We start from the raw sequence: 280,309 nt of genomic DNA on the forward strand, positions 1-280,309 counted from the left end.
TTGACATCTCCTCTCACACCTGTACCATAAATGCAAAGCTACAAAGCTACAAAGTGACTTAGCTTAGCTTTATGCTAAGCCACTTAGCTTAGCTTAGCATAAAGACTGATCCTAATGCTTTAACAATCACAGACGAAGTTAAAGGGTTGTTAAAGAGCGGGACTGTGTTGTTTCGCTTCCCTAGAAAATCCCCCAGCAGCTCTGTACCTGTACTGCGACATATTAATGAGGAACTAAGTAGGGGAACCCTGAGAGCATTTCGTATTACTGTCGATACCTCAGCGACACCTCAGGTGCCGGTGAACGTCTCTACGTCTTAATTAGTGTTTCTGCTATCGGGGGGGGGGGCTATGTCACAAACAGCCCAGGGTTGGTAGAAACAGACCCACTCCCCGCGCAGACATTGACGCGCGTCTAATGAGTCCATCAGCCTGACAGCGCGGCGTCCCGGGGGACCCTCCATTCACGATTACCAGTGCATCGCAGATGAATGTCCCTGAGTTGAGAATGCCATCTGTCATTACATCCGATGTTTACCACACGTGGGGTTCCTGGTAATTTATGTGCGAGTGCACCTGTTTGTTGTTCCAGTGAATGAAAAACAGGTTTCCGCATTCCTCCATATTCTCTATTTGAAGGTGTGCGCGCGTGATGGACGAGGCTCGGGCACCTTAACATGTAAGTCTGCAAACGTCAAAAGCCACCAAATTATGAATCATTTACCAGCTATATTAGGGTTTAAAGAATTTATGCTCCTGGCCATTGGTGCCCAACACAATTTTCACACTTCAGGTGAGTCAATCAGACTGAAAGTGATGTATATCAACTCGAGCTTTGCACTGCAGAACTGAAAGAGGGTTCCCATGGAGATGCGGTGAGGTGGAAGTACTCATAATATTTGGAATTACTCATAATACAAAAAAGCTGTTGCATGGTACACAACAGAAACCTCGTCTCCATCCACAGCTCATCGTGCTCAATGGTTTTAATCCGCACATTCAGTCAACACTTGGAAATATCAACTCCCTTTCACTCGGATACAGTAAATATGTTCATGTCTTTTTTTCGCTGAACGCTTTTCATCAGGCGCGACTGGCTGACGTGTAAACATCACATGACATGTCATCATTTGGTAATTTGCTTTTGTCTCTCACGATGTACAGGTGCAACTCTCTCTCTCTCTATAGTGGGGAGCAAAACCAGGTCAAATGGAAAGATGAGAACACGACGCGAGAGTGGGTGTGTTTGATTTGCCGCACGTAATTTAACTCACACTTTAGCACTCTGACTCCTCACATACATTCATTACAATCTCAAAATAGTTTCTGTGGTGAAGAAACTAATCCTACATCCTAGTCGTTGGCAAAAAAAATGTAAAACATTGCGTTTTTCTTTCAAATAAATTTAAAGCGCAACATGGTAATATTTTCAGCATCTAAGTTAAACGTTTGCTGTATCTTCTATGTTGAGTGTGCTGTATCCAGTCTTACATTATTATACCAAAAGGGATTTAATAATAACAACACCGACACCAAAAGCTTTGCCACATCCTGGATTTTGACTGCCATAGTTGCCGTGTTGCAAAAGGCGAACAAAAGTGTGCCATGTGCCACATTTCGGCCGTGTGAAGCGGCCATGTTCCCTTGTTATTGCTCACGGACAGTCGTTCTGTACCCGCTCGTGCCATGTGTTCTCTCTGCTTTCTGTTCGACTTCCTCTCGGTGTGAAGGGAAGCCTTCTGTAACTGTGTGACACACGAAAAAGCAATCATATGATAAGACTGATGCTTATGGTTTCGGAAAGCTCTTTTTGCCCAGATACAGCCTGAGTGTGTGTGTGTGTGTAGCGTGTGGGTGGGGGGGGGGGGGGGGGGGGGGAGGAACTTGTTTACAGCTCACACACGCTGCTCTGAGTCCTTTCGACAGGGGAAGAAAGACAGCGAGCCAGAACTTGGCAGAGTGAGAGTGCAGCGCACCAGCGGTGAGTTTTCGGGGATAAAAATACTGCCGGTGAGCAGCCTCCAGCTCGGCGGTGAGACTGGAGGTACAACAGCCTGTGGCCTTTGAAGCATCACTATCGGTGGCAATCAGCCCAGTGTGCTGAGGTAGGCTAAACCAATCTCCATAATATGCAAATGCCCGGTAAATCTTCAAATTAAACTCTGAAAGTGAAGTTGCCTACAAGGAGTCAAGTGGGTTTTTTTTCATTGGAGGGGGTATGTGGTTTTTTTCTTGCACGTGTCTTGTTTCCGAATCCTCTCTGAACGAAACTAAACCCCCGCAGCATGAACATTTCACAGCCTACAAGAGCCTGAGGAGCGGATAAAAACCCCTGAGCTTTAACCACTGACTACATAATGCAGAAGGTTTCTGGGAGGAAAAGGGGTTTGTGAGAAGTCGGGGTAAACCTCAAATGAGCAGATCCTCTGGGTGAGCGGCTCAGCGAGACAGCCTGGCTGCTCGCCGCTTGATTGGTCTCAGCGGGGCAAATGGGGTGGAGGGGAGAACCAAAAAAAACAAAAAAAAACAAAGCCCCCATCCACATGCACGTGCGTGCATGGCCACGCACCGGCTGGCACACATGAAAGCCACGCACGACAGGAAAGGGCGGCCGCAGCAAAACATTAAGGCTCGTACCACCCGCATCCAAACACATCACACCCACATCACACCGACACACACTAGGAGCCTCACACCACAGCCCGAACACAGGGTGGAGGAGGACGGAGGTGGTCCGGGGGGGTTGACATTGCCTGCATGCTCAGCCTATTCAAAAGCTAATTCCCCCGCGCCGTGTTTCAGAGAGCCTGGGCCGGCCACCTGCACCGATGATGAGGAGAGGAAGGAGGGTGGGACAGTAGGGGGGAAATAAAGGGAGGAGGGGAGGTAGCAGTGGAAGAATGACATCACCTCCCCTGAAATGTCACCATTATCTCAAGCCTCGGCTTAGCTGCCTACAGGGGTGACATCATCTTCTCTTCGCCCCTCCCCCCTCTGTTCTCGGCAAGGTTGAATGCGGCGAGGGAGCGCGTTTGTTTTTCTGCATGTGCAAGCAGGCGTGTGTGTGTGTGAATGTGTGCAGAAAATCGTTTTCGAGGGAAGCATGAGTGGATATTTGTCTTTCACGCCTTTAAACTGACAGAGAATAAAGCCGTCTTCAATGACACTGAAATGGTATTTGCTTCGTTTAGTAGTGGATACAATTATAATCAGATATTGTGATTCAGTTTTATGTTGTTTTGCTTGTTTTTGGCCCATTTTACTCTACATCTGAAGTATATGATCATTATTGATGATATTTTAAGTCACACCTCATGTTAAAAAGATGTTTTCTGCAAACATCTTCTCAACATCTTCTCTTTCTGCTTTGTTGTTATTTTCATTTCTTTACCGGACTGGACCCAACACACATTGAACTTGTAATAGCATCAATGTAAACATGCTGGGTTAAACCATGCTGCGATATTCCAAAGGTTTACTGTTGTCACAAAAAAAGACTGGGATTGAAATTGTGTCTGCGTTTGATAGTATTTAGCCAAACAGGTTTAACGATCTTGTTTCGAGATATTTGTCTTTGAGATTTTCGCCTGTGTGAAGTCTTCCAATGCATTTTTTCCTTGGGTGCCCTGAAGTTGTGATTCATCAGCCGTACAGTCGACCCCTGCTAGGATTGACCTCTGTCGTGCTATTACACTATCTGATGCCATCGGCAGCTGACGCTCATAAAACCAAAGCACGCCAGCCATGCCATCGCTGCCCTTTGTAAATGTCTCAACACTCCCTCGGATGTGCTCTCTCGCTGGACCACGTCCCGCAAATGCCTCGTTCGAACCCAGTCAGAGGAGAATGGGAGTGCCAGGTAAATAGAGTCAATGTCTAATTGGAGGTTATTTTTGCATCCAGGTCCCCGTTCGCAGCCGTCTGCGGAACCCGAGAGAAAGCGCCGACCCCGAGGTGTCCCTGGAAAGTAAAATAAAGATCTGAAATGGGCGTCGACTTTATGTAAGCAGAAAGCTTTGAGTTACCACACCAGAAATAACTTTATATTCAGACATTTATAACAGGTGTGAGCTGGAATTTAAACCTAATTTGAGTGCGAGGCATCCCTCAAAAATCCTTCGGTTGAAGAAAATCGACCACCCATTCGCATCATGTCTGTGAAACCAAAAAGGCTCAGTTTGAAGCTGAAGCCGCTATAATCAAAGCTCTTATATCAGCAATGGGCCAAATAGAAGCGGAATATTTTAGCTTATATTTGGCAGATTTTTCTGTTATTGTCACATAATTTTGCTTTGTGTGTTTACTGGATGTTCATATTTACCTTTTGCAGGTAAAGTAAAGTAAAACAAGATCTCATGTTTATTGCAACTTCCTTCACTGTCTTTACTCAACTTTTGTTTCAGTTTCCTTTTGCCCGTTTGTTATAATGTGATTTTTGTGTTTTGTAAATGCTCATTGTTTTTTAGTCACTGATGTAAAGCTTGTCTTTAGTACGCCTCAGTGTACATTGTGCTAAATGTCCTCCCTGGGATCAATACAGTTTATATTAATCTCCGTAACAGGATGTTTTCACTGAAAATTGGACTCAAGATCAGTATTCTTCAGTTTTTTTTGTGTCATTTATAAGTTAAATGTAAGTATTTCATCTATTTAACAAAAGAAACAGCCGCATGAAGTCAACGGATTACCATTTAACACCACATTTCCACAGCATTTGTGATGTTATCAACCCGTGTTTACCAGTCTAACCTGTCTTTAATGCCCCGCTGGCTTTTTTTAATGCTTTTACTACCATTTAACCACCCCTGTGCCCTTTATTCTTTCCTCCTGGCGGTTTAATTGTATATCATTTCAAACAAAGGCTCTCTATTCAAACCACCTCTTTAAGGACACGCATGGGATGGTCCTGTGCTTTTCAGTCTTGTTTGCCCAACTGTAATGTGGGGCCCCCTGCTGCTTCTCACCTCTATTGTAATGCAGGCCAGGTTTATAATCCAGGGCCACTTCACACCTCCATGAACACTGTGGACACCCGCCGAGTGTGGAAGGGACTCAATGACCACGTCTTTACAGGACAAACTCACATAAACGCCGAAGACCCACACACCTGCTACCTAAACCAAATACCCGCCCCCCGAGCTCTGCTGCCCCACCGCTTTGTCTCGCAGGTGTCCGCTTCACGAGTCAAAGGGCGAGCAAATAGAGAGACGGGGACAAGTCACAACTCCCCGTTACTCAGAGGAGTGAGGTCAACAAAGCGTTGACCTCAGAGGTCGCCGCTGGAAGAATGTGGACTTAATGACCATCAGGGGAAAGATAAATATTCTAGACATCATTAAACAGACAGAAGGTGGGGCAAAGATTTCTGTAATGAGTTAGTAGGAGGTGGTGGTGGGGGGGGGGGGGGGGCGGACACTTACGATCAAAGCATACCGCGTCAACCGCTGCCTCGGCCGGCGTCCAGGGTGGGGACTTTGGTAAGTAGGGTGGGATGCTTGGACAAGGGTGGGAGCCCTCGGAGCTTTTCAGGACACTTTATCCCTCATGAAAGGGCAGCCGCTAAAAATAAGCCAAAAATGTTAAACCCTCAAAATGTCTTCATGGTAGAAAGAAAGTCCGTCATTTGGGTTTATGCATTCGAAACAATGTTTTATGCAACATCATATCACTTGTGTTGCGACTCCTCTTGTGGACGGAGACAGAACTGCAAACAGCTGCAGCATTAAAATGCTGCTTAACTACTTGCTTAAATCAATAATAATGAATGAACTTTATCTTAACTTTTGCTTTCTTTTCAGGAGTTTTAATAATACTCCAACATCATCGCTACAGGATGCTACTACTTCTGTCATCGCTCCACTTACTGGTTGACGACTACCTCCATACGCATTTATAGTACAAGTTCAGGTTTCTGTCTACTTGTTATTATAATAAAATCAAAATTCCTCTCGGGATCTGCACTTAAGATCAACTGATAACTGCGCTGTCGGAAATGACTTGTACATGTTCCATTCTGTTGTCATGTTTTATACCCACAACAACAACAACAGGATGACTGGAGCAGCAGTGAATCATATTATAAGCTCCTTTGCTGTCGTAACACATCCGATGCTTCTCCCCCGGCTGCGTGCCACAAGTTGTGTGTCTCTAAATACCGCTCAATGCAGGGAGGTGGCACGCAGAGAAGGCCCAAGCGGAGGAGCAGGAGGAAGGGATGGCGAGGATTTAGGGGTTTCGGCGCTCTTAAAAGCGTCTGCGTTGGGCGGGGAACAGAGGAACCGTTGTATCTGCAGGAGCTTAGAAGAGCCGAGCCTGTGGCTGCTACTGTCTCAGAGGGTAAGAACTCCGGGCTTGAGGGGCACCTGTTGTGGGTTCTTGCCCTTGACACAGCTCTCCGGTCTGCGGGACGTTGGGGTGCAGCTTGGTCTCATTCTGACCCAGACTTGAACTCCCTTCACAGCTGTCGCTGCTGCACACAGCTCCTCCACACTCCTCTGGCACAGAAAATAGCACTGGGCGCTTCGAGGAGGGGGAAGGAATGACTGAGTGAAAACAAACATGACGCTCTGAAAATCAATGTGTTTTTCACTTTACATGAAGAGGACCCTTTTTCTGCTGTTTTCTAACATATTGCATTAGGTGCAGTTACTCTTACGATTAAGTAGGCATTCCTTTTTTCAGTGTTTTTATAGTTTTCTTAATTCTGAAGCACAGAGCACGTGTAGTATATCGTTATTTCCTACCCATCCATTACATTATTTATCAATCTATCAGCATAAGCAGAAAGGCAAGTGAGTCTCTTACAGTCGGTTTACAAGTTCCTTCTTTTGGTTTAGCGCGCAGCGCCATCTGCTGTTCAGCAGGTGTAATTACATCAATACGACAACAGTAAAGTTAAGACGCCTGAAAATAGGGACAACGTCTTTTTTAAACGAGCTGCAGATGATATACAAAGTGTGGTATTGTTGAAATCAGGTTGCCAAGTGTTTGCCATGTTGATTAAAGTTGGGTTTTTTTTTTACTTTTGTGCATTTTTCTACTAGCAATATTTTACTCGTGTGACCGAGCCAAACAAAGTGACACGAAACGTAATTCTATTTTTTCTTTTTTTGTTTAAATCTCGCGGGGAAGGAAGGGCGCAGTCGGGCGCCATATTCCTTGTTTATGAGATCTATGGAATAAGGAAGTGAGCCCACCTGAAGGCGCACTTGCACAGGTGAGGGAGTGGCCACCTGCTCGCTGTCGGGTCCGGACCGTCTGCGAGGAATAACACCTTCTGTCCAGCTACTGTCCCCCGAAGGGATCCAAACACAACCAGGTAAGACCAACTCCGATAGACGCGTGTGTTTATTACAGCGGAGGGATTTACAAATTACAACTTACAACACGAACGAGAAAAGAAATATAGACCCGGATTTATGCCAGTAAACGGTCCTCAACGTCGAGGTCGCTCGTGTAAGTGGCCACACTTTTTCTTAACCACAAAAATTACATTTCCACCTTTGGTGGGACCATTTAAAATGTCAAACTTGACTTTGGAAGCTTGCGTAATTAACGGTATTGCTCAAAACGGCTTAAAGTGAACACCCAGCTGCCATTTTAAGCGAGACCTTTATCAAAGCAAGTCCGTGCAGGTGGAGAAGCAGCCAGCCGCATTCCAGGGCCCGAGGTCATGACGGTGCAGTGTGCAGACCCCCACCTGTAGTAAGCAGGCCTGTCTGTGGAATACCTGCCTGTGTTGACAAGTATCTGTACCAGGAAACCAGGCTTCGCTGTAACTATTGCACGTGTCTGTTTATTCAGAACCCGTCCGGATGGAATGGATCATTAATTCAGTGGTGTATGCGAGTCAGGACGGATTTTACCTATAAAGACGCAGCACAGAGAGGCTGAATTTGTATGGGAACTACATACCGTTATTACATGTAGTTCCCATACAAATTCAGCCTCTATATATAAAAACAAATGTGGAGATTATAAAAAACAAGAGCAAATAGTTTACAGGTGAAGCCTGGGAACTGAGATCCAAAAACAAAATCAGTACAATCAGAATGAAATGGAGCTTGTAAATTAAGTTAATCAATTAATAAAATGTTGTTAAATACTAAAAAATGTACATCACGCTATCCCAAAAATCCAAAGTGACGTCTATGAAACATTTTTATTATGATAGGAGATGTTCACTTCAATAGTTTGTTCACTATCAAAATAGCTGCACAATATTTTTTTCTTTCGATCCACTATCGATCGAGTCATCTCTTCAGCTGCTGTGGAATTCCCTCCCTCCTTTTCCGACCTGTCACCCTGAATCGGTCGCTGTCACCCCCCTCCTTGGTACTGTGCGTGTTTACCCAAACAAACAACAGTTACGTTAAGAATGGTCGTACCGATGCTACAACCTTGACAAACGTCCCGGTGCTGAAAATTTATATATCCGTTGTGGGACGTGTGCGGCGTTGAAAGAGTTACTTCACTCCACCTTGGTTTCAGTTTGCGGTAGAAATCTCCCTCTTGTTGCCATAACAACTCAAGTGCCAGCATGACGGTGTGTGAGGGAAGACAACCACACGTCGTTCCTGGAAAGTGACGCTTTTTGTCCTCTTGGAAATATTTGAGGGTTGTTTAACAACTCATCGAGGAAAGGACCGTGTGGTCATCGGGGATTATAGATATATTTTCTTTTATTTATTCTATTTTCCAAAGAAAGGATGGACAATCTAAGCCCGGCTTCATATCTACCTGAGTGAGATCAGGAAAGCGGCGTTTCACAAGGATGGACGCATTAAAAAGAGAAGAGTCCTTTGTTTATTATCATTCGTGTGTGAACAGTACCTCAGTTTTGGCGCGATAAATAAAGCGTCCTTTTCTGATATCATTCTTAAATGAGGCAATGGTATTTAATGAAAAATGTCTAAAAGTCAAGGGAAAATACAGGAATTAGCAAACAAATACAAAATCAAATACTCAAAAGTATTATTTAAATCCATTCATATCTGATTAAATAACATTTGACTACAACTTTTAATGCCAGACCGTGATCCATGTTTATCAAAACTTGAGGAATTACACTTAAAAAAAATTATAATAACATGTATCCGTCTGAGCCATAACACATTATTTATTTGTGTCTCCACTAGAAAATTACCAATGTAATTGATATATATGTATATGTTTTTACATGAGGGTGAAATAATAGTAAATTGTCATTGGAAATGTATCTTCCAATCCAACTGAGCGGTCTGAGTTTGAGTGATAAAATTGAAACTGGAGAGAAATCGCGCACACTTATTACCTGAAGTTAACCGTAGGTCACAAGGTCACAGCGCCTTTCACAACTAGTCCAAAGCTTCACCATTCATCACTCACATGCAATTGTGACGGAGCAATTTGTGGCAATCTGCTCACCGGTAGTTTCTTCCAACGTGAACAGAGGAATGTATTTGATTTGTCAGGCCTCCCACACCCAGGTGATGGTGCACACTCTTCTTGTCTCTCTTTCCCTTTCTCATTTAACGCACACGAAAACACCCCCACCCACACACACACACACACACACACACACACACACACCCTCAGCTCTGCTGGGGAATTTGTGGCCTCAGGCTATCCAAACACAACCTCGTCCAACGCCGAGGAACCAACGCAGCTCCGGCTCCCTCGCAAGCGGACTTGACGGCGCCGAGCTCCGTTCGTGAGAAAACAGCATTTGTTATGACACTTTTTCCACCGGACACGACTGCGAGGTGGGTGACTCGACGGGGCGATCCGCTCTCCCGGCCGCGTGCGGGCGCCTGCGCGCCATCGGGGACGTTTGATTGACAGGGCAGAGTATCGCTGGATACGAGAGGCTTATGTCTGGGTGCTCAGCGGCTCTCGACGGGTTTTCCTGATCGCTTTGTGCGACGCGTCAGTTGGTTTGCCGCCTTCCTGTTTGCCGGATGTCACCTGGAGTTCAATCAAACCGTGTTCAGGGGTTCAGCTTTTTCCACCTGACAAGGTTATTCTTTGTCCAGGTGTGTAGTTTTCCCCCTCATCATGTTTGTTTAAAGCTAAGAATTCACAGATGTTATCGTTGGCTTGGTGGTATTTCTTCGAGGTGTGTGTTAAAGAAAAAAACACTCTTCTTATCCAAGCGTTAGATAAGCAGATTTGATGCCTGTGTGGTAAATGTCTGGTTGAAGCTAGCCGCTTGTTAGCATAGCCTAGCACAAAGACTGGAAACCAGGGGAAACAGCTAGCCTAAAGCTGTCCAACAAAACATGTCCACCCAAAGTGTAAAATAAATCACTGCGCTCGACCCAGAAATCCCCTGTACGTGTTTAACTAACAAGACACATCATAGTAAATAGTGAGCTTTAGATGTGACTGTAGGCAGATTATTAGTGCTGCAAGAATGAGTCTTGAAACCTGGAAATGAGTCAGCATTTCTTTGTGAAGTTCATGCTGAACAAAACACGTGTCATAATTTTTCCCCTTATATGAATCTCCTAAAATAATTTTCTCTGTTTGTGAAAAGCCAGTGCGATGCCGTCTTTCGGGTCGGCCTACAAAAATACATAATCTCTACAGCACTCAATCTTCACCCTCGGGGAGAGTTTGCTGTTTCCACTGTTTCCAGTCTATATGCTCTCAACATCTTAACATGGAACCGTTGATCTTCATCTTCAGTCTTAAGGCAAGTGCTCCTCAAAATGTGAAACGATTCCATCCCAGAAGGTCGGATACTCTGCTTCCCTCCAACATTGAGATGTTTTTCTACCTCACATTCTTGCATGAAGCACAAAATCCACGCAGGTTGCATCACAACACCCGGTTAAGGATTAGCACACCAGTTAGTCATCGTGCTGTTTGGTTTCCGACAGATTTAGGCGTTGTTCCGCTTTACCACATTGTCCCTGGTCTGTAGACATGCAGTGTAATTAAAAACACTGCATATTTAATGCAATCTACAGTTAAATCTGGTGAGAAGATGGAATCTTTTCCAGTTTTCTTTTCCGATCGTCAGATCAGTCTCCACACTGCCACCGCGTTTCGTTATCAATCGCTCAAGCCCTCACTTGCAAAGACGGGTCAGGCAGGAATGTAACCAGCAGATCTTGGAATCAGATGAGGTGAGTCATGGACACCAAATGGCGCAAGAACACAGGCTGGAAATTTCAGCCTGACTACTGCTATGATGAAGCACTTAACCGTGTCGGCCACACCGTCTTATAAGGAACAGCTCGTCCTTTTCCTTCACTTCAGGGTTGAAGATTGCAACCTCCCTAATGTCTCAATACTCTTATTTTAAAGTCAGGATTCCATTGTTCTTCCTTTGTCTAAAAGGTCATGATATGACGGTGCCGACCCACTTGTGAGAATGTACGAGGTGATGTCCGGTGACACCCTCTCCTGGAAGGTGCCCAGTCCAAGAAAAAGCAGCTCGGGGTCCAGCCACGAGTCGGCCTTCACTGGAGACGGGGGGCCAGTCAAGATCCTCAAAGTGTGCTTCTGCACCAACAACAACCTGGGCAAGAACTTCAAGCTGGTTAAATGTGACAGCTCCTGGCAAATTAGGGTGAGAGTAAAACACGTAAAGACACGGGGAAGGGTCAGCGCGTTTACAACGCCGTGGTGAAGATGGGGTATTTTAATTTGCCACATATTTTTTCACTTTTAGAGTTGACGAAGTGCAATTAAAAGAAAGGGATGACTAGAAGATTTTTCATATGAATAAACATTCAAAGATCCCGATCCGGTCTCCTTCAGGCCATCATCCGTTCCATCCTGATCTGCGGTCGACTGGGGCCGAACATCGGGCACGCCGGATGCTACGGCCTCCTGCTGAAGCACCTGAAGTCAGAGGAGCTTCACTGGCTGCATCCGGATCTGACCGTCGGGGAGGTGGAGCAGCGCTACGAGAGCCATCACGTGGAGGCTGAGTGGAGGTTCACATTCATCACCCGGACGTTTCGTGTCCCATTTGATCTTTTTGAAACCAGCGTGCAAAACTTTATCGGTTCTAAAGAGTTGTGAGTTTCCTTTTTTTATTTTTTTCGCAGGTACGACCTTCGTATAAGATACGTTCCTGTCAATTTCTTGAAGAAATTCCAGGATGACAGATCCACGTTAGTGTTTTTTTACCAACAGGTAACGATCTTCAGTGTATTTTATTTTTTTTTACTTTGGTTTAATGGAAGGGGATTTTTTCACACTGTGTATTAGAGCAACTGTCATTGTAATGACGCTTTCCTTCACGCGTAAACCGTCTGTCATCACCAACTTTCCGCCTAAAGGAGTAAATGGCCTCGGTGCCGTCGGCCGGTGTCGTCAATATAAAAAACGCCTGTGTTGGCATTTTTTATTAACTTTGTTTTTTATTGCAAGAGTCAGGTTCTGCCGTAGTATTTGTTGTTATACGTGAATTCTCTTTTTGAATCTGCGCCAGGTGCGTAGTGATTACATGCAGAGTTACGCCTCTAAGGTCAGTGACGGGATGGCGCTGCTGCTCGGCTGTTTGGAGATCCGGTGAGTCTCCGCACTGCTCTCACTCTTTTGCTTTTTCTCTTTTATAATTTGTGTGATTTAAATGCACAGATTGGAAGAAGTCGGTTAAACGTTTTGTTGAGAATGTGAGCTTTGATATTAGTGGCTAGTGTTAATAATAGAAGATGTCCATGTTATGCCGTAAAGTGATTAAGTACATTTGGTTGGTGTTGAAATTCATGAGTTGCTGAGAGGTCTTCTTGTTTCAGGAGGTTCTACAAAGACATGAATGCAAAAGGTCTTGAGAAGAAGTCCAACTTTGAGCTGCTAGAGTAAGTTTTTGCTTCCATTGTTCTTGTAAGTGTAGTTTTGGTGACATAGTTTCACTTATTACTCTGGATGGATTGCTTGTGAGCCTTTTGGATTAATGAAATCCTTTTTAAATCCCCACTGGATAGCGTTGCCACACCTCGTAGCAGTTTGACTACCTTTGTTTGATCATTTCAAAGAGGACATTCGGGACACAAGGTTTTAACCTGTTAAAGCAGTGCGATTTATTTTTTTATTCTCACTATTTTTCTGAATTTCCCTTCACAAATAAAGAAAAGAGGTCGGCTTGGACCTCTTCTTTCCTCAACAGCTGATTAACAGCATGAAGGTAAACAATCCAAACTTTAAAACCACCAATGCGACATCCTGCTCGTACAAATAAGGATACTTTTTTAAATTTCCCTGCTTGTGATCCAGTCAAAGCAGCTACGGAAGTTGATCCAGCAGACGTTCCAACAGTACGCAACCCTCAAGGAGGAAGACTGCATGATCAGGTTTTTTGAGACCCTCAAAGAGTTTATCAACTACGATGAAGAGGTTTTCCCGTGTGAACTTGTGGTGAGTCGCCCCCCCCCCCCCAATCCAACGGTTGTCGTGGCGACGCCTCCGGACCCTCAATCCCTCCTTTACCGCGTTGATGTTACCAACATTTAACCGGGCTCACTTGTCAACAGCAAGGTTGGAGTCTGGCAGTGGAGCTGGTCATCGGTGGGAGGGGGATTCGCCAACGCACACAGAAGAATTCAGCGGTAAGCACGAAGATTTAGGTATTACCTTCAGAGGGCCTCGACCTTTCATCGTATATTACCTTGGGTTGTGTTGTGTATTAAACCTGCTTTGCTTTGGCTCCGGTAAGTCGTAGCCGGAGGCATTATGTTTGCCGGCTCGAGTGAATTCCTTCAAATTTAGCACAAAAAAACAGTTTTTCAGGCCATGAAATCAAGAATTCACACGCTGATGGGGAAACAGCTAACCTTGCTCTGTCCAAAGGAAACAAAATCCTCTATGCCTCACTAATTAACAGTGAGTTCTTAATAAATGAATTAGCAGGCTGTTCATTCAGTCCGCCTGGATGTTTCGGCTCTTGACATATTTATGCACAGAAACGTGTCTCTTGCCATCACTATATTACATCTAATATGAACATGAAATCAGTCCCACCACAATTTCACTCATTGCATTCCTCTCTTTTGTGCCTCAGCCGGTTTTTCTAGCCGACTTCAAACAGATCAAGAAAATCCAATGCTTATCTCAGAGCGATGGGAAGGCTCTCCTGGACCTCAGCGTGGAGGGAGCCAGACAGGTGAGCACCACCACCCCTTTGTACAGTACCAGCAAAAGTAAACAAATCCACGGTGGAAACCACCTGCGCAGGACATTCGTCCGCCGCTCAAATTGTCCCCTTGTCTCGTCTCTGCTAGCGGCTGTCGATCAACGTGGCGACGGTCCCCATGGCGGAGAACATGATGGACCTCATCGACGGCTACTGCCGCTTGGAGAAAGACACGGACGAAAGCGTCATCCACCGGCCAAACGCAGGTGTTTATGACTCATTGGCCCCCCCTTGGAGGGGACGGGGGGGGACGTGCTGTGTTGTATTACACGTTAATTCTCACAACTCATTTCTATCCCAGATGCCAACGCGCGGTGTGCTCTGCCAGAGATTCCTACGGAGTGAGTGGCCCATTCGTTCTGGCTCTTGTAATGAGAGATTGGAGTTGCTGGAAGTCGGAGTCATTGATGAGAAATGCTGTTTTTATTGATTCATTCTGTCTTTCTGTGTTTTTCTCTGAAGCAAAAGAGACTCCGGCTCGGTCAGGAACAGTATGGGTGAGCTGACAGTTTTCATTCAACTCCATTTATAATGCAATACTTTTTTATCTTGCGAAGACAAATTGCAGCATATTGATCCTTTGTGGTTTCAGGGTCGGATATCTATTGTGAGATTCTCGATGAAAGGCCGACCTCAGGTCCGTTTTTTTTTAAGTTTGCACTCACGTCGTTTGCAGAATGATTAATGTGTGAACTGACTTTTCAACTTCAATACATTTAAAACTTTTCTTTAGTTGTTAAGTATGGAATCGACCGGAATGACATCGTCCTCGGCCGAATACTTGGTTCAGGTTTTTTCGGGGAAGTCTACGACGGAGTTTACAAAAAAGATGTAAGTATATTGATACTAACAGAAAAAAAAGGATTTAAAAACTGGTATTAAACTAAAACATGGTCCCAAAGTTGAAAATGTTCATTTCATGTGCATCAGAATTAAAAAATGATGATGATTTTTTTTAAAACAGAGTGGCGAGCGGATTAACGTGGCAGTGAAGACCTGCAAAGACTGCTCACCCGACGTGATGGAGAAGTTCATGAGCGAAGCGGGTAATTTGAAAACAAACCACATTTTAAGGGTATTACGTTTAACAACAATGACAAACACTTTTGCGTTTACTTGCCAGTAATCATGAAGAACCTCAACCATCAGCACATTGTCAAACTCATCGGAATCATCGAGGACGATCCCGTGTGGATCGTCATGGAGCTTTATCAGTACGGAGAGGTTTGTGTCAAGCTTAACGTCACCCTTTCCATGTGAGTGGGCAACTGAACCGGTGTCCAGTTCCCGAAAGAAGAAGAAGAAGAAGCGGGACAAACGTTGTGTATTTGAATGCACTGTTTGCATTTGCAGCTCGGGAACTACCTGACAGAGAACAAGAATAAGCTGACCAACATTACTCTGGTGCTGTTCAGCCTGCAGATCTGCAAAGCTCTCGTCTACCTCGCAGGGGCCAACGTGGTCCACAGGTGAGGGGCTCCTTTTACTGTCCTCCAGGAGACGTCTGTCCTTGTCCTTTGTTCGTCCCGTATTTATTGATCTAACAGGAGACATTGAGTAAGTAAATTGAAACCTGGGCCTTTTAAGACTCTATGCAGAAAAACATGGGCATCGTGTGAGAGTGTAACCGTCCTTTCTGTTAGGGGACAAGTCACGCTGACCAGCTAATCCAAGCTGAGCCTGCGTGGAGGGATAATGTCTCCGCCAAAACTCCCGTTAGTGTGTAATAAATGAGGTCTTTTGTTAGTTCTCTAGAGAGCGAGAGAGGAGGCACAGCCTGTAATGTTCACGAGTTGCAGCTTGTTCTTGAAATAACTGGATGTGTGTGATTGGCTGCACAGTGTCCATTAACGGGGACGGTGAAGAAAATGCAAGTTGACAGTCGATAGTTATTAAAAAACAACGACAACCTGTAACTGCATCTGAATGTAGATGTTACGACAACGGAAAAACAACTTTTTTTATTGAAACTTGACATATTTTTGCCAAGACATACCATTACCGAAGGGGGACGTTAGCTGACAGAAGAGCGTGTTTCTGCAGGATGTTATCAACAGCCTTCGGCAGCAGAGCAGCCACTCTGGATTCAATCTCCCGTGAAGAAAAATACAGACAAAGGAAATGACTTTCTGGGTGGAAGATTCCTTTTGTATTTTTTCCTGCAATTATGGCAGCGCGGCAGTTGTCAAATTCAGGTCAACCAGAGCACGGCCATTTAATGAACATTGCTTGTATTATCTGCATTTTTATAATCTCCATCTGTGCTCAAACCTTAATTTTCTGTTTTGTTGTGCTCATGTTTCAGAGACATCGCTGTGCGGAACATCTTAGTCGCCAGTGCAGACTGTGTGAAGCTCGGAGACTTCGGTCTGTCGAGATACATCGAGCATGAGGAATACTACAAAGGTAAGAGACGACTGTTGTACCTAATTGTCTAAATATACAGTACATCTTTGAAAGAATAGACGGACAAATGAAGAGGGAACTAATCAAATAATGTAGTTGCCAAATTTGAAAAAAACCCACGTTTTTTTTATGTTGACCACATAACAACAACGTGTCCCGTCGTTCTTTGCAGCGTCTATTACTCGGTTGCCGATCAAGTGGATGGCTCCGGAATCCATCAACTTCAGACGTTTCACCACCGCTAGTGATGTCTGGATGTTTGGTGAGCTTGTGATACTCTTGACTACACAAAGTACACCACCTTCACTCAAAATGCACCAGCCAGCCGCTAAAATGACTTGAACTGATTTGAGAGACTTGTGTGGGCAATAGTTATGAGTATAAATCAAACTGTCTGCCATTAACATCTTAGATCTGGCTCTTTGTGTGTATTACTGTTCTTAAATGTCAGCAACAGAAATAGGAAATTGGCATATTTTGACCTTTGATGATTTGTTTCAACTCGAAAAGGGCAAAAGCAAACGAAGAAGAACATTACTGCACTTATTCATTCGTATTGATGTTGCAATTATACTGGCTTACATTATCCCCTAAAGCAAAATGTTTTCTCAAATAGAGCAAAACTTTTTTGAAAAGGTCGGTTCAAAATTTCAAGCAGAAATAATTTTACCGTATATACATGATTAAGTGTAATGCACTTGAAAGTGATTGATTCTGTGGATTATCTTCAGCACAATGCTGTTTGAAAAAGGTTTAATTGTGCATGGTAAATAATAAGAAGAAACATAATAATAGGAAGATGCACAGAATAACAATTGAATGTATCTATTTTGTCCTCTTCCTTTGTTTATCCACAATTACAATGAGGCTGAAGTGCTTCTCATGGTATTCATGGTAAAAAAAGAAAGCGGTTGCTGGTTCCGCTGTCGGCTTTGTTTTGCTGCGCTCTTGATCCTTTTGGTTGAAAAGCACCTCAGAATAAGCGCATGTCTAATAACGTTCTGTTTCTGCGTGTTGGCGCCGCTCGGCAGCCGTGTGCATGTGGGAGATAATGAGTTGTGGGCAGCAGCCGTTCTTCTGGCTGGAGAACCGAGACGTGATCAACCAGCTGGAGCAGGGAATCAGGCTGCCGAAGCCAGACAACTGCCCCCCTGCCCTCTACTCACTGATGACGCGCTGCTGGTCCTACGATCCCAGTGAGAGGCCCAACTTCACCGAGCTCGTGGTGAAGATCAGGTACGATGTTTTTTTTAAAAAGCTCTCATTGGACCATTTATTACAGTAGGTTGAATCTACACGGGTGGCCTCTCTGTATTAATTTCTAATCACTTTTCTACTTCCAAACGTTGTGTGTGTTTGCAGCCTTTGCAAACACGCACAAATAGTTTTAATATAAGACGCTCAATATATTGATTTGATCCGTTTTCTAATTGTAAAACCTGAAATGGGAGAATGGGAGTGTGCAATAAAAGCCTCTCTCCTCTCTGAAGGCTGCATATATAGTAACTTGTCTAAAATCTGTCAGTGATGTCCACAATATGGAGAAGGAGCAGGAAGTGGAGAGAGAGAGGGATAGAGCGCGCTCCACCAAAATATTTGACCCCAAGTTCAACTTCAACGAGCCTCCTCCCAAGGTACGGATCCCTGTCAAATTCCCGCACTGAGATGTGAAAAAAAGATACATTCAAATGTTTTTTTATTCACATCTGGAATGTTTCCCGCAGCCTTCCAGAATGAAACCGGGCCGCTTCGGGAACACGCTCAGTATTGGACTACACATTCAGGTATTGCAGCGTGACCACCCTTCACCATGGCGGCCTTCACTTCTAAAACCCCGAAAGTGACGTAGCATGTGTCCGTGCAGCTGAAGGAGACTCTGTGTGCCAGCTCGCCTGACCTGGCCAGCCCGTGTGACTACCAGTCTCCCGTCGACTCCATGGGCGCGCTCGCGTTGCCGGCCATCAGGTCCCCTCGGCGCCGCAGCTTCGGGGTGAAAAGACTCTTTGTCTAAAAAGCGTTACATTGGAAGTCACGTGCGCTGAAGTCAACAACAAAGGCAATTCGTTAACCCCCCGTTGTCCTCGTGTCCCTCTCCCGTCTAATCCCGCCCACTTCAGGAGGGCGAGTTTTCCCGAGTGGAAGCGAACGTCACGGAGGACGCCACGCGCCTCTGGCAGGAGGAGCGGCAGCAGATGCAGAACACCCTGCGCCGGCAGAAGGAGCAGATGATGGAGGACAAGAAGTGGCTGGCGAAGGAGGAGAGACTCCTGGTGGGAAGCAGGGCGTCGTTAGCCTTTGTCAACCCCCTCCCTGTGCCCCCGTGCCCCCCCGCCCAGCTCACCGTGGCCCTGGAGGCCGCGTGGAGCGAGGCCCCGTTAAACAATAGCGAGCCGCTCGTGCGCTCTCGGCGCCTTGATTTGAGCGTTTCCCTGGCAACGGTTGCAAAGGGGGGGTCCATGTCCGTGTTGCATGAAATGAACCTGCCTGTTCTTTTGCAGGACCCCATGGGAGCAGAGGAGGCTGCCGGCACAGCGGTGGGTGCACGCCGACACGCGCTTGATGACTAAATGTTTTTTGGCATCGCATTGTGTATCACATTTGTGGGCCCAGTTTGAACTCAACGTATTATTGGTCCCATTAGCGAGCAAATAGTCAGCATGACGCCGTTTGTGTGGTCCGCATGGTATTTCAAGCCGAGCGGAATGGAGTGCAGTAATGATTGTAATGTATTTTTTAATGGTTCTAGATTATGATTGGTGCGTTTTTTTATCAATTGCAGCATTTGTACTTTAAACGCGAGTTTAAAGACTAGATGTCAACAAATAGCAACATTAACAAATCTTCTTGTTCTGTTTCTGACATCTTATGATTAGATATACAGATTTAATTAGTTAATTTACGGTCTTGTTATCTTTTTGGACCTTAAGTCATCAACAGAAACCAATATTTGGCAATATTTTCTTTTTATTTACAGATTTACTGTACATAAACATTATTTTAAAGATATTAGACATCCATTTAAATAATCTTGAAGGGCGGCAGATACAGAAATTGATTTTGTAATATGTGACATTTTCTCGTCCTCATGAGATTAATCTTCTTTTCTTTTTAGTCCCCTGAAGGTGATGCAGAACATTGTAAGTGCTTAAAAGGAATAATAATTCTGTCGTTCTGAGCACTTTCTTGTCTCTGAGCCCTCCTGTCTCTCATCTTTCTGACGTGTAGCAGCCCCAGATAAGCCCCCGAGGCTCACGGCACAGGTGATTTATACTCTTAATAATAACATATAAGTCAATTGTTTCATTAGATCGTATTAGTTTTTAAATAGAGACGAGGGCGAATGTTTTAATCATTAAAGCGCATTATTTCCTCCTGCTAAGCCGACGCCCACAGCTGAGCTGGACCGCTCCGAGGACAAGGTGTACCAGAACGTCATGGATCTGGTCAAAGTCGTCGTCCAGCTCAAGAATGACATCACTGAGGTGCCGCCGGAGAAATACATCACCGTCGTCCAGGTACGCCGGAGCGATTTTTAACAGCCCGCCGCTACATGAGAAGCGGATCGATGGTGTTTGTGCCTTGTGGCGGAAAAACAAACTCGAGTCATTGCGCTGATTCATTTCCTGCATCGATCTCTTCCCAGTCTGTGGGGATGGCTTTACGACATCTGATCCGCAGCGTGGATGACATACTGCCCACCTTACACGAGTCAGTCAGGACCGAGGTGCAGTATATTTTCTGCAGCGTGTTTGCTGTCTTTTTTTTATCATCTCTTTATTGATTTTTTTTCTTCTTCTTTTCCTCCTTAACCGTTCTTGCTGTTTGTCCCAGAAACAGAAAGTGACAGAACTCCTCTTCAAAAACAAAGCAGCAAAGAGGAAATGACTGTTTTTAGTTTTGTCATATTACAACAGTTTCCTTTTACAAACTGAAACTCCAGCAGCCAAATGATATTCAGCAATCAGTGGTTTTATTATTTTGCCCCTCTGCTTTTCCCACTGTGACGCGTTCAATCGGCCTCCATGACAAAAGAGCAGCGCTGCCATCTGTGATGTTTGTTTACCGTCCCCACGCAGATCGAAGGCACCCAGAAGCTGCTGAACAAAGACATGGCGGAGCTGATCAGCAAAATGCGGCTGGCCCAGCAGAATTCCATCACCTCTCTGAAGGAAGATTGTAAAAAGCAGATGTTGACCGCGGCACACAACCTGGCCATGGACAGTAAGAACATGTTGGACGCTGTGGACCAAGCCAGAGTCCGGGCCAACTTGGCGAAGCCGGTGGCCCCCTAGTGGAGACAGCAAGCGCTTCTTTTCAGCTTCAGGCCCGTGACGCACGTCTGTCAGTAAGAAATAACATTTGCACAAATTTGAGCATTTCTGACGTCATCAAACTGCTTAAGTTGAGACATGGTTGCAAACGTGTTGTCTCCTCCTTCGGAAATGAAAGTAACAAACGTTACAGACGTGGATGATACATTTCCCTGCAGGTGAGATCGCCGCATCTCGTTTTATCAGTAATAAGTGTAATAAGTGTTGAATGAACTACGCCACAGTCTTATAAGCTTGAGTTTACACAACAAGGCTGTGAAGGTAGACCAGTCGGCATGATGACATTTTGTAGTCTCATCTATCTTCCTTTTTTAGCTTCAGAATTCCCAAAGGCTATTCGCTGACAATCTCGTACCGCAGGACATTAAAATATCAAAAAGCATTTCTATCCACAAACCACAAAAGCCATTCAAAGAACCCACTGACCCTCAAGTACAAAAGTGCTGCTAACGCTTTCCTGCAGCTCTGCATGACTCAACATTTATCTGGATGGATAAGTCCTGAACTCCAGTTTTAAGTTGTACAACTGTGGATATGGACAACAAGAAAAAAAAGTGCATGTACTTAACAAGGTAGTATGTATACTGAAAATAATGGTCGATTAGCATCATATTTACGATGCATTCATTTCATGATGACTTCATGTAATGGTCACTGTTCTCATTTTTGATTTATTAACTTGATTATCTGTGCAGGAATTGAATTGTTCCCTTAAGTATAAGCAAATTGTTTTTCACAGCAGAGAAAAACGGAACAATAACGGGATCTAAACTTAAACATGAGTAAAGGGTCTAGTTTTTCACACCTAAGTGAAATGTTGACATTATTCAACCAAATGGTTTAAAGAACATTCAACTGTTCAGTGTTTTATATACGTAGTAGATATCTCAAGTGTGAGACTAGTGTCCATGTCCATTTCTAGCAAGTAAATCATGTGATCTAAAAATAAATATGACATATGCTTCTCGACATGCCTGTTCATTGAAACGTCTTGCTGTTGAATATTTAAACCTATATGTTCTGCGTTCAGCAAGGACAGCTCGCTGGTCATTGTCCCACTCAATAGACACCCAAGGTTTCAAGATGATATTTATTATATAGTATGATCATTCAAAAATCTTTTTATCATGGCAAAAGAAAGCGGGTAAAAAGGAAAAACTCTCTAAATCAGTGCAAATTACCCCAGTTAGTGCATCTGGTCCAGTATATTATCGACTCCCTGTACAACATGCCACTGCTATTGGAGCTGTTTGGCTTCTGTCCATTAACCGCAAGTCTCAGTGTCATAGCGGATCCCCGCATCACTATTTAATGTAATGTACCGGTAATACGATTTACATTTTTTTAAATTTATAATTTTTTTTCATGCTAAAAGAGTAAACATACTAAACACTGGTACGTTAACGTACTAGAATTAGCATGCTAACATGCCGAATCCTATGTTGTGCTACACGTTAGCATGTCTGCGAGCCGGTGTTAGCATTCAGGCCAAAGTAACATTACAGAGGAAGCCAACGAAGCGAGTACATCCGTTTTTCCCCATCGCGAGTCCTGAGGTTCGTCTCACACGAGCTAGATCATGCCGGCTAGCCAAGGGGGCAGGAAGAGGCCGATGGTTCCAAGAAGGCACACGATGATGAACATCCACAGGAAGATGCGGTCAATCACCATGGCGACGTACTTCCAATCCTCTTTCACCTGCGTGGAATTACGAGCAACAGAAGAGATTAAGCAAGAAACACAAAGTTGCACAGGGAATTCTTATTGTGATGTCTGCAGTTAGTATGTTACTAAACAGCTACACTCTGGCAGTTGTGGATATTTGGACAAAAAATTCTGGTGTCTGTAAGTCAAATATTTACTCTTTTAGCTTTGATAATTTACATTATGTAAATGTCATTGTAGAGCACCCGTTTATCTTGAAAACTAATAATTGACTTGTCATCCATCTCAGGATGGGAAAAGTGCCTTTTAAGTGCCGTTCTGCTGTTAGCAGTTGTGGTGTTTTGCTGATACTCACGCTGAAGTCGGCGTCCTCGGCCCTCAGATGGTCTGCGATGTAGTGCACCCCTTCCAGGGCGCGAATGACACTTGGTGAAAGCAGGAATGTGGAGTCTGACACCGCGTTATCAGCTTTAACGGCCCTCTGGGTGAGATTGACTCTGAAGCCTGTTGAAAGTCTGTTAGTCCCTGCAGGGCCTTCCTGCTGGTTCTGGCTGTTCTGTGGGTTTTTCGGTTGGGGCGGTGGGGTCGCACCCGGAGGTCTGGGCGAAGGAGGGCGAAAGGAGAAATACGACGTCAGCGTTCCCAGCTCCAAGTCCTCGTAGGAGCTCCTGTCGGGGTCCTCCGACGCGCTCCCACCTCCTGACCAGGTGGCCGAGGTGCTTAGGCAGTTGCTGGGCCGCTTGTACCCGCCCGCCCGTCCCTGCCGCCGCACCAGAGCCGCGTCCTGCTGCATCAGCGCCAGCCGCCGACGCCGGACGTCCGGCGCGGGCCGCCGCATGAACAGCCAGCGTGGGATCAGATTGAGGAACACGGAGTGGACCCAGTGGGGCATCTTGTGGGTGCTGGGCGAGCGATGGTGCACGTTGAGCACGAAGACCGTGATGACGATGGAGAGGGTGACGAAGATCATGGTGAAGAGGAGGTACTCGCCGATGAGCGGGATGACGAGGGACGTGGACGGTATGATCTCGGTGATCAGGAGGAGGAAGACGGTGAGGGACAGCAGCACGGAGATGCACAGCGTGATCTTCTCCCCGCAGTCCGAGGGCAGATAGAACACCAGAACGGTGAGGCAGGAGATCAGCAGACAGGGGATGATGAGGTTGATGGTGTAAAAGAGGGGAAGCCTTCGAATGATGAAGAAGTAGGTGATGTCCGGGTAGATCTCGTGGCAGCAGTCGTACTTCTTCGTGTTGTATGTCCCTACGGCGTTGATGATGGCCCACTCGCCGCTCTCCCAGTAGTTGTTCAGGTCCACCGTGTTTTCCGTGCGCTCCAGGTCGATCTTGGCCTTGTCGTACGTCCAGGAGCCAAATTTCATTTTGCAGTTCTGTTGATCGAAGGGGAAGAAGGTGACGTCGATGCTGCAGGAGCTCTTGTAAATGGCAGGAGGGACCCAGCGGACTTTTCCGTTGTGGAAGAGGTGAGCCTTCGTCATGTGGGTCACAGCGAACTCTCCATCGGCGCTGGGGAAGCAGAGACCGCAAGTTGAAATATCTGGAAAACTACGGGTAAAATAACAAGAGAAACACACCCGACCAACCCTTGTGCTGAAAAAACGATCTTACCTCACTTTAAAACTATGCAGTGTAAAAATATTGATTCATTCTAATAATGATCTTCTCCAGTAATCTCTTCTCCATTCATCGCTTTAAAAACGTTACGATGAGTCCTTATCGTTCCATCAGTTTCACAGCTTTTTAATTGCACTTACAGATTGTGATCACAGCGGCTCGACGGAGCAGAACTCCATCATCAGCCGCTCTCGGTTTAATCTCCTTCTCGAGGTGGATTTAGGCGAAGGGAGAGCTTTCTCAAAATCTATTTCACACTGAAGCAACTGCACCTATGAAGGTGGACAGCGTCAACACACATGAACCCGCGATGCGCATATAGAGGTGCAGGTAACAGAAATGTTCAGCAAAAGTGTAGAAATTTGACCGTAGGAGCAGAACGTTTGATGACCACTAGATGGGGCCATTTTCATTCCATCCACCACCCAGTAAGGAGGCACCAGTATGAGCGTAACGTTACTCGTGTTTTATGTTTGTCTGCAATTCTCCATCAGTATCCACTGCATGTCATGAAAAGTAGCTGGCTTGACCCGATGATACAACAGCCTCAATGACCTGTTCCGTCTGAGCGGAGCTGTGTAGATTTGTCAATTAATCGCAAAGCTGCTTAACAAAAACTGAATGAGCAACAATTGGAATTATCAATGTATCATCTGGGCAGCAGAAACAGATACAATTATGTGGTTAAAGCTGCTCTGATGTGAATGTCTTATGCATTAATGTGTCTCGTATGACAGTTTCCCACTCACTTGTTGTAGAGGACAATGTCCGGGACCCATATGAGCTCCGATGGGACTCTTATAGACGTCACATTGTCATAGTCAGATGGCTTCCAGCGAAGTTTGTAGTCATTCCACTCCTAAAAGATACACACAATAGCTTTTGAGGCCGGCCATGATCCTTGATGCTCTTTCAATTCATCATAAATGTTGTCAAATGAGAACTCTAAGGGCAGTTTTCGATATTCTCAACATTTTAAATCACAAGACCTCCTCTGAGAAAAAGAGAAATCTTAATAATAAATCAACGCTGACACATTTTTCTGACCTGTTTAAGCCACACGTTGGTTGTCATCATTTGGTTCTTCTCATCCTAGTAGACAGAGAGAGAGAGAGAGAGATACAGTAGAGAGCTCTGTCTGTCAACCAAGGCCAGAGGAATATATGACAGAGAGCGTCTTGGAGGTTTGTCAAAGAAAACCCAAATATAGCTTGCAGCAACTTTACTTCAATAACCTGCTGGATGCAAACAGTTTTTCTCCGGCAGGGCGGAGTGCATCACGTGGGTTTCCTAGGTTTGCTTTCCACACGTTTGAAAAACATTACGAAACCGAGTAAAGACGGGATAAAGTTCCCTAATGTAACAGATATTTAACACACTAATTAGTAGTCTGTAGTGTGTCTGTGTGTATGCAGGTTTTTTCCGGTACAGTCCAACCAATCGCTGCTGAAATTCTTCATCTTTAGTAAAACTTCATTTATTTAAAACCATATATAATCCCATTAATGAAGTCTCTGGTTCACCTCCACCTCCATTAATGTTTTCATGTACGAATTGGACGAACACACAGACGCGTCGACTCACCACATCGATGAGCTGTGCGATGGACAGTCCGAACTTGACGATGACCACGTCGGAGATGTTCGACACGGGCCTCGACCACTTGTTGTAGCCGGCGAACAACGTCTTGAAGAGGTCATCCTCGGCGTGCGAGTGGGACTTCTCGTGACAAAGAACTGCAGACACATTAAATAAGATCATCCGAAGCGGTTCATATTTGATTGTATAATAACAAATACATGTAAAGGGCCGACTGCTGAAAACCAGGAGTGAGCTGCACCGCATGTGAGGATCATGTGCATGTTCTCTCATCCGCGTCTCCTCTAATCCTCACTTAACAAACTGCACCGCGTCTCGCCGTGGCTTCTGGGCGTGAAGGTGAGTTGTGTTGAACATCTCGCGGGCCTCCTTCGAAACAGCCGAGACCTTCTTTGGTAAAGTCTTATTGACTTTTTCCACATCTCAGCGAATCTTCTGATCCCTTGATCCGAGCTCCCAACGCGGGTGTCGTCCGCTAAAAACCCTCTCGAGGTGAGCAGGTGCAGGATGTGAAGTTTTTCTCCCCCTCAGTCGGCAGCAAAACTATTTCAGCTGCAAACATCTCTCAAACGTTATTATTATGAATATGAGAGGCGGCTTAATCAAATCGATTTGGAATATGCCGGCTAGACAGATTTGCGTACGAGCTCAAACTTGAGTCGGTGTATTGTTTTTTCTGCAGTGAAAAGCGTGCATATGGACAGCAAATGGCTCCTATTGGGGATTACGGCTTCTTCCTTCATCAACGCAGTCAGTCAATTACACACATCACTGCTTGCTTGTGTTAAGTAGAGGTGCGCTAATTTCTCATCAGTCAAGAGTGTTTATTGCCGAGCGGTCTGCCACTCTGTGTTACAGCTCATGCATGAAACAATTACCTCACTTTTCACTTGAGCTAGAGGCTGCTGATAGCCTTATTACATGTGTGCAATATATTCCCGAATCACTACTTGATTTATGAAACCCTCATTTTTTTTAACGAGCTTTAAAACAATGATCTGTTTAAACATTAATGTTGAACTTTTATAAAAAGGGCTTGATAATGATCACCAGTACGATACGTACTGAGTGGGACCTTTTAAATCTTCAAAGCTACTTCAAGGGACTTTATTATCAGGTTGATTTTGGCACTCCCTGTGGACAAAACGCCCCAATGCACCAGACTCCCTTTAGAAAACCTCTCATTTTACTCCACCTGTGTCCGACAGTCTGATCTGCTCAGTCTTGGTCGTACCGAGCCTCCTCCCTTCCTGTTCTCCACCACCACAATATGGTGTAGCCAATCTACTCGCTGACGGTGTTGTCTAATAATAGAGGTCATATAGAGGGGCCCGTATTTAATTAAGACCATTTCATAACCAGTTAAAAGTCGCTGAAAGCATCTTCAAATAAATATATTAGCACCATTTACTTTATTGTTAAGGAAGTAAATGATTTACTTAAACAACGTTCACAGTTTGTGTGCGATCAAATTGCACTCATTAATTAAGAGAGATCTCTCCTGGGATTTATGTACGTATTTATTGAAGCGTCTTGCCTCAAGAATCAATACTTAAAACTAAAATCAATAGAGACACCATTGGGTTTAAATGCAATTAACACTCCCTCCGGATCTTTGTTTGACCGTGTGAGGAGGTGATGCAACCCTCATGAGGTGCGCTTCCATCAAAAAGTCCATCCGCCTCCACCTCCAATGGTTGCCAAGGCCACGTCATCACCTGGCCATGGGGGGGGGTTGTGCTTCTGATGACCACAGTCACCAGTAGCTGGTCAGTGGAGGATAACAGGTGAGGGGCTTAAAACGTTGCACAGTTAAAGATCCTTAGCACTGCAGATCTCACAGAGAAATCCTGCAGGAATATGCAGATGAAGTCTGTGCAACAGTGTGACAAATGTGGGCTGTGGACAGAATACAAAGCGACAATTTAGACCACTTCTCATGGTTTGTAAAAACTAAAGAAAGAACGAAAGAAAGAAGGAGAAAGGAGGACGTGTATGCATATGCAATAATTGCCGTAGGCTGCTTGGCCACATCCTCTGCCATCACGGACTAATTTAATTCTGGCAAACAAGCAAACACCAGAGACTTCTTATCCGCCGTCTTGGCGTTCAGGGCGGCACACGCTCATCTGTCCGTGCATCTGGGGAGGGACCAGATGTGGGACCTGACAAAGGAAAGGCTCCTCGGGGCGCCATGGATCAAAGGCCCCTCCTGCCAACAGAGACTTTGAAACGAGATGACACCTTTGACCTCCGGCACATCGCGGCGTGCGCGCGTTGTACCTCGGCCAAGCGCCCCTTGGCGAGGCGCGGGGAGGACACTGAGCCGTTTAGACGACAGAGTCAGCAGCTTTTCCAGCCAGGGGCCGCTCTCGTGAAATCGGGGCTGTCGGAATTTTTTTTCCTAAAGTAAAAAGTTCACTTGAAAGACGACGGCGCGAAAAGACGTCCGCCGGTTGACTGAAACCGCAGGAGTCGATTCATAAAGCGGAACTCTGCCAGTGACAAGAGGAGATTGGCACGACAATCGAGCACCTGCTCATCTGATTGCTGCAGCATGTCAAGAGAGCAAAAGCCCATTTAAACCCTCTCGCACGTGCAGACAGGAAGACGTATTACCTGAGACCTCTTGGTGAGCAATATCAGGTCTACTGGCAGACATTAGCTTTATTAGGTTTACTGTCTCAGAGGAGTAAAATAACTAGAAAATAGAAAACTAGAAAAATAAGTGATTATTAATCAGTTGCCAACTACTCAACCTTAAAAGACATTCTTATAAAAGTCTTCTTGTCTTGTAAAATATGCACAATGCGTCTAGTAAATTTACAGCTAAAGTACCTAACTACCTCTGGGGTTGAACCCTAAAACTGAAATTCTGACTGACATTAAAACAGCTTCTGTGGCTTTTCGAGTGGAATATTTTCTCACACTATTCTAAAGGATTGGTGCATATTTTCTTTTCATATTTATTTGACTTATAAATGAGCACAACGCCAGCTTTGTCTGATAATGTTTTATTAGGAATAATTGGCGTGGATGTGGAAGGTGGCGGGTTCCGGGATCCACATTCGGCGGGTTCGCGCGCGCGAGTCGAGTCGCCCTTTCCCGACTGTCGCGAGGGGGGTTTATTATTTAAAAGAAAGAGAAAAGCATTGTGGGTGTTTTTTTTTGGACGAAAGAAACGCACGAAGGTGTCGAGACTCGAAGGTGAGTTTACAATCAGCTGCTTCTGCGCCTCGTTACTTTTCAGTTATTCCAAGTAAATCACTTAGAATATACAATATAGCGCATATAAACATTTCAAGGCGCTCTGACTGGCAGTTTATGAACTATTTCTCCTTTACATTGAGGCTATCATAAAGAAAAGGCGGTTTAAAGGAGGCGCTTACCTGTCCGACACAAGAGCAGGTAGAGAAAAGGCGTCCTCGCGGAGAACAGGTGGTTGTGTCCCATCTTGAGCTCTTCCACTTCGGAGTCGCACTTCGCCGGGGAGCACGGAGGCGTTTTCTTTCCGCCGTCAAAACGTTACCTTGAAACCGTAATTTGTGAGAAAAGTCCGTCATCTTCGCGGCCGGGAGGCATATCAGGACAACTGCAGGCCGCTGCCGTGAGCAGCGTTTTGTGGGCGGACGGTGACAGGGACGAAACTCTTGACTGAATAAGTTATTTCCCCTAAAGCTCTGCGTCCACACGCGTCACTCCTCACACTTTAGCCGCTTTGCTCCAAACGGGAGGAGAGCGAGCGAGCGAGCGACGCGCCTCTTGTTTGCGCGCTCCGACGCGCCGCGATCCATCCGGTGCCGAATCACGGAGCCGCTCTGTGACGCCCCGTATCTCACCTCTGCTCTGCTTGGCGGATTTATTTACAAGAGCATCATCACACTGGCTGACTCAGATCTCGAAAAGTTAACTCAGGAAAAATAGTCCGGTTGAATCGCTGTGTGTATCGTTTCCCAACAATTCCACCTTTCTTTTTTTTTTTACGCACGGTGGGAACGTTTTACGCGTCCTTGGTGCCGCGCCTTAAGACTTCGATAGTTCTTTTCCATTATTAGAAATAGGGTCGATTGCGTCTGTCCGGTCCGACACATCTGAGTCTCTCATCTGGTACCTATAGTCCCCCCCCCTCCACTCCTCCTCCCCCCTTTCCAGCCTTTGCTCACGCGCGGGCGCACACTCACACAAAGGATTCACCGTAAAAGTAGTAAGTTGCATGTGGGGGACGTTTATCGGGTTCGGGACCAAGTTTAAACACTTGGTAAAAAATATATATATAAATAGTTTATTTGTTATGTAAAAATGTAATGATGTAAATACGTGTCCGCTTGCAAATGAAACATATATATTTCTGTGGCAGGCAGCTAGAGGGCAGACTAGGGGAATAAATGTGCCTGTGAAGATTTAGTCCCCTTTAAACATTGATATGAGCAGAGATGAGACAGCTCGACCAAACATGGAGGAAAATAAAACAATGAATAAAATATACTTCAATATACATTGTTGGAATTCATTACACATTTTATGATTTCAAAGGTGAAAGCGTTCTCTTTCTTTCGCAAGTCCTGGCTCGACTAAAGTGACAATAAAACAATGGAGGTTGATCCGCAACAAAAGCACGTTTCACATGACATTGTTTTTCTTCTCTTTTCCGATCTTACGGTTTAAAAGGTGTTCCTTGTTTCGTAGGTGCTTTTCACGATGTGTTTCCTTTATTACTTCCTATTCACACACATTTCATAATTGAGAAAATATGTTCCCTCAACCACAGGCTGTTCTCCAAACAACAGATTAACGACGGATGTCACAGCTTGACTTTTTATTGTTACAAAAACACATTTTCCCCCTGGAAGCCACCAGTCATCCTAAAGCGTATCCCGGCCCTCCATCCTCACCCTGGAACCAGATGGTCCTCCCGTCCCTTCTTCTGCAGAGGACAAACACGGCCGTTGTGTTTGGTCTCTGACGGCCAATCAACTTGGCTCAAACCAGCACCACATACTGTTGCCACATTTGAACCCAACCATTCCCACAAATGGCGCCTGGATGGAAAATAACATTTAATAGGAGTTTTTAATAGCATTTTCTTTTGCTCAACAATGATTTCTTTGCTTTGCAAATCCTTAATTATCTTAACCTTCCTGTCAATTACAGTTGAAGTAATGCCTGACCTTTACATATTGTTTGATCTTAATTCACTTAAAATATTAGATCGTAGAGCTTCTGGTCTCACGCGTGAAACATCCTCAGTTGGAAGATGACAACGGGCCGCTAACTTTTCCCGACACTTCCTTAGCGATGAATCTTGGCAGTGTCTTTCAGCTGCTTGCTGAACGAAGCGTGCAGGGCCTGCGAGGACGTCTCCAGCCGGTTGGCGATGTCTCCGGCAACACGGAGCAAGTCTTCAAAGGCCGAAGCCCCGTCCCGCATTCTGCTCCAGAGAGAGACGGACAATCCGCAGGGACGGCAGGGAAGGAGCCATCATATGCGGAGAGAGACGGAGTAAGTGAAAGAGAAGCCGAGGACGTTGAATACATTACATGGAGTGTGATGCACACGGCTGCTGATATTGCCGGTTATGTAGTGGATATAATTGTGTTAAGGGGGAGACACATAGAAGGTGTAGAGCGAAGCTCCACGGTGATAAATAACTTTTGCAAACGCATAGAAAAATAGTCAATTTAGAAGTGCACCATAACGTGATAATGATATCTGGTTGTGTGGATGTGAATGCTCTTTAGGGTTCATGTAGCAAACACTGATACCAATCTGGAGCGCCAGCAGGGACACAATGCAGGGGCCTCGCGACATGCTATTGCTCATTTCTTTTGATTGACGTGTATTATGGAAGAGCGGACGGAACAGCAGTCATCTGCACATTTATTCAATAAAATGAAAAACGGTTGCCTGTCTTTGCTCTCAATCGAACACAGATGTTGGCTCCCAGTTTCTCCAATTTCTGTTTCCAGTATTTCCTTTTATTTAATTCTTCAGCTTGCAAGCGAACCCAATTAGAACATATCCTTTTGTCAGCTTCTCCCTTCACATTCTTGCCTCAACCCTTTTCTGAAGCCGGAGCACAATCTCATTCTGCTGAATTTCTTGAAAAAAGCAGATTCCCCACACTCACCTCTGCATTCCAGCGCTCGACTCCTCCCCTTCCAGCTGCTTTTGCATATCCTCCTCAGCCTTCTCCACCACCTCGTGGCAACTGCTGTTGTCCTCTGCGATGCCAACGACATTTTCCCTAATCAGGTCTTCGTAGGTCTGATCTCCCAGCTCCGCCCCCACAAACTGCTCCAGGTTCTCTATCACCGCCTTGTTTGCGTGCTGGACGGCCTGCAGATAGGCCAGCTGCTCTCTCTGGGCCTTCAGCCGTCGAGCCGAAGTAGCCGTGGTGCTGAAGTGGACCGAGCACTTGTCCGGTTGAGGCCCGTACCGCAGCTCCGGGGAAGCTGGGGTTGGGAAAGCTGCTGATGTCATCCAGTCCTGATGGTTTCCTATCCTAACAGGCTCGTCGCCGGCTGCCCGAGATGTTTCATTGGTGGCCGTTATCGCCGGCTCCATTTCAAAGCCCGAACCCCAATCTCCGCTTTGGCAAAGCGTCGGGGTCGCCATGGATACCCAGGCCAGGACGAGGTGCGTCCAACAACACCACATGGTAGCCTGCAAAGAGGAGGAGGTGAGCGACTTGATCAACAGGCAAAGACGTTTTAGGAAATATGCTGCTTGTCGTGAATGAGAGGAAAAGATAAAGGACATTCTCGGGTTTTTAACGGCGAATGCAAGAAAAATGAACAAAATCCGCAGAAAGGCCGGTTTAGCCCACACAGTGCAAGCTACACTTTGAGTTAGTCTGTAAAATGTTTCATACATGTAATGAGTTCATTAACTCTTTTAAAAATCAATATCTCTCTCAGATGGAGCATCGAGGGAATATTAAGTTTGTCCATTATCCCCCTTTTCTGAATCAAAGCTTCTCCACTCAGCTCCCACAGTAATCAGCGATAAACACTTGGGAATCCAAAGAATCACACGCTGTTTTATTGAGTACATAAGCACGGCTAAAAGTCTAATCTAACATTTTCCCGCTGTACTTTCTGCATCTCAATGTTTGAAACCGTGGTATTTAAATCAAGCCGACACAGTGGAAAGTTTTCCTGTGGCCTTAACGTCTTAACCACGTGGAGACGACCTGCCTCCGACCTCTCATAAACTTTCGACATTTACTGTATGCATTTCCCGGTCGACGTTCCCTCTGTCACACCGTACCCTTCGGCATCGTAGAGATTGCGACTTGTTTAATTTTAATTTTGCAGTGACTCAAAAAAACGTGACATTCTGAATGTCACACTGCATATTTTAGCAGAGAACATTTCATACCAATGAACCCATACCTTTATGTTATGGTATGACATGCATTGTATAATATCAAGTCAACAAAGCAGAATAGAATATTGTATATATCCCGAGGACTTGCACAGAGCGCTGCACGAAAATACAAGATTTTCCTGGAGAAAATTGATTTGTTCTCTATTTTTCCACAGTTTTCTTAGACCACAAATTAGCAACAAGATCTGCTGCTTGTGTTTTGTTTCAATACTGTAGAAGGCCTCATACTCGGTGGTTTGCCCGTGGTTTGGCAGATGCATTTGAGCCGTGTTAAACTAGACGAGCTCCTCCTACAGCAGTGTTTGTGCAGCTTTTGGTAAGTCGCGGCTGTCTGGGGAGCACAGGGCGGGGGCTGCTTTTACACCTTTTCTGACATCACTTGTTTCTTTTGTCACAAATAGATTCCGCTTTCCAGTCGGCATGTGTCATAATCAAACAGCAAACGGAGTCGTTTTATTATTCTCTCATAGTGCCACTCCGCGTCTCTCTTGTGCATCTGGTAACGAATATTTAAAATACCCGATCGGAGTGTTCTGTGCCGTCGGAGGACTGGTTTCCGTTGTGGTTTGCCTTAACAGCAGCCTGGAGACCATTTCCACGTCTCTTTGCTGGACTTGAAACGCGAGTTGGTTGTTGACTCGCACGTTTTGTGCCGTAGAAGTGTCTTTAGGATGAGTCTGGGTGTGGCCAGAGTCCATAAAACAACCCACTGTTGGCGCTTCTCTCTGCCTCCGTCTGTTTCTGATTACTTTGACCCCCGCGCGTGTTACAGCAGCTGTAAGAACAGTAGTAAACAGAAATACCTAAAACAGACAGGGACTGCAAGCCGAGGCACGATCAGGGAGCGTTGCATCATCAAGTTTGGGTCATACATGTGCTCATTTGATTGACACGTGCATTGTAAGGGATGATGTTATCGACTGGAATAATTTTAAGAGGATTTTTTCAGATATTATTCACTCCAGGAGCATTTACTAACACCTTGTTTTATTATGATAGACATCCGCTGCTTTAGTGTGACAAGTCATTCTCTATCCCTGAACGGACCACAAGTGTTCAAATCTTTGGAAAAATATTTCAGTTACAACCGATTCAGAAAGCAGACGCGTGGGTGAGTTTACTGTGAAATGTGTCATAGGATTAATGACGTATTCTCATAGGAGAGCTGAAGTAAACCTTTTTCTCCGAACTTTTGCAGTAAAAGTTTTACTGCACACAGTGACAACCTATTCAGCCCAATGACGGAATGAAGCCATCGGAAATGTAACTGCTCTTAAAATGTCACCGTACGGCGTCTGTGTTCAGTTACCAGCGCAGCAGTTAAGTGCAAAGGACATTTAGTGACATTATTTGGTCTCGTGAAGGACGCTCACTGGGAGCACGAGATGTCCCCGATGGGCAGGAGCACTGGCCTTTGTCTTAGCAAAACGTCTGCCCAACTTCCACGCCGGCGTCTTCATGTTTAGTTATAGAGTTTGTGTTAAGATCTCTTTGGCCTGTCGTGACCTTTTTTGGCTTTGCTGTGAAGCAGCTGTCATTGTGAAGTGGCTTTCATAGGCTGACTTTTCTTTTGGCTTTGAATAGCAGAGAGAAAGAGCCCAGAACGTCGACCGAATGCTTCACTTGTGTATAAATTTCAAAGACAATGAAGTTGTTTAGTGGTGCGGCAGTGCAGGGATTATTGATTATTGGATTTTCGGTTATAATTCAAATTGTTTTTTTCCACTTTCGCTGGTCATTGAAGGCTCTGAACAACTACTTTGAATATATATACCCAGAATGCATGATTATGCTACTGTGGTTTAGGCTGCACAGTTACATTAAAATATACAATTTCCCCACCTTGTTTTGAATCTAAGACTAAGAAAGACTAAGAATAATTTCCCAAATTTGGTCCCACAAAATCTTGCACTACCAACTATCTAGAATTAAAATCCAATCTAATCTGTGATCAGAAGAGCGGCAGATTTACACAATCAGGAAACTGGAACAGGGGGATGTTTTCTTGCATATGCATGCAAGATGTACTGACGAGATTAATGAATTATCAAAGTAGTTCAAACATGTTTATCACTCAGTCAATTAATTTGGATAGGATGCGAATTGGTGAATTATGTTGGCATAATTGCATATTTTGACATATTTACCTGTGAAATATTGTTTTTCCAGCCTTCTAGGGGTCCCAGCGCGTGTAGAATTTGATACTCGTCCCAAGCAGCATCTTCTAGCTGCAGGTCAGAGCTAAACTGAGTGTGTGTGATGTAGCTGGGCCCCTCTGACAGGTGTGTTTTTTTACATATAGAGAGGCCTCACAGGTTCAGTGTTTGATTTCAATGATGGGTTTCATGTAAATTAGATACAGACTTGGCGGCATAATAATTCAAGAGGGAAATAACGATATGTTGACGCATACAGACACACGGAACAAACATACCATCTGAGATAGGAAATATGTCTCTTCAAAAGCCTCCACATCTCAAACGTTGTTCTGCAACCAAACACAAACCTATTTGTCTGTGTCACATAAAAAGGAGCTTGGGTTGTTCTTAGGTTTCTTTCTCTTTACCGTTGCTGTCAGGAATCCCAAGCGTCCCATTACACCTTAAAATAAAAGTTTTATAAATCCGAAAACCAAACTTACCAAAACTCCGGTTCGTCACAGCTAAATTCTGCCACCTCCACTTTTTTTTCAGTCCACCTAAACGATTCAAGAGGCTCAGAACGACCATTCACAGGCTCGCAGAACAAATGCTCACGACTTCTTCATGTCAGGGAAGAAGAAGAAGAAGAAGAAATGCACACACACACACACACACACACACACACACACACACTCAATTAGGGTTTGGCTGGAGAGCGTGGCCGTCTCCTGTCTGCTGCCGGGAGGGAAAGGTAGGGGAGGGGGACGCATGTAGAAAAGGCTGAGGCTGAATGATTTCTTTCTTTGCAGTGGAAATAGGGGCTGGCAAGAGGAGGGGCGACGAGGGGGAGTAATCTACTTCACATCTGCGGGCTTTGATGGGGGAAGAGGGTTCCTTGGTGTGGGGGGAAAATGTGCTTTATGACGAGGCTGCATATGCATTTCTTATTCATTCTAAGGATACGACGTGAGTGTTTTAAAACGCGAAAAAGAACACCAAGCTCTTTTCCCGAGCAAATAATAATAAAAGTCTAGTTGCCGTAATTGTGATCTGCACAGTTCAAGAGGTGTAAAACACTTTAATATCCAAATTGTCAGCTACCTTCCTCTGGTGATACGATTGCTGATCTTTTGTTTTAGGCATTGATGATGTGATGATTAGCTTCATATATTGTTGCATCCCTTTATCCGCGGTGAAGGAGTCGCATTTCACAGCAGCTGCGGAACCCAATTGGATAAAATGATCATGATTACCGAGGCGGTGTAGAAGACAAGGCCTAGCATTAAGGATACAATGGAGATGGAGCATCTTCAGATCTAATAACCAAGTTGTGGTTCTTTTGTGGGCCATCATATATTAGCAGAGTGCTATTTAACAGCAGGTATGAATGGGTCAATTTTCTCTCCCTGCGGAGATGTTTGTATTTTCTTTATAGCAGAATAACAGACAGCACAAAAGCTAGAAAAAATAATCCACACGTCGCTGGACAGGCAGGTGGGTTCACTGGGAAGAAAAGAAAGAAGAAGAAATTCAATTCTTAATGTTGGAGGTACAAATGAACATCAGCCGCCTGTACCTTTTATCCTCACTTCACATTGCATACTGGTCACTTTTGCAGGTTGGTATAAATTGCAGCACAGTTTGGTTTACTAAACTTATTTTCATAAGCTCTGTCCTAACTTGAACAGAATTACACTACCCTCAACATTTGTATTGCATTATGTGCGTATTTCGTCTTTCAAATCTTAAAGGCTGTTGGAAATAAACCTGGGAAGCATCTCCTTTGAGTCACACACGTTACCCTCACATTGCAGCCAGCTGCTGCTGTCAAACAGTTAAAAGCCCTCGGCCATGTTTACACATGCATGTAGCATGTCCAAGATGCTCCATTATTCTCAGGAAGCAAGGCACCATATGGGAGCTATTTTTCATTCTCAATGTAAACCATAACTGACCTCAACGTCCTTGACCTTTGCAGTGGATGTTAGATGGAATGCAGCAGCTTCCATCGAGTCCCCAGGTAAAATGTTTTAGAGATAACGAGCCCTGTCCTTCGGAGCGCAGTATTTCTTTCGAAGGGATTGGATTATTTAACCGGAATGTTTACAAAATGCACAGTAGATTAGACCGACCGAGAATATATATTGACCGAGAAACTGTTTCGGCGTTTTCTAATTGGCCGGCAGCTCGTGTGCCCCGAGGGCCGCTATTGAGCAAGGACTCTCCGCTCTCTGCAGCCACTTATCCACGGGCTGCGCACAGGCGACGAGTGCCACGCTGTGCCGCAGCTGATAAACTCTGCTAATCCACTCACAGTTCAGGCTTCTCCTCTTAGTGCTCAGCACCAGTGTGTCGCCTTTTAACCGCTCGGGTCGGAGCGCCTCGGGAGGAACGGTCGGGGATTTCGTTCACTTTTTCACATTCGTAACACGTTGGATTGATGTGAGATGCGTGGTGCTGTTTGGTAACAGTGACATATTGTAACGCATTGCTCAATTGTTTATCAGGCATTTGGTTTTAAATGTAGCTATTTGGATTTTTTCATGAACATTTTCTTTTCTTACCCCTTAAATACAATGAAACAGTCACACAAGCTTTTAGACAATGATTCGTTTTCAATATCAAATAAGTAAAAACAACAATATTGAGGAATAGCGGTTCTTAATGAATGAATTCCTTTAATTGAACCAAAAGACAGGTGACAGCGCCGTCCCAGGCGAGAAATGAGAACCGTCCGACTGAGTCGCTGTCACCATTGCTCATGTTTGGACGTAATCCATGACGGCTCGCAGCCGGGGCGATGAGGTGATGAGGAGGCGGCGCCTGATGCTTGGAGACAGCCGCCTTAAAACAATGCATAAATTCTAATAAAACTTGAATTTGAGGTGAGCCAACGCTGGCGCACACACAGAGGGATGAGGATGAGGAGACGAGACACGCAGCAGACACACAGGATTGTGTGCGCCGTCCACAACGCTAGTTGACTCATCATGATGCATTTTAGTACCGTCATTTCTAGTTATTTTGCTCTTATCATTCATCACTCAACCAGCGGGCATTTATATACAGACACAAAATATGATTTGGCAAAAAAAAAGAAAATGAGCCATGAAATCAGGTTTCCCTGTAGATTGTTTTGTCATTTTGATTGGCATCTGTCCGCAACAGCGGATTGACTCCCTGCAGACACAGAGCGCCGCTGCCTCGCCTTCAGTAAATCTTGTGTAACCAGCATCAGAAAGCAAACTAACACTTTCATATGAGTTAGCTCTATAGAGAAGTCGACCGGGTCTCTGCTGATGCTGCATTGCCAAATTGTAAATATGTTACTCTAAGAGCGGTGCTTTGGAAGGCGCAGGTTGAGTTGTGATTGGCTGTGATTGATGTAAGTCCCCAGCACACCCACTGCCGCTGTGTGATACTGGTCCCCTCTAATCCCACCCCATTACCCAAAGGGCCACGGGTCACAAAGATATCTGAAGTGCCATCTTGACCGCATTTAATGCGGCACATCTTGTTCCCTCAAAAATAGCACAATCCTACATGGCGTTTTAGGTGGAAACTGCGAGGCTGGGAGTTAAATCCGTGTTTCAGCCAAAGGGCGCTTCGGTCCGCACGAGCTGTCCGGGCTTTGCTAAGTGTTTCACAGCAGATGCCAAAAAACGCAGACCTCCATCCGGGCCTCGTTATATAAGCGGCAGGAAACGAGACGTCCCGAGGACACGGCGAACACTGATCAATCAGACTGACACTGATTTGGACCAACGGAAAGACAACGTGTCATAGGCAGTGTCCTTTTACATCCCAGTTTCCTTAGCTTAGGTTCAATGCCATTAAATGCTGCAGGATTAAAATGAGATAATGTCAAAATGCAATCAGGGAAACGTAATTAGCCACGTTTGTGTTCTTCCTGGAGACCACAAGCACAAAGCAGATGACTACAGATCTATAGAAGCCCTCGCACAACTCATCTTACAGGTATTTCTCCACAAAACGTATATGAATAATGTAATTTGAAGCAACATATCACAATGTCAATAAAGATAATAAGCTTGTTTCCATATATTATACCATCAACTTTTTATGGACAATTCAAACAGTGAAAATGTGCTCGTAATCCAAACAATTTTGCAACTTTTTTTAAGCGTCATGTTGAATATGTGATATATGATTGCAATATCATTATGAACTTGGACATCTTCCATCACAAATGAAATCATCGATGTGGTTCAGCGTTTATTGTCCAGTCCATCAAAGAACATTGAGTACTAGGTACCCGTTTGAGATTGAGAGAGCGCATCACAAGAGAAAGTGGAGAAGGCCATAGTATTTGAGCTTGAATTTTCAAAATATCCATAATGTACAGCCGGGGGGGAATGTAGGCCAGTTTGCTAACATTAATGTTTTGATATTCAGCACCATTCATACACCACTGCTGCCTGAAGCTAAATGGGAAATAGCAAACGTTATCAAAAGGAGTTGGACACCATTACAATTAATATGTAATGCAGTTTTTAAAACATGCCATAAAAAAATGATCACGTAGTTGGCTGAACAGCTCTTTGACTCAAATTCAGCAAAAATGGAATCATAACAGAAGCAGCGTTTGATTCTACATATTCTCATGCTGTGTCCATGTGCTCGTGGTTTTAGATGGACTTGTAAATAATTACCTCTGATGTTTTGCCAATTTCAAAGCTCAGAAAGCAACATAACTCCTAAGAATCCGTACTTTCATTGAGAGCATATTGCACACACAATCCGTGCGTCCGTAAGACAGAGATAACAAAATGTCTGTCGGCAGATTTTCAATTATTTGTGCTCTGCCACCGCTAGAAGTTTCTACGAGCTTTAAAGCTTCTACTGGTTGAACAGTGACAGGTGAGTTCGAGCCTCCGTGCCGCTCGCTGTCAGAGGTTCAGCGCACCGTGCCGCTGTCACACCTGTTCACACCGTTTGCTGGATGTCAGAGATACAGGCCTCTGGCTTCCCGCAGTCCCTGAAGTGGGCGGGAGGAATCACAGCAGGACAGGAAGCAGCTCACAAGCCACTAACATCTAAGATCTCTTGGGGTTCATTCGCTACGGTGAAGCCGAAACCAATCTTAAAACAGCAAAGTAAAACTCTTCAGCCGGCTGCACTTCTGCAGTCTTATACGCGCTAATCCTTAGTTCTGGTCTTATTTTTGATCTTGCTTTTATTCCCGTCCCTCCCTTTCCTTGCTAATATCCTTGAAGTTAAGGCTATTGTTAGAAAAGCGATAAAGGACCTTTAGGCGACAATTTATCCAATAAAGCAAGTTAAGACTAAGTCTGTTACACCATGTAAGTCACAGATGGAGATTGAAGATGGAGAAAGGAACACTTTCTTTTACGACTAAGAGCAGTTTTCCTGCTCAAATTGTTTTATTTGATGTAGTTTAGGATTTAGAATATCTAGAAGATGAAAGGAAAAACATAAATTTACTTTATTTTTTATTTTATTTAATGAGTTATTTGATTTACTACTTTGTTAAATATCTGAAAACAACTTCAATTATATTGGGTTAAAAAAGTTGTTTTTTGTATCCTCTTGAGGTGGATATTTCTAAAAACATAAAAAAATAAGTATAACAGGAAATTCTGTAAGCAAGTCAGCTGAATTCACAACCTCTATCTCGCGGTGCCCCTCTGGTTGGTAAATGGAAGCAGGTCAGCGGCAGAAAAGTGAGAATCTAGACCCCAGCTGCTTCCTCGTCCAAGCCGGGACTCCTAATCAATACCAGGCAGCCAAAAGAGACGTATCGAGAAATTGTCAGGGGGTCGGGGTCACAAATACCCGGCAGGTCTGGTGTGGCAAATTGAACACGGGGATTGCAAGAGTGCGCGGGGTGCTGATCCATCTGAAGGAAGACAAAGAATAGAAATATTCCATTGTATTCCTCCCCTGTAGCTTAATACTGAATACGTTTCATCAGAAAGAAGTTCTGGAAAAAGTTTTATTTTCGGTGTTTGGTTCGTTTCTTCAAAAAGTGGCATTTGGACTGAAAAGCGCGATCAATCCCCTCCTTCCTTTTATCCTCTCTGGATGCTGGTTTTCCGGCGGCTGCCCGCCATCGGCATTCAGGTCACAGCTGCGCCGAATGCACTCAAGATGGCAGTGAGGGAATCGGGCCGTCTCTTCAGGCTCCCTTCAGTTTGCTTTAATAATGGGATTTCCACACGTCACACACACAAACTCACTGGGCGCTAATGTGGGGGAATAATATTTCCTCGAAAAGGTTCACTTGGGTCCCAAATTGAATTTTTAACGTTACATTGATTTTAAAAGGCTGGCTGTAGCACTTGTAATGCCCAGAAAAATAGCAGTGTGCTCCAGCGAGCAGCAAGCAGAGGATTAAATGTTGGCGCCGCTGCGAATATGCCACTACTGGTACAGATCATACTTTTAACACTGACGATTTAAGCCTACTGTAAATGTGTGCTGTTATCCAGAAGCATGCTGGGTGTGGAATCTCGGGTTGTTTTTCGCTTGATGCTCCTCATTTCCTCTCGTTTCCTGCACTCCCACCTTGGCACAAATACACACACACACACACACACACACACACATACGAATATTCCCTCACGCAATCATTAGTGACACAGTATTTCACGAAATGTGCTCAGTGATCGCATTAAGACATGGACATTACCCATCTACAAAGCTCCGTCTGAAGCATCGCACAAAGGTTTCGCACAAAATCCATCTGCCGCATTTCAATGAGGAGCTTGATTTCTCAAGGTGGAGGCCGCTATTCCCAGTGTGGCTGAATGTGAAATGAATCTTTGCGGATATTGCTTGGTAGTTAAAGCATTGTCTAAACCAATATCAGTGAGTGATCTGTTGATGCAGCCCTTTCTGTGTGTTGTATTATTTCACGATTATGAACAGTGTCACTTATGAATCTTTCATGTCTGAACCCTAAAGATGTCTGTATGCATGAGCTGATGGTGCTTGTCCAGAATCCTCCACCTGCTCCTTGTTGGGGGGGGGGGGGGTATCCGTCTCAGCTGATTTAGTTTGTTTATGGTCATCTTACATATTTAAAAAGAAGCAGTAAAGAGCGGACATCTGGTTTGACAACTAAAATATGTTTCACGGGCTTCACAGAGAGAGTTTATATTGATGATGTAAGTACTTCTTTGTGTTATTGTGTGTGGGTATCAATGTGTGTGTGTGTGTGTGTGTGTCTCCTGAACTGCTGAGTCATCATTCTGCAGCCCGTTACTGGATCATGACACACCGTCACTGCCGGTAACAGTTTTGACTGGTTGCATTTCTGCATCAGTACATTTGATTTATTAATATAGTAAATAAGCACTTAAACATTAGCACAACAATAAACCGTACATTTCACCATGCATAAAGACTGCTGAAAGGCCTTTCTGCTCCCCAGGGAATATGAGCTACTCTATAACTTCTAGATGCACGATTCTAGATGTAGTGATTGGACAATTGAAACAGCATACTGTTTGAAATAAACGTAGCGTTGGCTAACAAGCGTCCCTTCGGCCTGCTGCAGAGTCGTCTTCAACAATCTGAAAATCTGCTCCCTGTGATTATTGAGCTGAAGCACATGTGCTACTGTGTCGTTGGAAAGCCACGTGGACCCTCTGGTTGCAGTTGGCCTTCCCACTTGGCCGGTGTGTGTAGAGGACTAAAGGAGGAGCCGCCTGGAGAGCGAGGTCTCAGCTCCACTTCAGTCACGGATGTATTTTAAGAGGAGCCCCAAGTTGGGGACTTTTCGGTACAATGAAAGTCGCTCAGTGCGAGTCGCCACTGGAAAAAATGCAACGCAAGACTAAGTAGTGGCGCCTGATCCGGTTCTTGTTGTGCATCCGAGGCGACAGACAGAAGGGATCTACAGAGATCTGTGGGACTTAGTTGTTTGGCAACAGCTGTCCATCCCGTTGTCTTCACACTTGGCAGGTGTTTTATTTCAGAAGGTCATTTGGATGACGGGGAACATAAAAAAAACTGCATGCAGCAAGACCAGTTCACGAGCAGACACATTCTGAACGCGCACGCTGGTCTGATCGAGATGCGCAAAGAGGTCTGACTAAGGTGGTGCAGCAGGATGCACAGACCGGCAGAGAGAGAGATGAGTGACACGAAGGAGAGCGCGCTGCAATGCTGAACGCTGCCTCTCTGGTGCAAAGAGAAAAATAAATGTACCTGCTCTGTGTTTTCCCTTTGCAGGTATGAGGCGCCCTTCTCCTTTATACCCTTGTCCATTGAAGGCCGCTTATACAGCTCATTCTCCTCGTATGGTCAACGTCCCTCCCGTGTGTGTGTGTGCTGTTCTGGGTCAAGGGCTCGGCTCAGGGCAACGCTGTATTGCTCCTCTCACATTACTGTGCTTGGTTACAAAACAAGCTGATGGCACGGCTTTAGTCAGGGTCACATCTCTGTAGATCCAATTCCATGTACATGCAGAGAACTAGGATTTAGCCTTCACGGCTCAATACTGGCGGACATTGCATGTGCAGTACAAGGCTGGTCAAAAAGTCTCATCATGTTATGTTTTTCTGGGGCTTCTAGCAGAAAGAAGTGAGACCGCTGGGCTCACATCTCACAGACAATGGAAACGGATACAGAAGACTGTATATCAGAAGCTCATTGTTACGATGATGGTTAATCCGTTTGGTTTTTCAATGGTCAGGACTTTATAGTTATTCCTCACACAGGAAGCTCCCATGATGCTCAGTAGAGGAAAGCGTGTGCCGCTGAATCCTTTAACATTCACTTCTCCACTACAGTTTTAAATTATCATCCTACACTTCTGGATCAACAGAAAAAGTTTGAAGACCAAGTTTTGAAAATTATTTCTAATTTAATTTTATAAGCAGAAATGGTGCCAGCTTCTCAAAGATGAGCTGGAGATGTTACTCCGCTACTCGTTCACTGGCTTGCAGTCTATGCAGTTCTTAGTGACACGTTTTATGGAGCACTCGGCAGCTCTATACAATTCCCTAATTAATTCTCATCCCAGTGAGTGAAAGTGAGAGGACGTTTAAGGCCCCTTAAAGGCAAAGTCAATTAAGGAGTCCAGGATGATTTATTGTTGATACAAATACATTTTCTAATTCCCATCGGACAGCAATTTTACAATGAATTTAAATTAACTGTAGGTTTCATCATAATTGTTGTCAGTCTCTCAAACCTCCCTTAAAAAAGCTTCCGACATAGATTAATGATACCTATTTAATATTAAAATTAAACACAAACCTTTGGCAAGGAAAACATCTTGATCAAAACGTCTTGGTCAATTTCATCTTCATCTTTGTCAAATGGACAACAAGTGAACAAGTCGAGGTGTTGTCTCATGTAGAAAAGTCATAGTTTCCTCGGTAAATTATAAATACAGGTTTGTGAAGTAAATGTGAAGTTCACAATGCAGATGCCTGGTTGAAGTCGGGTGGATCGGGTCCAGCTTACATCCAGGACATGGTCAAACCCTACATCCCAACCCGCACTCTCCGCTCTGCATCTGCAAAACTACTCGTCCCTCCCTCACTGAGAGCAAAATACTCGACTAGGTCTCGACTCTTCGCTGTCCTTGCGCCGAAATGGTGGAACGAGCTCTCTGAAGACACCAGGACCGCAGAGAGCCTTCACATCTTCCGCCGCAAACTAAAGACACACCTCTTCAGACTCTACCTCGACTAAAGACTAACAAATTGTAGCACTTAAATTGTACTTGTAACGTCACTCATCTATAGCAAATTGTAAATTGGCTTATTTGAGGAAATTGCACTTTCTTGTTTCTTGTTCTCCTGAGTTTGTACCCTATGGTTGAATGCACTGTTTGTACGTCGCTTTGGATAAAAGCGTCAGCTAAATGACATGTAATGTAATGTAATGTAAAAGTCTGGCAAACTGTTTATATGTATATATTAATAGAGAGAAATTATAAGCAGACACGGTGTCTTGACTTTTAGTTTCCCACAACAACATCGGACAGTTTGTTCTACGCTGAATGCATGACCGGCTCCGCTGGTTTGTTTTTGCAGGCGGCCGTGTTCATTCAACCCAAAAAGCCCAAATACCAACTACAGCGTGAAATGTGTCTCTGTCAGTGTTGTCAGGCCAGCCTCCGACGTTACCTCAAATCATACCAGGAACTACGGTTTATTGGTGTTTCCTCTTTTTATGTCTATATTAAGTTAGAGGAAATATAAAGCGACCCTTTAGAAGCTGCTTCTGAACCCTCCTAAACAGTCATTTAGGGACGCGGGCTGTAATTTCAGAGTTGGGGATTGAATAATTGATTGTTCTATCAGATCTCGGAATAAATGAAGAATCAACAAGCACTTTTTTAAATCACATTTATCACAGTCTATCAAAGGTCTCCGTGCTCCCATTGTGTAACAAATGAACCTATTAGGTGCTAATTAGAGCCTGGATTAATGTGATAGCCGAGCAGTGACAGGGTGAAGGATGTACTTCCACTGTGAGGAGGCACAGCGAGCACGACTAACTATGTTTTTAGCCCTCAAGTCTCACTCGGGTTCAACAGTTTTTATAGACACCCCACGGAGGTCATTCATAAAATATTCTTTAAAAATCATTCTTTGACCTAAGCTGCTTTCTGTCTCTCTACTTTTTATTTTTGGTATGCTACATTACCACGTAGCTGGCCGAAGGCTAAATGCTAAACAGACGGCGAGCATTCCCTCGTTCACACACACACACACACACACACACACACACACACACACACACACACACACACACACACACACTGGTGGCAGGTGCGACCATACCGGGTGCCACCTGCTCATTAGGAGCAATACGCATTCACCTGCACGGTTACAATCTGAGGTCCGGTACCTCCCCGGAGGGCACTTCAACAAATAACCTGCAGGGTTTGCCGATTCAAGCGCCGGCGTTCTGATCCTCCTCCTTAGTCAAATAGGTGAATTTTAAATACTTAACTATTTCTCCTAAAAAATGCGCTGGACTTGTTTACTCCTAATTGAGTTTGGCTCCGACGGGATGACTCAAAACTCCTGCAGTGTGGCGAGACGATCTTTCCTCTAGTACCTGTGCCAAATGAGCCTATTTAGAAGAATCTCAGTGCTGCTCCCTCTTTTTCGACGAGGCCCGCCTGCAGAAGTTCATTATCTTGAAAGCAAGCGAGGCAGCAAAGGCCGCTGGGGCAGCTGGTGTGGGTGATTTCACATTTCTCCTGTGTCCTGTGAGTGAAGACGCCACTTTGGATTACCTCTCTCTCCGCAGTGGAGGAGCACATTGGCGGCGCCTGCGCGTTGACAGCCGTCTGATTCAATGAGGAGCTCTAGATTCCACAGCAGCCGTCTATCTGTCTTCACTTCCGAGCTCCGACTGGAACTCTTCTCATTAGGTTTAATGTCGGATGCTTTAACAGCTGTTGCCTCAAGGTTGCAGTAATGGCCTGTTGGTCTGTTGAGGTTGTGACGTTACTCGACATCAAAGTTCTTTCAAGTTCAGCCGTGAGGGGCTTCGGTTGCACTGATGCAACAGAGGGAGAAGCTCAACGTGAGACGGATGTAATCGTGTTTAAAGGTCTGTTTTAAAAGGAAGCAGTTAAGACAAACAACTGCAGCCACGTGGCATCATTATGTGAAGCTGATTCAAAGGATAAGCCCCCTTTTCTGATACCGGTATCTTTCAAATTTGAAAAAAAAAAAAAAACTGCTCAAAAATGGGACCAACTATCTCCCCAGATCGACCGTAAACATGCCCTCGCGCTATATTTGGCTCACAGATGAACCTCAGGACACGGATGTTATCACAGATTTTCACAGTTATCTGGGAGGCTGTTTCGTGAGCGGCATGAAAGCACATCTGTGTGCAGCACAGGTGCACATAGGAGAGACATGTGTGCACACAGTTCATCCCAGGTGGGCATTTATATTTGCTCAAGCACACAGTGTGTCTTCTGTCCTGCTGATGCAGAGTTGGCACCATTGAACCAGCTTTCCCGTTCTGGGTGCTTTTCTCTTCTATTGTTTTCTGTGGAGCAGCAGGGTGGTAACACACTGCTGAGGAGATCGGAGGACCGTACGTCCCAGCTCCTATTGCCAGCTATACATGGGGGTCCAATTTCATTTTTTTTTTTAGATTAGGCTTAGCCCCAACTCGTGTTGTCTCAGTTAACTCTGCATACAAATGATTATTATTATTCTTTCATTTTATAAGGAGTCATCTATGAATGTAGCAGCTCATTTGTCTCGTTTGTGTCATTCAATGTCGTTATTGTGTTGAGGAGCCATTAGTGGTGCGTTTACTGTGTGCAGGAAAGTATGAAGACAGGCTCAGAGTGTCTGTATTTAATGTAGATCACACTAGTGTGATGAATAGTGAGGCTGAGAGCACGTAGCTCCACTACAGCATCATTTTGTTTTTTTAAATGTTATATTTCGGGGCCGACACCGGCTTGGAAGAGGGGAGGGAGACTTTCTCAGCAACCGCCAGCAAACCTGAGAAAATGAATGAGGTGGATTCTATATATACTTGAGCTCAGGTTTGAGATTTCTAATAGCAGGACCAATTGGAATTAGAGCGTCTCTGTGCGCACCAGCCACCGAATATTATCATCACTCGAACCGGTGGGGAAATTAGCCGCGTCTTCAACAGGTTGGGTTTTTTTTTTTTTGGTGTGTTTTTCAACGATTATCATAAAAGCGCTTTGTTGTGGCCGTCAGTGGTGTGAAGTTTGATGTCTTTGGTCTTCGAAGGCTCAATGTCTTTGAGGTCCAAGCTGTGGGGCCAAACCGAAGGTACAGAACCTCAGTCAGCTCACTCTGTGTACAAACCCCGTCCACTGTGTCATGTTTGGTGCGCCACCGATTTATTTAACATACTGACTACTGATGCATTAAACCATGTAAACATTCTGCGCACTGCCTTGCAGCTGATATGTTTTGTAGATGTGACTGCTTGAGAAACACTGAAACGAGCAGCCTACTGTGCACAATACCGCCTAATGCTAGTGGGTAGCTGTTGTGTAATATACCACATTGTAATAGAATGAAATTAACCAATTTTTTCATATAATAGCAATTTAAAAAATCCCATAAAAGCACGTGATGTTCATTTTTTTAAACGGATGTAGATAATTGGAGGACAGCCATTTAGGATTGAAAAGGGAAAGGCGTGTTATGTGTGTTTATGTCTAGGTAACACTTAGCCAATCTAAACTTGGCCCCCGAGCAGTGGAGACGGAGAGTGGAGAGCACAGTTTCTCATTAGCGAGGTGCCTTTTCCACCCTCAGTGAGTATGTAAATAGGGAACACTGCGCAGGAAAAATAAATAAAATAATAATAATCAGAAGCTGAAATTAGAATTTTGTTTTCTCAGTATCATATCTCCATTGCACCGTGGAGCGATGTGGCAGAATAAAAATCGAATTCATTCGTGGCTGGCCAGCGGGGGTCGCAACCTCATTAACTGTGTCCTGCTATAAGATTTCACTTTTCTGTATGAAAATGGAAATGAAGCAGAACACATTGCAGTTTGAATGAAGGATAAAGTTTTTGTATATTTTCTAAGCAAGCTCACCATGATGGGTTCGTACGGCACTGCAGGAGTCGGGTAAACAGACTTCACAAAATGGTTTTTGAGAGTCTGAAACACACCGTCAGCCTGAAATCCAATGAAGCCTAAATATATCTTCTGCGTTTATTATGCGGTCATATTTTCACTATGATCCAGGGACCTGGTATTTGCAGGCGACGTATCCTTTCATGACACAAGCTCATATTGGCTGATAGATGAGAACGTGCGTCAAAAAGCAACAGTAGCGGATATGATTACATGGCGCATTAAATGGACGGCATTTACACGGGGCCTTTTTACCTCAGCGGACCGAGCACTTTACAATACGACTCTCATTCGCCCGTTCACATACACGCTCTTATTGCTCAAGGTCGCTTTGACATATACTGACTGGGGAAAAAGGGGGATGGAACCAGCGGCGTTGTGGTTAAAGGACGACTCACCCCCCCGCTCCCAATCAGCCGGCCATAATCATACAGGGCAACCGGCGACGCGTCGAAAACTATTTGTAGTAATTGGATGTTGAGGTTCTACGAGCGGTGAATCAAAGAAGGTCTGACGTGAGGCCCAGAGATTATAGTGTCGGGGTCTGTACCATGTGAAGAAAAAAGGAGCTCTTACAGATTAATGTACTATCATAATTTACAGTATATTAAACATTGATCCCCTCCGTTTAGGGACTGATTTTTAATTAGACATCTAATTGCTCCCAGTGTTTTTTTTTGTAGTTATTTCCAGTTAAGGCGAAATATTACCATCTAACTTTTTGGAAGCGGAATTTAGATTCGATAGTGTATTATTTTTCTTAATATAGTGAATATTGTCTTCTACGTATTAGTGACCTATACAGCTAATTTGACTTTATCCTGATTGAGGTCTTAAAGCAAATCAGCTCTTAATTATCAAAGTGATTTATCTTTAATAGATCCGCTTCAAAATTGAGATATCTAATCCTTGTAATTTTGGCAGCTATTTAAAGGGTAATATTTTCCAGTAATATGGCCAAATGACATTTCCTTATTAAATTTAATGGCTCCAGTCAACATTAAAGAGGTAAGCCATTATTCTGAATACCACAATTGTTGAGCATGTAAATTACAGCCACTTTTATTGAATGGACGTGGCGCTTTTAACAGAGAACAACACATTAGCCTGCACACATTCATCTTATGCTGTTAATCAATAACTGGCTTATTTTCTATCTGAAACAAGGACAGAATGACATCAGATGTTTACTTGCCAAAAAACGACCCGTTAAATCAACATAACTGTACTGGTGTGATGGCAGAGGATGCTCTTCTAATTAAACACATCTGTGTGCATTGTTACTGAGAACAAGAGGTCCAAGGACGCGGGGGAGTGGGGGGGGTTTGTTGATGAAAATAAATCATCACTTCAAGTTTGTCAGACAGCCGATAGAAAGAAAGCTCCATCAGAAGCACTCGCGCCTTCTCTGGGTGCACAACAGCGCGCGTTTTCTCCGGTCTCCTTTCTTTTTTCTTGGTATTCCCTCTGGACTGCCGACCCCTGAAAGAGCGATCTGCTGTGGACAAAGTGCACGGTGGCAGGCTTGTAAAATGCTCGTGAGCCACCGCATCATAAATCTCTGCCCCTCAGCGGGGGGAGGAAGGCGAATGAGGCGCTATCTCATGAGTGACACGTCAATTATTCCTGTGGCTCCCACCTCCGCCCATGTTGTATGCGGCTACTTGCCGTAAACAAGCCCGACCAACAGCTGTCTTAAACTGCCGGCTGAGTGTAAACACCTCTGTTGATGTACGGCCCACCTTCATCGTCACCTGGGGCCCGGGATTAGTCTTGATCTGAATAATGCATCCGACCCCGTTTGTGATCTACATCACTTTAACTTTGAGGCTCGGGGTCGCTGTTAAGTTGGAAAACGCTCGTTTCTTCCCTCAGTGGCGCGAACGGCTGTAATTACTCTTGAAGGTGATCGCGGCCTTTTAGAACGGAGGCGGGCGTTTCATCGCGGCGACATCACAGCCGGCCGGCGAGGTGACTGGCGTCATGGCAACGGCCGGCATCAAAGATGCCCCCTGCGTAAAAGCCGTTTTGAAAAACATGCAGCTGTTGGCAGCCTGTTGTTGGCATGTGAGATGCTTGTTTGCCGACGTGGGGGATGAAACTCACCGGGGGGGAAATTTAGTCATCTATCACTTAAAGAAATCACAATGTTTATTCGCCTGCGATGCAATTACAGCACAAATTAAGAAAGTTCCTCTCAAAGCAATTCAGGAGTGGTTGATTTTTAACACGCCCTTCCGATGAAGTCAAAATGAATATCGGAGAAAGGAAATTGTCGGTAATTCCCGCAAACAAGGATTACACACAAATGTAACAAAATTCCCCTTGATGACAGACATTTGGCTCGATATTAATCAACGTGGAGCACGCGGTTGCTTGTTATTGATCCCCGGAGTGACATTGTATAATGTTCAGTGAGACGGGACTTGCTGCCTGAAGAGGAGGAAGGCCGGTTGGATTGAAGTATAATTATTAAGTTGACGGTTGCATATTTTATCCGGCGACCCACGTTTCTGCTGAGACAGTAATCAATGGCTTAACCAGAGGAGTCATATATTACAGGACAATCGATGAGTTTGTACCCTGATTCAGTATCACTATCATTGATATCGCAGAGAGATACAAACATGGAAACCACTGTGACTTTCATGAACAAAATACCCCGTGTCCCTTCGATCACAGGACTTTCATTCCGAATCTTCTTTTTCGGAAAAGGGGTTTTAGTATTTGTTTTAGATGAAACGGTGTCCAGCCCAATGTCCTCGATGGACAGACACAGCTGTAGTCGGTATTAATCAAAGGCCCGGGTTGTCGGATAGACAAGTCATCTGTATTCTGAACTGCCTTTTCAAAAAGCATCACCCAATGTGTAATTTAATACACCTATAACCTTGCCCGAGGTACGAGAATATGTCTTCCAACATTGACAGGACGTTTCCTGAAGTCTGTCAAAATACAATCTTAGGATGTTGCGATTCACATGCTGAGGATCAACATCCTATTAACCAGGATGGATGGTTTTCAGGTCATTTATTCATAAAATTACGTCTTTGAGAGATCTAAATGCTGCTGCGTTCTGTTTTTCTCTCTCTGTGTAAATTTGTAGCACACTAGAATAGAGTCTTAAAAAACACACTGGAACCGTTAAATGTTTTCTATCCATATACTCAACATCTTCAAATTGAAAGCATTCCGTGTTTAAAAAAAGGTGACCCAGACGCAACACATGAACAACCCATCAAGTGAGTAATGCCGCGGTGACTGAGGAGTGCTGCTGCGCCCCGAGGTCAGGCCTCAGCCTTGAGTCACCTCTGCAGACACTTTCACACACAAAACACAATTTTCTTGCCAGGGGGAGATGATTTAAGACCAATTGAGAAAAGTGACAGAAATACTCACAACCTCGGGAGACGCTGTTGTGTTGGAGGAAGCAAAATGGCGGTTTTGGAGCCCGTCTCTGTGCCGAGCTGAGGTGTGATAATGATGACGGAGATGGCGTGTGTGTGTGTGTGTGTGTGTGAGTGCGCACACGTGTTCTCACAGTCTGGCCCGTGACCTGCACGGCCGAGGACGTCCACAAAGATAAATTAGCCGCCACGTGACCCAGACGGCAGCCAGTCATCATCTGTTATCGCGAAGCTCATCGCGCCGTAAATCCGCTATTCACCCTCGGAGCGTCAAGCGGTAAAATAAAAGAAGTGCTCCCCATCAGTAAGTGTGCCGTGTTTCGCCTAAAGGTATGTGATAAAAAAAAAACATTTTTCATAAATTGCAGGTTTGTAGCAAAGGCTTTAGTGTTTACGGATAATGTGAGGTCACAGCGGAAATAACTGCAATTAACACCATCTGTTTGAAAGACTGAAGCACGGATGAGCACAGACATCCACGAGAGGACAATAAGCTGCCGTGTGTTTATTTCATGCCATCTGCATGTATGTGAACACAACTGAATTTAAGTACTTCAGCCCACGGTGCAAATGGACCGTCTCCTCAAGCCGCGACCGTCTCTCTTTGGTCATTTGGGAGCGACTGGAACAAGCTGTGGATACAACACAGGCACATTATCCAAGTTTAATGAGGAAAACGTATTAGCATATTCACACTGCTGCCAGCTACTAAATGTTCCAATGTTCCCCTGTAAACCTTCTCTGTTGTTTGTTAAGTTTATCAGAGAATTTGCTTTGGTGGAATTTAGGGGGACTGTGGAGTTGGTGATGAGATCAGTGTGTTTGGGACCCGTCACCTCTTTCATGCACAATTTGTTCCGATAAATGTAAAGCGATTTGTTGAAGGCCGCTAACCATGTCCTAGTTGGGACATACTGATATTCTACACAGGTGTTCAACACAATTTTGCATTAAAAACAACTGGGTAACATTATGTTCTTTATTTGAAAAAGAGTTGCAGTAGATCGGGATGCAAACAAGTATTCTTTTAAAACTTAGTTTACAAATCAACCTTGTTTCTCCCTTATTTTAATTGTCACATTTGAGGTCTCTTTATGGTGGTTTGAGTTTATATCTTGTCGTTTCGAATCACTGATTACTGAGTGTGTTTAATGATCAGCTGCAATAACTTCTTAACAGACTGAGTGCACCTGAACACAACTGGAAGGCTTTTGTCGAGGCCATATATCAGTAGTTATATCAATAGCTGCTACTGATTTATTGTTTTTCACTCTTTATGGGTGCATAAGGGTTAGCTAAGGGTCTATTGTTTTAATCTGAGCTCTTTATTTTAAGTAACTTGACTTCCTTTCAGCCAGGACACACTTTTTTCCACAGCTAAATAAGTTGATGGCGTATGAATTAACAGACTGTACCCAGAACAGAGTGGGTGAAAAATGGTTTGACGCAGCAAAAAGAAGGAAAACAGTTAATTTCATCCAGCCACAATAATGCATTCATCATCCACTGCTAAGGTTAATGTTTATATTTAAAGTGGCGTTCTCAGTAACTTTTTGAAATTAATTAATTGGCATTTTCAATCACACGTTATAAATGATACATTTAACAAATGTTATTTTATATTATAACCAGATTTTTTTTTGTCACGTGGTAAACATTTGAATATGAATAATTGAAAAACTTGGATTAAATTACTGATGTGTAAACGGCGCCAATGCCCGAAAGAACATTTCTGATATTATTAATTAAAGGATACAATATTTAATCCGCTCAAACCATAAGGTATGCATCATGATACTGTACATCAAATGAGAAGCTTCCTCCCATTTGTCTCTGCTGACAGCCGTTCAACATCTGCATCCACAGCAGCGACGAGTTTTTTGATTCTCATTAATAAAATGCTTCAAACTATATGTATTTTGGAAGATTGATGGCAACATACTTTGAAACATTTTATATGCATCAAAAATTGCCTATAGGCGTATTTTTGTAAAATAATGTGAGAGAAAAAAAGGACCAATGTCGTTCCCAAATTTACATTACTTTACATACCGGGGTGCATTTTGTGCAGCCACCACATTGACAGTTCATTCGCATTCCGTCTCCCAACTTATTTTTGCTGGAGAATCAATTTGAACCAGCTGCCTTCTTGTTGCAGCAGACCCGCTGGAATGACAATAAATAAACAAATTCAAAGTGACAACCCGCTTGGCTGTGTCTGAATGCCGCGGCCATGCTTGGATTGAACTGGCGACTGGCAAATGAGACCCGCGCTCAAATGGCAGAGGCCCCTGACGGATGACACACACACACACACACACACACGGAACTAAACCGTATTTTGTTATTTTCTCTCTTGCTGTGGAACTTTTTCCTGACTTTTCCTAAATCTTAACGCCACGGAATCTCACACTCTGACCAGAATAGATTAAAGCGACATAAATACATATACCTCTTGTTAAAGTCCCTGCTTCTACAACATTCTAGTAAAAACAGCTCAACCTTGGCATGTGTCACATGATTGATATTTTTAATTTTGCATCAGATCCATCGCCCATTGCTCAAGGACCCAGGTCAATTGCTCATGACCTAAGGTCCATCGCCCCAGACCCATAGCACATTTTCCCCTGGGGAGCAATTAGGGGTTAGGGGTCTTGCTCAGGGACACGAGGGAGCCGGGACTCGAACCACCAACCTTGCGGTTGCCCACCGTCTCTACCCCCTGCGCCACAACGGCCCCGATCTTATTGTCGCTCTCCTTGCAATGTATCATGAAAAGCGTACTGCCGGTTGAATCAACAGGTGAAATAGATGTAATAAGTAATAATGATAATTGTAAGTGTATGTCTCTGAATAACTTTTCTCTGTGAGCTAATTTTCCACAATAACATTTTTTGGAGCTTATATTACTTCCCATGAGAAATGATTTTCAGAAGAGTAAACATGCAGTGTGGAATAACACATTTTTGAAAATGACTCCCAGGTCAATTTCAATGTTTCAACAGAAGAAGCGAAATGAATTTCCTGTTTATCTACTGGGACAAAGGCACTGTTTCCCCATGTGTGGGCTCACGGTTTTGGCTTTATTATTTGCTGGCAGCCTCAAAAGAAAAAATATGACTGTTCACACTTGGAAGCCTCCGAGTTGTTAAGCAGATGCATATTTTCCAAACAAATTATGCAAAATTAGATAATAACACCATTGGATTTAAATTACCTGAATTGAATTTGATTGCTACCCAGAGGATGATACAGCTTTTACTGTTGATGAATGGAAATTGTTGTGAAAAGCAAAGCATGTTGAAACTGTAAATAACCATAGAAGAGTCTCATAAAACACTGAGACAGATAATGTAAAATAAACCATTTTCTTAAGTGTTTTATAAGGGGAATTTTACCATTTTAAATTGTCATAAGACAACTTGTAACTTTAAAACCCATAATTTTAATCCTGGAATGTGTCATAATTACGTTCATCGTCTTTCTTTCTTTTTTTTACCCATGTCAGGCAAACGATATTGCACCCTGTGGAACAGAGATATCATTAAGGACACAACATTTGTACGGGCCGCAAGGGTCACACGGCGACAGGAGGGACTCTGCATGTTTAAACGGGAGTTATCAACGCGTTTGAGGGAGACAATTGCTTCAGACGTCGCTTAATACGAGTACAATGAAACGACGAGTCGCAGAATTCTGCTCTTCTATTGCACAGCTGAGCCACCTTCCCTCTATGGTTATCAGAGCGTGCCAAAATGATTGGCTACAGTCAGAATTCATTTAATCCCATTTGCAGCTATTTTTAGGGGACGGGGTCAGTGGAGCTGTTGCTTAAAATCATTATTCCCGTGGTGATAGAAAGGCCGTCATCTATTCCAGCTTGGAAAGTTGTACTTAAAAGGTTTTATTGTAGAGTAAGAAAACTAGTCACACTGCAACATAATATTCAGTCAATTGTTAATAGAATTCAATGTAGCTCCATAGATATTGACGTCGTTTCTTTACTATCCACCTTACAACTGTATTTTCAATACCTGTAAGACAATGTTCTCATCTTCACATCTTCTCTCCTGGACGTTGGGGATTAGCAGGTGGACTGCAGGAGGCAAACGGTTGTTTTCCCCTGATGGTAATGGTGCTCATGCGTGACCAGTCACAGTGATTTGAACCCTCTCGTGCTCTCCACAACGATGGAGGTTGATTGAAGGACCCATTTCCTCCGGGATCCAATTATGAATTATCGTTTGTGTGGAAAAGCTGGGAGGGTTCAGGACTCACAGATTCCCGTGACCTCGCGGAGGTGATGATTGGCGGCTGCCCCACAGCGAGTGTCGCCGGAGCATTCGCTGCGGCCGGTGTGCTTCACGCCAATCGACGGAGCATTTAAACACGCCGTGAGCTTCGGTTCTACTGCAGGGTGCAGTTTGAAGTAAAGAAAATATCACATGCTGACGTATTTTGAGTGCAAGTCCATATTCGGTGCATTTGTGGTGATATCGACCCAATTAATTAGCACTTTATTTGAAAGGCATCTAATCTCTGTCTGGTTCCAAATGAAAGCCTTTTCTACAAAGAGTATAATTATACGTTGCTCTATCACAGATCAACTCCTTTAGAGGGGGAAGTTGGTGTAACATTTCATGGCAAAATAATTTAGCTTGCTTTTATTAATTTGGAGCTGCCAGTAAAAGTGGATAATTTCTCATTCATGCTATCATTTTGCATCCCTGCACCTCCCCGTCTCCTCGGGATCTTCATCGGATTCATCATCTGCATCAACTCATATTTCAGCCATCGGCACGTCTAACTCCACGAGGGGATTCATGTCACCGCTGCTCAAGGCAGACGTCCATCGACTGCAAATCTGCCCGTACAGGCCAAGACGAAGACTTGGAAGACTTCATCATCACATGTATTTCATTAACAAACCATTAGCTTTCTTTTTCTGACTCGTCTCCCCTGATTGAAATGAATCCCCTGAAAATATGAACTGAATCGAACTGAATTCTTCTTTTTATAATTAAAGCTCAACAGACTGCCATTAATTGGGTCACAGTACTGATGTGAAGTCTTTTGACCTGATTAACTGACCTGTACGGCTTCTGTTTTTGTGTTTCCTAGCAACGACTTTACCATCTGACGTGGTTGACATGATGACGGGGGCCTTTTTCTTCATACGGTTATACGGGTCTTTGCCTTTGTCGTCGTCAACAAAGAGCTTAGAAGTTGAACGTTACTTTATTCGCTGACTCGTTTTGCTCCGGTCCGTCACTCGTGTGTACGACATAATGACGGAGCCAGATGCCAATTTGAAAGTTCCATTCGGTTGCATCCCAGAGCAGCAGCTACAGCGATAATTACCATCTGTGGAGAATGATACCAGAATGTAATCTTTTTAGTTTTTTGGTAAAAAACTTTTGGCTTCTGGCTTTGCCGTAGCAAACCAGATCGGTCAATATCAACACTCCTTCCACTGTGACCAAAATGGTTCTGTGGAGAATGGAAATATGACGGATTCAGGCTTTTCTGCAGGTCGTCTGCCAAACCGGACATGAAATCTGTCATTACTTGAAGAAATCACGTGAGAAAAAAGGCGCTTTGTGCCCTGATTTGACACGCCACACTGTTTGAAAAATTGCATTATTATAATGCCATGAAGTTGTTTTGCTGAACCAATTTGCTAAAATCTCACCTGCACATTTACCGCTGAGGACGACTTTGTGGCATCAGACTGACATTGGTGGACTAGGGGCATATTACAGAGTCTAAACCACTCACGCGTGTATTTAGCTCTCTGGGGCCTTGCATCACATTGGGCACAATATTGCAGAAATTTTACAAAATTTGCTTCATCCGTCAAATAATGTGTCTGGATTAGATTGAGCGGGTGGTAACGCTTTTCTGCGGTGCTGCGACTTTTAATGCAGTGTGCGATCAAAGCCCCCCGGTTATATTGAAAATAGTGTTGTTCTAAAGTTGAAACGTATTGTCAGGAAAGCGAAATCCTGCTACCTGCCTCGCTGCTCCCAGATTGGTCGTGACACCTCAACAGAAGCCAGCGCCGTCCTTGCAATAATAATGGGTTGCTCTATGCAAAGCCCCATTAGGGGATGTGCTCGCACTCGTAATGGGATGCGGTTAATTTTTTATTCCAGCGCCTCCATGTAATGCGGTCCCGTCTTTGATCTCTGCTCAGTGTTTGCGCCGGACGCTTTGATTGGCCTGTGATGGGCTTCGGCTTTGATCATGTCCCGCAGGCACACCAGCTCCACGTTTTTTAAAGTAAGTAAAATAACAGACCTCATCAGCGCCTCATCTTTTGTCGTGTGCGTGTAACCCCTTTTTTGGGGGGTGAACACGACGGCTGTTCAAGTCAGCGTTTGGAGTTGACTGGGAGCTTTTAATATGTATGAAAAGGAGACTTGCTCAAACGTCATTGTTGGTTTCAGTGGAGACGGATCATCATGTGGAAGAGCGAGTCTCTACACGTCAAATTCATCAAGGAGACAAATTGGTATTTGGTTAGTCGACTGAAAGAATGCACAGAATCCAAGAGTAAGACCCGCTGTGACCGAAAGATAGATGAAACCAGGAAATAAGCCCCGGCGTGTTTATCATGGAGGCTCTTTAGATCAGTGACCTTTCAAAGCAGCTTTAGTTTGCCCCCACCGGGCAGTGGAGGGGAATTAGATGTCATTCTTTTTCTCAGACATAAAACCCTGCCTGTTTCTCAGAGTTAAAGCTTTGTGGGCAGATCGACAGCACCGGAAGGAGTTCTCCTCGCCACAATGGGGATTATGGCGCGATAAAGCTGCAATAACACACACGGTTGTTGGCATTATGGGGGCGGACGCAATGTCCAACGGATTTGGTAAAGTGTCAACGGATTTGACGCAGTGCGTCTAGACTTCTGCTGTAGCAACCTGGGTCACGGAGTTGAGCTGTGCAATGTTTTAATACATTGTAGTATCGCGAATAATGGACGCAGACTAGAAAATTACATTCAGTGACTTCAGGAAAAAAAACGAGAGAGGTGAATCCAAAAGCCAGTTGGAGCTGCTACACAGAGCTTCCTGCTCTGGCCCAACACACAAACGGGAATTTGCTGATTTGCATCTCAGAATTCTTAGTAAGCCGGAAGGCAGAATTTTAATTCCTAACCAGCAAATATTGATTTTGACGACTTAAAATGACAACCTTTGGTGTCAGACTTTTTTCAGCTGCAGCTGAATTGCACTCACCGACTGCTACTTGTCAGACACGGCTGAAAATGTGTCACAAGAGCCTTTTCTCGGAAGGTAGCCGGGCTTAGCAGATATAAAACGCCTTTGTCCTGTTGTCCCATTCCCAGATTAGCTTTCTGATTCCGTGCCACTTGATTCCTCCTTTGCAGGCACACATGGGCGGTTCAACACGGAGGGCAAAGTCCGAGAACAGACGCAGACTGCTAAGAGATTTCATCAGACGCAGCGAGCTAGCTAATTAGATAGCATTAACATAAGCTCCATCACTGCAACTTCTCACTGTGTCCAGTTTGCTCCTTTTGAAATGGGAATTTAGTAAAGGAGGATGCGTGCACATGTCAACAAACATGCTCTGTCTGTGGGTCCGTCACCGCATGTTGTGAGTGTCTTTGTGTTTCCATCTAATTAAAAGTTTAACTTCATGTGCTGTAAAACAGTGTACCCTAACCCTAAGTGAATTAACATTGTAGGATAAGAAAAGCACATTCAGATTCTGATATTGAAATACCCCAGCTGGTGTATTAACGTTAGATTTAAATGTTTGACTTGATTCAGGAAGGAGGATTTTCATGGACTCATAATCATCGCTACCTTAGTTCGCGGTATAAAGCCAGCGCTGGGAGGCCCCGTTCTAAATTATTCAGCTCTAAATTAGACTTTTGATTATCTTTTTCGATATGAATGCTATGAATTATTCATGGAACTGTTTGGATTTCTACTAAATGTATCGCTTTGTCTCGTAATGAAAAGCCGAAGCTGCGAGCCACACGGTGTGTCGTAAATGTGGATCGATGATGCGGTTTATCACAAACATTTACAACGCCGGCATCAACTCTCGTCAATCGAGAACAGAAGATACTGTGATAGCACTCGAAACAAGAGCCCTGACGTCCTGTCATGCGTTGCCCCCAATTGCGAGGTTTGAATATCAACCCGTGTGGGAATTCTTTATTATATTCACCCCACAAAGAGGCCTCATGATGAGCTACCTGGGGAAAGATGACACTGATCTTCACAAACAGACTCTCTGGATGTTTGAGTTTTAGGTCGAGACGTCAACTTAAATACACTTGACTTTCCCTCTGATTGTGTCACACTGATTGCTCAATAGTGCACAAACACTGTTATTAGTGTAGTAAGGCCAAAGAGACTTACTGCCATGCAGATTCTGTTTCTCCTCTGTTATTGGGTGCAAAATGTCGATGAAAAAAGCAGCTTTAAGTTTAAAAGTAAAGACTGAAAATGGTGTACAGGATAGTCTCATGGTTGTGTGACTATGTTCACTTATATTTTCATTCCAGGTGATTTTTTTTTGTCAAAATTATGTTTGCATTGGCATCAAATAGTTTTTCCGTAACCTTGCACCTGCACGGTGAGGATGTGAGCATATTTCCACAAGGTCAGTGATTCAACTAAAGCTCATTGAGAAGGCAACACATCGACTGAAAACACTGTGACAACAGAGGCGGCCAAATGGACCCGTGAGGCGAATACAGGAACAGAAATCTGTTTTCTGCACACGCTTGGATTGAACTTGAACTCGTAGACCTGAACCTGACCTGATATTTATTTTGCTTTATTTCATCCATTACTGGCTGTTAGCTCATTTGACTAATGGCTACACACTGGCTGCATCCTCTTTAATCTTCAAATCCTCAAATTACAGATTGAGGTTTTCTCCTTTCAGTGGTAGTAAAGAGCTCGTCTTTCGCTCACAAAGGCCAATTTTGAAATAGTAAATCTGTGCCGCATACATCAGGTACAAAATGCTCTTACAAGTCACGTCTGACCCTGACTTTAATCTGGGCGTAGGTGTCACAATCATGACGCTCCGGGTAACACCGAGGGGAACGCATGACAGATGTGGAGCACTTGATGCTCTGTATAATGTTAAGGGTTCGGAAAGCCCTCCAGGGAGGCCTCACTCCTTTATTCTCGTCCCGGATGGAAACGAAGAATCAAAAGAGTCAACTTGCTCCAATTTAAAAATCAAAAAAGTATTTCTCCCTCCATGAATCCAACCCGCTTCTACAACCCGCCAATGACGGCTTGTATAAGCGGTCATATTTACGCATTTCTTCCGACAACATAAACATCGTAAACATTTTTGCGTTTTAATAATTGCAGTATCGGGCCATGAAAGCGGAAATGTGAGACTCCGTAAAGGATGTAGTTTGCAGACCAATCGCAGCCTGGTGCGCTGCGGGAGGCTTGCGTCGAAAGCGACGCAAGCAACGCAAGCCTAGAAAAATGGAAGCTGCAGCTGTAACCTGAATCCTCTGAATCTGTCCTATCTGTCCCTCACATTCAATGTAGATACATATGGCTGTATGCATCAATGAGTGAATATAACAAAGCATGCATAGTTTAAGTCTTCATCTTATAACTAGTACACCTTAATTACAACACATCATTAATTAATGATCACAGTTCATCAAACTTCATCATAAGATCTAATACAGTTCATGTGGTCCAAGACATTGGCCTCAATCGGCTGTGTTGAGTGAAGTAACACTACTTGATGATCTTTTGAGAGAAAGCCTGTGTAACAAATAGTCTTTGAAATCCTTGCTGATCAGAAGCTATAAAACTGCATTATGCATAGTACAGTATCTAAACTGGAGATGTAACATCTGAATATTTATTTCAATATTTCAATGTTTTGTTCTCAAAAGACCCAAAGAAGGGGTGCAGGCCAGAATTATGACCATATTAACAATTATACAACATGGAAACAGATTATATATATATATATATAACAACAACAACAAACAACAAATACCAACTTAACATTGTAGCCTGATATATGAAATAAATGTGCAGCAAATTTTATGATATATATTACTATTGATTGTTATCAATTTAATCCATACTATCTTTTTCTATGACTATATATACATACAGAATAATCTTTTGTTGCCACAGCAACTGAACTTGTTTTTTTTTTGAGTGGTAGCGATTCGAACGCAAACCAAATCTAAACAAACGCACCGCTTTCTTGTAACAGTTGTAGTACTAATGCGGTATAACATAACAGCAGTGAACTAAGCAGCGACAACATGTTTAATAATACATTTCAAAGTGGATTCCTCTCCATTTTGTACAGCGTCGGGAGCAAACCGCTCCAGATCTGGGATAAAAAGGTGAGAATGCAGAATACTACCAACCGAGTTTAGCCGTGTTAGCTAGCCGCGCTAAAGCTAACCCACGGGACATGCTTTGGGATTAGTCTAGCTAAATTAGGCCAGCGAAGTTATCTCTTGGCAAGACGAAAACTTCCTTCTCTGCTGTCGTGTGTTTTGGAGGCATTGCTCAAATGTTAATGTGTCGCACAAACTTCCATCGACTATTTGATAAGTGCGGTTAATCGGCTTCACTAAAAAGTATAACTACGTGTTCATGTCAGTTATTACTGGTCTCAATAGCGCTGTCATTTTGAAACCAAACAGAGGTTGCATTATAATTCTAAGCAATTTTATTGATTGGGTGGGGGGGGGGGGGATTTTACGTAATTGACGGGGCTGATATCATTAGTCACCTTCTTATTCAGGAAGTTGTACTTAGTTAAGGTTCAATGTTAGCGTTAGCAATACACAAGGTGGGCCGAAAAGGAGATTACCAAGCAACAGGTGACACTAGTGATAGAGGAGGATTTGTTTTTTGTTGGATCCGCATTGCCGTTGAGATCATTTCTAAACATGATATTTCTGTGTCTTCGAAGGTGAGGAATGGTCACATCAAGCGAATTATGGACGACGACATCCACTCGTTGGCGTTGGAGGTTGAGGGGGCGAATGTCAGGTGAGTTTATGTTATACTGATTCTTCGGCTCAGGTCAACCAGTTCAAGCACTTGCCGCCCTCATCCGTGTCACTCGTCTTTGTGTTTCCTCTGCTCCCTGCAGTACCACGTATATAACATGTCCCGCAGGCCCCAAGATGACATTGGGCATCAAACTTCCTGTTCTAGTGATGATTGTCAAAAATCTGAAGAAGTATTTCACCTTTGAAGTCCAGGTATGGTCGGCATTCCTGCAGACACAGACAGCTTTGGCTCATGTGTCGGAAAACAAACAAATGTGCATTCCCCTGCAGTCACCAGATTCATGCTTTCCCCCCCCATTGTTGAAAAAAAAAACGCACAGGTGTTAGACGATAAAAACAATCGCCGGCGGTTTCGGGCGAGCACCTATCAAAGCACGACACGAGTAAAGACGTTTTTCTGCACCATGCCTATGAGGCTGGATGATGGCTGGAACCAGATTCAGTTCAACCTGCAAGACTTCACCAGGAGGGCCTACGGCACCAATTACATCCAGACGCTGCGCATGCAGGTTAGTGCACGGAGAGCGACAAGGAGCCGGCTCGCTTTACAGATGAACTTGTGTGATTGCGGATCCTGTTGTCTGATGCCAATGAATCTAATGTGCTTTCCTTCCAGATACACGCTAACTGTCGAATAAGGAGAGTGTACTTCTCGGACAGAATGTACTCCGACGACGAGCTCCCGGCTGAGTTCAAACTCTACCGGCCGGCCCAGAACCCAAAGGAGAAGGTGAGAAAGGAGTGTGCCATTTAAAAAAGTTACATCAACTGATTGCATTGGGAATACAGAAAGGTAAATGTAACATTTAGTCATGGTAAACTTACACTAACAAACGCTTTTTACTATAAAGTTTTTAGTACTCCTCAGTTCTCATCAACGTAAGCAGCTCAAATGCCTGTTGCTGCTACTGTGGAAATTTTACACTCTTGTAATATTTGACTCTCACAGCTCTACGCTAATTATAGAAGTTTGCCCAACTCTCGTTTGTTTGTGTGTTTATTTCTTGCAGAAGACCTTCCCATCCTGAACAAATCCTCCAGACCTGATGTGGAGAGTTACTCTTAAGACTTTTTTCCTGTATTAATAAACATTTTGTAATTCGGAATCTCTGCACAGTGATATTTTTTATGAACTTGCATTTCAGTTTTTAATGCTGACTGTAATCGTTTAAATTTTATAGTATACGTTTTCAAACAATAGTTTGTGGCACGCATTCTACATCATCCTCCCGCTGGGAAACATGACAAGTAAATTGCTGATACTGTTAACAGCTAAGAAAATGACCACTAAATAATAAGTCAATGTGTCATATATAAATAATCTGTATCAAATGACTCACAGTTTGCATTCAACAAATTAATTTAAAAGTAATTAAAAGTAAATTTACAGTAAAACATTTTGGATTATTTGAGTTCTACTCACCACAAGTGTTTAGTGTTTTTTGTTGATTTTACTTTTCACACCCAACTAAGAATAAAATGCACTGAAACAACATTTTGTATTTTTCTCTGTGTGGTACTCAAAACGTGTGTTTATTATTAATGTGCTTATTCGGTAATGTTTACTTCACAAATGTCATCCACTCACCGCTGCTCGGTTGGCCAAAGTTAACACCGATTTTAAACTGGGTCACATCTGTTGATAAAAGTGGGTCAAACAAGCTACACGTGGTAAGGGTTCGGAAAGCTCTCCAGGGAGGCCTCACTCCTTTGGTCTCGTCCCGGCCGGAAACAAAGAGTCAAAAGAGTCAACTTGCTCCAAAAATCTAAAAAGTATTTAATAACTAAACATCGTTATAAGGAATGCAATTACAAAGTGAAATACAAAACGAACTGTCCAATATTTCGCCAAATAATGAATTCTCTGAGCAAGTCTAAGGTGACTTATCTAAGCGGCTGCAGGAAAATTCTAACAGTCCTTTCCCCGCTTTGGTCCTTTGAAAACTCTTGAGGTGTGTCCCTCACATTCCAATGCATTCAATGTAGATACAGTTGGCTTTATGCCTCAATGAGTGAATACAACAAAGTGTTTATAGTTTAAGTCTTCATCTTCTAACTAGTACACCTTAATTACAACACATCATTAATGATCACTGTTCATCACACTTCACCATAAGGTCTAATACAGTTCATGTGGTCCAAGACATTTGCCTCAATCGGCTGTCTTGCATTCAGTTGCTCATCTACTACCTGACAGGAGAAAAAACTCCCAAAAAACACTCTTTGGGGATAAAATTGGGAGAAATCCATAATGGACGGCAACTAGCATCCGTCCCCAGGTTTTAACATCACATTGTGACAGAATGTTAATGTGTACAGTGTTTATATGACATTTTGCATTACTCTACATTGTGTTTGATTCAAATTGCATTCACTTACATGCTAACATGCTAATGTAATAATTAATATCTAATAACACACAAACTACAATTCTAACACTAAACATTATTACACGTATTATAATTTCCACCACTTGGGGTGATCTTCTTGCTTAAATCCCTAACAATTAGTAGGTCTGTTTTGTCACACGGCTGCATAGTCTCTCTCATCTTACCTGCGGGTCAAAAAGAAATGGAGAGCACTAAGCCAGAGTACTATTTAGGTTTCAAATGCATTCATAAAATGAATGAGAGCTACTTTGTTATCACAGTGCACTGCCTATTGCAAATTTAGGAATAGGAATCTACAGCATGTAGAGGCAGCTCAAGAAGACCAGGCTGAGCAAGTCCTGAGGATCTGTGTCTACCACACAAGTAAAGATGAAGGTGCATTCAATGCTGATGTGTCGATTGTTGTTGAAGGGACTGAGGTATTCAACAACTGTGCAAAGGCCTGTCTCCTGCTGATGGGCATCATTTATGCCATGAACTTGAGTTACCCTCCAAAAATGAAGTACACTTTTGAAGTGTTCTTCTAGAGCTTGATGGCTGATGAGGAAGATCCTGTCCCTGCGAAACAAACTTATAGCTTGAGTGCACATGTTTGACCCAAGAGTTGTTTTTTCAAAGGGGGGAACTAAAAGCACATTTCTTTATGTGGCCAGTTGTCTGTGTTCTGGTTTTAATTGTAATTTATATTGTTGCACTGTATTAATGCGTGCTGTCTCCGGGTCAAGGAAGGAAAGAGGTTCTCAACTGGTGGGTTGTGGGGCCATTGTCTAAGGGTCGCAGATGTGAGTGCTGTCTTGATGTTTGCAAACCTTTGGAAAATATTTTATTGAAAAATATATATTTTTTAAATAAAAGTGTTGAATTAAACAATTGCCTATTTTTTGTGTCATGTGTAATTGTTTCAAAACACAAAAACATTGAGAACACATTTAGGCAATCTAAACTGCAGAAAATTATGTAAAATGTTGTGTAAATGTTACTTACATATAGTCTATAAATAAAAGTTATTTTAGTATTTAAAATAACCTTGAAAAGCCATTGATTTTTGAGATTTTTAGTTTGAAGCATTTAGAGTCTTGAGTAAAACAAAGAAGGACAGAGTAAAATTCAATGTCCATATTAATAATAATCAGTCAATTACTTGAGGTTTGCTAGTAAAAGTAACTTACATCCTGCAAGTAAGGTTTACTTGATGATCGTCCTTGTAGAATTTACTTCACTTTCTAAGTGCAAAAACTTCCCTAAGTTTTATTAAGTAAATATACTAACGCTCAATAACTCAACATCATTGTTGTTTAAATTCATTGAAGTCAACAAATAATGAAGAACATGAGATTCTCTTTGGTCAGAAGAAAAGAAAACGGATTCATTTGATTTATTTTTTAGCAAAATGTATTTATTATTGTTTAGATAATAATCACATGACATTACTTACATGATACAATAACACACATACAAACAATTACAATAATAACAACACAATGATTGGGCAAAAATCTGAAGCAGTTCCTGAGAAGAAAGAAAAGAAGAAAAGTTAATGACATGTTAATGTTGTTAGTGTGTCTGCGTGTAGAACAACGTGTTAGTGTGTATTTGTGTAATTATATATGTTACTGTGTTTTTGTGTAGAACAAAATGTTAGTGTGTACATCTAAATATTAATGATCTACTGTATGTGTACATCTAAATATTAATGATCTACTGTATGTGTACATCTAAATATTAGTGTGTCTATGTGTGCATCGAAATATGAATGTGTCTATGTGTGTCTAAATATTTATGATCTAAGGCTGACTCCCAGCCGCCGTCCTCCTCTTCTTCATCAAATTCACCTTCCATTTAACAACAGTCAACCAGATCGTATGTATTTTACCTGAGCAGACAGCTATGTTCTGAAAGTTTATACTAACCTTCCAGAGAAAATGTTTGTGTCCACGAGCTTATGTTAGCCTCGCAGAATCTATGTATGCTGAAAGTTTATACTAACCTTTCAGAAATTATTTTTTTTTTGTCCACGAGCTTATGTTAGCCTCGCAGAATTAATTTATGCTGAAAGTTTATACTAACCTTTCAGAGAATTTCTTTTTTTGTCCACGAGCTTATGTTAGCCTCGCAGAATCTATGTATGCTGAAAGTTTATACTAACCTTTCAGAAAAATTTTTTTTTTGTCCACGAGCTTATGTTAGCCTCGCAGAATTAATTTATGCTGAAAGTTTATACTAACCTTTCAGAGAATTTCTTTTTTTGTCCACGAGCTTATGTTAGCCTCGCAGAATTAATTTATGCCGAAAGTTTATACTAACCTTCCGGAGTTAATGCGTCTGTGAGTTTATGTTAACCTCTCAGACTCAACTATTAGGTCTGTCTGCCCTCCTTACAACATACTTCCAAAACTGTTTTCTTAAAGTACATTTCTCAACACATTTCATTCATCTATTCAATCACTCCTCTCTCTCCCCCTCCACACTCCCATGTACCCCATGATGTATGGTAAACGTGTGACAGGAGTAAAATTGGCAAATAAGTGGACTTGTTTACAACAACACAAAGGCTACAAGACTCTCATTCATCCGTCATGGGACAACAGCGGCGCGTCAACGAGGGTTTCCGGACAAAATGCCTCAGTGGCTTAAAGCGTTGGCTTAGCCTCTACATTCAAAGTCAAAACTGTTTTTCTTTTACCGGCTGGAAACACCTGCCGAGCCCCCAAAGGTTCCTACCCTATATAGGCTGACCCGCCCATCAATCAGATGCTGCCGTACATCATAAATCGCCTCTTACAGGTAGTGTGTCTATGTGTACATCGAAATATGAATGATCTATGTGTACATCGAAATATTAGTGTGTCTATTTGTGTCTAAATATTTATGATCTAAGGCTGACTCACAGCCGCCGTCCTCCTCTTCTTCATCAAATTCACCTTCCATTTAACAACAGTCAACCAGATCGTATGTATTTTACCTGAGCAGACAGCTATGTTCTGAAAGTTTATACTAACCTTCCAGAAAACATTTTTTTTTGTCCACGAGCTTATGTTAGCCTCGCAGAATTAATTTATGCTGAAAGTTTATACTAACCTTTCAGAGAATTTCTTTTTTTCGTCCACGAGCTTATGTTAGCCTCGCAGAATCTATGTATGCTGAAAGTTTATACTAACCTTTCAGAATTTTTTTTTTTTTTGTCCACGAGCTTATGTTAGCCTCGCAGAATTAATTTATGCCGAAAGTTTATGTTAACCTTCCGGAGTTAATGCGTCTGTGAGTTTATGTTAACCTCTCAGACTCAACTATTAGGTCTGTCTGCCCTCCTTACAACATACTTCCAAAACTGTTTTCTCAAAGTACATTTCTCAACACATTTCATTCATCTATTCAATCACTCCTCTCTCTCCCCCTCCACACTCCCATGTACCCCATGATGTATGGTAAACATGTACTAACGTGACAAAATGCCTCAGTGGCTTAAAGCGTTGGCTTAGCCTCTACATTCAAAGTCAAAACTGTTTTTCTTTTACCGGCTGGAAACACCTGCCGAGCCCCCAAAGGTTCCTACCCTATATAGGCTGACCCGCCCATCAATCAGATGCTGCCGTACATCATAAATCGCCTCTTACAGGTAGTGTGTCTATGTGTACATCGAAATATGAATGATCTATGTGTACATCGAAATATTAGTGTGTCTATTTGTGTCTAAATATTTATGATCTAAGGCTGACTCACAGCCGCCGTCCTCCTCTTCTTCATCAAATTCACCTTCCATTTAACAACAGTCAACCAGATCGTATGTATTTTACCTGAGCAGACAGCTATGTTCTGAAAGTTTATACTAACCTTCCAGAGAAAATGTTTGTGTCCACGAGCTTATGTTAGCCTCGCAGAATCTATGTATGCTGAAAGTTTATACTAACCTTTCAGAAAAAAAAATTTTTTGTCCACGAGCTTATGTTAGCCTCGCAGAATTAATTTATGCCGAAAGTTTATACTAACCTTCCGGAGTTAATGCGTCTGTGAGTTTATGTTAACCTCTCAGACTCAACTATTAGGTCTGTCTGCCCTCCTTACAACATACTTCCAAAACTGTTTTCTCAAAGTACATTTCTCAACACATTTCATTCATCTATTCAATCACTCCTCTCTCTCCCCCTCCACACTCCCATGTACCCCATGATGTATGGTAAACATGTACTAACGTGACAAAATGCCTCAGTGGCTTAAAGCGTTGGCTTAGCATCTACATTCAAAGTCAAAACTGTTTTTCTTTTACCGGCTGGAAACACCTGCCGAGCCCCCAAAGGTTCCTACCCTATATAGGCTGACCCGCCCATCAATCAGATGCTGCCATACATCATAAATCGCCTCTTACAGGTAGTGTGTCTATGTGTACATCGAAATATGAATGATCTATGTGTACATCGAAATATTAGTGTGTCTATGTGTGTCTAAATATTTATGATCTAAGGCTGACTCCCAGCCGCCGTCCTCCTCTTCTTCATCAAATTCACCTTCCATTTAACAACAGTCAACCAGATCGTATGTATTTTACCTGAGCAGACAGCTATGTTCTGAAAGTTTATACTAACCTTCCAGAGAAAATGTTTGTGTCCACGAGCTTATGTTAGCCTCGCAGAATCTATGTATGCTGAAAGTTTATACTAACCTTTCAGAGAAATTTTTTTTTTGTCCACGAGCTTATGTTAGCCTCGCAGAATTAATTTATGCCGAAAGTTTATGTTAACCTTCCGGAGTTAATGCGTCTGTGAGTTTATGTTAACCTCTCAGACTCAACTATTAGGTCTGTCTGCCCTCCTTACAACATACTTCCAAAACTGTTTTCTTAAAGTACATTTCTCAACACATTTCATTCATCTATTCAATCACTCCTCTCTCTCCCCCTCCACACTCCCATGTACCCCATGATGTATGGTAAACGTGTGACAGGAGTAAAATTGGCAAATAAGTGGACTTGTTTACAACAACACAAAGACTACAAGACTCTCATTCATCCGTCATGGGACAACAGCGGCGCGTCAACGAGGGTTTCCGGACAAAATGCCTCAGTGGCTTAAAGCGTTGGCTTAGCCTCTACATTCAAAGTCAAAACTGTTTTTCTTTTACCGGCTGGAAACACCTGCCGAGCCCCCAAAGGTTCCTACCCTATATAGGCTGACCCGCCCATCAATCAGATGCTGCCATACATCATAAATCGCCTCTTACAGGTAGTGTGTCTATGTGTACATCGAAATATGAATGATCTATGTGTACATCGAAATATTAATGATCTATGTGTACATCGAAATATGAATGATCTATGTGTACATCAAAATATTAGTGTGTCTATGTGTGTCTAAATATTTATAATCTAAGGCTGACTCCCAGCCGCCGTCCTCCTCTTCTTCATCAAATTCACCTTCCATTTAACAACAGTCAACCTGATCGTATGTATTTTACCTGAGCAGACAGCTATGTTCTGAAAGTTTATACTAACCTTCCAGAAAAAAAATTTTTTTGTCCACGAGCTTATGTTAGCCTCGCAGAATCTATGTATGCTGAAAGTTTATACTAACCTTTCAGAGAATTTTTTTTTTTGTCCACGAGCTTATGTTAGCCTCGCAGAATTAATTTATGCCGAAAGTTTATGTTAACCTTCCGGAGTTAATGCGTCTGTGAGTTTATGTTAACCTCTCAGACTCAACTATTAGGTCTGTCTGCCCTCCTTACAACATACTTCCAAAACTGTTTTCTTAAAGTACATTTCTCAACACATTTCATTCATCTATTCAATCACTCCTCTCTCTCCCCCTCCACACTCCCATGTACCCCATGATGTATGGTAAACGTGTGACAGGAGTAAAATTGGCAAATAAGTGGACTTGTTTACAACAACACAAAGACTACAAGACTCTCATTCATCCGTCATGGGACAACAGCGGCGCGTCAACGAGGGTTTCCGGACAAAATGCCTCAGTGGCTTAAAGCGTTGGCTTAGCCTCTACATTCAAAGTCAAAACTGTTTTTCTCATTCCGGCTAGAAACACCTGCCGAGCCCCCAAAGGTTCCTACCCTATATAGGCTGACCCGCCCATCAATCAGATGCTGCCATACATCATAAATCGCCTCTTACAGGTAGTGTGCCTATGTGTACATCGAAATATGAATGATCTATGTGTACATCGAAATATTAGTGTGTCTATTTGTGTCTAAATATTTATGATCTAAGGCTGACTCCCAGCCGCCGTCCTCCTCTTCTTCATCAAATTCACCTTCCATTTAACAACAGTCAACCAGATCGTATGTATTTTACCTGAGCAGACAGCTATGTTCTGAAAGTTTATACTAACCTTCCAGAGAAAATGTTTGTGTCCACGAGCTTATGTTAGCCTCGCAGAATCTATGTATGCTGAAAGTTTATACTAACCTTTCAGAGAAATTTTTTTTTTGTCCACGAGCTTATGTTAGCCTCGCAGAATTAATTTATGCCGAAAGTTTATGTTAACCTTCCGGAGTTAATGCGTCTGTGAGTTTATGTTAACCTCTCAGACTCAACTATTAGGTCTGTCTGCCCTCCTTACAACATACTTCCAAAACTGTTTTCTTAAAGTACATTTCTCAACACATTTCATTCATCTATTCAATCACTCCTCTCTCTCCCCCTCCACACTCCCATGTACCCCATGATGTATGGTAAACGTGTGACAGGAGTAAAATTGGCAAATAAGTGGACTTGTTTACAACAACACAAAGGCTACAAGACTCTCATTCATCCGTCATGGGACAACAGCGGCGCGTCAACGAGGGTTTCCGGACAAAATGCCTCAGTGGCTTAAAGCGTTGGCTTAGCCTCTACATTCAAAGTCAAAACTGTTTTTCTTTTACCGGCTGGAAACACCTGCCGAGCCCCCAAAGGTTCCTACCCTATATAGGCTGACCCGCCCATCAATCAGATGCTGCCGTACATCATAAATCGCCTCTTACAGGTAGTGTGTCTATGTGTACATCGAAATATGAATGATCTATGTGTACATCGAAATATGAATGATCTATGTGTACATCGAAATATTAGCGTGTCTATTTGTGTCTAAATATTTATGATCTAAGGCTGACTCCCAGCCGCCGTCCTCCTCTTCTTCATCAAATTCACCTTCCATTTAACAACAGTCAACCAGATCGTATGTATTTTACCTGAGCAGACAGCTATGTTCTGAAAGTTTATACTAACCTTCCAGAAAAAAAAAAATTTTGTCCACGAGCTTATGTTAGCCTCGCAGAATTAATTTATGCTGAAAGTTTATACTAACCTTTCAGAATTATTTTTTTTTTTGTCCACAAGCTTATGTTAGCCTCGCAGAATTAATTTATGCCGAAAGTTTATACTAACCTTCCGGAGTTAATGCGTCTGTGAGTTTATGTTAACCTCTCAGACTCAACTATTAGGTCTGTCTGCCCTCCTTACAACATACTTCCAAAACTGTTTTCTTAAAGTACATTTCTCAACACATTTCATTCATCTATTCAATCACTCCTCTCTCTCCCCCTCCACACTCCCATGTACCCCATGATGTATGGTAAACGTGTGACAGGAGTAAAATTGGCAAATAAGTGGACTTGTTTACAACAACACAAAGACTACAAGACTCTCATTCATCCGTCATGGGACAACAGCGGCGCGTCAACGAGGGTTTTCGGACAAAATGCCTCAGTGGCTTAAAGCGTTGGCTTAGCCTCTACATTCAAAGTCAAAACTGTTTTTCTTTTACCGGCTGGAAACACCTGCCGAGCCCCCAAAGGTTCCTACCCTATATAGGCTGACCCGCCCATCAATCAGATGCTGCCGTACATCATAAATCGCCTCTTACAGGTAGTGTGTCTATGTGTACATCGAAATATGAATGATCTATGTGTACATCGAAATATTAGTGTGTCTATTTGTGTCTAAATATTTATGATCTAAGGCTGACTCACAGCCGCCGTCCTCCTCTTCTTCATCAAATTCACCTTCCATTTAACAACAGTCAACCAGATCGTATGTATTTTACCTGAGCAGACAGCTATGTTCTGAAAGTTTATACTAACCTTCCAGAGAAAATGTTTGTGTCCACGAGCTTATGTTAGCCTCGCAGAATCTATGTATGCTGAAAGTTTATACTAACCTTTCAGAAAAAAAAATTTTTTGTCCACGAGCTTATGTTAGCCTCGCAGAATTAATTTATGCCGAAAGTTTATACTAACCTTCCGGAGTTAATGCGTCTGTGAGTTTATGTTAACCTCTCAGACTCAACTATTAGGTCTGTCTGCCCTCCTTACAACATACTTCCAAAACTGTTTTCTCAAAGTACATTTCTCAACACATTTCATTCATCTATTCAATCACTCCTCTCTCTCCCCCTCCACACTCCCATGTACCCCATGATGTATGGTAAACATGTACTAACGTGACAAAATGCCTCAGTGGCTTAAAGCGTTGGCTTAGCCTCTACATTCAAAGTCAAAACTGTTTTTCTTTTACCGGCTGGAAACACCTGCCGAGCCCCCAAAGGTTCCTACCCTATATAGGCTGACCCGCCCATCAATCAGATGCTGCCGTACATCATAAATCGCCTCTTACAGGTAGTGTGTCTATGTGTACATCGAAATATGAATGATCTATGTGTACATCGAAATATTAGTGTGTCTATTTGTGTCTAAATATTTATGATCTAAGGCTGACTCACAGCCGCCGTCCTCCTCTTCTTCATCAAATTCACCTTCCATTTAACAACAGTCAACCAGATCGTATGTATTTTACCTGAGCAGACAGCTATGTTCTGAAAGTTTATACTAACCTTCCAGAGAAAATGTTTGTGTCCACGAGCTTATGTTAGCCTCGCAGAATCTATGTATGCTGAAAGTTTATACTAACCTTTCAGAAAAAAAATTTTTTGTCCACGAGCTTATGTTAGCCTCGCAGAATTAATTTATGCCGAAAGTTTATACTAACCTTCCGGAGTTAATGCGTCTGTGAGTTTATGTTAACCTCTCAGACTCAACTATTAGGTCTGTCTGCCCTCCTTACAACATACTTCCAAAACTGTTTTCTCAAAGTACATTTCTCAACACATTTCATTCATCTATTCAATCACTCCTCTCTCTCCCCCTCCACACTCCCATGTACCCCATGATGTATGGTAAACATGTACTAACGTGACAAAATGCCTCAGTGGCTTAAAGCGTTGGCTTAGCATCTACATTCAAAGTCAAAACTGTTTTTCTCATTCCGGCTAGAAACACCTGCCGAGCCCCCAAAGGTTCCTACCCTATATAGGCTGACCCGCCCATCAATCAGATGCTGCCATACATCATAAATCGCCTCTTACAGGTAGTGTGTCTATGTGTACATCGAAATATGAATGATCTATGTGTACATCGAAATATTAGTGTGTCTATGTCAACAATTAAATATTAGTGTGTCTTTGTGTACAGTCACTTCGTCTCTTGTCTGTTACTTGTTCGTTAGTGCACTTTATGCTTAATATTTTTCTTTTTAACTTTTTAATATTTACATTTTTTTAACTTTATTTCCTTGTTTTATACGAACCCATAGCCTTAGCCTTATTCTACTAACCCATTGCATTAGCATTTCATTCCACTTTATTTTATTACAAGTGCACTGTTGTCCTGTCTGTCTACTGTCGCGCACTAACCGCCAAGACAAATTCCTTGTATGTTTGAGATATTTTGGCTAATAAATGTTTCCTGATTCCTGATTCCTACATCTAAATATTAGTTTGTCTCTGAGTATGTGTGTGTGTGTGTGTGTTGTGCGCTTATCTGAGTCATGCGTAGATCTGGCGCTGCTCCTGAGGGGGCGACTCTCAGCACATCCTGATGGCGTGGCATCCTGATGGCGTCCTGATGGCGTGGCATCCTGATGGCGTCCTGATGGCGTGACGTCCTGATGGCGTCCTGATGGCGTGACGTCCTGATGGCTTCCTGATGACGTCCTGTTGGTCTGCAGAGACAAGGAGAAGAGACGTGAGGAGGATCATCAGGATGTGAGACAACATTCATACGTCCAATTATTTTAATTTGATACACTTTTGTTTAATTATTTCATGTTTCTATGTGTGTGTAAGTCTACATTATATATTTGTGGTTTTTAAGGTGTATTTCTGTGTATGCTTTTCATGTTTTGTGCATCTCTGGGCCTACCAACATTGTAAGTGTGTTATATGTTCTGTTCAGAGGGGTCAAAAGTATTCACATTTATTACTCAAGTAGAAGTACAGATACTAGGGTTTAAAAAAACTCCTGTAGAAGTTGAAGTATCGACTCAAGCTTTTTACTTAAGTAAAAGTAGCGCCATTTATCTAGATGTTTTTTTTTGTGTTTTTGAACATGGGACAAGCCGGAAGTAATGAGGCTGTTTTTAAGATTTAAGGAGTAGAAAGTACAGATATTTAAGTGGAAATGTAAGGAGTAGAAGTAAAAAGCCGTCTGAAAATAAATACTCCAGTAAAGTATAGATAACCCAAATTTCTACTTAAGTACAGTAACTTGACAACTCTGGTCTGTTATTTGTGTGTGTGTCTCTGTGTAAATACCTTTATGTGTGTGTGTGTGTGTCTCTGTCTAAGTACTTTTATATGTGTGTGTGTCTCTGTGTAAGTACTTTTATACGTTAGTGTCTCTGTGTAAGTACTTTTATATACGTGTGTCTCTGTCTAAGTACTTTTATACGTTAGTGTCTCTGTGTAAGTACCTTTATATATGTGTGTCTCTGTGTAAGTACTTTTATATACGTGTGTCTCTGTATAAGTACTTTTATATGTGTGTGTCTCTGTATAAGTACTTTTATATGTGTGTGTCTCTGTATAAGTACTTTTATATGTGTGTGTCTCTGTGTAAGTACTTTTATATGTGTGTGTCTCTGTGTAAGTACTTTTATATGTGAGTGTCTCTGTGTACATGTACATGATAACAGCAGGAATCAGAGGTTTATCACGAGGTACTAACTCTACATCACAGCTTCCGTTACCCGATAGTACAAACACATGATTCACAGCAGTACGGCTGCAGTCTGTCTGGATATCTCACTTACCTCGAGCTCTGTTGAGTGCAGCAAAACGCGTCTTCATCTCCTCTTCAGACTCCTGAGGCGTGACGATCGCTTTCTGCAGTTTTCTGTCCGGAAAACTTCAGTGTGTGCAGATGTGAGGTTTGAAACTAACTGACTAAATGTGCCTCAGACTGTGTTTCTTATACTGTGGGGAATGGAGCATAGAACACGGAACATGGAGCATAGAACACGGAACATGGAACATAGAACACGGAACATGGAACATAGAACACGGAACATGGAGCATGGAACATGGAGCATGGAATTTGGAACACGGACACGGAACATGGAGAAATCCTGATGTCACCTGTCTATGTTTACAGTGAAGGTATCTAGAATATAGAAATGGGCCTTTAAAGTAAACGTGTGTGTGGACGGTGTATTTGTATTGATGGAGCTCATCCACTTCACATGGTGCATAAAACACTTTGCTGTACCGTTTCTTTTTCTATGACCCTTTCATCTTGATCTTGAAAGCAAAGGCTTTAAAGAATCAATAAAGAACGATTTTTGAGTTTTGTCCCAATGGAAACCAAAAATTCGGCTCAGGCCGCCAAGGCCAGTCAAGTCGGAAATGTTTAAACTCTTGAATCCAAATTTTTAAACATCCCTTTCGAGCCCTCTTGTCTCGACGGTCCGAACGGTCCGGTCGACGAAGGGGTGCCCCAAAGTCGATACCCCCCCCTGTCGGTACCCCCCGTTATTATTTTTACAACTTTTTAACTACAAACTATGTACGATATATGAACTGTTCAAAGTTCACAGATTACAGCGTTTCCCCTCTGTAACAGCCGGAAGTGTAGTTAATTGGAATTTGGGGAATATTATTCATTCAATTTTAGATGCATGCTCATTGAAACTAAAGATGTAACATACATTGAAAAGCATTTACGTTAGATTGACGCTCCTTGTTCGTCTCAAAGTGTTGACGTGCAGCACAGAAGAGCTCCGGTACGGTAGTTACTCGAGATACCTTTACTGGCAAGTATGTCAACGTTAGCTTACATTTCTGTAATGTTGGTGTCCAGTTAGCATGTCTAACGTTAGCATACCGAAGATTTTGGCGGATGGGACTGCCGGTTAAATGTTCTAACTCAAAGTGATGTAACGTTAGCTGCTTATTAGCAATTTTGCGCATGCTTACATTAGCTACAAGGTTTCCCCGGTCTCACTTTCTGGATTACACCACAACCTCAAGGTAATGTGGTTTATGTTAACGTTATGTAAAATTGGGTTTTAGCTGCCTCAGAAAGCCCGCATTTACTGGCGCCACCTGCACGTTTTCCTTTGTAAATACCTGCCCTCTCGTACAGCGCGGAGGCACATTAGCGCAACTACACTGAGCCGGGTGAGGCTACATTAGCTTGTTACCAAGCTAATTATACGACTTGCACCCAGGTCTCTGTTAAGACTCACGTTACATCAGCCGGTGTTTGCGTGTTTGACGCGGTAGTTCATACATTTGTCAGCAGTGCGGGGTCCTACTCTTAGACTAAATTAGGTCGGGGGTGGAGGTAATTGCTAAAAAAACAGAGACTGTACCATGTGTGTTCCAAAACTGAATATAAAACCAACATCTATGAGAACTTCAAAAGCCATAAATGTAGAAAACACTCCGGTGCAGGGAATATCTTTAATCTTAAGGGGAATTTTTCTGTATTTTGTCATCTTTTAGTCATACATATTTATGATTATTTAGCTATTGTCTTAAATAATTGATGCCCTCGTAAACTTTTTTTTCATGAACAGAGGTAGTGGATTTTAATTTTGTGTTCAGAACAAAATGATGAATTAGCCTAATCAATAAGTACAGTGGAGGACTTGTGCCAGTGATATGATTGTCACATATCTGGTGCATAACAGTGCGAAGTGATGCCAATTATATTGTGTCTTTGTCGTGTAAACATGTGTAGGACTCAAGTGCAGATGATGCTCGGAGGGACGTGGAGCAAATCACCATGGCAATATTTGTTGTCTTTCGGAAAGAGGGGAAAGGACTGCAGGAGCCACCTGAAGACATTAGCATCGTCATTGAGGGTGTGGAGGTGTTGCATCAACTGTCAAAAGCTGTCCGTTTCAGCTTGTGCCCTGCTTCTGGGATTGATACTCAACCTCTCTTACCCAAAACCACTTCATTTCACTTTTGAAGTGCTCCAGAAGATAATCATGGAGCTTGATCAGCAGAAGATGTCCCCCAAGGTCCATAATCTGTATGGCAGACTTCAAACACAATAGTGTTTCGATATGGGGCATTTCACTATTCAGCCCCTTTGGATGTTGGGCCTTTGTTAGCTCCAAGATAAAAATGTTAAAATACAATGTTGTTTTATATATATTATCACTTGATATACAAATGCTTCTATCATACATATGATTTTTGGGGAAAAAGTTCAATTTCTGTCAGGTGTTCCCAAACATTGTTACATATCAGAAGGCCAAATGTGACTTGGCATGGTTATGCATTTTTTGCATATTTATGTTCCAAAAACACTGGAAACAAATACCAGCAATACATTTTGAAAACCATCAAATTTGACTCTGTCATTTTTCTTTTAGCCAACTTAAAATTGGCCAAAAGTACAATTTTACACCAAGGATACTACAAAAATTAGCTTTTATGAAACCATACTTTTAGGTTGTAAAGACGCAGTATTTTACTTTTGGGTAAAGTAAATATTTGAGTTGGAAAAACTAAACTTTAGGTTGACTTGTTTTAATTTTGAGTTAAAGTAATGCAAAATATTGATTTGAAACACATCGAATTATTACATCCATCTGACTAAAATCAATTGTGTTAATAGAACTTGTTAACTTCATTTGGAAAAACTTAATTCATTCATTCATTCAAACTTGTGTTACCAATTCAAATAGTTCAATTAAGTTGGTTCAACTATTTGCTTTTTTCAGTGTACCAAAAAACATGGGCATTATAGTCTTTGGCACTGCGTTTATTGGAGGCTGTTTAAGCCACAGATTATTGTACACAAGGTGGCTTCTGCAGGGGTCCAGTTTAGAGAGGACTGAAGATGGGGAACACTTCACACCAGGCACGTGAACAGATAGACCCCTCTAGTGGTGCTCAAGCACCTGCCCTTTTGCCCTGCAGTGCCCCTTCTGCTGGAGCACAATTGTTTCTTCATTCATCAATACTTTTTGTTTTGATATCCGACGGGGCATTTATTTGACTTCTGAGTTTCGCCCCGAACTGCTCCGCGGCGCTCACAACACAACATAAGCGCCGCTGAAAACATTACGTTGCAACTGGTCCGCCGTGTCCTAAAAAATAAACAAATGGAAAAAGTCACAAAATCCTTGATTTCAAAGCCTTTCGTCCAGCTGTCATGTTTAATGAAGAGAGACAGAGATGCAGACAGACAGGCAGAGAATTTATTGACAGTTTTACAAATTAGACAGAGGGGCGGTTAATTGACCTCTTTCTCCATGTGCCCTTTGCAAAGTTCCCCCGGCCCATTCTCCACCTCGCGTAGGTTAATTGAAACAGACGGAGCGAAAGGCTCTTTTCTGATCTGCATGTTTTCTTAGAGAGCTTTATAATTGTGGGATAGTTAACCGAGTCTCCTGCATTCATCAAGCGGTTGTGGAGAGCGTGGAGTCATCACACACCTGCCTTTTGAAGAGAAGAACAATTCCATAAACACTAAACATCCATCTCACCCTCTACATTTTTAAATTGATGTTTATGCACCAATAAAACATTTAATGTAAATGTTGGCAAAAGATTGATTACAGGGTGAGTATTGATCTTCTTGACACATCAAAGCTGAATAAAACGGAGCGTGTGGAAAATAATGCAACATTGGTATAACTGTTCCTAGGTGTTCTCTGTCTGCTCATTAAAGTCCATTCAGTATTCGGTTTGATGCTTCGGGAGGTTTCATTCATGGGTTTGCGATCCGACGTGTTCAGCCTTCCGGAGTAGATGAGTTTCTGTTTCACTCCTGAAGGTCGTTTGCATTTCCGTCTTTGACGGCAGGCTGGTAAGGAATAAAAATGTCCATTCATAGTTTTAGCGACTCAATTTTAATTGCCATCTCAATCAAATCCCAACACAAACCCGTGTCCAAATATAATATGTATATATATTATATTCAATTTTCGTCTCATCAGCAGATTTATTACTTTGCTGCCATAAGCAGAAAAATCCAGCCTTTTCTCTTTCAGAAGCCTCCATAAAATATTACCAGAGTAAAAGTAGTGCCATTAGAACGATATCAGATGTGCGGTCACATCTTGGCACAGCGGATGAGGGAGCTGCTCTCTGCCGCACCTTTGTTCATTACTGAAAACGGCGCCTCTTGGCTTCTGCAGCACGCCGAGCCGCCAGCTGAATTCGTTTATGCTCACTCAAGTGCTTTCACTCCAGCTTCTGAGAGCGAGCGTGGCCTTTTCTTGCTGCCCAGTGCTCCAGGTATCACTCCAGTGTCCTCCGCATGAAGACGGATTCAAGGATCAGCTCAGCAGTTCGTTAGCTCGGCTGCGTACGGGTTGGGAAGGGGGGGGGGGGCGACTGGAGACTGACGGAGCAACGGATGCGGAAATGTCCTCGGGCGAAGGAACTGAATTTGCGGCCTGGAGGCCTCTTGAGAAGGTAGAACCGGCGCGGTGTGAGTGCCGCGCCGGTTGGGGGTCCTGTACCCCAAGTAAAGCTGAAACTCAATGACTATAATAAATGTGCTACACTCTATTACTCTTTGTATTTTTGACAGATATCACAGCCTTTATATAAACATGTAATGCTTCTTGAAATCCCACTCCGTAAATCAAAGGAGAATATTCAGAACATAATTCATCATTAAAAAAAGATATTGGTATTGATAAAAAATAATGTCAATACTTTCATATGATTAATTATTTGTCTTACAACATATTACAAGCATCGTTTTAGGACTAGTTATTTACTCTCACTTCTGTCTCCCAAAGAGATGAATGTGTTCAGCCGAGCAAACGCACACTTGAGCTTGAACACAACAACCTCTGGTTTGTCGTGTTCACGACACGATAACCACAAAGAAAACAAGTGTTTCCGCTGCCACAGTGAGCAGGTTTCAGTTTTTCTCTTCCGTGCTTTTCTGTGGAAGTTACCGAATGGATTGTCCTCAGCGTTAAATACAAGCTGCAAAACAAACGTTTTTTTTATTAAATAATTTATACTGAAAGATAATCAAAGAGTAATGTCTCTAGCCGAGTGACCTTTCTACAATTTGTTTGCACCAGAGGGAAATTGGATGAAAGCGAAACCTGTAATCCTTACAAAAGGCAAGTCATACCTCCATAAGCTGTGTGTAGCCTATAGTCAACATCTACTTTCATCCTTCTTAAGGATTTGGCTCCATTTCTCTTACTGGTATTCAGATTAGTGGAGACGGAAAGAGGATTTTCAATGTGTCCAATTTGTACCCTTTTCGAATGAAGATAGATCCTCCTTCAGATCTATCCAACCTGTAAATCTAATTAAAAAAAGTATAACAGATGTTCATGTCCTTTCCTCACATTTAAACATATTTTCATTTGTAATTTAAGACGGCTTTTGTACCGTTTTAGATCAAAGACGGGAACGAAAACGCATCCAACCATCTGGCCGTCCTCCCGCACTGTGGTGTGTACCTACACCGTGACGCTGGGTGACACAACATGAAGTCTCCTCAGTGTTATTGTCACTGCTGTGAAGACCATTTCTTTCCAGGAACAAGAGAGCACAGGTGGGCAGATAATAATCCGCTAATTAGTTTATTAATAACTGCTCGGGCAGCGATGGCAGGAGACAAAAGCGTTGCAGGTTGCAGGTTCCAGGCCTCCGATGTTTTTTGTGAATCAGATTTACAGAAATGCTGTTATGAATTTCCAGCTGGGGTTTTTTAAACCGCAGATCTCGATGTGAAGTTTCCCTCGATCTGGATCCTCCACACGTGACGGATTTCATGAGGCAACATTTTCACGCCTTAATGTACAAACACATTGAAGATAATCCTTCTATTTGGCAGCTTGAGTAAGATAGGGAATCTTCACCTGACAGGGTCATGTGGTTTTGACGGCGTGTGTGAAGGCAGATGTATAAATGTTTATGATAAAACACTGACGCAGTGACACAAGCTGAACCCCTGATCTATGAGCATTACATTCTAAGTTAAGTTCATTTTAAGCAGCAAAAAACACTGAATTAAAACACCATTGTCTTTCCCGTGACCCTTGACACTGTTTTTTTTAGCACTCCCATTTTATACCCATTAACTTACACAAATAGTTTGCTGGGGCTGCAACATAATCACATTTATAGCAGCGCTCACATTTCACCAAACCAACTAGGCGCACAATGCTGCAGCTTTAAATCAACTTGTGTGCTAAAAGGACATTTTTCTTATAAACTAACATGACAGGAATGATTTTGGCCACAGCAGCTGTGCTGTCAGGAGGTGAAGACTGCTGGTCCACCTTCTCTCACTGTGAGCGTGAGGCGGAAAGGTTGTTGTTTGGCCCTGCAGACATTCGCAACAAGGTACTACAAGTCTGGGACGTAATTCCTGCCTATTAGAATCAATAGTTGTGAGGCGTTAGTGTGAATTATCTTCAAAGTCCTCTAAAGCAGCCTCATTAAACCATAACAGGCGCTTGTCTCTGACATCAGATGGAATCTGCTGATCTTAAAGGAGGATGTAAAACATTTATTACACTCTGGAGAAAATCTGCTTGCTTTAAACTTTCCTTAGTGTCCCAAATATGCCTGTGCTCTCGGTTAGCAATATTACTGCCCCGTTGTATGATTGTGTAATTACCTTTGAGTTATTCTCTGCAAATACGATGAGATGATGGTTGTTGATTAGCAGCTTCTGTCTCAAGTTGATGCAAATTGAGTAGGTTGCGTATGAAAAACACTCTGCAATTAACTGTATGACAAAAAGCTCATGGGTGCACTTCATATCAGCCGTGTCCGTCGAGCGTTTCTATTTTTGGTTGTAGTTCAAGAAAAGTAGTGAATGTAACGTTGTGTAACTTTGGGCCTCACACCCAAGCTGAGAACCACGTACTATTCTGAGTAACTGTACAAATGAGCAGTAAAATGCTGTTAACACTCGACTCATATTATCAATCTCATGTCAAATAATATATTATTTATAAGGGCCGTCTCTCATGCAGCATGATGGTCCCACTCATGTACATGTACTTGAGTGTGTACTTGCAGGATTTGGAATGCAGGCGTTGCACTTGTTTATTCACACCAATGTACACTTAAAGGGTCTGAATGTCGTCCTTCACTGCCAACAGCTTCCTCACCGTGACTCTTTGCACTGCCGTCCTAGCTTGAGTTTGTGTTCCACCTTTGCCTCCCTGAACTGAGGAAGAGGAACTCCAGCGGCAGGGATTGATTAAACAAGAGGCCTTCGCCCTCACAAGTTCTCTTCCAGCGAGTGCAATTTTAAAAAAGGTTCCTGGGAAAGTTCAGAACGCCGCCGCAGCGAAACAGCTGCTCCGTCTCAAGCACACGAGTGTGCATGTCACTGAATTTTGTATCGAAAGATGCCAAGAAACTTCATAGGTAGTTTATAGATATGAGGCCAAGTCAGCTGATTGCAATAGATCTGTGTTTTGTTTAATGATTTGTTGAATTACCTCATGTCAGCCTCTTCTTTATCACACTCACATCCTTTTGCTGAAATGTAAGCACAATTAAACATTAAGCATTTTAGTTATGGACTTGCTTGTTATTATGCTTTTGATTCAAGCAAATGGAAAGCTTTACTATAGATATCAGCACAAGTAAATGAAATGATATAATATTTTTACGCTAAAATAAGCTAAGCTAACTGGCTGCTCATTGGAGTTATATTGCTTCCCCACATACGGTTTACCCACAGCATCGTAAACCTTTATTGACCACGGTTGAACATTTTAGTTATTTTTTTAAGCTGGGGATGAGATTTTGCTGCATTCACGGAACTGAAGGCCCAAGTAGTGGTGCACCAAGGACCCCTTTAATCTTAGTGATGGATCTGTTTTTTATGCCTCTGTGCCGGCAACAGCTGTGGCCAGAGGGAATTTAGTACAAAAAATCCACCTGCACTCAAGGGTGAACTGATGTAATTTGGTGGTCGAAGCTCACTGTCACGTTTTTTGGACATGACTCAATAATTCATGTGCTAAATATGACATTTTCACACAAAGATTTCACAGGATAAAGTGACATTTCTGAAATAGGTGGATGTAAACAGAAGGTAACCCTATACGCAGAATGCAGTAGCTTCAACGTGATTAGCTTTACATCGGTGATGTATGTGTGAATGTGAAAAACAGCGCGTCTGATCTGACATCACATCTCATTGCGCCACCGAGGATTTTGACAAAGGACAATTTTTGCTTTGAATACTAAATATTATACAAACAACCGACAGCAACGCTGGATGTGATAGAAACCATCTGGTGACCGTGTTTTGTGATATAAGGGTAAATAAATGATATATAAAAACGTTTGAGTTGCCAAAATAAAATGACAGGGTTCCTCTTGAAAACTGAGCCAGAGGTTCCAGCAGCTGGATTATATGCATTCCCTCAAACAGGGAATAATTGAATTGTTTACATCCGCCGGCTGTTAATTACTCATCTATGAGAGTCTGTTGCTCTGAACCTCTATAATTAGATTAATATTCTCCTCAGTGTGAACTGCTGTGATTCATTAAGGGTTAAACAACACAACAGACAATTAGCTCATGCCCCCTTTGGGAAACTTCAGGGTGTTGTTTTGCAGTGTGGCGTCAATTCATCAGGCTTTTGCCCCAGTAAAAAAAAAAGAGTTACAATAACAGAATTACCCATTGCACAGGCCTCAGTGTGGAGAGAAGACAAACAGAACCAACACACTTGTTGATTCTTGTTATCGTGGAATCAGTGGCATCCACAGAGCATTGATTTTTGAAGGCTACTTTGTTCTGAACATACTTCGAAAAACCAACACAGGAAAACTGAAAATGGAAAAAGAATCACCACAAAAACAGAAACTTTTCTGCACATTTTACTGTGAGAACTTTCCTCGGGAAAGCAGAGCAGTAGCAGAGTAGCTCTCATATTTGTGTGTTGCCATTTTACATCTGTGCATGTGCTATTTTACATCTGTGCATTTGCCATTTTACATCCGTGCATGTGCCATTTTACATCCGTGCACGTGCCGTGCTGCAGGACGGGTCTTTCACAGGAGCTACTTCCTGGTGCTGCAGCTCTACATATACGCACGCCGTTAGTGACAAAGTGATGCAGGTTCTGTGGGAGGAATCACTTTGGGCCGATGTGTCTTGTCTCACTGCTTACTGTTATTCAATACTGTAATAAAGTTGCCTTTTACAACATGAGACACTGTTGCCACCAAGTGGTCTGAAAAAAATACTGCCCCGACATTTGTGCCCAGGATTTGCGAGAGCTGCCTGTGGAAAACAGAAATGTGTAGGAGATGGAGAAAAGCCTGCCAGCTGAAATGTCTCTTGTTGAATATAACTCACATGGTCGTGTAGAGGCACGTTTTTCGAGAGCACGATGATTGAATACAAGGACGGGCTGAAATTAGAAAAGGGTTCTAATCCCAGGCTGCAACGGTCACAAGGTCAGACGTTCCTCTGTGAGAAATAAGTGAAATCAGGCTTTGGAACAGTGGAAAACTAAACTAATACTTAAAAAACTTTAAAATGATCACCGTCAGAACATGCCAGTTAAAACCAAGAGACGTACTTCCCAGCCACCCAACGTCAAAGGGGAACATTTATACATTTGAGAAGCTAAAAGAAACCCAGCGTGATTATCTAAATAGAGGTTCTTCTCCTCCAGTCGAGCTCTAAAACGTCTGTCATTCATGCAAGGAGACTCCTCGCGGGAGACTTTTGGCACGGAGCCCTGAGCCACCCGACGCCCCCTCACTCAAGCGTTCCCATGGCTTCTGAAGTATGACAGACAGCTGAGGTCTGAAGGTCGCCGTCACCGTTGTCGACCCGCCGACCCTCCCTCCCTCCCTCCCTCGCCACCCCTCCCCCCCCCCGTCCGTGTTCTCCACGCTCGCACTAATCACACCCTCAGCCGTGACAGATCCGCCATCTTTCTCTCCCACGTTCTCTATTCGATCTCCCTCCTCGGAGAGAAGAGGTCGTGATCTCGCCAGACGGATGGAAACTCCCTCGTAGATCTTTAGTAATCAGCAGCTGTGGCTATTCTGAAGAACACGTCAGCTTTAGTTATTTTTCCTGCATTTGGAGACTCAACATGTTTTATCAGCCAGTCCATGAAACACAGCAACAGGTCTATGTTGTGCATTCACATTATTCTCTGGTATTGTGATTAAATTGCACACCGAAGGCTCATTCCTTTTGTGTGTTTTTGTGAATACGGGATCATCTTTTGAAACCTTGGAGACCAAGATTTTTCTTGTGCCGGCCGTTAACAATCCAAAGAGCAACTTGAAATATGTGAATGGAGTTTGTGTAGGTCGTGTACAATCGTAAGAGTACAACTTGTTTCACAAGTAGCTAGTTAACAAGCTAATTTCAAACCAATAAAAGGATCAATTATGAGAAGACGATGGAGGTGGTGGAGTTGTAAAGAGCGTTTACCACCTGAGCACTAGTTTGTATTCCGTTGATGTTCTCTCTAACAAAATAATAATGTCCTTACGCTCCACTTGGGGCACCACCGATCACGGCTGTCTAACTACCTGTCAGCATCAGAACAACTATCATCACCGCCTGCAGTCAGACGTTTTTTTGGTCTCCAGGCCGTCGCAGGTGATGTGGAACTCGATTTCGTCAGCAGGGGCGAACTGCTCTGCAGAGGCAAAGTCACTCAATAACAGTGTGATGGCAGCTGGAGGTTCATACTTACAGGATGCCACGCCAGACAAATGTTGAGTGTGAACAGCCGTGGAGAGTGTCGACTCAATCGGGTCACTGGCGTCATCTGGGATTTGGAATAACTGGTGTAATTCTTTTTCAGTCATTCAGACCAAAATGGTGCCGGCTATAGGCAAGAATATCCCTCGTTTCTCAGTGTTTCCATGCTCACATACAAGGACAAACAGCTAAATAAAAAAAGGGGGAACGCTTTTGAAATCAGACACAGTTACTTTTAAAAGTTCAATACTTGCCGTATGGTTTTTGACACGTGTGATTCTTCACACACACTTCCAACGTGTCTCCGGCATCCTCCTCCTTATACGCTCGTTTTACTGCGATCATTTTCTGCAGCAAAACAAGCAAGACAATAACAAATGCAGGCTCTTGTAGCATAGCGGAGGCCTGTGAGTGTAATGGATTGTATTATTAACTACCTGTACCTGTCCTGTCGCTTTAGGTTGTGAGGGGCATGCATCAGGCTTTAAACTGTGGATATTCCCTGTTCCCATTAGAGGGAATCTGCAGCGTACGAAACAATCCCATCGGCTGCACCGCCTGCACTTTTTGTTGTTACGCACACTTCTGCCTCTGTCACGTGGGTTCATTTTGGTTTGTATTAAATCTGTAGGAGGCACGGGGCTGTTTTTTTATTCCAGAGGAGAAAGCAGCAAAGTGTTTTAAGTTTCAACACATCCTTCGCTCAAACCTCACTCTATTGAAACGTATCTGAAAAATCAGCTAGTGTTTCCACCGCAGGGATTTAACTAACCAGTATCCTAAAATGACTCGGCACACTCGAGTGTCTCTTTGCTCCCCTGACACGACAACAAATCATCGCCGTAACCTAGCGACACCACTTGCAGTTTAATTAGAGCTGGATGGGAGAACTGGATGGCGATCCTCTTTGGCGAGCTGTGACGGTATCATTTCATGAATAAACATTTTATGTATCCTCTGTCGATGACGGTTTAATTCAGCTGCTATTTAAGGGCTTTTTGAGTTTTATTCCCCAAACAATTGCTCCGTGTTTCCTATTCTATGGTACCCGACATCACCGAACAGATTTTTAAAAGGACATTCAGCCTATTCACTTTGTGGATTTCTAAGACCATAATGAGGGACTTTTTAACATACAGAATTTTTTTAACCATACAGTATGTCTTCAAGTTGCATTCACTGCTTCTGTTTGAGGATCCACAGGTAATTTCATGCGTTTCTGATAGTTAGTATTAAGAATAAACCTAAATCAGCTGTGGTCCTGTGTATCACTGCTCTCTAGAGAACATTAGCATTCCTCAAAGAGAAGAGAGTGACTGATTACCCAAACGATCGCTTGGCTCAGTAGGTTCTGATGATGTTGACTCTGCTAAGGCGCCTTTCACCAAAATGTCGCTCATGCTGAGAGATGACCAAATCTAAATGAATTAAACTTGTGTTAATAAAAGTCCTTGTATAATGTGTCCACTAAAATAAGGGTTTTGCACTTTAGTATTCACATTTAATGTATATATATGAAATGGATTAATGGAAAAGCTATATGTTAATACTACAAACACTTTTAGTTAATGTTCATAAACACAGAGAAAGTTCCATACATCATACAGGGTAAATAATAATTCATACTAACATCAAGCATGACTCTTCATGGCCGCTCACACTTTAACGTTCATGTCAGCGTCTCCTCAGAGTTTCCCAAGATAATTTCTCTAAAACTAAGAGTCTTTCCCTGGAAACTCCATGAATACTAATGCCGCGCTCTCTAAGCCCCCACTAATGCCTTTTCTGGAATACTCCTTGCCCTTTGATAGGATTAGAGTTGTGTGTTTAGCACGATAAAAATGAATGGTGCCCAAAAGTGCAAAGGCTACATTCATGGGCCAGCCTTGACCAGAATTTAAAAGGAGGAGATATCAATTGGGGACGAAGATCAATTTGAGCACTTTCCCTAATAATGTAAATGACAGTAAGGGAAATTATATGAATCAGTCATGGAGGATGACTTCGTTTTGGTTGCAATATTAATCATTTTTAGGTCAAACATGACTTTAAGTGGAGTGGAGGGATAAAAGAATTTTGTCACGGTATGATGAAATATATTAATTTATAAATTCTGAAATTTAGAGTAATAATGGCAATGGGGATGTATACGTACTTATCAATGCTGTGCTATGCATTTCCTTGAACCAGCTTCTGTTTCCAAGATATTCCCACATTTTGAAACATAACATTTGCTAATTATTTCTGTCACCATCAAGACGTTTTCAAAATTGTGATTTAAATCAGCTGTTTGCAAGAAGAATATAATCTAAAAACAAAAAATATTCATGTTAACTGAATGGCAGCATGTTTCTGAGCCGCTCCTTTTGTTTCCTGATGAGCTTAACGACCTTTGGAGCAATAAAACCACCCACATGTCATTACCACTTTTCCTTTACAAATACTGTTATTGGCCCCGCTTGTGCATGCGGAGGAGTAGTGGCGCCTCTCCACCGCAGCACTTTGCACTAATGAAAAGGTGTTGTGCTCAGCCCAGGATGTGTTGAAAGAACACAACCTTTTGATAGATCTCTGGCACAGCTCGTGCATGAGGACGGGCCGCCTCCTCCGGTACGAGGAGGAGAGGCGCCGCTGCCAAAAACAAAGTCCCAGCGATGTGATTGATGTCGCTGCACCACAACCTCCAGGCAAAAGCTCAATCTGGGTAAGCTGCTCGTTGTCCTGCTGGAAGCACCGCTACCAACAATTTGCTGATGGAGTCTGGAGGAGTGAACATGATGATGTCTCGGTATCCTTTACAGGGTTCTGTTGTTTTCCGAGGGCCTTGAAAGTCGAGAGAATTCACCTTTAGAGTTTTATTGATTTTGTCTCTTTTGTTGATGCTTTTATTTAAGTAAAACATTTGGCTGAAATATTTCAGATCCAATCAAGAAGCTTCGGACCAATATGGCATAACTGCAACCATAATTCATCTATCAGTTAATGCACTGGTGTCAAAATCAGGGATCCTTCATGATTGAAGTCTCTGAACCTAAAGCATCCGGATTAGCTTTCCGACGGTGTCACTGAAATCCCAGGGACGGTTTGGATTTGGCTGCCTCACTGCTGCACATTGGCTCATTCACACGGCATCCCGACGCAACTTGCCAGAAAAGAGTTTTTCTCCCTCCCTTAAAACTTTTCAAATCAGTGGAGAGAGCAAATTATTCTCTATCAACCTTGACCAGCTGTAAAAAAAAAAATCCAGCAGTGGGACAAGAATGCTGTTGCCAACTGAAAAACTGAGCTTGGTTTAACACACACACACACACACACACACACACACACACACACGCCAAATATGTAGTTATAAACCTCTCTGCATTGCAAAAAACAACAAAATGGGGATGCAATGACAACGTGAGTGTGGTGGAAATTAGTGGATGATGCCCTTGTGAGAAATCATATCTTAAGCTTCGTGATTAAGTATATATTGCAGAATAGCATATAGAAACATAATAAAGGTACACGAATCATCAAACACAAGCCATAAGTACAGACAGATGACTGTCTCAATGACTCAATCCAGCTGAAAAGGGACAGAGTGTCCCGTCCCCATTAGAGGAGCAGGACGACCTGACAAGCTTTTAATAAACATCGGAGGTCCACATTGTCCAAACAGAAGGATGACGCCGTACTGGGAAGGTGTTACAGGAAAACACGCTGGAGACTTCACGTCAGTTTCTCTTACATTGGGACCCCATCTGATCAACTCTATGGTGAACCTTGACCCCCAAAAGACAAGAAAAAAATCTTAATACATTGGCATTGGCGGACATGAATCAAAATTTTGAACTACTATAGTGTGCATCCACGCCCCCCCCCCGATTTACTGATTCACAGTGTAGCGTTTGGCAGCGCGCCACATTCATCGCCAGGCTATAATGGGAAGACGGTCTTATTGACCACTAGTCCAATAGGACATAGGGGCCGGACATACAAATCAAAGCTGTCCAGCCTCATATTGACCAAACTGTCCCCGTGAAACGGGATTCATTTGCCACGTGAGGGGGAAGGACGCAGGGGGAGGGGGGAGGCTGTGTGGGGGAGGGGGGGTGGGGTAGGTATGGGGGTCGTAGCGCAGGAAGTAAGAAGGGATTTAATTCCGCTCAGACCCGCATGCAATGATGCTTGAACGTGTATTTAAAGGGCAAGACTCCCGTTGTTAGTTTAATCCTTGCGAGTAATCCGTCACAGTGGACCAGACTACAGTGTCCTGATGGAAGAGGCGTCTGGGTGGAGATTCAGGTGTAGAGCAGTGTATGCATGAGTGATGGAGGTGTCAACTAATGAAGAAAAATGTAATTTTGACGGGTTCTGGGGTGAGATGAATGTGCACTCTGCTGCCTAGGGAGTCTTTTGGAAAAGAATCATCTACGTGGTGAACTGAGCCTGCACTCTAGCAGGAGTCAACATGTTTGCTGAGAAAAGGCCTGTTTGTCGTCATGCTTAATTTGAGCTATTCGAAGCAAACAGTAATTCAAAGATGATCCGATCAGAGCCCGTTTCCACTTTTCTAAGTGCAGATACTAACTCCTTCTTGAAAAGCCTGGATTCAAGAGCACACCCCATCACATCTGAGCTATGTGTATACCAGCTCCGATCGCTGTTTATTTTACAAAGAACTTAAACTCTGTGTTTCCAATGGAGACAGCAGTGCTAATTTGCTTTACTTTTGCCTGAAGTCTGGGATTGGGTTGGATTTACAGAAATACGATCCAGACCATCACAAATACAAAGACTTACTGTATTTATTTTAGGAAGAGGAGTGGGCCGTGACTGCCCCCTACCGGGCAGAGTAGTGAAGAGCATGATGGCGTGCAGCATGAAAGGTGAAATATTACACATGGGGAAAATATAATCAGTACTTCTGAAGCACTTACACTGTGTTGCCTTTACATATAGATTTCTGTTAAAGTAGGCCGATACGTTATGGGGCTTCTTGTGGGTTATGGGCAAAGACACAAATGAATGTTTAGAAAGCAGAAAATCCATTGGAAAATAACAAGTAATTAAGGTTTGCAGGGAAACTTTAAAACGATAGACTACTCATCCTCCAATCGATCACGGATATAATAATTAGGATAATAATAATGCTATAGATATGGCGTCTTCAAAAACATAGTTCACAAAGTGCTTTGACAGACACAAGCAGTTTAACAACAGAAAACCGAACAACATAAAACGTAAAGGTCAACAATTCTAAAACTCAGTAATCAGTCAAATAAATAATTTAAATAGAAAGCCAAATAAAAGTAATACAAGTCAAGATAAAAAGAAAATCAAATGGCATGAAATTGAAGTCGATGAAGGATTTTAATAATTTACATTTTAATATTTTAACAAACAATTTAACATTCACCATCACAATGATAAACCCTCATGATGACAAACCCTCACAATGATAAACCCTCACGATGATAAACCCTCACGGGGATAAACCATCATGATGAAAGCCCCTCATGATGATAAACCCTCATAATGATAAATCGCCACGATGATAAGCCCTCATAATGATAAACCGCTACAATGAAAAATAGAATACTTTTTGATTTTTGAATTTAAGCAAATTAACTCATTCGATTCCTCGTTTCCGGCCGGGACGAGAACAAAGGAGTGAGGCCTCCCTCGAGGGCTTTCCGAACCCTTAACCATATAAACCATCATGATAAACCCTCATGATGATAAACCCTCACGAGGATAAACCATCACGATGATAAACCCTCACGAGGATAAACCTTCACGATGATAAACCCTCACAATGATAAACCCTCATGATGATAAACCCTCACGATGATAAACCATCATGATGATAAACCCTCATGATGATAAACCCTCACGATGATAAACCCTCATGATGATAAACCCCCACGAGGATAAACCATCGCGATGATAAACCCTCACGAGGATAAACCATCATGATGATAAACCCTCGCGATGATAAACCCTCACGAGGATAAACCATCATGATGATAAACCCTCGCGATGATAAACCCTCACGATGATAAACCCTCACAATGATAAACCCTCATGATGATAAACCCTCACGAGGATAAACCATCGTGATGATAAACCCTCACGATGATAAACCCTCATGATGATAAACCCTCGCGAGGATAAACCATCGTGATGATAAACCCTCGCGATGATAAACCCTCATGATGATAAACCCTCACGAGGATAAACCATCATGATGATAAACCCTCGCGATGATAAACCATCATGATGATAAACCCTCGCGATGATAAACCCTCACGAGGATAAACCATCATGATGATAAACCCTCGCGATGATAAACCCTCACGAGGATAAACCATCATGATGATAAACCCTCGCGATGATAAACCCTCACGATGATAAACCATCATGATGATAAACCCTCATGATAAACCCCCACGAGGATAAACCATCGTGATGATAAACCCTCATGCTGATAAACCCTCACGATGATAAACCCTCACGAGGATAAACCATCATGATGATAAACCCTCGCGATGATAAACCCTCCCGATGATAAACCCTCACGATGATAAACCCTCACGATGATAAACCCCCCTTTCACTGCGGAGCAGCGCGTCAGCAGAGCTCTCATTCATGGATAAACATGCTTCGCGTCTGGCAGCAGACGACCCGGAGGAGCGAGCGGGGCGAAGCCACAACGCAGAGCTCCCATCACCAGTAAGCCCGAGTCGCTCCCTGTCTTTATTTATTTTTGCTCAGCCGAAGGACGTCGTTCGCGTTCCCGTGTGCGTATTTCAGCCTTTGCGGTTGTTGTTGTTGTTGTTGTTGTTGTCGTCGTCGCTGTTTTCCATTTGGCCTGTAACGATGACAGAGCCGCGTGGCTCCGCGTGCCCGTGGTGTTCATTAACTGCGCCCCAGCTCTCATTCCGTGCGGATTCCCTCGTTTGAGCCCGTCGAGGTGGAAAGATGACTCAACGTAGCAGCCTTCAGCCGCTGATGCAGTGATTTATAGGAGGCCTCGGGTTTGCGCGCAGCGCGTTCGGTGCCAGCGCGTCAATAACAGTCAGACCTAATTAGCGTCTAACTCGCTTTAAGCGCGCTCCGTAAAGCCAAAATGCTATTGATCTGTCATGGATCTGTGGTTAAGGCTGTCGATCCGGTTGGTCTGTAATTGTTTTTCAAGCCGTATTGATTTGCAGTGCTATTCAAAAAGAGCAGACCAGAGGTCTCTAGATAGGTTAAAAAAAGATAGTTCTTTAGCTGCTGTAGTGCACGTGTGATACAATAAATTAGGACGCCATGTGTAGAACAATAGAGCAGAGAGCATACGCATCAAGGCCATTTACGCCACAAAAGGGTTGGTGATTCATCTCGATTAGACAGAACAAAGTTGTAATTATAGAGGGTCGGACTTCAATTGACTGGGAAAATTGCACCAGGATGCATTCCTCCTTGCCTCTGCGAGGCTCACAAGTGACTAGCTGACCCTTTTATAAGCAGGATGGTGCCTTCAAGTGCTGGTGGAGAAGTGTAGACGCGATTGAGGGACACCAGGGACCAGTTCGCCTTCTCCTTGAAGGATAGAAGTCACTGGAGCCAGATCTTAACAGGATGCTACGTTCTTCTCAAAGCTCTGTGCTGTAAGTATCATATGTTTGTGCTGCTTATAATCTAAATTGTCTGGACAAATGTACAGAATTGGAAGTTACTTTGTTTTATTTTGTTCCTAAGATGTCTAACTGACCCCAAACATCGAGAACACATGAATACTTCTGTCTAGTGGGGAAACATTTCACTTCACTCAGTAAATACCGCAGCTTCCGATCACTTTACCACCATAAGTGTAAAGCAGTTTTTTTATTTTATTTTGCCTCCAGCTGGAAGTGAAGGTGCCCTGAGGCGGAGTCATGGGCTGTGGGGGGAGCAGGACCGATGCTCTGGAGCCCCGATACCTGGAGAGCTGGACCAAAGAGACGGAGTCGACGTGGCTGACCAGCACGGACACCGATATCCCCCTGTCGTCCATCCAGAGCATCCCCTCGGAAAACTCTGAGGCCGGCTTCGCTTCGGAGAAAACAATCAGCCCCGGTACGAAGAGTGGACCTCGACTGACGGATGAGTGAACACTTAATTGGGTTCCTCTCAGGAACGGGCAGTAGTTTAATCATACGGTTGTATGATTGAGCACTCAATTAGGTTTTCCCCCACAGAGCACATCTTCTTATGTTCTCTAGTTAATATTCATCTTCATTTTATGATCTGAATCATTTGAAAGAATAATTTGACTGCGTTATCAATGAATGGCCTCTCTGTACACTGACAGCATCTTTCTGAGGCACGACTCATTTCAACAAGAAGCCACACTGAGACTCGAAATGAAGACGTGAAACAGCCGTGGTGACCCTCATGATGAGGATGTGTGCCAGACTAAGCATTTGTTCTTTTAGGGTCCAGTTAGAAAAAGATTGATCCGACTATGATTCCGCTGTCCTCCGGTGCTCTGAATTATAGGTGTGGTTTTTTCTTTGAAGCCTCAGGGGAAATTCATCAGTAAATGGACGTAATCAAAAGCCGCTGTGCTGAGTCGGGTCGCCATGGCGACCGATGCCGCAGATAGTGAATCCAAGCAGAAGTGTCTTGATCTAATTGGAAGGCATATTCGTCTTCCATTCTGCAGATAAAAGAGGTCCAGAATTGGCTAAATTAATTTAAAAAAAGAACATGAATATTCCCAGATTATGTGAACAATCACCAAAGTAGTCCACCTGATAATGCCAAAATTATTACTGCTATTACTGTTACTGTCAACCACGACTAGATGACTCTAAATCTTCCGTCTTTCTACTAAAGTCGCCTTTGTTATCTGATAGGGTTGATTAATAGCTCCCTCATGTGTACATACATATTTTAGCTCCATTCATCTGTGAGAGACGGAGACCCTGTTGATGAACACTGATGAAAGCCCACTCGCCCCCCCCCCAGACGCCCGACACACACCACGCTGACCTTTTCCTTTGGTCCCAGTTCCAGATTTCTTCGAGGACGGCCTCCCTCTCCCGGCTCAGGCGTACCTGAAGGTCTGTTCGGCCGTGCCTGAGGCCAGTCTGAACCACGTGACGCCCGCCGGCCCCCCTGCCGCACCGGGTACTTCTCCACCCAAAGAGGCGGCGTCGCCGTCCGCCGGCACCACGGTGCAGCGCAGGAGTGTTCTACACACTGAAGAGATTGTGAGACTCCTGTTGTTATACGTTAAGTAATTATTTTATATCATTTGCTGTCATGTTTCAGTAGTAAAAGTAGTTTTCAATTGCTCCTCTAATGTAAAGTGTTGATGCTTCTCTTTGCGCACAACATAGAGATCATTTATTCTGCAGATTTATTGAAGATAAAAATAGCATAACATCTGCTTCTGTGGTTAAATACATGAATACACTATATATATAGCAGATGTAGAATAATGAAAAAACAACTCAAAGCTCAATTGCTCCTTTCTGATGCCACAATCTTAGTCCCGTATTTGACGATGTCCCATCTTCCATCATCAGACAAAGTGGCAGGACAATCGGATGTCGACCAAGCAGGTGACAATCACAGTGACTCAGAGCATCCATCGGGTGGACAGGAACGGGAAGGTGAAGAAGTCCCTCACCACCTACGAGGTCATGAAACCCGTGGAGAGCCTCAAACAGGTGGCCACGCAGAACGCTCGAGCTCAGCGAAACTAACTGAACGTCACTGTGAAACGTGGGGAACCGCTGAAAGCACAAGGAGCTACAAGTTGGGTGATATTGGAAGTACAGCTCGTTCTAATAAGAACTAAAGGAACACGGAGGCCGTGGAGGGCTTTCATTCTGTGAAACGCACGTCATAAATAAATATAAAGAAAACACCTACGCTGACATTTTACAGTGTCAGTCCAAAAATAAATGAAGAAATTCATGGTTCATCACAGAAGACACTTCTGGGCACAGTTCAAATTTCACTCGAAGCTAAAATGCCTTTTTTGCTGCTAATTTATGAAGCTTTTGAGGACAAATATAAAAGTAAAACCAATGCTACAGCTACACATATAGTTTGGTTATTTGACATTGATACTTATACCATGTAGTTGCTGCTGCACTACAACCTCAATGGTTGTACTATTGACGGCGAGGCCGGGAAAGGAGCTTGTGACGACAATGTAAAACATTGTCTTTCTTTCTTTTGTCGCTTTGTACAATACAGTATTGCATTTTCTTATCTAGATGTTTTCTAATGACAATAAATCCAACCAAAACATTAATGAACCTTCTTTCAAATGATTTCACAAGCTGTATATTTGTTCAAGGAAAAATTGGTTTTACTTGACAACAACACGGGATGAACAAGCGATAAATAATAAACATTCACTTTTGTGGGATCATCAAACATATTTATACAGCACGCGAAATATTGGAAAATCTCTCTGGGAAGTGTCATTTGTGTAAAGCTGCGGATTAACAATTGCAGCGGCTCCGAGTGGTCCTTTCGGGGATCAGAGTCAGTTCTGGGGTCCGCTTTGCAATGAAAGTGTGTGAATCTTCTTCTGAGGGTTGTAACGTATTCGGCCCGATCGAAACGATGGCTCCTCCTTCTCCATCCACTCCCCCGCGCAGAAGTCCGGGAAGAAGAACCGGATTTCTCTTTGTGCCGACTCAACGGAATCTGGGGAGAATTGAGATGAAACCCGGTGAACGATTTGAAAAGGTCGCAACGTGTGCGCGACGCGACAGCCCACATCCACGTACGGCGTGCTGACAAAACACTCCCCCTACCGGCGCCGTGAGCCGTGTTCCGCGTGTCTGTGAGTCCAAACTGAGCCCTGATACTATCGGGCGAGGTGTATCTGGCTCGGAACACTTTGGTCGGCCCCATCAGCTCTCTCCACTGACGTATGGCGTCCACCCGGGCCAGAACGTAAGCTCGCATCGGGCCGCTGCGGGAACAGAACCAGCGCTGCTTTGAGTGGTCAAGATATGAACGAAACCCACGTGAGACGCTAGCGTGCAGCTGTTGCAAACGTTCACATTGTAGACAAAAATAATAATGTTAATTCTTTTTGCAATGCAGCGATCCACGTGGAGCTATCGTGAGAATTCTACGTGGATATTTTCGGACAAATCGCTCGAGGTCTGCTGTCAAATTATTAGTCAGTGATTTTCTGAGGATGAAATCATAGCTTGTTCTGCATCAGCCCTCCGGGCAGTAACGTGGGACGGGGGATTTCTCTGTCGTTCTGTTTCAAGACACATCAGACGCAACACATCGTTTATCCAAAGTGAATCACTCGACACTGTCGGGGGTTTTGGGAGATTGTTCAAGCACGGTAGCTCACTTACCTTGACATGAATTCAACAAGCCTCTGGTAGAAGAATCGCTCTGTGAAGCAAAAAAAAAGTATTTAAATGTGCGTTACTGTAATGTTCCACTTATTTTATTCCTTTCGTGTATCTTTATCTTGAACATTGTTTATTGTTGTTTTGCGGCTACTGGCTGACGTAGGGCTACCAAACGGAACAATAAAACTCCTGTAACCTTTAAGCCAGGGGTGCTCAATACGTCGATCGCGATCTACCAGTCGATCTCCAAGGTACTATTGGTAGATCGCATGACAAGGTGAGGTGACATAGTCATGAACTGACGCTATACAAATAAAGTTGAGTTGTTTTGAATAAAAAAAACTAGACGTCAGCCTATCAGCCATCCCGTCACTTGATTGATACACAGGACGACCAGTCAGATGACATCTGATTTTTTTTCCCCGTACAATTAGGTCACTGTGCGTGTTCAAACAACGCCCCTGAGCGCTGCAAAGCTAACAAGCTAGTCGTTAGTTACATCCTAATTTATCGCTCGTTTTTTTCCGTAAGATTTAACGTAAGATAGGGTATAAAAATGAGTGGGGGAGCTGGACCAAGTAAAAAGAAAAAAAACTATCACTTTCATACGGAATGGGAGGAGGACTTTTTTTTCACAATGACATTTTCAAAGTGCGTTTGTCTCGTCTGCCAGTCTACCGTCGCAATACCAAAGAAGGGAAATGTGGAGCGGCATTTTCGGACTCTTCATGGAAAATACGACACTGGACTATGTATCCCTGGCTGATTCAATTCAGTGCAAGTCATCAGAGTGAGCTCAGGTGATGGCAAAAAATGTACATAATTATGTTGTTCAGTCTGTTCAGTTCTGAATTATGTTGTGTTGTGCAACATATGTGGTTATACATCAACATAAGTTGTAAGAATCCTCAATATATTTCTCAATAAATATAATGGGTAGATCATTTTGACTTGGTCATTTCAAAAGTAGCTCCCATGCTGAAAAAGTGTGAGCACCCCTGCTTTAAGCAGTACTGAATGAATCCCTTGTTTAACCTAAAAAGCATATGTACATTTCATGTGTTCGTTGGCTCAAATCACCAGAGCAGCACTTTGTTCTAACGAGTTCCTCCACGCACCCGAGTGTTCAGCGTAAAACCTCTCGGAGTCCCGTCTCCTCCACGCGAGATCTCTGCATTTCACAATTAAAAATTTGTTGTCCAGTATTCTCTGGTGAAGAGCCTGAAAGAGAAAAACAAAAGTCATGTTACCTTGTTCTGCTGCACCGCAGCTGATGTGTTTGGATCGAAAATCCATCAATGAACCCACAATTTCTTTGGATTATTCTATTCGACTGGTAGCTAAAGAAAATTAATAAAAAAGTAAGTGGTAGAAAGTGGAAGGCAATTTCTAAGAGGTTCTAAAATAACCGAATAAGTTGTATATTGTCCATGTGAGCGAGCTCACCTGTGACATGACGGGATGAGCCACAGCATCCGGTTTGATCACCGCCAGGGTGAGCTGCAGCACCTTGGGGAGGCGAGCCGCTGTCACCGGCATCGTCTGCAGCGGAGACAGACGTTCACGTTAGACGTTATCGCTCGTAGAGGTTACACCGCGTCAGCCACAGTCGGCTGTGGACGTGTAGCGTTGAGCTAACGTGAGGTAGCGTTAAGCTAACGTGAGACACCGGGTGATCCTGCAGCATTAACGCGTAACAAAAAAAAAACGACGTAAGCAGGGTTGCAGTGGTTTTTTTTGTCTTTGACGATTTTCCTTGAGTACGGAACTGTTTAAGCATATATATTTTTCTGTAAAAAAGTTAGAAATAACGATAACGTCACTGACCTCGGTCCAAATACCGGTCAGTTTGAAGAGGACAGCACCGCTACAGTTGCTAGACACGTTAAATAACGGTATTATTGTAGAAAATATAAACGATATATTTTGATATGGTCTTCTTCACAAGTTTTGCTTACGTTCATGTAACTACCTAGTGTAAAATAAACGTGATTTTAACGAATGGCGAACATATCGCGGTGAGTCCGTTTGATAATATTGTCCCCTAGAAACTAAATCACGATACAAAGTTCCTACCACGAGGGTGACACTAAAAATGAAGAAAGTGACATTCAATTAAACGGTTATTCTTTTTGACCCGAGCTTGAATAAAAGTGCCTGTATGTCGTGGATGTGATGGCCAGTTTTATTAAGCTATTCTGGGGAAATAGATGACGCACATTACATTTTCTCACATCATAGACGAGGCCACTCTGGATCAACATATTCTCTTTACTCTTAAATACAGGTGATGAAGCAGAGTGGGAATAAGTGCCTTGCACAATGGCACTGCAAGTGCATCTAGTTTCCCTCCATACGCTTAAATCCATCCTCAACTGAAATGACCACCAAAATCCACCTTTGCCATGTTACTGTTCCTGAATACCAATTAAAATTATTTTTAAATAAATTGTTTTAAAAATTTAAAAATTTAAAATTGATTATTTATCTACTAAAAAGACTGATGATTATGGTTCTTCATTCGTATTATCCCTGTTAAATGCAACATTCAACTTAAAAATAGAAATATGAACTCACTTTTCCATTTGATATCATTTAAAAAAAAAGTATCTTGGTGGATGGACTATGAATTATTATTAAACTGTTATATTTTTTAATATCTCCGATCCTCAGAGATGCAAGCAGGTCAACCTGACAACAAAGTCACCTTGCACAACGTAAAACACAGTTTTAGAAAGTGTTAAAGCGTAGATTATGGTTGAACCATTGACGTCGTAACTGACCATCTCTGACAAGAGACAGCGACACAACGGCTTCAAGCGGGGAGATATCTGAATGCAGAATGTCATCAATGCGGGAGATCAGACGTACAGTATAAGTTACAAACAGGGAGCAAATTCCAGCAATGCAAAATGGCCACACCCTTGAAAAGAGGAGTGTGTGTGTGGGGGGGAGTTTGACATTCAGAGAGAATAGGAGGGAAGAAAGGGGGGATGGATTTTGCCACATAGGTTTCTTCCACCTGCCCATGTCATGTGACTGAGGGTGACACCACAGCTGTTGCCGCCCACGAGGGGGAAGGAGCAGAAGAGGGGAGGCGTTGTGTGGGTGAGAAGTTGAATGAATATGGCATAGAAAAATAATTACTTATATACAGACTATGTAATAAGTGTGTGCTTATTGGTACAATTCATTTGACTGCAGTGGAGCTACTCACATCTTTAAGTACCACTTTGGTCAAAATCCTTCTTAAAGTACATCAGCTAAATTTACGTAAAATATTAAAACTAAGAATGCTTGGTGGAGTCAGTAGTTTCTAAACAGAGGTTACAAAATAAACCTTAGGGGTTGTGCATTGATTAATGAGAGATGAAAGTTTCCCGTTTTAGAGCTGAAAGACTGCCACAAATATTCAACAGGGACACTTTAAAACACTTTTTAAAGGATGTTTTTGTTAGAAAATGTAAATCTTTTTGACGCCTCACAATCTCTGTACATGTCAAATACCTTTAATAATTTTCTGTTAAATCACCACAGATTACTGAAAAAGTTAACACGAAGGCAAATTAGCCCATGACGACCTAATGACAGTTTTGCCATATTTATGTATTGGCAGATTTAAACTGGAGTTCTATGGCAACCTTCAGGGGATCCACTGTATGTACGCAAGATATTCACAATTCTGACAACGTGAAGGTCTCCTATCAACACATTTTTTTTCCATCCAACAGAAATGCTGAATGAACCAGGACTGAAATCTTAAAGTTTACCACTAGAAGCTTGTGGGAATCAATCATTGGCGTCGGCGAGCTGAAAAAGACCAAAACCAAAGCATTTACTCTCTAAAACCAGGATGAACAGGTTCGAGGAGCGAACACAGACTGCCGTTGATCACCGATGACACTTGCTTCCAACATCCTCATCTGGGGGGCTGATTCAGCTGACCCCCCCCTACCACCACCACCACCGCCGCCGCTCTCTGCCCGCCATAAACCTCATCTCTTGTTTTATCTCTGTGTCACTGCTGCTGCTGCTGCTGTTGTTGCCTCTCACGCAGTTGTCGTCTCCTTTTGGTGGGAGTCGGGCAGCTGACCGACGACCCCCACAGGCGCTTGGGTGTCCGCAGGCGGCTGCACATTCATTCATTCAGCGGGAGACGCAGTAAAAGAAAATAAATGTAGTACAAGGGAGGATTTGTAGAAAAGTTTTTAGTTTTAAGATGAAATAATAGACACATGTTTCTCACAAAGTGGCCTAAAATTAAGTGGGAGTGATAGTGGTTCAAACGTGGGGTTTGAAGTTAATCTTTAAACGGCACGGACGTGCCCATCACTGTGTACACTGTAGGTTGAACCTGCATCCAATTTGTCTGCAGGCAGAATGAAAGATTCAATACAAATGAGGAAGAAAAGCGTTCAGTAATGATTGAATATTGACATGTTTTATAACAACAAAACTCGTCCATAGGTTTGTATTTCTGGTAACATGCCACTATTCTCCCTTTGTTTCCACTGAAACCATTATTATGTCCTGTTAATACGGTCGATTCTTTAAATGATTTGAATAACATTGTCATACTTCTTTGTACATTTCACTGTTGAAAAGAGAGTTCAGCTTTGAATACTTTAAATACAACGTTCAATCCAAATATAGTCGAGGGATGTTATGGATCTCGGCGGTTGTCCTGTTTGAGTCTTTTGGGAATGCCGTCGCTTTCTGAATAAACCTAATTCATTATGACATACGATAACATTCTCTATCTCTCTCTCATACCTTTTTGAAAAGAAGTTTTAGTGGGAAAACAACATATGCCTCTTTTGCATGTTTACTCCGGTGTGCCGCATGTCCCCCATCTAAAGGGTCTCCAAAGGGGGACACGGAATCCCTTCATCCTAATTGTTTGGCTGGTGAAAAAAGTTAGGGGTGTGTTTCCTGTCATAACAACAGATCAGAGCCTAATTAGGACGCCATATTGTAAGAAATCGACGAAAACCCCCTTAATGTTAATGTTTTAGATTGTAACCAAACAGCCTCATCCAGACTCTCATGGACGGGATAAGTTGTTTTTGCAGTCCCTCATTCTCAAATCTAATGAGCGCACGGCATGCGTCTAAACCCCCCTCCTCCCTTGTGAGTCACCAGAGTGAGTCGCCTTCACCTCCCCATCACCTGTTCTCTCTCTTAGCCTAAATGCTGGTGACCTCTGATCTCTCCGCTGCGTGTGCTTTACCACACGGGACCAGGCTCCCTGCAACAGCTGTGTCAACCTCAGCCCAGGCAACTGTTGTGCCCGGGGAAGGACAGCGAGCGGCATTAATGTCGGCCCGCGTAATGACTCAGCGACACGAGATCAGGCGCTCGGCTTTTACATTTGGTTCCTCGTTGGAGCGTCGGCGTCCTTACTTTCTTATATTGTGGCGAGGTATTAACACACAGCAGCACTTTGCTCCCATCATTTTCCTTTGTGTTCATTGCTAAAAGCCACTTTGCAAACGGCGCCGCTTTTTTTGCTACCTCACTTTCCACAACAATCTCAACAAAACAAAACATTTAGTCAGTTGTCGTCTAATAGCTGATTTAAGCCAAAATGTCAAAATGTCCACCTCCCGCGGGGGAGTTTCCTCCAGAAGAACAGGGGTTAATCGGCGAGGTCGGTCCATCTTGTGCACGTGCAAGACCTGATCTGGTGTCAGCTGCCAGTTTATTAATACCAATAGAAATGCATGCGATCCTCCGTTGAAGAAACTCTGAGGTTACTCAGTCTAAGTCTTACCTGCTGTCCCGGAGGGAAATTATTTCCCCCCCCCTGCCAAGGAACGTGTGTTGTGACCTCCCCCGAAGCAGCGGATGGGTATGACAGAGGGGAACAAAGTGATTAGCAAACAGGGGGCCCCGGTATGTGAACACGGGTTAAAAATAACCTTCTGACCCAATTAGTAGATAACAAGCAGCACAACCGCTGACTCCCCGTGCAGTCTTGATTTTCCTTAAAAAAAAACAACTGCATTGACAGTATTGAAATCCAAAACGGCGAATCTCACCCGGACATTTCATCAGCGTGTTTTACGAGGGTTTTCCGTGTGATCCAGAAGGCCTAAAAATGATCCCCCAGACTGACGATTGGAACTCAAATAAATTAAACAGAAGAGGAGTTGACAGATGAAAAAAAAAAAGAGTAAGATGAGATCATGTGCGTGATGCACGCCGCACGATGAAAGAGAGGCAGATGATTAGATGAGAGCCGGCTCGTGATATTCCTAGCGCCCAGATATATCTGGCAAGGCCTCGCTGCATAGCTGACATTAGTGGAAATGTTGCATTTGTGATACACCCTGGCTTTGCGCCATGGGAAATATTGAACAACTGTCGAATTTAGACAACATCCCGCGGCGGAGAGAAAAAAACGGGAGCCGCAATAGATGCCACGGGGGGCATCTATTTGTGGACGCCGGGTGCCTCGAAAATAGCGAGAGGTTTGAGTTTCAATGTAAGCCCCCCTCTCTTAGCTCGAGCTTTCTGTGAATGAGGCCCGGGTTCCTATCGCACCCAACCCCGGCGCTGATTTTAGAACACAGGTGTTGACCTTACCGGAGCGGCTTGTGCTTGCAGCAGAGGAAAAATGAACCCCCCCCTCCACCCCCCCGGCCCGGCCCGTCTGCCTCTGCGGTAATGGTAATGACTGCGCGGTCCCACAGAGGCTACTCAACTGTCTTATAAGGATCTACAGGCTCACTGACAGGAACAAATCTTGCTAGCCGGCTCATGATGGTTGATAAAAGTCAGTTTCTTCGACCCCCCCCCCGTCCCTGCTTGAATTCAGTGGTGTTTTGTGTCATGGCCGCAGGGTGGTCACCTTGTGGCCGCCGGAGGATTTATCGCTTGTTTTTATGGTGCCGCAAGAGCACCCATATAACCGGGTCGCGCTCGTCACACGCGATTGGCCGCGCTTCTTTGGCGAAGGTTCACGTTACAGTTTATCGATGGATTTACCACTTTTGCTTGACTTTGAGGCGGATCGCCACAAAGGTCCTGATATCTAAATTCTGAGAAGTTTCCAAACACTGCGACGACAGTCACTTTCTCCTGTACTGTAAATGGTACAATGAAACTAGAGGCAAGCGCGAAAACCATACGGGGGGGAAAGCGTGGCCCCGGCTTCAGCTGTGACTTGATGTAGCTGCTGTTCTGAGGGGACCCCGACCCCAATAAAACACGCCCATTGTACAGTTGCTTCCTTGTTTCCTCTGTGTCCCTTTCTCGCTCCCATATTTTTTTTTTTCCTCCAAAAAGGAACCATTGACATTGGGTGTCAAATAGAGGCGGGGTGGGAGGGGAGGGCAGGGGAGGGAGGGCAGCGGGTGGGGGTCTGAACAGAGGAACGGCAGGGGTGTAGGGTGTCTCGAAGCCCAGTGAGAACAGCTGAGAGGTGTGATTTCACAGGCTGGCTCCCCCCCCTGTCAGGGCCCTGATTGGGCCGGACAGGAGGCGCAGGAGAGGCCCGCGGCTTCTAAAGGACACCAACAGGTGGGAGGCCGCTTCGGAGGGGGGCGCTCCTTGGCGGGATAGAAAAGGCAGATCTGCAAGGCCTGTTGTGGGCACAATCCGCCGGGCCTGACGCGGAGCAGGGCGGTCGATGGCAGGATAGCCGGGGCGAAGACAGCAGAGGGGCAGGAGGAAGTGTGTGTGTGTTTGTGTGTGTGTGTGTGTGTGGGTGGGGGGGCGGTTCTCAGGGAGCACAGGGAGAGTCTGAGATGAGCTTTGAAGGTTGTAGAAGGCAGCAGAATAAAGTTGGTCTGAGAAGTTGGTCATCTCTGTGTGATTAACAAACTTTTACCTTTTGACCAAGGACTTTCTGTAGGTACGCTTTCTTCTGTATTTCAAAGGTAAAAGGTTAATGTTTGACAACAAATGGGCATTACGGGTTGCGTTTCGCTCAAAAGTCCTTCTCGATTCACACGCCGCGGACCTTCTTTCCTCTAGTTTCCTTGATTTGCAGCAACGTGTGAGTAAAATCAGGCGGCAAAACCAGTTGCCAGATGTTTGCTGTGAGTTTTACGGCCTGACGCCTCTGCCAGGTGAGGGGAAGCCGAGGCGTAAGAAGTAGGAAATTCTCATCGCAGTCTAATCAAAGAAGAGCCAGTCTTTCCAAAGGCCATTTGGTTTGGAGCTGGTTGGTGGTTAGTGCAGTGTAGGATAAGCTCGTTGAACCCCGATGTGGCCTCAAGATGCTCAGCACAGAAAACACAGCCGAAATCAGTTAAGGTGAGTACAAAACATCTTCCATGCCTTTCAAATATGATTCATTATTAACGTGGATTTGTTACTGTTTCTGTTTTTAAATGTGACATCACCCCACAGTTGTTGGGCTCAACATGACTTGGCACGGCCTGTTTGGGAAATAGTTCAGATTGTGACCTTTCAGAATCTGCCTCGCCATCCAGAGTTATTTATCGAGGGCGTTTAGCATCATTACATTGGCACCACCCATTACATAGCTGCACGGACTGGTCCTCAAGTATTAATACTTTTTGACAGGGACAAACAGACGATTACTTTCGGTATCAGACTTTTTGCCTCTTAAGTTTTTGCTTCTGTTAGACGATAACAGTTCAGACAAATAAATCTCAAATAAGTCACACCGGTAATCAAACCGAGCTCGCGCAGAGGACGGTGTCGCCATCGGCTCCGTCCTTCCCGCTCGCTCCCGTCACAGTTAACCATTCTTAAGCCGGTTGTTCCTGCTGCTCTGCACTTGTGAACTATGAAAGGGTGCTTTGTGTCCAGCGAGCCCTGAATCCAGTTGTTGCCCCTCGCGAGGACATGCTTCCTTATATCCCCATATCAATACACCACTTATGGAATGTAAGGAAGTGTGTGGTCTCAAGGGGTCTTCACCGCCGACCAAACTGCTGGAGAAGAGACACCCTGATGCTGTTTTTTTTTTTACACAAAGTCTATTTTCAAAATGGAATGACAGGTGAATAAAAGGTGCAGCTTTGTGATGGGTGGGTGGGGGTGGGGGGTGATGTCAGGGTTTACGAGCATGTGTGGTGACAGGGCGACAGGTGAAAGGCCTGTTCCCTCTCCTTCAGCTCGGACACATGCGCGGTTAGTGTTACCCTCGATGATCGGGTCTCGGGGAGAATTCCTGCCCTTCCCCAGCGGCTGACAGTCAGGGAGGATTGACGGACCACAGCTGTCACCCATTATAGCAACCGCAGGACCCTCGGAAAAAAAAGGGAAGAGGGGAGGGAGGGCGGAGACGTGGAGCTGTCACCGAGGGTGAAGAGGTTCGGGGCCCCCGCAAGGCTGGATCGGGAAGGAAACAGGGCAAGACACCGCGATGATTTCCCCCCCCTTGTCTCTGTGTTTCACCAGGTAAGCCCCGAAGAGGAGGACACGGCCCCACGGGCCCGATGGCTCTCACAGACGGCCTCCACTTTTTTTTTATTTTCGTCTCCTTCTCCTCCCCTCCTTTCCTTCTTTTTTTTTTTTTCCTACGTCCTTTACTCTCCACAACACGCCTTGCCGTGGCTGGTCAAACGGAACCAAGTCAGGTGTTTCTGTGAGGTTTGGTCCCCTTCAACCAGCTACTGCGCCGTGAATTCAGTCAGCGTGGAATCAAAGACACAGTGGCGCTGCGGTGCATGCTGCATACTTTAGAGGTGGTGGTCTACTGACAATGGTAGATGGTGTTCTTCGGTTATTTGATGTTTTGTTTCCTGTATGGCAAATGAATGAATAAAGTTTGATTTAATGATTGTCAAATACAGATTGAGTCGGTTTCCTTTGTATCATTTTAAACTGGATGTGTGTTGAGTGTTTTTCTGGGTTGTGGGCACCGGTATAAAATGTGTAAACTTCCTCCAAATATCTACAAAGTCTGATGAAATAATTTCTCTTTGCACTACCTGAAAGTCAGTTATGCAGAATACACGACACGTTTCAGCCCCAAATACCTCCACCAGAATTTAAACGTGACCCATTTAAAAAGAAATTAGACTCGTAAGGGCGAATGTAATAATTCTATTCTGACTTTATATGCTACATTCAGAACAGTTTATTCTCTTAATCTTTGTCACAGACAAGCAATCAAACCAAAGAAAATAATAGCTTGTCTAAAGACGTCATATAGCTTACGCAGTATATGAAGCTTTTTTCAGAAAAAGGTCTATACATAAAAAAATTGTGTCTTGATTCTCCTATAACAAAAGTGTTATCCTGTTTCATTTCTTTCTTTAAAGTCAAATGACATATTAGTTCAGAGTGTGACAAATGCACCGAGAGTCTGTAACTGATGATTCAGAAGAACAGGGAAATATAAATTCATTATGATTCAAAGGCCGTACTTGACCTTATAAAAGAAACTCACGCTATACAGACTGATGAATGAATAAAGGTATGTGTTGTTCAAAAAGTCTATCAAGATATTGATGAATAAACAAAAAGCAACTGTAAAAAGGCGGTGAGCTGAAGCTTTTTACCAAAGATGCTGTTGTTTGAGGTGTAACACACAACTAACAGCCAATTTGCAACAAAATAATAAGATAATTATAACCGTTCTCGAATGAAACCATTTAATTTGACGGATAAAACGCTTCGGGTCGTTTGAGCCGCTGCAGCGCTCCGTTTGGCCGCTAGGGGGCGATGCAGGTCTCGCGTCGCTCTACTTTCCGCAGCAGAGGAAGTCGAGCAGCGCCGTAAACATGGCTGAAAGTGGAGTGACAGGTGAGTTCGGCGGTGTGTCACGGCTGCACTTCGTTGCGGTTCACGGGTATTTTTGGGATAACTTAGCGGCGGGCGCAGCGGCGAAAAGCGCCCCGCACTCGTAGACCCGCGGTTTGTGGTCTTTATGGTTTGGCTTGTAGCAAAGTTGAATGCCCCCCCCCCCCACCACCATGCTAACGCTGCTAACGTTAGCATTGCATTGTCGGTGTTATTGCATCATTTTCCAGACTGTTTATTTTAAAACGAACTAAAAGACTTAAGTTGTCGCCATCGCACGAACAGGCCCGTGTTTGTTTTATTGAGGATGATGCAAACCTCGCAGGTTTAAAGGCTGAGCTGTTGTACCCAGATAACAGCATCACCAGACCTTAAAAAACACATTGATGCATCAATTCAACCGTCCATTGTTTTTTTTACAGATGGGCTTTGCAATACAGATGACATCGAACGCTCAAAGGTCAGTACGTTTCTCCCAGTAAGGTAGCCTTTTTTGTTGTTGTTGTCGTCTTAATTGTAATGTCTTCTCTGGACGTGTTTGCCTCCACAGACTGAAGGCAAAGAGCTGACTAAAGAGGAGAAGCAGCGGCTGAGGAAAGAGAAGAAGCAGCAGAAGAAAAACAAAGAGAAAAACGACGAAAAGACTTCCCATGAAGGCGAGAAGAAGAAGAAGAAGAAGAAGAAAGAAGAGCAGCCCGCCGGTTCAGCTTCCCAGCCTCCAGCGCAGCCCTCGCCGAAAGGTGCATATTGTTCCCTCGGGCGCCGATGGTTGTTGTGGTTGCATGCGTGGAAACGTGTCACGCTTGTGTTGTGCGTGTCGTTCGGCCCTTGGACGCCTGACCTGACCCCGCTGTGACCTCCTTCAGCAGTGCCCGCTCCCGCTCCTCCTCCTGCGGCGGCAGCGGTTCCTGTGCCGGCCTCGGAAGCTCCTGCCCCGGCAGACAAGCCGGCTAAGAGCAAAGCGGACCTGAAAGCTGAGAGGAGAGCTCGGCAGGAGGCTGAGAGGGCCTCCAAGGGCAAGAAGGGAGACGTGGGGCAGCCGGCCCCCACGGGGAAGCTTAAAGCCCCGCCTAGCGAGCTGCAGCCAGGTACTGTGGTAGCCGGTGGTGACAATCACAACAATGGGGCGTATGCTGCAGAGAAAGTCACACTTTGTTGTTGTTTTTATCTGTTCCCAGTGGTGAAGAGGCTCCCAGAACATGTCCAAGTGGACAACCCGGAGGTTGTAAAGAAACTGGCAAAGAAATTGGAAAGACAACAGGTTAGCTGCTTCATGTGTCGTCTCTAAAAAAAAAAAACCTTTGAATCTCGACAGCATCCTTTGGATGATTCAGCACAGCTCGCCTGGACTTAATCGGCGTACGCTGCCAGAACACCCTTTTGTGTTCAACCTCAAGCACAGAACTTACTTCTAAATTCACCATAAATGTGTTGAAAAGAAAAATAAGGAGAGAGACACTAAAGGAATTAAGACATGCTGGTAACTCTTGTCAATGTCATTGAAAAAAACAACAACATTCGTTTGGAGTCGACAGCAGTACAATGTGTTTCAATAACTATACAATGTGCTCGAGCAGCATATTTCTCTGAGACATACGAGCTTCACCTTGTAAGTTATTATTCCTACCACTAACTAACTGCTGAATCCTGTTCATTCTGGATTACTTGCCACCTCCTGTGGTTTGAGGGACACACACTTTTTGAATTTCAATCTTGTCTTTTGTTTTTAAAAAGTGGTTGAACCACTGTTTGGTCATTTGCCATGAAACTAGCTTTTCATTACCAGTTCTCTATTGTTAGGATACGTACAGCAAGGAGCTGAGAACGACACCAAAGTCCTTAAACGTGTTGAATTGCCGTGTGTGCGCGCAGCCTCACAAGGCCATGAGTTATAACTGCATGTGATCATGCCGAACATTTCTTTCAGACACCAGGGTGCAATGCTGCTGAAAATGTCAAGGTCTGACCTTCTTGCATATAGATGTGTGCCATTTGACATTCGTCTAGTTTTGTTCGCTGACCTGTACTTGTTATTGTTCTCCACCCCCACAAAGTCACCGTTTGGGTTGAGTGTGTCTGTCCCAGGTCTGTGGTTCACTCCATAGCGCTCGTGTTTGTATTTGGATCAAATATATTCACAATATAAATCCTACAATATACAAAGTAGGTTTCCTATGTGGCCAAAGTTAATGGTGAAAAAAGTCTCTCAAAAATGTTATGTGAGAGTAGCCTTTGATTAGGAACTTTGTATCTGCCTAACTGTTGATTTACGTCTACACTTACTTTGACTTGTGTTAACGTCATGGTTCCGCTTTTGACCACTGAACTGCTGGGGAGGCTGATGGCGTCGTCTTTATTTCAGATCCCTCTCCGGTCGGACTACGGCTACAAAGTCAGCCTGTTTTCTCATCTGCACCAGTACAGTCGCAAAGCCCCTCTAACGCAGCAGCTCGGGTAAGCTGGCGACGCGCCATGCAGTAAACAAGGGTGTGTGGTGCTGCCGGGGAAGGGTTCCTTATGTAGTGCCAACAGCTGGTGTCCTTATTTCTTATTACCCAAGAATATCTGAAATCGACTGTTTTGTTCTGTCTTGATTGCAGCATCCCCTCCACAGTGATTCATCCTGCTATCGTTCGCCTGGGCCTCCAGTATTCACAGGGCATCGTGGCCGGATCCAACGCTCGCTCGGTCGCCCTGCTGCACGCCTTCCAACAGGTACAAACTTGGCCTGACTGCAGCACCGGGGGGGGGGGAGAACACAGTTCCATTTGTTTGGACGCCATTTGTAACCAAGTGTTACGAAAAATGCACCCGCAGGCGCCGCCTCGTCGCATTCATGTTGGGTTGAAACGTGCCATTTTTGTTGTGGCTTGATATTTACAGTAAACAAACTAAAGCAGCCCCCCCATCTCCCTCACTCCTCCACTTCAGGTAATAAGAGACTATACTACGCCTCCAAATGAGGAGCTATCGAGAGACTTGGTCAACAAGCTGAAGCCTTATATCAGGTAACTTGTTTCAGTTTTACTAAATATTCATCACAATTTGAATACGTTCTTCTAAAGTGTCACTTAATGATATGTATTTTTTTTTTAACATAACATTTTTGCACGTCTTATTTTTCTTGCAGTTTTTTGAATCAGTGTCGCCCTCTGTCAGCCAGCATGGGTAACGCCATCAAATACATCAAGAAAGAGATCTCCAATATTCCTAGTCAATGCAAAGAAGAAGAGGTTCCTGCCACAATTCTCTTTTCTTCACACAATTCAACCAGAGAACACAAACCTAATGTGTTGTCTGATCCATATATTTCAATATACTTACTGATATGCAATTCTAGTCTCTTCCCCCTTCATGATTTCTCCTTCTCTGTCTAGGCAAAGATAAAACTGCTGAACTGTATCGAGCGCTACATCAACGAGAAGATCGTCCTTGCTGCTAAAGCCATTGCCAAGTACTCCATAGAAAAGATCAGCGATGGAGACGTCATCCTAGTTTATGGATGGTAAGCCTCTTAAAGCTGACGTGCAAAGAAGAACCGTTTTGTTTACATGTCACAAATGTGTTTGTGGGTTTTGGTTTCAGCTGTAGAATCTGCACAGTTCCCCCCCAACTGTTCATTCAATGTCACCATTTCTACTTCCATCAGCTCGTCGCTGGTCAACCACATCTTGTGCGAGGCCTTCGAGAAGAAGAGGAAGTTCCGTGTGATCGTGGTGGACAGCAGGCCGCGACTGGAGGGCCGCGAGGCCCTGAGGCGCCTTGTCCAGAAAGGCATCAGCTGCACCTACGTCCTTATCTCGGCTGTCTCCTACATTCTTCCAGAGGTACGTGTACACGTTGGAGCCTGAGTAGACAACGATGGGGTTTTATATTTCTGCCAAAAATGACTCCTTATCTCTTAATAATGCTTTGATCTTCGACCTCCAAAAAAGGTGTCGAAGGTGTTCCTTGGTGCTCACGCTCTGCTGGCCAACGGTTACGTCATGTCCCGGGTGGGGACGTCACAGATAGCTCTGGTGGCCAAAGCCTTTAACGTGCCTGTGCTGGTCTGTTGTGAGACCTACAAGTTTTGTGAGAGGGTGCAGACGGATTCCTTTGTGTCCAATGAACTAGGTAAAGGAAAAACCCGTCAGTGGTTTGTTCAATAAATATTTCCCTTCATGTACCATGCGTGTTTATGTGATGTTCCTTCCCAAACATTTGTGAGCTCACTTTCTTCCGTGCTTTCCAGATGACCCCGATGACCTCATTGTGACCCGTAAAGGGAAGACCCAGCTGGAGCACTGGCAGAAGGTGCCCTCACTCGGCCTGCTCAACCTGGTGTACGACGTGACGCCGCCCGACTTCGTGGACTTGGTCATCACCGATCTGGGGATGATCCCGTGCACCTCGGTCCCCGTAGTGCTGCGGGTCAAAAACGTGGACCAGTGAACGCCCTCCTGCTCACATCAATCCGAGCTCAGGGTCCGTTTGGATGCTTGCACACAACACAAAATTTCGTGCTTTGAGCATGCAATAAATATCTATCTGAAATGGCTAAGGCTTTTTTTAAAGACAGACTCCACGTGTGTTTTTATGGGGTTGGATAATCAGAGATGTTCCTTTGGGGTGAGGACGTTCTCTTATTCTAATATTTGGGTAATAACCTTTGATGGAACATTGAATTGCCTGTACGATGGCTTGACATGGAGGTCCGTCTATGTTCAAAGTCAACACAATGTGCTCGCATGCTTCAAATTGCTACACATTTGAATCTTTGAACACAAGAAAGAAATCCCCATTTCATGCACAGCTACACACGGCTGCCTTGATACCATTAATGGTATCAATACATTTCCAGAAACCAGTCCATAAAAGATGGTCGAATGGATGTCCATAATTCCATGGTAATAACTCAAGACAAGCAATATATTCATTGTTTAATATTTTATTAGAACCCTGCATGGAAAAGTGAAACACTTTTTTTTTAATCCGTGAAAACAAACATTTTAAAGACCTTTTAAAGGCAATGTCTCACTTTTTGAATAAAACTTCATACATAAAATCTTAAATTTGATGGTTCAATTCTAGTGAGTGAACCTGACTTGGTTTTTGCTCTGATGGAAGCACATGTCCAACATTAAGTAAACAATGTTCTGAACTCTACAGATGTCCTCATGTGCTTCAGGACACGTAGCTCCACCGTGTAAACGCACCCACTGTGCATGTTTGGCACCATTGACACCGAGCAAATCCTCAGAAATGTCATACACACAACCACTTTACAAACATCTTGAGTCAGTTAACTACATTTAAAAATTGAATTATAATGGTAACAGTGATATTGTTGCCAAAAAAAATTTAAAAAAAATTTAAAACAACAGCAACTACTGTTGAGATTAATTATCTCTAAAATTGCACTGATGACGCAGTTAAAAAAAAACAGTTTTTAAAATGTACCGAGTTAAAATAAAGTCAAATTAATGATAGAAGTCTGGCGTCACCTCAGACTTCAAGTCAGTATTTTCCCTTTCAGTGTTTAAATAAAAAATGAAGCTGCAGTCTGGCCTCACAGTGGCTTGACCTTACGTCTCTGCGTGACCCACAGCAGCAAAGACGCCGCCACCGTAACCGCCCCGAGAGGCCCAAACACCAGGAGCCCGGGGAACTCCCCCTATTGCCGCAGAGAAGACAAGAGCGACTTTAAATGAGAAAAAAAAACAATAACTTTGTAATAAAATATTGCATGAATGATAGAAAACAACAACTGACCCTTCGAAGACACTTGTACCCGTGGAAGTCGTCCGCACAGCTGCACTCAAAGAAGCTGGGGCCGTAGGGGGCGCAGAGGGAGTTCTCGGGGCAGTTAATGGCTGTGGATTGTTACTATTATTAATTATGAGCTGAACGGTTGTTAAGTATTACCAGCAGCCTACTGCGGTTTGAGATCCCCTGTGTGACCGGGGAGGAGCCACACAGGGAATCCGATGGGAACTTACACAGCTGTCCGGTCTGGTTGCACCAATTTATCTGGCCCTCGCAAAGGCGATTTCCCCCCTTGACCTCCACCTTCGCCCAAGAAGTGTTGCCCCCTGGACAGTGAACGTGTTCTGGCAAAATGCTACGAACACACAGAAATGGACTTTGAAAAGAAATGTTGCTCAATGCTCGAGAGCAGCTGTCATCGTTCAGTTCTTTTAAGCAGAATACTTACATGAAATCTAACTCAATAAGGCCTTGAAATGCTGCGTCGCTGATGTTGACGATGGGATTGAGGGAGAGGTCTCTGAAAAGAAAACGTTTTTAAAAGTTAAAAATGGTTCAATGAGGGTGTACTGACTATTATGTAAAAATATATGAAAACTATACAAACATCATCATTATTGCTCTTGAAGTTCCGAGGAGACCCTCCACGTGAGTTAGTGAACAGTTGGACAGATCCAACCTGATACCAAAGGAAGGAAGGAAACTTATTATTATTTATTTATTTATTTATGAAGATTTTAAACAGTTACAGCGGCACAGTGGATATAATTGGGCATTACACTGGGACAATGACTACATCACAAGCACTGGCAGCCCATATATTCTAATTATCAGGGATGAAAAAATACAAAAAGTACACCTAGTACATTTACTTGTTTAGGCTGGTAACTTATGTACTTATTCATTCATACACCAATGTGTTGTATAGCTATGGCCCCATTTTGCTCACACAATCCATTTATCGAGATTGACGCAAGTGTAACCTCAGTGTCCGATAGGAAGTGAAGGCAACGTCAAAGTCCTACCCGGTGATGCGTTCAGGGTCGCTTGTGTTGTCGCGTCTCAAGCAGCAGCGCCCTTCTATCCGACCAGCGGATGAGGAGCAAAACTGTCCCACTGCGCTGCCATTCAGGACTGCGCCGCTGCAGAGCTCACATACCTAAGATCACGCACCATTACGAGGGAGAAAGAGTGGTTGTAAACAACCGTACCTCCAGTCGTCCCCTCGCTGACACCTGACGCCAACATTAGCTTTTTCTAGTAAAGATGACAGCTGTTAGATTACCAAAGAAAAGTCTTACCTGCAGGTCTTTCGGTTGATAACTTGCACAGAAACATAACTTCACGATCAAAACAAGCACTGCGGGTTTAAGCTGGTTGCATCCAGCTTTCATTTTCATCGACTGAAGTCATGTGACTGAACTGTACCGGACATGTGACAGGAAGCTGCTCTACAAGTCTAACTTATATTTGCGCTGCATTTACGCATACTCTCAACCTAAAGTGAATACATAGTATCTGATTATGCGATAATAAGTATCTACTTATATAAGTATATATAATAAGTATTTCTGCTACAGAATACAATAATTCTAAATAACCATTTTAGCGGCGAATCACTAAGCGCAATTCAATGTTCTAATGCAACCAGCGGGTTATTTGGTAAAAACCTCCAGTTCATTCGAAAGAAAGATCTCACGAATCCTCATGCACTCATGACACGTTGGTAGTTTTTAATATTACAGTCCCATTTCATTGCGGTTCTAGGACTCCTGACAAAATCTACACCCATTTTCTAACAGTAGGCTAATGATTTCCGACTACGCTTTTGCTGTCACTTTGGCTTGCACCAAATATGTGTACAACTTAAATTAATGGATCTTACAAGAATGAAAATACGGGGAAAAATAAACCCTGATAACAAATACCCGTTGTTACATTTTATTAAAATGCATTCCAGTGTCGAAAACATGACATACGTGCCTGAATTCCTTTTATATTCCCACCCTCGAAGGGCTAACCACCCCTGCCTAAATACGAGTTGGTTTCGCCCAGAGGGATTGTTGCAATGCCCCCTTAATGGGCCACCAGACACACAGAATGGCTCAACGGCGCTGGCACATCGCTGCGATATCTGCCACAATGTATCCGTGAGTTTCCGTCGTCGTCGTATATATTTTTCTTCAGCGAATGCAGGAGACACGCCAAATACGTCCAACCACAAAAAGTGTAACTGTCTCCCCTCATATTCCAAAAGGTTTGCCTTTTCGGTTCGGCGACGCTGTATGTTTTTTTTTTTTTAATTTTTTTTTTTTAAAGGAAGCAATTGCACCTCTGCCGCAACTCCATCTGCTTACGCAAATGACCTCAGTCACCTGTGCGCGTTGAAACTCGAATGCAACAGTAGGTTTTTTTTTTTAAGTTATCACGAATGATTTAAAAGTGGGTTAAGGGGGATTTCTCCAACGCCGACACTTGGAAGGTGCAATTACTTAACACTTGCAACATGGCTGCTGCTGCTGCCGCTGGGACGGCGGCGAGAAAAGTTTGACACTGACGCGGGAGAAGTTTTACGCGAATGCCAGTCGGTACGTGAGTCGCTGGTCCGGATATTAAAGTGCTCCGCCGGCGCGCGACTTCGGGCTCCAAACCTGCAGATAAACCGTGTGAGAGCCTCTTCCTCCTCCTCTTCCTCCTCCTCCTCCTCCTCCGTAGTCCCCTGCAGTGGAGTTTTTTTTGGAGGGGGGAAAACTGGTGTCTCCATCGTAAAAATCCGTGTTGGCGATTTTTAAATTTTTGTCGTCAGACACCGGAGGGGGGGGCTTGTGTTTCTCCAGCTGAGATGCATTTTTCCATACCGGAGACGGAGGTTCGTTCGGGAGAAAATGGATCAAGCTATGTGGTGAGCATGATCATCTCTCCGTCTGTCCGTCTGTCTGTCTGTCTGTCTGTCTGTCTGTCTGTCTGTCTGTGTGTGTGTGTGTGTGTGTGTGTGTGTGTGTGTGTGTGTGTGTGTGTGTGTGTGTGTGTGTGTGTGTGTGTGTGTGTGTGTGTGTGTGTGTGTGTGTGTGTGTTTACCCGCTTTCACTCCAGCCTGCGTTATTAAATGCTGGCTTCAGCTGCCCACAGGTCGGGCCGGTGTCCATGCACCTCGTGTTCCGGTTTAATAAATGATCTGACGGCATCACAACAGGCCGAGCTGCTGCTCGCTGCAATAATGAAAATCAACAACAGGAATCAGCTGTAGCCTCAGTCAGACTGCAGAATGTCTCCAATCGCAATTTTCAACCCAAGTATACACCCTAAGCTGGGTGCATGAACTTGTTTTAGAAATGAAACGTGGGTAAAAGTAAGTTTGACCTCCAGTGCACCCTGCATAGCTTTATTGGTGTGAGGCCACTGAAAGCATCGATAGGAAAGTCCTCGGGGTCTTTAGGCTTCTACATTTCTATCTGGCTTCGGCCTCCACGTGTAAAATGCGTATAGCATTTTGTGGATGTTTTCACATTGTTTCCTTGGTCACATACAAAGCCGGGACACATTGTGCCGCTGTGTGTAGCAGAGGCACTTCTGTTCAGTAGATGCACTGACAACGCAAAGTGACTTCTCCTTTTTTCTTGTGAGTAAATGCGTGTCTAATAGCGCATACACCAGGCTCATCCAGTCGTAGTGTTGCCAGGGAACAACAAACCACACAGCTACAAATAATCTCGGATGCTTTTATATTTTTTTATAGTTTTATTTTAAAGAGATATGTGTCTCACAGAACAATGCAGCGCTCCTGATTTTCGCCAGATGTTTTCGACTTAACATCTGCAAAATCTGACTTTCAGTGATGTCACGCTGGCCGTTCTCCGTGTCACACACCCGCCCGCGTCTTCCATCTTGACTCCATGTGGTCTGAGAAGGGGGAGAAAAAAAGAACAATGTGATGTAATTTTTCTCCCGTAGTGAACACTGTGTTACACGTGTGCAGTAATGCGCTCTGACGTATTTCCCATCCAACCACAGAAGGCAGCGCTCACTGCGGCTGGTTTCTACCTGGCGGGACACACATTTACCCCGTGCTGCAGGGGGAACTGTGACCGTCGCTGTGACCTTCCTGCGTCTGTCCGACAGGAAGGGACTTTGCATGATTATAATGCTGAGCGATGGGATGTGTACCTTTGGAACCACTAAGCCGCACAAACTGCAGAGTTTGCAAACGCCCCTTTTAGGAAAAACAAGGGCTGCATTTTTTTTGTTGTTTTGAAGTAATCTGCAGGCAGACATGCGTTTATTCTGAGTGCTCACGCTTCCTCTTGTCTGACGGACTTGTATCTTTCTCTCTGGTCCGCGCAGCGTTTTGTTAGTGGGTGTGTGTGTGTGTGTGGAAGTGAGATGAACTTTGCCGATGGTGACTCATTGACTTGAGACAAGGAACAGGTCGGGGCTAAAATCAACACGTTCATCCATCTCTGTGCTTACGGTTTTGTATTCGTCAGCAATATGTATGAACTCAAAATGGGTAATTTTTTTTTAGTCTTGTAATTGAATTCTTCTGTGCATTCAAATGTACAACATTTTATTATTATTTTTTGGCCTGCTCGGAAACGTCCGATCAAGTGCCGTTGCTTTTGATTTGCAGGGGCAATCGATCATATGTGCATCGTATGGTGTCCCGGAGACAAACCCTCTGCCCCGCCAAACAAGGAAGGGTTAATGTCCGTGTGTTGTCAAACAGAACCGAGACATTCAGCAGACTTCCGGCCTTCATTCCGGCTCCGCGCACACCTTTTGGTTAATGCGTGGGCCGTCATCCAAATTCTTTGTCCTCCTTTCACTCGCTGGTTAAATTGAATCCCAATACTTGGTGGCCTTAGCCGTGTTGGTGAATACGTGTTTCTACGTCATGTTTTTTTGAGCTATTTAAAGCAATAAAAACAAACTGACTTGTGGTAACTTGAGAGACACACTTCTGTTTTGTAAGTAAGCTGGTATTTGGGCAATCTGAAATCAGTTTTTTTTTTTTCCCAGAGTACATGGCTGAAGAATTACTTTATTAAACCCGTGGCTTTTTCGCGTTCCCAATGCTTAATGAGGCATCTGACATGAAAAATAGAATCTCTCTGAGATTGGCTCTAAACGAAGGAAAGATCACTTTGTAATGAAAAAAGAGCGCGAGGAAACCTGTGGCGATGAGATGAAAGAGATTGAGGTCTTTTGAGGGGAAATCTTTCAGCTCGCGAAAATGTTTGCGGTTGTTCTTTTAATGTCTTTCACCGCTTTAAAACCCGCCTGACTTTTCGCTCTGCATCGACACTCTGAAAGAAATCCACTTTGTATTTGAGGAACTCCGCTACAGATCCACGCAAGCTTTTCGTGACCCCCGCTTCTGTCTGCATTTGAAATGAGTCCCTTCTCTTCCCCGCAGGCCTACAACATCCACGTCAACGGCGTGCTGCACTGTCGGGTCCGCTACAGTCAACTCCTCGGCCTCCACGAGCAGGTGAGGCTTCCGCCGACCTGCGACGAACCCACGGCTGCTGGCGCACGCAGGGCGACCTGTTTGCCCGTCTTTGTTATTGCTCCCAGAGTCTGGACCGATGCATCTAAATGGGCGGCATTGTGGAAGAGCTCGGGGGGGGAGGAGGGGAAGAATGGAAGGAATGTTCTTGGCCTTTCTTTCACTTCACCTGCCTGGAAAAGCATCTGAAAAAAGAAATGTTGGAAAGTGTTTCCTTGCCTGTATTTTTGTTTTCAGTCTTTGCCTCTTTACACACACACACACACACGGCTATTTTTTTTTTACCACAATTAGCGTGTTTAGCATCCATGTGTCTTTTCTGCAGCGCTCCGCTTAACAGTCGACTTACTTGCCAAAGTGCTGTAGGTACATTTATTTTTGAGACTTGCTGGCTGACAACCTGCGTACTCTTCGTACCACAGACGTGTGCGCCGTGGCACACGTCTAACGAAACCCGCTGACAGTCCCCCCGTCTCGTGGTTTCACGCATTATTAAATGAGCAAACAAGGCGCAGACTTTGCCATTTTTGCTCCTCAAGTCCGTAGTCTTGACATTTTGCTGTTGCTCGGCAACCGCGTGCGGGATGGACCTGCTCGGATCTTTAAGAAGGATCCCCATAGGGCTCCATGTGGTGTGCTTATGACCCCGAAACACGCTTGGGATTGCAGGGCGCGCAGACAAACACACACACACACACACACACACACACACACACACACTCTCTACCCGGTTAGTGGTGAGAAATTTGTTAACGTTCATCCTTTCTCTTGTTTTCTCCTCTACAGATTTGTGACAAGGTCACAGTTCTGTAAGAGCCAGAGCTTATTTAAAACAAGCATTTTGTTAAATGCCCTCTGCCTGCCAACACCCAGTGGAGCCCCCCCCCCCCCCCCCCCCGACATGCCCTCTGTGCAGGACACAGCAGGGTTTTATAGCGAGGAAAAAGAACAGAGTTCCTTATGATGAACGTGATGTTCAACTTTTACCTGCTGCAACATGCAGGTTAAAAATAAAGCTTGTTTGATGTCATTTTCATTTATTTTTTTTTCGCGACGCCTTAGTTCAGGAATTCTAGGGTTTAATAAAAAAAAAAGGGAAGAAATGAGTCAAGAAGCTGGAAAACAAAGTAACTTGGAATGACTAGACATTCAGGGTTCCAGATGTGCGTGCGTGTGTGTGTGTGTGTGTGTGTGTCTTTGTTATGCACGGAAACTCCAGCAGCTAGTCGTTGAAACGGGGCTTAAAATAAACCTGTGATTCATCTCGAGCAGCATGAATGTACCTCAGAAATGAATCCAGGACTCTTTAATCTCAGATGCTGCTACTTTGTGCCGAAGTGAATAAGTTGAGTCACATAAACTTATGAATCCGTTTGAAATGATTTTCAGTGCTCGGACTTCAAAAAGCTTCTGCACCTTCCAGCTTCTCACAACTTGCGTTTTGTACCGACAGATAAAGAAAGAATATGGCAGCAATGTGGTGCCTGCGTTCCCTCCAAAGAAGATCTTCACTTTGACTCCTGCTGAGGTCGAACAGAGACGAGAACAGCTGGAGAAATACATGCAGGCCGGTAGGTTCTTCATGCCGGACGGACTTTTCACAGTCATTTCAAATTGCAGTGAATCTATCCCCACGGGGGGGTATTTTTTTTAAGGTTATGATAGAAAAGAGTGCTGACTTTGTTTTTGTGGTAGAGCAGTAGAGCTTTGCGGCACAAACACAATTTCCCTGAAACATTTGCTTCTACACAACGATCGCAGGAATGAGTTGGCTGCGTCTCTCCTGGGGGAGTCCAGTCATAACCGGCGTGTTCACGCCAAATAAAACCCCTAACACGTGCTCCACTGACTTCACTGCGCGGCATTCTGCTTGATGAAAAGCAGCTCGGGTTCTCACACCTGAAAGGGTCATTAAAAGTTTTTATGGGTTTGGATTTCCATGTGAGAATGGAATAATATGAAGTATAATTCAAATATTTGCAGGAGAGAAACTTGTTGCTTGCCGGTGAGGATTTCCGTGGAGTTAAAAGCTTTATTTTGCAAGTGTTCAGTGTTTCTCATCCCAATTTGGCAAGTTTTATTATTTTGCCCAAATGTTGTAAACAGGCCGAGGGTGTACTTACACACACACACACTGGCAGCAATGCAGAGGGTTTGTTTTAATCCTCTCAAGCACTGGCGGTTACAGCAGAACAAGGGAGCGTTGTTCAAGTGTGTGTGTGTGTTCGCTCGCTGCCTGGGAGCACGCAGGGTGTTCTGGGATACGAGTTTACTTGGTTACATCATGGCTTCGTGCATAGTTATGGAAAAATGGACCGCCGCAAACACAATCTGCTCTGACGCAGCTGCCTAGGAACTCTTTGACTAATTTGTAAAGGACAATCGCGTGAACGCACACCCACACGCACAAACAACACTCACTTATCAGTCATACGGGGTCATCACGCCGATCCTTGAAAGCGTTTCCCTGCAGCAGGATGCTGCCTGAAAAGAGAAAGCAAGGTATGATTATTATCAGTGGTTAGTGAAGGGGACTGCGTTAAGATACGACTGACCTTTTTTATATTAATCATTCACCCCCAACTGAACCAGTGCCAGGAAACACTTGCTTTCCATTTTCAGCCGAGTTGCCTTGATCGCATTGATGGGTCAAACCCGTTCTGCAGGAACAAAATCTGGTCCTGTGATAAGAGAAAACTTGAGAACAACAACTGGGAAGTGGCTTCCCGGGAGGTCTGTGTCTGTGTTTACGCAACATCCACATAAAGACCCTCAAGAAAGACTCTTTTTTTTCTTTTTTCTTTTTTTCAAACCTCCATTCACCGCTCCTTCTTCGGTGAGACACGACTGCAGCTTTTGCACCGGCGCTGCTAATTCCTCCCTCCCCGTGTTCTCTGTTTCCCTCGCAGTGCGTCAGGATCCGTTGCTCGGAGCCAATGAGATGTTCAACAGCTTCCTACGGAAAGCCCAGCAGGTTGGTGTGTTTGCTGGAATCTTCTGTACCCGCGTCGCTGCGCTCGCCCTGCGCTGCGTCAACGTGGTGCAACCACCAGAGCCTGACGTGGTCCTCTAGTAATCGCTCACGGCGATGTGGACGGGTGTGAACTCTTATCTGTTAATGGCGGATACAGAACGGGGAGGCGGGTGACTGACTCGTGTCGTCATCGTTCGAGCCGCGACTCGCCAGCGGGGCTGTAAATCCAACGACCTTCCCGGACGGATTCATCCGTCTGCTGCGACATCACAGCTATTCCCCGTTCCTCTGCCCCCCCCCCTCCCCCCCACACCAGAATGGTAGATGAGTTGCCACCCGCTGCTGTCAAGTCATCTGCCCCCACAGTGCCATCGATGTACTGGGAAGGCCCTCCCCCTCCCGCTGACAGAACAGGGAAGATGAGCGAGGATTGCTCAGCGGTGGTGGGGGGGCTGCCGGGGGGGATCCAGCATGAGCTTTCAGATACTCTGTTCCTCGGCTGAGAAGCGATTAGAGTCCTGACGTATTCACAGGTTTTGGCAGTGCGTTTCCCTTTTGCTCTGGTTTTTAAAGGGTTTTGTTCCCTTTTTTTCCCCGCATAAACTGCTAAATGCTGCTCCCTTCATTTCTGTGTGAGCTCATTAGTTTAATTCATTCTGCAGAAAACTGATTGATGGAGTACTTGTCTTTTTTAAAGAACTTTGGCAAAATCAACCGTTTTGTTCTACTAATGTAAGTTGAATGTCTTCTGGTTTTGGTTGGACGACGCCTCTCTGGACGCTGAGGGACTGGTGTTGACACTTTGTTTGTCTCTATGGACGTTTGGGCAGCTTGTCTGTTTTGTGTTTTTTTTTTTTTTTTTTTTTTTTTTTTTCCTAATCTCCACTGGGTATATTTGCTTTCTCTTTGACCAGCCACATTTTTGCTGGTTTGATTAAGTTGTTGACGGACGGGAAAGAAAACACACCGCTGACCCACGAAGCCGAAGGAAAGCCTGTTGTGTTCTGTGTCGTTCCCACAGGAGACGCAGCAGATTCCCACAGAAGACGTCTCCCTGGACATCTGCCTGTCCAACGGTCAGAAGGTCACCGTCAACATTCTGACTTCAGATCAGACCGAGGACGTCCTTGATGTGAGTTTGAGCGGTTAAACCTTTAATACTCCACCAAGTAAATGTGGCTTTATGAATGTATCTGATTCAGTTTGATGATGGGGGGGGGGGGGGGGGAGAAATAATCAAATAACAAAGATACTCTTAGAAAAACAACTGTTAAGCGTGCGGAGTTCCAAGCAGATCCTGGATTGAGGAACGGCCTCAACATGATGAGCAGGCGGCAGCGTTTGTGTCTGTAATGCTGGAGACGTCTGGTCTTTCTTTTTGTTCACGGCAGTAAATCTATGTGGAGAATCTCTGTTGTTTCACAGATGCCGCTGCCTGCAATGTAAATCGCAGGGAGTCCACGTAGACGGCCTTTATTCCAGGAGCCATTAACTGGACTTAGGAAGTTGCAGACACTTCGATCCAACTCATCCGAAACTAAAACGAAACAACCTTGAACCAATTGATTTCTTGTGGGTGTTTACATGTCAGATTATGATTGAGACCAAACATTAGCATTTGGCGCTTTCACAAACACTCTTGGGAAGAGAAGTTCTATCATATCAATTGTGATAATTTTTAAAACACAAATCTCCTGATTCATGGAAACTTGCATTCACAGGCTAAAGGCCTCCTTCATGTCAAAGCTCTCCCGTTGCTGTTTGACATGTGGTTTGATTTACACAGGCTGCACAAGGGGACAATAGTTATGTCCTTGTTTTTTTTCGAGATGGTGAAGTATGATAAAAAGAAAGAGCCCATTTAATACTAAGCTTCCATCTGCCTTCAGTCTGTTATGACGTCCTGCAAAATGAAAAAAGAAGCAGGAATGAATGAAATGATTGTGAAAACCACCTCCCTCATCCTTCCGCAGGCTGTTGCAACAAAGCTCGACCTTCCTGATGACCTCGTTGGTTACTTCAGTCTCTTCCTCATCCGTGAGGGGGCGGACGGGGGTTTAACGTGTAAGTCACAACAACAACAACAATGTAAAAAATCTGAAGAATTTCAGGAATTCAGCCTTCAAATATTCAGCTTACTAATGGAAGTATTCTCCATAATTCATTACTGCATTATTTATTAAAAATATCTCTGGAATGTAATTTCCAACAATACTTAAAGTACTTTTTTATGTTTTTAGTTAATTTTAATTATAGCTGTAACTGTTCTGTTGCGCTGCAGAATAACTTCCTGCGGGACCAAAGAGAACGACGTGCTAGAATGTGACTCGTCCTCAAACTTGTATTCCTCTCCAAATACTGCAATACTGAAAAAACACATTTCCTCATTTCCTCTCTCCAAGTCGCTGCTGCATCTCCGGCTCGAGTGCATCATTCATTTATTAGCTGCTCAGTGAGACGCCGGCTCTTTGTGCCCGTTCATGCAAAACCAGTTGTGCTGCGTTTCACGTAGTTCGGCTCACCGGGCCGCGTGCAGAGAGTTTTAAGGTTGAGAATGTGTTTGCTGTTGATTTAAGCGCTATAATCCTTTTGTTGGCTAGAAGCATCGCATTCACTGGCTAACCAAAGTCGTTTTTATGGACAAATAAGTGGGTTCTACCGTTCAGATGTATGAACATTTCTTGTATTTCCTCATGCATCTATACGAGGAATTGTAATGTACACTCTGCCATGGTCCTTGGCAACAAAGGCTCTCTTCTCTCATCTTCCAAAACGCTCCCCCCAAACCTCACGCCAAATCCAATATTTACAGATTCCATAGAGGACTCTGTAAATATCGCAGGCGCGATGTATATTCTCAGCACAGTTTAAAGTCTGAATCTCTGAGGGGCTTGAAAGTGAAAGGGCCGTGTGTTGAATACGACTCCGCTACCGAAATAAATCCGGCGCAGCAGGCTGCAAATCAAACACGACTGCTGGTGGGCGTATTGACATAACAGGAGAACTAGAAGAATTCAATTCCTTTCTGACGGGCAGTTTCCCAAAATCTGTGTGTAAATCAAAACATGTTGTTTAAATATACGACGTCGTGTCAAGAATATGGGGTTTGGAAAGGCGGCGCTCATCCTACCTTCATTTTAGAGTTCTTTTACATTCATCGTGTGTCTAAACGTACTGTGCAAAGCTAAAAGCACGTTCGCTCTGCACGTTTATAGAGGCCTGAAAACACGGCAGCAGCCTCGCCAAGCACCTGAGCCTCCATCGCTGTCCTTGGAACGGGTGGCTATGAAACAGCTGCCCGTTGTAAACGTACTCATTTAAATACACACACACACACACAGTTGTACCGTGCCCAGCGGGACCCGTCCAGATGGAGTTCTCCCGTCCCTCGTTGTTTTGTTGTTGCCGTCGTTATCCAAATGTCCTTGGGAGTTCGTTTTGTTTGTCGCTGCCCTCGTTCCAATCCTTACTTTTCTTTTTTTGTGTGTGTCTCCCTCCTCAGTTGTGCGAAAGCTGCAGGAGTTTGAGCTGCCTTACGTGTCCATCACCAGCTTGCGGAACTCTGAATTTCACATCCTCCTACGGAAAAGGTACAACCCCCCCCCCCCCCCCGCTTACAGGTTGTTGAACCGTATCAAGTGCAGTGATAGCTGTGATTCATTGCCCAGAGGTTGTGCGAGTGCTCCAAGTGGGTCTGATGTATTTGGTTTGGTAAACACGTGCTGCACTTGAATCAACCAATCAACCATTGGCACTTGTTTTTTGATCTGTCAGAGCAGCCTGACCACTCGCTGACCGACCGGTCATCTTAAACCTTGTACTTCAACAGGAACCAATACTGAGCAAACGGACGGATCGTTTTATCTCCAAAATAAGGTGTTCTCATCCAGCTAATAAGCTAATTATTTTCCATGGAACAGAACCGAGACGATTGGGTGGAAGCTCTGTGTTGAGTGATTATTTGGAGACCCAAATTATCGACCGCTTCATAAAGCCGAACTCCGTCTTTTTAAACCTCATTATAAAACTAACCAATAAAGCAACTAGAGCCCATGTGGTTCATTTGCCCAATATTCCCTTTGGCTCTGATTCATTTATGGGTCGTAAAAAAAACATTAAGTTATGGGTACAAGTGTCTCTAGTAAAAAGGGAAGGGGTGAGGGAAAGAAAAGCAGATCTGTGTGGGTGGCACATGTGGAACCCTGAGCCTGAAGTGACTGCTTCCCTCTAGAACACAAGCTTTTTCTACTTCCTCATGCGTGTGTTCTCCCGTCACCCCGCTGACTGAGGTACACAGGATGTTCGCTTTCTTTCCGCCTCAGGGAAAGACTTGAGTACTCGTGACCTAGTTTCACTGTGGAGTGTAGAGCGCCGATGAAAGGATGAATGTAGAACGAACGAGTGGGAGTGAAAGAAAAACAGACCCCCCCCCCCCCTCCCCACAGTGTACAGGATCAAGCAGAGGATCCAGTCTAAATGAATTGAAAAGCTCTTTTTGGCTGACGGTGACATGCTGGAAGTGGAGGGGACGCCGTGTCTGTCCAGTGAAAACGTTTAATTGACATGCTCTTAACCATTTTGTATCCATCAGCCATGAAATATAAACTCATTTGCTTTAGGACATCCGTAGCCTGAATATGTATTGAGGGAATTCAAGGACCTTCCAGGGCACTTTTACTTTGCTCCTTTAGTTTCAATTAAAAGCACTTTATTGTGTGTGTCTCTCAAGCGTCTTTCTCCCGTGTTACCTGCTTTGAGTTGCATATATATTCATTTTCTTTCCGTCCTCCAAACACCCCTTGTGGCATGCGAATGTGTTGTGTGTGTTGAGGGACATGAATGCAATAGGATTAATAACAGAGCGCACATGTGGATGAACTCCAACAATAAAGATTCTTAGATTGCACACTAATTGCACGTCGTAGCCTAAATCCTTTTTTGTAATTTGATTTTGGGGCCCATTTTAATATGCGGTTCCATTCCTGATCCCTCTCATAAACACAATTCATCTCCTCCTTTTTTTTTTTAATGTCACGCTCTACCTCTCAGGCTCCCACGCATCTCCATGCACAGGAGTACCAGCAATAGTGTCTGATGCAACACGTGCAGAATACCAGCCAGAGGAAATGCTCCTTGAGATGAATCCTCTTGCACTGCGACCTCCTTGACATCGAGTTGAGGAGTTTAGTTTTCAAGTCTCCCTCATTCCGCAGTGTTCATTTGTGTTTATTTGGTGTAACTTGTATCTTTTCAAGTCACTCAAACGAATCGATAATGTAACTCTGTTCCCGTTTTTCGGGATGTAGATTTGAGGATATTGATGAGCGGCTGCCTCTTTCTTTCTGCAGCTACTGGGACATGGCGTACGACGGTGATGTCATGGACAACAGAGTGGGCCTGAATTTGCTGTACGCCCAAGTAAGCGGTTGTTACTACGATTTGTAGGGTTCATTTTTTTTCTTAAAAAAATTAAACAAATTAGATGTGATTCACGTTGGGGAAATCTTGCATCTGCTGTGTTTTTATTGAGCTTCCCGGGTGCCGGCTCCTAATCTGATTGTGATCTTGAGTCGGCTTGTTTTGACTTTGCCACAACCTGCTCTGTGATTTCTCCCTCGTGCACTGAAGGCACCACAGGAACCTACATTGCTTTGTGCATCTGTGCAGAGAGATGAACTCCGGTTCTTGTTTTATTTTTTTATTTTTTGCTTCACCAGACGGTGTCGGACGTCGAGCGAGGCTGGATTCTCGTCAACAAAGACCAGCACAGGCAGCTCAAGTCTCTGCAGGAGAAGGGCTCCAAGAAAGAGGTAAGCGAAGGGCATTTATTCCAGAGGAGTCCAGCCGATACTCTGAAATGTCTTTAGAGCGCGGAGATTACTGCCTCTAATGCATTCTGTGACGCCATTAGCCTGTGACGCCATTAGCCCCGGACATGAATTTTTAATCGCGCAGAGAATTCAGTTATTAGATCCGGTGGTCAAGAGAATTTCCCCAAAATGTTGGTGATCTGACTTCAGTATTTCCTCTCCCGCCAGTTCATCCATCTGGGTCAGACGCTCAAATATTACGGCTACATCAAGTTCGACCCCTGCGTCACCGACTTCCCCGAGAAGGGCTGCCAAGTCATCGTCAGCGCCGGCAGCAACGAGCTCAACTTCCACGTCAAGCTGCCCAGTGAGCAGATGAAGGAGGGAAGCTTCAAGGTCACGCGCATGCGCTGCTGGCGAGTCACGTCCTGCGTAAGTAACGCGCGCGCGCGACGCACCGGGGATGAGCCACTCGTGCGTCTCCGAAGCTGTGAAAAATAATCAAATTGGAATCGCTCTCCGAATTGGAGGGGAGACGGCGAGCTGGCAGAAGAGACGCGCGGCCGCTTTTGGCAGCCGCAATTCTTCTGGAACCGACAAGGGCAACAAAGACAAAAAGAAAGCTCCTCCCACCGCTGCGCCTGTTACAAATGTCTTTTTAGAGTTGCCAAGCATCGGTTTGCTCTGTTGAAGTGCTGCCGTCCACAGCGTTCATCTTCATCCCTCCCAATCACCCAGGCGCTCAGCCCACACAAGGATGGCGCTCCATTGATGCTCACGTACGCCGCAGCATCCTTTGTTATTAGGGCTGACAATGGCGCGGTGGCTGGAAGGGAATGTGATGCATGCATCCGTTCAGTGCAGCAAACGGCACGAGAACCTTCTCATGAAGAAAAGAGCAGAGGTGCAGTTTTACTCCACGACGCTGTAACTCTGCCGTCTGGTAATCTCATTGATTGGTAAACAGGAGGCTCAGCAGATGTGGACGCCGGCCGATCGAACGGCTGCACATCTCGGGTTTGATTTGCGCTAATTATTAATCAATGCGGCGCGTTGTGCCGTCAGGGGAACGGACATTTCTGACGTTTGAGGCCGAAGGGGCGGTGAGTCAGTCGGCCGGGAGTTTAAAGTAAATTTGAAACGGATGGAAGAGCAACCGCTTGTGCAATAGCGATAACATGGATCGGTTTACTTGGTGTATGGAGCACTTGCCTCTAGTCGCAGCTGGATTCCTGCGCGAACAAGGGGTTAAGATAACACAGGCGCACCCTGTCCCGCATCAAGTGACAGGTTTGTCTGAATAACAGTGGCGTGGCCGTAGATGTGATGTGGAGGAACGAGGTCATTCATAAGTCAAGTCTCACTGAGAGAAGAAGGCTCCTCTGGATGGAGACGTCTTTGCGCTTCTCCCGACTGGCTCTGCTAAGAATGTGATGGACAGATGGTTCATCCAATCACTGCCAAGTATTTTGTTGTAGGTGCCTTTCTTTTCCGTGTAGTTTCTAATGACTGCTTGTTCCGTGTAACAAACCACCTAGCGCGTCGGTACTACCCAAGCCTGTTAGAAGTGTTTTCATGACGCCGTCTGTGGTCCTGTGGGAGGAAATAACTCGTGTCATCGGGGAATCTCCGCTTGAGTTTGAAACGCTCATTATATCTGACATGTTCAGATATAAATATGGAAGTGGGGCAGAACACTGTTCACTTGTGCGTCGCCCTTCAAAAAGGAAAACGCATCTCCGCTCGTGTGATTACGGGCTGAGCCCCCGCGCCGTCCAGGAGGCCGGTTAATTCCTGCCCTCGGGGGGGTCAAAGTCATTTTAATGAGCCCCTTCCTTTCTCAACAAAGTGCTCAAAACATCTCATTTGTTGCGGTGTATTTGCGCATACTTTCTTTGCCCCAGTGTTGATCTTTCACTCTGTGTCTTGTTACGTTTTGGCTGCCGGTCGTCGAGTGACGCTGTAGCTTAAGAATGGCAGCTTCAAAAGAAGAGACGTACCGTTGGGTAAGAAATGTGATTTAAGCTGCTTACGTGACACTTTTTTCAGTCGCGGAGCAGAACGCCGAGCTTATCCGTCCACTTAAGAACGGAAGCAGGAACGTTGGTGAGGAAATCCGTTTCAGGTCCATTCACTTTAAACACCAGAAGGCGTATTTTAAAAACCCTCATGCTCGTTGATGACCGTTGTATTTTCGTGGATCACGAGAGTGACTATACGACCCCCTTTGACCTTGCAGCAAGTCCCGACAGCCAACGGCACCACCAATCCCTGCAGCGCGTCCAAATGCGAGGTCAAACTGGAGCTGTCCTTCGAGTATCTCATGAGCAAGGACCGCCTGCAGTGGGTCACCATCACCAGTCAGCAGGTAGGAGCCGCCCCAACTACTGCACGCTTATTCAAAATGTGCAAGAAGGATGTGGAGTGAACGTTTGGCTTTTCTACGGTTTAATGTTCAAGACTGCATTGACCCCCGAGTGTTTGATTTCAGGCCATCATGATGAGCATCTGCCTTCAGTCCATGGTGGACGAATTAATGGTGAAGAAGTCAGGCGGCAGCATTAAAAAGGTTTGCGTTAAGAAAACTGGAATAGTCCTACATTTAATTTATTTTTCATTTTTATGGATCAACAAAATTCTAACATTGTATTGTTTGTTTATAATTATATTGTTTGTAATGTTTATATTTAATACATAGCTTTCCCAATTTTTGATGACGTTGTAAACGTACTATGTAGCATCTTTTAACAGTTTCAATATAACTATTTGTTTTTCACTTTGGAGATCTTTGTGTTAATGGGTAACTGGAATGCAGTGCAAGTCAAAGCATTCAGAAATGTGAAGCTTTCCTCCCAGTAACGAAACCCCCCCATACCCCCCCCCACTAGATGCTGAGGAAACGACACAACTCCATCCAGCGCTCAGACAGCCAGCAGGCTGTGAAATCTCCCCCTCTACTGGTGAGCAGCGGGATAACAGGCCCCGGCTCTTAAGGTTTGATTGGGACTTTGGTGTTGATTTTAGGACAAGTGGTCATTGGTTGTCGTTTTATCTGCAGGACTCTCCGGACCCGAACCGGGAACAAATCGTCAAACTCTCAGTGAGTACAGTTTTGACTCAAAAAACAAAATTAGAATAATCCTGCATAATGGAGGTCAGGCATTGTATTCCCAGAACTTTCAACGTCAGATGTCAAGTACACTAATTATACACGTAATTATTCCATTTAGACCAAGCTGGGCTCTGTGTCCCTCCGGGGGATCAGCGCCTCCAACTCGGCAAACGACATCAGCGGGAATGATTTCCATGGCAACTACGCTTTCGAGGGGATCGGGGACGATGACCTGTAACCCCCGATTCGCCCTCCTCCGCCCCTTCTTCATTCCACTGTCAGCGACCAGGACGACAAAGATCGAAAGACCAGCCGAGCGACATTTTTGCAACATTGTAGCTTCCTCCTGGAGAAACCGCTGCCTTAAGAGCTCTCATTTAATCCTTTCTTGATTTCTATTTGTTTCAATCATCATATTCAATGGAAAGTTTCACAGGGATTACTGATCCATAGAGGATACGTGTGAGGTTTCACAATGCTGTTCAATACGTGAAGTCAATTAATATACTAAAAACAAAAAAACAACCCCTGCTAGATCCTGGATTCCTTTTTACCAACGCGAGAGCTGAATGTTAAGTGAGACCCGGCACTAGTGATGACACAGCAGAACCGGACATGTGACCAGTTCTCGAAATGACCCCCAGAGTCTGTCGAAATGTGTTCAAATTGACCTGTAGACTATTCAGAGCAACCGCCTACTCGTACGGATGGTCGACGTTTGGCTCGGCTGTATACCAAAATGTTTTTATACTGTTGGTGATCCTCCGCGTGTCACTACTACTCGTGTGCCAAGTCCATAAATGTTTTCAGCTCCCGTTTGTCACTCATGCTGCCTTCAGAAATGGTTTGCTGCCTTAACTTTAGCTTGTCATGTAGAGAGACGTTGGGGAGAAGCTGCAGACAAACGGCGGCGGCCGGCGTTCCCTTGAATCTTGCAGAGCTCGGCAGAAGGTTGATTCGGCCGAGCCGCTTGCACTTGCTGAACCATCTTTTTTGCACAGTATTACAGGTGGAGATGAATGTTTGAGTGGAAGCTTGAACATGACTTCAAACATTGAGTGGAGATTATTTTTGTCCAATGGGTCTAAATCCATCGATGATTTTTCTCTTCATTATTTTTAAACAATTTTTTTTAAAGGTTTCTCATGAATGCCAAATTATAGTTTACTAAAGCATTTTGCACAAAATAAACATCAATTATGACAATGTCACTTTTTATATTATGTACATGCAATTAAGTATTCTGAACATTTACTAATATCTTTATCACCAATAGCTTGTTGTAATCACATAGATCAAATGTAATCTAAGCTGTATAGGACGAGTTTAAATGGACTAACGTATCTTTTTGTTTACATAATGTTTAGGGGACTTTATTAGTTTAAATGTAAAGTGTTTACAAATTGTGCATCGGATTTCCTTTTTGTCTCGTTCGCTTTGCGGCGCGCTCACTGCAATCTGAATGTGCGTTGTGCCAATCATCTCGGAGGATTTAGTTGCAACGGGTGCTTCGGCGAAGTGGGCGGATGTGATCTCAATTGCTGGAGTGAAAAAAGTTTTATTAGGAGCAGGCAACAAAAATTAACGTGTCCCTCGGTTTCATTAGACACTTTGTTTTTTCTATATATATATATTATACTTTTTATTGCCGCATCTAAATGTAAATCGATGGCCACCGATCAGCATCTTTCCCCCTCGCTGGTAGCCAGAACTGTAGAAGGAAATGTCTTCAGCCTCCAGCTGCTTTCACAGTAGATGGATGTGGACACCACGATCCATTTTTATTTCGTATTGTTCCTGTGCACGTACACAAACTGCCAGGACCTGGATTTTAATAAATGTGTAGTTGCCAAATTAAAGTGAATTCTTCATCAGCATAACTTTCCCAGAAACTGTCAAAATGTCTGATTGTATTGTGTTTTTGATTTTAGTTGAAAGGTTGGTGACGACTGAAATAAACTCAAATTTCGATGATCTGGTTTTCGGTCGTCTGTTGATGCTGCCAGTACAAGAATTAAAATCATGATGGTATTTTGTGTGTAACAATCAGCCTGAGGGAAGCAACTAAACAACCGAATGGTAAAAACAAAAGTCTGCAGGTTGCACTTCCTGTGCACGGCGTCCTTCACGCCAGTCGACCTTGTTTCTTACTAACTAGGCGTTTAAGTTTCCTTTAGTCTTTGTCCTTTTGAGGTCATGAGGATTTAAAGTCGACTCCTTATTTTCACTTCCTCTCTGGACCGGTTTATTGTTGGCACCACAGTAGCCTTTGAACTTCACTTGTAACCATTATTGAAGCAAATTTTCTGGTTGTATGACAATATCAGCAAATTTTCACTTTAATACAATACAGAAATTCTGACAAACATTGATGCTTTCTGATAAGTTTCTAGATTACTCAAATGGCGAACTCTCCAGCAATGTCTTTATTATTGTCCGGTGCGTCATGAACAAATCGATTTGTTCAGAACCGTCAATAAGCTGCTTGGAGATCCAGTCTGTTGTCTGACATTCAATGAAATGAATTCCATGAGTTTATTTCAAAAGCTTCACTTAAGGCATTAATGAGACACTGCATAAAGACAAAACGGACACTTGGGTTGTCGGTACTGCTCAATTCTCCATTGTGTTGCGGCAAGTTGGCAACCTGAAAAATCTCACTTGCATATAATCATAATTCAAAGAGTATAAACTTAAATCACAGCCCCTAATGTTTTCCCATGGGAACCAAATGACACCAAACATTCAAATTCGATTAAAAAAAAAAATGTTCTTAAAGTATGCACTTGTAGCAGTGTATTACAGCCACACACAAAAATAAAACAATTACACACTCACATGCTTACTAACGTGATGCTTTCAAGTAAAATAAAAAACACGAGAATGGGCCAAATTCACAGTAAACAAATGTATCTGAAGGAACGTGAACATAAAGACCCACAATGAAGTTTGACTGAATGATTTGTAGAAAGTACAAGTTTGAGAAGAATCCTTTGAACAACATGCTCGATTACAATGTGTTACTCCCGAATCGCATAAGAAGCAGCGACCCCCAATGCACAACTTTAAATGCCACTGTGTGTGTTTTTGTGCTTTCACTTTAACCACCAAGTAAAAACTGGAGAGGGCTTTTCAAAATGCTCGTGCATGCAATTTTTTAAAAGAAGTTTCTTTTTTGCAGTCTTCCAAATCACAGATATTATCCTGATCAGACAGAAATGACAATGCAGGTCGAGAGATGAGATGTCACTTAGGTTGGCACAACCTCATGAATCAACATAGACGAGGAAGCGTAACACCATTCCAGTATCATTAAATAGCACTTTGCTAGTAGTTCATACAGTAGCAGACTAATCTGAAGGCATGCCATCACCAGAGCGTGTGCCAAACGCAGCAGAACACGGGTCCTCACAAGAACCCGGACGAGTCAAAGTAACCTCACGGAACCAGCAGGCATCTCACGTGAGGTTAAGTGTGATCATCGGTCACATCCAGGCTATTTCATTAGCTCTTTGGCACAAAACTAAACGATTTAAGCTAAACTTTTGAGACGGATGGCATTGATTTACAAAAATAATAACGCATATTCCCCTTTATTACACAGATAAACTACACAGCGCACCAGTTCAGGCAGAGATGTGTTTGGTAACGTTCCGTCCTCGCGGGAAGAACTGGATATGTGTTCTAACATGAGAGCGGTTCTTTTTTTTGTCCCGACACAAAAGCAGAGCAGAAAAACAAAAACAAAAATCCACTCTTCCACTTGATCGAAAATATACCTCAACAAAATTGTGCGAGATTCTACAAACAAACAATTAGCAGCCTCTGAAGACACCTGACAACACTGAAAGTCTGACACACACACACGAAACATCGTAAAGGCTCTGTGAAGGAAAAGAACAGAAGTTGCTGGTAGCTTAGTTTTGCTGAGTTTTATATTTCATACAATCTCAAGTTTGTAGCACGAGTGTAGCGTCTGACCCCCGTCCCTGGACATGTACTGCATGTCGACGCCCGGCTCTTTTCTGTGAGCCGCAGCGCCGACCCCCAGGCCCTTCCTCCCTCCCTCCTCGTCATCCTCGTCGTCGTCCTCGTCGCCGCCGCCGCCTCCTCCGCCGCCGGTCATCGGGACCTTCACCCACCCGTCCGTGGCCAGGCCGTGCTTCTTCTGGTGCCTCTTGTAATTGTCCCAGTGGCCGGTCGTGTAGCCGCACTCCTGGCACTTGTACGGCTTCTCCCCGGTGTGCCGCAGCATGTGGCGCTTCAGGTTCATGCTCTGGTTGCAGCTGTAACTGCACACGGCGCACTGGAAGGGCTTGGCGCCCGAGTGCACCCGCTGGTGGCGCTTCAGGTTGGCGAGGTTCCCGCAGGCGTAGTCGCACAGGTGGCACTTGTAGGGCTTCTCGCCCGTGTGCACCCTGTGGTGCCGCTTGAGGTTGTCGAAGTGCGCCGAGGCGTAGTCGCACTGCGGGCACTTGTACGGCTTCTCGCCGCTGTGCGTTTTCATGTGGCGCGCCAGGTGGTTGGGGTAGTGTGTGAGGAAGGGGCAGGCGGCGCAGGTGTACACCTTGTCGCTACGCTCGCCGGGGCTGTTGGGAGACGACGACGAGTCCTTAGTCAGCATTTCAAGGGTGCACTTGGCGCAAATCTGCGCCGAGGAGCCGTCCTCGTCCTCCAGGACAACGCCACACAGACGGCAGGTGAAGGGGAAGAGCGAAGGGGGGAGAGCGGCGGCGGCGGCTCCCCCTCTCGTCGCTCTGCCGCCGCCGCCGCCACTGTCTGTGGTGTTCAGCATGGGCGGAGGCTGGTGCACAGGAGCAGGGTTGGAGGCTGGTATCGGTGGTGGTGGTGACGACGACGCCCCCTTTAAGCCATCAAAGGCTGATAGGTAGTCATTGTTCTGGGCTCCCAAACTCAGATTGGAATTGGGCCTTGCACCTTCTGAAAGTGGAAAAGAAAAAGGTTTATGTTGTTGCGCAATGACAAAAGAGAAAAAGGGAATAATGAATGAATGACGTGATACACACCCTTGGCGGAAGCACACGACACTTCACCGGCTCTCTGCCCAGTCACGTGCCTCTTCAGGCCGTTCTGGCCCCCGGCGGGTCGCGGCGGGACGTCCTGCCGCAGCCCCGCGGAGGGCACGTGCATGCGCTGGTGCCTTTTGAGGTTGCCGAGGGAACTGCAGGCAAAGGCGCAGATGTCACACTTGTAGGGTTTTTCCCCGGTGTGAATGCGCAGGTGTCTCTGCAGGTTCACCAGCTGGGCCGAGGCGTACGCGCACAGCGGGCAGTTGAAGGGCTTCTCGCCGTTGTGCGTCTTCATGTGGCGCTTCACGTGGTTGGCGTAGCGCGACGAGAAGCCGCACAGGTGGCACGTGTGCAGTTTGGCCAGCTTGTCCTCGACGGTCAGCGCCTTGTCGCCCAGCCCGTCGCCCAGCGCTTCACCGTCCAGCTGCAGGTGGGAGCCCGAGCGCATCCCGCCCACGCCTCCGAAAGGCGAACAGAAGTCGGGACTTTTGGCTTCCCGGGAGGCTTTGCAGCATCGCAGGCAGTACGGGCCCACCAGGTCTATGCCCGGCCCCAGGGGTTCGTCGCGGAGCTGTCCGCAGCCCCGGCAGGACAGGTAGGGGGGGAACGCGGGCTCGGACTGAGCGGAGCCGCCCTCGTCCTCCCTCCCGTTGTCGGTTGTGCCGTGCGAGTTGTCCGTTTCACTCTCCATGCTGAGCTGGCTGTAGGCGGGGCTCTGCTCATCACCCAGGGGATACACGGAGAACCCGATCTCAGCAGCTACTTCTGGACCGGGAAGACAGACAAGAAAAGCGCGTTTCCAAACACTCTACACGTTTCCTGATCCGTCCCAACATCACTCTGCATGTGGCGACAGACAAGAGCACATATCCGTCTACACTGCCGTTTATTCACTCTGCAGCATTGAACTGCAACTGTCCCGAGTGGAGAATGGCTTATTTTGTAGTAGACTGTATACAACCCCTCGTAAGGTATCAGAGGAGGAAATAATACACAGAAAAGACAACAAACATGGCCTGTCACACAAAATCACTTCCTCAACAAACATCAGAGACAATCAAGCATCTTTATTACGATCCGCTGAGACGATTTGTGTCGCGCCTTCAAATGGGACCAAGCAAGTACCAGAACTATTGCAGATCAAATGATTGGAAATATCCAGGTTTTTGAATAATTGATTTGTCATTAAATGTCTGCGATTATAAGGTGAACTGAACGCACACACCCGACTCGAGCTTTTAACGCATCTCACTGAACGACTCCCAGCCGGATTAGAGAAAGCAGCCAAAGAATGATCCCTTCCAGATAACGCTCCTCCGCTTCCACCACCGAGCAAGACGTCTTCACCACAGACTCTTCATCTCTCCGCAGCAAAACAAAAAGGGAATTTCAGGAAAATCTGTTACTCACTGGAGATTAAAAGCAAAAAAGAAAAAGACCCTTTTCCCAGAGGATCGTACAAAAAGCTTTGGCCGTCTTCTCCTGAAAGCGAACGAGGAGCCAGAAGAGAAGCCGTCCTCCTCCACAGACGCCGAGGCAGAAAGTGAGGAGGGCGAGACTCGACACTGGCCTTTTATCTGCCCCGTGGAAACCCCCTCGTGGATGATTACCGAGCCTGATGGTAATGATGATGACTGTAATGGTGAAGCTGCAGCGGCTGATGATAATGATGATGAGGCTAGATGATGATGATGATGATGGTAGATGATGATGATGAGGGTAGATGTAGATGATGATGATGATGATGATGAGGGGGAAATGATAATGGCAGTGGGGTAGTGGGAGCAGAGGCAGCAGCAGATGATGATGATGATGATGATGATGATGAATAAATGCCCTCCTTTATAATGGTGTCCTTGATGGCAATGGTCCTGTTTTTATGACCCATGTGTAATAATGGAATGGTGTCTCAGCTCCTTTCTCTACTTTACCATTTTTTCTCTGACAGAGTCCTGCTGGGAAAAATGGGCCGTAGTTCCATCTCTCCTCCGGTGGCTCGGAGGAGCCGCGCCGACAAACAAACTGCAAAAAAACCTTTGAGGCCTCTTTGAGGCTCCGATACTTTACTAAAGACGACGCCACTTCCTTTAGCGGTACGATCATTCATTGAGCGTTTCCACGGCGACGGCAGCTCTTACTAGACTTAATGATGCGATCGTCCTTCCAACGGTGGAGCCAAGCGGAATGCGCTATAAGCATCCGGCTGTGTGAAACCCCCGTCACCTTTGTTGTAGCATCAATACGTGGGATGAGATTTTCCGTAAATATATTCATAGGAACACAAGCATGAGGGTGAACACGCAACTGGGAACAGTTCCGAAGCCGTGAGAGGAAAAACGCTCTTTTTTTCAGTCCAAAGGCCGACGAGCTGACATCAACAGCGCACGCCACCTTTTCCAAAATAGAATATTAAATCAATCTAAACATAAACTAATCTATCATGGTCAAAATATGTTTTCTACCATAATTCTTAATGTATTTACATTCCGTAATAATATAACAGTTTTCATGGTTTCTTGTTCTTTGGGTTTGTATCCTTAGGGTTTGAATACACTTATTGTAAGTCGCTTTGGATAAAAGCGTCAGCTAAATGACATGTAACATAATTTAAAAATGTAATGGAAACGTTGGCCTACTTGTACACCGGAAATGATGCAGCAGGTCGTTTCATCCAACCGGCCTCACTGCATCAGCAAAGTATTACGTTTCTACTAATACAAATTGAACATTTCCTACTGCTGCTGCTGCTTCACATTAAGTCGGGTAACTTGAACGTTCTAATATCTCATGAGCTACATTTGACATGGCTTTGATTTTGTTATTGTGTGTCAATAATGTATAAATAGTATTGACGGACTGACTGACTTGTTGAATGAGCGTTTAATTGCCTATCACTGGAGAGTAGCTTTTATTTTGACATCAGTTGTGCGTTGTGCTCGCACTCGGTTGACCGTGTTTTCCAAAGTGGAGGGCGGCTTTACTGCTGCGTGAAACACATGGTTGACTTTTATTGTGAAGGACTCACAGGGACCCGGGTATGTGTCACAAGTTTAACACTGACTGCAGTCGACCGTTAACTGAACACCTTTGACATTGTTGCATTTTTCTTTTTCTTAAAAGAGACTTTTTTTGCTTGTGGTCTAAAAACGAATATATATATATATATATATATATATATATATCTCCACACATACACACAACTGACAAAACAACGGCTCAAGCGCTTGCTGTTTCCAATTACATTATACACGGAGTGCTGCCAAATCAAACACGGACCCAAAGCACGGCGCTCAATTGTTTTCTTAAAGAATGCTTTACAAACCTGAGAACTTTTCCAGGCCTAGAATCCTGTGGTCATGATCGGGATCGCCAAACTCAAGGTCTTGTCCTAGAAGGAAGTCTGTGTCTAAGCTGAGGTTTCCTGGAGCTTCAATGGCTACAGCATCTTCAGAATCCACTGCAGTCACGGAAAAGAGCAAACAAACAACAGTTGATTCTATTATCACACATGGGGGACAGTTTCAACCAAATTGGATGTTTATTTTACGGTTATTGGCAAGCTGTTAAAGGCGATGACGTATAAACAGAAAATAATATTTCAGAGAAAAAGTGTCAAATACAAATTGTTGGCAGCGGATTAGGGCTTGACATTAACGTTTTGGGCCCGCGGCAAGTGACCAAATGAGAATGAGTGAAATTTGGGACGAGGGAGTTATAGGCTGTAGACTTCCCTAAAGCTTTGTTTGGATCTCATCAAGCAGCAATGATTTGCTTCTCACTAGCTCGCCAGCATACAAATGCAGGGGTGCATTTAAAAGCAATCAGCCTTGTAATCGGTAATTGGTCTGTATTTCTGCCACCAGGCCATCCGTGCCACATACTGGATAACAGTAAACATCTCACTGATTTACTTTTCCTCTGCTGCAAAGGCAGCATCTTATGCACCCAAAGACAAAAGTGCGTTCCGTTGACGGATGGAGCTCCTTTTGCCGCAGTTACGGCTAACGATGCCTGACATCCTAACTTGGTCTCTCAAGGAATCCAAACAGATATCACACAGCTGTCCCTGTTCACCAGCCCAATCGAAGGGCATCGCGCTCGTCAGGACTCATTAGCAAATCCTCGAGAAACAGCATCCCGGTGACATCTAGCGGTCGCTTCGCTGTTTGACACAATGACGGCAGTACATCAGGTGGGATGGTGCTCTGTGTCAGAGGACCACCGCTAATAAAATCAGACATTAGATGGTGATTTACTAAAGGGGGTGGGGCGTTACTGCAGCACTACTTTTAAGTACATACTAATCAATAATAAGAAATGTGTATCAGAGCTTTTTCCACAGTGGGAGTTTATGGTGTTGACATTGCATATTGGCCACCACTAAAATATAAACCACTGTCCTTTTCTATGCACAACAGAGGTACTAATAACTTAATAACTAACACTAATAACACATTTTCAAACAATTTTAATGTATGCAGAATGTGAAACATTTGAAGTATATAATCAGCAACGTCTGGTGTCCAGATGTGATCGGGCAGAGGACACACGTTTTAATCATTCATCATTCCTTTAACAGAGACCTAACTTGGAAGCCACAGATACCATATGTTGCTTAAATAGAGTTGCCATTTAATTTAGGAAGCTCAGCTATGTATTAACTTTATTAACTCAATGTTAAAAAGATCTTCGGATACCTACACTTGACTGGCTGTGGATTCTGTTGTTTTTTTCTTGGCATCTTCCAGACAGCCGCTCTCTTTTTGGCAACGTCTTCCTGCAGACTTCCAAAACCATCAGCTCATTGTCCTCCGTTTGACAGGTATTCTTCAGTATTTCTACAGATGCAAAACAAAATCAATTTCAAATCAATTAGTGGTTGTTATTTTTTTGGATGAATAGTTTTTGGCCTACAAAATATGAGTTCACCCTCCCATTTAAATTACAGCCCAACACAACGTCCTAAGCCGTAATGTGGCTCTTGTTGCAAATTGTTTTAATCTGACCAGCAGGCCTAAACTCACAAAATGTAATTGAAAAAAACAGCAAAAATGTTCAAACTTCACAAGCTTTGCCGCCCTATGTTTTTTTTTTTGCTTAAAAAAAGTGATGCATAATGTGCTTTCTGTTGATCAACGAAATCATTAAAACCACCAACAGCTTTCAAAAAGTACCGATAAATAGAATTACACACATGTCAGTTAAAATGCTCCAGAGCTTATTAGTTCACTGAATTGGATGAAGTCTCTCATCGATTCGGTAATAAGACATATAGCGTTTCGTACAGATATGTGGCTGAAAAACAACATGGTAATTTCACAGTAACATCTGTAGATCATCTAGCTCCTTCACACCGGTTAAACAAAATATACAAACCACAACTGTAAATGGTAAGAAAACATGAAGCCAGTCACCAACACAAGTGTCATGAGTCTGACTGCAGTGTATCTGGGTATCATTTTTCAGCAAACTCATCACGTCCAAATGAAGCTACAGTTGAAGAACACAGTGCACTTAACAAACCAACAAGGCAGGACACAGATACGCTACGGTCATCTTCACACTACCAACAAACAACCAAAAATCCACCATTAAATGTAGCTAGCTTATCGGGCTACTCGTGCAAAATGGAGCTAACACGTTAGCTCTGGTGCAGCAGCCCGACAGGGAGCGATCAAGCGAATCGGCTAGCACTTTAAAACTGAAAGATGTCTTCATGTAGCAGACGGCTAACGGATGTGGCCTCTGTACATCACGAAATGTCAAGATTTTTGGAGGGTTAAAAACTGACGGTGTGCCACCTCACGAGTGGCGGAACGAAACGCGCCCCGGTCAGCACTACGTGCTGATTGACATGTCGACATTAGCCGCGGCTCAACGCGTTAACCTATAGTGAAAATAGCCGAGCAGCTAAATGTCAACTTCCCTAGTTAGCTACCAAGCTAACTTACCTAAAAAACGTAAATATTCCTGTCGATTGAGGTGGTCGTTGTCGTCGGAATACACGCCATTAGGTGAGAAAGGTGTTTCCTCAAGTGTACAACGTCTGGAGGTCCGCCATTTCTTCATGAGCTGGGGCGACAAAGAAAGGCAATTAATGGTATTTTTCATAACTTAATTGATTTTCTGATGCGCTTGTGATCTAGCATCAGCAGCAACAACAATAGAGCTTCCGGCTTAAACCCTTCAGAATAAAAGAAACATCCACGCTAACAGCAATGTAAAAGTTAAAATAAAACATTAACATATTATAGAGTTAATACTTGATGTGCGTAATATTGTTGATATTCTGTCATTTAATATGTACATGAGATAAAAGGGAAATACAACTTGCAATTCCAACGTTACACTATAAGGAGGTGATTTTATTATACGTGATTGTATTTGCTTTATTTCTAGTGTTACAGAAGAGCCTTGTAACCAATGTGCTATAAACAGAACCACAAATTGTTTTGCTTACTTGTTCCATCCTCATATGTTTGCATGTTGTCCAAATTCTGTCATGCCGTTGGATAATATAGATATTACAATCCCAGTACTTTAGAATTTATTTTAAGCGCACCGCTTTTATCGTGAAGGCCCGCCGCGCGTACCGGAAGTGTCATTGTTGCTGGTGGGATTTGTCTTGATTCCATTGTGTTGCATCTCCCTCTCTGTTGTCAAAGGCGTTTCCGTTTCCGAAAACAATTTCCGGTTTCTACTCCTCATGGAAAATATTGATGTTGTAGTTTGTATCTATAACATCTAAATTATCATCATCTGGACTTATTGAGTCACAAGTGTCAGTTATTCAGACAGATAATCGTATCAGTCCAAAAGAAATCCAGTCATTTACATTCTTTGGAAAATAAGTGGACTAGTAGAAAGTGTAAACATGTCTCACAAACAAGTGTAGCACCATTGTCCCTCAAAATGTCTAATGTGTCCAACGAGTCCAATGCTGACATAATTTTACTTCTGCCATATTAAGTCATTGTCTGAACTTCACAAAATAATTGAAAGTTATAATGAGAAAGCCCCACTGCAAAGATTATCTTCCATCCGAGGTGAATTTAAATTAAATTCACTACAATAAGTCCCATTCCAGCAAATAAATATCAATGATATAGTTGAGTTGTACTGTAAGTTATAGGGAACATATAAAATACTATATGCACTCCCTATTCAGGGAATTTACACAGCGACGAACCGATAATATGTCCTAAATATGTATTTGGGATTTGGCCAATATAAAACAACGTGTTGGATGACCTGGCACCTTTTTAAATGCATGTACTTGTTTTTTAACAATCGGAGCCCAGAGCCTCAGAAGGGCCAAGACATGTTCGTGTGCGTGTGTTATTGTGGTGAAAACCACTGTGTTTCTTTTCATGGGACTGTGGTTTTATGCACAGAAGCTCCTGTGATTCTGCGTCATCCCATTGGCTCATGTCACTGCAGTGCGCCTCCCCTCAGGCCGCCGCACAGCACGGCTCAGGGGGGGTGAGGGGCTTCTCCTCTTCTCGGTTCTCTCCCGCATAGTACCGGACCACCGGATCATTGCACCGAGCCGGTCTGCAGCTTTTGACGGCCGGATGTATGTTTAGTGTGCGGCAGTGAAGAGGAGGAGGAGGAGGAGACCGGGGACGTTTCTGTGCTCCTGTTTGGTCCTCGAGGGGAGGAGCCAGTTGTTGATTCCACGCTGCGAAGAGAAGGCGCCGCACTGAGGGGTAAGATATCCTTTTTACGTAATAGACAACGTTGCGTGTTTCATCTGCAGACTTTGAAAACGCGCATTTAGACGCCTTAATATTCGCTGTTGCTCGTCTTTATGCGGGATATCTGGAGGTGGAGGTGAATGCGATTACGTAGTCTATTAAACATGCCACTCCCTGCAATAGCATACTGATGCCCTGCATGGACCCCTATGAAATGATTAAAAAGCAAAGTATCAACTTGTGTATTTAAAAAAAATACATGTTGAGGTTATGCAAGGCTGCCTTTGATCAGTGTGCAGTTATGACTAAGCTCCCTTTAGTTTACAATTCCATCCCCAATGAATGGCCTGTTATGTATTATTGTCATATTTGGTCAAATAGCACTTCTCTAATTTAATCTGTGGAGTAAAATCATATATCTGTGAGTTGCAATACACTACAAACACACACAGCAGTGTTATGCAATCCCACATCAATAGCGACTATTTTAATGCCATGTAAAAACTCCGATCCTATATATTGTGCATTTTTAACAACATGAAAGTAGCCGGCAGGCTGCCAGAGGTCTGTTCAGCGCCACATGGTGCAGAGACTGAACGTTTTGGTCAGGGATGCCGTGAAGTGCAGGAGAGAGAGAGAGAGTGTGTGTGTGTGTGTGTGTGTGTGTGTGTGTGGGCAGACTGAGGTCACTCTGATCCCTCTTAAACCCGCATTGCTGATGTGGGTTTGTGTCCAGGGAAGATAATGAGATATTTGATAAGGTGTATCATCGGATTTCCCTCCGCTACGGCAGATCTCTACATCCGTCCTCTGGTCAGCGATTGCATAGCAAGACGTTGTTAACAAGCGTCCTCGCAAAAACGCCTAAAATCTGTGGGGAAAACACGGCTGTGATGACAACACTGATATAAAGGACAAACTACTGACAGAAAACTGGCCCCTTTTTCGTGCCTGTTTGGCTTTTCAAAGGGGCGGATGCTCCAGGGCAGATGTTGGTTGTGTAATAATCCTATTTGACCATTATGATGTCATTAATAGGAAGAGTGCCACAATAAACTGACCTATAGACATTAATTTGTGAAATCCGACGGGCTAAATCGACCCAAATAAAACTTTCACATGCACTGCTGTGCATTTTGTACAGACTTATCGCAGAAAATTAACTACTCCAACCATTAACCAACCATTTAGTATTGTGCATCCTTGCCTTCCAGTTCCCATAATGCTTCAAATAGTATAATTTAATCTGAATCTGACACCTTGGCCGATTCTCAGGACCACTTTAGAGACCATTTTCTGTAAAAACTGTCCAAGCTTACACTGAGATAACCCTGATGACATCATCAGGGGGAAGCCGTTATTTATGTGTAAGATTAGTAGAATCCCCCCCCATTCAAACGTTTTTACCACGTTACATTTTCTGTAGAAATGTGTTTTAAATTGGTGTGAATCTGCACGTTGAATCATGTCAACAAGACTGCAGCCGCTGCAACAAGATTGTACACTAAGCAACGATTCCCCGGTGGTGCCATCGGGCCGAGGGATCGGTTTTCTGTTTGAAATAAATAAAAAATGAGAGTTTGCCGCTGTGAATTAAGAGTGAGACGCGTGGCAAAAAGCTTCAGTTAATGGGAGCCAGCGTAGCTACGAGTGTGGATAGTGTTGGTAGCGCTGTAAAGTGCTTCCGCAGGTCACAGGGTCAAACAGCCGCCTCGCGGACGTCCTCTTGAGTTGGACAGTAGAGATCCACATCCTGGAAACACACCTCTCCTCACTGTCCTCACACTGTGGAGACAAACATGAGACGGATGGTGTGACAAAGTTTTTTTTACAAAACAGTCTGATGCAGTAAAACGGCACAGAAAGATGTGAGAGGCCTTTCTAGTATTATTTCTTTATCTCCTCCTGTGGGAAACACTGGGACTCTTGTCATTGCTCAGACAGACGGGAGGGTCAAAACATTTTCTTCTAACGCTTCCTTGATAAATATTTCTTTAAAAATGTATGAAAATGGATCGCTGCACCACTGTCTGGCATTTTTTATACACATACTCCAAACATTTGGAAGTTCATTGTCCACAAAAAGTGTTGTGACCGACCTGTTGTATCTTCAGTTTCTACTTACATCCGTTTGTTTTATAGCCACTGGTCATGGAACGCAAACATTTCATCAGCAAGGAGCTTTTTCTTCTGTCATTTCCCTCCGACGATCCACATAAAGTGTGCAGATGTGAAATTATTCTCTGCACAGATTGTGAACGAGACAAATGGAGGTGAACGAACATGATGTGTGTTCAGTGGAAAGTTTGGTCAGATAAAAACAAATAAAAGAAAACAGTTTGGCTTTATTTTGGCAAACTTACTGTCTCAAACTGACTCGTTGTAATGGTCACGACCCAAAGATAGTCCGACTTGTGTTTCTAACTGGAGCTGAGTGTCTGCCCGGAACAATTTAGATGTTATCCTTTCAATTCTTGCAGAATCTGCCGGCCATTTATGGACCAGATGCGGGTCAGATTTCATCCTTTGGTGCCCAAAACTAACAAAACTCAACACAACAGATAGATACAATGTTTGTATAACGCCAGTTACACATTTTTGTTTCATCTGAAATCTAAATGGATTTCTGTACAAAGTCCCTCATTGTTTTTATTTCTGTGTGAGGCAATATTATCATTTAGGTTATAAGATATTTGACTTCTTGTTGATATAATGTTTCATAGGAACAGCATGTATGAAGTCACTGTCAGTGAGGTTTATGCAAAACAAACATTTCTGACGGGAAACTTTCCCTCAAGGTGACAACTTGTCTGAGTTTAGGCTGCAAATAGTTCATTATTTGTCTATCAGTCTTTTTGGTGTTGAGTGATAAGCCGTGAATTCAGAAAACATTGATGTATGTATGTATGTATGTACTCCTGCATCTGCGGGTAAGCCTGTGTGTGTTTGAGCGAGTTATGCTGCACACTGTTTGTGCATTGCATGCAAAATTGAGCTCCCTTTGAATGTGTTATGTGTGTGCTTGTGATATCTACATATGTGGGAATTATGTCTATAAATAGATAAGCAGCACAGAGGTGTGTTCATCTCCTGTGAGGTCGCTGCTTTGGAACCTGTACTTGGCTTTCTTGCAGTCACGGTCCAGTTGGTCCTTGTGCAATACGGATGTCCGGGAAATTCAGGTGGTCACGCAACTCAGCTGCTGGGAATCCCACGCAGAAAAGCTACATGTGGTGAAAATGAAATATGTAAACGCCTGCCTGATTTTCATGACAAAAATATATCTGAATATATATATCCAGGAATCCATGTCTCAATTCAAGAAGGTTACAAACCTTCTGTCCACTCAACCATATTTAAATTTTTCCAACAACCTAAAAACATTTTGTACGATGAACTGTTATCTCTCTAGTTCATATATATATATATATATATATATATATATATATATATATATATATATATATATATATATATATAAAAACTTATTTGGAAAAATTGAAATAAGGTTGAGTGGACAGAAGGTTTGTAACCTCTTGAATTGAGACATGGATTCCTGTGTTAAGCAGATCAGCTTTGATAATTCAATCAATTCAGGATCAGGACACTATCCCAGGAACTCGTAATGTTTAGGTGTAAACAAAGTGTTCTCTTCCATCCCCTTCAATCATGGATGACAATGCTCTCTCTCTCTCTCTCTCTCTCTATCTCTCTCTCTGTGTGATGTGGAAGTGACCAGTGGGAGTTGATTCAGCGCCACAGATTGACCAGAGCCTCTATAAATCGAAGCCAAAGGAAGAATCCTGTTATTTGTCAGCGCAGGGAGCGGTTTGTTAGCGTTGTACGGAAGCTGTAACTGCGACTTTCTTATTGTTTCGTCTCCGTCTTGTGTGAAACAGAAAACGTTGAATGTGTTGAGCCAGCTCATATTCCCGTAGTTGTCTGGAAGACGACCGGGACTAAAGATGTAGTATGGTATTTGGCACTCTGAGCCTTCTGTTAATTCATTCAGAAAAGCAGTTCATACATTTTAAAGGTATTTCCTAGAAGTTTTGCTTGGTGAGGTACAGTATTCCCCAGTAGAGCCACAGTGTAAAAACAGCTTGCATTTAAAAATATCAACAATAATCAGCAGTTTTATGTTGCCAACTTTTCAAAGGGCAAGAAGGTCTATTGTTACCTCGCCGTATGTAATGATGTGCTGCTACAAGAAGAGCCTCACGGGTCTTCTTGTATCCACACGACAAGAATATAAATACTATCGCGACCCTCCTTCTGTGTGCGAGGTGGCAGGTTGAGTACTGCAGTGTTACATAAATCCACCTCCTTTGTTTATCCCCGTTAGAAGAACGGTGAGGCATTTAGCTTGTGTTACCGTGCATACCCTTTTTGAAGTTTTCAAAATAAAAGATTTTATTTTAGATAACGTGCACCAGATATTTAATATTTCATGCCATAATGGAGACGGCTATTTGAACTGGTCTGGGGTAACACTCGTTGCTCTCTGGGCCTGATGGAGACAGAATGAGTTGTCTGTGCTGTCTATCACTGCCTCTCCGCTGCGTCACCCCGCGCCTCCCCCGATCCGCTCTGTCCAACTCGTCCATCTGCTCTCCGGGTGTCACGGCTGTGACCTTATTGCGCCTTTCTCAGACGGAACGTCTGGCCCGGCCGCAGTGACCCAAACCTTTTTTGTGTCTTATCTGTTCAATTTAGTTTCCTTTTGAAATGGCGCTTAAGTGATTTAAAGAAGAGATCCCGGAGTAAATGGCAGTGCTGCTGTTTGAAAGTGCTTGTTTTTGCACCTTAATTGAAATTTACATTATTGACATTTCTAAATTTAGTTCCCGTTAATGTATCTGTTTAGGTTTTAATTTATTGAGAGACGCTCGCCTCACTCTTTAAAACGGCAGTCTATATTTTATTCATGTGGAGTTGTTTTGCAGTATTTAAATTAAATGAATAATAGCAGTAATTAAATATACTGTAATGAATAATAGCAATGACAAATTTAGCAAATGAAACAGCACAGATTGCGTCACTACGTTCCTCCGTCCTGTTGCTGTTGTTCTGTATAATTGAATTCAGAGTTTGCAGCCAAGGGGAAAAAGTTCATTGATGATATTTATTTTCTACCTGTGACCTTCTAAAATAACGAAATGTGTACTCGTAATCCATTCTCATCGGTTTCACATATATGTCGACAGGCCCGGAATAGATAGTTAATTTCATTACCATTTATTTCTGTATTTCTTGAGTATTCTCAAGAGTTCTCAACATGAAACATTCCCCATGAATTGAGAATTCAGAAAAGATTAAATGTTTGAGTCAGGAAATTAACAATAACCGTGACAGGAATATGTTTTTTTATTTCCTCTCCTATCAATCATCCCGTGACCCACATCCTGACCCCAAGGTCAGTTACTCGTTTACATCAATGCCACAAGATTTGATCAATGTCCAATTCTAGATGTCTCATTAATGTAAAATAGAATGTATTACAATTTGGAAACGTGCAAGTTCACATAAAATATGGTATTTAAACAGGAGTTTGCCAGATAATTCTTTCAAACTCTCGCAGAGCTTTTGATTTCTTTGGCAGCTCTGTTTTTCTTTTCAAATTCAATTCATTTTATTTAGTATAGCCCAAAATCGCAAATGACAAATTTGCCTCAGAGGGCTTTACAGTCTGTACACATGCGACATCCTCTGTCCCGAAACCCTCACATCGGCTTTTCGGGACTCTCTCATATAAAAAGAAAAACCAAATGGCAGAATGCAGATCCCGTCATTTCTGAGCCACTGTCATTTTGTGATGTTTGCTTCCAGGCTAAAGGGGACTGCTCGCGGTGAAGGGGAGACCTAAAACGATGAAGGACGTTCGGCCGGTTGAAGAGTAGCTCAGACTGAGGGAACTGCAGTGGAGGAGGAAGAAGAAGAAGAAGAAGGAAAGAAGGAAGGAAGCCCTAAAAAAAATCACATGACCAAGCCTTGGAAAGGTTCCAAGTTAGTGATGTTCCCCTCGGCCAGGGATTACCTCGTCTCTCTCGCTCTCCCTCCCTCGTACAGCAGAGCAGACGTCCAGCGCCGAGACTCCGAGCCGTGAGAGCTCCCCTGCTGCACACCCACCTGGGTGCACACACAACTCCCACTCTCTCACGCGAACACACACTCACACACACACGCACGGACACACACTTTTGCATCCCGCTCATGGTCGTTGGCCTGTCCTCCTCAGCTGCTGCCACTGCTCTAGTCGTAGACCATGAAGAGGCCCAAGCAGCAGACGGGGCCGCTGAGCTTCCTGAACTTCTTCACCAGGAAGCCCAAGTCGGAGCCAAAGGTCGAGAGGCCGTTGGAGGCGTGGCCCAGGGAGGAGGTGGCCATCACCCTGACCCCGAGCGAGCAACCACGGCAGGTGAGACAGAGCAAGTGATCCTTGTTTTTTTTTTCCTTTAGCTTCTTCCTAGCTACGGAAGCTTTCGGTCTTCCGTAAAACGTTTGATGCTGGTTGTCATTACAATCCTGTCTGTGCTGGTTTCATTTGTAATGCAGTATTTGCAGTCACACAGACAGAAGTCTGCATTTGGATAGAAATGCACTAATGTGTAAGTTATCCTCAAGGAGGATTTATACATGACCACACCGATTATTTATTCGTTTATATTAAACAATATATATGTTCTTCACTTCTCTCTGACTGTTATGACCCAAATCCATTAGAGTGTTTTTTTTCCACCAACATCATTTTCACTGGAACTGTGAGGACTTTCCATTTGTTTTCTGAAGCAGCGGAGGAGCCTCGTATGAGGACACTTTGTACATGTTGAACGTAAGGCAGCAGCTCTGTAATGGTCCACAGGACCTCAGCCTCACAGCAGAAGAGGCTGGAGGCGAAAGAGAAGAAGGAGGAGGTCCGCCACCTGCAGCGGCGGCGGCGGCGGCGGCAGTCGAGGACAATGCCGCCGCAGCTGAGTGCACCGGCGGGGTCCTCAGCGGTTCCACCGGCGTCCTGTCCGTCTCCTCCTCCAGCCAGGAGCAGCTGTTGGACGAGCACCTGGAGGAGTGCCCACTGTGCCTGCTCAGTCAACCACGTTGCCACTTCCCGCGACTCACCTCCTGCTCCCACCGAACGTGCTCCGACTGCCTCCGCCAGTACCTGCGCATCGAGATATCGGAGAGCCGGGTGGGCATCGCGTGCCCGCAGTGCCCCGAGACGCTGGCGCCGCTGGACGTCCGCGCCATCCTGGACGACCAGGCGCTGCTGGAGCGCTATGAGGAGTACCAGTTGAGGCGTTACCTGGCTGCTGATCCAGATACGCGCTGGTGCCCCGCGCCCGACTGCAGGTGAGAATCCAAAGAACCACGGTTGGTTGCACAAAATGTTCCCCTTCACCGTTGAATATAGTTAGAAGATAGTTACCTAGCAACATTGAGGGATGGGATTTCAATAATGAAAACATTGGCTTCTCTAAATTGTCTAAACTTTAAAAAATGTCTGAAATCTTTTTTTATTGACATATTCTGTCACCCAGTAGCAATTTGCTGTACTGTAATTACCTTGAGACAAAAGAGAGAAGCCTATTTCAGTGTTTGAAAATTGCAGCTCTTGTCATCCCACCACCGGCTTTATGATGTAAAATGTAAGACTTGGAGCAGTTTTTCACTGTTGGAATGATTGATGGAGCTTTGAAAAGAAGTGTCAGACACAGAAGCTTAGTTTGAGCTGTATTATGCGTCCAAAAGCTGTGAAAAGTTTGATGCAACCCAAAAAATCCTGGATCCCGGATCCTGAAAGGAGAGCCGACTGGTCTGGAATGATGAAGCAAACTTCTCTCCATTTTGTTTCTACAACAACCAATATGAGCTACATAAAGTAACGCCGAATAAATGTTGCATATATTTAGGAAGAACTTGCCTTCAATTCACAACGACACTTTCCTTGATATATGGTCAAAAATTCAAAAATACAGATACAGTGAAATTCTACTGCAATACACTGAATCAATATATATATAAAAAAAATTAATATACGTACATACATACACATATACTTCTTCCATTCCCACAACAGACCACAATGCAACGCAACCGCAAGACGTGTTGTGAGGGTAACTCATCTTCTCTGCTGTTGTTAGCTAAATGTGCAGACATTGATCCATTGAGCTCCTTTATGTCCATGGAAGGGTAACAGGATAGGGCTGCTGATGGGAAATTATAATGTGTGTGTGAATATGCTCAGTGAATATTTGTGGTCAAAAGCATGTATGCTCCAGGGTTCAGGACTCGGTGGTAGACTCTCTGACGGCCAGAGCACACCGCCTGAAAGATCAATACTCCTGAAATATAAAATAAAATATAACGAAGAGAAACGGGATCGGATTTCTAGAGGCTTTTTCTTCAAAGTAAGAGCTCCACGTATGAAAAACATTTGGATGTCAGTGTAGTTTTATCTTTGAAATGACAAATACTTCCCATAGAGGAGCATTTGAAGATGTGGCCCATTAGGTAAACTGGTCACAGTTATGGTTTGTGTATTCCCATTCCTCCCAACATACACACATTCCTAAAGATCTTAGTGACAGAAGCTTAGCTGGAGATTATTTCCGCACTGAGGAAGTGTGGAAAAAAAGTGTTTTCTACAGAAACCGCAGTAGAACATAATGTTCTAGAAATGCCCTAAAATGAAAAACTGTTAATACAGCGCAGTCAGAATAGTTAATAGGGGTGGAGTTTTAATGACTAATTTGAGGACGTGTTTTCCAAAAGGTTTTCATCCATCTAAAAGAGATTATGGGCAATATGATTTATAATATGATAATACGTTTGGTCAGAACCTCATATTAAGACGTCTAACAAACCCACGGCAGTAATATGATGCATTATTTGATAAAGATGTTCACAGATACCTGGAAGTGTTTTAATACATGAGCTGGTCCACCCAAGCTTTTTAACTCAGCCTTAAGGATTGTACCTGAAAATCCAGTATAAAACCAGTCCGACTCTGAAGTGGCGCGCAGGCAGCGGCGTAATTATCCCGTATTATATGTGTTTGTGCCCCTCAGCTTGTCTGACTCATCGTCCTTCGCATGCCAGAGAGGCCAAAGTGAAGAGCCTAAAGGAGCTTCTCAACTCCTTCACTCACGGCTGCTTTTACGCGGATCTGATCGTTTAATCGCGTGATCTTTTGAACATTAAAATGTATGTTCATTCCCCTTCTGAGGAGTGAGATTCGGTCCACGGGCATCGAGCTCCTTGTTTTAGCGTCGCGATGACTTCTAGAGATCTAGGGATGGAATTATCGCCGGTTCAGGAGCTGAGCGGTGAAAAGCAAGTCCCTCAGACACGTGTATCTCTCACAGCCGGTGAGAAGTCAGGACAGCAGGCTGGGACAGTGAGGTGTCCTCTTTTTTTTTTTTTTTTTACTAACAATCCCTCACAAACAAAGAGTTCCCCTCTTGGGCCGTATCATCAATGCCCCCTCCCCCCCCCCCCCGCTTTCTCCTCAGCTACGCAGTGATCGCTTACGGCTGCGCAGAGTGTCCCAAGCTGAGCTGTGGCCGCGAGGGATGCGACACGGAGTTCTGCTACCACTGTCGCCAGCTCTGGCACCCCAACCAGACGTGCGACCAGGCCCGGCGCCAGCGAGCCCGCCACACCTCCGGCGGCACCGACGCCTCCACGCTCTACGTCTTCAATGAAGAACCTGGAGGAGGTGAGAACTGGCAGCTGGTGTAACCTTTTTCGCGGGATGGATAACGTAATACCGTCGACACCCCCCCCCCCCCCCCCCCATCCCCCACCTCACGTATTCCCTCTGCTGCTGAAGATGCAGAGGAGATCAAAGCGTGCCCTCGCTGCGGCGCCTACATCATGAAGACCAACGACGGCAGCTGTAACCGCATGAACTGCACTGTGTGTGCCTGCCAGTTCTGCTGGCTGTGTATGCAGGAGATCACCGACGTGCACTACCTCAGGTACTAGTGAGCACATTAAGCTGCGGCGTGTGGTTGGTCAAAAGATATTATTTGAAGATATTGGGCATTTTTTCCACTTTTTTTTACCAAACAAAAGCGCGAGGAGAGAAAATCCTCTGCGGCGAAAGTGACTTCAGCGTGTGCAAGTTAAGGAAGAGCTTCACTACAACGAGAACACCTGAGTTTATAAAACACCACATCTGTATCATTATAAGCAATATCCAGTCTGAGATTTTTTTAAAATAAATAAATAAACTGGCCCTGTCAGCTCGGCCTGTCCATTTATGTCATTGTCTCTGCACCGCTTTAAGCTCATCGTCTGAGCTTCCATTGATTTTTCCACTCCTGGAAGAGAGTCACTGCTGACTGGTCATCAATAAATCAGCTCTATCTGCCTCCATATTTCCATGCGGCAGAATATCGCAATTTAGGCTTTGAGGCCAGCTAGAAGCTGATTAGCTAAATCTGAAGAAGAGTGTGGTTTTTTGATGCATCCATCATTTTCATGGTGTTACACGTACATGTTTTGATGTCACATGAGAAGGAGACTTTATTGTGTTTGTCTGCATGAGCCTCATCGTGTCTCAACACCTTTCTTCTTTTGTCTCTCCTCATCCGTTTCTGTCCGTCGCACTTTACATAGCACACACCCTAAAGAAGGCCAAAGCTTTTATCATCTGACCCGAACAGACCTGTTAAGAGCAACACAGCGCGACTTTAATACCTTCTCATAATTTCCCCCCACTCAGGCTTTCAGAACCCAAAGTGACATTTACTGCGGTAAAGCACAAGCAGGCTTTTAGAAATAATGTAGTCCTACGGTGCTATTTCTCATATTGCCACTGCTGCCGCGGCACTTGATTAAGACCAAACCACGTTATTTAGTGCTGTACTGCTTTCACTGGCAGTCAGAATTATGGACGCAGTTTGGGTAATGATGTAACGACAACACCGATAAAGACATTTCACGTTGTCGGTACTCTTTTATTGCCCCTGCTTCTTGAGCAAATAATATTTTAAAAGCGTTGTGTTTGTGTGTGAGTTGCGAGGGCACGAATGAACGATGGCACTATGTAAAAGGTCAGGGACGTCATTCGAATTGGGAGCTTGAATATCACAATAATATGCACAATAATCAATCCCATAGTAATCACTCAGAACCAACGAGGTCAAACTATTGGTGGCGCCATCGATCAATACGGTTCCTCCCCAGCGTCTGTTAAAAATGTCACGGCCATCCATCCCATAGTTATCATGATATTTCAGTCCGGACCAAAGCGGAGGACGGAAACAAGTACGTTGCCCCCCAGTAATCCATATCGCTTATGTGGCTAAGATGACTATTGTTTTGAATATTTACCATTTCATTTTCTGAAATGTATGCATCATAATAGTTTACACTCCTGCCTGAGTTCCCCTGTTGTCTCTCCTGTGTGTCTCAGCCCCTCAGGATGTACATTTTGGGGTAAGAAGCCGTGGTCTCAGACCCGAAAGGTCCTCTGGCAGGTGGGCATGCTGCTGGGAGCCCCGGTGGTCATCTCCCTCATAGCGGGCATCGCCATCCCGGTCATCATCGTGGGCATACCAATCTACATGGGCCGCAAGGTACAACACAGCCAGTAAACCCTGTTTAATCCTGGATGTTCTTCCCGCAAGGACCGCAAACGTGTGGCGGGCCAGTGTGTTTAAAGTGAATTGTTCTGAATCCACCTACGTCTCACGTCAGACACGGCCGTATTTAAATATCATGTTAATTCAGCATCTAACCAACTAATTTATGGAGATTATGGAGTCAGCGGAATTGGAAACTACTAGCACACCTACATGCAACTTAAGCGTGCTCTTAGTAGTCATTCATTGTGTCTTTCTTTGTGTTGGAGCTCTGCAATAGCGCGTGCAAGCCCATGCCGCTGGTTTCCTTTACCCTCATGCATGCTGGGCTGCACGTATTAATGGACATGAATAAGTGACGTGAATATGCGGTTGCAGAGAATGAGAACAGCAAGAATCAGATTAGACTTCCATCATCTAATTTGTGTTCTACTTATTGCCTTCTAGGTCCATGGTCGCTGCAAGAAAAACAATATCTCAGGAAGTAAGCACTACTTGACTGTGGCAAGTGGGGTTATGATGTCAGTGTTTGTGTCACCGGTCATAGCGGCTATCACTGTGGGTAAGGAACAAAACAACAACATGGCCACCTTGCATACTGCACACAGCGAAGGGGGATTAAAGTGTAAAAGTGTGAGAGGTCAAATTACCACCATATGCTAAAACTGAGCAGTTTAGGTCAGACACCAATGAGGAAGCAAGTGTTAACCATTTATTTTATTTGAATGATAAAGCTGGAGTTCAAACTCAAAAAAAATACCCACAAGTTTTTGTATGCAAACATACCTCTTTATTTTATTAACGCACTCCTACAGTGCAAAGTAGGATTTTTTTCCTGGTGACAAAATGTCCTGGTGTAATTGTGCGCGTGCACACACACACTTAAACATTCAGGTTCCTTTCGTTTGTACCCACAGGTAGACTTGTTTTGCAGTAGAGGTCGAGGCATTAATCTTCACGCGCAAGATCAACACAGACAGCAAGACAAACACAATAAAAGTACACAAGACCGCATATCAGTAAATTAAAAAACAAACCTGTATCTCTCCTTGTTTTGGCATCCGTGCCCTTACGCCTCAGTCGCATTTTGTTTTCTCTCTCACATCACTGCAATTGTTGTTTTTTGTTTCTCTTATTTTACTCGGACAGACAGACAGCTCCCTGTCTCGTTGTTTCGGTCTTTTGGCTCAAGCATAGAAACGCAGCCCCTCTGTGTGTGGGCTTTCTGGTTGGCAGGCTCATTGCTCATTGCCCTGGTTTCACCCCGTTGCTGAGTCACTCGCTACCCGGTGTTCCCTCTGCGCCAGTGATGTCCCTTTGTTTGGTCGGCGCCGCTTTGTGTTATGAAATTCCTCATCTCAATCACCGGTTGCATAATCACACGGCGGAGGGAGGCTGCTGCTCATTGATTCGTGTGGCTTGTTGAAAGTTCTTTTGTGGCGGTCATCGGGTCGGGAGAAATCGAACTCGGGATTTTCCTACAACCAAACAAATATCCTGTTTTTATGTATAAAATGGACTTCATTTAAATCAAGATTTAAATGAAATTTTAAATTTAGATTTAAATCAAATCACATAGGAGGAAAAAACTGATATGAGATTGATAATCGCACAAATCAAACAAAAACAGAGAGGATATATACAGCAAATAAAAATCTAAATTGCATGCCTGGCTTGAACCCAATTGAAAGATAATTAATTCATAAGCATGAGAGGAAATGGATTCCTGAGAGAAGACATAACTTCCTGCTGCATAAGCAATGGCTCACGTTATTTGAAACAACAGCGGAGCCTCTATACGGAGGCCATGATGCCAAGAAACGATTTATAGATCAGCGTGTTCTGGACACTTTATCTTGCGCTGTGAAAAGAGAAGCAGGGATCCCTCTTGTGTGCATTTGGGGTATTTCAGAAATTGTATCAATTTGAAATGCTGGATTATTTAAGATTGATTATCATGAAAATGCATTTATCAGTCACTATACTATAAAATTAGACTTGGACATTTTTACATCTGCTGCTTTGGTTTTGACCATTTTCTATATTGTGCTTGTAAGGCCCAGTTACATTAACAGCCCTGAAGTGCAATACTATGTTTGCATCATATTCAAATGATAAAAGGTGTTTCTCAATGGTTTTCTTCTACTTTTCTATTTCCCTGCAGGTGTGGGTGTGCCACTAATGCTGACTTATGTGTATGGGGTCGTCCCCATGTCGCTCTGTAGGAACGGTTGGTGTCGACCGCAGAGTGAGCCCCCCGAAACACACAAAATCCAACTGGAGGACTTAGCCAGCTGTGAGTACAGAAATGAAAGCAGTTGTTTGTTCATTTGGGGTCATTGGCTTTTGTGCCGATCGATATTTGAGAAAATGGCTACCGCTAAAACCAGGTCACGGCAGTAAACAGTGCTTAGCATGAGGACTGGAACCAGGTTAAAGAAAGTAGCTCCTAGCGTTTGTTGTGTGTGTTGTGGCTCAAACAAACGAGACACAATGTGTCTCATTATGCTTCAAACGTGCTGGTAGACAGTTTATTTTTTTTACTTTTGGCGGGAAGCAAACCAGCGGTTTCCAGTATTGATGCTTAGCTGAACGAGTCATCTCCTAGATAGAGTTGTTCCTTTTTAAGGATATAATAAGTGAATTGTCATTTTTTTTTCTTCTCCAAAACGCGATCTGATGAAGTTTCAACTTCTCTTATAGATCTTCTATTCTCCCATGTAGTCAGCGACCACTGGACGGGTCAGAACAAATCCACGCCCAGCGACACCAGTGTCCAGGAAGTCCGAGTCAGCGTGCAGGAAGTGGGCGTCCTGCCCAGTACGAGCGCCACGCCCCCTGAGCTGGATAGCTACGAGGAATTGGATGAAGCCACGAAACCCCATGGATACAGCCAATCGGACTGCCAGGTGGTTATTGTGCCTGACCCACAAGCGACACCTTTGAGGTAAAGTTCTTCTCTCTTTTACCCAATAGCTAAGATGGTGAACTCGGTAAACAGTCCAGCTGCTTAGCATGTTAGCATTTAACAAATAAAGTACAGATAGATAGATACTTTATTGATTCCTCAAGAGGGAAATGTTGTTATCACAGCAGCATGTACAGGGAAGAATAGAATAAAAAGATACACATTATATACATTATAATAAGATAAAATATATTAAATTATTAAATTAAATGAACTAAACTGAAACAAAAGAATAACCTTCAAAAAAAGACAATAATAATAATTTGTAAAAGGAGAAGAGGAAGAGCAGCAACATCACAGCAGTACAGGGTTGTTATTGTCATTATTTAGCCTGGGATGATTTATTGTAAAGTGTTATTGCACTGGGCAGGAATGATCTCCTGTATCGGTCCTTGTGACAGCGGAGCCGAAGGAGTCCGTTGGAGAACGTGCTCCGCTGTTCCTGTAGCAGGTGGTGGAGGGGGTGGTCAGGATTATCCAATATGGATAACAGTTTCTTCAGTGACCTCCCCTCCACCACCAAGCTGTCCTGTTTGCCGCCAATGATGGAGCCGGGAGAATTCTTAACAAGTTTGTTAAGTCTGTTGGTGTCACCGGCTCCAATGCTGCTTGAAGACGTTTATGTAATCAGTTGTTGATTTGACTGTTGATGATTATTTGTCTTTCTACTTTCAGGGAAGGGACAAACATTGAGGTCCGTGTGGAAATTGAGACCCATCCCAGAGGCGCCCGGCAGTCCAGCCTCAGTAGCATCCTGTCTAGCCGAAGCTTGTCGGTGGAGTCCCTGGGACACTCGCGGTCCCTGTCCCAAGACTACCTGTGTGCCTCAGAACTGGAGGGAAGACGAGAGGGCGGAGAAGGAGAGGAGCAGGAGGGCAGAGAGAAACCAGGAGGGGACGAAGGGACCGTCCTGCCTGTCTTTGAAATAGAAGGTGTATGAGGTCTTCCAATGCAGGTTTTGTACTTTATGGAAATAAAGAAATCTGTGAGCAGAAATGTCGGTGGATTGAGCTGAAAACCGCTGGCCAAGGTCACCTCCTGCTTCCGAGACAGGCCCTCCCACCAGTTGCCTTCTAGCTCCAGCCTCTGGGGAAGACGCGAGAGAGCAAATTAAAAACCTGTGTTAGTGTGTGTAAGAGACAAACAGCATGAGACTACGAGTTGAGGATTAGAGGGGGACAGACTGGATAGCATCCATCATTTGATCGAAAATGGAAGCGACTGAGAGCATGTTTGTTTTTTTGTTACTATGCTGTCTTTTCTGAAAGAGACTTACAGTACACCCCATCCTTCATAAATCTATTTCATGAGACTCTCTCTTCTGCTAGCTGTACTTCTACACTTCTTTTACTTACCTCACTTCTCCCCTCTCCACATACAAATAAAGAGACACCCACGGGCATGAGTTTCTTTCTCATTGATGTCGGCAAGTAGCTGAATATCACATGCTTCCTGGGCCACGTTGCAGTATTTTTTCCTCTAACGTAAGGAATTTAATTGAAATTCAAAGAATTACCTCCAGCATTTTAAGAAGCATTGGTCGCACCTAAAACGGACAACTTTAAACAGACAATGCATGCCGCACTGTTACTCTTTGGAGATGGCAACTGATCTGAGAACTGTCTCTCTGTAAGTGTAATGGAAGTAAAGTGCTCCTTGGCATTATGGCAGATATTGACTGGATGGCTTTTAAATACCATTCATTTTAACTATTGATCTCAAATCCACAGTCTACCTTGGTAGAAGACAGAAGGGCAATGTCTCGTTTACATTTTAGTGCAGCTTTTAGCCTGCGAGAGGCTATTTCCTCTTGAATGTTCTTAAATTTAAATAGTAGCTGCATGATTCTATTAGTCGCGCCGCATCCAGGATCCCACACACATGTTCACATGCGAAGCAGTCAATGTAGTTTCTGAAATGTGCGCTGTTGAGAGCATTAAATATAAACTAAAGACCCTCTCGAATGATCACAGAGCACCAACATTTTGACAGCAGCATGCTACCTCAGGCTAAACTCTGCAAACCCCCACTAGATGATTCATGAGGAACACACAGCTATACAGGCTCTGCTTAGCTTCCTGAGTGTAAAAATACTTGCGAGGGATGAACTCGGACGTGAAATGATAAACTGTGCTGGGTTGTGGAGAGAAACTCAATAAAAGATTTCACCATGAAAAACAGAAACACAATGCATGTTTTGTGTCCGTCACAAATAGGTTTTTCTTCAGTAGAAGTTCTGGTGGGGAGTTCCCTCGACAATTCATGGGCCGACCATCCAGTTAATTCCCGGAAATGCCACGGATACGGAATGCCAGGAGGGAATTTCTTTCAAATTTGGCACAAAAAGTACATGTGGACTTTGAATTTGTTGTTTTAAGTTATTTTAACTTGTAGGTCAAAGGTCAAGGCCGCTGTGACCTCACTCCTTCCCAATGGCATTTCTCCAAATTTAGCAAACGTTTGTCAAATTTGTCAATTTTGCATAAATATTTAATGGGATAACATGATGAATTTTGGATAAACATGAATGTAAAGTGCAAAGACACTGGTTATACTCTATTGTACATGGTCCTTTTTCAATATTTTTCTGAAGTAAAATGAAAAAAGCAAAGGCTTCAGATATAAAAAATAAAAAAAAATCTTGTGCAAAGTTCTGCTTCACTCGACTGATAATAATGTTGTGACTCCTGGAATCCACCTTGTGACCCCTTGCAGGGGTCCCGGTCCTTTCAAATGGTTTTTGAACCATTATCTTAAGTTACCGGGGTTCCCATAATATATCTTTTTATCGTTTAAAAAAAGAGAAAAGTGTGAATTTGTCAATAACCTACACCTAGTGGTAATGACATCCCCCAATACTGTCACGCGGGTAACAACCACGCTGTAATAACGGTTTGTAATCCAAAGAGGGCGACAACACACCAAAGAAAACTCAAGCATTTCCTGAAACGTTTGCGTTCCAACATCAACAATTCACACATTCACATAGTTTTAAGCATTTAACATGCGGCCGCGCCTGCAAAATGTTCATAAACCAATGAAATCCTTTTCAGACTACATTATATATATATATATATATATATATATATATATATATATATATATATATATATATATATATATATATATATATATATATATATATATATATATTTACTACTACAATGTATCCCATTGTAGTAGTAAACAGCAACAGTACACAGATCATTTCGAGCTCCGCGGGACACGCCCTTAACTTTAGACACGGTGCCGGAGGTGCACGTGCTCGCCCATCAGCTGGCTCTCAGCATCTGTAAGGGCGAAGACAGAGGAGAGGAACTTGCATCACTTAGGCTCCTTCCTCCTTCCTTCTTTTTGCGCATCCTTTCCTACTTTTTGCGCATCCTTTCCTACTTTTGGCGCATCCTCTCCTCCTTACCCTACCCCCTCGGATCCGGATTCGGAGACTGAGGGGAACCCACCTGCCGGAGATCGGACGCACCTCGGGATGGATGCCCTGAAATCCGCCGGCAGAGCGATCATCAAGAGCCCCGGAGTCCCGCGGCACACATGGGGAACTTCCAAGCACGAAAGTGAGTGAGGCGCCGTGTGCGCATCGTAATGTTTGGCTTCTGGTTCCATGTTGTGCACAAAGATCTTGGCGACGCAGCAAAGGCGGTTGGATGGACCAAGAGAGGGTGGAAGAAGGACAACGCGAACCGTTGTGTGTCCGTGCGCGCAGAGCTTTTGTGGGTCTTGTTGTCCTCCGCTGCAGAGCTGCAGGCACCGGGTGGAGGGAGCGGTTCAATTACAGGCTGCAGATCTGTCTGTTTCATTTATTTTATTTGATATTTGTTGGGATCTGGCATTGTGGATGGTCAAGAAATTTGAAAGCAAAGTGACCATTTTTCTCTAAGAAAACAGTAAATGATCAATTCAATAAATCACCGATCAGTTGATAATTAGTTTGATCCTTTGTTGCACTGAAGTTCTAATAATAATAACATTCTGTCTTTAATCCCACAACTCTAATTGCTGAGTTTTAGACTCACTGCATGTTGTTTATTTGTGTGGTTTTAATCACCCAAATAATCAGGCTTTTCACAGAGTCACAATTGTCAAATGTCACAGCTATTCCAAAGAATCCAGAAAGCGTTGCTGTGCAAGGTGGCAGTGTGAAGTGCGTTGAGTGTTGAGTGAATGGTTACACCAACAAAGCTTCTCTCACCATTGACGGGCCGTCTGCAGCTCTGCTGTCTCCCCGATGTGTGAAGTGATGTCTTGAATGATTCCCCCCCTCCCTGCAGCTACAACACGCGTGAGCTTCTCGCTTCCTTAAATGCGAGCATGCTGTTGATTCCTTTTTCTTTTTTCTTCTTGCCTTATTGTGCAGCTTTAATTAGATCCAACGTACAGGGAGATGTGCTTGGTATCTTTATTCTCTATGTTCTACATGCATTATCCAGTGCTGGGTCTCATTGGATTAGGGCTTTAATGAGGCTTTCTCGGTTAAGATGTTAGGCAGCTGATGGACTAAAACTTCTGATGTTGGTTTTGTGCAAACGTTGATGGATGGGAGTTATTAATATTATTTCCCTCGACACCACCATATTCTTCATCATTACCATGGGGATGCAATAATGAATAAGGTTGCAAAGAAACCTTCGACACCTGACACTAGAAGACAATGTCAGCGTCACATTATTAGGAGGAGCCTGTGCATTGTGCCCCCCCCCCCCCCCCCCCCCCCCCCTCTTCTTATTGTTTTCGTCAGACGGAGTGACGGGAGAAAAATACCAAATGATCTGGTTGGCTCCACAATACAGTTTGCAATTCAGCGCCTGATGACACAAACAGTTTCCACCAGAGGAATCAGGCCTGAGAAATAAAACACAGCACTCACGAACGTCACAGGCGGACAGACAGGCTGACAGGGAGCCGCTTAGCGGGTCATTTGGAGAGAGAGCACGGATGTCTGTGTACCAGCGTGTGGAAGATGCGTCAAATCTGCCTGTCGGAATGCCAATGAGGCGACATTGCAGCTGCCTGGCACGTTCACGCAAATTAGGTGTGATTAAAGTTGTGGGGGGGGGGGGGGGGGGGGGGGGGGCGGAGAGATTCATTATTTGCATCCTGTCTATGGTTGAGAGGACCGGTCACCTTTGTTTAAATAACCAGGTAATGAGAATATGCAGCTCATCTGTGGATTGCCAAGTTGTTTGACCGGAAAAGGGTGTGGAGACACAATGTACTCGCTAAGACATGTGATTGAATATAAATATCACAATGCATTTGAACTTCCATCAGTTTCTGTTGAAAGTTCACGTGGCAAAGCATCAATGCATGTGCTTCATTTTAAATGACCCCCGTCAAAGTGAGTGCACTTGGTTGAATGATGATGACTTGGGTATTGTATTTCTAGTGGGGCAGAGGCACTCTAAAGTCATGCAGGAGGCTTTTACTAAATATAGTGCCATGAATAATTCTGTTGCCACATGACCTTTCTGCCAGACGCCACTGGGAGGTCAGACTCCGGCGTAACGGATGTGCCTCGAAATCCCCATTTCAGATTTGCATCCCATTAGGTTAATGGACATTTTACATGTCGGTTTAATGTCTGAACGAGCACAGTGTTTTAATGTTAAAGCCACGACAACAATCTGACTCGGTGGGACCATGTGATGCATCCGAAACAGCACAGGACTGAATTAAATGCAGTAAGGTTAACTCAAAGGCTGCAACAGCGGGGTAAAAACTAATATTCAGATCAGCAGCCCCACCCTACAGACTTTCATTCTGCGACTGGATTTAAGGAAATATGAGTATCCAGCAAATGCCTCACAGACATTGTGGTAGCGAATGGATATTAAAGCCTGGGATTAAATAGTCTCACAGCTTTCTCTCTTTTTGTCAGGGTCCTGCAAGTGTCTATAAGGATCATTTATGTAACAGCCACATATATCTGAATGACCAAAACTCATCAGTATAACATCTAGGTTTGAAGCCAGCAATAGTATATTGTGTCTGGAGAGGGACGGTTGAAATGTCGCTCTGAAGCACTTTACTGTCACCAGGGACGTGGCATTTCTAAGTGTGCCTTTTAAACCCCCGCGTTCTGCTGTCAGTGTGGAATTCGGACAAACCATCGGCACCTTTTGAGAACTATTGCCTCTGTATGTGCGTGTCATGAGAAAAAAGAAGAGCACACAATGGCATAATGGTTACGCTGGCCCAAAAGTTAAACCAGCCACGTGAACAACAAGTGAAAAAACAAATTATATTGTCCCTCCACCTCACTCACATTAAGAGATCATGGACATGCATGAAGCCTTCGGTTCTTCAGCCAACAGGAAACCGACGCGTGCCGCACTTCCCCTTCGCCCCTCGTGGCCTTCTGTTGTCATCTGCTGAGGTCAAAGCCACTGGCAGGAAGGGACGGGGGGAGGGAGGGAGGGGGGGGGGGTCACGGCATGTGCCCGAAGTACAAGCCTTCCCTTCTGATCACATCATGTAACAGAAGAGCGGACCTTTCTGTATCTCAGGGTACACACACACACACACACACACACACACACACACACACACACATTTGCCCTTGGCACCAAGGAGGTCTGTGCTGTACAGTCAGTTTTAAAATCTTGTAGTTTTGACAGACAGAGTGGGAGTAAGGCGGTTTCCTCGGGTCTACGGTTGGTTCTGTCAGTGTTGTAAATATCAAAGCTTCCTCCTGCGTTACAGCTTTATTTCTACTTGGAAAACAAGTAGGTTTCTTCAAGTCCTTGAATACATATTTCAAGTTTTATTGCTGAGAAGAAATTGTCAGAATATGCATTTTCGGTCCAAAGAAAAGAGCTTCATCTGAAATGAGTGGACTCGACTTTGACCGTCTGGAAACCAGCGGCCTTCGGTTGCGTTGCAGCTCGGCAGGGGCCCGACTGAGGGACGTCAGCGGTGTCAGTTAGCGCGGCCCCTCGAGGGGCAATTATCTCTCGGAGGCTCGTTAGGACTCAGTGACTGGTGAGTCAGGAGGCAGAGCAGAAGCGATGGGGAATGGTGGGAACATACACGGCCGTGATGGAGGGAATGTCAGCAGCGCATTAGGAGCGGGAGGGATGAATGTCGGGGGTTTGTGTTGGAGCAAATTACAGCGGATGCCTTTTCTTTTAATGTGATTTTAAAAAGCCAAGGGGAGAGCTCAGTTATTATCTGTTTGTCTCTGGGAGACACACATTTCTCAGGGGGATGCAACCAACAATTACTCGTATTATTCGTTGACCTTGGTTTTGTCCGACCAATGTTCCAAAGCACATTATTCCAGAGACATTTGAGAATCTGTCCACTGTTATTTTCCCAGATAGAAGATTATCTTTAATTCTTTGTCAACTAATCAATCACTCAACTAATTATTCCAGCTATACTTGCATTAACCACTAAGGATGAAAAATAAGGCTCTGTGTGAGTTTTCACCAAAAGAGAAAAAAAACATTGCTATATAAAAGTTTACAGTGGGATTCATTTGCATGTCTTTGCATTTCCTGAATGCTATGCTTTTAGTGGCTATGTCCTGGATTTATTCGGCATCAGGTCTACAGGAAAGGATTTGCATACAGCACATGACCCTTTACAGCAACGTTCTATTTACTGTACAAGCAGAAAATAAACCAACAGCAGAAAAACAAAAGAATAAGAAACGTCCATCAGAGCTTTTACAGTGTTTCCAGTTCAACGGATTCAATCTGTGCTTCAGTGCATCTGTTGATGATTTGAGGGAGCGGACTTCCCACCTATACGCTGCATAATTCATGCCTGCTGCACACTCATCAGTCTCAGACTGAGGATGGATCAGACGGCCGAGGCCTGCTAATGGCTTTCCATGCAGCCGCCTTTGAAATAAAAAATCAATTTAGCAGGTTATCGTTGAGGATTTAAGTTATTTAAACTCATTCTGTATTCGTCACGGTCTTCGGGAGTCATGACTCTGATCGCTCACCATTATCATTAGATAAAGAAGTACTTCTCTCTCTTTCACATGTAAGGCAAAAAGACTCCATTTTATTTAGTTATATGACTAATAGCGGCAATTATTTGGTGTGAGTGCATGACCTTTTTGACTGTCTTTTCTTGGCTTGGAAGAGAACTGCGGGAGCTAAATCCCCCCTCCCTCCCCCTCCTCACCCCACCAGTGTGATTAGTTGGATTATTGTCAAAAGCACAGCTACCTCAGTGACAGTTGAGCCCAGAATTTCTGCTTCCCAGGGGACTATTTTTCCCCCCACTTGGTTTTCACATTTCTGTGAATCTTTGTAGTCTTTCTTCATTAATACCTCTTATGTGTCTGTGACGTTATCGAAAAACATTACGCTCTTCTGCTACCGGAGCAATGTGGGAGTGTCTGCCTTCCCACAGCTATCACATCCATTCTTTAAACATTCCGTCTGAACATTCCCGTCCCCCTTAAGGATGAACGTAATAACGCTACTGAGACCCTGACGTCTTATTCCACCATTTTGCTTTTAAATGGAAAATATAGTAATACTCTAAACTAATAAGCATTTCTGCTTAAACTCAACATTAGCATTGCCATTTGGGGTCATAACAGCACACAGATGTTGGCATTGTTGTGCTCAGAATGCTGTTTAACGTGACACTGGGTTGACACGTTCCTCTACCACACGTGCCTCCTCCTGTTTAAATCCTGCAGCCGCTTAGGGTATTTAAAAAAAATGTAATAATGTCTCATTCTTTTTCTGTCCCGTCTGCGTTTAATCAAAGCTTAGTGGGAGTCCTTCTGAGCTTTATTCCGCAAGTATCACATCTGTATTAATGCCTTAAATCCCCAACGTGCCAAGGGGAGTCACCTTAATTCTTCCTCGTGGTTTAAGGATGACAGGACGGATCCAACGAGATCATGGATGGATGGATCGTGTGTACTTTGTTTTTTTTCAAAATGTGTATTTTTGTCCTCCACGCTTGTGCCTCTTACATTTGAGGCTGCGAGTAAATTTCCTTCACTGTTGCACTCCACAAATATTGATTTTTAAAAGCCTCGGCCTCATGTTATTAAAAACTGCTCAACATCATATTCGTTATTGATTTTCTGCATGAGACCCTTGAAAGTAGACTTATGGCAAATGTATAAGATGTTGTCAAGGCCCCGAGTGCATATATACATAATATGCTGTTAAAGGTTACGTTTGCTAACTCATCTGTTTTTCTTTTGTAGGGAAGAAAATGTTTCTTTCACGTAACCGGTTTAACATTGACAGCGGTGCGCAACTTTCACTGCTGCAGTCCAAACAGATTAGGAAGCAGCAAGCAACAAGCTCCTTGTTTCAACTCCATCAACACAAACCTGTAAAAATCCGGTGCTTTTTGCTTTATGCAGCTCGTTGTTATTCTGCTCTCTGCAGTCCCTCCAGAGTATTTTCGGCACCAACAAGGTTCACCGGCTTGGAGTAAAGTGAATTATGCAACACACAGAAACTGAGACCCTATCTCAGGAGAGCTGCTGCAACCGCACACACACACACACACACACACACACACACACACACACACACACACACACACACACACACACACACACACACACACACACAGCTTCCTGTTCAGTATGTCGAGCCAAGTCCGGACACCTGAGTCCTCTTCCTGTTCGACTTCTGTCGCCCTTAAAGTGGGTTATGCTGTCACTCTATTGGAGTCTTTCCGTGCATGTTTTCTGTTGTCATTCTGTGTGTGTGTGTGTGTGTGTGTTTGTGTTGCAAAGAGAGAGCGAGAGAGATGAAGTACTGCACCTGTGTGTGTGTGTGTGTGTGTGTGTGTGTGCGTTTGGGCCTTTCAGCTGAAACTGCTTCTCCACTGGAGAGCTAAATCCCATCTCCGTGTTCTGTTCCTCTGAAAAATTCAAACTCCCTTCAACAATTTTGAGATATTATGCCCCCATCCGAGAGCCGAGGTTCCCACTCCTAAATATAACTCTGTACCACCAAGTGAAAATGGAAGACTTCTGTAGTGCTGTATTGACACACGATGTATTAAAAACACTTTTACCTTTTTGTGCATGTTCTTTTTTGCTATGCTTTCATGTACTAATTTACATTTTCTAGCCATGAAGGCGACGTCAGTCTTTTGGGTCTGTCCGTCCACCAAGTTGGTCCAGACAGAATATCTCATTAACTAGTAAATTGCAATGTTTAGAGACGACCTAACCGATTCTAATGGACCTTTTTAAGCAAAGCCAAAAATACACAAAGAAAATGTCTATATGTGTTCGTTTGAATGGGCAATATCCAAACCCTACTGCACAGCTCAAACACTCCCATCAATTACCCCCCTACGCCCCCCTTGGTACCCCGGGAGGTATCTGTCTGTGTCGGACCAGCATCCATCACTCAGGACGGGTCTAAAGCGATCTACCGCATTCGAGAGGCCGCATGTGCAGAGTCCTCTCCTCCTCGTCTGGGAAAGAGGAGAGGAAGTGAGATTAGCAGCTCTCCAAGGTGACTTGTTTGCCGTCGCTGTGATAATGGATTGGAAAGCTAATGATTGCAAAGGCTAAGTGGTGTTTTCTAGCGCTCGGCTTGAGATCAACACTGGGAAAATCTTGGAGTTTAGTTTTTTTAATTTAAAACAAAATATTGAATACAAACCTGTTTTTCCATGAAAGGAGGTCGGTCACGGGAGCTTTTTACAGTTGATGAAGAAGTCAAAATGGGAGCCGGCATCCTCCAGGGGGGAAAAAGATCTGTATCAGCAAAGAAAGAATCGTTCCTTGTTTGAATTGCTAATGAAAACAATCCTCCAACGGTTCTGAGCAATTATGCTTTATGAATAAATGGCCGTGAGGAAAGATTTCCTTTAGTAACTGTGTTGTTAATGTGGTTATGTTATTTTTGCATAATGTCTGCTCTTTCTCTTGTGATCTTGCACTGTACTGAACAATAGCTCATAATTTAGATATGACCCATTTTTCTTGCCATACAGGACATGAGAATTGATATATTTTCTCAGTGGTTCAGGGTGTAAAAATTCCATTTCTACTTTTGGAGACTTCTTTGGAAATGTGGAATGTGCATTAATTCCTTTGGGAGAAAATTGATCCCGGTTGTTCGTTTTTAAACAATGGGCCCCTTTTGTATTCCTGTTGCAGTGTTTTTTTTGTAGCCGCTGCTGCCAGGAAGTAAACCTGGACCAAAGCTGTTGCCTTAGCAACGAAATGGCATTAGGAAAGATCCACATGGACATCTCAGAAGGATTGATTTAACAGAGAGCAGCACAGTAAAAGCTTTGTCACACAATACAAAATGGTTCAAGGTGCTTTCAATGGACATTTCCTCTGATGTCATCTCCCCTAAAATACCTTTTAGTCAATAATAAACTATAACTGTCAGGCGATTGTCTGTGTGACAAACTATCTCTCCTCTGGCAATGTTGTTTGATTAATTGGCTGCACACAAATACACTTTTAAATGACGCCACACAGGGTTTTCTGAATAAAGCCATTATTTATTATGGGGCTGCTTGATTGGGAATAGGTTTGGGAGGGTGGAGGAGGGACTGGGATCCAAGGAGCCCCTCGGGAGAAGCCCCTCGGGTCCCGGAGACGCAGGTCATCAGGTGCAGAAGAATAAGAGAGTCGCTCGCCAGGGAATCATAACCCGGTTTCATATTCAGACTAACCTTGTTAGTCCACACGGGGCAATTTGTTTGGACCCGTACTCAGCATATGAGGAAATGGCCACGGTTGAAATAAGAAAAGAAACAATACCAGAATTTATGTAATATTTAAAAAATAACACCATTTTACCATGATGAGAATGAGACATAATAGTGAAGTCAAAGAAAATAAAAAATGAAGTCAGTTTCTCTGGACCAGGGGGCTACAACTTCTGAAATTGGAGTGAAGGAAACGAGTGTTCTCTCCTTCTGAGGACCAAACTCGATTGTTTGAGTAAATAAGATAAGCCTCTCAGCGCTGTTTGAGATCCTCGGTTTGATCCGGTCTAATTAAAAGATACAACGATCCTGAGGAGGACAGTTCCTGATCTCTTGGTGGAAGCCAGGAAGACATTAAAGACATTAGGGAAACGTCTTTCATCAAGTTGTGCTTTGTGTTTTTAACTATACTTAATAACTCAATATCATATCGTGTCACAGCATCCAAGCTGAAGTAAACACTCATTAAGGAACAAGGCATCAAAATATTTGTGGTTCCTCCTCCTCCCCTGAAGAGCAACGATCAAATGATTTCCAACTGTTTAATACTAATGATGTAGAAAAATAGACCATGTAATAAAATAATCAATTTTTTGATCGTATTTGACTTCCACTGATTTCATTTGACTTTTCTGAGTTGCTGTAGAAGAAGGAGGTCGAAGGATATGGAGTTAGAAGACAGCACCTCATCTGTTAGTCACACCGTAAGTGTAGCTGAACCCTTTATCACACTGGATTCATAATTATTATAATATTTATAATATCTAATTTCCTATTCGGGAGTTTGATGTAGTGCTCCAGTTTGAAGCGGGCGGTAACTCCACCCTTTTCAGATGTCGTTCGTGCACCTCCTTTGATGCTTTGCCAATGGCTTTAGTAATGTAATGTGCAGGTACCACCTCCACCTGCTGCTGGGCTGTTAGTGGTACGATCAGTGGTTGCCTAGCAACATAAGCTGTTCGATCCATCTCCATTCCCAAGCCCCCCCCCCCCCCCCCCCCCTTTAAAGATGGTCTCTTATATGTGAACAGGGGGACTTTTTTTATGTGTGGGTTCCATTGGAGGAAGTGGATAATGAGATGCAGTAGGTCAAATAGGTGTTGAGGGATAGAATTAAGAAAATGGTGAGAAGAAGAGTCTGAAAGCTTTACTCGGTTCCCCCTCAAGACAGTATGAGGAACCAGTTAAACACACACACACACACACACACACACCCTCTCAGCCCACCATCTTCCCTGAATGTTCGGCCTATTTTCCTGTCAAGGTGGTGTCCTAGATTCAAAGTTCTATCGGATGAGTAAAACAGGAAGGCAAAGAAATGATATTCTAATGATGTGGAGGATGGAGGTGTCACTTGGGTCTCAAAAGTTTCCCTTCTCACACACTTGTGTTGTACTTATTCCATTGGATTTGAACCAGGATGCTGTGACGGGAATGGCCTACTTCCTGAAAACAGAGAATGCTTGTTTTTATTTTATCAATCAGCACAATCTTATTCCAACAGCTTTCGCTTTACAGCAAATGGCCGTGGTCGGATTGGACTGATTGTTCGGCCCCCGGAAAAGTGCTGCTTGCAGCGCTATCGAGAACCGCTCGTTGCTTCGTCCGGCCAAAGTAAAAGAGAGTTAGACTCAGGTGCCGCGGTGACCTGAACAGAACGCTGTTGTTGAAGTGGATCGGATGGACGGCCATTGAGTTATGCAAAGGATGTACTCTCACACAGACGGATTCCTTGCATTAAAGTCAAATAACGGTATCTGTTGCAGTCTGTGTGCCCCCCCCGGCCTGCAAGCACGTTCGCCCCTCTCATGCCGTGTCGTGCCTGTGTGCGTATCTGTGCGCTTCTGTTTTTAATTAACCGCCAGTGTGTTCAACCAGAGCAGAATTCACACATTCAATTACGAAGTGTTCAAGCTAGAAACAGCTGGGGGGGGGGGGGGGTGTCACAGGATGCTGCTGAGGCCGCGCAGGGCGCGTGGCGCCTATCACACCGCGGCAGTCACATCACTCGCTACGAAACTGTTCATTCTGAATGTTTTCTCACAGCGTTCAGTATCTCCCGGCGATGCAATTCCAAATGCTGTGTCTTCGAATGCGCCTTCATTGTGGTGCACTGATTCCTGTAGCGCGTGTCCCTACTGTGAGGCTTTTTGAGCGAACATAATGGATTCAGCGCACTTGCTGCAACAGCCTGTGTGTGAAAGTGCTGCTGCTTCTCCCTCCCCAATCTCGTTTCGTGATCTTTTAATCTAGAGCATCTAGACACACTCTTAGCACGGTAGCACACAGATGACAAATGTACCATAGAGAACAATAAAAGTTGAAATTGCACATATTCAGCCCCTCCCCTCCCCCAGTATTTTCCTAAACATGTTAAAATCCAATTAGCCTCCCTCTGCCTGCGCCTGTCACTCTTATCGGCGGTCCCTCTGTATACGCAGGATTTATTAAAAATTGAACGCTTCTCTTTTAGGGGGATGATATATTGGAAACCCTGCAGCACCAACATGAAGTTCCTTAATATTTAATGCTTGTAGCTTTGCCGAAGACACAACATGGACTCTGGCACTTGAGCATTGTGTTGATGTGACAACACAAGCATGCAATACATCTCGCTGTATCCAATCTTTGGCCGACCCCAAAATATATACTGAAAGAAAGATCAAGTTGAGGCATCTTTTAATCTTTTACGTTTTTGGAAGTGATACTTGGTATTTAAGCCTGCAAGGTGATGCTTCTGATGCACGCTTCTTCTGATTGAATCTTAATCACCATCTGTTTGTGTTTTCCGCATTGCGGATATCAGAGGGCCGTAACTGAACCCCCCCAACTGACCGTGACCTCTGAGCTCCTGTGCGGAGGGGAAAGCGACAGGATGAATTCCTCCCTCACGGATCCTTAGCGCGTTGAAGAGCATCGTGAATCCACAGCGAGTGTGAACATTCAGGCTCACAACCATAAATTGCTTTTTAAATGTCCCAGTGCCAATTAGACGAAATACGATCTTTTCAATCACTACAGACCCTCTCACCCAGAAACGCTCGAAAAGCAGCCAACCAGCCATGCTGCCCGCCATCAAAGCCATGCTGTTTAATACATGTTAATGAAATGTGCTCTCTGGTTTTGAAGCAGCCCCCCCATTGTACGATTGAAGATTAGTTAATAATTCATCGCTTTTCGGACGCGTTGTAAAGGGATGGTGTTCTCCGCCGTTCGCCTTCACAGCTGCATGGGGCCTGCCAGTGACAGATGGCTCGGCCCATTTGGAGAATTTGGTGCCAGAAAAGCCCAGTGGAGCGTTAGACAGCCATTGTGTGTGCGTCGCTTTTATCTTTCCTGCTCTCTGTTTTTAAATCTTACAATAATTTCACCGTGCGTTTGAGCAGAAATACCTCCGGAGAGGGGAGACATCACGTTTCGCTCATTGCCCCCCATTAAGTCTGTTGCATGGTTTTGTAAGTTGTCTGTCTCCACTGATGCTCCAGTGTGAGGTGTCGCTGCCGGTTGGGAATCACAGCATAAGCAGGACAGGAGCCCAGCTGACGCCGCGTTTGTCGGGCCTGTGCAGCATTTCTCCCCTGAGGAGAGAATAATAGCAGACGTCAGCTGAAATAGGATGTAATCAAATTCAGAAAATGTAAGCACAGTGTCAAATTCCACGACCACTTCGTAGACACATTAAACCATCAGCCATGAGTTTGTACTCCCAGTAGAATTGCACAGGTGACTTTCTGCTTGCAATGGTGTAATTAGAAAACATATTGCAGAGCTCCGGATCAAAGCATTGTGGTGATCTCTCATTTCTTTTGTGTTTTTGTCCAAGCAGAGCTGCCGGAAAACTGGACAGACACCAAGGAGACGCTGCTGGAGGGGATGGTATTCAACGTGAAATACCTGGGAATGACTCTGGTGGGTCAGCCCAAAGGAGAGGAGATGGCCTCCGCTGCCATCCGCAGAATCGTTTCCACGGTGAGTCACCGGCGTCCTTCTGACTCGTGCGGTCATGCACATTATACTTTGTTTGCATAGGAAGTGCAGAATGCCGTATTCTTATACACATAATAGGGCTGATTCGATCAATCCTTAGGTCGGGATCTTCAACAGCAACGGGAAATTTCAAGAGTGACATTGTGACAGATTTCAATTATGTCGAAGCTTTTAATAGGAACCCTCGAGGGGGTTTTGTGAAATTATAGCCTCAAACTGCATGTGCGTGTTATTTGAACGAATACTTAAATTATTACGGGATAATAGAACTCGCAGCACCGCTGCAGCTGTAGTTACTCCCACCTCTATAAATGCATTCTCGTGGAAATATAATCCTTGTGTACACTCGTTGTCGTCCATTCTCAGTGCAAACTGTCGCCTTTCAAGTTAGCAAATTGGGAAAAGTCCATTCAAACGAAAGTTCTGTGCCAAAAAACTTTTGAAGTGGACCACCTGTGTCATCACTTTCTGTTTTGCAGTTGTAGTTGAGTCATGTTTATGCCAAGGTCAGCGACGTAGCTGCTAATCCAGGATTATCAGTTGTTGCACATGTGCAGCAGTCGAATCAGTGTTATGATGTTTACTGAACAACACTGAGCCTCGTGGGGGATTTTTGGGGCACGACTTTCTTCATCGGTTCAGAATCCCGTCCGTTTTCACAAAACTGGGAAACTACTGCTGCGATTCGACTGGTGAACCTGTAGACAAACGCAAAACTGCTTTGCGTGTTTTTCTGCACACAAATTTGCATACATTTAATTTCCTCTTCCCATTTTTCTCCCGCTCACTGAGCGCTGCCAACAATGAAGAATGTCTACACAAAGAAAAGCCCGGCAAAGGCATCCTAATCATACCCCCCCCCCCCCCCCCACACTTCTCAATTAGAGTCTCAACCGAACCTAATGGCGGGATTAAGATTCAATTGAGTTACACCGGGACAGGAAAAGCAACTCCGTTGTCTCTGTCTGTTCCCTTGGAAACCATTCAAACCTGAATGAGATTACTGAATACATTTGTGACTTTTCCCCCTTTGCTATATGCTCCTTTCGGGGCATGATAAGACAACACAGAGGGATCAAACGCTGGGAGAAGGCCTGAACTCGCCGTATCGCGAGCTGACAGATTGGTTTCCGCCTCGTGGCACCGCGCGAGTAACGGCGGGAAAGTGGCGGTTAGCACTTCCTGCGTGAAGGAGCTGCCACAGTCAGCAAACGGTCCTTGTTCTCCCTCTATTATGAGTTTAAGCAGCATGTGCTGTTCCTTGTCACCATCTCCAGGGCATTGAGGCTCCCACAGCAAACCACCCCCACCCCCACACCCGCCCCCTCGGCGCCGCTCCTTCTGTCCTTCAGAAGTCCTTGTTCCCGTTTAAGCAAAGATCCCACTTCCTTTCATCCTCGGCTCCTCTCCCCTGTCGGCCTTCGTTTCACCTTCCGCGGAAACAAAGTCGCTTCCATGCAGAGTGAATGTGTAAAATGTGCAGTGTGACAATGGAACCCTTTTCTTTTCTTTCAGTGTATTTCTGTCACTCTGCTGATTCTGAGCCCGATACCGGTTCGGATGTGAAAGTAAACTGCTCTCATTCGCTTGCTAATTGGATGTTAAGGAGGTCATTGGATGTCATTGTCGTTGTCGTCGAAAGGCGCCGCCGCAGAACGCAAGCTCAGCACTTTGGCCGTATTTTCTGAAGCTCCAGATGGAGCAGAGCGGCGGGGGGGGGTTGTTGCAATGTGTAGCCTTCATTCCGGGCAGCACATTGCAGCTTTCCTCCCCCGAGCTCTGTCACCTTTCCATGAATTCCCCTCATTTCTGGGACAACTCAAGCCTGCTGCCTAATTTTGCACGACAGCAACAGTGGCATTTTTCAGGGTCTTTGGTGTTGTGATGGTGTTGCATTCATGTCAAGCAGCAGCTCTTTGGCCAGATGTTCTGCATTCGATCTAAATGTGTTTTCCATACTCACAGGCCAGGGCCGGTGCCAAGAAGTTTCGTAAAGTAACATTGACGGTCTCTCCGAAGGGCATCATCATGACGGACACGGAGACCACAGACCTCATAGAAAATGTCTCCATATACAGGTAAATATAAAATGCTGTATTCAAAGGCAGAGAAGAGAAAGCACAGTGGCTGTGCACAGTTGACCTTTCACTACTCTGAGCCATACACTGTTCTATAGAACGCTTATGTCATGTAATAAGTGTGTGCGTTTACATGTCACAAGTGGCAATGACCTCATTTAGGACCATTACTGCAAAGCATGAAGAATTCAAAGCACCTCCATGCAGAAGTGTCACGTCGCATTTTCATAGTCACCGGAAAGAGAAAATGACGGACTTGACACGGCTACGTAAACAATGGTTTACTATAGGGGGGGGTCATCAACTTAAGCTTTTTTAATTTTGGGTCAAGGCAAAACAATGCTGATAATTCCTCAGGTTGAGTCCTAAAAACAAAGAGGAAGCTTCATCGGATACACGATGAACAAGAAACTGACGCCCTCTATCTAGGTCGCTTTGCTCTCGGTTCATTTCTTGGACTCCTTTCTTTGGATTAAACCAAGCAGAGTCTCATGTTTGATCAATTACCTGGGAAACCAATAAAGGGAGGGCATGTGGGGGTCGCCTGGGGGGGGGTGTCTGATACTGTCTCTCTGTGTCAATGAAAGTTAACCACTTTCAATCTACCAAATCAGAGAATTGTCTGTGTTTGCGATTTGCCGTCTGTGTTACAGGATGTGATAGAATCCTGTAACACAGACGGCTCCTTGTGTGGCTGGATTGTGATTAAAGAACCGGCTTTGATACACTGTGTGTGTGGATACATAGTGTGTGTGTGTGTGTGTGTGTGTGTGTGTTGGTCTGCTGATCCACCTTATCAGTGGTAACAGACCACAGGCCAGGGGAATCAGCCTCCACTCTGATCCCCCCTTCCCTCCTTATCTGCCCCTCCTCTCCCACCCCCTCTCATTCATGTTATGTCTCAAAAGAAATCTTTCTTTTCAGCGCGCATTAACACGAACAAAGTTCTGAACGTGGGAATACCCCACGACTAATTGCCCACTTTGAAACTCAAGTAGTGATACAGGAGAGAAGGGCCACATGCAGAGCTTTGGTTGACTGAGGATTTTTTTTTACCACCCCCCCCCCCTCACCCCGCTTTACCTCCTTTCAGCCCTCTTTCCCCTCCGTTCTTATGTCTTATTTTAGTTGCACATAATCTACTTATTGGCCAATACAGCAAGTCAAGGGTGAAGGAAAGTGTAGATGACACACACACACACACAACACGTACAAAACCAATGAACATCATCCCGTATCGGCGGCCTTTTCAGTTTTTACAAACTGAACATTGAATTCAGCAGCCTCGACAGTCGCTTTTGCAAATGCATGGACTGAAAATAGTTATGGCGCTACTGAAACGTAAACGGTCTTGTTATCTTCCGGTCTTGGCCTCCATCCGCACCGCTGTTACTGATTCATATTCTGACGGAAGGTCTCAGAGAGCGACCGGAATACGAATCAGCAAAACCACACGATAACTTCCCCTCCACCTGTTGATGCTGCACGACGCTCTGACATTGTATCTGTTGAATCCCCTGAACAGCGTCAATCTTTTCTCCAACACTCATGAATGCATTTTGCCGTTTTTGCTTGAATATTTTCCACATTCTGCTCAAAAAGAGGAGCAAGTCGTTTCATTAATGCACGCCATCGTTGTAGTTAAATGGCGTGCGTGCTTTATTCGGTGCACGCAGAGAATTCACAGCGTTGGATGTTTGGAAGTTTCATTCATGCAAATATTTAAATTCTTCCGTTGATATTCCCTCTCTGCCTCCCTGAACACCGGCGCGCTTCACAGAGAGGAGATCAAAGGCTGGCGGTCCGCGGAGCCCCTCTGGAGATATGATGCAGACTGACAGCCCGGCTCCTGTTGTTCCAGCACAGCGGGAATGTTGATGCCGTCAATTATTCTCTTTCCCTGTTGTTTCAAGCTGGAGGCTTGTTCTGTGAACGCCAGCCGCTGTGCGGTGGCAGTGAGTGAAACGTGTACGCACTCGGATTTTTAGGAGACCTTTGTTTCCTCACACTCAGTAGAAAAGGACTCTTAATGAAAAGGGCCGATGTGTCTTCACCAAAAGATGAAATCACTCCGATGAGATAGTTACGTTACTTGCACGTGGATGGTATATTACAACAACTGTTTCTTCTTTGTTTGATGAATGTACAGTTGCTTATGATGAGAGGAGGCGTTCAACATCATTTTTCATTCTGCACCCGGCTCGATTCTCACACCACAGTTATTGATCCTTGCTGCTACTTATTTTGAGGTCTCGGCTCGTAAGTGCACTGACCTATTTGTCTCATTTTGCGTGTGATTGCTGCTGGAGGACTGTTAAGAGAGGAGTTGTGAGTTCCAGGCATTTTCTTTGTAGGCCGAATTTTTATTTTCATGCTTCAGGCAAAATCCGACTGTCCACGATGTTAGAACCTTTGTTTAAACATCAGGGCCTTTTAAGTAACACTTGGATGTACTATATCGATATGTTTTAAAATAAATTCTATATTATTAATAAATAGTTGCTTAAATGACCAGAACACCTCTTTGCTGTTACAGTTACTGGTTTCATAGCATTGATTTTGATTGATTTGATTTGGTTGCTGCTGGCAAAGCGTCAGAGTGCACCAGTGTGCAGCGTATATAATGCATCGCTTCATCAATAATATATACAAATTGAAATGCAGAGAAAGCAAATGCGGCGGGATTCACATTCGAAGTGAAATCAGCTATGCGTCAAATATCCTGAGCAGAAAGTCGAAGATGATTGTAGTGTTATATTTGTTGTTTGGTAAAACTTAAATAGGACAACCTTTCCAACCCCCCTCTCTTCCTTCCTCACCAAACCCCCCCAACACCCTCCCCCACTCCCTTTTTTTTTTAGCAATTAAGGCCCAAATAAATGTCAAAGGACGGAGGAAATCCTGAGCCGGGTGTCATGGGCATTGCAATGTGGGTCACGCATCAGTGGAGCAAGCCGGCAAACAATCTCCGAACGCCGGTGATTTCACGCTTGTTGTTTTAGCAGAATAAATTACTTTATTTTTAGTGCTCTGCTTGAAGCGGTCCAGCAAAAGAGCGGCTGATAGCTGCAGATCCCTTTTGAGCACAGTCTAGAAGTCAGGACCGACTGCGGGTTTGGATGGTGTCCCCCGTCGGTGATGACATGCGTAGTAGAGTGACCCCGAGTAGCACCATTTATTTCCCCCCCGCGTTACACGGGTGAAAAGCAACAAGATGCGGGTGGTGTATATTTAACTATAGCGACAAAGATGGAGCGCCAACATGACACACTCTGCTGGTTCAGATAACAACCCCAGATAGACGAAGGGCGTCACTCGAGATCGATGCGGCTTCCAACAGCGTGCACAAAATCCCACTAAAAACAAATCCATTGTTTTTTCCGTTTGCGCCGCTTCAGTAAACTCGTACGAGCTGTCGCTGGGAAGCCGAATGGCTCGGTGGTCTTTGTCTAGATTGGTTTTAGATTACGGTTGAAAATAACTGGCCGTGGCCGTCACTGGATTTGCAGGCAATTGGATTTCTTGAAAAACAGATATTAGATCCAGAAGAGATGCATGTAGGAGCGAGGTCTCATAGCGCAATATAGTCGGAGAAGGAAATTCAAAAAGACTTTGGTTACAGCAGAAATTCAGAAATTTCTGCAGAAGTAATATGAAGCGGTTATTATTTCAGAAAATAACGTTTGGCTTTTGGTAGATTCACAAGGTTTCTATATTGGTTGATTTTGTCAAGAGACAAATATGACCAAGTAATAGCATATAGAGGTAACCTGAATATATATATATATATATATATATATATATATATATATATATATATATATATATATATGAATAGAACTTTCACGTTGGATCTAGCCGGAAGGAATGATAGATAGAAAAAAGAAGTTCAGAAAACCTCAAATGATGAAAGCAGTTGAAAGACGGCCCTGCGCTCTTTAAACCACACTTTGATGTGTTGTTCTTTCTCCTCGTTGAGCTTAGTATTATATTAAAACAGAGTAACCTTTCCCTCTCACACTGACATTCAGCTCCTGAGTGTGTGAGGACGAAAGGTTCAAACCTGCTCATACACATATTACACACACACACATGTATTTGGTGCAATTGCTCATTCATCACCATGAAGGCATCTTTTTAGGGATGATTGAAAGTGTGTTTTTGTCCTCTCTGTACTCCTGCAGAATCTCGTACTGCACAGCAGATAAGACTCAGGACAAGGTCTTCGCTTACGTCTCTCAGAGTCCGTTCAACGAGACCCTGGAGTGCCATGCTTTTCTCTGCCAGAAGAAGAAGATCGTGAGTGTGATTTCGTTGTGTATATCTGTGTTTGTGTGGATCTATTTAGATGCACGGTGGGGCGTACGGGGTCTTATGGTCAGTTTGTTTGAGGACTGAGTCGTTTCGAATTCACCTGTTCGAGCCAGTGGCTTAAAGTAAAGTTTGTGTGTGGCTCCACCTTGTGGCCGGAGACCTCACAGCTCATCCGCCTGTGTTTAGAAATGTTTGTACGGGTAGAAATGGAAATAATTTATAGAAAAATGGGTTGACATTAGAAAAGCGCATCATCTCAGTAGATGGTTCACTCATCGGACTAAAGATATCAAAGACAAGGCATTTTAATTGAGCACCAAAATGAATCAATATGTTTCATACTTTCACCGTGAATTTTCATCTCTTTCATTTCTTTCTACAGGCTCAAGCTGTGACACTAACAGTAGCTCAGGCCTTTAAAGTAGCCCTCGATATGTGGGAGATTGCTCAGGAAGGTAAGTTCACACGAACATCCAATCAGCGACTAAGAATCCTTTTGGGTTCCATGTTTTTTTTTTTCGGACCAAAACATTTTACTTTCATTTATCTGCAGACAAAAACAAAAAAGCCCGGAGCTGCTGTTCCTGTGCAGCAAGCAAAGGGCAGACCCAGACATCAGACACTCCGTGTGTCCCTGCAGGTTTGTCCACATCCGCAACACATTCCTGCACCTTCCATTAAGCTCAACGGCAAATATTACATTTCTTATTTCTAACAGGATGAACACTTTTGCTCATATACGACTGGAGGAATCTTTATCCTTTCTTGTTACTTACTACGTGTTTGGTCCTATAAAAGTTCATCGGTGTTTTAAATAACCTGCCTGTTGCAGAGAAAGCTGAGAGTTGATGTTTTACTTCTGTGCTGCCGAACGGGAAATTCTTCTTTTTCACGTGTCCTGTCCTTTCCGTTTCCTCCTGTGTCCCTTCCAACCTCCCCGTCCACACCTGCCACCTCCCTCAGATCCAGAGGCCCTCAGGCCCGTCGGGTCGGAGGAGAAGCTCCGGAGGCCCTTCTTCTCCGCTTCGCTCAGCTCGCCCTCGCCTCGCAGTAACCCCACTCGAAGGCGACCAATCAAACACGACTCTTGGGTAGGTCCAAGTTATTCTCTTCAACTCAGGGCGCCGGTCCGATACTTAAGTCTTCAATCTGTTCACCTCCCTCCATAGTAGACGGAATATAATCATCTAGCTAAAAGTAGGTCATCAGTGTTTTTACATAAGCTTAATCACGTCAATATTTTGTTATTTAACAGTCCAGTGTGTCAAATATATAATATGTATATAATATATAATAATTTCCTTCCTCCTTTCATTAAAACTCCCCGAATGCTGAAAACCTTCTCATCTGCAATTAAATCAATAAAAGACTAAAGAATAGAAGAAGAAGTATCAAAAACTGTTTACTACGTTTTTCGTAAAATTTCAGATATTTAAAACAGTCCACGTGTTGTTCGATAGTATGAATTCCAAAGTGAAGGGTTACGGTGAGCGCTGTTTGCATTGGCAAATAGACATCGCCATTTCATGATGGTCAGGCATTTCACTTTACTTTCTGAAGACAAAATGCAGGCGCACACTGTTGTGTAGCAGTTTGAAAAGGCAGTAAAGGCAGTAAAGAAACATACAAACTAAAAACAAACCTTTTAAATGTTTATGTTGCAGCATTGGGGTTCACTTACGGATTCTTAACACTAGGTGGCCCCATATTAATGAGAATGTCACACATACAGGCTAACATCGCAAATCCATCTGTGTTCAATGTTACTTATTTTCCTGTTAGTAGTAATTATTATTTTATTGATTGATTTCATCAGGTAGTCCACTTTAATATTTTTCATTCCGCTCTAAGTGATGTGTTGTTTTATAGTTCCTCTACATGTAGAGGAACTATAAACAACACATCACTTGTGCCTTGCCTCGGGTTCATTGCTTCATTACTGTCAGTGTAAATGTAGAGAATATTGATTACATGACATTTATTAGTGTCTCTTAAATAAAAAAAAGGCTATTTAGTATGAATTGAAAGTGTTGTGCAGATAATGTTCCCAGACTTATATTGCATTTTTAATAAAATATATCCATCAGTCAGTGATTGGAAGTGATGTTATTTGAGTTTACGTGTGTATTGATTGATATTGTTTGTGTCCCTACAGGACGTGGACGATGGCCTCGATGATGCATTCTCAAGGTAACCTTTGCACATAAATACTGCTGAAGTAGCCAATTTATTCTTTATTTTTTTAGGGAAGGGGACGGACTTGTTCTGGTGCACAAAATACTTAAATGGTTCCACCTCGAGGACCACATGCATTAAATACATTTTATGTAGATTCCAGTTCAAAAGAGAAATAGTTCTCACCATTTTAATGCTGTCAAGCACATTTGACATTTGCACTGAGAGTGATGGTCAGCTGTCAGTAACCCTTCCGGAAAGAAACTTAATTTGACACCTTGATTGACACAATAGTCTCCTTTTCCCAGGTAACTAAACGGTGTTAAAAGATGAAGATTCATCCAGGGCCGTGATGTAGAGTGGATGCAAATTATACCTGTATGAGGTATAGGTGACTTAAGATGGGTAAATGAGAGGCAGAGATTATACACAGCAGGGTGGCCGCGCGTGTGTGCAGGGAGATCAGAAGAGCGAGGCAGGTCATCCGTGAGACCTATCTGAGTGGGGGGGACGGATTACCGACCTGCCCTTCAGAGGTCACCAAGGATGTCAAGCTCATGCTTCTGCTAGATTCAGTTGTCTGCTTAGTTATTCCACTTCATTTGCATGTAGCAGCACACCCTCTAGGGGTCACTGGCGATGCTGCATCGTCCTCTGGCTTTTAATTAACGGTATCGGCGAAGGTCAGGGTTGAGGCCTCTGTGGGAAAAAATTCTAATTGTAAGAATAGTAGATGGTTATTCATCAACTGCCTTCCAAAGAGATTTATTCATTTCAATTTCAGAATTCTTCATTCATTGGTGACGTTGGAGTTAACCCTCACACAATTTAATTATTTAACCGTGTCCAAATGAAATTCATTATTACGAAATAAATGTAATTATTGTATTATTTATTATATAAGAAAACATTCTTGGTGCTTTCACATATTTAAACCTCCTGCTACTTTCTTCTCTCTGGCATTCAGCAACATGGAAGCAGAGGAGATGGACACCGGTGAGTGACGGGACCGACATGGCGTTTGCACGTTTGACGTTGCATGTTGCATGAAGCCTTGCGTTTAGAATAATGCTAAATTTCAGGCGTTTCAGAAATATGCAAATCCTCCAAATAAGTGGTTGCCATATTTTATGGACCTTCTGTGATGCGCTGTCATGCTTGAAAGACCCCTTCCATGAGGGGAACTGAACATTTATAGGCATATTTATTCCCTGCCTTTCACCTCTCTGAATATGTATTACTTTTCTCACCTCGTCTCTTTCCGTCTCCGTCAGACTGGCCGAGTCCCGCTCCGAACCCGTCTCTGAGGATGCAGCTCTGAGTCCCCGCGAGGCCTCCTACAAGAAGCGGATTCAGTGAGCTTGAATGACACGTTCTAAAAAAAAACCTGCCCAACCTGGAGCAGCACAGAGAACACGTCGAGCTTCCCGGGTTCACGACCTGAATCAGCGACGCTCTGCTTAATCTTCTGTGGAATGGACGCCTCGATGTTATAAACCGCCAATCAACACGCTGCTGCCGTCTTCTCACTAAAGGCCGGATGAGGGAAGGACACAATGTTCAGCGCAGCACTGCAGATTACACAGAAGATGAGAGACTCCGTCTTTTATATTGAACTCGCTTCACAAAAACGGTTCACTTCACGTGGAATTTGGTTAAAGATATTCTGAGCAACGAGTGTTTTAGAGATGTGTGTACATTAAAAGGTTGTCGTCTCTTTCTGAGAGTGTGAAAACTCTGATGGAGATCGTCAGCAGAGCCGGTTCAAATCACCCGTCATGATATTTTATGTATTATTAGTTCATCTTTCAGCTTGACATCACTAAGACGCGATGCCTGTGTTTTGGTGTGGTACCGATCACGACTAACCCATTGAATCTGGTGTGTAATATTCCCGTATATTCCCATGTGCTTTGTGTTAGCAATGTCAATAGATCATGTTTGCAACGTGAAGGAAACACGGCACGACAGCAGACTTTTCTCCCCCAGAAACAGGCTGTCATTCATGTAAAAATGAATTTCATCCCTGTCTACATCAACATGGCTTTTGAAACCAAATTACAATGACTGCTTTACATTCTTCCGTCTCCTCAATGCTGCCACTGTACATAAGGATGATGGTGCTGTTACGGAATAGCAATGATGTAAGGTTAAGAGGACACGTGCACGGCAATGCCGAATTATCAGAGTGAAGAAGAAACCTATTTCCTTATTCTGTATTTTTTCAATATCAAAGCTGTATAATTTATGTGTGCATATGACTAAAAGAAGTAGGATGAATAGAACCAGGGCTTCACAACGGTTGTTTTTATTAATTATCCTTGTTGAGATGTGAATGTGTACTTGGCTGTGTGTGTTAGGTTAGACAATTTGTACAAAATATAATCGCATGTGGGTTTTTTCTTTAAATCACTGCAGGAATTGCTTTATTTTTTCAATTTAACCCTCAGTAACCAAGTACAGTATTTAATTACTAAGTCATAATCCTGCCCTAAATTGAGTAATCACGTTACATTGATCGACACGGTGCACACTTTCTTCTCTTAACGGCAGCCTGTGCCACAAAAAAAGGGCCTTTGTTCCAAATCTTCTTGTATATAAAATATTGCTCTGCTTAGACTAGACGTATTATTTTTAGATCACTCTCGGATGACGTCGGCTGCCAGGGGGATATTACATGTTACCCCGGTCTGTCTGAAGTGGTCCTCTATCTGTATTCACGGCATCGTGTCTCAGCTGGAGGTAGTGTTGTTGTCATGACACCCGCTGCAGAACGATTGGGTGGCTGTCGGGTTACGCCGTGTGGCTTGATTGCATTGTTTTGTTCACGAGTGGCCGACACTCTGCGACACTCAGTCGCATCTCTGAAAGTGATCTCCGCCGTTTTGTTGGTGACAAATAGCCTCCAGTTCGTCTCTGGGGGCCCACGTTTGCATTTCGGCCAAAACGCACCGTCGTCAGTTTTGCCTTACCTGCAACCTCACGTCTGCAGGTTTCCCATTCCTGTGTGGATGCTTCAGAATTGGCTGATTCATGTTTGGAGCTCTCACGCTCAATGATGGCTTTCAATAAACACAACCAACAAACAGGGTTTTGAAGCACATTTATTCGAAGGATAAATGCCGGAGTTGCTTCTTCACAGTTTAAACACAAGCTACATTATTTTCGGGTCTCTGTTAGATATTCCCCCTTTGATACAGTCCTCAGCCAGACTTTGCCCTTTTGAATTGATTTTCATGGAAAAAGGTAGTGTGATTTTATTACTCTGGGTCATAAGTGTAGAATTGATCAATCCCTGGACACACTTTGTCATGGCGTGAATTGATTGGAGTTTTCTTTCATGTAAGCCGGTATTCTGAGTTTTCTGGCCGACCTTCCCTTGGAGGTACAACATGTCGATTTGAGCATCGAGTGCACTGAATACAAATCAGACTGCGAAGGTTTGAGGGCAGAAAACATTTGAGGCTTTCAGAAATTTCCAATATCGTCGCCCAAATTAACTACTGATGTTTACAGAATTGCTTTACTTTTCAAAGAAGGTGCTTATTTTCTATCTATGCAATTAGTGGGTTTTCAACCGCATTGTGTTATCATGATAACATCAATGTGTCTATAAACCACATGCAGTTGTCCTGAACTGTGAAAAAAGAAAGATGGTCAGTACAGAATTTGGAAACTGTTGGTTAGTTCTATAGTTATGCATAATAAAATACTTTGTACAAATATTTCATTGCACTCAACCGTTTTTTTTCCCCTCTCTAGTCTAGAATAGAATTGTTGAAGCCAATTTTGAGTTACAAGGTTTATTTCATGCTGGCTGTATACGTAGTTGTCGTCATGACGTCACCCATTGATCTGCTGTTTTGATTGGCTGTCACCACCTTGACTTTTTGCAACCATTGAATTTATCATATTTTGACCACGGCAGATTGATGTAGAGACATCTTACATGGCTCTAGTAGTGGAAGCAACCTGTCAATCACGGTAAGACATCCTTATACCGTAACCTGGTTTATTATCTTTTTTACTTTAGAGGGTATCAACATTTAATAAATAGATATCCCGAATTGAACCAGCGATTCTGACCATAAACTCATACTTAAATTACTTTATTTCTCACTCTAACTTGTTACCTCGGCAAACAAGGTAACAAGTTAGAGTGAGAAATATGGTAATTTTGTCATTTCCTTCTGTTATTGAACCAGAAGCGTCACCTCCTGCTGCCAGAGGAAAGACTAATTGGAGACACCTGCATTGGCTTCGTTTTTCAGAATAAGAGTTTGCCACCTGGCTCAGATGAGGGTTTTTTTCCTTTCATATTTTCATATCAAATTTTGCGTGCTCTGTGAGACGGTAGCGCTCGTTCAGTCTGATTAATGTTGGGAGAGGAATGCAGATATAAGTTGATGTAGAGCCCATCTGCCTCCTGCTTGTTTTGCTGATGGATTTTGCAGATCTGAGCTCACTGCAAACAGGATAGTGTATGTCACGTAGACTCTAAAGGGACCAGTCAAATGTTGTTTTTATTTACTGAATATTGATGTGATGGGCTCTTTTATTGATGACCGCTTAATCCAATATCAAACATTAACAGTCCCAACTCTTGTCCTAATATTCTGGTTGGGTGGTAACATGAAACAAACGCAGAACTTTTATGTTTGAAATCTTGCTCCGGTCAGGATTTTATTCGCCACTTCTCTGCACTGCATGCAATGAATTATTATTAACTACTATATTATTACCAAATGTGTTTGCATCACTTTGTATGGCCGGTGTTAAGCCACTTTATGTGACTCTTCTTTGCTGTAAGCCAACACTTGATGCACTAAATACATGTGTGTGACAGATGAGGAGCAGTTTGTGTGTGAAAGTGCTTTTCCACAGTGGAAATGTACACAAAAACTCCTTAACATTAGCTGCGACTTTGTGAAGAAGGTTTATTTTAGAACTGATGTGAGAAATAAATACAATTGTCAGGTAATGAGCACGATGTGATATTAAACACTGGATGAACGGTGTGTTCTAAAAGCAGATTGAATAGAAGAAAACATGAACAGCTTCACAGGACTGCAATCGGGTATATTTCTCAATTTTTAGGCATCTAAGTTAGAATACACATCAAATGCTATTCTACAAGGACCTGCATGCAACTTTGGTAACTTAATACATTATGTACAGTTTCTTATGAAATGTGAAAAAATACAACGCTATCCAGAAAATGTTACTTTAATATTATTATCAACAAAAAAGTGTTTGTTTATGCAGAGCTTCCTATAACAGGCGAACGTGGTGGCTAATTGCACATGCCAATATCAAAAATACACTGTGAATTTAAAGGCATGAAGACCGGCCTCCCAGAGATGATTGAGTGTTCAGTATTGCAATAACTTGGCATCAAAGTCATCGTAACGTCACGTATACGTGCATGCATGTGTTTTGGAAAGACGGCCTCAGACAACCTCACTGGCTGATGACGAGCCAATGAAACACCACCTTCCTTCCAGCTGGTTTCTTCATCAGTGAGGAAAGTGGTGAATGTATTGATTGTAGCGGCGAGAGAGAGAGAGAGAGAGAGAGAGAGAGAGAGAGAGAGAGAGAGAGAGAGAGAGAGAGAGAGAGAAATGTGTCCTTCCTTCTTCTCAAACTTCAATGATGTTGATAGACGGCACAGAAGGATGAAACTGCAACAGACAAGTTAAATATTATTTAGAATTAGTGTATTACTTTCCCCACAAGATTTGGGCATAACAAAAGAAAGAAATATATTTATTTCTTGTTGCATTTTAGCCATGTACTCTCACTACTCGTGAGAACGTCTGTGACATTTAAATCCAAACACCTATTGAGGACTGGTAGATAAGAGAGAAGCCAACAGGAAGAATCAGCTCCCCTCAGCTGCTTTCAATCTAAGCTCAATAAGTTGCTTTATGATTAAATCCCAGCCAGGTGTCAACACTCCCAATGGAAATAACCTTGATTATAGATCAGCTACAACCGTATTGGAGCTTTGATCTGTTTCTCACTCACCCTATGACCTACATTTCTCAAGGCATCAACTTGCCTTTTCCTTAATTTAACACCAAGCATCTCACGGTAAAACTCTCAAACCTAATTTACACAACATACTGATGCTTGGAGAGGTTTTTACATCTGTTGGAAATATTAACATGTATTTCCACCCTGATGGAAAATGATTTGACGAACTGCTATAAAGCTAAAAGCTGAAAACACTGAAACACACCCCATACAGTAAGTTGTTTTTCTTTAAAGGAAACCCTCTTTCTATTATTAATGCACACACACATAGAAATTATATTTGCAAATCAAATCAGTTCATGTCTTGCATTGCTGTTAACCTATTTTATGTGCGCTTAAGCTGCACTTAAGCATCTTCTGGATCTCTCACCTTGCTCCTCAGCAGCCCTTCGCTGTGGTGCTCCGGCGTGCTCCGCTCTGACGACGGCTTGGCCTTCTCCTTGCTGTTGCTCGAGTCGTTATCCTTGATGATGTCATACTGCCGGCAGAACAGGGCGATGACGGCTGGGGGCGGGAACATGTGCGACACAACATGCAAACGAGGACAGGAAGTCAGTGGTCGGGGCGGCAAACGGTCCCTTACTGAGCACGTGCAGAGGCCGCGTGGATGATGGAATTCTGCTCCCGAGGGAGCGCGACGGACGGGCCTCCGCCTGGAAGCTTTGGAGCTCAGCATTTCTCCGCGTGGCGCGTGTGCCTCACAATTAACGTCCTGGCTTCACAGAGGTCATGCATTTCCACGAGAAGCCATCATTAAATATTCAAAAACTAAGACGGGATTCTGGTAATGAAAACTAGGGAGCTGTGAGACATGAAAAGCTAATTATTTAATTAACAAATGATCTTTCACGCATCATTGTAGAGGTGTCTAATGACACACTTTCCTCAAAATTTAAAAATGCAGTGTAGCTGTAGGAGCTGTGATGACAAAGTCGTAGGCGAGGCAACTTGCCCCGATGGATGCGCCACATGAGGTGCTTTTATTCCTCCGCTCCCACTCTGCGCAGCCTCCACGTTACTCTGGTTACCCTCATTAGTATTATTCAACATCTCGGGGGCGGGGGAACACAGTCGCTGGCAGGCTGTCAGATCCGCCACTTTTCATTGCACCTCAGCACTTCATTAATCAGCGCACTTCCTCAAAGGAGTAGAAACTCATACGCGGATGGAGAGCTCGGTCTCAGAGAATGCCTCGGAAAAAGCCCGATGTTGTCCTGACGTCAGGCTTTTGGCAGATTTATTCTTTCAGATTTTTGACTTCAACTCCCACTTAGGGATCCTATTTGTCTTGACTCCATTATTTTGGTTTGTGAATGTATTTATGTGACTTTAATACAGTGCAAAAACTCCATCAGGTGAGCACCATTAGTCTACATCACTGAGGCTGACAGCAAATATAAATAGAATATGTATCTCTAATCAAGCCATAAATAGAACAGTGACAAAGAGTTTATTATGGAGACATTACCTATTATTCATGACGCATGTCCATGTCCGCATGACAGCTCATCCTATTTAAAACTTACCTGCCCACATGACCAAGACCACCACGATGATGATCATCTCTCCAGTTTGCAGGTGGCGGGACTTGTCCAGGCCCTGCACAGTGGGGTCATCTACGAGAGAGAGAGACCGAGCACATACGGGACAGGTTCAGTCACCACAGGCTCCTAAACTACTGACAACCTTTTCATCTTAAACGTCTTCTACATGAAAAGGGGATTTGTTAATAATGTGAGATCTTAAACCCTCATTTTAGGGGTAATAACCGGCGAAAGTGGACACATCCGTTATCTCTAACGACTGTTATGGCACTGATAATGTTAGAAAATGTGGTGGGCATTACCGCAGATGAGTCCCGTATCATTAATCCTTCTTTGAGTGGATTGACTTTGGTTCTGTTTCCACTTCCCAAAGCTATCTCTTAATATATCTTCTTTATGGAACTCTTCCAGGGCGCCACTCATCCCAATTGCCTCTTTTAGTGAATCCTAGTTGGCAAGAAACTGGCCCTGAAAGCCTGAAACTCCGCTCGCTTCACACGACAGCTATTACGGATTGGGCTTAATACCGTCTGGGTTTTTTTGTAATCTTGGAGGCTGTGTTGATGGAAAGAGAGACAAACTATATCCAAATCAAAACAAATGTGTTATTTTTCTTAGATTCAAAATTGCCTTGACTGTGTGCAGAACGCTAAATGCAAATGTGACATCAGTTCGATGCAATATGTTTCCTACCACAGCGTCAGTGAACAACATTTCCCAATGACACATCTATGTGTATTTCACGTTGTTGCCGATGCCGCGTGGTTCTGTGCTGCAGCAGAGGATGAGCAGATCGTGGTGCCGTCGCTGCACCCGACAGTTTGTTGTGAGATAATTAGTTGACCCTGTTTCTCCACGAATCCCACAGTGTTGTTTGGAGCTGTGAACCGTGTCGGGGGGAAACTGCTCTCGCGAACATACACGTTATTTTCCTCTTGCTTTATGTAGTACGTGAGTTTTTTTGTATGCACTGTGACTGTTGGTTGGTTTTCCTGGCTAATCACAGAAGGAAAGAGAATCCCTCTTAAATTGATTCTATTTTACTAAATATGTGGAGTTTGCAAATCTGATACAAAGTGATTCAATTAGTGGAATATATAACAAAAACCTGCTTCCCTGACCACAGCACAGCACACAAAGGACACAAATAAATAAACTGATTAAAAGCTTTCTGTGGAATAACGCAATTGAAGTAGACATTGGAAAGACATATTGATCCTTGGAAAAGAAAATCACAGTATCATACTTAAATTAAAGCTCTTGCCAGGAAATACCTCGGATGAAAAAGATTGGTTCTGAATCCAGCTCAGGTGTACATTCAAAGGCGGAGTATGTAATCACATTATCAAAGGGAATTGTATTGAAGAACACATAGAAAGCCCGATTGATTCATGGGTCTCGCGGCTCTCGCCTTTAGGAAAGTCTGGAATATGCCGCAGATCAATTCACTTTCAATCGAGGCACTTGGATCTCTGAGAGGCCACCGGGATGCAACAGCCAACTCCATTAAAAGGGCCTTTTAAGCAACAAAACCAGCAACATCCTACACAAGAAAATCCATATTGCACTGAGGCACATTAAGTGCTATGACGAATACATATGTGGACGTTGCCTCCAAACATTGGGAACATCCTTTTTAGAAAATGTCAAGAAACACATTTCATTTTCATAAAACAACGTAATTGATATTATGGCTAAAAGAGGTGTCTCCAACTAGTATGTTGGATTATTTCATTTGTGCAATTGAACTGGTGTTTTTAAAAGCATATCTTTTAGGACGTAGGATATTCTCTATTGTTTGTCACATTTCCTCGAGCTGAGGAGCACAGACACTGAATCCACAGTGCTTGAGACTGTGTCCAAATCCGCATTAAGTACCCGGAGGGACGCAGAGTTGCATAAATTGAGCAACTCAACATTGTGTTTTTAACGAAAAATATAAACGTTCAGTGCAGGAGCCCCTACTCTCAACGGTCATTTTAATTACCCGTGTCCCCGAGCAGCTCACCCTGATTGGAGCTGTTGGAGGGGAAGCGGTCGGTCTTCTTCAGGGTGCGAAAATGGACCTTCTTGGTGGCCTGGCTCTCCCCGTAGAGGCCGATCGACTGCACCTGTATGACGTAGTCCGTCTCCTCCTCCAGGTCCCAAAGGACACAAGAGCGGCTCGTGGTGTTCACTTCTCTGATGAACCGCTGCGTGTGTCCTTCCTGCCTCTGGGGTTGCAAGGGGGACACAATAACCGGTCCATGAGGGTGATTGCCATGCGATGCGTCCCTCAGGAAGAGACGACGCTCTTCTCCAAGAAGCATCGTGGTGTAGATCTTCATAGCATCGTGCAAAAAGCTAAAAGAAATCATTTAAACTCCCTGTAGGGCGTGATAATGTGAGTTGGAGGTGACCAGACGGCGTTCAAGGTGTTTGAGAGCAACATGCTGGGTAGTTTATCATAATAACAGTTGGCAATTCTGTCTCACCGTGTGGAATCTTGACTGCGGGGTCGATACTTTGATTAATTTAGACTGCAAGTGCCCTGAATCACAAGCTCTCTGTGTCTCAGACTTCCTCTTTGACCTTTCAGAATTTTATTCCAGCAATAAATATTTTATTTAAAGAAACGGCCTTTCTGCATGCCAAGCAAAGCTTTACTAGGCTCCTTAGAATATATGCACCTGGACGAAAACACATCTTTATTCACTCGTGGAACTTTACTCCCTGTGTTTTGTACAAACTAATGATACGTGATTATAAGTGTTTGCTGAGCGCACTCCAAATGCCGTTTGTCTTCAACCATCCACAATCTCCCTGATGCTCATTAGAAGTTCCGCACAATACCTGTTGCGAGATTGAGAAACCAATCACAATGTCCCCCTCTGGAACCTCCCAGGAAACGGTGGCCGAGTCGGCTCGCAGGTGCGTGACGGACACGTTGACGGGAGCCGGTGGTCGGTCTGAGGGTAACAGAAACAGAAAGGGGAGGGAGGGGTCTGTTAATCCACCCGTTCTAAATTATCCAAACCGCGTGTGTGTGCAACCTGCACCCTGCACACTTAAGCATTGAGCTGAGCTCATCACATTTGTCTCTTTTTAATTAAAAGTGTCGTCCAGATGCGTATGTGGTCGTGTTGGTAGATGAACGTAAGCGGAGGGAAATAAAGCGGCACTCTGAGGGAAACTGGGCCGGTCAATCTCGTCCCAGTGAAACTGTGGGACGTCATGAATTCACGGCGACGCCGAGATTTATTGCACTCAATTACATTGCCGTTGTTCCTCTCACCTCCGGGAACCACTCTCAATGTTTTCGTATCCACGGGCTTTAGACCAATAAACCACCAGCTCTCAGCTGCTCTGTGCTGAGGCCTCACTGCTTTTACCATCTTAACCTTTGCTACTGGAGGATTTAAGCATCTAAGCAAACAAACAAAAACTCATATCGTCGTAAACATCAACTGTTTTACTAAGGCAGCATTTGTGACATGTGACAAATCCATGTGTGTAAAAATAGATACAGTGTACATCATGTTTGCCCTCTTAACGGCCTCGTCTGTCAACCCGTCAACACAGCAGTCGCCGTGTCTATTTAACGTCCGACCCCCTCCACCCCGTCGAACCGGGTCACCTTACTCCGCCGCGTCGCCTTACAGCCATCCGTCATGATTTGTGAGTTGAGAGTTGATTGAAAAGTGGGACAAAAAGGCAGAGAGGCAATCGGGGAGGAGAGGCAGAGTGTGGCGGATCTAACAGAGGGGGCACAGTACGGCTTCGCCCCCCCCTAGCGATTGCTCGGGTAATATGGGATTGGCTGGTGTAAATGGGGAATTTAGAGCCCATCCCGGGCGGTTTGTCGTCCATGTAGGCTGCAACAGACTTCAGCTGAAGCAATGTTGAGACCGCCGAGTGTGTTTCGGGCTGACAAAAAGAACCGGTTCCTATGGGGACGGCATCAGAGGACATAATAACCTCCTACGTGCGTCTCCCAATGAGCTACAGCGTCACGGCTGCTCGTCAGTGGTAAGTCACAGCCCTCCACTGCGGTTCACCACAACGAGAGGGGTAATCGACAGTTGTCCAGTAACAACCTCTTCCACCAACCCGCATGGCACGAGTGTAATGACCCATAACAGGGTTATCTTGAGATGGACAGCCCGTGCCTAGAGGCACAGGCATGATGAAATTTGAGAAAGAAAGGGACACAAAATGATGAAATCAGGAGGCATTTTAATGCGTCGGCAGCTTTCTAGCTGTGGGTCCCTCTCCCATCGCTCTCCTCTTATCTCCCAATGTCTCCCCTTTCAACCCTCCCTTTTTTGGTCTCTTAAGCTTCCTGCTCGTGTGTCTGTTTTTATCTCGCAGACAATCTATGATGGCCTCTGTGTCGGGTTTTAATAAGGTGACATTGAGGCGGGCCGTAAGTCCCTCTGGTCAGTCGGGGCGTATCGATCTCCCCGTCTCTGCCCTTGTGACCTCATGACCTACGGCGGGAAGGGGTCACGGTCAAACGCAGGCATGAGGCTCGGTTCCCGCCCCTCACAACGCGCTCCCAGATTGGTTTGTGGAGCGGATTGAATGAATGGTGAATAAAAAGCCGGCGAGTAGCTTAGACGGTGGTGGGGAGGGAATTAATGTTAATGTTTTAATTAAGACAAGAGGGAATTAATGTTCTAACTGTACAGTTAGAACATTAATTCCCTCTTGTCTACACATGTAGAGAGAGCGACGAGAGAGGAGGGTTTGGAGGCAACGCCGGTATCGAGAGGTTAACAGGTCATTTTTGTTTCATTTTGGCCATTTAATGAGAAGATTATTTATGGAAGCGAGTACTAATGTGCTGGGATAGATGTGTATATTGTCCTCAATCTTTGGAGACCATCGGGAATGAGTCATACATATATTTACAATAATGGCTGCTGATTCATAAACAACAATTCATCTATTTTGTGTCATGAATATGTGAATATTATGCTAATGATCTTATAATAGAGTCTATTAACAGCACAATTACATAAAACATGTCAGGATATTAACGCGGAATGGACAGCGTCATATTTCTGAAAAGCCACATAGAGGCTTTTTATTTTTTGCGACTACACAACGGCCAATACACACTTACGAGGTGATTTATTGGATGGGGTCTGACCGCTCGACAGCTAAACAATATGAAGCTTCAATGTGCGTCGGACTGTAGACACACTTCAGGTGTAATGTTTATCCAACACAGGACACATTAGTTTTTTTGCATTGATCCTCTTCCCCGTGCTCCCGTCTACCTCGCTTGATGTTCCCCTCAACGGTGATAAGTGTCATTGGCGATACTTCGGCGCCTGTTATCGGCCACGTGCTCCGAGTAGCCCCGACTCCACCAACCTCAGATCAAACAGCAACATGTCACAGCATCCGAGGCGTCTGTGTATGTACACAAATGGTAAAGACAGGCCAATCACAGCGTGCAGCCAACCCACAACGCCCCAGCTGATCCGCCTCAAACCGAAACACGCGGCGAGATGCTGGAAGTGGGGGTGAATCTCTACACGTCTGGCGAGCCACGTGGAAGGGAGCCCAGTTTGATCCATTAGAGCGAGGTATCATATTTGGCCCTCTATGTTTGCTTGCGAAGCCAAATAGCTCAATGCATCCTGAATTATAATACACACAATTAGTTTATTGTTTGCTTATATTATATATCGACAGGATAAGAGAAGAGGTTGTTTTCTTTTTATGGTCAAACAATACCATTTTTTGATTTATTCTATTAAAACGACCTGTTTTCGATCACACGCGCCCATGTGTTGTGAGTATAAACATGAAAAGAATCTTCTGCTTGATTTACAACCAACAAACTCATCCTCCCTCTTACGCCCGAGGAAAAGCATTCAGTTGGAAATCCATGGCCAGTGCAAAAAGCAATACATCTGCCTTTTTGTGTTTGGGTTTTGAAGCTGATGTGGGTTATTAAATGAGAGCACTCGTGGACAAATACACATTTGCACCTGCAGGGAGGGGCAGTTCATCTCCGTGTTCCAATCATCTTCACTATTCGTGAAGAAATGCGGTATCTGGATGCTAAGAACCCGTCGTAATTCAACGCATTTCAGTTTGCATCGGAAGTCTTCTGCAGATTGAATCCAGTTGATTCTTTTGAATGATTTTTCAAGTGTACCACGTTGTTTTGTGACTGGGTATATTTCAGATTAACAGAAGAAGCTGCCACTTCTTCATTTTACAAACAGTGTCGATGCCATTAATTAGTGCTCAGCTCATTATTCTGCAATAAATGTTAAATGTTCCAAACGATTGATTGCACAATAAACTTCAAAAGATGCATAATTCATATTGCTTCAAATACTTTTAAAACGGGAAACGCTCAGTCTCAATTACCTTTAAACTAGTGACAGTTTGAAGAGCTAATTATAAGGTAATAATGCAATCCCTTGAAAGAGGACATCTTAACTGACATTTTATAAATGATGGCAATTAATTCAGAACGGGTGCCTGGATTTTTGATATTCAGCCCAGGAAATCTTCAAACGGTGGATGTGTTTCAAACCCAGTCGTGGGAAGTCCAAATGTTATCTGTTGCACAACAGGAGTTGGTCCCACGGCAATGTTGAGCAATGTTGCGCTGGTTTTATCGCAGCCTGAGTCCTCTCTTTTCTTTTTTTTACAGTTTAATCTGCAAACCCCTTTTCCTTCTGCAATCTTGCCTCACCCTGTGGGAGCAGTGGCGTCATGTGATTAAACATCTTTCTCTACTATCCGTCTAGTGCAGCGCCGAGAGTATGAAGCAGCCATGTAGATGGATGAAGATGGAAGGGTTCGCCCTGCCAGGTGTGGCTCAGTCACATGCGTCTTCTTACATCTCAGGGGCCCCGTCTGGGGTTAATGTAATCACTGGCCAAATCCCCTTGCCTTTTAGCAGCAAGCTAACGTTATTGCATAGCGAAATCTAAAGGCTGGCCTGCAGTGGTTGATTGCAGAGTTTGTACCATTCATTATTTTGGCTTCATTGGTATGTTGACTGGTTCCAAGCGTGAGTTACTATATTATACAAAAACATATACAATATAGGATTAAACTAAATAGTTATGTGCAAAGTGTCTGCAACGTGCCACATGAACAAACATTGGCCCCCAATGATGGATTGAGCTCTAATGCAGAACGTCGAGATGTTGAGTGTGTGTCACGAGCTTTATGAAGAGCAGATTGCCAATTTTAAGATTGATATGAGCTTGGCTATCCAAGTAAATCCAATAAATTCTATTTCCATATGTGCCATTCGCCCGACGGTGTGGGTGTTTGTTTTCAATGCTGATTTTCAGATAGTATGAGTGTAAATATTATTGCCGACATTCATTTCCGGTTTGGAAAAAAACACATTTTCTAGGGAAGATCGCACTAGAACTTTTCTCAACGCAATTCACATATTGGAAACAAATTTCTGATTTAAATACATGATCATGCAGAGAAAATGTCATGTGAATAAGTATTGCTGGATGAATGAAAGGCTTTGAGAACAAATCCTCCACCAATATGCAGTTTTAGTACCAGTCTCAAGTTATTTAAGCAAATTCCACTTATTAAATTAGAAGATGCAAATGTTTCCGTTTCCTGCTTTGTTGACATTTTTATGGACCACCACACAAACCAAAGAAGCTTACAATTCATTTTGAGAGGCCTCTGAATGCCGATTTGAATCCCACTGTCTCATAGCGCACAGGATGCTTGCAGTAACGAATACGACAAGTGTGTCATCCCGCTCTTGACAGCCCCCATGCAGAACTCCGCTGAAATCAGAGATGCTTTTGTGTTTCACAAATCAGCGTAGGACGCGACAAAAGCTCTGTGTATTTGTATCAGCGGCACACCCACAGATATGCAGTGAAGTGCCAATCTGATTTTCACAAAGCGCTATCACATGCCTCGCTCTAGTTCCCCCGAGAGGCGAGGAATAATAGAGAAAGAGATCCTGTAGATGAACACATGCAGAATATGTCTGCTGCGGAAATAGGAAAGATCCATTCACATTAAGTCTGAAGCTGAATAGGAAATAGAAAGAATGCAAGTTATTATAGGGGTATATCCCTTTTATGATCTGGAACAGTTTTTTCATTGGTGCATTACTGAAAAAAAAGAAATTGCATTTATTCTGTTCACCCGTGATAGCTTTTAAATATTTTCACAGGTGCCATCATTTAATAATTAAATGTTCCTCTTTTACCCAAATAAGATAGAAAGTGTCGACACAATGATAAAAGGCTTGATGTGACTGTAGTGCAGATTATCTTTTTGGAAAAAATGAAAAGCAGCGTTCTTGCTCTAAATGTGCTTATATGTGTTTGTTATTAGATGCATGAATGGGGCAAACTACCAAGGTTATTCTAGCTGTTATTATATTGATGTGAACCTAAATCCATTGTTTCCAAGCCGCCCGTCTTAAACCTTAATCTGATGGTAATCAATTTTATTTACTAGATGAGGAATATTAGGTTAGTAGACCCGAGCAAAAGAGAAAATATATCTTGTTTTATGTTTATGAATGAAAGGTGTAATTAAGTGCATTACCAAGTCAGATCAAAATCCAACAAAGGCCGGGTTAGACTACCAAACGGGACAGCTTTGTGCTACTTTGATGGCCAATGGCGCCTTTCAAAAGGCTTCAAAGTGAACAATAATTGTTGTGACTCCTCGCTCCAGACGCTCATACTCACTTGCTGCTACCAAGAACACGTCGCTGCCAAAAAGCAACAGGACCACGGAGTTAACCAGGACCAGCAGGCGAGCCATGTCCCCGCCGTCGCTCTCCTCAGGTTATAAAGCAGATCTCTAATGCTTGAAGGGCAACTCAATCACAGCAGCTCAATCTCAACATATTGATGAAATAACGCCGGCGGCTGGTCAGTAAATAGATAACCAGTGAAAGCAGGTGATAAACGATGTCTTCCCAAACATTTTCTCCAAGGCTACCGGCGAATTCTTCATTTAGGTGTGTTAAATCCACCCAGTCCTCCAACCCGCGGGTTCTGAGTTAAATGCGCTGTCCTGAACCGCGGATGTCCATCCTCCTCCCGGTGTGCACGGAGAGCTCAGGTGCGCACAGGTCGGCGGACAGAAAGGACGCGCACGGGCTCGTTCAGCACCCTGGAGAGCTCCGCGGTGCTGCAGACTGCCCCCGCGGTCTGCCACGCGGCGCGCAGTTCAATTCCTGCAGACCCTTTCCCCGGTGGTGAAGAAAAGAAAAAGCACCTTCCACGCACGAGCAGCACCTCGGACCATCGGGTTTCTCACACTTTGCGCGTCTCCTCGAGTACGCGCGCAGCTCCCGCGATGAACGTCCCGCCCACTAGGAACACAGATGCGTTGGTGCGTGCCAATAGCCAAGCAGCAGCTGGTGTGCAATGCAACAAGGTGATGTAGTGATATTGGGAGGGGGGGGGGGGGGGGTTGAGGGACATTGCACGAGTCGGAATGACTTATCTGCTTACCATAAACATAAAATAGTGGTATTGTAGTGTTGGTCCAGTTCTTTTAACTTGCGATGAGAAATGCGGTGAGCATGAAGTGTTTTATAAGCAGCTGTTTTCGCGCATGCGTTGCGTGTACAAAACCCCAACAGCTGCAGCAGGTCGCAATGATTCTCACCCGCCATACGTTGCGCAATCCCACCCCCCTCTCCCCTTCTCTCCCCTCGCTCCCCGAGACACCACAATGTTATCAAGAAGATGAACCATGTTGATAAGCTGAGCGCATTGCCTCGTGGGAACGTAATAGTGCTTGTCTACAGGAAATCTGACAAGCCACGCACGCTACTGCGGTCCGATGATACAAGGTCATTAAAGTCAGCAACTGTGTTGTAGACTTATGATTCTGAATCCCATCATGCAAATGGGATTTTATGACTGCATTGAAAACATAAGCAAAAGTAACAGATGGAGGCAGCATCATGTCGCCTACCTGTGTCCGTTAACAGCCTTTTAGTTGATGTTTTCCCCCCTTCTTTGTGGGGTTGCCATGGTTTCCATGTGCTCACCAGTCCTCTGTCAGCTTGAGCAGACACATTTTTTGCTTTCTATTTGTATTGGACGTGAAGAAGCCTCCTAATCTAAATAAATGCTTCAGTCATTCGACAACTTCCTCTGCAGTTGCATCGGAGTCTGCCATAATCGAAGGCAATCAGAAGAAAGAGCTTATTTTTTAAGTCAGAATGCTTCATAATTGATCAAAGTGGTTGATTTCGGAATGATTACTAGCAGCAATTAAAGAAATTAGAGAAGGTCTAACGATAACAACAGCTTCAATCACGCTGAAAAGGTGCCTCAGGACATTTAATGAACGGAGCCGGACCGATCCATACAAGCAGTACTCAGGCTTTTTAGCTTTCTAGCTTTTTACTTTTGCACAACAGCACTCAACACATCCGGCACTTTAGTGCTGCGTCATTATAATGTCGTTGGGGTGTTTGTTTGCACATAATTGCGGGACTGCACTATAGTAACCCCTGCTGCATCTTTATGTTGTGAGTCATTTTGGTAAAACACTAAGTTCTGCTAAGTGAATTTACATATCGCCGTGCAGGTTTTGGAATACTGAGACGGAGATTTTCTATTTAATAATTGATCACAGCTTTCCATTAAGTCAGAGTCTGACATTCCTTTGCAGCACATTTTGTGTTTTACAGATTGCAAATATTTACAGCGAGTTTTGCCATGAGGATTTAAAGCATTTATTGTACTCAACATGTCTTATTTACCACTGTTGATAGTAGAATAATTTGACTATTATATATGTAGTGATTATATGTTCTTGATGTTAACACCTCACATTAAGGAATGCATCACCTTCCCATTACCTGAGTGACAGATTTATCTCTTACACTGCAACATGGTAATGATTTCATCCAGGTGGTGTTCAACAAGCTTGTCTTTAATGAATAAATTATGCATTAAGTGCAGAGGATATTTTAAAAGAGAGAGGGGTCACCTTCAAACCCCTTCTAGGGGTCTGAACCTCTGCTCCCTTTCTTTGTGTCCCATTTTTCTCAGAAAATACCTAAATTAACTTCAGCTGGCAGGAGGAGAGACCCAAAATACAAATTGCTTTGTGTTCGGTGCCCAGAAAAGTAACTTTATAAGTAGTGAGAACTCAAAATGATAGGCAGCGATCCAATAAGCGACTCTCCACTCTCCTGACGACTCTCAAGTACTTGCAGAATTTGATTTGTGTCGTTATGCTGGATGGCAAATGGACTCTTCTTTATTCTTCCCATAACTCAAAGCGCTTTAACACTGCATGTTACCATCCGCAGTCATTCATACACTATGACAACTCCACTCTCGGATTCTTCTCAATTGCTTTTCTTTTCATGACTAGAATGTCAAATATTCCTAGACACATATGTCCGTGACACGAGCGTTCCAGATGTTACGTAAGTCTGCCACTAGATTTAGCTGAGAGATGGATCCTCGCACCAATACCAGAAATCGTTTATTAGTCCGATACTTCATATTGTTATAAAACGTATTACCTAATTTCATCCTCTAATGCTAAACAGAGGAGACAGTAAGTCTAAGATACTATTAAATGCATACGTTTCAGGCTACAGACGTATCCTTTAGTACCTTTTACTGCACCAGCGCACATATAATTCATTTGCTTGTAATTACCGGTGCCCTTGGTTCATCATTGAGCAAAACCATGGTGGCCAATTAGCTGGTACATTTGAGTGTGGGGGGCCGGGGGAGGGGGAGCGGTTCCTGCTGCCTCGTGGCTTTAAGGCTTCCCGGTAAATGAATTGACACACACTCATATATCAGAGAAAATATCAAACTAGCAGATGGTTTCCTAAATCTTTGCCAATCATCCTGACAAAAAAGGGGATGCAGGGGTCCATAAATCACGGCCTCGCCACAGTAAATATCATCAGCATGAATGGCCTCCAGCAGACTTCATTTTGGTGCGAAAAGGGGTGAATAAAGTCAACCTGATGTACCGCACATCTCTGCACAACGTAAGAATGGCCTCTTCATCTTTTTATTTCGCTTAGAGAAAGTGTTGTGGCCTTTTTTTGTGTTTGTCGCTTGACAAATGAGGTGTGGAAATAATATTTGTTTTAGTTGTTTGCCAATTTTAAAGGTTAAGGGAATATTTGGTTATGAATGATGTATACACAAGACATCTTTTGTTTACAAGCCCTGAACCTCTTTGTGTGTTAATAACGCTCATTTTGCTAATCGCTTCTAATACATCTTTGCTCATCATCATCATCATCATCACAAGGCCTTGCATCCATCAGACACTCTTGATGGATGGACTCCATTAACATGATGACATCAAAGCCCAGAAGACAAAACATGTTTATAAGGAGCGTGATCCCAATTCAACGCCTGTGAAAAAAAGGCAACATTATCGGAAGATGAAAGCGCATCTCTTGATGTGCTCGTCTTCGCCGCGTTACCTTGGGACGATGCTAATGAAGTGTTGCCTTCTGCAGGGATCACTCATCAATCTGTGTGTGAGCCGTCATTATTCTCCTCAAGCAGCGCGGCAGTGATGAAGAGGAGGAGGGAAAAGAGTGATTAGGCCTCCCAACCTCCCCCCACACGCCTTGTCATACTGTCTCAACATCGCGGCTCCTGTCGAGGTGACGCTGCTTATTAAAACAGCGTGGGGATTAATTTGTAGTCACCTCAGGTCATCATCATGTAATGATCTGCGCTTGCATTGTTTTTTTGTTTTTTTTAACTGTAATCAAGGAGCTGCGTCCCGTAACATCCCCATTATTTTACACAAATATTTCAATTTATGCTCAACTGATGGATTCTTAGTATTTTTGTTGGATAATCCACCATCGTTGCACGTGGTTAAACAGCAGAATTGGCAAAGAAAAATGTCATGGTTTGCTGTGAGACACTGACCTCTGCAGGATGAGTATTATAATACGTACGTTTGATATTAAACAGACAGTTAGAAAACCTCCAAAGTTATTATTGAATTTTGAATAGCCTTTATTTGTTTATAATAAAAAGATAATTTGCCATCGCTGTTTCAGAAAGTTTTGAGGATCAACAGGAAAGCTGTCTTTAACCAATGGGGTATGGGGGGGCGGGGGTTCTAACTGTGTGGTATTTGAGGAATGCTTACTCACACTTCCTGTTTCCCTTCCACTCAGGAAGTGGCGGCGTTTAGCTCTTGGCTGCTGCGGCCATTCCACTTATGTCTTATCATATCGAGATGCCATCTCGGGCCCCGGCGGATGGGTTAGCTCGATGAACCACTCTGACCTTTGAAGACTTCTTTGTGACGGCACTCATCTCTCACACAAGCTAGCTGCAGAGTCAGTGTTACAACTTTGAGTTTCTATCTCACGTCGCCTGCATTTTCCTCCAATCACAGATTTAAGTTAAAAATTCCAGACTCATTCAGTGTGGTCATTGTGTTTGTGTACGTGGGGCATCCTGTGCATGCAAAGCCTCCCTCAGAGGGCCGTCATCTTTATTATGAGACGCAAAAAGAAGCTGTTGTGTTTAGCGTACTGCATGAGTAGAATGTAAAACCATGTGATGTAATGTAAATATTTTTATTCACAAAGAACATAGATGCAAGTATAAATTGTCGTTAAAAGGCCTTTATCTTTTTCTGTAGCCGCTGGCGGACTGAAGGAATTTAAAAAGTGCAAAGTATTGTACATTTAATCTCAGGCTGCTTGTTTTCTCCACCAAGCACATTATTTATCTGTAACATTACCTGAGCGGACTTGACTTCCTCGCGTCCAGACGCCATCCTACTTCATGTGCTGAAATGATGTTTCCACGCTCCAAACCGCCGTACATCGTCCCGATCAGGGAGGATGTTAAAACGCTTCCGGTGTTATGAGCTGCTGCGCATCAACGGCTTTGACATCCACTCAAAGGGAATGCACAACCTATGCGTCCATTTCATGCGTAAAAAACAACTATGTACAAACAAAACCGTGATTTTAAAAGAATTGTGTTTAGTTGGTCCTCATCCGCTGTTCATTCAGGTCCCGCATCTCTGCTTAGAACATGTTGCTGTCTCCTGATCATCAACAGGAAACCGTTTATTTAATCAGGGCTGCATCTCATACTGTCCCTCCGTGGCGATGAAGTAGTCGTTGAGAGTGTTCTGCAGAAAGTCAAAAGTCGGCCGTTCCTCCGGCTTCTGCCTCCAGCACATGTTCATTATGTCAAAGAGCTCCTTGGGGCAGGCGTCCGGACAAGGCATCCTGTACAACTTGTCCAGGCTGCTGATCACCTCTGGGTTTGTCATTCCTGATTAACAAAAAACAATATTTAGAATACCATTACTACTACTATGAGAATTTTGTGCAATTTCTGGTTCTTCTCCTTACCCGGGTAGGGTATCCTCCCATAGGTGACTATCTCCGTGAGCAGGATTCCAAAGGACCACACATCCGATTTGATGCTGAATGTGCCAAAATTGATGGCCTCCGGAGCCGTCCATTTGATGGGAAATTTGGCACCTGGCGACCCAAAGAGGGGGGCGGGGGGAAGTAGAAGAAACTGTGTCACTGTGTGTGTCCGAATGTGTGTTTACTCCTCTTAATTCATAGAACATTCACAGCGGGGAAACACTGCACCTTCCTGAGCTGTGTATTCTGTCTCGATGATCCTGGCCAGGCCAAAGTCTGCTATCTTGCACGTCAGGGTGTCGCTGACCAGGATGTTGGCTGCACGCACGTCTCGGTGGATGTAGTTCTTCCTCTCGATGTACGCCATGCCTTCAGCTATCTGTGGCACGCAGAGGAAGAAGCTCACTGAAGGAATTATACGATCAAAGTCGGCAAGGTTTAACACAATTTGAACCCATACAGTAAATGGACAGCAACAGCTTGTGTGTCCCTGCGTGTGTGTTAATGGCAGCAAACAGGGTCTAACAGGATGCGCCGGCTCTCAGGAAGCCAAAAGGAGGGGCGAGAGAGTTCCGAGGGAGCTCACTGTAAATGGAAAAATAGCAAGGTTTCCTGTCCGGATGTTAATAATTGACGTAGCGTGAGGTTTTCAAGCCTGACAAGCAAAAGCTTCACCGCGGAAGCCACGCGGCTGCTTGCTGCTGTCAGTTTCCACGTGTATTTACACCATAGCCGGTGTCAGGGGCGCCATACCGCAACAGATATTCAAAAGAGAAGCGCGTGGGTATAAATAGCCCTCAAGGTTAAAATACTTGTTTGTTCAACAACAGAAGCGAAAAACATTTCTCTATTTCTACAATTAAAAACCAAATTAGAAACGGTGCGTGTTGTGAAAAGTCGACATGCTGGATGTTTCCGAGCATTCACATTCTTGGTAAAGGTGTGCCGTTATGTTTCCCACCTGAGCGGACATGTCCATGAGCTTATTGAGCTTCAGCTTCTTCCCTTCGTTTGATTTCAGAAAGTCCAGAAGACATCCTGCAAATGAAAGAAGGATAATTGGAACGCCAAGAATAAAGGATACGTTTTCATGTGGGCTGTTAAACTGGAAGCAACCATTTATCTGTGATGCTGCTGCAATTTGGGTGATACACAAGTAACTTTAGAGTAGCTGCTCTTACATGCAATGGTGTAAACACCAGCCGTTTACAATTAAATACCACAACCGTGCAATAAATGTTATACCCGTGAAGCGTTTTGATGTTAAACATTCTTCAATAAGGTTTTTAGGTCATCTTTTATCCCTACCGTATTAAAATTTTGCTCTCTCCACAACAAACTATATACTATTCAGTATAATCAAATGTAGTCAAAAAGGACCATATAATAACAATTAGTCTCATCCTCAGTCTCATTTATTGTTAAATATAATTGAGCTCAAGATGCAATAATTAATCACATTGCCTGTACTGACAAATGGTATTTGTCTTACCATTGACCATGAACTCGGTGACAATGAGGATGGGCTCCTTGGTGACCACGGCGTGGAGCCGCACCAGTCGTTCATGCTGCAGCTGCTTCATCAGGTTGGCCTCCTGCAGGAAGGCCTCGGGCTCCATCGTTCCCTCCTTCAACGTCTTGACAGCGACCTTCTGCGTGTTCTTATAATAACCTGCGGCAGAGATGAAAACGGGGAACTCAGCTGGCTGGCCTCTATAAACAGCCGTGGCTTATAAAATGCGGTAAATGACCGGAAACAGGCTCCCCTCTCCGCCGTCTCTCACCCATCCACACTTCTCCAAACTGCCCGGCCCCCAGTTTTTTCACCAACTTCAAGGTTTCTCTGGGAATCTCCCACTCGTCCTGCGCCCACGGCGGCTCAGGCGCCTTAACCTTACAAGGGGCCTGCAGCCGCTGGCACAAACCGTCGGCTGTACCTGCACCCAAGCAAGGAACACGCGGATGTAATGAGCAACATCTATGTCTTCTTTTTTTTTCCATGCCAGATTTAGCTTCTGATAGGGTGTCGTTCCCCTAAATAACCCAGAAAGCGTGTGTTCCCCTTTTTTAATGCGTTGCTGGGCGTTGAAAGCCGACCTAAAGTTCGACCTTATTATCTTGTGGTTCAGTCAGAGGAGTGGAAATATGTTCACTCCTCTCAAACCGGAACTGCATGAAGATAACTTCCCCTTTTAATTCAAAGTCAACGTCTCAACAGTTCTCAACGGTATCATCAGTGTTAACAGTATTATTGCAGACCCACACATGACGTGTGTTTCATCATTGATTATAAATTAATAGTTTAAAGGCTTTAAGGTACGCAGATCTGCTTCGTTTTGCGTGACGAAGGCATCAATCAAAGTGTTTTACTCACCCGTGTAGTAATTGACGAGTTCCTGCAGGGATGGGAACGTGTTGGTGGGAGCGATGTAGTATCCACCTTTATCCAAACAGCGGATCTTGTAGTGTTTTACCACATCTCCTTGTTCTTTCACATAGTCTCTGACTGACAGCGAGAAGGAATCTAGTGGGAAAAAACGAGAAGTTGTGGCATTAAGATTTTTTAATTTAATTTTGCCTCTAAGGTCAAATTTGTGGTCACAGTAAAAGCGGCGGATGGAAGTCACCTTTACAGGTCTCACTTGCTCGAACTATAAAGGCTCCCGGTTTATTTCCAGGAGCTAAAAGCAGTTGTTCGGTCTGTCTTCTACTCACGTCCTTTAAAAACCATCTGCAGAAGACATAATAACAAACTTTTTGTAACTAACGGCAAACCCATACAAACGTTTTTTAAATTTCATAGAAAAATCTGATAAATTGCATGAAATTGACTCTTACTTTTCCACTTCCAGAGTGTCTGCTCTGGCTACATAATTACAGGGTATCATGCCCTCCTCTCCAGTCGTTAACGATTTAGCCAACCACCATTCTCCGTTCCTATAAAACATTGCACGTCCATTTCTTTAGGTTAGAGGCGCAAAGAGGTTCGACCCACCACACACGCTCTGCATGGTGGGGAATACGGACGACGCCACTTACTCTTGCAAAACCTTGAATTTGTCTCCCTTTTTGAACGGTAGATCGCTGTTGTTGGTCGCTTTGAAGTCGTGTTGTGCCACGAACACGTCTAAAGATGAAAAAAAGGCAAAATTTTAGATGAGGAAAGTGTTGCTCTGCAGGTATGCAGGACGTTATATATGGTTATACATGGTTAACTATCCAGAAGAATGCAGAATAACAACCAATAACGTTTTGGATGATAGATTGGCTTCTTATATTACCATTAAATGTATTTCTTCTGTATATTCTATACTGTATTAGTATCTCCTCATAAGAACTACATCTATTCTTTACATTGGGAATTTGAGCAACTCGTTGCTTTCTTTTTGGGGGCTACATTTGAAAGATAAGTAAGCGGAAGAAGCATAGAGTGTCGGTGCAGCATAGATTTGACTTTGCATAGATTCTCATCTTTCCCCTCAGATGATAACAGAGGAAACACAACTTAAGATTTCCATCGCTAAATGTAGCCTCTCTGCTCAGTTGACCACATAAAGGAATGCTTAATATCTTTCGGTAGAAAGGTTGTTGAATGTTTTCTGGTGAGTGATTACCGGTATCCGAGCAGTTCTGTCCGCTTTGTGCCTAGAGAAGAGAAAAATGTGTATATAATGTGTAAATAATTTAAAACTGTCCAGTACGTCACTTAAAACATTGGCAAATAAATGAGGTAATTAACATGGATTAATATCAAATAAATTACATTACTTTCATCTTTAATTTTCCAAGTAGCAAAACTTATTTTCCTTTACAACTGGTCCACTTACGATGTGATTCGACGGGTTGGAGGCCTCATGGTTTTGTTTTCCTTTGTAGAAGTTGTCACCTTTTACTCTTTTCTGGCCACTCCAACTGCAGCCCATCCTGCATTTATGATGGCCATATTTTTTTAGTCTGACCACCCTGCAAACCTGCAGGTAGTTACTGTGTGTTGATTTGTGTGCTCGTACCTGATGAAGCAGATGAGCTCTACTGGAACTGGTTTCCTTCGCCTCTTCTCCCACTGCCGGCCGCGCTGTGTGAGTTCATTCCCAGTGCTGAAAAACGTATTTAGTTTCACACAAATTAGCTCAAAAGAAATGCCCCTCACAAGGGGAAGCGGAAAATATGTTTTCAGCTGAGATAATTTGTATTTTTAGATTCATACACGTTATTTATACTTGTGAACATACTATAAATAATAAATAACTGACAAACTAGATGTGAAAGCATCTAGTTTCTCATTTACGGTGCAGCTGTAACGGCTGTTTCTGAATCTATTTGAAGAACTTTTAGTTGGATGGTGAATTAAAAACAAATAGACGCTTTAATTTGAACAAAACCGTTTGTAGTTATTATCTAAGAAAACTATCTTTACATTTCCCTACTTTTCACACACACTATATATCTCTATTTTTGAGTGTTAATTTAATTTCATTGATGATGTCACAATATAGTTTAAAACTGCTTGTGTGATGAATGATATTTTATAGTCTTATATATATATATAAAAATAAATTATAGCTGTTCTGTTACGATTATCTTTAACTTCACAGCTTCTCAGCAATTACTATGTCAGTCAACTACCTAACGTTCTTTAATTCTTTCTCTATTACATAGTTATTTATTGCCTGCACTATTTATTGTGTGGTGTGAGATGAACAGCAGATAAATACCTTGAACTTGTCCCCCGTCCGTCGTCTTTACATGTGCTCCAGATATACAATGTCGCAAATTTCCTTATTGAAACCAACTGTCAGTCAGTGTGTCACTCTCACATGTGTCTGTACAGACGTCTCTCTCTCGCTCTCTCTTTTGCTCTCTTTCTCTGCTTTCTTCTCTTTCTCACTCACTCTCTTTCTCTCGGTGAAGACCAGGGCGTCCCCCCGGGGGAATACATTGAGTTTACTGTAAATAGAGAGCATTTTGTTTATTTTATTTATTTAATTCCTTGATTACAAAGATTCCCTCACCTTCTGACTGAACGTCAATTTGTTTTTGTTGATCAAACCTTCAATTGCTGGACTTTCTGGAAGAAATTCTTTGTCTTGTCTTGTTTTGTCAAATTTCAAAGAGAAGGCGGTGTATAGTTGTACATTAAAATGTGTAATATGTAACAGTGGCATTTTTCAAATTACATAATGACATATTTTTTGAGTGGTTTATTCCACTGTATTGTTTGTATGTACATGTTTATGACTGTTTATGACATGTTTATTACTTTTGTAAAGCAGTACACATTCTTGCCACAAGATGGACAGGTCGACTGTTATTATAAACCCACATATTCACTATTGATATTGGAATATCTGCACACATCTGTAATGGAAGTCCTTATCTCTCATTTTAACATCAGTGCCTAATGTCAAGTAGTAGAGGATACACATGCTAAGGTCTAAGACATCATTAACAGGAAACTTCTGAATGCATTTTTATTTCCATTTCACTTAATTGTTATTACACAAAGAAGAGTGTGCATGTAACCAGAGAGCGATCTAAGACAGGTTCAACACATGAGCAATAAACAAAGTCCATGCACTGCTGAGGGGCTCCGTATCCGGTGGATTATCCCTAAAGTGGGCACTAGGGGGCGCAGACAGTCTTGTCTTCAACCCTCACTCTGCTGAAGCAGGTCCACTTCAAGACCCTTTCAAGTTTTTCCCAACAGCCATGCCATTTCTATTAATAGATAACCCTCACATTGACCTCCTGGGTAAAAATGATTGAATAGAGTGTTGGACTTTGGGGATTTCTGTTGCGTAATGTTTGTATATCTGTATCTGGGCCGGAGGAAGGGGGTGCGGATGTGAATGCAGATGCAAAGTCAGTGGCATTGGAAGAAAAAAAGAATTGCAAGCTGATGTGCGGTCAATCTATCAAAGTATAACAATGCTTTGGCTTTTCACACCACACAGCGCCGTTAACCAGGTCTTTCCTATTCTCACCACACAATGCGCTGAGGGGGGATTACACCCCTCTTCCACGGCAATGGAAACTGTAAACACACAACAATATGTCCTTGAGATATCTGGCAGTAATTATGACCCTTGTATTTCTGGTTTGCTGCCTAAATGACTTTTAAATGCTATTAAGGAGGAATCAAAGAGCCTTGTGAGGAAGATATCATTCAGAGTACGCTGTGACCTATAAGTGCGGGGAACAATAAATCTTACAGCACCGGAAGTGTTTGTTTCCTATGGGGGGCTTTATACAACACGCAACGTGGGGATATTACTCTCTGGGCAACACTTCACAGGTTTTTGTTTGGACCACCTGTGCTGTGTGTGGGGACGGTGCAGCGCTGTAGTTCTCTGAAGAAACAACCTCACTCCACCGCACACGCACACACACACACACACACACACACACACACACACACACAGGCTGCAGGTGCATGGCGAGTGTTATTGAGTGCGTCCTGGTTGCTAACTTCTCCTGGTTTTCCATCAGCCCTTGTTTTCTTCCCAGGGCTTGGCGGATGCTTGTGTACGGTCCTGCTGGGGTCCCCAGACATTGCATCCTGCCTGCAGAAGGGTCATAAGTGGCCCCACAGGATAACCTGAACAACGGTGGGAAAGAAAGGGAGCGTGGGTCTACTTTACCCGCGCAGTTGTGGCCAAAAGAACAAAACGCTGCCAGTGAACTGCTGTTATTAATGTGAGTGTGCACTGCATGTGTCCGAAAACCGCTCTGCGTGCAGATGTGTGTGATAGTTTGTGGTCAGAATGGACATTCCTGATGTAAAATATCAATTGTAAATTGAATGTTTAATATTGGGTAAACAGGAAGTTTGTCAAGCTTTAATTTATTCACGCGTGCATAGACACACACACACACGCCCGCACGCATGCACGCGCACACACCTCAACACACACTTCTTTTGATTTTGATTCCCCTCCACATTACAAGAGGCCCCTCTTTGACTTCCTGTGTGTGTGGGAACCGTTTGTGTCGTCTGTCACACTCCAAAAGACAAAGTGATTGTCAATAAACAACAATTGAACTCATTCAGCAGACACACCTGCTGCTCCTCGGGGATATTCACCCCTTCATACAGCCACCAACCACACTGCGTGTTTAAAGGAATTTTAGTACAGTGAGTCCAATTTGTTACGTTTTTTGTTCTCATATTTTGTCACAGTGAAATGACTCATTGCTCATGAACTCGTTGTCCCTCAGTGTGCAGCGTGGGTTTGCAGTCCTGCAGTCGGCAGCAGGTCTGTGCAGCTGGTCCAGAGGCAAGTCGCTCTGAGGGTAAACACGGCCGAGGGAAAGCCCCCTTTTTTTTTTTATTGTGCTCCGGATGACGTTCCGCACTCTTCCAGTGTGTGACGTGGAAATCGCTCTGTGCCCGCAAAGCAGGTGCTTCCTAAAAAATAAAAAATAAAACTCTGCTTTTTTTTCCAGAAGATTCCAAGATTGGATTCATGTAATCAGGAATGCGGCATTGACACAGAGCAGATGGTGATGATACGTATTGAAAGAGAGGAATAGAGGAATAGTATTATTATCTTGTGTGACCGTCACGCCTCCTCATTGAGGAATAACTTAATTCTACATTGTTGACGTGTTGGTGGCTTTACATACCCGACGCTGTGTGGTTATGCAGTCAATCAGAGTGACACCAATTATGTATGTCACATGACCACGGGAGACTGCAAATGGAAACGCTGTAAGAGTCTCATCCATCAGTTTGTCTAATGGCGCTGGCACAGCGGAGGGAGTGTCAAAAGACCGGCTCGCGCACTCATTCACCACCGTCCCTCAGAATCTGATTGTACTTGTGTTGAATATATGGGATGTGTTCAAGTATCTTATAGTACCGAAAAGATCCCGTACCAACAAGAAAATGTCTTAATTGATTGATGGTGACATAAAGTCCCGAAAGTCCCTGTGGTTGATGATATTGGATCAGCAATAGTTTCAATTCTTTTTTTCTTTAGATATTGATCATTTTAATTTAATGGAGTTTTACACTCAGCTTCACTCTGTGTGGAAACATTTGTTATTGGAGTCCATTTCAAATCGCATGGCACATGTTCTGTTGTAGCTGCTTATGACCATTTTGCATTCAATATACTGTCTTTCAAAATAGTACTCACACGGTGAACTAGTAGTAGTAGTGTCATGTTTTCATGTTCCAAGTGATTGGTAATGTGTAAATGTGTGAAGTGAGGAAGTAATGCAGTGCAATTTGCCATGTCTGTTTTGTCTGAAATTGTTTCATACAAACAAATGACAAAAAAAAGACTTTCAAATCATTTTTATGTCAGAGACAATAAATACGTTACATTCAGGAAAGATAAGAATCTCTTTACCACAGAGATAGCATATTGATTTTACTGGTAAACACCGTTTTGAATGGTCTAAAATACAGAACAATAGCAGAGCCGGTGATGATGCATAAGACACCGCTTTGACTTTTGCTACTTACAGATTGTTCCAGAAGTCAGGCTAAAACTATCACACAGTTATATGATATTACTCTGCTGTTGTGTACAGTACTGTATTTGAGTAATAGTTATACATAATAAGTTATACATTCAAAATAAATATTATCAGCATATCCTGGCTTTCCAGAAATATCACCTAGAAAAATATATAACTTCAAATCTTAATTTTAGAACTAAAAATCTTCAAAGAACACTTTTGGTTAGATGAACCACATACAGAGACTTACTCAATCCTGCAAATAAATGTTTAGCAGCAACAGTTGAACTGCAGTACTTTGAAGAGACACTACAGTTTACAGTATGTGCGTAAGACCCATTTAGTTTTGCATTAAACTATACAAACTTCGTAGAGTGTAATATGTACATTCAAGTTTTAATGATTCCTTTACAACTGCGTGAACCGTACTTGTTGTGCATGTGTTCAGTCGCAGCATTATACATTCTGGATAAAAAGTGCTTTATTCTTTAGTGCTTGTTAAAAGATAAAATTAGAACAATCCAAGACAATCTTTCTGCTTCCTTCCCTTTACAGTTTTTGTTGGACTCGATGACCTAAAATAAAAACGATGGCCTCAGACTACTCAGTACGTGTGTACTATTTGCTTTCTACTTGTTGTGAACCCCCTTCCCTCCCTCTCCCTCCCCCAGCTCCCCCCCCCCCCCCCCCCCCCCGAGCCTCTGCAGAGTCACAGTCGAGCTACGATGAAACACTCTTCTGAGCGTCAGAATCGGGCCTCCCCGCCTCTTCTTGGCTGTTTGCGTCGGTCTCGGAGTCTTCGACGTCTGCGTAGGCGCCATCCTCAGACTCTGCGTCCCCTCCGATCGAGGCGCCGAGTGGGACGAGCGTCGCCTTCTCCGCCGCCGTCGTGTCCTCGCCTCGATCGCTCGGAGCAAAATCTTGATCCCCGCGATCGGCGGCGTCCTCCGGGTCGTCTGAGTCTTCCTCGGCTTCATCTTCTCCATCGGCTGAGTCTCCCTGGTTCCCCATCCAGTGCTTTAGGGTCGCCTCATGTTTTCCCTCCTCTTTTTCGGGGGCGCCGAGGTCGCCGCCATTGCCATTGGCGTTAATGCACTCGCATTGCGTGACCTCTGTCCCCGATTCCTCGTTGTCGTCGTCTACATCTTCCACTGCGATGTCTTCGCCATTGTTTTCCGATGATTTCTCAGCATCCTCATCCGGCCTCAGCTCCACCACGTCATCGGGCCCTACCGTTCCATCGTTTGTCTCATCGATGGCATCTTCTCGATGGTCTTCACTCACGCTGCTGTCTTCTTCTCCGTTAACTTCTCCCGCTAATACACCCTCTGCTCCACATTCTTCTCCACCGTCACTCTCAGTGATCTCACCCGCCGCCCTTTCGGCCTCTCCCGAATCTTCTTCTGCCGTTTCACGTTTTTCAAACTCATCTGCTGAAGATGCAGCCGGCGTGAGACCTTCACGCGTAGCCGCGGACTCCGTAGCGCTTTCAGAAGCAGCGAGCTCCTCCTCGTCACTTCCACCCTCTTCAGATCCTTCGCTTGTTGTTTCACCTTCGTCACCTTCATCATTGCCCTCCTCCCCTTTTTCATCTTCTTGAACTAAAGCTTGAACCTTAGTGTCTTCTTCCTCTTCCTCGTTTTGATCTTCTCCTGCACTTTCATCTGGAGTCTCATTCCCAGGCTTTGTTTCTGAATGTTCGGCTCCTGATTCGTCATTTGAATGATCCTCTTCTCCTGCAGTCTCGTTGGCATCTGATTTATTTCCAGCTGGGGCTGATTCATCACTCTCTTCCCCCGATTCACTTTCACTCACAGCTTTGGATCTTTCTTCTATTGCGGATTCAGCTTCTACGTTGTCATCCTTTTCGTCCAACTCTTCATTTGGTTCATTATCAGTTTCACAGATTTCCTCTTCACCCAAACACATTTCTGTGGCTGTGACTACATCAGAAGTCTCCTCCTTGGGGTCATCCTCATCTGTGGCATCGCTCTCTTTTTCCAAAGCAGCTTCATCTTTGATTTCATGTTCATGCTCCTCTGCGGTTTCATCAGCCTCCGTGGAGGCATTTATGCCTCCTGAAGAATCTTCTTCAGCAAATCTATCTTGCACTCCTCCAGTTGTCGATGCTTCCACGTTCTCTTCTTTGTCAGATTCGTGTTCACTTGTGGCGGACAAATCTTCTGCTGCATTTTCCTCCTCAGCTCCTTCCTTCCTGTCATCCTCTCCAGCAATCTTATCTTCAACTGCTGCTCCGTCAACTTTTTCTTCCTCATCCGACCCGGACTCGTCCACACGGGTGCCTTCCGCAGCTCCATCTTCAGAGTCATGTTCAGTGGTGGCTTCAACATCTGCGTGTTCTGCTTCACTGTTATCGTTGTCGCCACTTGAGGCAGCGGCGTCTTCTTCTGCAGCACTATCACCTCCGGTTTCATCAGCACTTTCATCTTCATCGCATGGGGCAGGTTCGTCCTCGTCGGGCTCATCCTCAGTTGTGACTGCCACATGAGAGTCTTCTTCAGTATTCTCGTCTTCTGCCAGCTCCGTACTTGACTCTCTGACATCTTCACCGTCGTCAGATTCCTTCTCAGTGGTGGCCGCGGCCATCTCATCATTGATCTCATCTTCAGACTCATCTCCACTCGTTGGAGCAAAATCCTCATCCTCTTCACGTTCATCATCATCGCCATTAACTGCCCCTGCTTCCACGGCCTCATCGTTGTGATCTTCAGCTGTTGTTTCTCCAGCAGGTTCTTCTGATAGCTCATCACCTGTTACATCGTTGCCCTCTGCGGTATCATCTTCATCTTCAGAATAATCATCACCGGTGTCAGGAGCCTCGTGGACGTCTTTCGTTGCCCCCGCTGCCTCCTTGTGTTCAGATTCCCCCACATCACCTGCAGCACTGGGCACATCCTGGGCCGCGGTGGCTTCAGCCGCCTGTTCGTTCCCTTCGTCTTCACTTGAGCCTACAAGCTCCTTTTCATCAGAAATCTCACCTGCACTTTCTGCTTGCTCAGTTTCCTCTGGCGAGTCATCATCAACTGTGACCGTGGCATTGTTGTCATCTGCGGACTCATCGGCAGTGGTGACCAGAACTTCTTCTGCCCCCTCTTCTTCGCTGTCGGACTCATTTTCAGTTGCCGCCACAGAAGCCATCACGTCTTCAGTTTCTGCTCCCTCAGCCGATTCCCTTGAGGATGCATCGACTGTGGCATCGTCCTCGTCAACGTTCTCATCCTCAGCCATTTCCTCGCCATCCTCTTCATCTTGGTCAGATTCTAGTTCGCTCATGGCCGCCATCGTTTCCTCTTCTGCGTTTTCATCTTCAGCCGCGGCGTCTTCGCCGGCCTCTTCCTTCAGATCGTCCTCACTTGTTACAGCGATCTCCTTTTCTAGAGCGAGCTCATCTTCAGCCGTTGCTTTTTCAGCTGGGCCTGTCGATGACTCGTCAGTTCTGTCATCGTTCTCCTCTTCAGACTCATCTCCACTTGTGGCGGGAATCTCTTCATCGTGATCGACCCTCCCCGCTTCCTCAGCCTCGTCTTCGTCGGATTCATTTTCAGCTGTGGCTGCCGCATCGTCCTCTTCCTCATTTTCATCTCCAGCAGTGGTGGCTTCCTTTGACTCGTCCACGTCAACCTCTCGTTCCGTGCCAGTGTCATTCTCAGTTTCCGCCTCCTCTTTTGACAGTTCCTCAGCGGAGCGTGTAGCATCGCCCTCGTGCGCCTTCGTGAGCCGCTGTGTCCTCGTTCTCGCTTGCAGTACGATCTGCATCGTTGGCAGCAATTTCCTCTTCATCGACAACCATCCCTTATTTGCTTCTTCTTCGTGTGGTTTGGCTGCGGCAGACGCAACAGACCTTTCTATTTCTTCTTCGGCTCCGCCCACGTTCTCTACTGTGGATTCGGCCTCATCTGTGACAATGTTGGCGCCTTCCTTTTCTGCCCCTTCATCTCCTGCTTTGCTTATTTCCTCGGTGTCATCTGAAGGTAACATTTTTACTAGATGAGCAACAGTCAATTCCTCGACTGCCCCTCCTACTTTGTTGTTTTCAGACTCGTCTTCTTCCCACGAGTCAACGTTTGCATCACAGTGTCTCTCGTTTCCTTCTACTTCTCTCACAGCTTCGGCAATAATGCCTTCCACGAACGTCTCTGCTGCTTCTGTCGCTGCGTCATTTTCACAGTGAGATCCACAGGTGCTCGCAGGTGGATTGCCGGGAACCCCGTTCTTCGTCATCAGAATCCTCCTCAGGTCAAAGTCCAGAATGCGAGGTGCAGCATTCGGGACTTGCGGAGGCACGGACGCAACTTCTTTCTTGAAGCATGTCGCACACGGGCAACATTCATCTTCGTTCTCGCTGCGCTGGTCACTGTAAGATGTGCCTGTTGCTGACTCGTCACTTTTCTCTGCTTGGGGCTCAACTGATTGATTGAGCGCAATCTTCAGCCTCCGTCTACCCCCTCCCGTTGAAGCGCGGGATGTCCCTTCTTTAGGGGGTCTCGGTGTGGCTGCCTGTCCTTGAATTTTCCCCAGTTCCTTGTTTATACTTGTTTGGATTCTTTTCTGGACCTCGGTTTTCAGCTCACCAATCATTAAGTCGAGCTGCTCGCTGTCACCCAAGTTCCATCTGACTTTGAACTCGCGCATGGCGTCAACGTAGTGTGCCATGAACTGCTTTTCTATTGTGGTTAATAGCGTTAAGACCCAAACAGGATCAGGATTTTGAGTCATTCTTTTGCAGTCATTTCCCGAACTCTTGCTTGAGGAGGGGGGTGTTTCAGATAGTTCTCTGGGGCTGTCATTGCTTCTAATTGTGTCGTCGGACGCCGGATCCTCTTCCTTTTGTTCGCCCAAATGTACTTCTACCTCCCGAGCTTCTGCTTCTGCTTCGTCTTCGCAGATTTTTTGCACGTTCCCTATCAAACCTGTTCCTGTAAGTGGTTGACACACATTAGCATTCACACCGTCGCTACTGTTCCCGGAGCCCGTGGAGCCGCTGTTGACGTCCACGCCAGAAGACGAGGTGTGATTGAAATCATCGTCCAAAGAATGGCGGTCGCACTTCTTTAGCGTTTTCTCTTCATTTTCCTGAGCGTCACAAAGCCAAAGAGATTTAAGAATATTCATCAGCTCTTGGTACCTTTCGTTCTTTTCGTTGGCATTTTCAGGGGTGTGATCTATTAACTGCAGCTTCACGAGGCAATCCAGAAGACCTCTGGCCGAAGTGCTCAGTTTGCGTCCGCACACGGGGGAGATTTCCGGCAAACTGTTGCATCTGTCGAGCTTGGGATTTAAAAGTACTTTCATCACCTGCACGGAGGAGTTGAATATTTTTGAGACATCATCTACTTCTGCATTCGGTGCGTCCGAGCGCGTTTGGCCGTCGCCATTCGGGACAACTTCCATCGCGACGCCTTCATTCGTGTCCGCCGGATCCGCGGAGTCTTTGTTTTCATTGTCGTGCATTTGGTCTCCTTCCTCTGTTGTATGACCTTTTATTTGTCCATCACAGTCTTCATTGAATTCGTCCCCGTCATACATGCACGTATCACCGCCTGCTGGAATTGAATTGAGCCATTCGTTCACTACCTCGGTCGGGGACGCATTTGGGAGGCTGGATGGGACCATCTCAAGGTCATTGGTTTTCTTGTGTTTGCCTTTGCTGCTTCTGCCACTTCTGTTGTCCTTGACTTCCAGCGGACCGTTTGTCACCTTCTTAGACGTACGTGGTTTTGATTCCCCGGTTGCGGGAGTTTCACACATCTCCTTGACGACGTCTGAGCTGGACAGAGTTTGTGAGAGATCGCTTTCTTTTGACTCTGCGTGACACATCACTTGACGTCTACTTCCTTTTGTTTGTTGTGAACTTTGACGGGTTTCTGACTCAGCAGATTTGGCAACATGATTTGCTTCGGCGGTAACAGTGTCGTGTTTTGTGTCGAGCCTCCTCGACTTGCTGGTTTTAGAGGTACAACTCATTTTATCAACTGTTTCTTGTTTCTCATCCTCATGCAGACTAGATGGGCGCTTACTCTCGTCTTCGGGATTCACATCTTCACTGGTCTCCCCCTCAGCAGGAACATGAACAGACCCCTCTACTTCCTTTTTCTCAACACGTTTAGCTGTGGAACTCTCAGACGCTTTGGATTTTCGAGATTTCACAGAGAGCCGCGACTTGACAGACAGAGAACTCTTCGGCCGCCCCGCGCTTTGCTTTTCTTGAAGCTCCGATGCTGCTGACTTATTAGAACCGGCTGAAACCTTAGACTTTGAGGACCTGGCGCTGGTTGCTCTGTCTTCACTTTCCTCAACTGTCAGCGTGGGGATTTCAGATGGGCCTAACATTTTGGAATAAGTGGATTTTGCAGACACAGGGCTCCGGGTTCTCTCTTCCTGTTCATGATCATTTTCATCAGCAGGAACGTCAGATGGTTTTGACTTCCTCGACCTCACAGACGTATTTGACCTGGCCGACGTGGCACTCGGAGCTCTGTCAGATTTCACTTGAGTTATTCCTTTGTGAGCAGTTTCAGAGTTTTCTACTGTAGGAACTTCTACAGCTGTCATTGTTTTTGATTTATTGGATTTAGTTGACATTTCACTTTGTGCTCTTACTTCAGTTTCTCCATCATGTATCGTTGTTTCCTTATGAGGGATTTCAGACACGTTGGACTTGGTGGTTCTTGTAGACACATTTGACGAAGCACTTCTGGACCTACCTGTCTGATCGACCTCTTCGGCACGTGATTTCCTTGAAGTCCGAGACAGGTCGGACTTTGATGATTTAACTGACGCTGAACTTGGGGTTTCAGTTTCCTCACAATCACCCAACCTTTCTTCAGCTGAAATGTCAGTTAAAGGAATGGATTTATTTGACGTCAGGCTTTCTGCTCTGTATTCAGCTTCATCTCCAGCACAAGAAGCTTTGGATCTTGTCGATGTTGATGTCACATTTGTCTTCCCTGATTTGGCGGACATTGAGCTCATGGCTCTTGCCTCAGCGTCTCCTTCCATGTTTCCATCGGCGAGGTTGGCGCAGCCTTTGGCTGCTTTAGATTTCGTTGACGTCACTGAAGCGTTCGAATTCCTCGATTTTGCCGACGTGGTGGAGATTCCGCTCGGTGCTCGATCCACAGTCTCCTCTGGATTCTCTTCACCCAGAGTGTTAGAGGCTTCTGTCTTCCCAGGCATTGGAGAAATGTTTGTCAGTGTTGATCTGCCAGATGTAGTTGACAGGATGCTCGGCGGTCTTTGTAAAGCTTCTTCCTGATCTGAAGTGTTTTCTTCTGAAGGAACATCACAGACTTTACATGATTTTACAGACACGCTGGACTGTGAGGTCTTGACTGACATGGCGCTAGAGGCTCTCTCTCTAGTTTTCGTGTGTTTTACCACGTCATCAGTAGTGGCTCCAGAGGCATGTGACTTGATAGACTGAACTGATCGGACTGAAATACAGCTCCCTGCTCTTTCTTCCTTTTGGTTATTATCTTCATGAGAGCCTTCACAATTTTCCCCCGCCGGAACATCTGGACTTATTAACTCTTTTAATCGGGAAGACACACTCGAATTTGACTTAGCTGACATTGAGCTCACTCTACCTTCGATCTCTGTGTCAGTCATTTCTGAAGCGATGGCAGAAGCTTTTGATTTCTTGGATAAGTCAGAAACATTTGACTTTGAGGACCTGGACGATTTGATTGAAGCTCTTTCCAAAGAATCGTGACCGGTTTCCACAACTGGGGCCGCCAAGGCTTTGGATTTTGAAGAAATAGCTGATTCTGCGGATATTTTACTGTCTGCTCTTTCCTCCTCGTCATTGCACCTCTCAGGAGTACCAGGAGGAGCTTTAGAGGCAGTTGATTTCACAGATAGTGTTGACGCATGTGACTTGGGTCTTGCATTGCTTCCTTGAAGTGGAACATCAGCTGAACATTTAGACACACTTGAGTTGACCGAATGGACTGAATTTACTGACTGGCTGTCATCGAGTACCTCCTCTTCACTCAAGTTTTCAGGGGATTCGGGAGTGTGATCAGCGGGGATGTGAGAGGCTTTCGATTTCTTGGATACGGCTGAAACATTTGACTTTGTGGACTTTTCTGATCTGACTGATGTGTTACTTGGAGCTCTCTCTGCATGTTCTCGACCATTCAGTCCTCTCGACTTAGTAGATTTAGCTGAAATGGTTGACTTTGCGGTTTTGGTAGACATGGCACTCAGTGATCTCTCTTGAGCTTCCTCTTCATCATCACCATCATCAGGAGTGCCATTAGTTTTGATGGAACAAACCTCCGAAGCTTTTGACTTTGTAGAAACTTGTGACTTTGCTGATTTAGCTGATAAAGCACTTGGTGCTCTCTTTGCAGACTTTGTTGATATTTCAGACAAATGTGACCTGACTGATGTTTCTGACAAGCTGCTTGCTGCTCTTTCTTCTGTTTGCTCTTTGTCATTTTCCTCATCAGGACCCTCAGAGCTTTCTTCAACTGGAACACGAGCAGAACATTTTGACCTATTAGATCTTGCAGAAATGTTTGATTGAACTGACTGGACAGACATTGAGCTCATTGCTCTTCCTTTACTGTCTCCTTCAACAACTGTTTCATCAGGATGGTCAACACTTTCTTCAAAGGGAACTTCAGAAATGTGTGTTCTTCTAGATGCTGTAGAAACATTTGACTTTGTAGATCTGACTGACATGTTACTTGGAGCTCTCTCTTCACATTCTGGTCCATTCAGTCCTGTCGACTTAGTAGATTTAGCAGAAATGTTTGACTTTGCGGTTTTGGTAGACATGGCACTCAGTGATCTCTCTTGAGCTTCCTCTTCTTCATCTTCTTCATCAGTAATGCCGTCAGTATTGGCAGAGGGAACTTCAGAACATTTTGATTTTGTAGACTTTGTAGAAACTTGTGACTTGGCTGATTTAGCTGATAAAGCACTTGGTGCTCTCTTTGCAGACTTTGTGGATATTTCAGACACATGTGACCTGACTGATGTTTCTGACAAACTGCTTGCTGCTCTTTCTTCTGTTTGCTCTTTGTCATTTTCCTCATCAGAACCCTCAGAGCTTTCTTCAACTGGAACACGAGCAGAAAATTTTGACCTATTAGATCTTGCAGAAATTTTTGATTGAACTGACTGGACAGACATTGAGCTCATTGCTCTTCCTTCACTGTCTCCTTCAACAACTGTTTCCTCAGGATGGTCAACACCTTCTTCCAAGGGAACGTCAGAAATGTGGGTTCTTCTAGATGCTGTAGAAACATTTGACTTTGTAGACTTTGCTGATCTGACTGACATGTTACTTGGAGCTCTCTCTGCATCTTCTTCATTATCAGATATATTTTCTTCATCTGGTCCATTCAGTCCTCTCGACTTAGTAGATTTAGCAGAAATTGTGGACTTTGCAGTTTTGGTTGACATGGCACTCAGTGATCTCTCGGGAGCTTGCTCTTCTTCATCACCATCATCAGGAGTTCCATTAGTCTTAATGGATGGAGCCTCAGAAGCTTTTGAATTTGTAGAAACTTGTGACTTTGCTGATTTAGCTGATAAAGCACTTGAAGCTCTTTTTGCAGACTTTGTTGATATTTCCGACACATATGACCTGACTGATGTTTTCGACAAACTGCTTGTTGCTCTTTCTTCTGTTTGCTCTTTGTCATTTTCCTCATCAGAACCCTGAGAGCTTTCTTCAGCTGGAACACGAGCAGAACATTTTGACCTATTAGATCTTGCAGAAATGTTTGATTGAACGGACTGGACGGACATTGAGCTCATTGCTCTTCCTTCACTGTCTCCTTCAACAACTGTTTCCTCAGGATGGTCAACACCTTCTTCCAAGGGAACGTCAGAAATGTGGGTTCTTCTAGATGCTGTAGAAACATTTGACTTTGTAGATTTGACTGACATGTTACTTGGAGCTCTCTCTTCACGTTCTGGTCCATTCAGTCCTGTCGACTTAGTAGATTTAGCAGAAATGTTGGACTTTGCGGTTTTGGTAGACATGGCACTAAGTGATCTCTCTTGAGCTTCCTCTTCTTCATCTTCTTCATCAGTAATGCCGTCAGTATTGGCAGAGGGATCTTCAGAACATTTTGATTTTGTAGACTTTGTAGAAACATGTGACTTTGCTGATTTAGCTGATAAAGCACTTGGTGCTCTTTTTGCAGACTTTGTGGATATTTCAGACTCATGTGAATTGACTGATGTTTCTGACAAGCTGCTTGCTGCTCTTTCTTCTGTTTGCTCTTTGTCATTTTCCTCATCAGGACCCTCAGAGCTTTCTTCAACTGGAACACGAGCAGAACATTTTGACCTATTAGATCTTGCAGAAATGTTTGATTGAACTGACTGGACAGACATTGAGCTCATTGCTCTTCCTTCACTGGCTCCTTCAACCACTGTTTCCTCCAGATGGTCAACACCTTCTTCCAAGGGAACGTCAGAAATGTGGGTTCTTCTAGATGCTGTAGAAACATTTGACTTTGCTGATCTGACTGACATGTTACTTGGAGCTCTCTGTGCATCTTCATTATCAGATATTTTTTCTTCATCTGGTCCATTCAGTCCTCTCGAATTAGTAGATTTAGCAGAAATTGTTGACTTTGCGGTTTTTGTAGACATGGCACTTAGGGCTCTCTCTGGAGCTTCCTCTTCTTCATCTTCTTCATCAGTAATGCCGTCAGTATTGGCAGAGGGAACTTCAGAACATTTTGATTTTGTAGACTTTGTAGAAACATGTGACTTTGCTGATTTAGCTGATAAAGCACTTGGTGCTCTCTTTGCAGACTTTGTGGATATTTCAGACACATGTGACCTGACCGACGTTTTCGACAAACTGCTTGTTGCTCTTTCTTCTGTTTGCTCTTTGTCATTTTCTTCGTCAGGACCCTCGGAGCTTTCTTCAGCTGGAACGTGAGCAGAACATTTTGACCTATTAGATCTTGCAGAAATGTTTGATTGAACTGACTGGACAGACATTGAGCTCATTGCTCTTCCTTCACTGTCTCCTTCAACAACTGTTTCCTCAGGATGGGCAACACCTTCTTCCAAGGGAACGTCAGAAATGTGGGTTCTTCTAGATGCTGTAGAAACATTTGACTTTGTAGACTTTGCTGATCTGACTGACATGTTACTTGGAGCTCTCTCTGCATCTTCTTCATTATCAGATATATTTTCTTCATCTGGTCCATTCAGTCCTCTCGACTTAGTAGATTTAGCAGAAATTGTGGACTTTGCAGTTTTGGTTGACATGGCACTCAGTGATCTCTCTGGAGCTTCCTCTTCTTCATCATCAGGAGTTCCATTAGTTTTAATGCATGGAGCCTCAGAAGCTTTTGACTTTGCTGATTTAGTGGAAACGTGTGACTTTGCGGATTTAGCCGACAAAGCGCTTGGTGCTCTCTTCGCAGACCTTGTTGATATTTCAGAAAGGTGTGATTGGACTGATTCTACTGACATGCCACGAGCTGCTCTTTCCTCAGTTTGCTCTTTGTCATTTTCCTCCTCAGAGCTTTCATCAACTGGAACATGAGTAGAACATTTCGACCGATTTGATCCTAAAGACATGTTTGATAGAACTGACTCTGACGCTGACGTGGAGCTCATCGACCTGCCTTCCCTCTCCTCTTCGGCCACTCTATCCTCAGAAACTTTTGACCTTCTCGATGTGGCAGAAACATTAGATTTTTCTGATCTGACTGACACAGTGCTTGCTGCTCTCTCTGAGGTCTTTCTAGATACGTCAGAAACATGTGAGAGTACAGACATGCCGGAGGCTGCTCTATCTTGCTCTTGGTGGTCTACACCCTCAGAGGACTCAAGGCTTTCTTCATCTGCCACACGAGCAGAGCATTTGGACTTATTTGATCTTGCAGAAATGGTTGACACAACTGACATTGAGCTCACCGATCTCCCTTCAGTCTCCTCTTCAACAGATCTTTCGTCCGGAGCGTCACTACAGTTTTCGGACGGAGCTGCAGGACCTCTTGACGTCTTAGACTTTGTTGAAGAACTTGAGGGTGCAGATTTACCAGACGTAGCTGACAAATTGCCTTGAAAGCTTTCTCCGTGTTCTGACATGGTAGGTTTAGCAGAAATATTGGACTGTGTTGATTTGGCTGACGTATGTGATTTTGTAGATGGCGCTGAGGAATTGGACTTTGCAGATATTGCTGACATTGCACTCTGTGCTCTTTCTGCAATTTCCTCATCGCTGCTGTTTTGTGGCCCTCTCTCTTGATCTTCTCCAGCTTCTTCAGCTCCCTCCTCTTCCTCATTTGATTTAGCCTTCTTCTTGGTTATCTCCTCACCGGGTTTCGGTGAGGAGACTCTTGATCCTTTTGATTTATTAGAAGCTTTGGATTTTGATGACAAGGAACTAAATGCTCGTTCTTCATGATCATCCGCTTTAAGCTGTTCAGTTTTAGAGGATTTTAGAGACATGCGGCTTGGTGATCTTACTTGGGTTTCTTTGTCATCGCGTGCTTGCGTTTCCTCAACTGTGACTACTGAAACATCGGATTTTGTGGAGGCATTTGAATGAGTCGACATGGCGCTTTTGGATCTCTTCTCCTCTGAGTCTTCAGACTCTGTATTTTGTATTTCTTCAGATTCATTAGCTCTGCCAGAGGTATTTACTTTGAAGGACGTGGCGCGTGGTTGATCTCTTTGTATATCAACTTCCACATCAGATCCGGCACCGACTTTCGGTTTTGAGTCGTCAACAAGATCTTTGGACACTCCACAATTACAAGTGTGTGACTTTCTGGAATTTCTTGACTTTCCCGAGTGCCCTGAAGCGTCGGAGGTCCTATCCGTAGGGCTCAGGGACGAATGTGGTAGTGATGATGCTGTATCTAAATCTGCACCTCCAGTGGTCTTTCCCCTTTCAGCTTTACTATTCTGAGAAGATGCTCTTGAAGCGCTCTCCTCGTGGTCCTCCTCATTATCTGTCAAAACTTCAGAGGAAGCACCAGAAGCAGATTCCATTTGACGTTTTTGTCGTTGTATGTCAGTAGTTTTGACATCGACCTCATCGCACACCTCACGGTCGTCCGGTGTGGTGGACTGCACCTCGCACTTTGCAGAGCAGGTACCACTTCCGACGGTGCAGTACTCGACAAATTCATCCGACTCAGCAGTCTGCACCACACAGGTTTCTCTCTGCACCACCTGTTCTGTATGCTCTTCGCTGCTCTGCCTTTCGACCACTGTCTTCGTGGAGACCATCGTATGCGAGGATGCGCTTGAGCTGGAGGTTCGAACGCGGCGAGTTGCCCCTTGGGTCCCCGGGAAGTTGTTCGGGCCACGACAGAGGGGACAGTGAGGCTCCCCCGTGTGTCCTCGGTAGCGCTTGGTGACGTAAGCCTCATCTCGCTCACCAGCAGAGATGTTCTCACATTCCGAATGACTTACATCACTGACCGGTTCAAAACAGGGGATATCGCGCCTCTGCAGGAACTCACAGGTGCCGCCGGCTGTCTTTCTCACTTCTGTCGACCAATGTATTGTTTCGTCATTTTGAAGGCGGAAGCGCACTTTCATTTCCATGGACACGCTGCCGTCTTTATTAATACGGACCCGTTTCTCTATATCGTCGTCTCTCAATACATCACCAATGGGCGGGAGGGAGTCCGCGTTTTCCGGAGAGTCGGCTCCATCTGGTAACGACTTGTCACATGGCACTGATTGCCTGGCAGATCCGTCCGTTTCCAGTTGTTGATTGGTGGCACTTTTCTTTGTTGGAGGTCCTTGGTTCACAACAACAAAAAAGACACACAGAGAAAAAAGATGACCTCATGGTGTGGAAAACTGTTGTGCTGCAGATCCGTCACCAGTGAAAAACAAGCTTGGAGTGATTTCCTTTAAAAGCATAATTCAGAACTCAATGTATGTGAGAATTAAGTCTTTCTCCTACCGGCGTGCTCGTCTTTGCAGCTGCTGGGGGGAGGCCTCACACTCGAACGTTTGTCATCAGAGGTTTTCCGAAAATTCTCCAAAATGGACTGGTGAGAAGGCTCCCGTCCCACACAGACGAGCACACTGGGGCACTGCATGAGACTCTGAACATTGTCGATCTGAAACAGAAGAACAGTGAGTCAGTTTACTGAATGCAGCTTATAACAAAAAAAATAATAATTGAGAGATTACAAGCACTTTTCAATTGAAACCCTTTTAAGGCGAGTCATGATTTGAAATTGATTTAAACGTGTGGATTTTATTAAGATAAATATGTTTGTTTAAATTCTGGCTATTGGCACATTTATGATACTGTGGCCACTTTAACTTTGGTATTACTCCAATGACATCGAGTAAGGGTTTTGTACTTTTAATATTCTTTAATATCAAAAGTTGTTTCTAACCATGTTTTAAGCATTAATGTGTTAGACTGATGTTAGTTAGCCGTCATGATTTTAGTAAATGCCCATTTTTTTACTAAAATATAGCAAATGGTATTCCTAGGGAAACATTTAAGAAAAAGTGTTGATGATGATACCACTGCAATAGCTCTATGCATCCCCCCATTTGTGCAGCTAAGTGCTCTGAATCCTTGCAGAGAAGCCTGTGAGTCAAAGACAAGATAAGATGCTAATCCAGGATGATCTCGGGGAAACGTCACCATGACGGTGCATTATTGCGATGGTGAGCTTCTGCAGGTGATGCTCTGCAAATGTGCAGAATAAAATGATACAGACGTGAAGAACAGGGTTGTGCGCTTTGCAATTTATGAATGCAACCATTACTTTGCACTTACATCTATTTAAAAAGAGTAAGACTTCTTCATTGTATTCAATATCTTAAAGGACAGTGATTATACTATTTTCAATTCACGTATATCTCATTGGATTTCTATTGGATGTTTGTGGTGAAGTGGCAAATAAATGGCATGAAATACAGTGTTTTTTTGTTACTTGGGCTTTTGCATTTTCATGACACACAATATTAGATACTGCGGATTCTGTCACCAACCGACATGTAATTTAGAGAAAGTAAGAAGCCAGTTTTGATGAAAGTGCATTTTTGAATTTCAAATCCGATGTTGGTGAAGGCAAATGAATGGCTTCATCCGTGGTCACACAGAGCCCAGGTGAAGATAATGAATTGCCGCTGTGGAAGACACATTCCTGAGACACCTCTGGTATTAAAGTATAGGGAGCGCAGTCTCAACGTTGACCTGTTTTTCCTCCCTCTCTCAAAAATAGCTCTGATGTGACCAAGATTAATGAGGTTTGGTAAAATACATACAATCTGATGAATGTGTATGTGTGAGGGAATATCCTCGTTTCATCCTCTCACGCACACGCAAAATATTCCTCCCGGTGGAGTTAGACCAAACTCCTAAATTTGAAGCATCTCAAGCGGATATGGTGGTATATCTGTTGTGTAAATGCCGACAAATTGTCTACCTACACGGGTTTTCCTCCTAAATTACATAATCGTAAAAGAGGCCGTACATTCTCATCTGTATCTGCAGCTGATTCCCAAAGCGCTGACGTTGGGCAGACGCAGGGTCCTCGACTCAATTTTTCCTTTTAAATTCAAAAGGTGTTTCAACAAAGCTCTCAACTGGGATTTAGTGGGGAATCGGTCCGGTCACTAGAGGCCTCTCTTTCGCTCTGGTTTTCAATCGCCGCATGAATAACAGCATTGACCAGCGGCACTTTAGATCAACATAAATGAACTAAATGAACAGTAAAACCCATTAACTTCATCTTGATATAATATAATTATAAACAAATATAATACAAATGATGCACTCCAAAACGCTGCAGGTTATGTGAGATCATTTAAGGTTAAAAATAACTAAATATATGTTTTTGTAACCTTCTAGTTCCAGGTGTCGATGACCTCACCTTGCGGCCCTCCAGGGTGCACAGCTTCCTGATATGGTACTGCATGAGCTCAGAAGCCTCCTCCAAGAAAAGCCCAAAACTTTGTAGACTCCTGCGTTGCAAGACGACAGTCTTCCTGGACGAGGGGTCGCTGTTCTTCACCAGCACCACCCTCTTATTGGACCTGTGCAGATGGCCTGAGTGTGCCACGGGCGGCTCCTCGAGCCCGTTCGCCCCCCTCAGAACGTACTGCTGGTGATATGGGTTACCGGTGTGACACAGAGGTGCGACCTGAGTCTTCATCGCTTCCAGGGCCAAGGTGTGTCTGTACTGACAGCAAAGGCAGCATTCCTCCAGGGGGTCACGGTGGGCCACCATGCCATGGTGGTGGATCCTGGGGAGCCGGCTGGTGTGATGCTTGAAGGGGAGGGAGGACTTGTGAGAGCCTTCAGCGCCTACGGCATTGAAGCACTCAAAGTTGCGTCTGTGGGAGGACATTTTTCGAGGTGGTCTCCCTGGAGGGAGGCCTCAGGTGAGCAGAAGAGGAGGGGTGGTTGTCCGGAAGTAGTCACGTTTCTCCTGTGCAGGCGACGGTGTTGCACCACCCATCTCGGTGGCTTCTACTCATCCCGGGGCTGAAAGAGAAATTAAAACAAAATGTTTTTTTCCAGGTAAGGGATAGGAAAAAAAGAGAATCCTTACACCTGTAAGGCTTAAGGTGTAATCAGCACATGATAATGTATTATTCTTCAAGGTTTATCTTTATCCAGAGGCACCATAAGTCAAAGACAATGTGATTTACTTCTTAAGAAAGCATAGACATTAAACATGTGGACAGTTAATTTGATTGGCATGAAGTTTTAAACTAACATGCTTTTATGCCTTTAAAATATACTTTATTATATACGCCGTGCGATCATGTTTGACCCAAAACAGTACAATGTATCCAGACTAAGCGGCTGTTTGAAGCGCTCACCACTGTAAATATCCACTGCATTTTAAATAGGGATACACATGACAGGGTTGTTACATACCGTATGTACAGACCGCTAAGAAGATCAAAGAGTAAATGAAGATCGGGATAATGATCATAGAACCACAAATAAATCCTCCCAGTGACTTTGAATAACAAGCTTAAGTCCCTGTTAGCAGTGGAAATGGACATTAGCTCTGTGATTGTAACTGTCACTGAAGAAAATACATCCTCAGCCAGCTTTTCCTGCAATCAAATAACACAAGGATTACCTATAAAAAGCAGAAATATCTGCACAGAGCACAATGGATTTTTATTGTGACAATACCAGGAGGGAAAGATAATTCATTGTCGTCTGCTGGAAAGGCATGCAAGCCCACTATGATATGCAAAATAAAAATGATTCAAATTCTGTGGCTATAAAATAGGCTAAGCTTGACTGACACATATAAAGAACAGGTTTGGCCGTTGTTCTTTCGTATTCGCAGTAAAGCAGCAGTTGAACATCTTGGCAGAGAATGGGAGAGTAATTGATTTCTGTGAGTACATGTTGCCAACCTCAGCCTTTAAGTCTTGAGGTTGAACCTACAGGATCCATTTATAGCCTGCAGAAAAAAATGTGTTGGCTATAAATGGATACCGAGGTTGTGTCCTCAGATACTTTAGATACTGTAGATTCTACCGAGCAGAATATTTTGTCTAAATGTTAATATTTGGTTTCAATTTTGAGCTAATGTTCTAAAATCAATCACATTATCTGTGTTCGACAGAAAGCATGAAGCATAACGTCTCATTTTATTTATTTATTTTAAGTGTGGCTGATAAAACACGTTTCTACGTTTATTTGCAGGATGCCGACATTAAAGTTGCCACAGGATAGTTTGGGATTATAATAAAAAAGGTACAGAGAGACATGTTGTGCTTGTGTGTGAAGATAACTAACCATCCAGTAAGTGTCCGGATTGCATTGTAGTCACTAAAATAAAAACACAGAGAGTGATTTTGCTGCTACTCTGCAGATAACTGCATCCTTCCTTTGTGGCAATCACACAAAAATAATTCTCATCCAAACACCTAAATTTGCTTTCAAGAGCTGTGTCGTTCTTTCGCTTGACAGTCCATGTTTCCATTTCCCAGAATAACAAGTAGTTATTGCAGACCAGCCACACTGTACGGAGTTCAGACTAATCACGTATACTCACATCATCCAGAATCAAAAAAGAAACCCAGTGGAAAGATATAGTCCCAAAGCTGCGGCATCTACGATGCTGACTCCCAAAGAAACGCCAGAGGCTGTCGCATGAAGGGAAACAAGTTCAAAAGCCTCCCTGCAGGAGCGGGCCTGCCTGCGAATCACACACACGGGACGCTAAGGATAGAATGAAAAGCCCCGCTAATCACTCTGAGATTGGACTGAGATCTGCTGAGGCTTTGGACACATGACTTTGACTTCACCATTGCATAAAGGGAATTAAACACACTTTTAGAAAAGCTGTCGACGGCTCAGCGACAATCAATGACGAGGCAAACATTGCTCCTCTTTGGGCCCTTCAGTCGCTTTTCACGCAGGTTTCGTTTCTAACACATGACAGCGCGTATTGGTCACAATAACTGTTTGTATGTTATTTAAGAGTAACGTACGTAAAGTAAGAAACAAAATGATCGTTTTATGGATCAAGTGAAGTTGTTATAGTGGAACATATTTGAATTGCAATAACTTGTGTCATTGTTACGCAGCTAAACATAAGTTTGTATGATAATATCCTGATAGGTGATCGTGGGCTGAACAAATGAAAGAGACTTATTAAGTTACAATGGAAGGTTTTGCCATTTGGACGTTTTTAACAGCTTCAGGAAATTCAGGAAATCCACTTATAGCTTTTGGTTTAGGTGTGCCGTCCAAAGATTTTCAGAAAGATTGTTCCAGGGCTACCACTTTTTTTTATTGAGAAATTTACAGATGGAAACTAGTAAGACAAAGAGTTGTCGTAATGTCCTATGAAGCTGAATAGCATAGTGACGTCAGCGTTTCAATTACCTGTGTGTTTTCCATGAAACTGTGACAGTAATGAGGAAGGAACTGCCTCCATCTCACCGTCCTTCCTTATCACAGCTGCCTGTTTGGCAAAGTCTCTTCACGGAGTTTGTTGTGAAATGCACACGAGGCCCAAAGCATGTAAACATGTAAAGGCCGTACGTCCCTCACGTAAAATATCACTCGTGGGGCAGCTCTTTGTTTTTTACAAGGACAAAGGAACGGCCACAGGAAACATGAAGGGTTCCCCTTATCGGAGGCTCACAGGAGGCATGCCGATCCCTCCCTATAATGAGTATAAGAACGCCTCATCACGGGAGCACCCACTCCCACACAGCCTGCGCAAGCACACGTACAGTGGGCCATCTGTGTGCAGTCTTAAGGAGCTTGAGCAGCCATGGTGGGGAGGGCATATTTATTGTGTCCTGACTCACGGGGTTGAGAACAGCAGTAAGACCCCACTGCTGAGTCATGTGGGTGAATGCCGAGGACGAGGTTTTGTTCTCGTTGGTCTTTCCTGTGCGAGGAAGGTCCCCCCCCCCTCACTCCTTCCATGCAAGTGAGTCACCTTTAGTTTGAGTCAGCGGAACGAAATGAAGTCACCACGAAGAGATGCAACTTTTTTTCATTGAACGTTTGACTTTCAATGAAAAGTTTTCACTCAATCAAACTGCTCGATACAAGAAAGAACCTGTAGCCTTGAATGCAATAAAATATACATAAGCAGGCATTTCAGTCTGCAGTCAGCTGTCTAGCCCCACCATGCCAATGCAGTTTGGATCACAGTCACAGCGGGGAACCGTCGAGCTCACACGCCAGCACTGATTCTCAGGCTTAGCGCACCTCCGCCCCTCCCTGGCATCGGCTAAAATATCCGGGATAAATAGTGTGCAACCTGCTGTGCAGCAGAACTGCTGCAATGTTAGTGGCATACCTGCTTAAAGCTCAACGCAGGGAAACTAATAAGTGGCTCCAGTTACGGGCTCAAACCCAAGTTCAAAGTTGGATATAAGATGTGATAAATACCACCTCTCAAAAGTTGCTCGATTCATCTAACACAAAATGTTCTGTAGTGCACCATGCTCAATGCATGCACCTATGCATATAAGTGTGATTTGAATATAATGGAGACAAAAAAAATCCTCTACTAAGCTAATTGCCTCATATAATATCTGTCCATTAATCCGTTCTTTGGTCACACTGTGAATAGATAATCTGCCCCCACATGTTAAATAAGAGAGGATGTATGCACTCAAAGCAAACAAGAGTGACCCATACAGACAAAGGAATTTATTCAGTCATGGTGTTTAATGTATATGATTAAGAGGCTCATTGTGTTTAGAGCCCAGACAGGCGTTGCCCTTTAACCTTTACTCCTTGTCACAGAGCAAGGTTGCAGTGAGGTCACAGTGAGGATTACAGGCAGGGAATCTAAATATAACCAGGAGAAGCAACCTTGACCACACTGTCAAACACAAACTAACATTTATATTATCTTCCAGTAGGAGGCATTAGCTTTGGAGGAATCTTATTATACTTAAATTGAACTTATGGAAAATATTACTAAAATGTGAATTTTTAATTATATAAATATTTGTTTTAGTTTGATGTAAGTATTGCATAAAACGCTGTTCTCCCAGATATGGAAATGCCCTCTTTTGGTTTTATCATGTATATGATTTGGATTTTAGACAGATAGAAAGACATTACCTTGGACTTTGAGTAATATCTGAAATAAACCAATTAACATAAGAAAAATGATTGATTGATAATGTTGTAATGTATAATGTAAAATAAACGTAATTGCAGCACCAAACGTGTGTGTATATTTTCACCGTTTTGATTCATGTAATAACCTTAAAGTTATGTTAAAGGTTAACGGACAATACTGGTATGATACCACCACTATATCTCAACAGTATGTTAACATGTGCTAAAATGCTTAGTGTGCAGTGCAGTACATTTGTGTGTAGCCACGTGATGGATGAATGTGCCCTGACAAACACCAACTTTAATGACCTTTTCAATAAAAACATAATTTCATCAATAATAAACCCACGTTTAGAAAAAAAAATATCTGTCAGAAGTGGGATTCGAACCCACGCCTCCAGGGGAGACTGCGACCTGAACGCAGCGCCTTAGACCGCTCGGCCATCCTGACGATGACATTTTATATGTTGTGTTATTAATATATACCTTATACAGTAGCGGGTATCGTAACATGTGTATTATACATTTTTTTAGACGGATGAAGACGTACGGACCAGATAATGACATTATGACATACGATGTTGCGAAAGATACAAATTTAACGCACTGGTAAAATAACAAGCATGGATGTATCTAGAGGAAACAAACATCCAACGTCAGCCTAAGTCTTAAACCCCATTATTCAGTGCAACGATATAGGGAACCTAAAGTTCTGTAATAAAATATGGGACAGGAAATGTCTGCTGGGGGGGAAAGTCGGCAACGTGCACCTCAGCTTAGTGGTGAGACCGGACGGAAGGGCTGCGGCCTGCAGGGTCTCTCATGGCCACTAGATGCTAACTTGCAGAAAACCACATCAGTCAAATGAAAGAATCTTGTATCAAGGCGAGGTAGTCCGTTGTCAAGTTGAGGTGTTCTTCATAAGTGCATTACGAATGGCATGCCCCGTAGATATTCTGAGTCATCACATAAACACAGAAAACTGCTCATTCGCACATATTTTACTGACCTTTTTATTTTTATACATGATCAACTTCTTCAACAAGTCTTCCCAAACTCTCTCTCTGATTATATTTGTGTATGTTGTACATTTGTTTTGACAGTATTCCTCATTTAGCCATTTAGTTGCACTCATTTTCCGCCCCGTTAGTTAATAGTTTCTACAATTACTTTAATTCTATTGGGACCATTTTCAGAAAGTGACGTACTCTTTCGGGGGGGAACTCAAAGAATTTATTCGGGTGAGCATAAACTGTCTCTTGTGTCTTTGCATGTTTCTTTACTATAATCTCCTGAGATTGACCACTATATATATAACTTTTCAATGTTTGTTAGGATTATACACAACTAGAGTAAATTAAAATAATAATTAAAAGAGGTTATGGTACACATGTTTTATTACTTCACATCTGTTCACATTAATGAATAGTTAATAGAGCTAAAGCTGATGTCTTTTTTGACATTCATTTCTCTGAGAGGCACTCTAGATGTATACTACCAAGCAGAAATTGGTCAATTTATAGATGGCATAATTTAGCCTATAAGGTCATAGCCAAATGTAATGAATGGGGTTTTATGGATTATTAGTTGCAAACACTTGGTGAAAATGCAAGCTTAACCAAAGTAGAGATACAAATTAACTGTTTGAAAAGAGTTTGATTCTGGGAAGGTGTCAGTTATAAATGTACCCACGCTGCTTAGGGAGCATGAAACGGATAAATCAGTCTTGTGTACTATGGAGGAGACGTGGCGACGTGACTGCGGCTCCTCTATTTGCTTATCAGAGCTTTCAGCTGATGCTCTTAAGTAGTCGGCCATCTGTAACAAACACAGACCTACGCTGCTCATATCCTGTTTTGAACCCGTCAACATGGTGCTTTAGTTAAAGTGTCTGAACTCTGGGGATAGCTGTGTGACTCATTTCCATGTATCTCGTTTTTGATGTTGAGTCTTTAAGGAAACAGGGCCCAGCAGCCAGCAGGAAGGGATTCCTCCGAGCTCAGACATCAACAACATCCCGAGTATTAGACCCACGACGCGAAGGTCAGCGGAATGGGAGTGAGCGTGGAAACGATGCCACAGTGACCCGTTGCCAAGGTCATACAGGAGCGCTCCTACCCAGACGTTCTGAGTGTCAACAGAGCACATCAAGGCGGCGGAAACAACGTGTGTCACGACTGACGCAGTTTATCTCAGAATTAGCCGCTGTAATGGGGATTGTTGTTCCTGTAGACATATATGTAGGAACTTGCATCATTACATGACACACAGATTTCAGGCCCCAGGGTGATGAGAATGAATAATCTCCGGGCAGGATGTTGTTGTGCATGTAGAACTTGTTTTTTTCTGTGGTTCTGTTATTTTTAATGTGATGAGCACATGACGATTAACATTTAGGACTGACAGACATAGTGCAGGTAACGAGGATTTTCGTAGGGGATCATATGAATTGTCGTATGATCGTATGTTGTTTAGGGAGTGGAAGCAAACACACACATGTACCGTGTAACCCTAAACCGAGTTGTCACCGTGAAATGTGATGATTGGGATCAATAATCTTGGACAATCCCATTACATGCTGTGTTTATCTTTATTTTACCCGAAAGCAACCTGTATAGGCCTACTGTAGATTTTTGTCTTTGGGGATGTTGTTTCTTACCCTTGATTGTTAAACAAAAGATTGATAAAACAAAAAATAATTAGATGTCAACGGTATAAGCGTATTATATCATGGCCATGAACCACCCATTTAGTAATAATATTATATTATATAATTATTTATATTAGGTTATTGCTAATTTAACATTAATACAGTACAATGATTTTTATCTTGATATTTTTTCAACACACAATACTATACTATACTATACACCATACTATGATTTTTTAACTGCATTTTATTACATATCAGACACAAAATGTTCAACATATTATATTATTCATTTCATCAGGGGTCATTTATAGTCTTATTTTAGAGCTTATTGGCTATAGGAACTATACAATTACATTTTTTGACACTATAATAACATTTTTTAAGTAAAATCCATTCAGATTTAATGAGCAACCTATATGTTAATGTTGACCTAAGAACTTAAGAACGTCTCACAAGCTGTCACTAGTCACCCTACTTTGCTTTGTCTATCTTCCCCAGTAGCTGTTAAAAGGGCCTCCCTCACTGCGCTGAATTCATAACATCACTCGTCTGAATCATTAGTGCGTCTGCTTTTCAGGATGCACGCTGCGTAAACTTTGTTGGTGCGGATTCCAGAGCCACGGTGGCAGTTTGTGGAAAAGATAGAGTCACTTAAGACATGCAGCCTATATTCCCTTTTAAAGAGCAAAGTCCGAATAACATCTCAACAAGTGAACAATTTCAAGCTTTCCTAACTTACTTAATTAAAGTTCCACTGCATGTATGATATATGGATCGAACTAAATTATCAGGGATTTAAAAACACAGCACTAACAATTGTAACCATGTCAATCAAAACAATTAATCAAAAATAGGCAGCGCCTCTTATGGGATCCCACGGAGAACAGATAAGGATGTTCTATCTCTTAAGTGCAATTAGGAAGCACAATAGGAACATCCTCCTCCACATTGAGGTGAAGAGTTACACCACCCCCCCACCGCCCCCCTGGGAGAATCTGCTGCGGTCAAAAACAAGCAAGATAGCGCCGCAAAATAGATACACCGGGGCAAGCCATGATGTCAGAGAGAGAGAGAGAGGGGCCGATGTGTGTAGTAAAAATAGGACAAAAAAACATTTGGGGCATGTGAGCTTAAATATTGACTCTCTAATTTGAGTAAAACATTCCCACGTGCAACTACACACATGGGGAGTTTGGTGAAATGCATATAGTTTTGAAAGACATTTTCGAAATCCCCTTTTTTTTCCCCCCGTGCACCTTGCAGCACAGCGCGAGCTCTGCCGTCTGTGCCGATTCGGTAATCAGCCCGTGCTTATGGGGGTAAATGGAAATCTAGCCTTCTCCTTCCCCGGGCTGGCAGCCATGTGCTGGCCTCCCTCCGTGCGTTTCGCTGGTAGCGTGTATCTGCTCGGAACAGGTGCCGGATCCCGTTCGGCTGCAGCATTCACGGCACAGGTACGGGTGGGAGGCCCTTGGCTGCTCGCACAGTCCCCAAAGTTTTCCAGGGGTCCCCATCTGTGTCCCCCCGCACATCCTCTGCCACATGGCACCCGTCCCTCGACGGGTCTGGTCCATTCTTCGTCGGGCGACGTACACGCCTGCCTGCCACCCCACACTCCGCCTGTTGTTGAGCCACAATGAGATGAAGAATAGCTGCACCCATAATCCCTTGCCGTGAGACGTGTGTGCGTGTGTGTGTGTGTGTGTTTTTTCCCTCCTCCTTCTAGATTTGGGGCCAAGAACAAATTGTAAACAGGTTATTATGCTGCTGTGACACACTCCAACTGGAAATGCACTCCGACAACATTCGGTGTTTACTGATGTAAGTGTGTCTTTATCCATCGCATAGAAAATTTTAATTTGGTGGAAAGTTCACTGCATTTACTGTGATGAGGGTGTTGTCATGGGTGTGTTGTTTGCCATTAGAAAAGCTTTACAGGAAAGCATGATCCTCCCCTTAGACTCACTCGGAGCGGTAATGATGCTTCATATAATTGCAAATAATTACTTAAAATGTACGACTGCATACATTAGATGTCTTCGCGCAGCATCAACACAATGCGTACGGCAACTAGGTGTGAATGGCATTCTCAGTCTCAAGCGTCGCTTCTCACCTGAACCTAAACGAAACAAAATTCCCTCCCCGCCCACAGTTCATACACCAATTAACGTCATGTGGCACAAACGTGACGGCATGGGACGCTCCCTCGGCCGGCTGCACAATGGATGCTGGACCAACCAGACAGTCGGCCTCCTCCTCGCCTCCGGAGGACGTGATTGTTTGAAGTGATCACTGATCACCCCCCCATCCAGCAGATGGATAATCCTTTACGCAGCTGTGGAAGCCATGAGGCCCGTCCACGCACGCAGAGCCTCGCGCTGTTACCTTGACAGTTGGTGTTGAGTCGGACCGCCGAGTTGTTTGTTTGCCCGGGGAAGTGACATGACGGCAGGGGAGGAAATAGGAAGCATAACAGACTACCTGACAGACTCATTCCACAGGCTTGACCTGAGATTGGAACTGAGCCAGTCAGCAATCAGAGAGAAATAACAAGAGGGGGAGTTTTGTTGGTTTAGCCCATATCCTGGTATATGCAAATATTGTAAATCTTTTTTGTCAAATGAATGGATCACGCCCTCCCTTCTCACAGAAAAAGGGGGCTTTAAAGAGCAAGTGCCTCTACATAGAATGCATGCAGTTCACACAATGTTTGTTGACACTTCATTTTCCTTTCTTGTTGATTTATTGCAGATAAAACAGCAGCAATGGCTTTCTCTGGTTTTCAGCAAAAGCCTCTGACTAAAGGTTAAGATGACGATGAGTCAACTTCTAAGCAGGAAAGGATTGAGTGTTTTGCCCTGACTTTCCGGAATGTTGAAGTCACAGGATCAACACGTCATTGTAAAAGCTCCTGGGGGCTTTATTGAAATACATATTGGTATTGATACATTTAAATATTAGTACAGTATGTACATACACAGATATCTATGGCAGCCGGTGGAAATTTCCATTTTAAAAATTGTACCTCATAAATTTAGAAAATGTTTCTGCTCCTTCACTGGCTGAATAAACTATTAGAAGAATCAGCATTTAGATTATCTGATAAATCCGTTGTTACCCAAATGAAAACAGGGTTGTAGTTCTTAGTTAATCTTGCCTGTATTTTTGTTCCTTACCTGAAACTATGGAATATTTCTTTGCGGTTTTCTGAGTCATTCAGACGGGAAACGTGCTGAAAGGGAATAACGCGACAACAAAGCACGGCTTTATTCTGCAATTTTTCGGCCTTCCTGTGAGCGCAACTCTGAGTCCGTGTGCGATGATGCATTGTTGACGCCTTGTCCTTGTTCCTGTTACAGCGTCCTACCCTGAGGTGGTGCATGGGTGACTGTTGGGATATTGCGTCTCTGGGCCCGATGGCGCACCGACGATTACTCCCCGACCTGGATGCCTGGGGCCCCAGCCGGCCAGCTCCCACGTCCAAAATATGTGCCCCCCCCCCGCAGGCACAAAGGGTAATGTTCTAACCCCGAAGAAATGAACACGACATCAGCCAGACGCAGACACGTGGTGTTTGATGAATGTTGTCATTCTGGGTCAGTTTGACTACAAGGTGTGTCGAAAGCACACATCCGGGCGTTGGATTGGGTTACGTGTGTTTCCTACAACGTCTCTGGTCTCAGAGTCAGAAACTTTGATTTCTTTAGTTTTTTTGTGTGGTATGTGCGCGGTAAACGGCACGACAGGACAGGTCGCGACAAAGCCTCTGGTGAGAAAAAAATGGCGGCGGGCAGAAGACGCGTTAGCGAGATGCTAATCAGCGCGGCGGCGTTCCCTTCCCTCTCTCTGGCTCTTTAATGCGAGGCCCAGCCAGGCCCAAACATCCTGACGCAGAGAGGCTTTTCCCTTATCAGTCAGGAAACACCGCTCCTCCGCCACATCCTCTCCACAAAAAGCACGACTCAACCGTTCCCAAAAAAAAATTCAAAAAACGCAGGAAGACCAGCCAGACTCCAGGATTTGTCAAAAGCCCCCTGAATTCCTTTTATCGAAAAAGAAAAATTCAAGAGAACAGAGAGGGGGTGAGAGGGGGGAGAGGGTGGGGGGGTAGAAAAAAAGAAAAATGAGGAGGGTGTAAAACAGTCAAAGAAGCCCTGGGATTTATTATTTTATTTATTCTGCACAGATTACGAAAGGTCTGCATCAGCAAGATAGAACGCGGGTGAGGGATGGGGGGGGGGGGGGGGAGGGGGAGTGGGGGTCCGGAGTGCCTAAGAATGGCACCCAGAATAAGACTCCAGGAAAAACAAAGGACGGTGGAGATTCAGGCGGGTGGCGACGGCTACGCCTGTTTTACACTAATCCTCTGTGGCGGGATGGAATGAATGCGAGAGGAGACGGATGGAGGAGGATGATGTGATGGAGGGTGGAAAAAGCGAGGAGGGGGTAGGGTGGTGTGGGGGGGGGGTATCGGAATGGGCCACGAGAGCGCGAGAGAATACGTGGCGCCACACGGAATTCAAAAAAATCATCCCCCCCCCCAATTTGTGTGTGAAAACCGGCAACTGACTACTGCTCTTTCTTTTATTGTTACTTGAGCTGTATATTTATTAATAAGGGTGGAAACGCATTTCATCTGTTGTGTAGTTATTCTGTGTATGCACATCATCCAAGTAGCAACTTTGTTATATAAAAATGTTACTTTATTTTAAATTATTGTCTTTCACAAACTTAAATCAGCATACATTTATAGTTACCATTATTATTTTCCATGGTAGAGGTTATGATTATATATTATTAAGTACTTGAGAAGAAGTATAAACGCCTTTTTTCTTCATTATACACCGGTTTGTTAAATTGCATAAGAAATGTCCAACTAAAACCTCATTCAATTTCAACTACTGAGGTAAGACTCCCAAACTAATGAGAGAGAGCGAGAGAGAGAACATATAGTACAAACATGTGAATGGAAAGCGTCGATAATATCATTACAGTTAGCATTTATGCGAAACATCAAAGGACTTAAATTAGCTTCTAAAGAGCATCTGTACATCAGCAACAGTAACTGGTGACATTTACAAGTGGACAACAAGTCTTTACGATTGTTCTTCTGGTTTGGAAACGTCATGACAACCGGAGGTGGCGTACTGTCGTGTTCTTGTGTCTGCATCCCTGAGGCGTCCATCTCCCGTTCTCCGCGTTCCTCCAACCCTCTTTGTTCTTTCCTCGGCTCCGGACAATCATTTTGCTCAGTAATCAGTTCAGGCTCCAAATCACGGTGGGATGACATTGCTCAGATGTTCTAACACGGGACTTGAAATTTACAGAACATCAAAGCACGGACCAGGTGCAGCGTCACCCCAATGGCCCATTTTGAAACCCCCCCTGGGCCGCCGGGTGCTTACGAGATGCCGTAGTTGTTGTTGTAGTAGGCCGCTGTTGCGTCCGCGAGCACCGATATGAGGCTGGTTTCTGTGGGGCTGCTGGGACACGCGGAGGCGGCGGACGCGGCCACCTGGATGTGTCCCGTGACAGTCATGCCGCTGCCCTGCTGCTCGGGGTGGAACCCGGCCCCGGTGGAGTTCAGGTACTGGTCAAACTCATTGCGGTCCACCTCACCCAGAAGCTCCGCTTGGCTCAGCTGGTCCAGGGTCTCCAGGTGAGCCTGTGTCTCTGGTGGGGGGGATAGCTGACCCAGGTGGCCCTGGTGGAGCCCGTGATGAATCTGGGGGAAAGATGAGGTGCTGTAGTAAGACAGCGGAGGGCCGGGGATCAGCCCGCCGCCACTTTGGGACATGTGAGGGACGTGACCCATGTGCGTGCCTCCACAGTGGATTTGGGTCTGGGTGTAGTCAGTGTGGTAAGGGGGCGGGCTGCCCATGTGCGTCTGGTTCTGGTGGTGCTCATCTGGGCAGGAGGAGGAGCAGGAGGAGCTACCGGACGTTGAATAATAAGAGAGGGGTAAGTGCTCGTGGTCCATGGCGTCCAAGGGGGACATCTCCGGGGGAGTGGGCAGGCCGTAGGGGTACGTGTCAAAGCTGCTGTTTGAGCCGGCCGGGTCCCTGAAGCTTCGGACGCTGGGCAAGGCGGGGCCGGGGCTGGAGAACCCGCTTCGCATACCGTTGGGGCTGCCCTCGTCTTTGTCGAGGTGGCGGCAGAGGGCCCGCTGGTCGGGCAGGGCGTTCTGATCGGGGGCCAGCCCGCTCAGCAGGAAGCCCGGGTCCACCCGCTTGCAGATGCGCTTCAGCTGTTTCTTCCGGCGAGGCCGGTACTTGTAGTTGGGGTAGTCCTGCATGTGCTGCACCCGCAGCCGCTCCGCTTCCTCCACGTAGGGCCTCTTATCGGGGGGAGTCAGGGCCTTCCAGGACTTGCCTGCGAAAAGAAAAGACAAGAGTTATTTTTTGGTGTTTCACTTTAAATACAAATCTTGAACATGTTTCAATAGATTAGGCTGCAATTTATTGTTGCATATTTTTTATTTCATATTTAAAGTCTGTTATACCAAAACTAATTCACCCATTACCGATATTCTACAATGTGTAAAACCTGCATACATAGGTTTTATATCCTTTGAAAACTTAACTTAAACTCCTTTATCTGATAATTAAGATTATAAATTCTCTAGGAAAATGTGTGTGATTGAAAGACAATTAAAATTAAGGTTAAATCAAAACCGACATCTCAAAATATTAAGATACATTTTTATCTACTTAAAATGAAAACTCATATATTAATACAGTAATTTGTTTCTGTAGAAATTAAAAGAGAAAAACATTAATATTCAAACTTTTAATGCAAACTCAATATTGAGCTTTCTTTCTTAAACGTTTAAAGAGACTTTGCTTAGTTCTGGATACCCTATTTAAGACAACCACAAGAGCGCGTTTCACTTCCTTTAATGATGGGAAATTTTACATCTTGCCTCATTTTGAGTTTAATATTAAACACAAAATCCTACACTTTCTGTCCTTTTCTGTGTCCATCAATCGATTCGTTTTTACAGATACATCATTTACCATCACGCGCTTCAGTCCAAAACAGCCGTGAAGTTACGCGTTTATTCGACTCTTTTTTTTAACCTGGTTAAAGGGTAAAAAAAGAGTCGAACTGTATTAAAAACGTCAATTTGTTTTCTTCTTAAACACCGTAAATAGTATTTACGTTATTTGATGTGCTGCAAAGAGCGTTAAAACTTTTTGTAAAAGAACCGAGGCCTGCGGAGGTAATTATCAGTATGTGTAATTAAAACAGAAGAACAAATAAAAACAACACACAATCATATGATGATGATGATGATGATGATGATGATAATACTAATAGAAATAATAATTAAAAACGATGACTCCATCTCACCCAGCATTTTGCTGAGCTCGGCGTTGTGCAGGTCCGGGTTCTGGACGGCCAGCCGCTTGCGCTCGTCTTTGGCCCACACCATGAACGCGTTCATGGGCCGCCTGATGCGCGGCTCCGGCGCCTTGTCCACGGGGGTCCTGTGCGGGCCGTGTCCGTCCGGCGCGTCCCCGTCTCCCGCGGGACACTCGAAGGACTCCGGCCACGACGAGTACGCGCTGATGAGGGCGGCCATGTGCGCGCGTTCTCCTCCCCGAACTCGAGATGCGGCTCCTCGCTCGCGACAAAGTTGGAAGTTCTGAGGTTCTGAGGCTTGATTTATTTGGACTACAGCTCACGCGCAGATGTCAGCAGAGGAGTTCGGGGCGCAACCAGAGATGTTCTCAAGCGGCGTCTCCTCCCGGTGAATTGTGGGTTCAGTCTTTTCCTCGTGGAAAGAGGAGGAGAGCGCTTTATATTTGAGGAGCAGGTTCCAGGAGAAGCCCCGCAGGACTCCCGGCTCCTCCTTGATTGCAAGTTGAGCCCCGTGAAAAGAGAGAAGAGAGAGAGAGGGAGGCAGGGAGAGAGAGAGAAGGGAGGGAGGGGGGGGCAGAATGCAGGATTTCAACACCAGCAGCTCCTTAAACCGGCCTCACAACAAAACCACTTTCCATTGAGGGAAAACGAACAAACTCACAATAAGAAGTTCATGCCTATGGTCACAATCATGGCAACACAGTTCATGTCGTGTTTTTTTTCTGTAACTTCATGCTAATGTCGTGACAGAGAGATTTTGCAAGACCGGCCTTTTTTTTTCTGGCAAGCAAACCAGCACCTGTGAAACTTCTCGAACCTGTTCGGCAGTAAACCCGAACATCCAGCTGTGCGCCAGCCAACCTTTACGCAGGCCGGGGAGCCGCTCCGTGGAGCCTTATGTAATCTCAGTAAGCTGCACGCAACAGAACTTTAACGGCTTTCTAAATGTATTCGCATATGTTGGTGCATTTTGGGTGCAGATCCATAGAAACACGTGATTAAATCAAACGAGAGAATAAACCACAAATCAGGTTCCTTCTGTGGCTGCGGATCAACTCCTTGAGTTCCTGTTGACAGGATACTCTCGGGCTGCAGCCATGGAGTGATTCACACACACACACACACACACACACACACACAATGCCTGCGCACAGCTTCTGTTGATCGTAGGTCAGATGGTGTCATGGTTTGTAGTATTTATGGGGGAGGGAGTAACCCGAGAGGCACCGTGGTTTTAACTCTTCTTTAATTTCCTTCCTCCAGAGGGCAAAGGATCCTTGCAATTCTAATGCACATCTTTTGGTTGGTCGCCTCTTCAGCCATCAAACTGAAGCGTCAGCTGGAGTTTAGTGTGAAACTTATCCCCCAACACACACACACACACACACAGGAAGAGGATACGGCACCTGAAGCCACAGATAGTGTGTGAAGCAGTGATATATAGGGCTGAGCGAGGGTCACGTGTGACGTCGGGAGCTGATTACTGTACCTGAGCGTGCAGACACACATGCTATTTGGGAGGAGACAAAGTTTCACATCATTATCTGCGTATAGGGGGCTTCTGAAATGACTAATGCGTTCACCGCTGCGTGGGCGGACGCCGCGTCCCTCCATCGGTGTGACAGACGCGTGTCTGCTGGAGGAAGGGGCTTGTCTCCATATAGAAGCAGCGGCGTGAGAATTACACGTCAAAAATCAGCGAATGGGGCTGAACCTGTGTCACTTTTATTAGACATCTGCATCATAGAAAACCAGCGGTTACATTAAGTACAAATGTGAGTACATGACGGTTGAGGAAATATGCTTTATATTAATACGTCACCCTGATGAGGTTTTGTAATGAACCGTATCTCATAAGACATATACAAAAAAAAATTTAAAAAACAGTGATAGTAGCGTTTATTGTTTTACGTCATGGGGCAAATGTCAAAATGGTGATGAGGAATGCTGTTTTGCGCGACTGCACCAGTTCCCGTTTTCCTCCTACGACTTAAGTTACCAACCGACTGGCTCGTTGAAAAGGTCCTCTGTCAAGTCAAAAGGAAACATTTTAGCTGATCAGATCATCACGCTACCCACTGCGCGACTGAAGGAACACTATTCCTCTTCAGCGCGGTTTCCTCAATAACTCATGTCTCTCCACCTGTGACAGAGAGGGAGGGGGGAGGGGGGGGGGAACGAGGAAGGCAATGAGCTATTACCTAAAATATCTAACTTCTTCCTTAAGTCTAGGCATTTTAGCAACAGACCCAATCATGTGGGTTTTTTTTACGGGGCAGCGTCAAGTGTTCCACAGGTAATACGATTGTATCGGAGCGTAGGACAATTAGTCCGTGTCCCCACGATGTTTACAAGAAACCTGAAGGCATTGGAGGACAATTCTATTGATTCCCCCCTATTGATGTTTCTTTTTCTTTTTCTTGTCCTTTTTGGATTTCTTTGCTACCAGCTCTTCCTCTTTTATTTCATCGCCCGGCTTCTCGATGGGTTTCTTCTTGTCAACGACCTCAGAGTCTACGGCGTGATCATCAGTGGGCCCGTGTCCATTCAGCAGCTCAGTTCCCTCGTGCTGCTGCTGCTGCTTCTTCTTCTTCTTCTTGGAAGGAGGCAGCGCCTCACAGTTCTGCTCCCCGCCAGAGGGGGCGCCACAGTTCTCATTCACTTTCCTCTTTTTCTTCTTTTTACCAGAACTGTCCCCCCGTTCGTCCTCATCGTCCTCTATTAAGATGACAGGAACGGCAGTGCTGTTCTCTTCCACCACCTCCAGGTCTTCAGACTCTTGACGCTTGTTCTTATTTTTCTTCTTCTTCTTCTTCTTCTTTTTGGGCTCGCCGCCACCGTCGTCGATGACGATGACGGGTTCGTTGGTTGGACCGGATGTCTCGTTGGTCTCCGTTGACGGCGCCTCTTCACTAGCCCTTTTCAAGTCCGCCATTCGTCGCGCAAAATACTCCTGCATAGTGAGGGCACTTTTCACCGTCTTGGTGATGGACTCTGCGTCCAGCTCGAAGGCGGCGGGAGGACAAGTCGGCTCCGTCTCATCCGGAGGACCGCCGCCGTCGCTCTGCTGGACCAAAAACACAGAAGAGAGACAAGTTAGGATGCAACATTTAGAGAACACACACGTGGACCGAGGAGCTTAAGTGATCGTCAATCATCGTGCGTAGATTAGGAGGCTGATTTTTTTGTGGACAGAGCTCAAAATAGCATGTGGAGGTAACAATAGGTGTTAAAGGATCATCTTAAAATAAGCATCAATGGACCCAATTGTCACACGTGACATTTCTCATCATCTCCTTGCAAACACAATGTAGATTCACACGTCTTTAAAACCATCTCTTAGCGCCTCTGACTTAAGACCAGAACTTAAATATATGTATAGGAGTCGTTTTCTGTTCCATTGTGACACTACAAAACTAATTCACGTGTCTTACAAATATTTAAACATAGATTATATTAATTATACTACACATAAAATTGATTCTATACATTGCATAATAAATGTGTGCTTATTTTAACACCAGTATTTGGACATCCGGCAAAGTAAACGGTATAATTCTCTCCTTTAAAACAAACGGCGAATATAATTCATGGTTGAGTTTAAACAACTTTTTATATTTGGTGAGATCATCAAAGACCTCCTGTCTGATACACACATTTCTCCTCCTGGTTCCTGTGAGGCAGTAAAACGGTGGTAGCTGTTAAAAAGCAGAGAACACTCGCTCATTTGATTTGGTTAAACTGTCTCCAACGTGAGTCGTGGGCCACAGACTCGTCTGTTTGCTCGTAAACCGGGACCACTTCTCAGCCGAGAGCCGTATCTCAACTCTGCAGCAGGAACAATTTGTCACCTCACCCCCGCGACCCATTTGTCTTCATTTTCCTAATGGCCTACTCAATGCATAATGATTCGTCCGGAAGAATACGGGAGCTCCTCCTCGGAGGCGCACTAAACAATGCGGCCGCGCGGAGCGTTGCCTCGGAGATGTGCAACTCAACCGCATTTTTACAGATACGATACAGATTAGAGACGAAATGAAAACGCCGCGTTATATGTCGAGTCACCTCACGGTTTTGGCCTTTAAAGCTTGTACATTGCGATGACACTACTTTGACCCCTTAACACTGATTGAAATGCACAAGCCAAGTGATGGGCTGTTAAAACCATGTGGCCGTAGAGAACAACGGGTCTCGCGGGACCCAAACGGACGGAAATGTGGAGTAATGTTCCTACTAAAGCAGCCGGGCTTCCTCGTCTACGGTAAATGTATTTGGTTCCAAACTACGGGACTTCAATGGAACCCGTCAAGCAATCTCTCTGAGTCACACACACAGACTTATATATGTATCTCTATCGATTAAAAAATGAACTAACCCTTTTGTTTGCTGTATAATATAATTAATACGGACATAAATTACTCCGCACATACAACACTAGATCAATACCTTTTTTTACAGCTATGACTGATGTAACATCATGAAAGGTTCATTTCTGCATATTCGGTTTACTGTACAGTAATCCCTCGTTTATCGCGGGGGTTACGTTCCGAAAATGACCCGCGATAAGTGAAATCCGCGAAATAGAAAACTTTTTTTTTTTTTACAATTAGCAACTATTACATGTATACAAATACAGTGACTCGCGTGTAGGCCGTTTCACTGCTCTTCAGACTGGGCCGCTGCATCCTGACTGCGCTCTGCAGTGTTCTCTTCTTCTGAAGCCCGCGGTGCAGGTGTGTTTGTTCGGGAGAAGAACATAGTGATAGGCAGCTGTTGTCGCTCTTTTTTCTTCTTTGCAAAAAGATCCTTGTACACCGACATGCCACCATCGATTACGTTGGAGAACTGTAATGAACGGCTCGGGAGTGAGTTTTTAGCGAATCAGAATGCAGAGCACAATGCACCAAAAAAAAAAAAATGCAATATGAAAATCCGCGAAATAGCGAATCCGCGATAAGTGAACCGCGAAGTGGCGAGGGATCACTGTATTGCATAAGCATCACAGTCAGGAGCACATGATTGAGGCTACATGACAAGGCAGGTGTTGTGAAGTTTTCCGCCACCTCAGACCTCAACTATAAAGAACCCCATCTGCTAACAAGGTGTGGAGGAGGCGGGGGGGGGGGGGGGGGGGGGGGGCTAAGGCCCTTCAGTTGAGGAGCCATTACACAAAACTTTCCAACTTCCCAGAAAGAAAAAAAAGAAAAAATCTATACTCCCCGTTACTGCACAATGGCATCCTGCGCTTGGGAGAGACGAGATGTGGTTTGGAGCTGACAGCGGCAAACAACATGTACCTGGGATTAGGGGAGACGGCTGGGGGCCACTTTAGAACCGCCTGTGAAATTACTCTCGAGAGGGAGACGGAAGAGGAGGAAGAAGAAGAAGCAGGAGAGTGACAGAGAAACTCCTTCATCAGGGCGAGTAGCAGGGACCTGGTCCTCCGTCCGCTCCGCCTGGGGATCTCCATTAAACCCTGATCCGGCCGGACAAACACGCGCACAGCGGGGACGCAAACCACCTACAGTCAGCAGTACCGGCGGCCCTGGAGAGGTTTGCTGTAGGCAACGTGTTACTAACAGACCACTCGGCAGTAATGTTTGAGATCTTATTTCCCCGTTTCAAGCTGTGTGCCGTTTTCACCTGGTTGTTTTTGTACTTGGCGATTTGTGCCGGACTGCTTTTATGAGACAAAACCCTCGGAGCAGAATAAATCTTTCCTGATAAAAGCGCCATTTTATGAACTCATAATACAACACTGTAATGTTAGCAGAGCGGCATCGCTGCTGAATCAGCTTTATGTTTGAGTAAAGCAAAAACACGACAGAATGTGATATTAACAATCATGACAAATATTAACCAATACAGAGAAGTAGATAATGTTAGGCGCGTAAACGTCTCGGTCAAAGACAACCAGAGACAACTTCTTTTTTAACACTAGGCCAACGTGAATATTAAGATAATTCAATTCTCTCTCGAATTTCCAAATGTTGATTGACAAATTGTGACAGAAGTGAGATAATTGGCTGCGATGTTCACAACACGCATGCAGCACATTCTCACGCGCACCGCGAGTGGAAGGCACACGATGGAGGAGGACAAAAATGATCAATACTGTGGCTAGAAATCACAAAAACTGGGAAAACCGTATCAGAAGTGAGGATTATAGAGTTCCGTATGTTCACTTACTCCTTTCCAACACGAGTTCAGAAACAAATCTCACTAAACTAAATAAGTGCAGTGTGGATGAGTTGAAACCTTCCCACAGTGGTTTACGTCTTTACTTCCTCCAAAAGAAAACATAATCTAAACGTTACTGCTTTTTGCTATTTTAGTGCCAAACCCGACACAAATATACATCATTTAGAAAACAAGTCCACATAATTGCTGGAACTAGAGGCGGACGGTTGATGAGGTATTCCCAGGCTGTAACCCAGTGGGGTCGCAGAACACACCTTCATGTGGCGACATCTCCTCCTGCTCCTGCTGCTCCTCCACCTCCTCCTCCTCCTCCTCCTCCTCCTCCCGGGCCCAGAACCCCAGGAAGAGGATGCGCTCGCTGCACTGTGTGCAGCTCTGAGATAAGGCTCCTTCGGCCGAGCAGCGGCCCGGCTGGCTATCGGGCCCTTCCTGCTCCATTCTCTGCCCTGGCGGGGGCGGGGAGGGGTGGGAGTGGAGTGGAGTGGGGGAGGTGGCGGGTCTGGGCAGGGAACACGAGGAGGGCCCGTGGAGGGTCCCGGAGAGAGAAAAAAAAACAAAAAAGGAGAGGGTGGGGAAGACATTCACCAGGCCGCCTCCTTCAAGACCCTCCAGTTCCATCTCCCCTCGTTGGCCCAGAGGAGCAGAGATACGGGGGCCAACGTAATCAAGGGCAGAGGCATCGGAGCCAGCCGGGCGATGGAAGGGTCACTTAAGACCGCGTGCAACTCGGTTTTAAAACTTATTTTGGCGGAGAAACTTCTTTGACTTCGACACTGGATCCGAAACAAATATGCAGCGAGTAAAGCAACTTGATGTTTACCTTTTTCCAAAACCAATACTGTTGGGATGTTGTTCGCCGCGGATCCCAAGCCAAGGCCTTTATTAACACATGGAGGTCGTTTCATCCGCTCTCATTGAAGAGAACTAAACGCACAAAAGTAGCCCTACTTAAATTAGTGAATCAACTTATTCAAGTATTCCTTCAAACCATTAAACATTTGCTAGTTACAACTTTTCAAAGTTTTTTTTTTTATTGTCTATCTTTCAAATGATTCATCTTTCTGTGCATTAATTGTTGGAAAAAATAAGCATGCGTTGTGATTTAATGATGAAATGCAGCTCTAATCGAAGCCAATTTCACAATTAACTGTCACCTCCACTTATCTTCTCCAACAGGTACTTCTGTAGAATTGTGCGTTAAAGCACATCTGTGTTTGTTTCCCGGCTCCACAATAAAACCAGGGAATGATAACCAAAGGCTGTGAACTTGGAATGTGAACTTGTTATCTATTAACCAAATTACAATTTTTGTTTAAGGGAAAATAAGATTTTATTTTAGTAATGAAAAAAAAAAAAATCACAAGTTTGTCTAAGAAAATATCCTGTAATGGGGAACAACTATAAGATTTACTAAACGTTATGAAAAAAGATTAATGTTTCTTACTAATTAGCTTTAATCGCCTTGTGGCTCACATCTTAATTAGCATTCGACAAAGCTGCAGTAGCCTATTTATTTTCTTAAAAAACTGCCCGCTTTGCAATACGCGGTGGGTTTTTTTCCTCCAATATTTTCAAGCCAATATTGGTCGGGACTGTAATTGCGTGAGTGTGCCCTCATTGTCCTGCCACAATAATAAATTTGGCGATACTCAAGGTCTATGGATCAGGCCCTGATTAGCCAGCTGTCTCTCCCCGATGGCACGCGGGTGCAGCAGCACATCCTTCACGCGCCTGATGTGGGCGGACAGAAAAACAGCTGGATGCCTTATCCTCCAGTAAATAAGCAAACCGCCCCGACATCCATCTTGTTCTTCCTCTTTACATAATGTTGCTGACCCCCAATGTGATCCTGATAGTCTGCTTCCCTTCCTGAAGGAACACCACGTTCACAAGGCAGCAAACTTAAAAACGGTGAAATGAAGTAGCTTAAGTAGATTAAACGCAACACATGGAGGCTTCGGCAAAGCTGTGCTTCTGCTTAAAGGATACTTCCTTTAAACAACAACCCCCCCCCCCCCGAAAAAAGGCACTTTGTGCCCAGTGCGAGAACGTTTATCACAAGTAACAAATGAAGACGACATTATGCATGCGGCATGACTGCCCCGTGCTTGTTCAACATGGCAAACGCTTGCCGTTGTGATCTCCCCCCCCCCATGGGATACCTCCTCCCCAACCCCAGAGAGGGACGATACGGTGATTATTTTCCTCCAGCTGTGATTTATTAGATTAAAGAGTCAGTGATTAAACGGTAGTTGGCGGCTGTAAGCAGCCGGAGAGGGCTGGAAGTCTTTGGGCGGTTAGCTTCACCGGGCGGTAATTACCGCGGCCCCCGTGTCTCCCGGCTTAGTCCCGTAACTAAGAGACGGACGCCCTCTTTTTTTTCCTTTTTCGTCCTGCGCTAATCTGTAAGTGTCAGCGAGCTTGGCATGCCAGGAGGGAGGTAGGTGGTAAATGTATGCATGTGTCTTTGCAGCCGGGAGCGGGCGGGAGGGAGGGGGGGGGGGGGGGTCGGTTGGTCGTGATATTTTTGGCGGTGGAAGCAAAAGGGCCCGTCAACAAGCACGCTGAAGAAAGGGAAAGCTTGCTTGAGGCAATTAGATGTTATCTGAGAATGAATTAAGAGCTTCACAATAAAGGCTTCGGCCCGCGTCAGCGCACATTCCCATTCAAACCGCGCCGGCCGCAGCGCGACAACGCACGTCTACGGTCGCAACCCCTTTCAACGCGTCTATTAAGAGGTTAATGGACAACTGAGCCAAGAGGGAAAGGCCTGATTTGGTGCCAGATTTACTATTTATACTGACAATTATTCCATGCAGGGGAACTCCGCAAAAGAATTTAGACTAAAGTGAAAAAAGGAACACCTAATATGTATATAATATATATAGACAACAATATAAGTTATTAAAACACCTGTCAAGCTGCTTCTTTGCATGGAGTTATGACGCTATTTAACTGATGTCTTAAACGATAGCAACCAATTAAATGTTCATGGCACATTTTTAAGCCGCAGTTACAAACATTCAAAACAACAACTCAACACTCGCTCACTTCCACGTTGACACGCCTCAGCAGTCAAAAGCCGAAGACAACTTCTTTTCTTCGGTGAAGACATTTTTGCCTCCGCGCCGTCAGCAAAGTTGCGCCGCTCGGCTCCGCCCATCGGCTCGCTGGCTCTTCGCCGCCGCACCGCCCCATAACCCCCGAGGACGGTGGTATCGAGGGAGCCGCCGCCCCCCCGCTGACGCGCGATCATTCATCCGGGAGACGCGTAGGAAGGGAAGAACTGGCAACAGGTGCCACCCGATGAGGTCCGATCCGCCGGCCTTTTGTGCCTCAACGTGAGTGGGAGTGGGAGAGGCCGCGGGAGGTCACGCTGACCCGGGTGAGCGATACCGACCGTCTGACTGGAGGGTTCAGACGTCAAAACAAGCTTTGTACCAAATTACGCTCAGCCGTTTTTCATCCCTGACATTTTTAAAGGAGTGCAGAACTAACAAAGTAGAATATTGGCGTATCTGTTGACCATGAAAATTCATTATGGCAATTTATATGATTTCTTTTTACTGAACTTAAAGAGGGTGAATAGTAAGGTGAAAATGAAATGGTCCTGATTACATTAAGCTACAGTAAATTATATGACTAATTAGCTGGGGATTCCCCACAACATTTCATATCTGGATTGCTAAATGAAAAACCTGAAATGGTCTAAATTAATTTATTAGTTATTTATTACAATTACAAAGATTGAATGTCAATATAAATTCTTTGAGTTTTATAACAATTGGAAGGAGTTTTTATTCTTTTCAAAAACCTCCCCGACAGAAAAAAGAAACGTAGAAGCTAACGTTGGTTCCTCTTTCATCCGCGCTGGCGGCTCTAAAAAATGACTAACTTTTGTTGATATATGAATCGGCGCGGAGTCTATTTATCAGCAGGCCCTCTGCGGTCGCCCGCTTGGGTCCCTCAAGTCACAAGCCGCGTCGCTCCCCTTTGACTGATTAATTAGCCAATCAGAGGACATTTTTCACTGGGCGGCAGAATGGTTTATTTCAGCTAATGCCGGGCTTTCGAGCCGAGGCCCGCTGGAGCCTCGTCGGCTCTTTCGGCCTGCCTGAGTGGAGTCGGGCAGAGGGGCAAGGGAGATAAATCAAGCCGCGCTGGCCCTCCATGCGGCTCCCCTAACTAAACCCCCCGAGGAGGGCACGGTGGTGGAGTAGGTGGAGAGAGAGAGAGAGGGGTGGGGAGGTTGGGGGGGGGCGGGACGGCCAGGGGCACTGCGCGTCCACCGATAAGCACGGGGAGCACGGGGCTGCCAAAGGGCCCCGGTGTCGAAGTGGCCGGGGCGCTCAGAGATCCCCGGCAGGGAGAGACCGTCGTTTGTCACGCCGTGAGTAATTGCGCCGGGCGGGACACAGGAGGGGGGGCCCGCGGGAGACGCAGCGCGGGACGGGTGATGGATGACAGAGAGCCGTGGAGATGGACAGCTGCTCCGCCACGTCTCCATAAGCCTCGCTGGGCGGAGGGTGTAAATAATGGGGTCCAAGCGCACATTTCCAAGTGGTTCCGCCAGACGGTGGAACGAGGCTTCGGGTGAAACAGCCATTTGTTCTGCAGATCATTGTCGTGTCGTAGTTAGTTGTGGTGGCCTCCCGGGCGGAGGGGGCATTATTTTATGCTGTTTATAATTTTGTGCACTTGCGGTTTACTACCGCTGTCATGACAAACGGTATCAATGACTTAACACATTTATGTCAAGTGTTGAGACAAATATAACTCAACATAAGCTTCTTAAAAGCAGGCACGTTTCGTATACTTGTAATACTTTTATTATGATTATTATTACTTTATCATTGATAAGTAGTAGTATTACTTGCTTGGTAACGCTTGATTATTGAATCAGATGTCTTGATTTGATTAATTTTTAACCCTGCTGAGTTTCCTTTTCAGATCACATGGCTAGAACACATAGGTTTTGAATTATATTAGTTTGTTACGTATTTCAAAATGCATCAATGTTGTTCACAAAGAATATCAAAAAAGAGCCCAAAAACTAAGACATTCCTCTATGCATTTTTGTTTAAATGTTATCTTTATCGTAAGTTGTCTTGGTTGGCATTGTTACCCAACATACTGTGAGGTTGGGATGTTTTCACCTGGAGATTATTTAAAAAGACAAATTTACACAAACAAAACTAACCAACGACCAACTAATATGTGGGGGTTAATAATCTGTCCTGTCTGCTCGTTTTCAACAGATCCGATCCTGCCTTTGATGAAAAGAGGCACGTGGGACGGCAGAGTGTGTGTATGTGTGTGTGTGTGTGTGTGTGTGTCTGCATTTCAGGGAGCGTTGTGAGCAGCGATAAGAGGCGAGCAGGAAGCACATCACTGCAAGGAAGGAAAACCCCAGCGGCGTGGGACTGGTGGAAGGGAGGCGGCGGGGTGGAGGGTAAAGAGCCGGGAGATTCGTGAGCGGGAAGGAGGGCGGTTCTGAAGCCGAACCCGATCGGGTCTCACCTGGTCGAGGTGCAGATACGCGATAATGCGCCAACCCATTTCACCACTAAATGGCCTTCATTTCGAGACGGCCTCTACGTGTAGTACAGCTCTTTGGGGCACCGACGTTACTACACGCGTGAGTGTTGTAGATCGTATTTTGTGCTGGAACAGAGGAGCACCGCGAGCACAGACCAGGGGGCACTGAGGGTCACCGGCAGCGCCGCGGACACTCACAGGAGACTCTGGACAATGCCTGGAGCTTGATTGGTCCATCACCCTCTTTACCTCGTCCCAGCCGGCTCAAACGTTGCTGGGCTTCAACGCGAGGCCCCGCAGGGACGCCATTGTAATTGTGTTCAGTGTTTTCGATATGGTCATTGGCGTCCCTCCTGGCTGAAAAATAGCAACCCGTAACCCAACGATTAGGCAGGAAATGCTGGTGTATATTGCTTGCGTTTCCAATGTTAATCAGCAGCCATTGTCATGTTATGGCTCGGGCACCTGCGCGGGAATAGAAAAAACGGTTTTCCCCGTGCAATTTATGGATTTTAAGATGCCAATGTCTTCAAGCCAAACGCTTGAGATAAACAGGAGGGAGCCAACAAGAGGATTTTCTGTGTCACCGTGTACAAAAGCAACATTTGTCTCTGTCCTGCTGTATGGAGTCAGCAAAACAAATACATAGAGACATAAGTTCTGCTTGTGTCAACTCCAATAACTTTTTTGTAATAATCCCAGTTTATTTATCAAGCAAAGTTAGAATAAAATCCCATCTGTTGGCAGTCAACCATCTTATATCTGAAAAAGTATTTACAAATCCTATTGCAATTTAATGCTAAAGGTTGCGTGCTTACTTATTCAACATGATGATTTAGTTATTCAGTATCTATAAATAATTCAACAAGTTCCATTAGCAAATACGTACGTTTCATTTCTAACAACGCACGCCCAGTTTAATATTTCAATGCAACCATAACAACCGGAATAGATTAGAACGCTAACGTTAATTCGGTAACAGGTGAGGTCTTGTTTTTCACAAGTAGCTAAGCATGCAACTTGCACCTGTCTGAGCCTTTAAGCTACGCTTCAAAAAGCACAAGCGCCAGCATAACGCCGGATGGCAAAGTGACGTTTGAAGTGACCAACGCCAGGAGCAAAAAGGCAAACTTTTTTTTTTTTGCAAGCGTCATCATTTCAGATTTCCGCACGCCTCATCCCAAATTTTTGATTTGCCTTTAATAACGCCCTGTGGCCTTGGAGCTCCCTGACGTGGACGCTCCGGGACGCCGGTAGAGAAGAGAGGGATTGCAGCGGGAGCAGTAGTGGGTAAGAGCGCAAATCCCTTAACTGGATTTAGGTGCTCTCGCCGCCATCAGTGGGCCGTTGGCGGCGTTAAAGCTGCACGATGTGACATGTCTAATCTGGGACCTCGGGCCGTTAAGGAGCTGGGCCCCGTACAAGCACTCGGGTCACATGACACCACAGCGATGACTGAGGCATCAGCACCAGCCATCGCCCTTAATTACCAAGACGGAGGCCAATGAGCCCGAGCCACGGATAAAATGCACCCGCTCATGAACTGGGTTCCGGCCTCAACATGGTACATGTGGTTTATGAGGTTTGCATGTGTTTTTTGTAAGAACTTAAACCATTGATAAGAAAATGTAAAAAATGGATTTGCAAGGTTATGGTTTGGAAAAAAGTTTAGTTTTCAGGGCCTGTGAACGTATCTTGATTTTACCTGCTCTCGTGATTTGGCAGCTTTTCCTCTTTTCCCAAAGATGCAGTTAAGGTCTGTTTCACTACGGGAGGACAGGTCTTTTCCTACGGAGAAAAAAAAAAAGGATAAATATTTCAAATTCATTCAGCAACTTCAAAATCTGTTTTAAACGGTTTATTTTTGCAATTCATAAAACAAAAAATACAGATTACTGATATGACCTAGTGAGGTTTTCACTTTTGACCGTTCACATTTTCTCACATACAAAAGGGACACGTCCCAAATGAAGACAACCTGTATTGGCTACAGTTGAAAGAACAAGTAGGCGTGGGGGGGGCGGTATCTTGAGCAAAGAGAGGGGAGGTTTGCGTGGTTCGCTTCTGCTCCAGGGATAAAACGGCATAGAAAAATAAACCACCGACGAGGTCTGCCACGCCCCGCCTCCGGATTCCCATTTTCAAGCCAGGCCTCAAAGACTCCTGGAAGCACACAGTCGCCCGTCTCAGGCCCGGGTCCTGTTCGTACAGCTGCATCCTCTTCCTTCAGCGGGGCTCTGATAACATTCGGTTATTTATTGCTTTTAAACCGCTATCTCCCCTACTCTTGGCTTTGAAAGCTGCACATGCAGGTCTGAGAAGTAAAACCAAGAAAAGTATGTTGCGAACTAAAATAAATGAGGGACGGGACCCGAGTTCGTCCAGCGAACTCGGGTCAAATGTAAAGTTATGCCCAATGTGACCTTTCTGCTGTTTGGATGAGGAAGCGCCTGTCAGAATTCTCAGGCTTTCAGGTGAAAGTGCAAATAGCAAATGTTGTGATAAAAAAGAAAGGAGCTGAGGCGTTTAAAAAGGTGGCCGAGTGCCAGGACGCAGGACGAAGCATGCGAGCTGCTGCCGTGCAATGGAAAGTGTTTGTGAATACATGCTGGTTTCCAATGGCACAGTTGAAATGGCAACCACTGTCAGTACGGATTACTGGGCAAAGCAGGCAGAAACAAATGTTCAATTAACAAAAGAAGTACAATATGAGGAGGGGTCACATAAAAGTCCCCAGAACTGAACAGGTTGGTAGATCTAGTTACACTTGCAGCTTCTTCAGCTTGCTGTGAACTTATAGCTTATTTGGCCTCAAAACGTTTCAGTTTACGGCTCAAACGCAAACATTTGTTAGGTTGAAAAGCCCCGACACTACTACAAAGCCAAACACAGCGGATGGAGAGCTGTAGTTAAATTCTGCACCCCCCACCTCCGCCCTCGCCCTCTCTTTGCTGCCATGACAGATGATGGATGGAGGTAGCAATTAAAACTGGGTTACTGGTTTATGCTGCGGGTCCCGGACCCAAGCAGCGGAGATTTTGGTGCTCCCCCCCCCCCCACAAACAAAGGCCATCAATCCTCAGCGCTGGCAGTGAGGGAACCGGCATGAACAGGACAGGATATCAATAAAAAAGCAGAAGGAAGAGGAGGAGGAGGAGGAGGCCCGCGCCGCTACGGAGGGGGAGATGCTACCACGGTTCTCAGGTGCTACTGCGGTCGTAAATTTAACCATCAATGTTTTTACAGACTTTATATTAAATGAACCAATAAACTATTAAATTAATGATTTAGCTGTGAGGACCATGAACATTTCCTACATGAAGTCACCCTCGTCAAAAACAGGCTTTTTAAACGGTGGAACTGGACTGACAGTTTATGCCTGTCGGACCACTTCAAGCAGACGCAACACTCAACTCTCAAGTTTCCAATCAGGTTACGGACAAACAAGTAACGCCAGCGTGCCTTCCGTTGCATGGCAACAGTCGCCAACCCCTTTTGAGTAGAAACAAGTTTAAGTGGTGTTACGTTGTTATACAGGTGTCCATTTCACACAGAGCAACAAACTGGCTGAAGATCAAGTTGCAGACCAAACGTTGCCACCTGCATTTCCCCCTTACCTGCCTCCCACTGTGCCAAGGCAGAGAAAATAAAGATGCTGAAGTGAGTGGATCTTAAATGTCTTAATGTGGGAAATCGTACAACTGTCAGAGTGCTACGTGCTCTTTGGTTTCCCTTTGTATTCTGAGCCTCACGGTATTCGGGTGGCTACGGAATCAAAGAGACACACGTCCAAATATAAGTGTTACAAATGAATTCAATATATGCTCCAAAAATGTGTTTGAGCACAATGCAAATAACATGTCCGTTGTTCTTTGCTGAGAAGTCCTCATTTACAAGACAAAGACTTACTCACAAATTCAAATTTACAATGCAAATATGCATTAACATTGGACAATAAAAAAGGGGGTATATTTAGAGACAGTGTGGATGCACACCAACTAAGACTACTGCTGCCTCTGTACGAGTCAGAGAATTCAGAAGATTCTGGAGTAAAATCATCACACCATTAACCTATGCCTTGTGTCTTAAGTGAGTACGGTGGATCCAATCCACCGGGGACAAAGTCTTTTTCTGGCCCCTGCCAAATTAAGATCACAAAAACAGGGGGAGAGCATCTGGGGAAGAGACGGACGCCACTCATCTATCTGGTGGGGTCATCTTAATGGGTCACACAGCTTCTGGGAGGTGTTGTTTTTTTGAGGGGGGGGGGCAGTAAATGGACCTGCCAGATGCCCCAAACAGGAAATAGGAAGTTGCTATTGAATGACGTAAAATGTAAAAGGCTCTTCCAGGTGAGGCAAAAGTTGAGATTTTGTTTTCCTGTGTATGCTGACCCGATGAGGCACATTTGAACCCAATAACAAGAACGGTTACAGAGTAATTACTCCAGCACATGCAAAAGGACTTGCAGAGTTACTGCAATAAAGACATCGCCGATCAATATCAGCTCAGTGTTGCAAGTTCAGCATCAAAACACCATTACTGATGAATACCTTGACAATCTTATTAAGAAATGGTGCTTGCAATCACTCAACTATGCTCCATGCTTAAGCAAAGCATTAGACGATGAGTAAGCGGTTATTCCTTTTGGTCTCCAGTGGTCCTGAACACCAGATACCTCCTTGTGCCTATCAGTGCACTGGCCTTGACCAGCCAATTTTGGCTTCCTGGGTTTTAAAGGAGTAAAATGAATGAAAGTAGAAGGAAGAGTTATTAATAACCTCCCCTTGCACTGACCGGGCCAAGTGACCCAGCACCGCCTGACAGGGCTCTGATCAGCATCTGTGGTCTAAGCCAAGTGCACACCGCTCAAGGAATGGTTACGGAGGCGTTCTGTCGGTCTGGGTGGATTATATGGAAAGCGGAAAACCAAAAGAAGTAGAGGCACAAACTTTTGCAGGTGCTTAAATAAGAAAAATAATACACACATCAGTACGTGCTTGCACTGAAACTATTTGATCAGAAACTTTCCTTGTTGAGAACCACAAACTCACCTTTAGTGAACTTCATGTAATGGACCCGCTTTTTGGAGGTCTTGGACTTCTCTTCCAAGCTGAACCCTTTCGCTTCCTCTACTGGTGGAGTTTCTATAGATGCTTTATTTAAATAAAAAACGACAACAACAATGTAGTCATCAATAGCTATCATTTTAAGATGACCATTTAAAATCATTGCATTTTATTACAACCTCATAAAACAGTGACATGCTTTGTCTCCCAGGCCTGTGCTGACAGATGTATGTTCATTTTTCAACTGTGGAAATGTTTCTCTCCTAAATGTTGCAGCGCATCACCCTCTACTGTCCAACGGAGGGAACGCACACACAAACGGCTGCTCTACGGCATCGTAATGGCAAGAGTTGTAAGTACAGCAACATTATGGTTGAATTTATGGTGTAACAGTGTGAGCTGATGATGTGGCACGGGGTGATTTGGCTTAACTTGAAGAAAATGAATTGAAACATTTTCTTGAATAAGTATAAATCGATTTGTGAAGAACAAGTGCCAATGTTTTGTTAGTAACATCTCATGAGGTTAAACATCACACATACACGTTCAACCTCTTTATCAAGATGTAACAAGGTGCATTACAGTTATCACTCGCTTTCGTACATACCGGCGCTGCCGTTTTGTCCGTGGCAGTTGTTCAGTTGAGCCAGAAGCTCGTTGAAGTCATCCTGGTGTGCGATCCAGTTGTCCTGTGAAAACAGGCATCAATCAGCACAACAACAACAAAATAAAAGAGCCCTGCTACAAATCTTCACTTGAAAATTAACGGTGCAACGAGAAGACTTAATTCAAGTGTAGCGTCAAATGTGGGAAACAGGCTCACCTCATAGCTGGCCATTGTTCCAAGACCATAATTGTCGTTTTTAACTTTAACTTTGATATTTTCAGTGGAACCTTGCTCGCTTCTGCCAAGGCCCTTCATCGAGAAAACATAACAAGCGTCATCAAAACACTGTCAAACGTCTCAGGAAATACAGTTGACACATCAAGAAAGATCCATCTCACCTTCCCCTTGGACCAGCCCATTCGCTCCATCATCTTATGGCCGAATTTGGATTCATCATTACTCCAGCTGGTGTTCCTTGGGTCCACAGACCACTTCACTTTCTTCCGGGCTGGAAATCACAGCAGCAACAATCGGTACATTACAGCCCTCCAACAAAACATTACACGGGCGAGCAACTCACACTCAAAGCCGAAGCTGACCGGTGTGAGATCTTATGTACACGCAAAAATAATACGCTAAGAACTTAAGAGTGGACAAAGAATACGTCTACACGCGTTGTGTATTTAGTATTTATTAACACACAGATCCGCATCATTGCCGGGTAACTTAACTCCGCTGTGCCTTATATCATTTAAATATACAGATCCCATGTTTCAAAAGCATTTTGGTGTCGAGATCTTGTACACGTTTAGGCCCAGTTTATAAGCTGGACGGGGAGGTGTCTTATGCATGTAAATTAATGTTAGACACAATGATTGACAATTGTCAGAGAATCCAGGCAGAAGCGAATCTGCTGTTAAATACAAATATTCCTTAATTGAGGACAACAGAAACATCTGTACAGATATAGAAACACGTGTTTTTCGCACAGACCGCTGCAGTAATGCTAATGTTAGCTACACGAATAGTTCGACAAGTACGATATAAATGAATGTTTTCGCGGAAAAGCCAAGGTAGTATGTAGCAGTGGCTTTAAACGAACACAAAACACAAAAATAACTCATTCACTTTCAAAGAAAAGCGGAAATATTTGACAAAAGTCCAACAAAATTGTACGTACGTGCGGCGAGCATGGCCATCTCGGGGTCCTTCAACAGCCTGACGAAAGTCGCGCGGGTGTCCCAGAAAATGCCTGAAGAGAATACATTGCCACGTTGTTTTCGTAAACTTATCTCGATAACATATGTTTTGTTCGTTTTATTCCATATGGGGGAAGCTATGTTAATTATTTGTTTGCTCTAATAATATAATATAACATATTACGCAATTGGTCATCTTTGCCGGCAGAGAGCGCCGCAGTCACACAACTACAGCATAAACATGCGACGTGTACCGGGTCATTAAGATTCAATGAACTCAAACCACAGCTCCATTAATCTAATCTCACTGTATCGTGTTGAAAAATACAATGTTTGTATTCACCCGAGCCGCAACAATCGTTTGTTTGAATAACAAACGACCAGAACATATACAATACACAGCATTTGCCGGTGTTTTTGTCTAATTAACTCTCTGTACGACATCCTCTGCCTCAGGGGCCTCAAATCAGGAGAAGAACCTGGACCGACATACATATTCAAGTCCTCTTATGTACCTTGTAATCAACATATAAGACAAAAGAACCAGTAATCAAGGCCTTACAGAAAGCTCTGCCAGATAAAATACTTTCTCATCCTGTGGTAGTTTTTAGGGAATAACTTGTCTGGTTTCTTTAGTCTCACTAAAGTATAGAGTTTATTAACTAATAACAATGAAATTATATCAAATGTGGTGTCCTTGAGCTACCTAGGGGTTATAAACACTTTGAGTGTCAACCGATCAAAAGGAACAATGTTAGTCTTGATATGGTTTCGCCAGTGTTTACATTTCTGGTGTGCCCAAGGACACGAGGTGAGGCAATAATATTTATTTATGCAACAAATCCCACGGAAGCGCTTTGTCTTGGTTAACCTTCAAGAGATGTTTAGCCTTAGAAAGGAGACACATTTTTGTCGGATAGTCTCTTAAAAAGTTTTATAAAAAAATAATGATTGGGAGAAAGAGAAATGCGTAATATAAAGGCCAATAGAGACAATTATATATTCCACTCCTGTCCTAATTGCACATATTTACATACTAAATTAAAATAATCACGCTGTCACACTGTTAAATAGCCAGACGTACTTTAATGGTTAACACTGCAAGAAGCGTGAAACTCTAATCTGACCCCAAATCTAAAGTAATTACCTCGCGCATGGGATTAAGGTGAGGTTGTGTAACTGTGTGAAAGCAAATATTGTCCACCTGACCTGCAACAAAGAAGCTGTCAATAGGAACTGTGATACTGTGCAGTATCTGAGCTTTACGTTCTGTTCTTTCCACTTCTTTTTCAACCAGTCCTGAAAGAGTTCTCTGTATGTTACATAACGTCCCGATTTCAGAAATGCTTCACTATGCACTCACACTGTTTAGGTCAGATCAAGTAAAACACATCATTCAAAACGTGTTCCCCATGGATCATTGAACAAAAGAGCTCATGAATGTAACCATGATCTCAAAGTTACAATGGATTTTCTGAACATGAGCCCTGTAATGGACTACTGGAGTAGAGAAAAGGCCATTAAGATGGTTCGCAACAGCAACACGGCCCAACAAACGTGCAGAACACATTAAAACATGACATCTGCAATAGACATTCCACGAGGGTGCACTGTTTTGAATGCCTGTAACTGTAAGGAAGCTGTATACAGTAGGCCTTTACATTTGCCTTGGAGGCCCGAGGGTAGGAGGAAGGCCGTGGGTCTCGGGCTCTGTTACCATGGCAACAGGTCTCGGTGTGGAATAACAGCTGTTGCGGCGTTTCGTGGCCCGCTGCCCGGTAGCTCACCCCCCTCCCCCCCCCCCCCCCCCCCCCCCGGCCTTCTCCACGTCTCGCCCTTCACTCTCTGCCCCCGGTGTCCAACGTAAGCTGCAGGCACACGGCGCGAATCTTATTACACGACGACGAACAAAGCCCCCGGGGCGGAGGGGAGGGGGGGGTCACGGGCGGCCGAGGATGCAGGCGGATTGGCCGAGGAGAGGAGGGCCCGCGGGCGTGAGTGCACGCCCAGGGAGTCAGTCTTACATAAGAGACAAGGTTTTCATTTACTAGAAGCAGCACAACAAGTGAGAGAGAGCTGAAGTACTGGACAAGAAGTAGAGAGCGAAGTTTGTCCCACTTTGATTAGAGCCACCGCAAATCATTTGTGGATATCTTATTAAAAATAAGACTTTCATCAATTGAAATGACTGTTGTAACTGCAGGGACAGTGGTTCCATGATCTCTGTCGCGTGAACTGAAAACCTTTCAAGAAAAACAAGACCACAAAAAAAATGCTATTTCACAAAATAAGGACACTCTCTTGTTGTCACACAACTAAGGACGATTAGGGGACATTAGAGTCCATGAGGTGTTGGCATTGTTATTATGTCTCCCCAGGTTGAGCAAGGTTATTCACAGAACTTCTGCTGAGTGTGAAGTCATTACAAGGATGTGTGATAGAGCCTGCATTACACTTCCAGAAGGTTTGTTGAGGTTTGTGGTGAATACATTATCTTTTTTTTTTTGTTCCAGAGCAGAGAGCACCTGCAGCTTTGTTGACACGTTTCCACCTAAGAGAGGTGATGATTAGTGCAGAGAGCTTGTTCAGTTGTGAGCTCTTCAGTTTGAGTGCTCCACGAATCGAGATACAACCTACTGTTACATTTATGTCAGTTTAAAATAACCTTGTTTCTCATTGCACTCTAACAGTCGGTCTCCCGCTGTGCTTTTTTGCTTCTTCTGCACAAGCGCTCCGATTACTGACACGTTGAGAAATTCAAGCGGGGCTATCGAGCACATGTGAAGGACTCGGCTGACCTTGAAGAAAATACAGCTGGAGTTTATTGCATTTATTGATGTGCTGAGGAGGACACTTTTTCCACTGTTTAAGTTTTTACTGCCCACTGACTTTATTATGACGCCGTATGATTCACACGTGTCAGCACGAGGACAACTGGAACTGTGGGCGTCAGAGCATTTTGCCATCTGGATGCTTTTTCTCAAAAAAACAACAGTCCAACTCTTTTCATCGGGGTCACGCGATGTTTTGTGCTTTGAATCAGAACAGCGATCGTATTTAAAGATTATGATAATAATATGTTTTTTGGTGCCAAAAGCACAAGAGCAAATCGTGGCTCTGCGCACTGAAAAAAACGATAGATAAACAATAAAGGTTGAATTTAATCTGCATGCAAAGACTTCCCGTCTCTAGATTCACGCTCAAACGCAAGAAGTCGCATGAACCTCATGCTCCCGTGCTTACATAACTTACAACCATAAGACTTGGCATCTGAACGCTGCTTCAAAACCAAATGAAATACACATGTTTGAAAATTGAACACATCTACAATTCTCACAGTGGAGACGGTCAAATTGGTGAAAGGTCTTGATGATGATGATTTGTTGAGAAGGGTTTGAGAAAACAACAGCTACAGGTAGAGGTGAGAGGAAAATGTTTTATTGTCAGAGCCTGTTGTGTGATCGAAAGAACAGACGTCAAATGGAAACAACTTAGTCAAATAAAAAGTTGAAATACAGAAACCAACAAATGTGGCCGAATGTAAAATGTGGTTTACAGCGTCATTTTCCCCCTTTGTGTCAAAATAATCCCACAAAGTGGATGAAAAAGCTAAATGTTAAAAGTGACCAGGAACACTAAGTGGAGCTCCCACACGTTTAAAAACCAATAGACAAAATAAATAATTGTACGGCGAATAAACAAAAAAATATTTTTTGCTCCACACTGCTGGAAATGCAGATTCACGTCATCAGAAATCGCCCCCGCAGTTGATTGGACTTATTTACTTCTGAATATTTGGTAAATTACACAACTCGTGTACTCTCAACACAAACTTACTTGATTTCAAACCCAGGAACTTTAGACCCAGAATACCTGAATTTAACACATTTAGAATTTGATTTGGAAAGAAAATTGGTGGAAACAGTTAACAAACACAAAATGCAACATTCAGAGTTTGTTGAATAGATTTTTGCAACAATGCAAAAGTAGTGTAAGTCACTTTCTCTTTTATCCCTGACGAAATCTCCCCCTGACAAACCGCTCCCCAAGCAGAGAAACAAGGGGGGGCACAGCGGGAGAAGACGAACAGGAGCGGTATGGCCTTGGCCGCGCTGACCTGAACACAGGGGTCGCCCTTCGGCAGGCACGCAGAGCCCTTCTGGTTTCACCGAGAGAAGCGAGACAACGACTATGTACAGGCCAAGCTCCTCTATCCTCTTTGGTGAGTCTTTACATTATGTACAAAGAATACTCGGACGCACATCCGGAGGCCTCAGTTGGCGCCGGCCATCCGCGACTCGGCGGCAAAGGAGTTGAGCATCGTCTGGACGAGCTCCGGCAGGTCGTAGTCGTGCTTCCAGCCCCAGTCCTTCCGTGCGTTGGAATCGTCGAAGTTCATTGGCCAGCTGTCGGCTGCAGACAAACGAATGAGGAGTTAGGAAGAGTTGGTTTGACGGCGTACTGGTCACGGACGTGGCCGGTAGTGGGGGACCTACCGATGGCCTGGCGCACGTGGTCGACGTCGTACGTGACCTGCAGCTCGGGCATCTGCTTCTGGAGCTCCTGGGCCAGTTCCTCGGGGGTGAAGCTCATGGCGTTGATGTTGTAGGTCCTCATGCTCAGCGTGTCGGCCGGCGCCTCCATCACCTCCAGCGTGGCGCGCAAGCAGTCGTCGATGTACATCATGGGCAGCCGCGTGCTGGGCTTCAAGTTGCACTCAAACTTGCTGCTCTTGATCGCGTCGTGGAAAATCTGGACGGCGTAGTCTGGCCGCAGAGGAATGAGCGATAGGAGAACACATCGCGGTCAAAATATACCACAATAAATCGAAATGCAAGCTCCAACATCTCCGGGGGAACAAGTCAGTTGCACAACAACACTCGAATTGTCTCCGCCGCTCCTCCCGCTCACCTGTGGTGCCGCCACCCGGCATGGAGTCCGCCGAGATGATTCCCGGGTAACGGAGGCAGCGGAAGTCCAGGCCGTAGCGGTGGTGGTAGTACTGCCGGGGGGGGAAGCGAGACGGCGATTAGGCTCCACTGGATGTAAAGACAGGACGGGGGGGAATAACAAAGGGAACCAAAGAGAAACCCAAGCTCTAACCTCGCCCATCAGCTCGGCGTGGACTTTGGAGACGCCGTAGATGGTGCGCGGCCTCTGCACGCAGAGGTCCGGTGTGGGGTTGCGGGGGGAGGTGGGGCCGAAGGCGCCGATGGTGCTCGGGACAAACAGGCGCAAGCCGTGCTCCGCGGCGATGTCCAGGATGTTGTGGAGCCCTGAGGGACGCGCGAAAGGGGGACCGTACGATTACAACGTGCGCGCCTCCACCCACCGCCGCGGGGAACGATATTTCACTCGGGATCGTTTCGAGCCGCCGAGGGCGAACCAGCGCGTGCTTACCGGTGATGTTGACGGAGCGCGCGAGGGCGACGTTGGCCTCTCCAACGGCGCTGAGCAGGGCGCTGTAGTGAACCAGCCAGGTGATGCGGTTGTTCACCACGATCTCCCGCAGGTTCTTGTAGTCCAGGATGTCCGAGTAGATGAAGGGGCCTGACCGCGACGGAGATACAAGAGTTTTAGAAGTTAGCAGGGTCGATTCTTATTGTATTTATTCTCATCTTGTTGTATTTATTTAGAAGTCAGGGTGTAATTATCGAGCAGAAGTAAGTATATGTCGCTTGTGTTAGAGAGACGATGGCAGTTTGCAGTAGATTGCTTGATTCCTTCCCCTTTCCTAGAATCACTGCTTGAAAAGCAATAACAAACCCCCGATGTGTTAATAAATACTCATTTCCCGTTTCAGGTATTCCAGTTAAATTGGGTTTACAGCATCAAGCCGTCACATTTATTGGAAGGATCGTCATTCACTGGATGTCAGCAGAGCAAAGTCACCGTGCGTCACATATTGATCCAGATGGAATTTTTTGTGACTTCCTCATGCGCATGTTTGAGAGAAAATCAATAGGAACCAAACAGGCTTTATTTGCTCATGTTATTTGGGCACAAAGCTGTGACACATTTGTAACACATTAACAAAATGTGTTTCCACATGTACTAAAGGGTCGAGAAATTAGTGTCCAGCTGCGACTTTGTACGTTCGGATGTGATGAAAGATTTTCTAGATACTAAAGAAATACAATAGCATGTGTGTACAGATTCTGATGAAACTCAGACGTTCTAACACAGTTCAGCCAATCAGTTGACTCACCGCTGTGGAAAACGTTTCTTGGAGGTTTCCTGATGTCGGACAGAATGACGTTGTCCTTTCCAAACCGCTTCCTGTAAAGCAGGAGGTCGCAAGGTGTCACAAGGTGTCACAACTCGGCCCGACTGGCTGCTCGCCAGCGGGCAGGAAAACTGAGGTTTGACTTTGGCCAAACAAACCAATTACATAACTCACCTCAACATTTTGGCGAGCCCCACCCCGAGCTGCCCCAGGCCGCCTGCATCAGACGGAGGGAGAGAAACACCGGGGTTCATCACAGTGCACAAATCGCCAGCGGCCGATAAGCATCAGTGCTCGTCTCCATGGAGACTGAAGGGGCCGAGTGACTGAGGCTGCTGCGTACCTGTAATGAGCACCTTGGGGTGGTCCGTTTCGGAGAAGGACACGGAGTGGAAGCTGGCATCAGAAGTCACCTGCCGAGGGGAGAAGCTGATGTTGCGCACGGCCACTGTCAGGGGCTGGCAGCCGCACCCCGGGGTGCCGAGCAGCGCCTGCTTGGCCACCTTGCAGAGGGATCTGATGACAGGCATGCTGGTACCTGCGGTGGAGAGAAGAAGAAGAAAAATACAAGTTCACACTTCAGGGTGAAGTCTCTAGAATTCCACGCAGGAGGGAAAATAGGTCCCCCCCCCCTCCAAAAAATGAGTGTTTGACTGCCATCTTCTGGTGGCCACTTCAAGAACATGAAGAATGTTTTGGTTACGGCATGAAGTTCTGTAACCAAACCTCAGGCGCCGAGGGGACGACGGGGGGAGGACGGATGGGGGGGGGGGGGGGGGACAAAACGCGCACCGAGGGAGATGAATAAAGGCACTTTCTTTCAAATGCATCTGCAGCAAAATGGCGAGAATTGTAAAGCAAAGGTGACAAAAGGCCGCAGCTGACACGCTGCGCCAGACGGGGCCACGTAGGCTTCACTTAAATGCAAATGACGGGCCTTTGTTGCCAAAGACGCGCAACGGAGCGCCCGAGCGCGCATTTCAATCGAGTAGACGGACGGCGCTGGAATATTTATAATATAATATAATCGATATATATAATATAATATAAATCAATATATATATAGCCATGCATTTAACTTAGAAGAGCTTCAGAAAAGATGGAAAGTCCGTGCGTTAAAAGCAGCTTTCAGCCTTTTGTCGTTTAAATAAGTTAACAGTTTAAAGAGGGTTTAATCAGACGCAGCGGAGCCTATTTTCCGTTACACATAATTTCAAATGTGGACTTACCGAGAGCCGTGCGAGCTTCCCAAAAAGAAAAAGGAATGAAGAAGTGGACTTGAGCGCATTTATAGGGCCCCGCCTTCATCGGCAGCCAATCAGGAGAGAGGGCGTAAAGGACGAAAGCAAAACAGTGCCAACAAGCACAGGTCGCAGTGACAATATTTGGAAATGTTTTATTCTCATTGGGAGAAGAATGAACTCGTTTAATCTACATCCGTCTTATTATGGGGGAGAAAGCAGCAAAAAATTGCAAAATGTTGTGTAAAAGGGGGACTCCTGCGGGACATGACGTGACCCCGTCTGCACTTCCCTGCACGCAGGGCCGCTGACGTCATTTTCCACGTGGACTGTGTATGGCGGAGACGAGCGGCCCACGGAGCGTGACGCATTTTTGAATGAGTGAGAACAAACGCTCTCTGAGATATGAGGGATCTTTAAAATATAGTTGGTATGCGAGAAGAGGGTCCAGGCAAAAGAAACACAATGCCCGAGCAGTCTGCTTATATTCTATCATAAGATACTAGTATATCATACTTATTGTATATTTAATATGATGAGCTCAACGCGTCAGGGGTCTACAAGTCATATTATATGTAATGATAAAATCATAATATATGTATTAATGATAAATCTGCTGGTAATATTACATGCACAATACAACGAAATAATAATCCTATTGTATATAATATAAAGAGCTCAACGCGTGAGCAGTCTGCTGCACAACACAGTTATATACAAAAGAGGAGAATATTAATAAAAGTGATCGGGGTACAGACAAACTAATTGTAGCATGTACGTCTGAATCTAATAGAGGAGCCGTGCGGGTCGTCTCACCGGTCAGTCTTCAGGACAAAAGACGCAGTAGAAAGTGGTGTCTGAGTGTCTCGGGCGGTGAGATGTGTCCTCCTCTCGGGCTGCAGCGCTCTCCGTTGCGGGCGATGCTCGTGTTATCTCCGGCCGTTGTTGCATCAGCTGCGCTCTCCGGCTATATATCAGCGGCCATGCGGTTTCAGGGGGGCGGGGGAGGGAAGCCGGCTCGCCCTCTGATTGGCGGGGGGCCGGAGGTGCGGTCCTCCCTCACAGACCACGCCCACCGAGAGTCAGCCTCAGGCTGGACGCGGTGCTTAGTGCGTGCGTGCACTACTGGCGGTCAAACCGAGGCCACCCTGAGGCCATGTGTCACACCCTATTTTATTAGAACAGGGACTCGGCTCCTTAATGGGCTACATGTTATGTTAATCAATTATTACAGGCAGTACAGTACATATCTTTTTTTAAATCAATATTTATTATATTATTAATATACAATTCATTTTAGTGTGGCTTCATTGAAGATTTATACAAACCCAAGCTGTCTCATGTGTCTCTCAAATTACTCGTTTTGATTCAGTGTCATTACTCAGCGAGACAAATAAAGATGAATTTAACTATTTATACATTGGTACAGATAGATATCACAATAATGTGATGTCCTGTAATGTGTCCCCCTCGGTGCGGGGGCCCCTGCTCGCCACCACTCAGTGATGCAGACGCATGTTTCCACTGTAATGGCGGGTGACGCAAAATTTTCTCACACCGTCGTGGCTATTTCGAAGAGTTACCAAACACCGAGCCAAACAACTCGCTGAATAAGTTGCTAATGACGCGGTGACGAAACGATCTTCCGATCAGGGGACCGGGGAATAAATAGCCAGGCGACAGGTGCCTCGTGGAGGCGGCTGATGGCAGCCGGTGTTTACTGTGGAGCCTCCGTTTTCTCGCCATTCTGGCCTTTGGGAAGTCGAGATTCTGAAGAATTCATGGCTGAAAGCCCGGAGGGCGTCTTTTGAACAACAACAAAAAAGAAGAAGTAAAACTGGGTCATCTCACGGTCATCAAGTATCCTTTTCCTCCCGTGTTTTACGGGAATGAAGAGCGGATCATTTGATATTGTCAGCATACAGTGCGTGATGACGGGTGCGGGGGGGTGGGGGATCTTAAGCCCACCCGTTCGCTCGCCGCTATCAGAGGCGTCAACCTCGTCGGCCCTCCTCTCTCTACTGGTCACAGAGCCAAAGGGAACGTACACAAACCTCGATAACAATAAACGGGTGTAGCTCCATTGCTGGAAAGTGAGAAGTCAACTTGAGTAATCTTGAGTAATGGTTTCCAAACCATTTAGTCTGTTAGTCTTTATTTTCCCCAGAAGGATGACTCTGGCTTTTTTCTCTTTTTTTTGAGGGCCATCAAAAATCATTTGGTTGTGTCACCAGAATGAAAATGAAAACCTCTTTTACATCTGCAGAAAAGACATTTCAGGTCATTCTCGTTCTCCTCGAGGAAGTATCCACATCCTAAACTTTGGTTCTAAATGCTGCTTTTACCTGACTCAGGAAAAAGTATATAACCATTACTAGAAAAATGTTAAGTAAAAGTACTCATTCTGCAGTGAAAACTATTGTCTACTTTGGTGGAGAAATTTGAATAGTGAAACATGAAAAAAGCTGTCAGACAAATGTGGCAAAGTACAATATTTACCTTTGAGATAAGGGACGAAGTACAAGCAAAGTCTGTTTTAATCAAATGTTCATTTCAATAATCTTGTAAGACCAAAAAGCTCAATAAACATTTAAGTGGTCAAACATCTTTTGTGCTATACTTTTTTTTAATGGCCTTAAACGTAATACAAAAACAATCATCTTACAGAAACAGTGATTACCCAAAGGTACATTTTGAATTATGATTTAGCGGTAAGGCCTTTCACAAACATCGTTGACGTTGGCAAAGCAACAATCATTAAGAGATAACATTAAGCAAAATGCCATTACCTCGATGTAATGCATTGTTCAATTCATGCACACACACACGAAGCACATGTGTGAACAGGGTGTATTTTTTTTGGCAAGAGGAACCATGTATATGGTACAGCTATAAACAACATTCCCTTTATAAAGCATTTCAATGTAGTGGCTCCACCATATAGTGTTTATCAAACAATTTGTGAAGCAAAACAGATGAAATGCATCGAGACGACGTGGACACAAGTAAAGAAAATACAATTTCATACGGGCAAAATCAACACAATAAAGAGACTGACCCGGGACGACCGCTGTGGATTTAGTTTAACCCCATAGACACCATTTATAATGACCGTAAAGTGCAGCATTAAGCTTTAATTATCCCGCGGACTGAAAGCGGCGCTTTAACGTTACCATGCCAACAGGTTTATCTGCTTCCGTGTTTTAATGAGACAACAGTGTGGTGAAAATATTCACTTTGGATGCACGACTGATGTCATTTACGCTGTAATGGCTCCAGTTTCTTGGTGATATATTGGCATTTTTTAAACATTAAATAGTCACATTGCCAAATATGACGGTAGCTGGTAAGCACTGACCACAAAAAGTTCTAATCCCGTCCTTCTGATAGTGTCCATGCCTTTCACACAAAGTGCAGCAGTATTAGATCGTCAAATAAAAAACAGCAAATATGCATTTTGTTTATTAATGCGCTATTGTTTGGTAACTTTAATTACCAAAATTGAAATGAGTCTTTAAAAAGGAATATCCCACAAATTTGATGATCCAACGTTATAAGCGCACAGACCTCTGTGTGATCAACTCTCATTACTTGTATGACCAACACGGCCACTGTTACTGTGAGGGAAACAAACAGAAGCAGGCAGGTGAACATTCATTAGGTAATCTTGTGTGTATTGGAGCGCGTCCCGTACACAGAAAAAGGTACAATGTTCAGCCCCCCCCCCCCTCTCATTGATGGGGATAACTCGACCTACGCTTATTATGTCATGTCTCATCACGGCGCAAAGTCACATCCTGCCCACATTACGTGTTGCCATAGTTACTCTGCAGTGCTCGGGTAGCGCGTACGTTAAGCAGGACGTCTGTAGTACACTTCCTCCGGATTGAGACATTTTGAGAAATGGACGCTTTCTTCATGCACAGTAATATACATTTGCCGTTTCATCTTGCGGTAGGTTGTAAACAGTTTAGAGAATATCAGATTAGTTTATGAATCAGAGCGCTCTTTCTGCGTCACGTTGTCTGTGTGAAGTTGGTTGATTTTAAACTTTAATCTGGGTTTGTTGCTTCACCATTTTGTATCTGCGAGGGAAACCAAAATGTTCCATCATCAATCACATACAAAAACCCCAACAAAAAACAAACAGACATTTTGTATGGTAAATTCTCACTTAACCAAAGCCTAAAACTGGGACATTGATCCGTTAAAGTATTTCATTATATATTTACACTTTCTTTCCTTCAGCTCGCTCTGCCTCTAAGGCGTCTGCAACAGACGATCTTCCGTTTCCAGCTGGGCCAGCTGCCGGCGCAGCTTGTTCACTTTGCTCTGAAGCTCCTTGTTGTATTCAATTATGTGCACCATTTCCTCGTAGGCCTCGTCCTGACACCTGGAGGAGCGGTTCCAACGGAGGAACACTCCTGCAACGGAGAGAACCACACAAATAAAAACAAACCCCCAGTCGCAAAGAGGCTGCTTTCTCTCTGTGTTCTGTGACGAGAAACCGCACAGACAGAAACCGCGCTGGCGGTTCGGCGTTGATCTGAACGAAAAACACCCGTGAACGTTCATGCCGTCAAGTGGCGACGACACGCAGCCTCCGTTCCTTCCTTCCTCCCCCTGTCTGCAGGGCGGTAGGTGGGTGGGGGACTTCGGGAGGGGCCTTCGCGGAACTGAGATACTGGTGAAACCAGTGTGAGCACATAGATCTGCCGTGTGACTGGAATGTCCCACGCAGCCGGGAGGTGACTCGTCGGGTCACAAGTCAACAGAAAGTAAGCAGTTGTTGGAATAAATGCATGTTTGATTGGAGGCTAGAAGTAGCAGGACACACACACACACACACACACACGCTGTTAACTGAGGGGACAACGTGTGAGTTCATAAAACAACCATTGCTGACAGGATTTGAGAATCATTTCTTTGGGGGATCACGACGTAAATACCAATACAAGAGACGCCAGCGGCTTAAGATCCCCACGACCAATAGCTGCCCCGGGGGAACGCGCCATTCGCCCCCAAAAGCAGGTTGTCGGTTGCATTTTATCTGCTTCAGTAGCTCTCAGTGTTCATATAGAACGAGGGAGTGGCTCTGACGCGTCAGGCAGGAAGGGGGGCCCCTCAAAAAAGCTTCGCTTGAACCCAATGACCCCTCATCGGTGTAGTTGACCCCCCACCCCCCCCCCCCCCTACTCTACTCTTCTTTGTGAATGGCTCCGGCTTTGGGCTGTTTGGGGATTCAGCAATTTCAAGCATTGGCTCCGCCGGGGCTTTTTCCTTTAAAACGGCACCCACGATTATTCAAATGAACGTCATCCTTTTCATTTATTCATTTTCAGAAGAAAAACTAAAAGAAAATGTATCGCCTTCACCATTTGTGTGATGTGATTACCCCTCCTGCATTCCAAACAAAGCCCCTGAAAATAAGTCAGAATTATTTGGTACATTTTGTAGTCCCAGAGTGTAGTCCCAGAACTTAAATGTTGGAAAAATGCACTAAATGTTAGAAAAATGCTATTTTTTTTCTCCTTATAATTGATTCCATTTCATGCTTGTGAATAGACCGTGAATAGAAATCCCAAAGAGGACCATCTGAAACCGCTGGAGAGAAGCTCTGCTTTGAGCCCGACCGCCACGTCGTTACATCGAGGTTAAGTTTCCTCAAGAGCCCGCGGAGTGAAAAGAACGGTATGCGTGCACGCCACCCACGCAGCATCATCATCACGCAACCATCTCTGCATCACCGCCTGCTCATTTAGCCAACCGGCTTAAACTAAAACAAAGTGATCAAGTAGTTTCATGCAGTATTTGTATCATACAGACGGCGGTTATCCGGACGGTCGATATTTTGTGTTGCAATATAAGCCGTCAATTATTAAATGAACAATGTGAGATTGCTACAGGCAAGGAGGGAAAGACTAACCCGCACATGACCGCTAACTGCTTGCTAGCAGTAAACAGTCACCGAGCCACTGTGCTCATATGTCCCCATCCGTGCTATTTTAAGAGAAACCAGCAAGCAAACTCCCTCATCCAGCCGCCTGCCAAGCAATCGCAGCAATGTCAGAAATGTAAAAGGTGCCCGAAGGCAAATGGGGGTAAAAAACGGCCACGTACAGAGTTTGACCTCTTCATGTAACGTGGTTCATAAAAACTGGAATGAGTAGGCTGTGGGTATTTATAGGGTCTGAAAAGGGTCACGCGGTTTGTTGGCGGTGCAGACAGTGAAATCGATGGCGCCCCCTTCTGCCGGGATTACGGAATGTCACGAGGGATGAAAACGTGAACATCTGAGCGATCGCAGCAGCATTTTGCACGCCGGTGTGGAGGTGTGATTTAAAAGGCTTTCAGTCGATGTCCTTACTTTAACACCACAGTAACCCCAAAAGGGACCCAGCCAGCACTCGGTGTGGCTCCCGTTTAGTGTTTTGGCGCCGGCTTCCCACAGCTCCGACTGAAGCCCACATGTGACCCAATTCAACACTATGCAGCCGTTGGGATGGAAGTAACCTGTAGTGAAGTCACCCACCCTGCGTGGGTAATCATGTGACGTGATCCGGGTGCGTTTTGCACAACATAAAGCTGCTTATTCAAAAATCTCCTTTCATCCATGAATAATTTGAACATTATAACATTCTACACATATTAAGATTCAAAACATGCACTCAGATAAAAAGCCTAGGAGTTCATCCTTAATTAGTAGCGTGTTTGAAAAAAACAATGGTCACCTGTCACCTGACGTGTGTGAACTGTGTAACAATTGTATCAGGCGTTCACCAAGGGTTGATTCAGTAAACAAAGACGGACTGGGTCTAAGGCCGGGCCCGAGCTTAAACAAACAGCGCGCGTCAAAAAAACCTGCCATGTCACGGAGCAGCGAGCGTGCAGTCTCACAGGAACCGGCGGTCGGTGTTAAGCCAGCCCATCGCGGTTGCAGCCTCCTCTCGGATGCAAATCGACAAAGCTCAATTTGTTTAAACAGCTGCCGGTTTCAGCCGCCGACTGAAACCCGCGGCGTCTTACTAATGTGTCGGACCAACGCTACGCGCTCTCATTTTAGGTCCCCTCTCGTGCGTGGCGGCTTCTCCCCCCCCCCCTGTTGTTTACCTTCCCACAGCAGCAGACTCTGAGGGGCGACAGAGGGCCAGATCACCAGACTGTTGGCCTCGTAGAGCGGGTTGGTCAGACGCTGCAGTTCCTGGGGCCGGTTCACCCACGACCAAAGGGACACAGTCTTCTGAGGCAGAGACAGTTTGACTCTAAGAAACGGGTGTTAAACAACGGTAAACTGATGAGAACACAGGGAAACTCGCAGCAATGTGAAGAGGAGGCTTAATGGGAAAATCCTCGGACCCACCTCTCGGCCGTGCTGTTTCCCAGGAAGGTGCCGAACTGAGAAGCGTACGCGTGTTCAAAGACCAGCACCAGGAAGCTGTCGCTGAACTCAAAGGAACACGGGAACTGGCGGACGATCTGCCACACACAGTCCAAGAACAGGAGGAAGACGGGGGCCTCTTGGCGAGGCTTGCTGTTGGAGAAGGCCGACTGGGCGCAGCGCTGGTGGAACGGGTGACCCGCCTGGGACAGATGGTCCAAGAGGTGAACTATGTGATTTCATATTTGTAATCTGAGTCGATGTGACATTGTGGCCGGGCTTCCCAGGTCAAGTCGCTTTACCTGAAGCCACTCTCGCTCCACCAGGCCCTGGAAGCCTCGGATGGTCCTGCAGGCCGGGTCGAGGATGATCTGAGCCAAGGAGGTCACCTGCAGGGTGGAGTCCGTCCCCTCGGTGCCGTGAACGAGGACCGACGCTCCCTCCCTGAGACAAACGCACAGAGTCACTGCCACCTGCTACTCCAAGTAACACGGGTTCCACATCAACCGCTAGAGATTATGCTTTGCGAGTACTGGGCCAGGATCAACATTACATTGCCTCACCTGTCGATACACTGGGCAGCCAGGCAGGCGGTGGTGAGGATCTCTTTCACGTGCGTCAGCCAGTTGGAAGCCTCCAGCTTGCTTAACCAGCGGTCCATATTGTGCGACTGGTCGTTAAGCGCCTCGACTAGCTTTATCAGACTCTCCTGGAGGATGTTGGACCTGGAAATCACATTTTAAAATAGTGCCAATTCTTAATTTCGAACATATATATAATATATAAAGAGTATGAATAACAGTCATATTAAAAGTAGAAAAACACAAAGTCGCAGTCTTCTCAAACTCAACACAAAGATCACTTTATTACTTTACGGATACGCTGCAGCCCTTCCCCCCGAGCGCGCACCTTTCGATCGCCTTGGAAATCCTCCTCCATTGCGGGTAGTTCGCCTCGGACTCGAATCCTCCACCTCGAGCTTTGGCCTGCTGGGCGACGTTGGCGGCGCGCGTGTCGATGATGTAGCCACGTTTGCCCGGTCGCAGTGTGGCATTGATCAGCTTCTCGTCTTCCTTACAGCGGCGCCCGTTGGTGCCGGCCAGAGGCTGCCCGGCCCGCATCATCACCTGAAAGTGGAGGCGATGAGAGGGGATTTCCCCAGAAGAGGCTAGAAGAACACTCTGCAGCAGAGACAGAATCCTTTTGAACTCACCATGCCATTCTTCTTGTGGTAGTAGCTAAGCACTGGAAAACGGCCACCATGACGGAAGGTGGCGACTTTCCTCAGAGTGTCATCATCAACACCTTTGGGCACTGCCACTAGAGGAGGGTACGATGC

At 44.3% G+C, this 280,309-nt stretch overlaps 19 protein-coding genes, 3 long non-coding RNA genes and 1 other non-coding gene across 50 annotated transcripts in view; 9 read left to right on the forward strand and 14 right to left on the reverse strand.

Moving 5' to 3' along the window:
* The first annotated feature begins 6,159 nt into the window (after positions 1-6,159).
* Positions 6,160-21,831, forward strand: ptk2bb (protein tyrosine kinase 2 beta, b). Of its 2 annotated transcripts, XM_040160672.2 has the most exons (32): positions 6,160-6,335; positions 7,131-7,317; positions 11,325-11,556; positions 11,748-11,926; positions 12,041-12,128; positions 12,427-12,506; positions 12,734-12,796; positions 13,068-13,122; positions 13,212-13,352; positions 13,469-13,543; positions 13,996-14,097; positions 14,216-14,333; positions 14,429-14,468; positions 14,590-14,624; positions 14,720-14,764; positions 14,861-14,958; positions 15,092-15,173; positions 15,251-15,351; positions 15,481-15,596; positions 16,433-16,533; positions 16,706-16,795; positions 17,565-17,769; positions 18,059-18,167; positions 18,258-18,317; positions 18,398-18,523; positions 18,651-18,803; positions 19,032-19,067; positions 19,646-19,670; positions 19,759-19,793; positions 19,914-20,048; positions 20,177-20,257; positions 20,610-21,831. In XM_040160672.2, exons 3-32 carry the CDS (start codon positions 11,359-11,361, stop codon positions 20,823-20,825), a joined length of 2,988 nt encoding a protein of 995 aa, XP_040016606.2. In that variant the 5' UTR covers positions 6,160-6,335; positions 7,131-7,317; positions 11,325-11,358; the 3' UTR covers positions 20,826-21,831. The 2 variants fall into 2 exon arrangements, with proteins under 2 accessions (XP_040016606.2, XP_040016607.2); XM_040160673.2 differs by lacking the exons at positions 6,160-6,335; positions 7,131-7,317 and adding an exon at positions 9,621-9,742.
* A 113-nt stretch (positions 21,832-21,944) lies between these two features.
* chrna2b (cholinergic receptor, nicotinic, alpha 2b (neuronal)) lies at positions 21,945-29,868 on the reverse strand. Its single transcript, XM_040160674.2, has 6 exons — positions 29,152-29,868; positions 25,748-25,899; positions 25,211-25,255; positions 24,913-25,022; positions 22,885-24,055; positions 21,945-22,562 (listed from the first exon to the last, which is right to left on the reverse strand). Exons 1-6 carry the CDS (start codon positions 29,213-29,215, stop codon positions 22,437-22,439), a joined length of 1,668 nt encoding a protein of 555 aa, XP_040016608.2. The 5' UTR covers positions 29,216-29,868; the 3' UTR covers positions 21,945-22,436.
* Positions 29,869-30,563: 695 nt separating this feature from the next.
* Positions 30,564-32,419, reverse strand: LOC120808074 (uncharacterized). The gene is made up of 2 exons (XM_040160676.2): positions 31,890-32,419; positions 30,564-31,190 (listed from the first exon to the last, which is right to left on the reverse strand). Exons 1-2 carry the CDS (start codon positions 32,417-32,419, stop codon positions 31,052-31,054), a joined length of 669 nt encoding a protein of 222 aa, XP_040016610.2. The 3' UTR covers positions 30,564-31,051.
* Positions 32,332-64,482, forward strand: LOC120808075 (cilia- and flagella-associated protein 20-like). Of its 3 annotated transcripts, none has more exons than XM_040160678.2 (6): positions 32,332-32,441; positions 63,274-63,353; positions 63,457-63,568; positions 63,697-63,885; positions 63,993-64,106; positions 64,387-64,482. In XM_040160678.2, exons 1-6 carry the CDS (start codon positions 32,376-32,378, stop codon positions 64,402-64,404), a joined length of 579 nt encoding a protein of 192 aa, XP_040016612.1. In that variant the 5' UTR covers positions 32,332-32,375; the 3' UTR covers positions 64,405-64,482. The 3 variants fall into 3 exon arrangements, with proteins under 3 accessions (XP_040016612.1, XP_040016611.1, XP_077949368.1); XM_040160677.2 differs by lacking the exon at positions 32,332-32,441 and adding an exon at positions 62,520-62,695; XM_078093242.1 differs by lacking the exon at positions 32,332-32,441 and having other exon boundaries at positions 63,075-63,353.
* Positions 64,483-94,169: 29,687 nt separating this feature from the next.
* baalcb (BAALC binder of MAP3K1 and KLF4 b) lies at positions 94,170-98,017 on the forward strand. 5 transcript variants are annotated; one of them, XM_040160777.2, is made up of 5 exons: positions 94,170-94,452; positions 95,233-95,375; positions 95,613-95,823; positions 96,760-96,962; positions 97,281-98,017. In XM_040160777.2, the coding sequence occupies exons 3-5, from the start codon at positions 95,643-95,645 to the stop codon at positions 97,458-97,460; spliced, it is 564 nt and encodes a 187-aa protein (XP_040016711.2). In that variant the 5' UTR covers positions 94,170-94,452; positions 95,233-95,375; positions 95,613-95,642; the 3' UTR covers positions 97,461-98,017. The 5 variants fall into 5 exon arrangements, with proteins under 5 accessions (XP_040016711.2, XP_040016710.2, XP_040016706.2 ...); XM_040160776.2 differs by having other exon boundaries at positions 94,268-94,452; positions 95,236-95,375; XM_040160772.2 differs by having other exon boundaries at positions 94,284-94,452; positions 95,236-95,375; positions 96,760-96,983.
* Positions 98,018-98,052: 35 nt separating this feature from the next.
* nme6 (NME/NM23 nucleoside diphosphate kinase 6) lies at positions 98,053-104,925 on the reverse strand. Of its 2 annotated transcripts, none has more exons than XM_078093251.1 (6): positions 104,866-104,925; positions 100,539-100,634; positions 100,211-100,313; positions 99,093-99,132; positions 98,529-98,689; positions 98,053-98,418 (listed from the first exon to the last, which is right to left on the reverse strand). In XM_078093251.1, exons 2-6 carry the CDS (start codon positions 100,629-100,631, stop codon positions 98,255-98,257), a joined length of 561 nt encoding a protein of 186 aa, XP_077949377.1. In that variant the 5' UTR covers positions 100,632-100,634; positions 104,866-104,925; the 3' UTR covers positions 98,053-98,254. The 2 variants fall into 2 exon arrangements, with proteins under 2 accessions (XP_077949377.1, XP_040016712.1); XM_040160778.2 differs by lacking the exon at positions 104,866-104,925 and adding an exon at positions 100,920-101,204.
* Positions 102,058-103,842, forward strand: LOC144389375 (uncharacterized). The gene is made up of 3 exons (XR_013453372.1): positions 102,058-102,200; positions 102,709-102,749; positions 102,824-103,842. It is a non-coding gene; the product is annotated as an uncharacterized LOC144389375 (long non-coding RNA).
* Positions 104,926-106,682: 1,757 nt separating the features above from the next.
* LOC120808127 (uncharacterized) lies at positions 106,683-108,864 on the forward strand. The gene is made up of 2 exons (XR_005709918.2): positions 106,683-107,354; positions 108,471-108,864. It is a non-coding gene; the product is annotated as an uncharacterized LOC120808127 (long non-coding RNA).
* A 235-nt stretch (positions 108,865-109,099) lies between these two features.
* Positions 109,100-114,373, forward strand: eif2b4 (eukaryotic translation initiation factor 2B, subunit 4 delta). 4 transcript variants are annotated; one of them, XM_040160764.2, is made up of 14 exons: positions 109,100-109,820; positions 110,240-110,277; positions 110,368-110,557; positions 110,684-110,905; positions 110,996-111,078; positions 111,745-111,777; positions 112,180-112,271; positions 112,418-112,532; positions 112,749-112,825; positions 112,948-113,050; positions 113,195-113,322; positions 113,467-113,644; positions 113,753-113,933; positions 114,052-114,373. In XM_040160764.2, exons 1-14 carry the CDS (start codon positions 109,799-109,801, stop codon positions 114,249-114,251), a joined length of 1,662 nt encoding a protein of 553 aa, XP_040016698.2. In that variant the 5' UTR covers positions 109,100-109,798; the 3' UTR covers positions 114,252-114,373. The 4 variants fall into 4 exon arrangements, with proteins under 4 accessions (XP_040016698.2, XP_040016699.2, XP_040016700.2 ...); XM_040160765.2 differs by having other exon boundaries at positions 110,687-110,905; XM_040160766.2 differs by lacking the exon at positions 111,745-111,777.
* A 358-nt stretch (positions 114,374-114,731) lies between these two features.
* atraid (all-trans retinoic acid-induced differentiation factor) lies at positions 114,732-117,424 on the reverse strand. Its single transcript, XM_040160770.2, has 7 exons — positions 116,867-117,424; positions 116,591-116,724; positions 116,173-116,244; positions 116,014-116,085; positions 115,799-115,920; positions 115,572-115,672; positions 114,732-115,473 (listed from the first exon to the last, which is right to left on the reverse strand). Exons 1-7 carry the CDS (start codon positions 116,963-116,965, stop codon positions 115,369-115,371), a joined length of 705 nt encoding a protein of 234 aa, XP_040016704.2. The 5' UTR covers positions 116,966-117,424; the 3' UTR covers positions 114,732-115,368.
* Positions 117,425-117,520: 96 nt separating this feature from the next.
* Positions 117,521-134,941, forward strand: snx17 (sorting nexin 17). Of its 2 annotated transcripts, none has more exons than XM_078093249.1 (15): positions 117,521-117,715; positions 120,979-121,053; positions 122,525-122,642; positions 123,981-124,045; positions 125,067-125,177; positions 126,019-126,109; positions 127,548-127,635; positions 129,394-129,463; positions 129,763-129,855; positions 130,084-130,287; positions 132,095-132,223; positions 132,347-132,424; positions 132,744-132,815; positions 132,914-132,955; positions 133,086-134,941. In XM_078093249.1, the coding sequence occupies exons 1-15, from the start codon at positions 117,536-117,538 to the stop codon at positions 133,203-133,205; spliced, it is 1,536 nt and encodes a 511-aa protein (XP_077949375.1). In that variant the 5' UTR covers positions 117,521-117,535; the 3' UTR covers positions 133,206-134,941. The 2 variants fall into 2 exon arrangements, with proteins under 2 accessions (XP_077949375.1, XP_040016703.1); XM_040160769.2 differs by having other exon boundaries at positions 117,643-118,467.
* A 336-nt stretch (positions 134,942-135,277) lies between these two features.
* On the reverse strand, positions 135,278-144,183 carry znf513a (zinc finger protein 513a). 2 transcript variants are annotated; one of them, XM_040160756.2, is made up of 5 exons: positions 143,949-144,183; positions 142,699-142,835; positions 141,320-141,454; positions 137,995-138,762; positions 135,278-137,908 (listed from the first exon to the last, which is right to left on the reverse strand). In XM_040160756.2, the coding sequence occupies exons 2-5, from the start codon at positions 142,736-142,738 to the stop codon at positions 136,908-136,910; spliced, it is 1,944 nt and encodes a 647-aa protein (XP_040016690.2). In that variant the 5' UTR covers positions 142,739-142,835; positions 143,949-144,183; the 3' UTR covers positions 135,278-136,907. The 2 variants fall into 2 exon arrangements, with proteins under 2 accessions (XP_040016690.2, XP_040016692.2); XM_040160758.2 differs by lacking the exons at positions 141,320-141,454; positions 142,699-142,835; positions 143,949-144,183 and adding an exon at positions 139,223-139,364.
* A 1,240-nt stretch (positions 144,184-145,423) lies between these two features.
* On the forward strand, positions 145,424-162,428 carry LOC120808121 (E3 ubiquitin-protein ligase RNF19A). 8 transcript variants are annotated; one of them, XM_078093243.1, is made up of 11 exons: positions 145,459-145,706; positions 151,524-151,796; positions 151,933-152,112; positions 152,557-153,041; positions 155,204-155,409; positions 155,524-155,671; positions 157,114-157,276; positions 157,730-157,844; positions 159,447-159,578; positions 159,986-160,229; positions 160,926-162,428. In XM_078093243.1, exons 3-11 carry the CDS (start codon positions 151,960-151,962, stop codon positions 161,188-161,190), a joined length of 1,911 nt encoding a protein of 636 aa, XP_077949369.1. In that variant the 5' UTR covers positions 145,459-145,706; positions 151,524-151,796; positions 151,933-151,959; the 3' UTR covers positions 161,191-162,428. The 8 variants fall into 8 exon arrangements, with proteins under 8 accessions (XP_040016697.2, XP_077949374.1, XP_040016695.2 ...); XM_078093245.1 differs by having other exon boundaries at positions 160,007-160,229; XM_078093244.1 differs by having other exon boundaries at positions 155,530-155,671.
* On the reverse strand, positions 159,786-164,011 carry LOC120808117 (uncharacterized). Its single transcript, XR_013453371.1, has 2 exons — positions 163,712-164,011; positions 159,786-161,336 (listed from the first exon to the last, which is right to left on the reverse strand). It is a non-coding gene; the product is annotated as an uncharacterized LOC120808117 (long non-coding RNA).
* On the forward strand, positions 163,484-188,223 carry LOC120808115 (low density lipoprotein receptor adapter protein 1). Of its 2 annotated transcripts, XM_040160746.2 has the most exons (10): positions 163,484-163,822; positions 175,771-175,913; positions 177,897-178,009; positions 182,194-182,308; positions 182,706-182,778; positions 182,877-182,963; positions 183,287-183,414; positions 184,479-184,513; positions 185,466-185,494; positions 185,773-188,223. In XM_040160746.2, the coding sequence occupies exons 1-10, from the start codon at positions 163,738-163,740 to the stop codon at positions 185,817-185,819; spliced, it is 855 nt and encodes a 284-aa protein (XP_040016680.1). In that variant the 5' UTR covers positions 163,484-163,737; the 3' UTR covers positions 185,820-188,223. The 2 variants fall into 2 exon arrangements, with proteins under 2 accessions (XP_040016680.1, XP_040016681.1); XM_040160747.2 differs by lacking the exon at positions 185,466-185,494 and having other exon boundaries at positions 163,501-163,822.
* Positions 188,224-189,415: 1,192 nt separating this feature from the next.
* fndc4a (fibronectin type III domain containing 4a) lies at positions 189,416-201,414 on the reverse strand. 2 transcript variants are annotated; one of them, XM_040160750.2, is made up of 6 exons: positions 200,781-201,414; positions 194,911-195,026; positions 194,087-194,291; positions 192,061-192,150; positions 190,905-191,038; positions 189,416-190,179 (listed from the first exon to the last, which is right to left on the reverse strand). In XM_040160750.2, the coding sequence occupies exons 1-6, from the start codon at positions 200,854-200,856 to the stop codon at positions 190,138-190,140; spliced, it is 663 nt and encodes a 220-aa protein (XP_040016684.1). In that variant the 5' UTR covers positions 200,857-201,414; the 3' UTR covers positions 189,416-190,137. The 2 variants fall into 2 exon arrangements, with proteins under 2 accessions (XP_040016684.1, XP_040016682.1); XM_040160748.2 differs by having other exon boundaries at positions 194,066-194,291.
* A 4,215-nt stretch (positions 201,415-205,629) lies between these two features.
* blk (BLK proto-oncogene, Src family tyrosine kinase) lies at positions 205,630-211,327 on the reverse strand. Its single transcript, XM_040161265.2, has 14 exons — positions 211,174-211,327; positions 210,469-210,555; positions 210,286-210,382; positions 210,073-210,103; positions 209,498-209,585; positions 209,297-209,395; positions 209,086-209,189; positions 208,833-208,982; positions 208,243-208,395; positions 207,951-208,130; positions 207,420-207,496; positions 206,687-206,837; positions 206,438-206,569; positions 205,630-206,357 (listed from the first exon to the last, which is right to left on the reverse strand). Exons 3-14 carry the CDS (start codon positions 210,379-210,381, stop codon positions 206,155-206,157), a joined length of 1,464 nt encoding a protein of 487 aa, XP_040017199.2. The 5' UTR covers position 210,382; positions 210,469-210,555; positions 211,174-211,327; the 3' UTR covers positions 205,630-206,154.
* A 3,418-nt stretch (positions 211,328-214,745) lies between these two features.
* Positions 214,746-233,091, reverse strand: rp1l1b (rp1 like 1b). Its single transcript, XM_078093252.1, has 4 exons — positions 232,951-233,091; positions 230,797-231,410; positions 228,861-229,020; positions 214,746-228,693 (listed from the first exon to the last, which is right to left on the reverse strand). The coding sequence occupies exons 2-4, from the start codon at positions 231,271-231,273 to the stop codon at positions 215,648-215,650; spliced, it is 13,683 nt and encodes a 4,560-aa protein (XP_077949378.1). The 5' UTR covers positions 231,274-231,410; positions 232,951-233,091; the 3' UTR covers positions 214,746-215,647.
* Positions 233,092-235,861: 2,770 nt separating this feature from the next.
* On the reverse strand, positions 235,862-235,944 carry trnal-cag (transfer RNA leucine (anticodon CAG)). Its single transcript has one exon. It is a non-coding gene; the product is annotated as a tRNA-Leu (tRNA).
* A 6,883-nt stretch (positions 235,945-242,827) lies between these two features.
* sox7 (SRY-box transcription factor 7) lies at positions 242,828-246,384 on the reverse strand. Its single transcript, XM_040161258.2, has 2 exons — positions 245,500-246,384; positions 242,828-244,518 (listed from the first exon to the last, which is right to left on the reverse strand). Exons 1-2 carry the CDS (start codon positions 245,729-245,731, stop codon positions 243,548-243,550), a joined length of 1,203 nt encoding a protein of 400 aa, XP_040017192.2. The 5' UTR covers positions 245,732-246,384; the 3' UTR covers positions 242,828-243,547.
* Positions 246,385-247,214: 830 nt separating this feature from the next.
* On the reverse strand, positions 247,215-264,246 carry pinx1 (PIN2 (TERF1) interacting telomerase inhibitor 1). Of its 2 annotated transcripts, none has more exons than XM_040160841.2 (7): positions 264,107-264,246; positions 263,325-263,434; positions 263,143-263,235; positions 262,927-263,008; positions 262,305-262,406; positions 258,956-259,038; positions 247,215-248,578 (listed from the first exon to the last, which is right to left on the reverse strand). In XM_040160841.2, the coding sequence occupies exons 1-7, from the start codon at positions 264,123-264,125 to the stop codon at positions 247,907-247,909; spliced, it is 1,161 nt and encodes a 386-aa protein (XP_040016775.2). In that variant the 5' UTR covers positions 264,126-264,246; the 3' UTR covers positions 247,215-247,906. The 2 variants fall into 2 exon arrangements, with proteins under 2 accessions (XP_040016775.2, XP_040016776.2); XM_040160842.2 differs by having other exon boundaries at positions 247,215-248,575; positions 264,107-264,224.
* A 3,295-nt stretch (positions 264,247-267,541) lies between these two features.
* tdh (L-threonine dehydrogenase) lies at positions 267,542-272,616 on the reverse strand. 2 transcript variants are annotated; one of them, XM_040160323.2, is made up of 9 exons: positions 272,409-272,616; positions 270,695-270,889; positions 270,526-270,568; positions 270,334-270,404; positions 269,526-269,675; positions 269,229-269,401; positions 269,037-269,127; positions 268,622-268,891; positions 267,542-268,538 (listed from the first exon to the last, which is right to left on the reverse strand). In XM_040160323.2, exons 2-9 carry the CDS (start codon positions 270,879-270,881, stop codon positions 268,399-268,401), a joined length of 1,125 nt encoding a protein of 374 aa, XP_040016257.1. In that variant the 5' UTR covers positions 270,882-270,889; positions 272,409-272,616; the 3' UTR covers positions 267,542-268,398. The 2 variants fall into 2 exon arrangements, with proteins under 2 accessions (XP_040016257.1, XP_040016256.1); XM_040160322.2 differs by lacking the exon at positions 272,409-272,616 and adding an exon at positions 271,581-272,352.
* Positions 272,617-274,199: 1,583 nt separating this feature from the next.
* Positions 274,200-280,309, reverse strand: part of mtmr9 (myotubularin related protein 9) — an 8,012-nt gene continuing 1,902 nt past the window's right edge. For all 4 annotated transcript variants that reach the window (XM_040160319.2, XM_040160321.2, XM_040160320.2 and 1 more), the window contains exons 5-11: positions 280,184-280,309; positions 279,880-280,097; positions 279,534-279,695; positions 279,273-279,414; positions 278,953-279,173; positions 278,703-278,854; positions 274,200-276,016 (exon numbers count right to left, since the gene is read on the reverse strand). The exon at positions 280,184-280,309 is cut by the window's right edge and continues 48 nt beyond it. In XM_040160319.2, the coding sequence (XP_040016253.2) occupies positions 275,853-276,016; positions 278,703-278,854; positions 278,953-279,173; positions 279,273-279,414; positions 279,534-279,695; positions 279,880-280,097; positions 280,184-280,309 (1,185 nt within the window). In that variant the 3' untranslated portion in view covers positions 274,200-275,852. The remainder of the gene's footprint in view (positions 276,017-278,702; positions 278,855-278,952; positions 279,174-279,272; positions 279,415-279,533; positions 279,696-279,879; positions 280,098-280,183) is intronic.

Source organism: Gasterosteus aculeatus, chromosome 18 (genome assembly GCF_964276395.1).
Source record: "Gasterosteus aculeatus chromosome 18, fGasAcu3.hap1.1, whole genome shotgun sequence".
Classification (NCBI taxonomy): Eukaryota; Metazoa; Chordata; class Actinopteri; order Perciformes; family Gasterosteidae; genus Gasterosteus; species Gasterosteus aculeatus.

What these genes read in the sequence shown, in the direction of transcription:
- LOC120808115 (XM_040160747.2), top strand. Translation starts at nt 163,738, where the DNA reads ATGGATGCCCTGAAATCCGCCGGCAGAGCGATCATCAAGAGCCCCGGA. An exon ending in GTGGGAGATTGCTCAGGAAG is followed by an intron (nt 182,779 to 182,876) that starts GTAAGTTCACAC and finishes ATTTATCTGCAG; the next exon opens with ACAAAAACAAAAAAGCCCGG. An exon ending in CTCGATGATGCATTCTCAAG is followed by an intron (nt 184,514 to 185,772) that starts GTAACCTTTGCA and finishes CGTCTCCGTCAG; the next exon opens with ACTGGCCGAGTCCCGCTCCG.
- sox7 (XM_040161258.2), bottom strand. Translation starts at nt 245,731, where the DNA reads ATGGCCGCCCTCATCAGCGCGTACTCGTCGTGGCCGGAGTCCTTCGAG. An exon ending in CGAGCTCAGCAAAATGCTGG is followed by an intron (nt 244,519 to 245,499) that starts GTGAGATGGAGT and finishes TTCTTTTCGCAG; the next exon opens with GCAAGTCCTGGAAGGCCCTG.
- fndc4a (XM_040160748.2), bottom strand. Translation starts at nt 200,856, where the DNA reads ATGGCTCGCCTGCTGGTCCTGGTTAACTCCGTGGTCCTGTTGCTTTTT. An exon ending in GTTTCTCAATCTCGCAACAG is followed by an intron (nt 194,292 to 194,910) that starts GTATTGTGCGGA and finishes TTGCAACCCCAG; the next exon opens with AGGCAGGAAGGACACACGCA. An exon ending in AAGGGCTGCTGAGGAGCAAG is followed by an intron (nt 190,180 to 190,904) that starts GTGAGAGATCCA and finishes TGTCTGTTGCAG; the next exon opens with TTTCATCCTTCTGTGCCGTC.
- rp1l1b (XM_078093252.1), bottom strand. Translation starts at nt 231,273, where the DNA reads ATGTCCTCCCACAGACGCAACTTTGAGTGCTTCAATGCCGTAGGCGCT. An exon ending in GCACCCTGGAGGGCCGCAAG is followed by an intron (nt 229,021 to 230,796) that starts GTGAGGTCATCG and finishes CTTCTGTTTCAG; the next exon opens with ATCGACAATGTTCAGAGTCT. An exon ending in CTGCAAAGACGAGCACGCCG is followed by an intron (nt 228,694 to 228,860) that starts GTAGGAGAAAGA and finishes TTGTGAACCAAG; the next exon opens with GACCTCCAACAAAGAAAAGT.
- ptk2bb (XM_040160672.2), top strand. Translation starts at nt 11,359, where the DNA reads ATGTACGAGGTGATGTCCGGTGACACCCTCTCCTGGAAGGTGCCCAGT. An exon ending in TGAAGGTGATGCAGAACATT is followed by an intron (nt 19,671 to 19,758) that starts GTAAGTGCTTAA and finishes TCTGACGTGTAG; the next exon opens with CAGCCCCAGATAAGCCCCCG. An exon ending in ACGAGTCAGTCAGGACCGAG is followed by an intron (nt 20,258 to 20,609) that starts GTGCAGTATATT and finishes GTCCCCACGCAG; the next exon opens with ATCGAAGGCACCCAGAAGCT.
- znf513a (XM_040160756.2), bottom strand. Translation starts at nt 142,738, where the DNA reads ATGCCAAGAAAAAAACAACAGAATCCACAGCCAGTCAAGT. An exon ending in AGGCCTGGAAAAGTTCTCAG is followed by an intron (nt 138,763 to 141,319) that starts GTTTGTAAAGCA and finishes TTCCCGGTCCAG; the next exon opens with AAGTAGCTGCTGAGATCGGG. An exon ending in GTCGTGTGCTTCCGCCAAGG is followed by an intron (nt 137,909 to 137,994) that starts GTGTGTATCACG and finishes TTCCACTTTCAG; the next exon opens with AAGGTGCAAGGCCCAATTCC.
- chrna2b (XM_040160674.2), bottom strand. Translation starts at nt 29,215, where the DNA reads ATGGGACACAACCACCTGTTCTCCGCGAGGACGCCTTTTCTCTACCTG. An exon ending in CCAACGTGTGGCTTAAACAG is followed by an intron (nt 25,023 to 25,210) that starts GTCAGAAAAATG and finishes TGTATCTTTTAG; the next exon opens with GAGTGGAATGACTACAAACT. An exon ending in GACATTGTCCTCTACAACAA is followed by an intron (nt 24,056 to 24,912) that starts GTGAGTGGGAAA and finishes CTGCTTCCCCAG; the next exon opens with CGCCGATGGAGAGTTCGCTG.
- eif2b4 (XM_040160764.2), top strand. Translation starts at nt 109,799, where the DNA reads ATGGCTGAAAGTGGAGTGACAG. An exon ending in GTCAATGCAAAGAAGAAGAG is followed by an intron (nt 113,051 to 113,194) that starts GTTCCTGCCACA and finishes TTCTCTGTCTAG; the next exon opens with GCAAAGATAAAACTGCTGAA. An exon ending in CTTTGTGTCCAATGAACTAG is followed by an intron (nt 113,934 to 114,051) that starts GTAAAGGAAAAA and finishes CGTGCTTTCCAG; the next exon opens with ATGACCCCGATGACCTCATT.
- atraid (XM_040160770.2), bottom strand. Translation starts at nt 116,965, where the DNA reads ATGAAAATGAAAGCTGGATGCAACCAGCTTAAACCCGCAGTGCTTGTT. An exon ending in CTTATTGAGTTAGATTTCAT is followed by an intron (nt 115,921 to 116,013) that starts GTAAGTATTCTG and finishes GTGTGTTCGTAG; the next exon opens with CATTTTGCCAGAACACGTTC. An exon ending in GGTACAAGTGTCTTCGAAGG is followed by an intron (nt 115,474 to 115,571) that starts GTCAGTTGTTGT and finishes CTGCGGCAATAG; the next exon opens with GGGGAGTTCCCCGGGCTCCT.
- LOC120808075 (XM_078093242.1), top strand. Translation starts at nt 63,127, where the DNA reads ATGTTAGCGTTAGCAATACACAAGGTGGGCCGAAAAGGAGATTACCAA. An exon ending in GTTGAGGGGGCGAATGTCAG is followed by an intron (nt 63,354 to 63,456) that starts GTGAGTTTATGT and finishes TGCTCCCTGCAG; the next exon opens with TACCACGTATATAACATGTC. An exon ending in TCCAGACGCTGCGCATGCAG is followed by an intron (nt 63,886 to 63,992) that starts GTTAGTGCACGG and finishes CTTTCCTTCCAG; the next exon opens with ATACACGCTAACTGTCGAAT.
- nme6 (XM_078093251.1), bottom strand. Translation starts at nt 100,631, where the DNA reads ATGCCGGTGACAGCGGCTCGCCTCCCCAAGGTGCTGCAGCTCACCCTG. An exon ending in CTCATCCCGTCATGTCACAG is followed by an intron (nt 100,314 to 100,538) that starts GTGAGCTCGCTC and finishes TTTCTCTTTCAG; the next exon opens with GCTCTTCACCAGAGAATACT. An exon ending in GTTTTACGCTGAACACTCGG is followed by an intron (nt 99,133 to 100,210) that starts GTGCGTGGAGGA and finishes TTTGCTTCACAG; the next exon opens with AGCGATTCTTCTACCAGAGG.
- pinx1 (XM_040160841.2), bottom strand. An exon ending in CGGACAAAACGGCAGCGCCG is followed by an intron (nt 262,407 to 262,926) that starts GTATGTACGAAA and finishes ATTTAAATAAAG; the next exon opens with CATCTATAGAAACTCCACCA. An exon ending in TTACATGAAGTTCACTAAAG is followed by an intron (nt 259,039 to 262,304) that starts GTGAGTTTGTGG and finishes TTTTCTCCGTAG; the next exon opens with GAAAAGACCTGTCCTCCCGT.
- LOC120808121 (XM_078093243.1), top strand. Translation starts at nt 151,960, where the DNA reads ATGAAGAGGCCCAAGCAGCAGACGGGGCCGCTGAGCTTCCTGAACTTC. An exon ending in CGAGCGAGCAACCACGGCAG is followed by an intron (nt 152,113 to 152,556) that starts GTGAGACAGAGC and finishes AATGGTCCACAG; the next exon opens with GACCTCAGCCTCACAGCAGA. An exon ending in CCACAAGCGACACCTTTGAG is followed by an intron (nt 160,230 to 160,925) that starts GTAAAGTTCTTC and finishes TTCTACTTTCAG; the next exon opens with GGAAGGGACAAACATTGAGG.
- snx17 (XM_078093249.1), top strand. Translation starts at nt 117,536, where the DNA reads ATGACATACGTGCCTGAATTCCTTTTATATTCCCACCCTCGAAGGGCT. An exon ending in TCCTACGGAAAGCCCAGCAG is followed by an intron (nt 124,046 to 125,066) that starts GTTGGTGTGTTT and finishes TCGTTCCCACAG; the next exon opens with GAGACGCAGCAGATTCCCAC. An exon ending in AACAAATCGTCAAACTCTCA is followed by an intron (nt 132,956 to 133,085) that starts GTGAGTACAGTT and finishes TATTCCATTTAG; the next exon opens with ACCAAGCTGGGCTCTGTGTC.
- baalcb (XM_040160772.2), top strand. Translation starts at nt 95,643, where the DNA reads ATGGGCTGTGGGGGGAGCAGGACCGATGCTCTGGAGCCCCGATACCTG. An exon ending in GGAGAAAACAATCAGCCCCG is followed by an intron (nt 95,824 to 96,759) that starts GTACGAAGAGTG and finishes CTTTGGTCCCAG; the next exon opens with TTCCAGATTTCTTCGAGGAC. An exon ending in TGAGACTCCTGTTGTTATAC is followed by an intron (nt 96,984 to 97,280) that starts GTTAAGTAATTA and finishes TTCCATCATCAG; the next exon opens with ACAAAGTGGCAGGACAATCG.
- tdh (XM_040160322.2), bottom strand. Translation starts at nt 271,659, where the DNA reads ATGAAGGCGGGGCCCTATAAATGCGCTCAAGTCCACTTCTTCATTCCT. An exon ending in GGGCTCGCCAAAATGTTGAG is followed by an intron (nt 270,405 to 270,525) that starts GTGAGTTATGTA and finishes CCTGCTTTACAG; the next exon opens with GAAGCGGTTTGGAAAGGACA. An exon ending in AAGAAACGTTTTCCACAGCG is followed by an intron (nt 269,676 to 270,333) that starts GTGAGTCAACTG and finishes CGTCGCGGTCAG; the next exon opens with GCCCCTTCATCTACTCGGAC.
- LOC120808074 (XM_040160676.2), bottom strand. Translation starts at nt 32,419, where the DNA reads ATGTGGTGTTGTTGGACGCACCTCGTCCTGGCCTGGGTATCCATGGCG. An exon ending in TCGAGCGCTGGAATGCAGAG is followed by an intron (nt 31,191 to 31,889) that starts GTGAGTGTGGGG and finishes TCTCTGGAGCAG; the next exon opens with AATGCGGGACGGGGCTTCGG.
- blk (XM_040161265.2), bottom strand. Translation starts at nt 210,381, where the DNA reads ATGGGCTGCAGTTGGAGTGGCCAGAAAAGAGTAAAAGGTGACAACTTC. An exon ending in TCATGGACATGTCCGCTCAG is followed by an intron (nt 206,838 to 207,419) that starts GTGGGAAACATA and finishes TGCGTGCCACAG; the next exon opens with ATAGCTGAAGGCATGGCGTA. An exon ending in TGGGAGGATACCCTACCCGG is followed by an intron (nt 206,358 to 206,437) that starts GTAAGGAGAAGA and finishes TTTGTTAATCAG; the next exon opens with GAATGACAAACCCAGAGGTG.